The sequence below is a fragment of the Anastrepha obliqua genome, chromosome 1, assembly GCF_027943255.1.
Source record: "Anastrepha obliqua isolate idAnaObli1 chromosome 1, idAnaObli1_1.0, whole genome shotgun sequence".
Classification (NCBI taxonomy): Eukaryota; Metazoa; Arthropoda; class Insecta; order Diptera; family Tephritidae; genus Anastrepha; species Anastrepha obliqua.
The window spans coordinates 147976346-148236979 of record NC_072892.1 but is presented as its reverse complement, the minus strand read 5'-3'; the positions used below and the strand labels follow the sequence as shown (position 1 = coordinate 148236979).

Genomic DNA, 260634 nt, shown 5'->3' with positions numbered 1-260634 from the left:
AAACGTTGACGACTTAAAGCTCTAGGTGCTGTCATCCTTTGGGGATAGTTAGTCATTGGGTGCATCGAGAAATTGAATTTGCACACAATCGCATTCTGCTCCAGAACATAGGCAGCTGTCACGTTGGCTAGAGAGGTTGCGGCCCCGTTAGTAATAGGACCCGAGTCCTTTCTTTTTATGCAACACAAGGAGAAGCTTAGAACTGAAGAGCTTAGGTTAAGAGGCGTGAGCTGCCCCAAATTACGCCAGGCGAAGGGTATACTCATAATTCAGGCAACTCATAACCCTTCCTAAGGACAAACTAAGAACGCCTACGGACATTATCGCAGATCATTGCAGATTGCGCAGCCATCTCCATCGGGGTATGGTCCACTGACTTCTATCGTTTTTGCGACTAGTCCCCGTAGACTCCAGCACACGTTCTTCTCAAATGTGATGTTATAGCGCGAAGAAGGATGAGCCAATGCAAGAAAGGCTCGTTCGTTGAGTCCAAGTCAGTTCTTTCTGAGGTATATTAAGGAAACTGGGTTTGGATGATGTGTTGTGATGAGTCATCATCATTGTTTCCTTGAATCCCTAGCGGGACGTAGGGCATCAACAACACCTACGCGCCATCTCGTCCGATTACTGCATAACGCCGTGACCTGCTTCCAGCTTAACCCCAGTTGAGCCGTTTCGCGACCCACAGCTTTTTCCAAGTTTCCCTTGGCCTGCCAGGCGCTCTTCCTCTCACTGTGAGTGGGTGCCACTCCATTGCCCTCTTCCAATTCTGTCTTCTAATCCAAATGTTTAGCGGCTCCATGATTGCTTTTTGGAGCAATTCCTTGTTTGGCATTATTTTTGCCCAGATAATTCCGAATTGAATCCTTATACAGCGGTCGGCAAAACTTTGTAAGCAACCGGATATAGCGGTGGTGATTTTCCAAGTAGGGCTACTGTACAGCAGCATCGACAGCACCTTCGACTTGAAGAGGCTAACTTTTAAACTGAAACCCAGGTTGTTGTTTCGTCATACAGAGGACAACATCCAGAGCGTCCCCCTGGCTTTTTCGATTCGGGAGCGTATGTCTACATCAGTGCCACCGCCCGCGGCCACTTTGCTTCCTCCACTGTTTCGATGGGGTTACCTACAATCGCCACACAACCATCCAGCTTATTTGCCAGACCCATACCCTTCGTCTTGTCAAAAAAGATTTTTAAGGTCTGTAGACTTATCCTCCCTATGAATCGCGGAACCCATTTGGTTAGGCGACGTGCCAGGAGGTATATGTTGTCAGCATAATCGATGTGTTGTTGCGTGCTAATCATCCTCGATTTAAGACCGCAGTTGTGAAGAGGGCTTAAGGCTGCTTCGAGGGCCTCGCCTCCCTGGCGAACTCCACTTCGAACTTCAAATGGCTCCGATAGCTTACGCTTGTGCAGCACCCGGCATCTAGCGCCATCGTAAGTTGTTTTAATGAAATGATTTTTTTTCGATGTTATGTTTAAAGGGCAAAAAAGACCATGAGGTGGATATGCAAATCTCATTTTTATTCATTCATTTATTCATCTATCCATGCATTTAAAACGAACAAAAAAGATCACTCGATATGATTTTGCAAACACACCCATTTATGACGGCACGAAGAGGATGTAAAATCCGCTTTTAACTGGAAATAAGTAGTAAAAAAACGTTATAAAACTAAAAGAGAAGAAGTAAAGGCACGATAAGGGGTAAAAAACCCTCCAATTTTCTTAAGTTGTTGGCTTAAAAATAGACCAATGGGTTTATTTAATTATTTGCACAAGTTAAGCTGTCAATCGTTTGTTAATATGCTTTTCAATTGAATGGGATTTTTTTTTTACTTAAAGGTGGCACTTTAATAATTTGAAGAATTCATTATACAAAATCTTGTTCATTTTTTCGAGGGTCAATTCACATAAATGTAACGAAAAATTAATTTTTTACAAAGGTCGAGTTTGTAAAGTCCTAAAATGGAATGGGTCAACTGCTCAGGATACAATAAATGGTTAAATTATTCAGAAACTTCTAGTGATAAATTATTTTATTCAGAATTATGAGTACTTTAGAACCGGAATGTCGCTTGTAATTAATGTAGCGTTCAATTATTGCTGTTGTTGTAGCAGCATAAATATTCCCCACACATGTACGGAGAATACTGCGAGGCGCGGCAGTATTTGGTTGGATATAAACTCGGGCCGTGCCGGTAACGTAGAACCGACTGCCGTGGGAACGAGCATCCAATTTTGATTTTTCAGTCATTTGATTGTTTAGTGATTACTTATTTAATAGAGTGTTTGAAGCTAAGATTATTAAAATTGAATAGCCTATCCCTAGCCATATCCTAGTTTGTGTGCTATGTATATCTGACGATGAATGTAAAAATCCAATTCCCGCTTATACTCCCAATTTAGAAATATGTCTAATGATAACCAAAGCCCCTCAAGGTTTTGTCATCCGGCTAATTTGGGTCCTAGAACACCAGAGTATAGCTGAGAACGAAGTCTCTTTAATATGATCCGAGCCCTTCCTTGCCACGGAACAACACACCACCAAGAAGGTTGACAAATCTTACAACTCTCCCCAGAGATAAACTGAGAATGCTTACGAGCATTCTCACAGGCCATTGCAGTCATCTGCACATGATCGGGATATGGTCCACTGATTCTTGTCGTTTCCGTGACCAATCTTAGGAGACTCCAAAGCACCTTCTGTTCGAATTCAGCGCTATAACGTGGAAAAGGTTGAGGTATACAGGCCAATTGCAGCCAGAAGAAAGGCACATGCACTCAGTTCAACCCAGCTCTATCTTAAGTTTAATCAGAGAACTGGGTCTGGATGAGGTACTGTGATGAGTAGCGGTCACAATAACAAAATAAGATCGAATGACCTCCCCCGTCTAAAAACAATTTGTTTCAAGAGCTACATATTTAATAAAAGAATTGCTGGAGCGTTTACTACTGTGGGCGAAAAGTAAGGTGAATTGGGTTATAAAATGAAAAATCTGTATTTATTCTTGTAAATCAATTTCATCCCCTTCAAAATAATCCCCTCTCGATGAAATACACTTATGCCAACGATTTTTCCAATCCCCGAAACATGCCAAATAGTCCATTTCCGGTATAGCCATCAGCACCTTCTTCGATTCAGCTTTTATCTCCTCAATCGATTCGAAACGCGTTCCCCGGAGTGGTCTCTTGAGTTTTGGGAATAACCAGAAGTCACACGGAGTCAAATCAGGCGAATGCGGTGATTGAGGAACGATATGCGTGGAATTTTTGGCGAAATGGTCACGAAGAACGAGTGCAGTGTGAGATGGTGCATTATCGTGATGCAAAAAGCAAGAGTTGTTGGCCCATAATTCTGGTCTTTTCAGACGAATTGCTTCACGTAAACGACGCATAACGCTCAAATAATATTCCTTATTAACAGTTTGGCCAGGTGGAAGGAATTCATAGTGCACCACACCACGAAAATCGAAAAAAACTGTCATCATGACCTTTATTTTTGAACGACTTTGACGTGCTCTTTTCGGTCTGGCCTCGCCTTTAGCACGATATTCGCTTGATTGGTCGATTGTTTCAGGGTCGTAAGCATAAATCCAAGTCTCATCTCCCGTAATGATGCATTTGAGCTTGTCCTGATAGTCTGAAAACATTGTTTCACACACATCAACGCGACGACTTTTTTCCAAGAAATTGAGAGTTTTCGGTACCAAACGAGATTTGACTTTTCGTAGGCCCAAATGGTCTTCCAAAATGGTTTTCACAGATCCTTCTGATATTCCGATCTTATCAGTAAGGTCTTTAACAGTCAACCGACGATTTTTGAGCACTAACTCCTTCACTTTATTGACGTGTTGGTCATCTGTTGATGTTGACGTCGATGGTCGTTCGGAGCGCTCCAAGTCATCAACACGTTCTCGACCCTCTTTGAAGTCTTTGTACCACTTATAAACATTTTTCTGCGACATGGTCGAATCACCAAATGCCTTCTGCATGCTAAACGTTTCCGCAGCCGAAATTTCATTCCGCAAACAAAATTTGATGGCACTTCTCTGCTCAATCAAATGAGACATTGTAAAAATCGAAAAATGCACTCTTGGTCGTTTGGTAAACACAAACGTAAATATATTACTGATAATGACATTCACATGAAAGTTGGCCCAGATGTTATTAACAGTGCTGCCAACTCATGAAAAAAATAACTAGAGCGAAATTTTAATCCCGCGAACTTTGACAAATAAATTCACCTTACTTTTTGCCCGCAGTAGTATACCCTACGATCAGAAAGTACCGGGAATGTTTAAATAAAATAAAACAGAGCTAAATTTCAGGCAAATTTATTTTATCTGCTTCAAAATATGACCAGTCTGAAGCAACACACATGTGCCAACGTTTAACCCAGTCCTCCATGCACCCCTGGTAGGCCGACAAAGGGATGGCCTTCAGCTCCTTCGTCGCATTCTCTTTGATCTCCTCTATCGACTGAAATCTCCTTCCACGAAGTGGTAACTTCAACTTGGGAACCAAAAAGAATTCGCACGGGGCCATATCAGGTGAATATGGAGCTTGCACAGTGGTATTTACTTGATGTTTGGTCAAATAATCCAGCACAATTTGGGCTCGGTGCGATGGCGTGTTATCATCATGCAAAATCCAAGAATTGTTTGCCCACATTTCCGGCCGTTAACGACGTACAACATCTCTCAAACGCTTCAAAACGGATAAATAATATTCTTTATTGACTGCCTGGCCGGTTCCAAAGCGCGCGGTTCGTTTAAATTAAATATTCCCGGTACTTATTGATCATAGGGTAGTTCCATTAATTAGCCTCTAATTTTACTATGTTTTAAGTTAGCATTTGCCAAGGTCATTTTAGTTATATTCAATATGTTTTAGTGCCAATATAAAATAAATTTATTTTTACTTAATCACTTTTATTTTATTATTCCCTGTCAGCACGTATATTTTATATGAATGTGTAGGTACAATTATCTTTACAACTTTTAGTGTGCCAACATTAGGGGCATCCGTAAATGCTGATTTAATTCAGCAAAATAATGCCTTACAGTTAAAAGCTATTTTTCCACTAAATTCTGTATTTTTTTTTTCTTTTTTCAATTAACGTGAATGATATCTATCTATATAAGTATATATGTATATTAGGCCGGGTCGATTTGTGGGGAGGTAAAAAATCGCCCATTGCTCTGTGAAAATCATATTCTAGGGATCAAAATAAGAAACTGTGCCGAAGGAACCATACCTCTAAAACGAATTCTGATGTCCCCCAATTTCGGTCGAACTTTTTAGTTTCTTTTCTCATGTAAAGGCCAAAAATGGTGATATTTTGAAATGATTGTATGGGGAACCCCCAGGGGAGTTCCAGGGGGTGTGCCACTGGCTTGGGTGGATCGGCCGTCCAAAGTTAGTGGGGGTCGGTCATACATTTGGACTCGATTGGAGCACTCTAAATGGGTCAAAGTGGGATTTTTCGTTCGGCCCAAATTGGGGGACATCAGAATTCGTTTTAGAGGTATGGTTCCTTCGGCAAAGTTTCTTATTTTGATCCCTAGAATACGATTTTCACAGAGCAATGAGCGATTTTTAAATCGACCCGCCCTAATGTATATATATCTCCTCCTCCTATTTGTGGTGTGCGTCTTGATGTTGCTCCACAAATGGTGGAACCTGCAGTTTTAAGCCGTTTCCGAATGGCAAATAGTTTTTTATGAGGAACTTTTTCATGGCAAAAATACCCTCGGAGATTTGCCATTGCCTGTCGAGCGGCAACCGCTAAGTAGGTAGTATATAGTACGTACACTAAAATTAGCACTAGAGTGCCGTTTTGATACCAGAATGTAGACGACTACCCTCGAAATATTACAAAACTTAAAAGACGAAAAACCATCTACAGCCATTCAATGCTGTTGATGTAGTGTAGGAGAGAAAAGGTACCTAGGCTGGAGAACTGCCTCGGGCTGTCCCCAAAAGGCACACTAAGGAACGTCAAGCTCCTAGCCGCCCGGACATTTGCAAAGAAAGTATTCAACAGTCTCTTTCACAGCTTCTGCGATGGGGGTTGTACGGAAACTTTCAAGCTTTCTCCGCATGAGTTCCGACTGCCCAGTGACCGGGGAACATCGCTATGAGTTTGCCTCGTACTGAGGCCAATCTGATTTTGAAATAGCACACGATAAGATAGAACTCCATCTGTCCTGCGCGGTTTTAACAAAGAAATTGTGCAGTTTTCCTTTAACAACGGTCAAGGGGACACCGATGTCTGAGATGGAGACGTGGGGATTGAGATCGCAGTTTGACTATCGGAAAAAATATTTATGTATCCCCCCAACAGCGATCCCTAAGCATTTTTCATGCCTACAGGATCGCGAAGACCTCTGCTTGAAAAACACTACTAGTTTTCGGCAGTTTAAAGGAGACTTAAATATTAGCTCATTTAGAGAAAACCACCGCTCCGACTATCGATTCCATCTTGGATCCGTCGGTGTAAACAGAGGTACCTATTTCCCCTCATTCCAATTCAGCCTGCTTATAAATAAAGCTCTACCACAACCGTCAAACCCCAGTTTGCGGATGAAGAGATCTGTAGCAAGTACAGAGGAAAAAGGTGAAATCTGCTTCAAAATGGTATCGAGGGCAACAGCAGTGATTTAACCGGCTCCATTTTACTAGGCAAATCATCAGTAATGTTGATAAAATAACAGATACTGAGTCGGACCGACATGTGACCACTTATTCCATTGACGATTAGCCAGGAAATTGTTTGAACCCTTTTGTATAAAATTATCTTTAACTAACTATAAATGTTAATTTCATCTTCGAAATAAAGCGAAAAAGCGTTGAGAACTTTTTACTTCACCCAGCATAAATCTTTTTTGGATAATTTGGAGTCTGTTGGGGCAGCTTGCCATCCTTAACTAACCAGTTATGCCTGATATGTTTCCTTATTCAAAAGAAACGTCATCTGTCTTCTTCTTCTTGGTTGACGTAATAACTGCTTAAGCGATTTTGGCCGAGTTTAAAGCCATACCTTAGCCATAACCCTAACCATTGTAATCAGCTGTTCTGATTAAACATACGAGCATCACTCTAAACTATTATAAGTGCAGCACCATAGCGGCGTAGCCCTCACCGTATATATCTATCGAATTTTGTTTTCCCCGTAACCGTAAGCAGCTGTGAAATACTTGACATTTGTTTTAATATTTGCGATAACAATTTGAATATTAGAAATGAATGACGAAAAATTAATTGACTTAGTGGAAAATTGTCCGTGTTTTTATGGCATAATGGAAATTTTACTTCAATATCAACTGTTTATGGTTTTTTTTTTTTGTTTTTTTTTTCAGACATTAATTGAGTCCATTGTACTACACTTGGATTCCCGATCTCCGAAGAAATCTGAGTAGATCTTGTGGTGCCAAGGAGCCAAGATGGTCGCTTCTTAACACATCAGTGCCAAAGACCTCAAACCTGATTCGAGCGAAGGCGGGGCAGACACACAGGAAGTGGTCCGCCGTCTTCACAGGCTGGGCAGAGTACACTGTCTGAGATGCCCGCCTTTCCATGTGCTTTGCCCACAGAAAGTGGCCCGTCATCAGTCCAACCAGCCGTCTACACTCCCCTCTGCCCAATGACAGAAGGGTTTGCGACACTCGATCGGACATGACAGGTAATATCAGTTCTGTTCACCTCCGATCTCTCTCAGCCTGCCAAGCTTGCTTGTGGGTTGTAGTAACCCATTTGCTAACCATGGCTTTGATAACTGCAGAAGGAAGTGGCAGAACGGGCCAAAGAAGTTGGCCTCAGAGCCCATCTTAGCTAAGGAGTCAGAGGTCTCGTTACCCGCGATACCCCCGTGTCCCGGGACCCATGTTAGCATAAGGCTATTATGTCTACCGACATAGTTCAGCCTGGATTTACAGGACTTGACTACCCCTGATGTGGTTGGAGGGCTGTCTAAGGCCATAAGCGCAGCTTGGTTGTCGCTGCAGACACATATAGATCTGCCTCTCCATCGTTTTTCCACAACAAAGTTAATCGCTTCTTGAACTGCATACACCTCCGCTTGAAACACAGATGCATGCATTCAAGAGCAAAGTGCAGTTTTGTCCCGCTGGATTCCACGTAGACCCCAGAGCCGGAGCCATGCTCGGTCCTGGAGCCATCCGTAAAAATGCAAAAACAGTGTTTGCCGGGCTCATTTTCTGAGTCTCCCCACAACTGAGCCTCTGGTAACACTACACTGTATCTCTTTTCAAGTACGACCCTTGATGGCATGGAGTCAAGGGGCATGGAGAGAATCGTTGGATCGATGCCCATGCCTTCGCTGTGTTCCAATGCCGGACAAGGGCCGTACCAGTTTCCACTGTGTTTCAGTCTGCAGATGGCCTTCAAGGCCTCTCCTTGGATGAAAGCATCTGTTTATGGTTATGGCATGATTAATCGACATATGCACACTTGTCAAAATGTGGAAAAAATTTTTTTTTTTCCTTAAAGTAAAATATACAATATTAAAAACATTGTGTGAAAACTTGAAGTGAATCCGACAAATATTATACTTTTAGAGTTACTCAATAAATAACAAAGGCGCTCGGGCGCTCGGTAAATCGATAGAAAAACTTTCAATGCGTTTTTCTCAAAACTATGTTTTTTGAACTGGTGATCACTGTAACTTAAAAACTGCTTGGAGGATTTCAATAAAATTTATATTGCTTTTGGAAAACATAAAAAACTCGTGCCGCGAAGGATTTTTTGAAGTGAAACTTCTTAGGCGTCGGTGGACGAGCGAGAATGGAGAGTAAAAGTTCAAGCCCATGCCACGTTTTGGGCATTTTCGTTCCGCGAGAGAGAAAAATGAAAAAGAGAGAGAGGGAGCTATACCTTATATATATCTAAGATACACTTTAGGCTATTCACGTTTCCTTTTTTTGTTTTTGTTCCATATAATATTCTAAATTGTTCAGCACCGGCGCGACTAAAAGAATCATGGCCGCTGCGACTGCGTCTACGAATGTATTTTGTTTTTGTAGTCGCTAGGCTTAGATTTTGGGCTTGGACGACATACGCATATTGAGGCATGAAGTGAATGCGCTGCGTTTTTGTTGTGTTCTAGAACATTTTGGAATGCGTGGTGCCAAAGCGACCTTCGCGTTGCGCTTGCTGCTCCTTTTGCGTCAATCAAGGTATTTTGTTTTTGTAAGTACAATATTCGGAATATCAACTGGTGGAAGACAAAAGTATACAGAAGCAAGAAGGGAGCGCTCTGCTCGCGCATATATGCATGTATGTTTGAACGTGCATGGATAGAGTTACATATGAATACAATTATTTTGTAGGAGGTTTAGAAGACAATTAGGTATGTGTGTATGTATGCATGCTAGGACATAGGGTGCGTATATATACAGTGAAACCTCCCACAAGCGGACACTCACGGTTCCACAATTTTCGTCCGCTTATGGGGGTTGAAAAAAAACTCTAGGTTAAAATTACTATCCCACCTCTTTAAATAATTTTTTTATGTTCTTTTATAGTACGTTCAGTTTTTTTCATATTTATTGAAAAATATATATGTATGTACATTTTTATATTGGGAACAATGAGTATATTTACACATTTGAATATACATATTTCATTGAACATATTTTTATTTTAGGCTTCAAAAATTCATATACCGTAGTCTGTCGTAGATTTTCCTGTTTATGTTTCAGAAAAAGGTTTTCAAGATGACATTCTAAAGTTTTGGCGTATTGGAATTCAGTAATATCGTCTCTTAGAAATTGTTTAATGCGACGCAGTTGTTCTAATGCTTCAGGATATGACTTGATCTGACATTCATCCTGGACACATACATGATTTGAGTCTTCGCTTTCTCCGTCAGATAATTCCTCAGTATTAATTTCGTCAATGACAACGTCAATATTATTGTCTTCTGTATTAACAACTTCGTCGATTAACAAAAACTCTTCTGTATACTGACCTTGCTGATTTTCATTTAAAATCTTTATCAAAGCCGCTAGTGTCGATATGGGAATATCATCCTCTGCCTCGAAGTCAGAACATTCAAGCAGAGCTTTTTGAAACCCGGCTTTCGAAAAACAATTCTTAATTGTTTCTGCCGTTACGTTGTCCCATGAAGATTTAATAAAAAAAAACAGCCTCCAAAATGTCAAAAGTTTTTGAAAGTCTGTCCATTGGAATGTCTCCTAATTTTGCCAAAATATGTTTGATTATATGGCATCTGTAATGACACTTAAAATTTTGTATTATACCCTGATCGAGGGGCTGACAAACGGATGTTGTATTAGCAGGTAAAAAGATCCAACTTTATGTTATCTAGTTTAATATCTCGAGGGTGAGTTGTAGCATTGTCCAAAAATAATACAATTTTTCTCTTCTGGCAGCCCATCTTTTTATCAAGCATTTCTAGCCACTCACACATAATTTCACGAGACATCCAAGCTTTCCGGTTTGACTTCCATTCCACTGGCAAACTTCCTATATTGCCTCTTTTAAAGGCGTGTGGGCAAGCTGCTTTTCCGATAACCAATGGCTTTTCCTTATCTCCAACCATATTGGCACACAATCCTCGAAATTAACCTCGGAAGATTCCCCACATATTCTTTTGAAAGTCACATTATGACGCCTACGCCATTTCTCCAACCATCCATTTGACGCAGAAAAATTTTGAATACCTAATCGGCCAGCGATTTCTTTTGCTTTTTCCTTTATAATAATACCCGATATTGGTATATTTGAGCTTCTGGCCTTAACGAACCATTCGAAACTCAAATGGTCAATTTTTGAGCCATCCGCGTTTAAGAACTTTTTCTTTTTGTTGACGTTATCACCGCCCATCCATACTCTTTTAATATCTTTTATTTCAACTATTGTCTATCTACTATCTTTGTTGTCCGTGGATTAGAGTATCGCGTCCGCTTATGAGAGCTTTTTATTGTTTTCTTTACACATTTGTTCAGTGATATATTTTGCTTGTCCGTTACCGAGAGGTCCGCGTCCGCTTTTGAGAGGTGATTAGAACAAAAAAAATGAGAAAAAGTGTCCGCGTCCGGTTATTAGAGTGGAATTCGTTCTAAAAACACAACATAAAGCTTGGTTCCTCAGTTTTTGTCCGGTTATGAGGAGTGTCCGCTTATTGGAGGTGTCCGCAAGGGGAGGTTTTACTGTACATACACACCTACATAGGCTTTAGAGCAGAATTGTTTTTGCACTTGTTAGGAAGAAACTCGTTCACTAGTGCGTATATGTGCTGATTTCTTGTAGCTGATTTCTCTCTCTCCCTCGGGTCTCTCCCTCTTGTCTGCCTTGAAAGATTCACTTCTGTTGTACTACGCAACACGCACTTTTTACGATGATAAATACTTCCTGACGCCACCATATTGTTAATTTTGAAAAAAAGCTTCGATCAGGCACAAGATTGTCTATTAAAAAAACTAATTTCTCTTGTCCGATTGATTTTAGATGAATATCCGGGACTTGTGAAGATCACCGCAAAGGACATCTGGAGAAACGGGCTCAACACAAGCACCAATAACTTTTACAATTATTAATTTTTTTTTTTTAAATTTTGCTAAAGTCAAGTCTAAACATGATATATTATTGCTATGTTTTTATTTTTGTAAAATAAAGCAATTGACTAGGAAAAAATTGTAAAATCATAATTTTTTCGGCCCTCTAACTACCCCTAACCCCTTAACAAAGCGCGCCAGTTGTTTCTTTCTCGTGCTAACCGACGTCATCCGTCGTTCCCCAATTTTTCAAACCTACCAATGTCTTCCATCTCAAGGCAACATCCATTAAAAAACATTTAAATTTTATACTTAAACTGTGGCCTTCCTTAAATAGATCTTATTTCTGTAGCAGTTCATAAAGCTCTGTTTAGCGCAATCAAGCCATCGGCCGTCGTCGTCCTTCTTCAAATACTAATATTTGATTTTAGTAGCCAATATGTTGTGTGAATATATATTTTTTTTTTTGCAAAAGTTATACAAGTTGAAATGAAAAAAATGTAAATATACATACTTAAAATAAAATAAAATTATAGTCGTAAAACAAATCACAAAATAGTTGGATAAATCTTAAATAATGATAAATATAAATAATATATCAGTTGAAATCAATAACATACAGCTTTTACATAGTCATCAAATATTTGATAGTACGAAAACAGTTCACAGTACACAGTTCTGCAGAACAAGACAGTCTAATCATACAAAATAATATAAGATTATCTTATATTCGTATGCATCAAGTATTGAGTAGGGAGAAAAAATATATAATAACACAGCAAGCACATTTTTCCAACAGAATTTATTAACTGCTAATGCCGAGTGTTATTGGTGTGTGGCTTGTGTGTGTAACTCCTGCAAATAGCGCTCCTGCTCGGCGCGTCGATTTTTTTCCAAAATTAAAGCACGTCTGATAAACAAAAATAAACACAAATTAAATTGAATAAATTTAAAATTATAAGTCATAACGAACAATGAAAAATAAATTCGTGCAGCTTATCATAAATCGCTTCAGACCCACCTGTAACGTTCGTAAAAGCCCACAATTGTGCCAAGCTCTTGCTTAAACAGACGCACCAACATACCATCGAAGCATTCAAGTTCTTGCAAACTAAACATGTTAAATTGCAACATATGGTCCTTAGAGGAGTCGGCATTCGAATATACAACCAGCCACTTGGGTATCTCCTCCAACAAATATGGATTAGCTGGCACCAGTGCGTTGTGTGTATGCACTGGCGGTGTATAAGGAACTGGCATTTCAGGGCATATGGCCTTGGGTGGCTCGGCAGATGTAGTATATACATAGTATGAGGTAAGACAGGGATGTTGCCGTTGGCATTGCCCTGTATATTGATTCTCATAATAGGTGCCGTGAACCTTTGAAACAACACGACGCCAACCGACCGGTAGGCCCTCCCTCTCTAAAGGGTGCGACCAATGTGTTGTATGTGTGTGGTGGTCGATATAATACTTTCGCCCATGAAGTGTGTATTGCATCGCCCAGCCTGGTGGCAGTGGTAGCTCTTCCTCCAAAGACTGCTGTGATGGCACTTTCTGTAAAACATTCGGTGTACTATTCGTATTACCGACCGACTGAGAGTGTAGCTGCCTTGACGGTGCATGGTACAAGGACTGAACAGAAGTGGCACCTGCAGTACTCGCAGACAGATCGTAAGAAGAATGGATGTTATTGTTGGAGACGGCCAAAGTTGTATTACTATAAATTGGTGACTCAGAGCGCACTTCTGCATTGGATAGAGTGGAGCGACTATCAAAATTATTTATTGTTGTGTGATTATTGTTAATTACACTCCCCGAGGCATTAGACGATACCCGAAAAGGATTTTCGTAAATGGGGTAGGAATCTGTGCCGGCCCCATAGCTGCCATTATTCGGATAATGTTGTGGTGGTGTTGGCGTAGTGCCGCGTGGCACCTGAAGCATATTGCCATAGGAATCCATACCATCAGCCATTGATGACGCATTTGCTTCGACATTGGCAAATCCACGAATGCGCCCATCATAGGAATTGCTGTGTTTCTGGTTGGCAGAGTGCCTACGATGAAAGTGCTCGTACGCTGCATTATTTGGTGGCAATAGAGGTGATGATTGCTGGCGACGCATTCGATCAATTTGCTCAATATTAACATAGTTGCTGTTGCTGCTATTGCTAATGTTGCTCGCCCCAGCATGTTCATGCCCATTGCTGCTGACATCCAAATTATTGCTGGAATAAAATTGTGGATGTTGTGGTGTTGCGGCGGCTGTGGGTGGTGCGTAAAAGCCGGTTACAGCGTAACGTTGTGGATGGGCATGCGATACCGAACGCATAGTCGTTGTAGGGGGTAATTGAGATTGGGCTCGCCTTGCGTGGTAATAATCCGGTTGCGAATTGAATTGTGAGTCATTGCCGCATGAGTACGTATTCCGACTAGAATTTCCAGAACTTCGGCCTGTAAACTCACAACTGGGTGAAGTGCTGGCACAACGCTGCAGTGATTTCTTATTGTGCTTGGCTCGTTGCTCATCAAATGTCCACACATTTATCACCGGTATTTCGGGCGGCGTTTCTTTTTTCACATACTTACCAACCACGCCTTCCTTATGAGCGGTCGCCTTTTCTTTGCTGCGTCGCGACAACATCGTCGGTTTACGATTGCACAGCAAAATTAAGTAGTTCATTCAATCTGAAACGCCGTCCATGAATAGCTAGCGGAAACCGAAATAATCATATTGAGAATGAGAATTTCATTTTTCGCCATGCAAAATAGTTTCACTCCTTTGTTTACTCACTAATAACACAGCAAATAAAGAAAGGACATTTACAGATATGCGGTAATAAACAATCAAAGCAAATTTACATGCACAAAATGTCAAATTGGATTAGCCAGCGATGTGCAACTAAGCACATTGCAAAAAAGATATCGGCTGTGTTATCGAGTGACGTGGGAGAGATTGTTATCGCTGTTGTGCGCGAATTTAGTTTTAACTCGAAAACTACTCTAGGCAATACTGCTGTTTCCGTGGCGCCGCAATCTGATGACGGATTCTTTTAGAACTCAACAAAAGAAAACGAAATGAATAAGAAAAATTTTTTGATATCTCGCTTAGTTTTCAAGTAATTTAATGTTAAAGTTCTCTAATTTAGCGCAAAGTTGGTGTTGCCATACACCTGAAATAAAAACGAAGTTCATATGCAGAGATGTTCAGTAGAAGGTTCATTGTAAAACTGCAGTATTTTTTGCTCTAATTTTAAGTTGAGAAATAATTTTGAAAATAAAAACATACAACTCATTCAAACTTAAAAACAATGATATTAAGCGTATCTCAAAAAATAATAAAGTAATTAAAATTAAATTAATTAACACAGTATTTTTGCGTAGAACTCCTTTTCGCGTGGGCGGCCTTCGGCCGCGCTTCAAAAAAATAACCCTCATCAGTCCAACTCCGGCTACGCAATACGCAGTATTTTTGCGTAGAACTTCTTTCCGTGTTAAAACCATTGAACCCAAAATTAAAACATCATATGCATGTATGTAGTAAGGAGGCACAATAACCCCCATCCCCAACATTAACAGTAAACTTAAATACTTAATTTTTGTTCATATTTTGGTTCATATTTTTGTTTTATTTGCAGGCATCCGGCAACACCATACTGTTGTCATTCCAATCTTCTTCTTATTCGCGTTTAAAATTGGAAAGTGACTGCATGGACAAATGCATTTGCATTTTATTTTAATAAAAATAACTCGAATATAAGGATAAAAATAAGTAAAAACACGCGTGTGAGTGTATATTTCGTGAATTTTAGTGAAGTGTTAAAAAATATATAGTGTAATAGACAAATTATAGTGAAGTTCCAACGGGCATTTTGAGACCTTTTTTATTCAATATCTCGGAAACTAAGCGAAATATCAAAAAATTTTACTTATTCATTTCGTTTTCTTTTGTCGAGTTCTATAAGAATCCGTCGTCAGATTGCGGCGCTACGGAAACAGCAGAATCCCCCTACTCTAGAACAACTTATCACAATAAAGGTAATATTTAAAATGCAATGCAGAACTTTTAAAACTTTTACAATTAAATTAAAGAAATAGTTCATATTAAATTATAGAAACCTGTGAAATTTGTGCGAAGGCAATAATGAGTTATTTTCAATTGTATTTTTAAATGCATAAAGACCTAATTGTATATGACCGTAATAATGTATAATATCCTATCTTGCTTCAACAACAACAATCAAGAGCATTTGTTTATTTTTTGGAGAAATATCATATATTTTTTACAAAATACACTTAAATTGGTAAATTTATTATTTCCGCTTGACCTGTTATTTTCTTTTAAAGTATTTTGGTTCCCGCTTTATGTATATGTGTGTACATATATAAATATTTTATAACTTTCTTCAATTAAATTATCAAGTTTCTCACATATCAAAAGAGCGATATCTGCCCTTCGATAATTTAAGCAGCAATCACATCTTTGGTTGCGGAATGACATTTTAGAAAGACTTCAGTGCTGCCACGCTCAATACATAGATGGTAAAGCAGGTTCTGGTTGTATTTGAATTTCGGCTTTTTGTGACAGTAGATAATGGCAGATAATATACAAACGATGCGGTGAACTATAAATAAGTTTATTTTTATATATTTTTTACATGTCCTGAAATAAAAATCATTAAAATATTTTTTTTTTAATTTTGCAGTTAAATTATGTACATACATATATTGTATTAATGGGAACATTACTTTTTTGGAGATGGATATACGAGTATGTATGTATGTATGTGCGTTCATATAATTACAAAAATTGGATACTTCAGTAACTATTAGCTTTACAAATTTTGGAAGTGGTTCGGGGTACAACTGCATTTACATGAAGCGATTTAGCAACGCCTGAAAAGTTGCCTGAGAAGAGGAAAACTGAGTACGGGTCAGGAAATAAGTTCGTCGGAGTGTATTATTACGCGCTTCTGATAATTTTTCCAAAAAAGTAAACGAAGATGAATATATTTATGTATAGGGTTTTACAATAAATCGCCTGTATTGATTGGGCCAAACTATTTTGTCTCTTTCTAGAGAGTTAAAACGCAATTTGCTTAGGTGATTTTGTTGAAAACGATGTTGGATCTCTTAGAGAATCGCCCCATGTAAATACCGCTCGCCGCCAACATTAAGTAAAAGTGTGAATTGCTAATCCACTTTATCAAATTCTTTCAAATTGGCGCGCATATTGCAGTTAATTTTGACGTGATAACGTCTTATAATTCGATTTAGCCGGCTGCACGCACGAAAAAATGTGTCGTTACCTTGCTCATTGCCGTTACCTTGCTCATTGCCGTTACCTTGAATGAACTGCAAGCGAAAGCGCGGAACGAACGACAAAGCAAACAAAGCAAACGAACGGCAACGTTCGACATCTTGCTCTCTCCTACTTAAGTGAGCGTATATGTGTATGTATATGCGCATATGTACATATATAAATTCACGTATTTGTATTTGCATATGCCTTCTTATTGATTATTATTAATTTGATTTACTTGAAGAATTTAAAATAAAACCAAGTTTGTTAATAATACCTGTTGTTTTAATGTTATTATTATTTTTTGACGTGAGAACGTCTTATAATTCTATGTAGTCGGCTGGACGCACCAAAAAATGCGTCGTTATCTTGCTCATGCGTCGTTACCTTGCTTGAGCAGCATGTTATGTTATGTTATGTTATGTTATGTTATGTTATGTTATGTTATGTTATGTTATGTTATGTTATGTTATGTTATGTTATGTTATGTTATGTTATGTTAAAGTATATTATGTTATGTTAATGTTAACTCATTCTCTATATCTATACAAAATATCTATCAAACAAATAAAATTAAAATTTTGTTTTGAAAATTGCAACCATTCCATCAATATTTTCTTATGACGTTGTCACGTTAAACTATCGTCAGTAAACCGACTTTACAGACAACCTCTGTTTTAAGAATTGTTTTTAAAATTTTAATTTGCGTCCGTTGCAATAACTTTAGCAAAATAATAAATTTGATTAACATATCAAATGAGCAAAATTGGTAACTGGTGCTAATAAAAATGTTAAAAATAACGTGTTGGATTTCCATTACTACCACGGAAGGTTTGCTTATAATGACTACGTGTATGGACCTAATTTAAAAATTATAACACACAAATGTAGTCAATAAATCAGATTTTTGATATATAGTACTTTTTATAAATAACCATTAAAAATTATTTAGCTTAAGGCAGTAGTCTGCTTTACAGGCTTCAAAAAATCGATTTTTTTGTTTTGTTTTAAATCTCTTCCAAAACTATCCAAGAATATGTCTTTAAAATTCCAGAGGCCAATTCGACATATTTTCGAAGCTAGAGCAGTTTTGGTGGCCGAGCGTCGAGCAGGTGCGAATGCTCAGGCAGAACTTTAAAGCGCGTTTTCTCGAGTTTTCATTTTCACAAGTGTTAGAAAACGGTGCCGGCGATAGCAAAAAGAATATATGTCCGATCGAAAAAAACCAAAGTGATCTAGCTTCTGTATTAAATTATCTTCTATTTGAACTAAAAAAGTTGGACAAAAGTATTATTTAAACTACTTGTTTTGCAACTTAAAGTCAATTTGTTTTCTTAAAAAAGTGAATTTTTTTTTTAAACTTCGAAAAAATTTGGAATTTTATAACTTCTTCGGTATTTTTTTAGTTCATAAAGAAAAGAAACTTATAAAAATTTAAAAAAAATTTGGTTCGACTGTTTCAGATGCATCGCACGACCTCCATCACCGGCACCGATTTACAAGTGCAGACTCCAGGCGCTCCAGAAAAATACTTACAACTTTAAAAATTTCAATATTTTTTAAAAATAAATATTGTTTTTTAAACCTTAAATATAGTACACTATCGTCTTAAAATTCCGTTTACCGCAATCATTTCCTTCCCTTTCAAAAAAAATTGCTAAAAAAACGCTTTTTTTCGGCTTCTAAAGCAGACTACTGCCTTAACGTTAAAAATGTTTATTTTTTGTTTTTAAAAAAATGTTGTGTTTTGTATTTAAAAAAATGCCCTATTACGTACACTTATTTTACTTAAATACAGCGCACGCTCGATAACGTGAACGCTCTAAAGCGTGAACACTCCAAAACGTGAACAGACATTTTTGTGCATTGACTACTCTAAAACGTGAACAAACCCAAAAAGCTCTATAACATGAACAATAAACGTTATAATTATTTGAATGTAGTTTACATTGATCTCAAGTAATTCTGAAATTGGGGAATCCCTTAATTATAAAATAGGCATTTTATTCGTAATTGCATGTAAGGAGTAAAACATTTCAGTCGCGGTTTTGGTTTTGCAAAGAGTGTTTCGTCTTATGTTTTCTGGTGAAAATGAGTTCTAAAAAACCCGTGTACTTGACATTAAAACAAAAGGCTAAAATTCTCGGCTTTTTAAAAAAAGGCTCATAAAGAAATATAATGTTGCTAAATCAAGAATTTGTAACATTAAAACGAGAAAGCAAGCGATTTTAAAATGCGTAAACAACACGTATTGTGGACCTGGAAATAGAAAAAACTGCGTTCTTCAGAGTTGCCCAAAATGGAGAGAGCTCTTTATCGTTGGCTTATCCGAATGCGAGATAAAAACTGGCCAGTAAGTGCTCTAATGTTGAAAGAAAAGGCAAAAACACTGCATGCAAAATTTAAAGAAAATGAAGTAAACTTCTTCGCTAGTGATGGATGGCTCCAAGTATTCAAGAAGAGGTATTCGTCTTCTTAAAATATCAGGCGAAAAACTGTCTTCGCAACCTCAGCTAGTGTATCCGTTTAAAGAAAAACTTAAAGCTAAAATGGCCGAATTGGAGTTGTGCAACGATCAGTTATATAATGCTGATGAGTCGGGGTTATTCTGGAGACTTTTGCCAGAGAAAAATTGGAAAGGTGAAGAATCCACGCTGCTTTAAAAACTTTCAGTGTCCCACCGACTATAAGAGCTCGAAATCCGCCTGGATGGCGCACACTGGGGATTTTTGTACAGAGATGCGGAAAAAAGTATACATCCCAAAAAATATTTACATTTTTACTACTACGAAGTTGTATATATTTGTGTATGAAAAGAACATGTCTAAAAACTATTTTTAAAAAAAATTATAATTAATAAATAATAATCATAAATTTTAATTTTTTTTTTTTTTATTAATATAAGCCAGCAAATATTTACGCATAGGATACGTGTAAGTTCATAATTCTGAATTACCCTCAAAATTTCAAAACAAAATTAAAAGTGTTTCGTTATCATTATGCACACACTAGAAAGCGTTTAGTTATTATCATTGCCAAAAAATAATCAGTGGCGCCTGGTGGCACCTGCAATTGATTAAAATTGAAAGAGACGCTATTAAGCAACACGTTGATACTAGTTTCTGACCGTAGGTAAATGTAGCTCAACTTGCAGATCCAAGAATATGAAGGAATATGATTTTTTTTTTCGTAAAATTAATTATAAATAGATAATCAAAGGCTTCACAGCCTTTGTTCTTCCGGCTAAAATATATAAAAATATCGTACCCTAAATGAAAAATAAAAAAATTGGAAGTCGGCCCAAGCAAAAAGAAAAAAAACCACCTTGGGCTTTGACGTTTTTTCTTGGTCAGTTCAATACTATAAAAAAATTATACTTTTGACATATCTATAAAAAAAAAACTGTAAGTCGGAGTTTAGTAATTCTTTTTGATTTTATTGTTGGTTCTATTCTGGAATTTAGAAATACCATTAAACATTGCATAGGTGGTATGTTGCAAATTTGACTTTTTTCCGCAAAATCCCCAGTGTGGGGCGTCGGCTATTTTCAAGCAATGGTTTCATGAGTCATTTGTTTCACAGGTGAATATTCCTTTTAAGTTTTGTCCGATTTTTAAGGTAAACTGGTTGTTTTTTAAGGTTACATCGTTTTTAAAGGGTTACCAATTAAAATCGACAACGCTCCTTCTCACCCAAATGAAGCTGAACTGAACACCCACGTTACTCCCCTCATTCTACCGATGGATCAGAATGCAATAAAAATCACTAAGTTGCATTACAGAAACAGCTTAACAGAAATTAACTTAAAAGCACCTATAAATCTTTTGCGGGCGGCTTCGTTTCGTGTTGGTGAAGCAACATTGGCTAAGTGCTGGAACAGTATTTTAAATTTTTCGCTAAACAATGATGATCCCGAAGATAATGTTTCGTTGGCGGTTTTAAAAGAAAAATGGGAAGCTGAACTTCGCACCTTGATGAGCAACACCGTCGATCTCCTTAGTAGTTTAAATCCTGAGGTTCGTTCGTGTTTGCAGATAACCTCAAAGATATGTATGTGGGTAATTGAAAAAAACTTTTTTTATTAAAAATTTCAGATTGAATTCACGTTACCAGTCATTCATGAATGGAACGAAGATATCGAGGAGGGCAATGCAGATGACGATCAGCAACAAGAGGACGAATCCGATGATGACCGCGTATCAGAGCAACTGGAGAAAATTAAGCCGAATGAAGCAGTTGAAATTTTCAACAAGGCGTTAATATGGGCTGGTCATGAAGATGCCGATCAAAATGATATGCGTGTGCTAAGACGGTTAAGGGAGAAAGCTGTGCTTCAAGTTTTAGAAAAACAGAAGATACAAAAAAAGATGACTGATTTTTTTAAATAAAACCATCGTAGGACTTAATTCTCAATTAATATGTAACGAAAATAAGAATAAAGTGTGAATTTAAATGTAAAAATATATTTACTTAGTCTTTTTGGGCATTCCAAAACGTGAGCACTTTTGTTAACGTGAACTGCCTTGGTTTGAATTAGTTCACGTTATCGAGCGTTCGCTGTACAAACACCGAAAGGAACAATATTCACTTATAAACACTCTTTATTGATAGAACATTTGATTTAATGAGTCTTTTTGCTAAATAATACTGCGTATTTTAATAAAAATTCTATTTTTACAAACGCTCTTCTAAACGTTTGTAAAATCGTGTAAAATAACGATAATGGAAACAGCAATAAAACGGAAGTTAAGCGATTTTTTAACTCAACTTTTTACTATTTATGAAAATATTGTTTTATCGAAAAGGTCGATTTCACTCATTTAAAGAACCACAAAAGTTCCATCGGACTTCAGTTTTTAATATTTCGGCAAGATTTTATAATTCGTATAAGGTAAAAAAGTATATTTTGAGCTTTTTGAAAAAAAGTCATCTCTCACAAAAGTAAAAAGTAGACGTGGCTCGTCCGCGTGAGGACATTGACGTCCGTCGGCGTTCGACTCACAAACGCGCTTAGGATCATTTCACTCAATCAATGTGTAGAATTCTCTTTTCTAAAATAAATAGTAAATAAGGAGACAACTTTTGGTTATTTTTTTTTTATTTTTATTTCAAATTTTTCCCTGCGGCACTTGTTTTTTTTTTATTATACTCGTACATATGAGGTGTGTTAAAAAAATAGAGTGAATTTTAATTTTTTTTTCTTTAAATATTAATTTATTTATCAATTTCTATTTTATCTCCTTCAAAGTAGTCCTCCTGAGATATAATACATTTATGTCAGCGTTTTTTCCTATCCTCGAGGCAGTTCGAATATGCACTTTTTGAACACTGTCCTTTCATGGGTCTCTTCACTCTTGGGAACAGGAAAAAGTCGCAGGTGGCCAAATCTGGTGAATACGATGGCAGAGACAAGATATCAGTATTGCTTTTGTCCAAATAATCTCTTACAAGCAAAGATGAGTGAGAGTGAGCAGGTGTATTATCTTGTCTTATCAAAAACCATAATTTTTTCTCACAATTCCGGGCGTTTTTTTGTATTGATTCACACGATCGGGGCATAACTTTAAGGTAATACTCATTATTTACCATACGACCTTATGGTAAGAACTCCTGATGCTCTACGCCATGGTAATCTATACTAATATTATAAAGAGGAAAACTTTGTTTGTTTGTTTGGTTGTAATGAATAGGCTCAAAAACTACTGGACCGATTTTAAAAATTCTTTCACCATTCGAAAGCTACATTATCCACGAGTAACATAGATTATATTTTATTTTGGAAATAGGGCTCGAGATATAGGTCAAAACGTGGACCCGGGTAACTTTCGGATGTGTATGTACAATATGGGTATCAAATGGAAGCTGTTGGTGAATGCTTTAGTCCAGAGTATTTTTCATGCCGCTCCGTGACTAGGGTCTCGAGATAGAGACCAAAACGTGGACCCTAGAATGTGTTTGTACAATATGGATATCAAATTGAAGCTGTTGGTGAATGCTTTAGTACAGAGTATTTTTCATGCCGCTCCGTGACTGGGGTCTCGAGATATAGGTCAAAACGTGGACCCGGGTAACCTTTGGTTGTGTATGTACAATATGGGTATCAAATGAAAGCTGTTGATAAGTGCTTTAATACGGGGTAATTTTCATACCTATTGATGACTAGGGTCTGGAAATATATGCCAAAACGTGGACCCGCCGTGTCTTTGCACCGAATTAAACCAAACTTACGCACATTGTTAAGTAAGTATTGAAAATGGATTTCGTAAAGTTTGGTTGTAATTCGGAGCAGTGGCAACGGGTACAGCGTTCTTTTGAACCAGCCATAATGTCGCTTACTTTTTTAACGCTTGGGGCGGAACTGAACTGTCAAATTGACAGTGTGAGTTACAATGTGTCAATATTTCTTTCTGATTTGGATGCCATAAGGAAAAAACGTAAGTGCAATATGTAAAAATTGTTTGTGAATTTTTTTGGAGTGGATTTTGGAACAGTGAATAACTTCTTACGAAATTTGAGAATTTAATGTGAAATCCGAATGAAATTATGTGTGAATGAAATTTTTTTCGTTTTTTTTTTTTGAAAAATATAAATGGATAATGGTTAAAAAAGCTCCAATGCTTAATAAAACATATAAATTGAAATGAAAAATTCATGGATGATCAGGAAAAAAGACGATTGTTTCTTAGTTATTCATATGCGTTGATTTGAAATTTAAAAACAATCTTCTTTTTTCCTGATTTTCAATTTATATTTTATATTTACTCAAAAACAAAAAGAAAAACAAAAAATATTGTTTATGCCAAAGCGCTTGAATAAAGAATAAAGAAATAAGTAATATGAAAACCATATATTTTCTGTTCTAAACCATATCTATTCTATTTTAGTGTGCCCAGCGAAGGGGGCCGGGTTTGCTAGTCGAAGAATATAGTTAGCAAAACCTTTACATTTGACCGAACTTGGTGTGATTTTTTTTGGTCTTGGCTGTCCTGGACTCTTCCATTGGGACAATTGGGCTTTGATTTCTATTTCTTAACCATGCACCCATGATTCGTCACCAGTTATGATCCTTTTAAGCAAATCTGGATCATCGTTGACGTCATTCAACAATTCCTGAGCGATGCTCATGCGACGTTGTTTTTGGTACAAATTCAGCAATTTTGGCGTGAACTTCGCTGCCACTCGCTTCATGCTCGAAATTTCCGCAACGATTGCATGGCATGAGCCAAATGATATGCCGACATCCTCAGCAACTTCTCTAATTGCGATTCGACGTTTCTCCATAATAATTTTCTTCACTCTCTCAACATTTTCATCGGTTGTTGATGTGCTGGGGCGTCCAGAGTGAGCGTCGTCACCACTTTTAAACATTTTTTTGGCTCAGATTACTCTCACCGTATGCCACTGCCAACATTTCAAGTGTTTTGGGGAACTTAATTCCATTTTTACACAAAATTTAATGCAACTTCTTGTATCCATTTTTTCGATAGCAGAAAATCGCCGAACACGCAAAACACTTGCCTCATTTATGCCTCTCACAAACAAATTAAACGTGCTAACGTGAAATTTGAAAATTCACCTTATGTTTTGAACACACCTCGTATGTGTTGCAATGAAATAATATTTTCATAAATAGGGAAAATTTGGAATAAAAAATCCCTACAAATACCTTTTGGTGGTAATGGAAAGTTTAGCCAACATTTTTAAGGATAGGAATGTGTTTGGATCAAGGCACATTGAATAGGTAGGAACAGTAGAGCAAAAATAACAAATGCAACACAATTTATTTTCGCTTTTGGTCTCTAAAATGTAAAAATTTATAAACAAACATTGACAGTTTAGAGTAACTTAAACACAATTAAACAATTTAGAGACGAAATAAATAGAAAAACCCAAGTCAGTTGCTACCTGTTAAATTTGCCTTGGTTTAAATAAAAGTTTTAGAAAATAAGAGCTGTGGTGTTTTTCATTCCTTAGTAAAGAATTAATTATTGCACAAACTCAAATTTCTCCAAGGTCGAAGTTTTTATGCTGGTTGACTTGTTAAGGGGTAACACCACTGTACACGCGTAAAATAAGCACGATTTTTAAAGAATTTTTTTGTATAGAAGGAAAGGGGAAACAATCACTCTGATTTGGGAAGTTATTACTTATATACTAAAATACAAAACTACAAAGTTTGATCGAAACATTTTACAAAATGGCGGCATTGGAGACATTTTTGTAATGTGGTTTCTCTTGAAGGAGCTGCGCGGCACGCAGCACAGAGGGTGCAAATTTTAATCTGGAACAAAGAAACATTTTTTTTCTTAATCTAGATAAGAATAGCCAGAGAAACACCTAGGGGATTTAGCAAGCATTTGAAGGAAAAAACTCTATTTTGGACTAAAAAACGGCACTTAAATAATTATAACAATTGTTTAAATTGATCTATCGAAAATCCCCTACGCTCTTCTCTTAAGAAGGTTATTATACAGACGTAGTGAAAAACCTGATTAAAAATATTTAAAATTGTTTGAGTTATGCTGCGTGCCAATTTCAGAAAACGTGTTTTGAGAAAAACGCGTTTAAAGTTTGGAAATTTGGAGAAGTCGTTAGGTAGCAGTCACTAACGCTTGGTTAAAAGCTTAAAATATTTATGAAATAGACTTCGGTAACGTATAAAACTTTTTGTTCTGTATTTTAAAAGGTTCAAAGAATTTTTTAAGCTTATAAAAAAAAATCAATTTTTTGAAATTTCTACAGTGGTGTTACCCCTTAATTTCTTTCCACGAACTTTTTCCTATCGACCGTGGTCGTTTTCAATTACTTTTCACTCATAAATGCCATACAGGTATCTGCTGGTAAATGCAAAGAAAGAACAAATGTCGATTTATGGTAAATGAAGATTGTACGTAAAATATATGTAAGTAATAATTACTAATATGAAATGCGGCCGTCGTAGGCGAGTGAATTTGTGCGTGATTACCGTACGAGTAAGTGGCTTCGATATGAATTAGCAAATGATAGAAAACATTTTTTTTAGGGCGGTCGCCTCTCAGCAGACAGTGACAAACCTCTCTGCGTGTATTTTTGTCATGAAAAAGATTCTCATGAAAGCTATCTGCCGTGCGGAGGCGGCGTAAAACTGAAAATGTCTCCATTCCTATGGTAACATCAAGACGCACACCTCAAATATGAAGAGGAGCGCGCCCAAACACCAAACAAACAGTAGGGTTTTTTCGCCAGATCACGAGTCAGACTAATAACATAGTTTTTTTTAGTATTCATTGATGCTTCATCATGGAAATACTGTCGCCTCAACAACGTTTACAAATCGGACAACTAAGTATTGCGAAAATCGACGCTCTGTGAAAAGTATTCATCGCGCGCTCAGCCCAAATTATGGTGTTTAGCGATGAGACCCATTTTTGGCTTAATGGTTACGGATGTGGATAAACCAGCCTCGATTGAGGTATTGGAAGCCAACATTACTAAAGTTACGGCGCAGTTGCGGTCAACATTTGAAAGGGATTATATTTCAGAAATAAATGTCATGAATGACCTACATAAAAATAATAAAGATTGCCCAAACAACTTGAATTGTCGTTGTTTTATTTCAATTTAAAATCCGATACCTCTAAATTGATCACCCTTTACATATGAGCGAGTACAACGTTAATACCTTTTTGCTATGATTTTTTTCCTATTACGACGACTCCCACTTCACGAAAATGATTTTGAGATAATTGACGAGAAGTTTTGAAATGAGTTTATGTGAGTGATGATTACTTTGGAGGGAATAAGAGAATTATTAGTGAATAATGGAACAGTTTTCAATTTATTGAAACCCGAAGCTATCACAGATCTATGATAATTTCGTAGAAAGACTGGAAATGGCAATTCATATGTTTGTTCCTATAGTGCCTGCAAAAAATCAGTCCAAACCGGCCTGGTACAATACTAGGCTCATTAATCTTCGCAATAAAAAAACCAAAGCATACAAACTATACCGCAAATCTAAAAAATAACGCAAAACTTTATGAATCGTACAATCGGTTGCAAAAAGTATTCGATGTTCTGAACAAATTTTTATATCAGAACTACATTTCTAAAGTAGAGAGTGATATCAAAGAAAATTGTAAATTTTTTTGGCAATTCATTAACGGTAAAAATAAAACCACTGATATCCGGGTAAAATGCATTATTTGGGGGAAATGTTGTCGGGCATTCAAAAATTAGTAATCTTTTTGCAGATTTTTTCGATCTGTTTATGTTTGTCAATCTGACACCGGATTAGAAGATACTTCTTTTGACAGCTCACGAACAAATAAAGGTTTCCAGCTCTCATTTAATGATGTACTCAGGAGCCTTTCGGCCTTAGCAAATGACCCAACTTCTGCAGAAGATGGCTTCCCTGCTATTTTATAAAAAAAACTCTGCTACATCGTTAGCAAAACCATTAACAATTATCTTCAATAAATCACCAGCTTCTGGTGAATTATTACATAATTTGAAAAAATCTTTTATCATACCTATAAATAAGTCTGAAAGCAAGTCGGAAGTCCAAAATTAGCGCCCTATCTGCAAAATCTCTTGCATACCTAAACCCTTTGAAAAGCTAGTTCATGATGTGATTTTCTTTCAAATTTCAGATCTCATATCGCCTAAACAGCACGGCTTTGTTAAGGGTAGATCTACTGTTACCAATTTAGGGATAATCGCAAATTTTGTCTCAAACCAATTTGAAACAGGCCAACAATGCGATGCGATGAAGCTTTCGATAGAGTCAGCCATAGTATCCTACTTAAAAAGCTGGGTTCAATTGGTTTTAACCTTAGCTTACTTAAGTGGCTTGCATCTTATCTAACAGAGAGAACTCAATTTGTTCGTATAAATAACATAAAATCTGATGCCATCAAGGTTACCTCAGGCGTACCTCAAGGTAGCCATCTTGAGCCACAATTGTTCTTAATGTTTGTTAATGAGCTTCCAGACGTTTTCGAGACATCACATTGTCTGATGTATGCAAATGACCTGAAAATGTACAGTCGGATAGAGAACGTAACTGACTGCATAAGATTTCAAGAAGACTTAGCAAGATTGGAAGCTTGGTGTAATGATAACTCCTTACCTCTTAATGCTGGTAAATGCCAGCACATGCCATTCAATTGACGCAAATTTACGATTGATTTCGATTTCAAGTTAGGCACTACCACCCTCAAAAAAATTTATGAAAAGAAAGACTTGGGGGTCATATTTACATCGAAAATTTCGTTTTCTAAACATATAGACTTTATGATTGCCAAGTCTAGATCTATGATTGGCTTTGTAATAAGGAATTCAAGAGAGTTCCAGGATATTTCTACGCTGAGAAATTTGTATTTTTCTCTTGTGAGATCAAACCCTGAATAATGCAGCATTATTTGGTATCCATTCTATATGGGTTCATCTTTAAGAATTGAGAAGGTTCAGAAATGTTTCACTAGATTTGCTATTCATTTACTTCGTTGGCCTTGCAGTCTGCCTGCACATAAAAGTAAGATGCAATTTGTTAGCATTGCCAACTTTAGAAATACGGAGGAGAAAAATTTCATCGGTTTAGTTATAAGGGAAATAGTTACGAAACATTTCAAATGTCACTTCTTGCTGGAGCTAATACTTTTTAATTGTACCACTCGCAACCTTAGACTCAGCAATATGTTCCATATACCTTATCATAAGACCAATTTTAGTCGTAATGAATCGTTTGTACGTTGTATAAGGCAGTCTAACCAATTATGAAAAAATTTAGATATATTCTCTAACTCACGAGAGACTTTTAAATCAAAACTTAATCTGGAGACACACTTTTTGAATAGTGGCTAATATATCTCACAGTATTTTTTACTATATATTATAAAGGGTGGTTAAGTTTCTAGGGCCGATGTTGAATGTGAACCACACTTAAACGTCAAGTTTCTTTTGCATTTCATTTGACATTTTCCAATTTAAGACTAACTCAATTTGAACCATTGAAAGATACATAATCAAGCAACGCGTTAAAGTTATTCAGGCTTATTATGAAAACGGGCGTTCAAATCAAAATGCATATCACGCACTTCGTGATTTTTTCGGTCAATTTAATCGCCCAAATATGCGTACAATCGGAAAAATTGTGCAAAAATTTGAGCAAACCGAGTCTGTAGGAGATGAGAAAACACCAGTGCATGCTCGTACAGCTCGTACTGCAGAAAATATTGCTGCTGTTCACGATAGTGTGGTTGAAGAGCCGTCCACCTCAACTCGTCGTCGTGCCCAACAATTGCACCTCTCACGCTTGTCGTTGATGAACATTATGCATAAAGACTTGCATTTACACGCTTACAAGGTGCAATTGACTCAAGAACTAAAGCCTATTGACTATTTCAGGCGTCGTCAATGGTCTGAATGGTGGCAGGAAATGGCAAAAGTGAATGACCAATTTTCGAAGAATATCATCTTCAGTGATGAGGCACATTTTCACCTCAGTGGATTCGTCAATAAGCAGAATTGCCGATTTGGTCGAATGATAATCCAAGAGTGATTGCCGAAAAATAATGCACCCACAAAGAGTGACTGTTTGGTGCGGTTTATGGGCCGGCGGCATGATTGGGCCGTTACTGTGAATAGTGTTCGCTATCGTGAAATGATAACGAAATTTTTATGGCCCGAATTAGAAGATATGGATGTGGACGATATGTGGTTTCAACAGGACGGTGCCACTTGTCACACAGCTAACGAAACAATGGCTCTTTTGCGCGAAAAATTGGATGGCCGAATAATCTCACGTCGCGGCGATGTCAATTGGCCGCTAAGGTCATGTTATTTGACTCCGTTGGACTTCCTTCTTTGGGGTTATTTGAAAGAAAAGGTGTACGTCGATAAGTAAGCAACAATTTAAGAGTTAAAAGATGAGATAAATCGGTATATTAACGGCATAGAACTTCAATTATGCCTCAGCGTCATCGAAAATTTGGACCATCGGATGGAGGTGTACCGCCGAGGCCGCGGTGTTTATTTGGCCGATATTTTGTTTTATATGTAATTGAGCCATACCAATATTATCATAATAAAGAGACATGACAATAATTTCCTAAAAAATTGTGTTTGATTCAAAATCAACACCGGCCTTTGAAACTTAACCACCCTTTATTTAAGCTTTAGTATTAGTAATCTATTTGAGTTGTACTTTAATTGATGAAAGAATGAATAAATAAATAAATGTTTCGGGTACTTTTTGTACAGAAGATATATGGTCCTAAAGTTCTGTTCCGCCTGAACATAAGCACTTCTTTACATGCTTTGTTTACTTTAGTTTGTATTTAAACTTTAAATTAATAATATGAATGATCAATTAAGCAACAGAGAATGATATTAATGATTTACCGTAGGCACAGAGCCAAAGCATCTTCACTCAAGCGAAGATCACTCAACACATGTTGAAGAAATCTCAACCAACAAGATTGTTAAAATTGCGAAGCAATAAGGTATTGGAAATGCAAATCGTTGTATTCTGTTTAGTTGTAGAACGAGCGCGAACGGTGATAGACACTAAGCCGAAACAATTCTAGACTTAAACTTGATATTCCTGCTCATCAAATAGCATAACGTAAATTCGAAATCAATTTGGTGCAATTGAATTAATAAAAATAGTCGCTTACCTAGAAATGCGCTCACAAGTATAGAAATACCAATTAGTAAACAAAAAAAATTGTGCTAGAAAAGAGAAGTGATCGCGTAACGAAAGTGAAATGTCGCAGCAAAATGGCACCGCACCGGAAGCGGAGACGGAGCCAAAAGGGGCGCTTGTCTACTTAAAAAAATTGTGGATCTATCGAAAGTATTTAGTTATAGAGCCATTTTTCTTTTTCTACCTAATGGCCAGTGTTTTCAATGCAGTTGCTATGCAAAATTTTCCACTTGACAAGGTAACACCCTTACGCACGAATATACGGTAGTAGATTGCGGTACATTCAACGCTTTTGACTTTTTAGGCCTGTCGTGTAAATTTAGGCTATAATAAGCTTATCTGCGATACAACTTTGGACAAATCAGAGTTGGGCATTGAGTGTGAGGATTTCAATTTCGATAACACTACGCTGGGCGCAACAATGCTAGATGCTGCGCTCACCATCAATTCAGTCGGCTTCAATTATACTGTCTGTAAAGCTGAAGTTGAGGCGCAGAAATTGGCTGCAGATGTATCCGGGAAACGAGCGCCTATCGGTGTGTATGTTTGTATTTAAATTAAGTGTTTGATTTTGAAAATATTTATATAATTGCATATGATGCCATCTCTTCATTATAAATCTGTTGTTACTTCAACTGCTGCTTCAAATTAGAATTCCACTTAACGAGTTTAGTATTGAAAACCTGTTGAGGGGATTTGAATTTGCATTTCTTGTTTAACAAATTTCGCAAATCCTAAAAATGATGTTCGAAGTTTAGAAGTAAAGAATAAATTCCAATATACTAATTGCTGGAAATACCAGTTGTTATGCGTGTGTGTGCGTGAAAAGTAAATATAAGTGAAATATTAAAAATTCCTCCCATTCGTATCCCCAAGGTATAATTAAATGATGTGTTTATACACCGCACGAAAATTTGTAAGACCAACAAAATTTCTAATATTTTTATTATCAGCTTGGGCCAAATATAAGGTTGTCAAAAAAGTCTTGCGGTATTTCCGCAAGCTTGTCTTTGCAAGCGCGTAGTTCTAGTTGTATTCGTCGCATCGGTTCACGCTAGATCTTTTTGGAAAGCTCTTTTCACGTGCTAACACGTGTTTGATTAATTGTTGTTTGCTTTTAGTCGTTCGTGAGTTATAGCGTCGCAAACATGGAGCAAAATAAAGAGAAAATACGGCATATTTTACAGTACTACTACGATAAAGGCAAAAATGCATCTCATGCTGCCAATAAAATTTGTGCAGTTTATGGACCCGATACAGTTTCCATTTCCACCGCACAACGATGGTTTCAACGTTTTCGTTCTGGTGCAGAGGTGATCGAAGATGCGCCACGGTCCGGAAGGCCTGTGGTCAAAAATTGCGATAAAATCGCTGAATTGATTGAAAGAGACCAGCATAGTAGCAGCCGTAGCATCGGCCAAGAGCTGGGCATGAGTCATCAAACCGTTATAAACCTTTTGAAGAAGCTTGGGTTCAAAAAGAAGCTCGATGTATGGGTGCCACACAACTTGACGCAAAAAAACATTTTTGCCCGTATGGATGCATGCGAATCGCTTCTGAATCGCAACAAAATCGACCCGTTTTTGAAGCGGATGGTGACTGGCGATGAAAAGTGGGTCACTTACGACAACGTGAAGCGCAAACGGTCGTGGTTGAAAAGCGGTGAAGCTGCCCAGACGGTGGCCAAGCCTGGATTGACGGCCAGGAAGGTTCTACTGTGTGTTTGGTGGGATTCGCAGGGAATCATCCACTATGAGCTGCTCCCCTATAACCAAACGCTCAATTCGGACCTGTACTGCCAACAACTGGACCGCTTGAATGCAGCACTCATGCAGAAGAGGCCATCTTTGATCCACAGAGGCCGAATTGTCTTCCATCAGGACAACGCCAGGCCACACACATCTTTGGTGACGCGCCAGAAGCTCCGGGAGCTCGGACGGGAGGTTCTTTTGCATCCACCGTATAGTCCGAATCTCGCACCAAGTGATTACCACCTATTTCTGTCCATGGCGAACGAGCTTGGTAGTCGGAAGTTGTCCACAAGAGAGTCCTGTGAAAATTGGCTCTTCGAGTTTTTTGACAATAGGGAAGCGAGCTTCTATAAGAGGGGCATTATGAAGTTGGCATCTCGTTGGGAACTCGTTGGGAACTCGTCATCGAACAAAACGGCGCATATTTGACTTAAATCGCATTATTATAACCAATTTTATGAACAATTGAAAATTCAATAAAAATACCGCAAGCCTTTTTTGACAACCTTATAATTTTGGTTTTTAATATCTAAACTTTTAATGATAAATATTTTAAAAATATCGGGGAAAAAGTACACATTTACACAGGTAGGTCCATAAGCTCGTCCGTTTTTTAAAGGTGGTTTTAAAATTAATAAAAAAGATATTTAAAGTATATATGTCTTCCCAACGTTTAGGCAAATTTTTAATTCCCTGCTCAAAAAATTGTTTGTTCTTGGAGCCAATCCCGATATCCTTTTTTATAGCTTCCTTTGAGGAGTAGTTCTTGTTACGCGTATGGGATTGAAGTCCACGGAAAAGGTGATAATCACAAGGCAATATCCGGAGAGTGGATGCGGCATTAGTTCCCATCCGAGCTCGTTCAGCTTGCCTAATGTTTGCCTTGCGGTATGAGGTCTTGCGTTGTCGTGGTGAAACAAAACTTTGCGTCTATTCACTAAAGACCGTTGATTTTTGTTAAGTGCCTCGTTTAGGTTTGATAGCTGATGGAAATAATAATCAGCAGTTATCGTCTGGTTTGGTTCCAGAAGTTCTTAATAAACAATACCGGCCATATCCCACCAAATAGACAGGTGAATCTTCTTGGGGGGATGGCCATCTCTAGGGGTCCGTTCTGGTGTTTCATCTTTATCTAACCATTGGCGTTTGCGAACAGGACCCATTTTTCATCACCAGTAACGATACGGTTCAAAAAACTTTCGTTTTCAAGCGGGAAAAGAAATCCATTATTTTCTCGGTAGATGGCTGTCGTGATGGCAAAGTATCGATCAAACAATTTAAATTTATGCTCTTGGTCAAGGAGACATTTCAAACGAAAAAAAATATTTTGCTGTTTTTTGTTTCAGTTGTGAGTTACAGGGTGTTAACAATGGAAGTCAACCGAGAGAAAATTCGGTACATTTTACAGTTTTTCTTTGATAAAGGCGAAAATGCAAGCCAGGCCGCTGAAATTGTGAATGGTGTTTATGGTGTCGATACTGTAAAAGCTAATTATGTGCAATTTTGGTTTCGTCAATTCCGTTCAGGCATTTTTGATGTTAAAAAAAATATCGATAATGCCGAAAATGTCGATAAAATCACAGAAATAATCGAAATTGACCGACATGTTGGTAATCGTAACATCGTCCAGGAGCTAAAGATCGACCATAAAACAGTTTTAAACCATTTGCGCAAAAATTTATTTATTTAATAATTCGAGCAATTTTTGATCATCCACCAATAATCGCACTTCTGAGGCCTTTAGTGCTAGCAAATTCTCTTTCATTTTTGAAAACCGATTGAGCAAGTATTGCCCATACATTTTTGATTGGGTTAAGGGCTTGTGAGCCCGAAAAAATGGGCGATTGTCATAATTTTTTTTAAATATGTTTTAGAACTTGTATTCAAATGAGGCGTATATCATACTGAAGGGTAACTCTCGAAGAATACATTTTGGTGTTTTTATTTGTTTAAATGTTATTATTTATTGTTGATATCGCCCCTCCCCCGAAGCGCCGTTTTTTAGAAGAGGCTTACGGTGATCACGGCAGCGCATGAGCAGCTCAACTGAAATCAAAAAAATTAAATGATTATTGTAGAAAAATGTTTTTTAGTGAATCTGAACTGTTTATTTACCCAAAAATTTTTTTTCTCGATATGAAAACCGCTTTGCACCAAAAAAACGATTTTTGAGGGTGCTCCGCTCTAGTGCCCCGATCTTTATGATTTTTTGAATTTAAATTTTTAAGATGATGTACTTTTAGAATATGCCATAAAAAAATTTCGATTTTTTAGTCCAACACAAGGTATATAACTCCTTAAGATCAGGGCTGCAGACATCCCTTTCTAAAATCGGTATTTTTTCGCTCCCAAAAACTCTTTTGTTGCTTTTAAGCATGAACTGCTGCTTGTTATAATAGAAAATCCACTTCTCATCGAAATTATCATAAAAAAAAGTAAAAAGTACTTCGTTTAAAAGTTCTATGATATACAGGTATACTTGACACTATTCATTCTTGGATTGGAAACATTTAGATAAGAATCATTTAGGCGTTTTGCCTTTGACACTAATTGCTGCCCAAACCATGACAGTACCCTCTTTGAAATTACGAGCCATTCTCTACTCCTTTCTTCCGTTTATTATGCCAATACATTTGGAAATCCACTCATCCGTCCGACTGATTATTTTTTTTTCATCGGAAAAACTACCTTTTCCCATCCATCTTCCAAAAATTGGTACTTTGCTGCAAATCTCAATCTGACCTATTTTTGTCGTGTGGTTAACTTACGTAGGTTTTGGTACTCGTTTTGCATATTCTAGTCTATAAACTGCTTGCAAAATGTACTGCACACGACGGGTAGTAACTTCCAATTTAAGGGTGTGTTGTATTTCACCAGGACTATTTTATTTACTTATAGAGCTAGACGTTTGATTTCTCGAGTTTTGGTTTTCTACCACTTCCCTTGGTGCACCTTTTCTTTCGAAGAAAAGTAATGTAAACTCCAGTTTTGCTTAAATTTGTTTTTGTTTTAAATTTGAAGCTACCTGTCGCACTGTAAGGCTTCTCTCTCTGCATGCTAAAATTTGCCCTGCACAAATTCAAACAAAGCTTTTCATATTTTTTGTTAGATGATCTTTAATATTTTTTGTTTCTTAACCAAAGCAACCAAATAAATATGAAGCGGTCAAAATCACTTATGTATACTATAACCATTTCAACGTAATACCATACATTCTACACTTTTAAATTAACCCTTTGGAGACGAGTATCGGCATATAGCTGCACAAATTAGTTCGTAGATGCGTCGTTCTGAGCGATTAGGTACGCATAGGTATAGTAAAAGAAAGAGTCATGTTTTCATTCAAAGACATTAGGGGCCATTTGCGATGAAGCCTTATCTTCCTTATAATGTAAACTTACGATGTGAGACGACGGTAGAGTCAGAACGAATTTCAATTCTTCGATTCAGTCGCTCAGTGTCACTGCGAGAGGAACCAGCAGTCTTTTTATATATTTTATAAAGTGTTTTCCAATAAGAGGTGTTATTTTGATATTCAAAGAAAAATGCTATTTTTTAATATAAATTATCGGATGTTTATTTCATTTCATTCATATTTCAGGTATGCCGTTATCAGTGGAAAATAACATCAGGCAAATGACCACCACGACCACGCTTACAGGACAATATCCTTTTCATGAAATTTTCCATAACCGAATCGCAAAGTGGCTGCCCTATGTCCTCGATAGCCTTACGAATGCCATCTTTGAGGCCTTGAATCGACTCTGGGCTGTTGGCGTCGACCTTCTCTTTCACGTGGCCATAAGGAAAAAGTCACAAGGTGTTAAATCACAAGATCTCGGTGGCCAATTGTGATCACCTCTTCGAGAGATAACATGGTTCGGAAACTTTTCCCGTAAAAGATCAATAGTTTCGTTGCTTGTGTGGCACGTATCGCCGTCCTGTTGAAAATAAATGTTGTCCAGATCAATACCATTCAATTCTGGTCATAAAAATCGTTAATCACCTCTCGATAGCGCAATCCAATTCAAAATAACACCTGTTATTGGAAAACCCTTTATTTTATCCTACGCACGATGGCTTAGCGATCTAGAGATGATACGTTAGACAGTGACAGTTCTGATGAATATGACTTTGAATCTGATAAGACGGAAGATGACGGCATTACTTCGTCAAGTGCAAGTGAAATCCATGCAATAAGGAATCCACTTAGGCATTTCAACATTAGCAGTTTGTTTATTATTATTTTTTGATTTTATGAAACATTTTTCTTGTGTTAAATAAAGCCTTAGTTTTTATAAAGTTGAACATTTATTTTCTTTACTGTGCACTTCAATACCTCTCGTCTTCAGCGAGGGTCGCCCGTCGAGCGGCTCCGTCCCCAAAGGGTAAAAGCAAACGCCTTTTTTCTTATAATTATTTTGTTTTGTACAGAACAAGAATTTGTTACTAAAATACCAGCACTAAGTGCGGCATAATTTCCGCTGCGCCGTTTTAAACATAACTTCTGCTCAAATATGAACGAGATGGTATCAATAAAACGGTCCGCGGATGACATATGGCAAAAATCGATTTTTTGTTTTTTGGTAGGACTGTTATAAGCTTACATGGCAAATTTCAGCGTGATATGTCACATAGTTTGTTTTCTGTGCTACTGTAAACAAGTCAAGCTCGAGTGTGTTCTTCGAATTCTCTTTTATGACTTCAATTGTCTCAAAATGTTTTCCACGGAGCGGCAACTTGAGCTTGGGAAACAGGAAAAAGTCATATGGAGCCATACCCGGCGAATACGGTGCTTGCGGAACGATATTTACATTATTTTTGTTCAAATAATCGCGAACAAGACGTGATGTGTGAGCTGGTGCATTATCGTGATGCAAGAACCATGACTTGTTGTCCCACAATTCCTTCCTTCTAAGACGAATGTTCTCGCGCAAACGCTTTAAAAGTCTAAATAATATTCAGCGTTAACCGATCGGCCTTGCGGAAGGAACTCCGAGTGCAGCACACCTTCGTAATCGAAAATATTTGAGCAGAAGGTACAATCAATGGGGACTGGGACATTTTTCTATTATTGCTTTAGTAGATAACATCATAATTATTTTGGCCTTATAATTTTTTCGTGCGGTGTCTATAGGTATATACACACATTTATATAATTTTAGACTAAGTTGCTAATTTATAAAAATATATTTTTCAATTAACGCTGCCCATAGGTATTTGAGATCATCGCAATTGTCTATGGCCATAATCATTTCTAGCCATGCACTTAAATCGTTGATCTCCGATAAAAAAAAATCCACTTACTAAATCTCCAATAATGGTTTTAATTGTTTATACGTTTTCCCATTTTACATGCATGTAATATTTGCCAATTCATCTTCAGAACTTGAAATCTTCAAATCATATTTCAAAACTGGTTCCTTCTCTATTTTGTCTACATTTTGAGTATTAAACACGTTTTTTTTTGCAGTTTGAGTCTTATTTGCTTATTCTTTTTCTAATCATTCACATGGATTAATCAGCATTCATTCTGATCGATCTTTCTTTATAGCATTTGGATGTATGTATGTATGTATGTATGTACACATGTATCTGCTTTAAGCCAACATGTAAACATGCTTAATATGAGAAAATGTCAATTAGTCGGTCGATGAATGAGTATTTTCTGGTTGAAGATGCTCAATAAAAAATTTACTATTACGTGTTGAATCTTCTGTTTAATTGTTTAATGGATTTAAATGCACTATAAAATAATCACTTTATTGAACTGATTTGAGACTTTTATTAGAAGCTTCTCTCTCACTTTTTTACTAAAGATCATCTAACGTTTTGCTAGTTCGAATTTAGCATTTTTACGTTAATGCTTGTTTTTAATCTGATTGTATACATTAAAGTGCTTACAAAAACAAAAACAAAGAAAACATTGTTTAATGTTGGGTCACACCAACGACGGCCGCCGTAACCGAATGGTTTGGTGCGCAACCACCATTCGGAATTCGGAGAACGTAGGTTCGAATCTCCGTGTAACACCAAAATGAAGAAAAAGTTTTTTCTAATAGAGTTCGCCCCTCGTCAGGCAATGGCAAGCCTCCGAGTATATTTCTGCCATGTAAAATCTACTCACAAAAAATATCTGCCGTTCGGAGTCGCCTTGAAACTGTAGGTCCCTCCATTTGTGGAAGACGCATGCCACAAATAGGAGGACGAGCTTGGTCAAACACCCAAAAAGGGTGTAATCGCCAATTATATATATATAAGGCGAAGTCCAAAATAATCAAGACTGGCGTCATACAAATTTTTAGCTTAGTGAGAAGTTACATCCCTAGCTGACTTCCAGTGAAAGCTTGGCTAAATTCGGTTTAGTTTTCGAACAAAGAGCTTATATCAAATTTTGTCTTAAAATCGTTAAAACGTTTACCGAAATATTTGAATTAATGAAAAAAGTTTATGGCGATGATTGTCTATCTCGTGCCAAAGTTCATGAGGGGCTTACACGTTTCAGAGATGATTGTGAGGACATAAATGACAATGAACATACGAGCCGCCCAAAATCAATATTCACCGAAAACTCCATCGCAATTGTTCGTACATTTATCGAAAATGAAACGAAATCATCGTTGAAATTCATGGAATCAGAGTTGAATATCTCCAAATCATCGATGTATCGCATTTTAGTCGATCACTTGGGCTTACGAAAGGTCTGTGCACGTTTCATTCCGCACAAGTTAACTGAGGACCAAAAATTGCTCAGAATTCAGCATTCAAAAAAGAGGCGAGAAAAGACGAGAATTTCCTTTACAACATTGTAATTGGTGATGAAACGTGCTGTTTCCCACATGAACCTGAAATCAAGCGTGAAAGTGCCGAATGGAAGCCCCAGACGAGCTACCAACCAAAAAATCGCGTTTGGAGAAGTCAAAAAGTCGATACTCATTTGTTTTCACGATTCCAAGGGAATTGTCCACAAGGAGTTCGTGCCAACGGGCCAAACCGTCAATCCGTCAATGCAATTTTCTATCTTGGCGTTTTGAAGCGTGGGAGGGATACGGTACACTAGACAGGGCTAGTTTACTGGGGCGGCAGCCCTTGGTCGGGAAAACCCCGAGTCATTACGGTAACGTAGAACCGGCTGCCATGAGAATGCGTTTCGAAGCGTTTGTTGCATCGCATTCGTCAAATTCGCCCTGAATATCGCGAAGGAGGAAACTGGCGCATATTGCATGATAATGCACCATCTCATTGATCCACTCTTGTGACTAATTTTTTGACTAGAAATCGCATTTTAACCATCAATCACTCACCGTATTCGCCTGATACGGCTCCCTGTGATTTCTACCTATTCGGAAAATTGCATTTGGCCATGAACTGAAAACGTTTTGCGTCCGTAGAGGCCATCCAAAAGGCTTGTACCCGCATCCTGAAGGACATTCCGTATTCCGGTCAATGACCTGAAACACTCCTTCCAAAAGCTTTAAGATCGCGCAAAACAGTGTATCGGGGCCAGAGGGGACTGTTTTGAATACATGAACTTGAAGTTATTAGAAAAAAACTCCTGTCGTTTCTATTTTAGCCCGGTCTTGTTTATTTTGGACTTCACCTTGTATATATCAATAAAAATTGGATCCATTATGAGTAGGATTAATTAAAAGACAGGTTTTTATAAGTAAAGTATGATAGTTACGATTGGTGTTGATTTACTAAGAATTAAAACAGAACTGTCCCGTTCGTATCCAGTCAAGCAAACGCTTCGTTCATTTTGTCAAGTTCGGTCTCTGTATGTCAAGTAAGTAGGGTTGCATTTGTAAGTAGTTAGTAGTTTGGTCCTACTCAAAATGGATCAATTCTTCGGAGATGGGCAGGTTACTATTTACTGGAAAATGAGAGTGCCGATGAGCTCTCTAAGGCCGGTATTCGCTTACCGAGATTGAGCACGTCAGACATTTACCTATAACTCTATTTTCTGAAAATAGAAATGAATGTGGAACTAGCTCTAGAAACGCAGTCGACATGCGAACACTCAACCTCGTACAAAACTAACAAAATTATGCTAAGGGCTTTAAATACAAAAACTATTGTATAAACTTTATCTTATCACTCCCGAGAAAAGACTGCTAAATTTTGGTTTGAGTACTGGCGGGACACTGTCTCACCCCACATCACGCAGTGAGAATGCGATAGTCGAGAACGATGCGTGTAACAGATGCAATTAAGCGAATGCTAGGGAATACTTACTTCACCACTACTCTACTCTGTATAGGACTCGCCAAGTGGGCCTAGGATCAACATATTTTTCATCCTTGAAGTACAAGTATATTGCTGACAAAAAGCTGAACGGCTTGTTAAAACTTACGAAGACGTGCATTAAGAACTACATAAAATGATATCTTCGACTCCATATACATAGCACTGGTAACACAATGCTGTCTAAGTGGGATTTTTTATAGATCAGCCAGCACTACCTAACCGAACCTATTTTATGTGGTAAAAAAACTGCAGCGGCAGGCTAATACCTACTCTGTCAGAAAGCAAAATAGATTAACGAAACCAACGCAAGACTGAGTCTTGTCAAGGCTCTAAGTTCCCGAGTGGAGTGAACGAGGAAAAAAAACTGCTTTGAATGTAGTGTAAAAACTGATCAAAAATGAGGCTTGGGCGATAAGGTTTTGAAAATTTAAATAAGTTACTCTCTATTCTGTAAATAAAATTTCATATTTTTCAAAATTATCCCATTTTAGCTTAATACACTTCATCCAATATGTCTTCAGTTTTTTGATAATTATATGGAATTTATTTCTTAAATACGAATTTGTTTTATCAAATACCTACTCATGCAAATTAAATTTTTTACCGTCAGGTTGTTTCTTCATATTTGGAACAAAAGCAAGAAGCAGGTGTAGGAGAATGATCTGGAGAATATCCTAGATGAGGCAACTATTTGCAATCTAATTCATGCAATTTTACCATTGTGATTAATTCGTTGTGCTCATTCTGGTGGGAGGGAACTTTATTTCTAACCAAATGCGGTTGCTTTTGCTTCAGATCGATGCAACAGCTCTGGATAATACTACAGTGGGCAAAAAGTAAGGTGAATTTATTTGTCAAACTTCGCGGGATTAAAATTTCGCTCTAGTTATTTTTTTCACGAGTTGGCAGCACTGTTAATAACATCTGGGCCAACTTTCATGTGAATGTCATTATCAGTAATATATTTACGCTTGTGTTTACCAAACGACCAAGAGTGCATTTTTCGATTTTTACAATGTCTGATTTGATTGAGCAGAGAAGTGCCATCAAATTTTGTTTGCGGAATGAAATTTCGGCTGCGGAAACGTTTAGCATGTTGCAGAAGGCATTTGGTGATTCGACCATGTCGCAGAAAAATGTTTATAAGTGGTACAAAGACTTCAAAGAGGGTCGAGAACGTGTTGATGACTTGGAGCGCTCCGGACGACCATCGACGTCAACAGATGACCAACACGTCAATAAAGTGAAGGAGTTAGTGCTCAAAAAATCGTCGGTTGACTGTTAAAGACCTTACTGATATGATCGGTATATCAGAAGGATCTGTGAAAACCATTTTGAAAGACCATTTGGGCCTACGAAAAGTCAAATCTCGTTTGGTACCGAAAACTCTCAATTTATTGGAAAAAAGTCGTCGCATTGATGTGTGTGAAACAATGCTTTCAGACTATCAGGACAAGCTCAAATGCATCATTACGGGAGATGAGACTTGGATTTATGCTTACGACCCTGAAACAACCGACCAATCAAGCGAATATCGTGCTAAAGGCGAGGCCAGACCGAAAAGAGCACGTCAAAGTCGTTCAAAAATAAAGGTCATGATGACAGTTTTTTTCGATTTTCGTGGTGTGGTGCACTATGAATTCCTTCCACCTGGCCAAACTGTAAATAAGGAATATTATTTGAGCGTTATGCGACGTTTACGTGAAGCAATTCGTCTGAAAAGACCAGAATTATGGGCCAACAACACTTGGTTTTTGCATCACGATAATGCACCGTCTCACACTGCACTCGTTCCTCGTGACCATTTCGCCAAAAATTCCACGCATAACGTTCCGCAACCACCGTATTCCCCTGATTTGGCTCCGTGTGACTTCTGGCTATTCCCAAAACTCAAGAGACCACTCCGGGGAACGCGTTTCGAGTCGATCGAGGAGATAAAAGCTGAATCGAAGAAGGTGCTGATGGCTATACCGGAAATGGACTATTTGACATGTTTCGGGGATTGGAAAAATCGTTGGCATAAGTGTATTTCATCGAGAGGGGATTATTTTGAAGGGGATGAAATTGATTTACAAGAATAAATAAAGATTTTTCATTTTACAACCAAATTCACCTTACTTTTTGCACACTGTAGTATGTACCGGTGATGTTTTTAAGATAATTTGCGACCGCCGTAGCCGAATGGGTTGGTGCATAACTATAATTTGGTAGTGCCAGGGTTCGAAACACCCAAGCATGAAACATCAAATGATAGAAAAAGTGCCCCACGGCAGGCAATGCCAAACCTCAGAGCGTATTTATGCCATGAAAAAACTCCTAATAAAAAACCGTCTGATGTTCAAAGACTATAAAACTTTAAGTGCCTCCATTTGTGGAATACCCAGGCACACACCTCTTATTGGAAGGGGGAGCTCAGCTAAACAACCAACGAAGGATGTAAGCGCAATTATGTATCTACACATAGATAAGGTAATTCAACGTAAATGACACCACGCGCATCCCCAAAAAACTGTCATCAACACCTCTTTGGTCAACAGATCTAACTTGACCGTCTTCGGCTTCGGCTCAGTACGAGAAGGTTACTGTCTCAGCTGTTCGTTGGTCTCTTGTGTGTACAGATAGATATTAATTCATGTTCGTGCACGGTTATGAAACTCATCTATAACCGCAAAATGATAAATATTGTCATTACACATACAGCCGCGGTCAAAATCTTAGTTGGTTAGGTTATGGTGGTAGTCGGTCTGCACGACCAACTCACTTAGACCTACAGGTGCGTTGTGATACCACTGTGCTACACGGGAACCTCATTTACCTTCCTTCGTGGAACCATTTTGTGGCTCTTATGAAACGTAGAATTGATCCTAACCCACGCCGGACAGCTCTGTAAGAGAATTGGAGAAGTATTTACCTAGACAACCTGCTGTAATTTTAGCTAGGGCTGGAGAATTGCAGAGGAAGTGCTCAACTGTTTCTTTCTCTTCCTCATCTCTGCAACTTCTGAAATCTTCATGGGAGAAAACTCCTAGTCTCGCGGAATGCCTGCCAAATAGCCAGTGACCGGTTAAACAAGCCACGACCTTCGAGATATTGTCTCTTGAGAGACTAAGCAATTCTTTTGTTCTTTTCTTGTTTATTTGCGGCCATAGTAGCCTAGCTGTTAGACACGTATCTTCATTTCTCCATGACTTATTGGCCTCTTGGATAATGTTTATTTTTTTATTATTAGTTTACTCGTGGCCATGGGTATTCCAATGGTACTTTTATCACTGAGCAGTTAAAAAGCAGTACCTTTCCTGGCTAGCTCATCAGCTTTACAGTTTCCCTCAATATGTCTATGCCCCGGAACCCAAATAAGGCTGACTTTGAATACGTGACTAATATCATTTAGGGCAGCCCGGCATTCCTGTGCAACCTTCGATCTTAGTATAGCCGCATTCATTCATTAAAATCTTAGTAGTGCACATACGTAAAATGGAATGGGTTAGAAAAGTGCGTGTAATCGCTTTTATAAAAAAATTTATTTTTTCCCTCTTATAGCCCAAATATCAAACAAAAAAAAGAAAAAAATCCAACGTTTATCTTATTTCAGTAAGGCAAAATTATATTTAGAAAAACTGCAGCGAATTTTGAGCGGTCAAAGACTTAGTAGTGTAACAAATTGTAAGAAAAATGTTGACAAAACTTTTATATGCTGGTGATTTTATTTTTATTTTTACATGGGGTGTTGTTTAGCATTTAAATTAGTATTTTGTTGCATGACACTTATTCTTTAGAATTGCAGCTCAACGGCGCACACTGGGGATTTTTGTACAGAGATGCGGAAAAAAGTATACATCCCAAAAAATATTTACATTTTTACTACTAACGAAGTTGTATATATTTGTGGATACATGTAAGTTCATAATTCTGAATTACCCTCAAAATATCAAAATAAAATTAAAAGTGTTTCGTTATCATTATGCACACACTAGAAAGCGTTTAGTTATTATCATTGCCAAAAAATAATCAGTGGCGCCTGGTGGCACCTGCAATTGATTAAAACGGAAAGAGATGCTATTAAGCAACACGTTGATACTAGTTTCTGACCGTAGGTAAATGTAGCTCAACTTGCAGATCCAAGAATATGAAGGAATATGATTTTTATTTTTTTTCGTAAAATTAATTATAAATAGATAATCAAATGCTTCACAGCCTTTGTTCTTCCGGCTAAAATATATAAAAATATCGTACCCTAAATGAAAAATAAAAAATTGGAAGTCGGCTTAAGCAAAAGGAAAAAAACCACCTTGGGCTTTGAAGTTTTTTCTTAGTCAGTTCAATACTATAAAAAAATTATACTTTTGACATATCTATAAAAAAAAACTGTAAGTCGGAGTTAGTAATTCTTTTTGATTTTATTGTTGGTTCTATTCTGGAATTTAGAAATACCATTAACACGTTCCCTCCGGCGCTGTTATTCATGGTCTTCGCCCACAGACGGCAACGTTTAAATCTTTTCGCTCTATCGGAAGCGATTGCGATTATATAAAACGAAATTTTTTCATAAGGGTAGTCGTTTATGGCTTCTCATCTCATAGGTACCGTCTAATAAAGTACCATTGGTGGTATACGCCGCCTCATGAAGCAATCTTGTGCAAGCCACCGGTGGTACGCGCCGGCGTGACGTGTTAAACATTGCGTAGGTGGTATGTTGCAAATTTGACTTTCTTCCGCTAAATCCCCAGTGTGCGGCGTTGCATTGAGTCAACAAGTTTTTGGCATCTTTCAATCGAAATCGACTCTCATGCGCTCTTTACAGCTTCCCATAATTGCGTATTAGATGTTGGCTTGCGTTGCGCTACTGCCTCCTAGACATCAACCCACAAATTTTGAATGGTGACTATGTCTGGTGTCTGCTCTTCAAACTTTGCACGTGTGTTTGGGGTCGTTGTCTTGCTGGAACGTCCAAACAAACGGCATTTCGTCTCTAGCATATGGCAGCATGATGTCCTTGAGTATATGAAGCGCCAGTCATCATTTCCTTAGCCCAATGAATGGGTTCCACGCCTAGCCATGAAAAGCATGCACAAACCATAATGCTAGAACCACCACGCTTTATTGTTTTTGTTGTATACTTTGGCTGGTATTCGGTGTTAGGTGGTCGTTTGACATATTGGCGCGATCCCTTTCCGCCATACAAGACAATCTTCGACTCGTCCGACCATAAAATGTTGCACCATTATGTCGAAGGCCAATTTATATGTTCTTTGGCGAATCGAAGTCTCTTTTTTCCAAATGCGTTTTTGTCAACAACGGCACTTTTCTTGGACCTAGGGCACCCAGGTCATGCTCACGCAAACGCCAACGAACAGTCTCAGCGCTCGAAGACACTTTTAAGGCATCTTTTAACTCAGTAGCAGCCGCAAATGGAAACTGCTTTGAGTATCTGACGATAGACTAACTTATCTTGCCGACATTGCTAGCTTTCTTCCACGCTTTTTGCCACTTGGTTTGTACTTGATGGCATTACGTACCATTGTTGGGGAGCAACCAATGATATTTTTGCACTTCCACATAAATTTTTCCATCAGCAATCATTATTTTTATGAGCGCGCGTTTCTTGGGTGTGCAATTTTTCCTTCTGGACGTGACTGAATGAGGAATAATAAAAATTTGGTCATTAGCTACAGAATAACAATTATATTGTATAAACTTATCTCACCGCTTTCTTTTTTTAATTTTCACAAAGATAGTCGCGATAATATTAATTTTTCACACACTTTTTCATGCATTACTAAGATTTTGACTGACTAAAAAGCCGTTGCAACTAAAATTTCACGCAAACCAACAGGTTAAGTTTAACAAGTGATTATATAACTGGTAGCCGACTTCTTAATCTAACGGATTTTACAGTGGATGGCGAAATATTGTTGTGATAAAAAAAAGTGGCGACTTAAGGGGGGACCCTCATGTAGAAGCCTCAAAATCGGCCAGTTTTTAAACATATTTTTAAAGGTGATAATATAATTATTTTATTTTGAAGCATTAACACAACTTTATTTAGCCTTTCGAGAGTACAAAAAATTTTTTTTTATTTTTTTTCCAAAATGGCGGCTCAGGATCATTCCTTGCCGGGTGCCTACGGCGCGAGGTCCCAAACTGCTCTATTTATTACTCTTAATCTATCGATCTGAAACAAAAGAATGAAATTGTTTTTTTTTTATAACATATTAACGGAAAGGATGAACCTATAAAATTAAAAAACAAGTATAAAATTAATTATAAAATAAGCCTTTTAGGACTATTTTATTGACATTTTTAACCCCCAAATGTACCCCGCATAGTAACGTACAGAAAGGCCTCACCAAACTTCAAACAAATCGGTCTATAACTTTTTGAGTTACTATACGAGCAGTTTTTAAAAAAGTCGCTTCGAGATAATTGAGTTTAAAGTTTGAGGTACAGGAGCGCGCGGACCGCTCTCTACCTAGTTAGTGGGCTGTAGAAGTTATAATATTGAGAATTTCGGCATGAAAATTTCACAGTATATTCTTAAGACTATCGAAAAAAGGAATCGATGTTTTGAGGCTTCTACATGAGGCTCCCCCCTTAAATATAATGAGCCATAAGCACTAGTAAGATTCTGACAGCAACTGTATATTCCACAACAACAGAGGTAGGACTCCTGCTTCTGGATGCCACGTTGTATAAGCTTTTATACTTCCTCCAGTGTAAGTTCATATTAACGTCTTCTTACTTCTGAACTTACTACAGGTTGGGTGTAAAAAGAAGATTTTAAGTAATAGGTTGTGCATCAGAAAGAAGAATAATAAAGTACAATACTATTTGGCTTATCCACTCCCATTTTGTTAAAATAAACATCATTTTCGTATATGCATTCAATTACTTAGAATTAAAAGGCTTTTATTATAGAGGGTGCTTTTTTATGTCATCTTTGACATTTGTCAACAAAGCGTTAAAAATTATTGAAACCTATGTTAATGGTCGATCTTTAAGAACAAAATATCGCAAAATTTTTGATTTTTTCGGAGGAAACAATCGTCCGAATGAGTCGACGATTCAAATGTTGGTGAACAAATTTCAAAAAACTAGGTCTGTCAGGGATAAAAAAAGATTATTGCTTTGCGCTACCGCAGCAGTTTTGTTTCTAAACAACCTTCAACATCGATATCTCGACGTTCTCATTTACAAAATTAGGCATTCATGAATTGTGATGTCATTTTCCACATAAATTGGTGAGAGCTGCATTTTGAATAAAAATAGCGAAAATTGAAATTGAAATGTTTACCTTCTTTCTTTTTAAAACAACATTTGGGTGCGTCTTTTGAAAAACTATTTATTATACGACTATACTAAGTTGTTCAAGAAGTTTTATGGTTCGATAAGAAAAACACAATTTTATGGTTTGAAATATACTTTAGTATGCAGTTAGGTCTCCCTGAGTATCAACACACTTGTTCCAACGAGTTTCCAATTTTTGAACTCCATCTCTGAAGTGAGAATCTGGAAGGGCTGCAAAATATGCTTCATTTGATGAAAAACGCTTTCCACGCATGAATTTTTTCAGGACAGGAAACAGATGGAAGTCACTAGGTGCAAAAACTGGTGGATTCGGTTGATGCGCCAACAATTCAAATTTTAATTCATAGATTTTAGCACAAGGTTTCAAAATGCTCTTGTGACACTTTTGATGCAAAAGATTTTTTTCTTTTGCAAACTGGGCCTTTTTTCATGAATTTTTTCTTTCAGCTGATCTAAATGATTACAATAATATTCAGAATTTATTGTTTAACCAGTTTCCAAGTAATCCATAAACAAAATTCCTTTTGCATCCCAAAAGCTGATGCTAATATCTTCTTGGCCGATTTCTGGCCACGAACTCGTTTTGGAGCCAAAGAACGAGGTGTACACCACACTTTAGCCTCTTGTTTTGATTTACGATCATGGTGATAGACCCAAGTCTCATCCATAGTGATGAATCGACGCACAAAATCCACTTCATCCTTTCAAAAACGCTCCAAATGTTGCTGAGAAAGTCGCATTCGAATCTGTTTTTGTTCCATTGTTAACGAAAGTGGCACCCATTGTGCACACAGTTTTCTGAAACCCAATACTTCAGTCAAAGTATTATTATTATTTGCTATCGCGCCGGCTGGAGACGAAAAGTGTCGATACAAATAAATTCCATTGTGGTCGATTTGCAGCTTTTGACTTTATTTGCGGCCAACTGACCGAGTCGTCAGATGTCGTGAATTCGTCATACAGGCTTCGTATCCATGCTCCTTTCGACCGTCTTCTTCGGCGAGAGCCTTGTGTATTTCAGTCTAGACTCATTCTGCTAATGCCAGTCGCAGGTTTACGATTTGTATGGCCTTTCCATTTCCTTTTTCGTTTGCATATTTCAATCTCAACCGGACTTTGTTCGCTTCGAGCAAAGATTTCTAATGACGAGCTTGGTTAAAGCGAACCAAGTCCGGTTGATAATGAAATCTATAGGGCTTCTACTAAATCTCTTTCAATCACTCGGCGATTTTCCAATACGATATCCAGTATTTTTCTACGATTTCTGGTGTTGTTGCTGTTTTTGGATATCCTTGACGTGGATAGTCTTCAAGGCTTGTAAGACCACTTTTTAATTCAGCAACTCAACTTTCTACTCTACTAATGGATAGCGAAAAGTCCTTATGCTATACATACAAGGTGGAGCAAAATTAATCATCCATTTTTTTTTTTGAATAAAATATATTTATACTAAAATAAAACTATTTATAATTTTAGTTATAAACCTTCCGATAGGTGATTAATTTTGTATATTTGTAAACAAAACCTATTTTTACAATATTTTGATAGCAAACAATTTTTTTCATGTATTTTTATTTTCCTTTAAAAACTATTTTCAGCTGCCATCTTTCCTTTGATTGTACTCCTATTTGCCGGTGGTTGGTCCGATCGTTACAACAAACGGAAGCCATGTATGATCATGCCAATTGTAGGCGAATTTCTCTCATTCACTTGTAAGTTTGCTTCTTGATTCCTTTTATTTAAGCGATTTGCTCAAGTACCTAATAACATTATTTTTATAATTGAAAAAAGAAGAAAAACATTCAAATCCATCGCGATTAATTATTTTTTAATTGAAACGTGTCTGTATAAAAAATTCTCTTTCGCTCCACATAAAAATACATTTACACAGGTTTACTAATTTCGGCAATATTTTTCGACTCACTGCCCATGGAATTCGGCGCTTACTGTGAGGCGATCGTGCCGGCTATATTCGGTGGACTTACATTTTGCTTGATGGCTGTCTACAGTTACATAACCATAGCCACACCGGAAGAGGACCGTATATTCAGGTGGTTTAGTTGATTTTCCATTGCCTTTGAATGCGATGAGGAGAAGATTAAATTTAAATTTACATTTCAGATTTGGTATTTTTGCGATGTTCATAACAGCGGTACCTTTCATTGGCCAACCGATAAGTGGTTTTCTATTCCAGCAGCTGGGTTATATATGTAAGTCCTGCATATATTTCATTTTCATATTTTTCCTCTTAAAACTTTGTTGGTTTCAGTTTCCTTCGGAATGGCCGCATCGTTTCAAATCATCGCAATACTGTATATAGTATTTTTTATTAAGGAGGTCAAACCAGCACCCAAATTGGATACAAAGACTGCTGAAGATGGTCGCCCACCCTTGCCTGTGAATGGACCACCGCCGCTGCCTGTTGCTGGCAGTGAAAATTTGGCTTATGAACAAACAAGCATTGACGAAGTGGACAAAGTGAAAAACGTTAGTTTTGAATTAAATTCGCAATTGCAAGTCGCGGATAAGCCGACAACATTGCCGAATATTGGAAGTGTTGAGCCTGTTAGACGTTCATTTCTACGTGAATTCTTTGATCCAACTTTGGTGATAGACTGCGTCAAATTTCCGTTGATAAAACGCCCCAATCACGGAAGAATGCTTTTGATTTTATTGATCATTGCCTATTTTCTAACCCTGGGACCAGTATCGGGTGTGTATAGGAATTTGAAATTTCGATAAATGATATACATCCATACATATATTGTAATATATAATATATAATATATTTTTGAAATATACTACAATATATTATAATGTAATAAGAGTATAATAACGCATTTTCTTAAAATTAAAATTTTTTCCAACTCTATTGCAGGAGAAAATGACTATTGGTATCGTTACACGCTAATCAAACTCAATTGGAATGGCAATGATTTCAGCTTTTTCTTCACATTTTCCTCTGCAGCTGCATTGATTGGTAATTTGATTGGCACATTTGTACCTATATATATATACATATATACACCTACATATTTAATTTTTTAACGGACTTTTTATATGGCAGTATTTACTATTAAAAAATTTCAATCATCATAACAGTATAAGGCACGAGAGTTGCCTTTTATTTTTTGCGCCTAATAATGAAAACACTGTAATAATAACCATGAAAATGGCTTTTTTCCTTGGAAGTCAATACACTTCGCATACACTCCAAACAATTTTCAAAGCCCTTTTGCCGCTCAGAAGAGGATGCCTCCAAAACGAGCGGTTTAAAGATTTCACCAGCTTCTTCAGGCGTTGAAAAACGTTGACCTCGCACTTTAAGTTTGTTGTTCGGGAACAAAAAGAAATCATTAAGTGCCGAATCAGGGCTGTTAGGCGTATGACCCATTAGTTTGATCTTTTGAGTGTTCAAAAACGTTCTTGCGTGAGCCAATAAGTGAAGAATGATTCGTCTTCGGCGGTTCGTTTTCTTTAATTCTACGAAAAGTTCTGGCAAACAAAATATTTTGTGTCACTCAGAATTCACTACTTTAAGTTTATCTAGTGGGACAGCTGCAATATTACCAGGTTTTCTGGAAAAAATCAAACGCTCATTTGCTTTGAGGTGCTTCTTCCGCGAACAATTTTGGTTGTGCTAAGCTCGTCTTGAAACACCCATACTGTCGAATACTGCTTTGTTTCTGGCTCATATGCATAGATCCAAGATTTTTCGCCTGTTGCGATGCCATACGCGTGCTTTGAACCACTGCACCTGAATTTCTTCAATATTTCTTTACACCAATCGACCCGAGTCCTGTTTTGGTCAATTGCGAAATTATGCGGTACCTAACAGGAACAAATCTTTTTGATGACCAAAATTTCATGCACAATTGTTGGCGTATGCCGATGATATTGCCATCATCGGCCTTAACAACCGCGCTGTTAGTTCTACCTTCTCCAAACTGGATAAAGAGGCAAAGCGAATGGGGTCTGGTGGTGAACGAGGACAAAACGAAATACCTCCTGTCTTCAAACAAACAGTCGGCGTACTCGCGTATCGGCACCCACGTCAGTGTTGACAATTATGATTTCGAGGTTGTGAAAGACTTCGTTTATTTCGGAACCAACATTAACACCTCAGTCTGGAAATCCAACGTAGAATCTCTCTTGCCAACAAGTGCTACTTTGGACTAAGTAGGCAATTGAGTAGTAAAGTCCTCTCTCGACGAACAAAACTAACACTCTACAAGACTCTCATCATGCCCGTCCTAACGTATGGCGCAGAAGCTTGGACGATGACAACATCCGATGAAGCGACGCTTGGAGTGTTCGAGAGAAAGATTCTGCGTAAGATTTTTGGACCTTTGCACGTTGGCAACGGCGAATATCGCCGGCGATGGAACGATGAGCTCTATGAGCTTTACGACGACATAGACATAGCGCAGCGATTAAAGATCCAGCGGCTACGTTGGCTGGTTCATGTCGTCCGAATGGATACAAACGCTCCGGCTTTGAAAGTATTCGATGCGGTAACAGCTGGTGGTAGTAGAGGAAGAGGACTCGAAGGCCTCCTCTGCGTTGGAAAAATCAGATGGAGAAGGGCTTGGCTTCACTTGGTGTGACCAATTGGTGCCGGTTAGCACGAGCAAGAAACGACTGGCGCGCTTTGTTTAACTCGGCCAAAATCGCGTAAGCGGTTATCGCGCCAATTAAGAAGAAGAATAAATGGGTTTCAGAGTAAAAAGTCAGTATGCTAAAGGGTCGTTAGCATAAAACGGTCCGGTGTTCTGTTTAGATACTGATTTTTCCCTATGCTACACGTTTGAAATTTTTTAAATTTTAAAGTTCCACAGAATTTTAAATATTTTGAAAAATATTTCAAATATATGTACATATGTGCATATGCATGACGTCAGATAAAAATATGATAATTTTGTGTTTCAATTGCTAGTGCAGATTCTGTTTTCATAAATATTTATTTGATTGAAGATCGAAAGCTCTCACAGCACCACAATCCCTGTTAATGAAATACTAATAGGCGATGTGTTTTCAGAAATTAGCTCACATCACAAATATGCCAATATACAGTGAACGTCGAAAGAAAATATTAGGTTAGGTAAGCCAGGTTCTTGTCTAAGGCAATACACTCGGTTGCTCTAAGGCCCATTGTGATACCTGCATTTGATTTCCATCCCCTAACTAAGTTGCTTAAACCGCTTGGTAACTAGTACCTCCAGTGACAAATTTTGCAAATTTCCTAGGCCTTCAAAGAAATAATTGAATATTTGGCACGGCTTCTGTGCAGGATATTCACAGAGGAGGTGTTGTATATCAACTCAATTTCTTCTTCATCTCCACAACTCCTGCACAAGTCATTGTGAGGTACACTCATTCTACTGGCTAGGGTACCAATAGTGTAGTGACCCGTCATAACACCTGCGAGAACACTGGTAGTTGCTCTAATCCAAGCAGATATTTTATACTTTTAAGGTTCAGTTTTGGCCAAAACGCGTTGGAGACCCCATAGTTAGTAGTTAGAGATCAAGGCGATTACGCTCAAGTCAATCGCAGTCTACAGTTCGTTAAGAGGAATGCCTATGTCTTCTACCATTCCCTGAAAAGTCAAGCTCAGAGGTTTTCCTTGCTCACTCATCCGCTCTTTCATTTTCCTCCACTCCAGGCTGGCCGGTTACCCAACCAAGTGTGGTGTTGTGTTGTGGGATAAACTCGAGCTTGACTTGTTTACAGTAGCACAGAAAACAAACTATGTGACATATCACGCTGAAATTTGCCATGTAAGCTTATAACAGTCCTACCAAAAAACAAAAAATTTATTTTTGCCATATGTCATCCGCGGAGCGTTTTATTGATACCGTCTCGTTCATATTTGAGTAGAAGATACGTATTGATAAGTTTTGATTATTTATTTATTATATTTTGTAATTTCAATTATTTTTTATAAAAATATAGTTCTTACTACAACAAAACCATAGAAAGCAAAGTCTCGAACTTTGTATAAAATTTGTAAACATTTCTTTTTACTCAGAATTTTTAGAAAAGTTTCGAGTAAGTGGTCTTATAGGTAGATCATTGAATTTTGGGTTAATAAAGTGAAAGTTTCAAGTGGTTCGAAAATTGCGTTGATTTTTGAAAATTTTTTCTGCTGACAGTGTTGACTGTTTCTTCCATATAAAAAAAATGTGGAGTAGGCGTTATATGGAAAAAATGCAAAAAAAATTTTCAAAAGGGTATTTGGTTTTTGACTTACTCGAAACTTGCGCTTAACCTATAAAATTGCATACTTGACATTTTTTCACAAATTCTGAGTAAAAAGTTTAAAATTTTGATGAAAGTTCGCCGAGTTCTTGCAAATTTTTGTACAAAGTCTGAACTCTACTTTATATAGTTTTTGTATTTTTATAAAATAATAACTGAAATTTAAAAGTAAATAAATAGTAAAAACTTGTCAGTATATGGTGTACACTTTCTTATGATGCTCACTGTATATATTAAAGAATTCTGAGTACACTTTTTTAATTTGATTTTTTCCAGGTACTTTCATTGGTACGGCTATACTTAGTAAATTGCTAAAATTCGCGGACTCCACAATTGGCATTCTATCAGCCATTGCCATCGTAATTTCCCGAGTTCTATTTGTAAGCCTAATGAGTTTGTTTTAACATTTGAAATTAGATATTTAATTTGAATTTTTATATTTTTCAGGCTTTTGCCAAGGATACAAAGTCCTTCTATGTCGCTGGCGTTGTTGATATGTTTGTGAGCTTGCGTGTAATCGCCATTAAAGCCATCGGCTCCAGCATTGTTGATGGCGAAGAATTAAGTTAGTGTTAAATCTCAATAGCAGCGTTAATATTTTTGTTGATTAAAAAAAAATTCTTTTTGCAGGTAAAATGTACTCAATATTTGGCATTAGCGAGCCCATAGGACAATTCATATTCCCACCAATATTTAGTGCCATCTATCAGGATACCGTAGAAACTTTTCCTGGTGCTATTTTCCTTTTTGGCGAAGTGTTTTACATACCAAATGTGCTCGTGTTTGTGTAAGTAAATTTATATACCTGGTATAATAAATTCCCATATTTATTTGTGCTTGGCAAAAGTGTCTGAGATTGATGTACTTGGTTTTCATTACGAACTAATAAGCAAAAGCAAAATGTTTAGATAAAATACTACTGTGGGCAAAAAGTAAGGTGAATTTATTTGTCAAACTTCGCGGGATTAAAATTTCGCTCTAGTTATTTTTTTCATGAGTTGGCAGCACTGTTAATAACATCTGCGCCAACTTCCATGTGAATGTTATTATCAGTAATATATTTACGTTTGTGTTTACCAAACGACCAAGAGTGCATTTTTCGATTTTTACAATGTCTGATTTGATTGAGCAGAGAAGTGCCATCAAATTTTGTTTGCGGAATGAAATTTCGGCTGCGGAAACGTTTAGCATGCAGAAGGCAATGGGTGATTCGACCATGCCGCAGAAAAATGTGTATAAGTGGTACAAAGGCTTCAGAGAGGGTCGAGAACGTGTTGATGACTTGGAGCGCTCCGGACGACCATCGACGTCAACAGATGACCAACACGTCAATAAAGTGAAGGAGTTATTGCTCAAAAATCGTCGGTTGACTGTTAAAGACCTTACTGATATGATCGGAATATCAGAAGGATCTGTGAAAACCATTTTGAAAGACCATTTGGGCCTACGAAAAGTCAAATCTCGTTTGGTACCGAAAACTCTCAATTTCTTGGAAAAAAGTCGTCGCGTTGATGTGTGTGAAACAATGCTTTCAGACTATCAGGACAAGCTCAAATGCATCATTACGGGAGATGAGACTCGGATTTATGCTTACGACCCTGAAACAACCGACCAATCAAGCGAATATCGTGCTAAAGGCGAGGCCAGACCGAAAAGAGCACGTCAAAGTCGTTCAAAAATAAAGGTCATGATGACATTTTTTTCGATTTTCGTGGTGTGGTGCACTATGAATTCCTTCCACCTGGCTAAACTGTTAAAAAGGAATATTATTTGAGCGTTATGCTTCGTTTACGTGAAGCAATTCGTCTAAAAAGACCAGAATTATGGGCCAACAACACTTGGTTTTTGCATCACGATAATGCACCGTCTCACACTGCACTCGTTCCTCGTGACCATTTCGCCAAAAATTCCACGCATATCGTTCCGCAACCACCGTATTCGCCTGATTTGGCTCCGTGTGACTTCTGGTTATTCCCAAAACTCAAGAGACCACTCCGGGGAACGCGTTTCGAGTCGATCGAGGAGATAAAAGCTGAATCGAAGAAGGTGCTGATGGCTATACCGGAAATGGACTATTTGGCATGTTTCGGGGATTGGAAAAATCGTTGGCATAAGTGTATTTCATCGAGAGGGGATTATTTTGAAGGGGATGAAATTCATTTATAAGAATAAATAAAGATTTTTCATTTTACAACCCAATTCACCTTACTTTTTGCCCACAGTAATATTTCTTTTTTAAAATGGTGTGCTCCTGAGCAACCAACCATTCATTCAGGTGTTTGCATCGGTATGCCCATGGTCAGTATGACATGGAATGTTTCATGATATACCACTTAAATCAGGATATTATAGAACATTATTTTGAGTCGATGCGAGCGAAAGGTAAATTTTTTGTTAATCCACGACCTATGCATTGCAAATATACGTTGCGGAAGTACTTACTGGGAAAGGTTTCTTTAAAAATACACAAATTTTCACCAATAGTAATATTGGCAATAAGTAATTAATCACAGCTCGCAACATCGTAAAGTTTGCTGTCCGATGAAACCAAGTGACCTCTTCTTCTGATTTTTTTTTAAATCTCCATTTATTATATGTACAATCTGTCATAACAATAACAATAAGTACTATTTTTACCTACAATTTAAAGATGAATAACTTAGAGCAAGAACTCCCAGCGGAATTCGTTACTTAATAATGAACATCATATAACATATGTATATATTATACAATTTTATAACTTTTGCATATAGGTACGTATATTACGGTTTAAATCTTTGCATTAAATTGTTAGGCTGACATTTTTTAATCTTGAAGAGTAGCTTATCTGGGAAAGGTTATTTGCTCGGTTATTCGGATGAGTCACAAGTCGGTCGTTGTATCTCTGGCTGAGGTTGTTTATTTCTTCGAAAACTGCCGTAACTTTTAGGTCACGGTGCAATATCTCGTTTCGTACAAACCATGGCGCATTGGCACACATGCGGAGCACCTTTGACTGAAATCTTTGCATAATTTCTAGATTTGATTTTGCAGCTGAGCCCCATAATTGAACTCCATACGTCCATATCGGTTTCAGAAGAGATTTGTAGATAAGCACCTTATTGTCTAGTGTAAGTGCTGAATTGTAGCCGATTAACCAGTGTAGTGATCGCAATTTCAGTCCAAGTTGCTTTCGCTTTAAAAATATATGCGATCGTCAAGTAAGACGCCGGTCTAATAGAAAGAATTTGGCATTATCTGTTTGAGGTATGTGAACGCTGTTAAGAGATACGGCAGGGCATGAGCCATTTCGAAGTGTGAATGTTATCTACGCCGATTTGCATTCGTTAGCTTTTATGCGCCATTTTTTCATCCAGTCGCTAACACTGTTAAGGTTTCCTTGTAGGTAATCAGAAGCTATTGAGTGAAGGGTACTCCTGGCCATGACGACAGTATCATCTGCATACGTGGCTGTATATGTGTTCTTTGATAGTGGCAGGTCTGCCGTGAACAAAGTGTACAACAAGATGGGGCCTAGAACACTTCCTTGTGGTACACCTGCACTAATTGCGTGAAGGTTAGTGGTTTCGTTGTTTACTTTAACAAGAAAATGTCTATTTTGCAAGCATGAATTTATGAGCATATAACAGTTGTGTGGCAGACTCTGCTTTAGCTTGTATAGCAGGCCTTCATGCCAGACTTTATTGAAGGCTTGCGTTATATCTAAAAATGCCGCTGTACAGTATTGCCTCCACTCAAGTGCTTGTCTAGCGAAATCATAACACAATTAACTTGCTCTGTGGTGGAGTGATACTTACGAAAACCAAATTGGTGGGCTGGAATAAGATTCCTTTGCGCAAATATTGGATTTATCCTTTTTAAAAGCAGCTTTTCGAAGAGTTTAGAGACAACAGGGAATAGACTTATTGATCTGTAATTGGAGACCGCGCTCGCGGTCTTCCCTGGCTTTTCTATAAGGATGATTTCAGCAACTTTCCACCGAGTTGGGAAATACTCTTGCCTGATCATCGCGTTAAATATAATGGTGAGGAATTTGTATCCACATATGGGCAGTTCTTTTAAAACCTTACTAGTTATTAGATCGTAACCTGGCGCCTTTTTGGTTTTAAGAGTTTTGGTTGCTGCGTATTTAACTTATTTCTAGGTAAATCGTACAGTCGGAAGATCCATTTGAAATAAAGCTGAAAAAAATTCGTTAACTTCTTAGTCTACCTCCGCACTTTTACTCGAAAATGGTTGGAAAACATTTGATAGATGTTTGGCAAACTCTTTTTCGTTGCCTTCCACAATGAGTAGTCAGTAGTAGTATTCATGCAATTCTGAGTTTTTTGCGTCTCTTATAGTGTTTCTTAATTGTTTTGTGAGCTTATTTAGCTTTTTTTGTCGTGCTTGTTTCTGGTGCTTTGCCATATGCGGCGAAGCTTGCGTTTTTCTGATATTAATATTTTGACGTGATCATTAATGTGTGCTTCAACGTGAGTGTGCTTAATTTCCGGCGTAGCGGTCCACGCAGCTCTTTGAATGTAGTTGTTGAAAATCTCAACGGCCGTGTCCAAATCAGAGTTGGATTTTAGTGGAATATTTAGGCACAGTGAATCCTCGACCAGTTCTTTAAAGTATTCCCAATTTGTCATTTTGTTGTGCAGTTTGGTGCCATTTCCTTTTTTTTGAAAACAAGAGTTTATTGTTAAGAGCAAAGGCGAGTGGTCTGATGAGAGATCTAGACATGTGTCTATGGTGACCTGATTTTTAGATACACCTTTGCATATGCAAAAATTTATAAGATCCGGTGTTTTATTTGGTTACCGTACATATTTCCCAATCCATTTTTCCCAAAAGTCATTTTTCCCAAAACTTTTGTTCCCAATAAAATAACTCCCAAACCAATTTTCCCAAAACCATTTTTCCCAATTCAATTAAAATCCTATTTTTCCCAAACTTGTTTTTTTTTTGCGTAGAACTCCTTTTCGCGTGGGCGGCCTTCGGCCGCGCTTCAAAAAAATAACCCTCATCAGTCCGACTCCGGCTACGCAATCCACCGTATTTTTGCGTAGAACTTCTTTTCGCGTGGGCGGTCTTCGGCCGCGCTTCAAAAAAATAACCCTCATCAGTCCAACTCCGGCTACGCAATCCACCGTATTTTTGCGTAGAACTCCTTTTCGCGTGGGCGGCCTTTGGCAGCGCTTCAAAAAAATAACCCTCATCAGTCCAGCTCCGGCTACGCAATCCACCGTATTTTTGCGTAGAACTCCTTTTCGCCTTGGCGGCCTTCGGCCGCGCTTCAAAAAAATAACCCTCATCAGTCCGACTCCGGCTACGCAATCCACCGTATTTTTGCGTAGAACTCCTCTAAAGAATTTATTTTATTGGGAACAAAAGTTTTGGGAAAAATGACTTTTGGGAAAAAACTCTTGGGAAAAACAGTTTGGATGAAAAAATTTGGGAACATTTGCCTTTGGGAAAAGTAAGCATTGGGAAAAAAGTTTTGGGAAAAATGGATTGGGAAAACTGGTCGGCAACGGTTTTATTTGGGTCACTAGGTCAGTAAGTGTGCTGTCCTGTCGAGACGTGGAATAATTTATTGGCCTGCATTGCTCTGAGAAGTTCGCGCCCTCTTGGAGTTATTAAGCGTGAGCCCCATTGGGATGTTTCGCATTGTAGTCGTCACCTTCTACAAATCTAGGTCCCAACGATTTGAAATACATTTGGTATTCGACGCTTTTTATTGATTGATTTGGAGTGCAGTACACAGAAGCAATCACAAGAGAGCTCTTTCCCTCTGTGACTGTTATAGCAGTCAATTGTAGATTGTAATTTTTAGTGTTTACATGAACCATATGCACAATATTATTTTTGATTAATAGGGCCGTGCCTCCTCTGCTATAACAGCAGGATGACTTCTGCTGATGATGAGGTAATTTTGAAGCGGTTCTCGTTTTGCAATGAGCTCCAATTTAACAAATGGCTAGGGAGTCAGCCTAGCTGCACATGGGTGATTAAGTACACAGTACCTGTGAATGCCAGCCCCGACGTCAAGAAGCAAGATCGTATTTAAAAATTTGCACAAATAAATTAAAAATTAAAATAAATAATACTAAAAAACCCTCTAAATGTATTGCGTATCACAACGGACAAATTTTATATTTTTGTCTAAGTGGGCCCCTCGCAAGGGCAGCCATTTAACCCAACCTCTAAATATTGTATTAAAGTAAATAATTTAAAGAGGTACAGTTAGTTTGCCAGTAGTAGTAGTTAGTAATGTAAGAATAATAGTGATTTGGAAGTTAAAACTCCAAGGTTTCATAGGAAAAGCATAGTGAAGTAAGGTTCAAAGTTTTTTCTTAGTCAATTATGAAATATAGTAATTCATTTTTTGATTAGGTGGCCTATTAGCTTGGCCGCCATAGCCGAATGGACTATGCCTGACTATCATTCAGGAGTGTGTGGGTTCGAATCTCCGCACATGAAATATCAATATTATAAAAAAGAAGTTTTTTTCTAGTATCGGCCGCCCCTCGTCAGGCAATGGCAAACAATATGCACGCCACAAATAGGAGGAGGATCTGGGCTAAACACCTAACAGAAATGTACGCGCCAACTATTTATTTATTTTTTACCTATTAGCTTCATATTGGCGACAGTTCGCAACTTTGCGATCGGTTTTAAATAAAAAAAAGTGCGTGTAGCTTAGTACACATAACAGAAATAAAACTTTCAAGGCAGACAAGGAAAAAGGGAGAGACCCGAGAGAGAATGAGAGAGAAAGAATATAAATTCATATATCACATATATAAATTCACAACATTTGCAGAGAATACAAATAGACAAAATTTACAAAAAACGGAGAAGGGTCGACCGGTATAGGTAAACGCCGGACACAAACCGTGGCGACAACTCGTACTACTCTGAGCTTTTATCACCCGCACAAACGCAGCGATTCCAGGACCGCAGCAATGGCAAAAATTACCACAAAGCAATATCAATAAATCCGACGGCGAAATGGAAAACACTTTATAAAGGGTGATTTTTGAAGAGCTATAGGAAAGTTTTTTCAAAAAAACACACGTAAAATTCAGAAAAATTCATGAAATGTTTATCGATAGTACAGTCCATGCAGCAATGGCAAAAATTACCACAAAGCAATATCAATGAATCCGACGGCGAAATGGAAAACACTTTATAAAGGGTGATTTTTGAAGAGCTATAGGAAAGTTTTTCAAAAAAAACATACATAAAATTCAAAAAAATGCATGAAATTTTTATTTAAATCGATAGTAAATTTAATGTTTGAAGATTATTTCATGCAAATGTTGACCGCGACTGCGCTTCAAATGGTCCATCCGCTTAGTCCAATTTTGGCATACTCTTTCCAATGTTTCGGCCGGTATCTCACATATAAATGCTTTAATGTTGTCTCCCAATGCGTTAATTGAAGCAGGCTTGTCTGAATAGACATGAGCTTTAACATAGCCCCACAAAAAGTAATCTAAAGGCGTTATATTGCACGATCTGGGTGGCCAATTGACAGGTCCCGAACGTGAAATAAAATGTTCACCGAACTCACCTCTCAACAAATCCATTGTTACGCGTGCTGTGTGGCATGTGGAAAGAAAACGCCCCAAGCAGTAGGCACCAAGGAAATATAACGCCAAAAAGTAGACACCAAAAAAATATTTCCTACAAGTTCGCACCAACAAACAAGCGTCGAAAAGTAGGGAGTGTTATTTCTCACTAGAAATTAGCAACCACAAGGAAAAACTCAGGAAAAATAGCTTAAAGTGTATCTAAGAAATACATAAGGTATATCTCTCTCTCTCCTTTTCCTCTACGTTATATCTTTATTATATCTCTCTCGCGGAACGAAAATGCCCAAAACGGTGCATGGCCTTTTTCGCTCGTCCATCGACGCCTAAGAAGTTTCACTTCAAAAATTAATTCACAAAATATAATTATTGGATTAAGTAAAACTGTGTTGTTTTTTAATGTCACACTTGGCGATTCCCGCTAATAACTCCTGTGTATACCATTTATACACATAAATATGTACGTATCACAAAATTCCCGGTAGGGAATTAGAACAGTTTTAGAATTATCACAGGTCATTGTGAACTGAATTATCATCTTACAAATCTGGGAATACACTCCAAGGGAATTTGCAGGCTGTGAAGGGAGGAGCATGAAGCTGCCGCAACATGTGTTGGTATTGTGCAACTGCCAACTGATAAACATATTTTCCTAGAGGAGGAAATAAAACTCAATAAAATTGAACAAATACTCGTACTAAAATTTATGGAGGTAATTGGGCTCGGAATGCTAAATCCGCTCATAATAATAATAATAATACGTTTGGGGTATTCATGAAGACTTTAATTACATGTTTTTCATTTGACGTATTTATCTTAGCTTTAAGATCGTTGTTGAAATGTTGCATGCGAAATTAAAATATAATGCGATATTATTTTCCCACGACAGTCAGTGCTACCGCAACGAGTGAGATTTCTGAGTGTATCCGAATAAGCACAATTACTCCAGCAGCATTGCTCAAAAGGTTTTTCTTAGAGTATTTTATGATGTTGCATCAATAACAATGCAATAATATGCATACATACATACATTTGTGGCTGGCTTCATACAATGAAAAAACTCACCGCAATTCTGACAAAAATATCTAGTTTTAATGGGAAACTTAAAAAGAGGTTGTCTGTAAAGTCGGTTTACTGACGATAGCTTAACGTGATAACGTCATAAGAAAATACTGATTGAATGGTTGCATTTTCAAAAGAAAATTTTAATTTTATTTGTTTGATAGATATTTTGTATGGATATAGAGAATGAGTTAACATTAACATAACATAATATACTTTAACATAACATAACATAACATAACATAACACAACATAACATAACATAACATAACATAACATAACATAACATAACATAACATAACATAACATAACATAACATAACATAACATAACATAACATAACATAACATAACATAACATAACATAACATAACATAACATAACATAACATAACATAACATAACATAACATAACATAACATAACATAACATAACATAACATAACATAACATAACATAACATAACATAACATAACATAACATAACATAACATAACATAACATAACATAACATAACATAACATAACATAACATAACATAACATAACATAACATAACATAACATAACATAACATAACATAACATAACATAACATAACATAACATAACATAACATAACATAACATAACATAACATAACATAACATAACATAACATAACATAACATAACATAACATAACATAACATAACATAACATAACATAACATAACATAACATAACATAACATAACATAACATAACATAACATAACATAACATAACATAACATAACATAACATAACATAACATAACATAACATAACATAACATAACATAACATAACATAACATAACATAACATAACATAACATAACATAACATAACATAACATAACATAACATAACATAACATAACATAACATAACATAACATAACATAACATAACATAACATAACATAACATAACATAACATAACATAACATAACATAACATAACATAACATAACATAACATAACATAACATAACATAACATAACATAACATAACATAACATAACATAACATAACATAACATAACATAACATAACATAACATAACATAACATAACATAACATAACATAACATAACATAACATAACATAACATAACATAACATAACATAACATAACATACCATAACATAACATTACATTACATTACATAACATAACAAATTACCCCGTATTAAAGCACTTATCAACAGCTTTCATTTGATACCCATATTGTACATACACAACCAAAGGTTACCCGGGTCCACGTTTTGACCTATATCTCGAGACCCCAGTCACGGAGCGGCATGAAAAATACTCTGTACTAAAGCATTCACCAACAGCTTTCATTTGATACCCATATTGTACATACACGTCCGAAGGTTACCCGGGTCCACGTTTTCACCTATATCTTGAGACCCTATCTACCAATAGGTATTCAAACTATACGGAAATCATCTTCAATACCTACTTAACAATGTGTGTAAGTTTGGTTTAATTCGGTTCAAAGACACGGCGGGTCCACGTTTTGGCATATATTTCGAGACCCCAGTCATCAATAGGTATGAAAATTACCCCGTATTAAAGCACTTATCAACAGCTTTCATTTGATATCCATATTGTACAAACACATTCTAGGGTCCACGTTTTGGTCTCTATCTCGAGACCCTAGTCACGGAGCAGATGGAAATACTCTGAACTAAAGCATTCACCAACAGCTTCCATTTGATACCCATATTGTACATACACATCCGAAGGTTACCCGGGTCAACGTTTTGACCTATATCTCGAGATCCTATCTACCAATAGGTATTCAAACTATATGGAAATCATCTTCAATACCTACTTAACAATGTGTGTAAGTTTGGTTTAATTCGGTTCAAAGACACGGCGGGTCCACGTTTTGGCATATATTTCGAGACCCTAGTCATCAATAGGTATGAAAATTACCCCGTATTAAAACACTTATCAACAGCTTTCATTTGATATCCATATTGTACAAACACATTCTAGGGTCCACGTTTTGGTCTCTATCTCGAGACCCTAGTCACGGAACGGATGGAAATACTCTGAACTAAAGCATTCACCAACAGCTTCCATTTGATACCCATATTGTATATACACATCCGAAGGTTACCCGGGTCAACGTTTTGACCTATATCTCGAGACCCTATCTACCAATAGGTATTCAAACTATACGGAAATCATCTTCAATATCTACTTAACAATGTGTGTAAGTTTGGTTTAATTCGGTTCAAAGACACGGCGGGTCCACGTTTTGGCATATATTTCGAGACCCTAGTCATCAATAGGTATGAAAATTACCCCGTATTAAAACACTTATCAACAGCTTTCATTTGATACCCATATTGTACATACACATCCGAAGGTTACCCGGGTCCACGTTTTGACCTATATCTCGAGCCCTATTTCCAAAATAAAATATAATCCTTGTTACTCGTGATGTAGCTTTCGAATGGTGAAAGAATTTTTAAAATCGGTCCAGTAGTTTTTGAGCCTATTCATTACAACCAAACAAACAAAGTTTTCCTCTTTATAATATTAGTATAGATATGGTAAATATTACCATACATTTTTTCCTTCAGATATAATAAAAAAATAATAATAATAACATTAAAACAACAGGTATTATTAACAAACTTGGTTTTATTTGAAATTCTTCAAGTAAATCAAAATAATAATAATCAATAAGAAGGCATATGCCAATACAAATACGTGAATTTGTATATAGTATGTACATATGCGCATATACATACATACATATATACGCTCACTTAAGTAGGGGAGAGCAAGATGTCGAACGTTGCCGTTCGTTTGCTTTGTTTGCTTTGTCGTTCCTTCCGCTCTTTCGCTTGCAGTTCATTCAATGCAATGAGCAAGGTAACTACATATGAGCAAGGTAACACTAATATGAGCAAGGTAACACTAATATGAGCAAGGTAACTACATATGAGCAAGGTAACACTAATATGAGCAAGGTAACTACATATGAGCAAGGTAACTACATATGAGCAAGGTAACTACATATGAGCAAGGTAACTACATATGAACAGTAATGAGCAAGGTAACGCTAATATGAGCAAGGTAACTACATATGAGCAAGGTAACTACATATGAGCAAGGTAACTACATATGAGCAAAGTAACTACATATGAACAGTAATGAGCAAGGTAACACTAATATGAGCAAGGTAACTACATATGAACAGTAATGAGCAAGGTAACGACACATTTTTTCGTGCGTGCAGCCTGTTAAATCGAATTATAAGACGTTATCACGTCAAAACGCGTGTGTGACCAAGGGTGAGAAGGGGTTGGGGTTCAAAGACAGACTTTTAGAATATAAAAATGTACTTTTCTCCGATAATAACTTGACGATAATGCTATGGTAAATTAAAAAAAAAATTCTATCTTTTGTGGTAATGACTTTGAAAGAGAAATCGAGGAAGGTCAAATGGAGTTAAATTTTTGCAAAAAAAAAATAATAATAGTAAAATAATTGGTAATATAAAGTCTGAGGAAAAGCCAAAAAAAATTAAAAAAATTTCAATTGTTCGAAAAGATACGCTGTCGAATATAAATAAGGGTTCTTCAAAAAGGACTTTTATATGTCAGTATGTAGTGAATAATTCCTAGACGGTACCTTTTTCTCTGTCATCTTTGACATTTGCCCAGATATAATACAATTTTACACTATAGAACGACGCATCAAAATTATTGAAAATTATTATTTGAAAATAGTCAATCTTAAAAAAAAAACATATCGCAAAATTCGTGATTTTTGGCAGAGGACTTGAACTTTGCTTATGGATCCTTTCGGGACATTGTAGTTAATGATTTGGGTAAGCGCCGTGTTGCTGCAAAGTTCATCCCAAAGAATTTGAATTTCATGCAAAAAAGGGACCGCGTAGGGGCCAATATTCATCAAATTCATCATTACTGGAATCGAGAAATGGGGGCTTATGAGTACGACAGGCAAACCAGACTTCAGGCGAGTGAGTGCAGAATTCCAAGAGTAAAAAAACCACGTCGTTTTCAGCTAAAAAAAGCGATGCTCAGGGGTTTTCCGGTTTTTTTTTAATAATTTTTGCCAGACATTCAGACAGTTAATAATGCTTATTATTGAGACGTTAATAAGCAAAATTGCCGTATTTGGACTGAAGGGTAGCCCGAAGTCGTCCAAGAACAGCCATTGCATCCATTGAAAACGACTGCTTGCTGCGGTTTTGGGGGTGGAGGAATCATCGGCCCATATTTCTTCAAAGACGAGGCTGACGCCAATGTAACATTGAATAGTGAATGCTCTCGCGCGGTGATAAGCAACTTTTTGATGCCGGATAGGTGCCGGATGGGTTGAAAATAAATATTCAAAAGACAAAGGCAATGAAAATAAATGATCGTATATTCTCAAATTTTGTTATTGAGAGAGAGAAAATTGAACTTGTCGACTCCTTTCAATACCTTGGAAGTAGACATAGAATCCAGATTAACAAATAGCGCCGGAGCTTTCGCCAGCTTAAGAAAAATCTGGAACTCAACCAGTTCATTTGCGAAGACAAAACTGAACTTATACAAATCCAATGTCCTCACAGTTCTTTTATGTGGTTGTGAGACATGGCTAGTTAGTGACAAACTTACAAACAAGTTACAAGCCTTTATACATAGATAGAGCACTTCTCAACTCTCAACTCGTCATTATACCAACGCTGTAACGTCGAGACAGTCGCTACAATAATAAAAAGGCGTAAATGGGGTTGCATCGGGGAAGCTTTACGGAAACCTCGCGGGGACAACTGTCGTTACGCACTTGACTGGTAACCCCAGGGCAGCCGAAACGGGGAACGCCTAAAACGTCATAGCGTCGCACTGTTTTAAAAGAGGCAGAGAATGCTGGAAAATCCTGGCTGAAGATAAAGGAGTTACCAAAAAATCGAACTCGGTTCAAAAATTCACCTCGGTTCCATGCTCCCCCAGGAGTTAGAGGAAAAATGATGATGATATGTGGTTAAACCAACTTCGTTTGAGACAGTGGGAGCCAACATTACTAAAGTTATTCACGAGATACTGATCGAAGTCCTTCAGCGAGTCATTCAAAATTGGTGCTTACGGATGGCCAAATCATGGCCTCCATTTGAGGTTTTATCCGTTATTACCCGTATAAAACTTCTTAGCTTTTTCAAGCTCTCTGTTGCCTATACATATAATGAGTATAAATATGAGGAATCGGAACGGAGGTAGTATTCGGGACGATCTTCTTCTTCTTCTTAATTGGCACGATAACCGCTTACGCGATTTTGGCTGAATTTACGACGCCATGATCCAGCCAACGTAGCCGCTGGATCTTTACTCGCTGCGCTATGTCTATGTCATCGTAAAGCTCATACAGCTTATCGTTTCATCGCCTGCGATAATCGCCGTTGTCAACGTGCAAAAGGGCAAAAATCTTGCGAAGAATCTTTCTCTCAAATACTCCACTGAACGTCTCATCGAATGTGGCATCGTCCAAGCTTCTGCGCCATATGACAAGACAGGCATGATGAGAGCCTTGTAGGTGGTTTGTTTTGTTCATCGAGAGAGGACTTTACTGCTCAGTTGCCTACTTAGGCCAAAGTAGCACTTGTTGGCAAGAGAGATTCTACGTTGGATTTCCAGGCTGACATTGTTATCGGTGTTAATCAATTGCCTACTTAGTCCAAAATAAACCGTCGTAAATTTTACCAAATGCGATCAGATATAAGGCCTCATCTCTTTCGACCCCAACTTTCTTCCTTTGGAACGAAATTTCTTGTTTTAATTTTAATCTTTTTGTATTTGTTTAAGAAGCAATTGCCCAAAATTTTGACTCTCGCGGTTTGAGCGAAAGTTGTTTGTGAGCTGTACTTTTTCGAATGTTGAGAAGCCACGCTGTTTGATGGAGAGCCCAGGGACACTATCGAGCTAGCTCTTTCAACATTCGATGGTCGGCCTTTCCTTTTTCCGAGCAAAGTAGTGGCAGTAAGCTACTCATGAGCAATTTCTAGTTGAAATTTTATTAGAGGAATATAAAGCATAAAGCCTCGGGTTTATTAAGTTTAAATGCTTCCTATACAATAGCCATGTATTTGTAACGGATGTTCCGAGGCACCAATAAAAGATTCTTATGTACTACTTCTTTGAACGGCGGTTGACCTTGTAGAGCTCCATGAGCATGTCAGCCATATCTACTCCTATACACATAGCCTTATTGTAAGAAGCAACAATCGCAGATCTTGCAACATCAATATAAGCTTTCCAACGTTTGCTATACCAACAGGATCAATGCTTTCACACGAGGATATAAGTTGAACTGGCTTATTGTCAAACCACTTGACGCATACAATATTTTTGTTCGTTTCACAATTCATATCGAAAGATCGCCTTCCACGCTTTTTTAACTCAGCATCTGAAAGTAGCTGGCAATTGCTTATGCGGTTTTTACGTACAGTTCCTATTGAAAATATGCCCATTTCTTTCAACGAGATCAGAAGGCTTACTGACGTAAACCAATTATCGGAATAAATCTTAAAATTTTTTTCCTTAAGAAGACCTTTTGCCAAATATAGTTTTATATCCGAAGATAGGCCCAATCCATAAGCAGAACAAGTACCTTCACCAACATACAATGTAAAGTAGTACACTAATCCAGAGGTTCCAGTACGCGAAAACATTTTCAGACCCCATTTATGAGGCTTAGCAGGGTTGAAATGACGATCACCTGTAACAAAAATTTAAAGTAAAATTTTCATTATGACATTTATGAACGTATACCTTTGAACGCAATGATTTGTTCATCAGTGCTTTGATGCCCTCCTGGGTTAGCTTTCCAAAATTTTCTTTGAGACTGTCTAGTAAAGGACGTATTTTGTACAACTTGTCATAATTCAAATCCCCTTTTTTGGATTGTTTAGTGTTATCGTTGAAATGTAAACATTGTTTTATTTTTTTCAAACTTTTGATCATGCCATTTTGAGTTGAGGCAATTTTAAAACACCCATGTACAACAAAATACTTATATAGCGTTTAATATCTTCAACAGTACATTTGAGCTCAATGCCGTGTTCTTACAGCGCATACAAATCTGTTTGCTGTGTGATCAAATCAAAAACTCGGCTATTAAAAAGTGCAGAAATATTCCACAGGCGTCATCACATCGTCAACCATCAAAGTATTTTCTTCCCAACTGGTCTCCGAAGGTACAAATGGCCTTTTTCTCCACTTTAGTGTCTTGATGTCAACGTTTTCAAAGCAATTTCACTAGTTTACGAATTTTCACTTTCAAACATGGTCCTCGACCAAAAAGTATTTTTTTGACTAATTTGAGGACGCTGAAACCAAAAATGATTTTTATTTTTTTTTTTTCAAAGAACGGTTTCCGAGATATTCCCAAAAAACCAGTTTTTTGGGCAATAGTGCAGTTATTACCTGCAATCTCGAAAACAGTGCACGCCATTTCTTTGAAGTGCATTAATTTCGAAAGGCACACATATAACCTACATGGCAATATATAATTCGTGTCAATGGAAGTCGTAGTTTTCGCAAAACAGCTGTTGAAAGTAAAAAAAAAAGGCATTTTTCACGTTTTTTTTATTAAATTATCAAAGTTTATTAACTTTTTTCTGGAACAACAAATTTTTTTATATCGACATAAGATAGGGTTTCTGAAAGACAATTTTGTCACCTAAATTTTAAGCCTAAGTTTGTCTGAATCGACGAAAAATTGTAGAAGTTATGACCCATAAAGTCAACACGTGTGATTTTGCAGCTTTTGACTTGGCTATGTTTGAGGTCGAAAATACGCTTTTACTCTCAAACTTCTTCTTTTATGTTGCACGGAATCTTCACGTAGTTGCATCCAGCAGTAGTCGCTCATCATTGCTTGATCCCAAAAGCCCTCATAACGCTTTTCAATCGTAGCAATATCTTGATGAAATCGCTCGCCCTGTTCATCACTTTCAGCCCCCAAATTCGGAGGAAAAAAATCCAAATGACTGTGAAGTAGGTGCATTTTTAATGACATGCGAGCACCTATTAACAAAAACAAAGTTAATTGTAAATTTTCCAATAATTTCTAATCAATTTACATATATGATAAATATATTTTGGAGTATGTACGTTTTACAATAGTAACCAATAGTTTTAAAGTATTTCATCATTGTATGAATCAATTGACGGTCGTTGTTGCTCCTGTTGTTTCCCAAGAATCCATGAACAACTTTTTGGAAAGCTTTCCAAGCTTTAGCTTCGGAACTGTCAAGGCATTGTTGAAATTCTGTGTCCGTAAACAATTTCTTTATCTGTGGACCGACGAATATACCCGCTTTGATTTTCTCTGTTGACAATCTTGGGAACTTGGTTTTCAAGTATTTAAGGGCTGTGTTTTCCGTTTTTTTTGCCAAAGCTTTCACAAAATTCTTCATTAGCCCTCTGTCGTAAATGGAAATATGGCGCCACCGAAAAATATACACAGACGTACAATGGTCATACCTAGCTCTTATTTAGCTGGAATTGGTACAATGGGCAAATAAGCGTATTCTGCGACAAATATATATATATATATTTATTTGTATGAAATAATTATTGTTTTTAATTATAGTGAGCCTAAGAACAGTTATTTTGCGTGACTCAATACGCAGGCTGGCATGATTTACTTTTGTTCGAAACCGTATTGTATACATCAAAAAGATATACGACAGACGATGAAATTGTCTTCATTCACATAATACGTTATAATTTCTAAAATTTTTCGTCGATTCAGATAAACTTAGGCTTAACTTTTTTTTAACTTTCAACAGCTGTTGAAACTACGACTTCCATTGACACGTATTATATTATATGTTGTCAATGTGTGCCTTTCGAAATTTATGCACTTCAAAGAAATGGCGCGCACTGTTTTCGAGATTGCAGGTAATAACTGCACTATTGCCCAAAAAACTGGTTTTTTAGGAATATCTCGGAAACCGTTCTTTGAAAAAAAAAAAATTCATTTTTAGTTTCAGCGACCTCAAATTAGTCTAAAAAACGCTTTTTGGTCGAGGACCATTTTTGGTGTAAACTAGTGTTATCAGCCACACAAGATTTCGGCTCACCTTCTTCTGCAATCATATTTTTGAAAAGTTCAATCTCTATAGTCTCCCCTCTTTGCACGATCCCTTCCCAATTCTTCTCTAGCATTGCAGCAATGTCATCCATCTAGTCACCAGGCGAGTCATTCCAATCAAAGTTAACAATCCTCTCAATATCGTCATTTGACAATACTTTCTCTCTCCGTCTCATAACTAAGTACAAAAATATTTATTACCACAATGGCCCAAGGTTGCCCACAAGCGACATTGCAGCTTTGAAAATTACTCTCCTAGTTAATATTTTTAACTAATCAAGTTTAATTTCAGTTTCGTAAAGTTAAATCTTTGCTAAAAAACATGGCATATTAACTTTTCAAATTTTTTCATTATTATAAAAGTTAATCGCTCACTTTAAAAACTCTTTTGAATTTCACAACAATATTTTCTGCGCTGCATTTGCTGTTTATTCAATATAACTTCGCTAAATGATCTACAAATGATATTTTTTTTTGCTCATATTTTGAGTAGATACATAAAAGTACCGTTATCATTTATAATGAACAGACAAAAACAAAACCAACGCTTTCCGTAAGCTGTGAAACTGCCCAAGTTGCTCACAGGCATCGTTGGGGTCGAAAGGGTTATGAACCTTCTAAAAATTATTTACGTACTTATCCATACAAATGCCATTTTCTTAAACACAAATCTACAGTAAAATGTTTGAATCAATCTTTTATGGTGTTTTTTTCAGGCTTTGCTACATAATTTTACGTCGTAACAAAAATAAAACTAAGCAGGCGCCTGCAGGCACTACCAATGGGAGTACTGATTACACCAATCCCGATTGTGAGATAACTAGTCTATAAATTAAAATGTACTGAGCAAGGCGAACGAAAGGTAAGTGAGTATTTTCATTGAAAAATACATTTACAAATGTATGTGCATTTATGCATGTATATGTGTGCATGCATTACATATAAATTTGTCGTTCTCATTTTTTGCTACAATCAATCCTTACTTTTATATTATTTGTCTGTAACTATTTTTTATATTAAGGGGGTCTTCTGGTCTCGAGGCTCTGAAATGAAGGGTTTTTTGGGGATTGATTGTGACAAATCCTGTGAATATTTAAAAAAAAAAATTTTTTATTTTAAAGGTACATGTCTTGGCTTTTAAAAAATGGTTTTGACTTTGAAAAAAATTAACACCCGCGACCTTGAAATGGCGCTGAAGACGTCCACCTCCAAACGAAACAGGTTTCCATTTTGGTCACGGTTTTTCCACCTGGGTAATCAGAAAGCAAAAATTAGATATGCGTTGTCTTCAGAGTTGCCCTGGTTAAGTTTTCCCGTGACAGATTTTTTTTTTTAAATTTTTTTCAAAAGTTATGCAACAATTTGCAAAAAAAAATTTTTTTTGCTCATTTTTTGATCTTTAAAAGGTTATAAAAATGGAATGAAAAAAAATTTCAAAAATCGTACACGGGGAAACTTAGCGGTAAGTTTTCCGAACCTTTTAAGACCAAAATCATTGAAATCGGAGTATAACTATATTACTATGAAAAGTGTGACCAAAATGCTTAAAAAACACGATTTTCGGGGAAAAGCGTTTAAAGATAAAGTTTATGATAAAACGGCCGGAGGAGGCTACACTTCGGTGCCCAGAAAAATGTGAAAAATGCGATTTTCAAAAAATCCTTTCTGTGGCGTATTCTGCATACACATACAACAAAATTATGCAAAAAAAAAATCGATTTTTTTCGCTGGAGACCAGAAGACCCCCTTAAGCACAAAAGTCAAAACTTCCTTCTGTTCGGTGAATACTTCATTTTAGAACTTTTGTGCGTGTGAAATCATGATTACTGCTCAGTTGAATACTTATGTAAGTATATATACATACATATGTTGCAAGTATCTAACTGTGTATGTATGTATGTTACCATGCCATGCAGCCTTAACCCCTTCACTTTGGCCTGCAGCATCCTTTAACACTTGTTGCTCACACATAAAACCCGTAAGTGGTAATTTTAATCAGCAAATTCATTCAATTTATTCCTTCGCCCATAAACCTGAATCATTTGCTCCTTTATGTATGCGTAAACCTGCGTAGACACATGTGTACCGTTATACGTTTGCGTGGGTTTTGCGCGCAACTCCCATTTAAATACTACTTTTGGGGCAACTTTCTTGTGAAACAATACTTGCTTAAATAATCGTTGTTAATCTTTGCTGAAGCAAAGGATTGCCATCCATGAGAGCGTTCATTTGTGATTGTGTGTGTTGTGACTGTAGGCCAATATTGTTAATCTGCAAGCTGGCAGCAGATAGGAAACCGTTTGGGTATAAAAACCGATGTTCTAATAGCAGCAGACGCAGTTCAATCAGTGCATTACTCTAGTTGAGTAAAAAGTTGCTAGAAGCGAACGGATTCAAATCAAAGTAAGATAATAGTACACACTTTTGATATTTGGCTATGTTTTTGAAGAACGGAAGAACGCAGCTTTTCCAGGAAGTGTAGTGAAACTCATTTAGAATGTGATTATTTGTAAGCTGTTTGTGGAAATTTCTTCAGTGCAAGTTGAATTCTGTTTTCCACATAAACTAAGTTTAAAAGTACATTTCAGCAGGTTAAACTTAGTTTAACGGTTCATTTTTATCTAATATAAATGCACTCAGTAGTTGCAGATACATACAAATAAAAAATATGTATACCCTATTACAGTTAAATTTATGAAATTCAGCCGGATGTTTATAAGAGAGGCGCTGTTGAGATGAGAAGAGTATCGACATCCCTTTGTACCGAAATTTATTTTTCTTCTGTCTTCAGTGTTGCCAAGGAAATTATCTTATGCTGCTGTTTAATGACATTAAACTATTCTTTGTCGTTACAACCAAAAAAGCAAACAGAAATCCAAAGTGAACGAAAAACATATGCTTTCAAGTGTGTGAACCATGCAAATGGAATGAAGATTACTGCGCCATTACTGACGGAATGATGATAAGTTAATGCCAGTTACTTAGCCTTACTCATTTCCGGTCACGCATTCAAAGGTATTAAAAAGCGATAAACTCAAATCCTTTCCATGCTACTCTGTTTTTAGCATTATTTGCATTGCCAACTTGATCAAAAAGTTCCCGGAAAAATACGCCCAAATAATAGTCCTCATTAGTTGTCTGACCTTCTGGAAATTCATATGTTGCATATTCTAATCTGGAGCGAACAAAGGAAGTAAAAAGTCATTTGAGAGTGTAAGGGTCCGAGAACTTCGAGCTATTACGCCGTGTAAAACCTAATATTGAGTAAGAAGTGGATACAACAAAGTTAATGTGACTATTAAATGGGAAATGGGAGTATATGTATACAGCACCTCGATCAAAAATTTCCCGGAGTACGAGTACATTCCGCAAAAGTGATATTATCGCATTATCTTCTTCAAAGTACTCCCCGTCAAATGCAACGCACTTAATCCAGTGTTTGATCCAGTTCTCGAAACATTTCTGGAACTCTATTTCCGGTATAGCCATTAGAGTCGTCTTCGATTTTTCAATTACTTCCTTTCGGCTATTAAAACGTGTTCCCTCTAGTGGTTTTTTGACTCGATCAAACAGAAAGAAATCGCAGGGAGCCATATCAGATGAATTCGATGGCTGTTGAATGATATTCGTTGCGTTCTTGGTCAAAAATTCACGGATAATGATGACACTGTGCGATGATGCGTTATGTTAGTGCAAAATCCACGAGTTTTTTTCCTTTCTGTTTTGGCGAATTGCTTTACGTAAACATCCGATAACGCCCAAATAATAATCTTAATTAACTGTGTGATTTTCTGGCAAAAATTTGTGTTGTGCAAAACCGTTGCAATCTTTAAAAACCGTGAGCATCGCTTTCATTTTAGACCCACTCACTTTCATGATGTCTGGATTGCGTGTCATACTCAAAAACCAACGTCTCGTTTCCAGTAATGATGTGCTTGATGATCGTTAGGTCGGATTCAGCCTTGGAAATCGTGTCTTTGGCGATATCAACGCAGTCCCTTTCTTGCATGAAGTTCAGGTTCTCTGTGATCAACTTTACAGAAACAGTTTTTGTTGCGTTTTAGTGTATTTTAGAATGCTTGGCGGCAAAGCGGCTATCGCGCTGAGCATAGAGCTACAAATATATTTGGAATTTGGCATTTGTGGATGATGGTCGACAAAGGCACACGCAGAGCAATTATTTTGTAGAAAGCTGAGAAGACATGTAATTTTGTATATTAGGACGATGGGCGGAGTTGTTAATTTAGTTATCATTTCCAAAATAAGAAAATAGTAACAAATTGAAGGTGAACAGGTGAAATCTTCGGGTGAGAGATGTGTGGTGTTTTCAATTTTTATGCGGTGCAAAACTCGGTGTGGTGTCTACCGTCTTTTTCCGAAAATGAGAGACTGCCTTACTCTCTTTTTCGGTCTAAAATACCCGCTACGGTTTTTTTCGGGAGAGGACCAAACTAAAAGTATATTTATATATTTTTATTTAGTATTTATTTTACACAGAATATAGAAATTTAAATGCATCGCCATTAATAAAATTCTGATTTATATTCTGATTTTCTTCCAAATTCATTTCATGTTGAATCGTTAGTCCGAATTCCTTATGTCTTGCGATATATATATATATATACAGATTTAATTGGCGCGTACACCCTTTTTTGGGTGTTTGGCCGAGCTCCTCCTCCTATTTGTGGTGTGCGTCTTGATGTTATTCCACAAATGGAGGGACCTACAGTTTCAAGCCGACTCCGAACGGCAGATATTTTTTATGAGGAGCTTTTTCATGGCAGAAATACACTCGGAGGTTTGCCATTGCCAGCCGAGGGGTGACCGCTATTAGAAAAATGTTTTCCTTAATTTTGGTATTTCACCGAGATTCGAACCAACGTTTTCTCTGTGAATTCCGAATGGTAATCACGCACCAACCCATTCGGCTACGGCGGCCGCCATGCGATATAACTACCATTAAATGAATACTTCTTGTCTAAGTAGCCTGTTCGCAGTGCATTGGAAACATCACTATCAGTTATTTTGTCCCATGGATTTTTTACACAATTCACAACTCCTTGTAAGCCTGGTTTTACAAAATTACCTCGATGATTTCTCATCATTCTGCTTTCAATATATTCATTGATTTCCATCGGCAAATAATCCCTGAATGGCTTGTTTATTGCAAGGTTAAGTGTCCAGTCATTCCTGCCGGAATCATTATTTGATCAATCTTCCTCTCAGCGCAAGAAAGTTTTTCATGTCTTTAGCGCGGTGAGTACTGGCTGAAGCCCAAACTAGTAAACCTCTAGTTGGACCCCTCAAAAGTGGTGGCAGCATAAAATCAACCCCCTTTTTTATAACTGTTGCGTGCACCCAGGCTTTTTCACTTTCAATGACATAAATTCCAGAAACACGTTAAGTCTGGTATTTTTTACCTTTAGTGATTAAAAATGGCGATACCTTCGTGCCATCTAGACGAACCGCCAAAATACAGGTACACTATCGTAACCGGTAGAAGGAAGGTAAATTGTCGAAGAAACCTTGTGGTGAACTGTCGTTTGAGCTCCTTGGAGATGTCGTATTTTACAAAAAGTTCCGAAAATCACAATAGGGCTTAGTTTCGGAGGATGTCCAATAGCAAACCTTTCAAAACTCAACTGTGCTAAAAATACTTAACAGTAATGTTGCTCACACTCCCCAACGTAAACGTACGCCCGACGTCCGTTTCACCTGACACGATGAACGGTGGTGAAAATTCATCCATCTAGTTTCATCGTGTCAGCTGATAAGGGCGTATGTTTACGTTGGTGAGTGTGAGCACCATAAAATTTACGTTGCGACACATAATTCACACATAGATGGCGCGCTGCACACTATGCTTATGGCGTTTGATTCATTTCCAGTCGAGTCGATTAAGCAGTGCCTTTTTATAAATAATTATAATACCCGCACACACACATGTCCAATGGTATTACAATTTATTACGTATACCAAAATGGTCAGAATGATGAGAATCCGTTTTAACGCGATAACTCCAGTAAAAATTAATACACAGTCAAACTTCTATCACTTGAATCAGCAATATACAATGAAAATGTTCGACTTATGGAGATATCGAGTTATCGAATATTCCTTTTTTTTCAAGAAACTACATCTTAAATAATAAAAATTGTTATTAATTCGAAGTACATATGTTTCGGCTTGGATGAATTAAAGAAATCAGAAATTAATGGATTTTCTTTTAAAGTTTTCAGTAAAAAGATATTTTAACTGGGTTAAATCCTTATAGTGAACATCAGTGGTAGTTTTATTAATTGCAAATATAAATTCAAATTTCTAAATAATTAAATATAATAAAGTTATATGTACTTAAAGTTCTGAGCCGATCTCTGACATCGTCAGTGGAAGGCTGGGCCTCTTTTACGATCTTGTTACGATAGTGACACTTAATATTTTGAATTTTTTTTTTTTTTTTTTTTTTTTTTTTATTGAAATGTTATAAATTTTTATTTACATTCCATAAAGATTACACCTAGTATAAAACTAATAAGTAATTTTCATTTGACAATTTGAAGTAGCTTAAACAATATTGACAACTAAGTCTTGAGGTTTCTTTCTTTTCAATCTTCTTTTTACAGTTGCTTCATCGCTTAGTACGGAAGCTTCTGCGTTAATGTGTTTTTTTAATTTTTCAGCATGCTTAACTGCACAGAAATTGGCTGTGTCTGAGACGGTTTTTAAATTTAAATCCTTGTGCAGATCTTCATTACGCACGTACCAGGGAGCTTTAACGATTCCCCTGATTACTCTATTTTGGAAGCGCTGTATAATGTCGATGTTGGTCTTTGCAGTACATCCCCATAATTGAAGACCATAGGTCCACACCGGCTTTAGCACTTGGTTGTATATGAGGAGTTTATTTTGAGTTGATAGCTCAGAGTTTCTGCCAATTAGCCATTGGAGTTTTTGCATCTTTAGATTCAGCTCAGCAGCTTTGATTTTCACGTGCTCTTTCCACTTGAGCTTTACATCTAAAGTCATGCCTAGATACTTTGCACTATTAGCATTTGGCACTATTGCTGACAAAATATGAACTGGTTTGTAGATAATTTTTTTGTTAGTAAAATCCACGTGAACTGATTTAGTTTCGTTTAGCTTTATGTTCCAATTTTCAGTCCATGTGACTACTTCGTCAATGGACTTCTGCAGTTTCTGGACGGATTCGTTTTCAGTTGATCCAACGGCTAAGATGCATGTATCGTCAGCGAATGTAGCTACTTTGCACATTTTCGGTACTGGTAGGTCTGCGGTATAGAGTAGGTACAGTACTGGGCCGAGTATGCTGCCTTGTGGTACTCCGGCCAATATTTGTTTTATTTCCGAATACGCCTGCTTTTGCTTTACTCTAAAGTACCTATTTGTTATATACGATTCCAAAATGTCAGTGAACTGCAACGGAAGAAGGGATTTTAATTTACAAAGTAGTCCTTCGTGCCATACTTTATCAAATGCCTGGGCAACGTCAAGGAATATTGCTGAGCAGACTTTATTACTCTCTAGCGCGTCTTCTATTGTATGCGTTATCCTGTGTATTTGTTCGACGGTAGAGTGTTTTTCCCGGAAGCCAAACTGATGTGAGGGTATGATGTTTCTACATGCAATTATAGATTTTAAGCGTTTGGAGAACAGCTTTTCGAAAAGTTTACCCATTACTGGAAGCAGAGCGATTGGCCGGTAGGATGACACTTCATTCGGATTTTTGCCTGGTTTAGGTATCATTACTATTTCGGATACTTTCCATTGGAATGGTATATATTTCCAATCTAGGCATGCATTCATTATAAAAGTCAATTTCATTAATTGCTGTCAAATAATTCATTTAATTGCTGGTTCTAAAATTATTCTTATTAAATTTCTTACTATCCTTAAAACGGTTTACTTAAAGGCTACTTACCATTGATTTTGAATGCGATTTGAATTTTCAATATTCTTTGTTTTTCCTGTACTTCTTGAATAAGAGCTGAGAAATTGCCCTTCCTCAGGCCAAAAAATCCTATAAATGGGGAGGCTGCCCCTTTCCTGGCTAATTTATGTACCATTGCGTGCTCAGCAATTTCAATGTGGTTTTTCTAGCCGAAGATATTCAGTTTATCAACACCTTTCAGTTCCAGTTTAAAAAAAAAATTAAAATAATTCTTTTAAAGAAAATCTTTAAACTAATATATTTTTTGCAGCATAAACACGATGTTCAAATTGTTTCTTTCATTGGCCGTCCTCTGCTGCGCGACAGCTTGCTTCGGTCAGACATTTCAATACTCCCACGGATGGACCAATGGCAAGCGGGCATTTAATGCGCACAGAGATGACGACACTCCAGAAATTTTCGGCATTCAACAAGATGGTGATCGCAAATTGGAAAGGTATACCAAGTTGTTCAATTAAATTACTTTAATACATTCTTTGTTTTTGTTATGTTTGTATTATTTAGGTGTGTAATGCAGCTGCAACAATTACTTCGCAATCCTCTGCGAATTCGTGCGGCTGTCCAATCATTGACTCCGACAAGCTACATCAACAACAACCCATTCGGAAATCATCATCAATCAAATGAACTGTACGAAGAGCTGAACGCTGCTGAAACGAACGATTATGGAAAGCATTAAATCGTGATTATAGCCAAATTATTTATAAAATAAAATAAATGGCTCGCTTCAGAATTATCACTACATTCAACGCCACATATAATGTTACATTTACCTTGCTCAGTTATTTATTGTATATATGTATGTAGGTCAACAACAAAAATATAATATAATATTAATTAAAATTATAGAGCTAATTTAATTTGAAAATTTTTCTAAAATAAGTATGAATGTTTATAAAATTATAACTTAAAACCTTGCAAATATAGTATAGCAAACAGCTACCAAAAAAAAAAAAAACTTGCTCTATGATATACTCACACTGAAACACACAAAAAGTACTATACGCCGATGAAGATTCAATTTTAGCCAATTCCTCGCTTCATTCATGTGAGGCTTATGAAATGTTAAGGTTCATGCAATGAGTTTCCATTTTTAAAAGTTTGGTTGAAAATTTTCTAAACTCGAAAAAATTGTAGTATTGGAATTAAAAAAGCAAACGCCTTTTCCATATTTTGTAATTAAATTAAATTATTACGATCCTAAAACCATTCCTATAGCCTACTTGAAGCTTCAAATCTCTTGTTCATAAAATGATATGAATAAAGGTGGCAAATAAATTCCTTAAGTATAATATTTCGGAGTAACGAATTCGAGAAAAAATATAGCTTACATTCTTTTTTTTTCTCTCCTCGTTCACTCCTCTAGTGAGCATAGGGCCTCGACAAGACTTTCCATCGTACACGGTTCTGTGCTATTGTTTTTGTGCCGTCCCATGAGATGTCGGCATATGCTAGTTCGCGCAGCATCGACCTTCTCCAAGTGTTTTTTGGTCGACCGCGACCTCTGCTCCCTTGCGGGTTCCATTCATCGTCACTTTCTGCGTTTGATTTGCCTAAGGATGAGTTCCTCGTTCGTTAATCTCCACAGTGCGTCCTTACTGATGGTGTTTGGCCAGAAGGATTGTAGCCTCTGTGTGATGGTGTTAGAGACCAGCCATATTTCGCTTCCGTACAACAATACTACCTATACGCATGAGCCGAATATTCGTAGTTTAGTGCGCCTGGAGATTTGCGAACTCCCCCATACCGTATGCATTCGCTCGAATGCCGCCCTAGCTTTGTTTAGCCTGCAGTTGATATCTTCATCTGCTGCACCATCTGCCGTGATGATGCAGCCGAGGTAGCAGAAGCTTTCAACCAATTCCACCGGGCATCCGTCAATCAATATCTGCTTTGCGTTATTGTGGTTAACTCTCATGGCCTTGGTTTGGGCGATGTTGACCTCCAGTCCGACAGTGCGTACCAGCGCGACTAATTTGTCCACCATCGCATGCATGTCAGAGAGTTTGTTAGAGAGAAGACAGATGTCATCGGCGAAGTCCAGGTCCTCAAGATGTCTGGTGAAACTCCATATGATGCCTGTTTTGTGCAGTGTCAGTTGGCTCATGACGTCATCAAGGACGATGGCGAAGAGAAGGGGCGACAGGGGACAACCTTGCCTTACACCTGCTTTGGTAGTGAATGGATCGCTGATAACGCCTTTGTGAAGCACTGCCAGTTTGGAGTTCTGGTAGAGAGCTTTGATGAGGCGGATTAATTTGGCGGGAACTCCCTTTCTACTCAGTGCCAGCCATATTGCGTCTCGTTTGATAGTGTCGAACGCCTTCTTAAAGTCTACGAACAGCATGTAGAGCGGGGGGCGCCAGTCAACTGATTGTTTTACTATAGTCTGAAGTGTGTTGGCTTGGTCTACACAGCTTCGGTGAGGGTGAAAACCAGCTTGCTCGTCTCTTAAGGAGCGTTCGATATGTTTGAGCCTGCTTTGTATGATTACGGCTACAATTGTGTAGATGGTGTTAAGTAGGGTTAATCCTCGCCAATTGTCGCAGTAACACAGGTCGCCTTTCTTGGGCAGCTTCACTATGATGTCTTTTGCCCAGGACGGAGGCAACTTTTCATTGCTCCAGACGGCGGTGATGTGGGCATGAAGAATTTCCGCTGATATTTGCGGGACGGCTGTTATTAGTTTAGGCTGTATGCCATCTTCGCCCGCCGCTTTGTGGAGCTTCAGCTGCTTAATTGCATCCTTAATCGCCGTTAGGCTGGGGCAGGATGTTATTATTTTATTGCTGGTTGTTGTTGTGCTGCCCACTTCAAACCTAGTTTACATTCTTATCCTTAGATATATTTTTCGTAAGTTTTGTGAGGAATAATTTAAAAAGTTTTGAAATTATTAGGTTCCACGCACTATGATTTCATTGATAGAGGTTTGATTGAAAAATGTTTCAAGCTAAAAAGTCTTTTAATCCTTTAAGTTTAAATCATTGATTGAAAATAGGTCCGTTCATGCAAAAAATATCCAGCAGCTGCAAGTATTTTCATTTCCGAGCCGATTCCTATTTAATATACGACTTCAAATAAACATTATCTAAAATATATTTATTTATATATAATCTCCATTTTAATCAGCATCACTTGCAAAATCTTTGTAAGAACGTATCCAGTGAAAACTTGCAACTTTCACTCAAAATGAAATGTCATTTTGCTCTCTCACTTTCCCCCATTTTGGAAGTTTTTGGGATACTTGAACACCAAAACTTGAAAGTTTGTAATAATTGTTACAAATTATTCGTTTTATGAAAAGACCTAACGAATTCCTCTATTTATGGTTTCCTTCATTACAATTCGCCGCCACGTTCATATGTCTTCTTCTATGTCATCTCTCTACTACTAATTCTAAAAGATTGGTCCTTCTCAGACCACAGGAACTTAACGTACAGAATTGTATTACCAACTAAACTGTGAAAATCGGTCGTGAACCGCAGACGTACAAACTGGGGAATGTTTGAAAACATAATAACCAGCAACTTTCCTGGCACGACATACCAAATTAACTCCGAGCTACGTTTAGACTCTACTGTTGATGAACTGACTTCAGCATTTCAACATGCTGCGAATGCAGCAAGGGTGGGCGGAATATTCCGAGCATCTGGGGATCTCCTCCAGTTTTCGGCTTCCCGACTACTGCAGTGTCTTTCAGGCTAAACTGATGGCGATAATGAAAGCCGTGACACTGGTACAGTGTGATGCGATACCTGGAGATGATATCTACATTTTGACACACTGGCGGCGATAAAAGCCCTCACAAAATAGTCGACAGCCTCCAAGGTAGCTATGAAATGCCGCGCATCTCTTAACGAGATGGCTAAGTCATTTTACCTAATGATAACATGGGTTCCTGGCCATTGTGACATTGAGGCGAACTGCAGGGCCTATGAACTAGCAAAAATTGGTACCAAATTCCTGATGAGTACATAGACAATGATATACATAGGTATACCCTTGCATACGTGTAAACTACGTGTCCGCAAAGAAATTGTAAGAGTAGCGAATGAAAGATGGCGTAATGAAGCCACTTGCAAAATCGCCAGTCAACTGTGGCCGACTCTCAATGCTAAACGCACGGAACTTCTACTAAGAAGAGATAAGTACAGTCTTAATACACTGATTTCAGTTGTTACGGAGCACTGCCTAATCGGTAGGCACGCCCAGAGAATGGGTGTGCAAACACATGACTTCTGCAGAAGTTGTCTAGACGAGGAATAGGAAGAGACGATCCCGAGGGACTCACTATTTTGGGTGGACAATCATTTAATAAATCGGACGATCTCGACTCTGTCGAAATTAAGAATCCTACAAAATTTTTGAAACGTACACATTGGTTTTAGGAGGGCCACGCGGCATCACAATGGATAATGAGCCTTAGTGTGTCCTACAGTGGACAATGGCTTCAACCTAACCTAATCTAAGGTTAGGATTCAAACAATAGTCGCCTTTGATTCGTCACTTCTTTGTTCGATATCTCTCAGCTCGGCCCACTTGACGTAAACTTTGCTTGTGAAAGCAACAACAAAGTTCTTGAGAAAGATGCGCCGCACACTGGAGATTTTTGTACAGAGATGCGGAAAAAAGTATACATCCCAAAAAATATTTACATTTTTACTACTAACGAAGTTGTATATATTTGTGTATGAAAAGAACATGTTTAAAAACTATTTAAAAAAAAATTTAAAAAAAAATTGTTTTTAAATTCATAAATTTTAATTTTTTTTGTTTTTTATTAATATAAGCCAGCAAATATTTACGCACAGGATACATGTAAGTTCATAATTCTGAATTACCCTTCAAAATGTCAAAACAAAATTAAAAGTGTTTCGTTATCATTATACACACACTAGAAAGCGTTTAATTATTATCATTGCCAAAAAATAATCAGTGGCGCCTGGTGGCACCTGGTGGCACCTGCAATTGATTAAAACTGAAAGAGACGCTATTAAGCAACACGTTGATACTAGTTTTTGACCGTAGGTAAATGTAGCTCAACTTGCAGATCCAAGAATATGAAGGAATATGATTTTTTTTTTTTTTCGTAAAATTAATTATAAATAGATAATCAAATGCTTCACAGCCTTTGTTCTTCCGGCTAAAATATATAAAAATATCGTACCCTAAATGAAAAATAAAAAATTGGAAGTCGGCTCAAGCAAAAGGAAAAAAACCACCTTGGGCTTTGAAGTTTTTTCTTAGTCAGTTCAATACTATATTATAAAAAAATTATACTTTTGACATATCTATAAAAAAAACTGTAAGTCGGAGTTTAGTAATTCTTTTTGATTTTATTGTTGGTTTTATTGTGGAATTTAGAAATACCATTAAACATTGCGTAGGTGGTATGTTGCAAATTTGACTTTCTTCCGCTAAATCCCCAGTGTGCGCCGCTACCAAGTATGGTTACACTTCATAATATATAATACTAGCGTACCCTCGCCCGCTTCGCTAGACGATAAATTCAATGATTTGCTGAAAGAGAATAAAATTAATACGAAACAAAGCAAATTCTTTGATACAATTTCATTCGAACTTTATTGTAACACTTTTTGGTAGACAACGTTTTTGGTTTTTTCATCTTTCGCGTGAATAATGACGATGGTTTGCCAACTCGTGAGCAAGCTACATACAATTGTCCATGAGAAAAAATTGGGTATTCTAAATTAATACCGCACATTTGTAGAGACTGTCCTTGCGCCTTATTAATTCTCATAGCGAAGGCAAGGCGAATAGGGAACTGCAAACGTTTGAAATCGAATGGTAAATCCGCCGGAATCAGTGGAATTCAGGGTATCCAAATGTCTTCTCCTTTGTACTTCCCTTTCAAAATTGTTGCTTCGATAACTTTACCCATTAGCTTCTTCACAGCGAGTCTGGTACCGTTGCAAAGTCGTGGCACATTAATGTTGCGCAGCATAATAATCGGTGCTCCAATTTTTAATCGTAAATTATGAGGTGGTAAGCCTGGCAAATCGAGTGAGTTTAAGAATTCAGTTGGATAATTTACGACCTCATCTTGATCAGTAATAGTGTCCATTGACTTATACGCAACTATGTCACCAGGTATTTGATCTAAAATAGCTGAATTTATACCATTGACGTCCTTATTTTTCCCAGCTAAAATTGCTCTTTCGCTGAGTCAATCATGGTTTTTGTAATGTTGACCTATGTTTGGAAATACACTCTGTATCAATGCCTCTTTAGACTGTGCAAAAGTGCAGAAATTGTTAGGCAATGTTATCATTCCTGTTGTTTTTGAAAAAAGGTTTATTTTTTTTGGTTAAAAAGTGTTTTTTGAAGTTTTGAAAAACACTTCGCTCTAACAAATTTCTTCTCAGTTAATTGCTGAAAATTAAATATTTTGAAAAAACTATTTTTTTTTAATTTAACGTTTTTGAGAAAATTTCGTTCTTGAAAAAATTTCATACTTTTGTAAAAATTTAAATTGATTTGTTAAAAAAGATTTTTTTCCGCTTTGAAAAACACCCCCTCGAAAAAATGTATTCTCTATTAATAGTGGAATATGAAATGCTTTGAAAACACCATTTTTTTTTTTTTTAATTTTGTTTGGTTTTCAGAAAATTTTGTTTTGAAAAAATTTCATACCCCTGAAAAAGTTTTATTTTATTTTATTTGTTTAAAATTTTTGAAATTTTTTTTTTTGTAATTTTAGAAAAACACCTCTCGAAGAAATTTCTTTTATCTTTTTGAGGAAAATTTGGTTTTGAAAAAATTCCATGCTTTCGAAATTTTTTTATTTTACTTTATTTCTTCAAAATTTTTGAAAACAATTGTTTTTATAATTTTCGAAAAACACTCCTTTGAAAAAATGTTTTCTATGTGTCATAGTGGTATTCCATTAACTTTTAGGATTATAGTCAAATACTTACAAATATCTACGCTTTCACAAATAGCAACAATAAACAAATTTCCTCAAAACCAAAAAATTTACTTTTTTTCTAAAAAAATTCTAAACAAACAACGTAATAAATTTAGAATTTTGTGTTCACGAAAAAACAGTATTGTTTTTATTGTATTCACTGAAAACCAAAATGTTGCAAAAAATCAAAACAAAACTAAATTATTTTTTTTGTGTTCTTTGGTCCATATGTTCCATAAAAAGTGACAAAATTATCGAGCACCAATTCCAACAGGATTTCAAAATCAGAGTTGGAATGAGTTGTTGTGTGGTGTACTTCTGAAAAAATGAGAAATAAACAAAATAAATCTAAAAATTCGAATTCTAACTTTATCTTGTGTATGTTCTTATTACCTTTGAATTTTTCCAATGAAGCACCATTCATTTTAAATTTTCCAAGAATTTTTTTTATCATTTCGCGTTTCCTTCCTTTTTCATTCGATTCCAACATTTGTTCATAGCCGAAAACATCGTTTGCAAACGCATTCATTTCCATATAGAATTGGTCAAAGAAAGCATTGCTCAATTGAATTGAAACATTATTTTCATAAATACTTAGGACCTTAACTAATGCACCTTGGTACATACCTAACGCAGATATTCATCGCGACCTTGACATCGATACTATTGATGAAACAATACAAAGCGCTAGCAGAAGACACATAAATAGACTATTAAGGCATACAAATCCTATGATGAGAAGACTACCAAATAAAGAAAAATCTACCCAAAGTCGGCTTAACCGTCAAGCACCAACAGATCTTGCAAAATCCTTGTAATCAATTGTCAACTAATCGTATATGTCATTGTTTGTTAACCACTTGTTTTTAAATAATATGTATATATTTCTTCTAAATGAGCTTGGGGGCATTGGCCCTTCAATATCACTCTCATTCCATCTTTTTGTAAATCAAATTACTTATTGTCTAACGACAGGTGTAATATTTTATGGAAGAAATAAAAAAAAAAAAAAATTCATTCGAATCACTTGAAATTTCTGTATACAATAACGAAAAATTCAAAAAAAGTTGTACACATAAAATGAATGTCGATTCGAAACTTACTTTAATCTAAGAATCGAGCAAGTTTTGTTTTGTACAATATTTTGATTTTTTCTTTTTTTTATATGAAGAAAATATTTAAAAGAATTTTTTTGCTAAAAACCTTCCCCTAGTGGATCCCTATAATATGAAAAAAGAACGAATAAAATTGGCCTCGTATCGGCCCAAAAAAATGCGTACAAACGAACATCATTTCATTTTTATATATATAGATATAACGCACCATTTTCAATGCTGCCAACACTCTTTGTAGAGAGTTTCATTAGATCGTGTTCATATTGGGAGACTTTCGTTGCTTCAACTTTCCGAATTCTCTTTTGATGCTCCCGCCGTGCTCATACTACACCTAACAATTGTTAGTTTTTAGTCTACAGTCATCAACAGCATTGAGAAGGACGAGAACACAAAGGGTGTTTACAAAGTACGAGCATCACAAGTAATGAGTTAAGGCAATAAATAAATGTATGAACCAGTATGAACGCTATGCTATGAATATTTATTAAGTCCTTTCAAACAAATGTAATTTTTGAGAACTCTTTTCCAGCGCTACCAAGATATGTTTGTTTATATCTACCAGTTGCTTCATCTATTGGCCGCTTGTTAATAGCCTAGACATATGGTGGCGCTAATTAGGATTAACGACTTAATTCGGAATTATGTCAAGAATTAAGGATAAGGGTATTTTCAGGAATTTTTTTTTAAATAAAAAAAAACGATAATTAGGTAATTTTTTTAAGCTTTAGTTGAATAAAACTTCTTTTACATACAAAAATGAAAAAAAGAAAATTTGTTTTTAATTTTAATAATTTAAAAAATGGCGCTGAAGTTGACCCTGCCAAAAAATTGGATCTGGACGGTATTGCCCATTTTGGCTCTTCTATTTATTTGAAACACAAAAGCCAAAAAAATATTAATCAGCATGACTGTAGCTATACCCCGTACTAGAATAAAAAAAAAATAAATAATATAAAATTTGACAAAATGACGCGGTTTTAAATTTGACACTCTAAAAATGGTTTTTTTTATATAAAAATTTTAAATTTTTTTTTTTTAACTTTATTTTGTATTCTGTCTATACTTACAATTCTTAGAAGACATTTTACAAATATTTGGTTACATTTAAGAGTAGCTTTGATTTAAGTATTAAAGGAATATTTCCAGTGAAATATCCTTTCTAATAAATAAATTCAATATTTTATAGATGGCTCTTGGACGAGCTGAATTGGTGTTTTTCTTTTCAACCTTAAAAAGACACATGAGGGTAGAGGCCAGTTCATTTGGGTGCGATTGAAGTCGATTTCGGTATTTACTGGTTACGTTTTGTATTTCCTCTTTTATTGAAGGGATGTCTAAGTCCCGATGAATTTGGGCATTTGTTACGTACCACGGAGCTTTGACTAGGGTGCATAGAGTCTTGGACTGGAAACGCTGCAGGATTTCCAAGTTTGAATTTGACGCACTGTGGGGTACAGTTGGATTCCGTAAGTCCAGACTGGTTTTATCACAGATTTGTAGAGGATAAGTTTGTTGTCCATTGTGAGGGTGGATTTGCGGAATAAGAGGGTGGGTACGAAATAAATGAAATAATAATATGATTGTTTATCATCGCAGGGCGACGCAGGTGCGAAGTTTAATATGTGGGGTCTCCACGGTCGTGCCGATGATATTTTTTAAAGAAAAAGAAAAAAAAGCGCGTCAATCTCGAGTTATTATCAGTTTTTATTAATATTTGGATGCATGAAGTTATGGATGTAGCAATATCATACAATATATAATAACACGGAGTTATGTATGTATAATATTATACAATATGGGCTTATAATTACCTTGGTCGGCTGACTCGTCCTGATCCTTGGGTTAGAAAAATCGCAGTGAAAATGAAATTTAAAATTAAGGCGAAAGTAACCTCGCCGAACAGCGTTTAACACAGTAAACGTTTTAACTGTTCGGCGGGGAAAATCCAAGGTTAACGACCTTAACGTTACAGCGACTGGAACCAGTTGAAACGGTAGGCGCAGGTGGCTAAACATTTATTAGACTTTAGGGTGTGGCCTAAACAATGATTCTAATACGGGCTACATATTAAAATTTCAGACGATTCGGTTGAATAGTGTTTTTTTTGACAACACCAGGCCGAAAAAAGTCATTTCGAGATAAATGAGTTTAAAATTTGAGGTACAGGTATGCACGGACCGCTCTCTACCTAGTTAATGGGCTGTAGAAGCTATATAATATTGGGAATTTCCGCATGAAAACTTCACAGTATATTCTTCAGTTACTAGACTTTCGAAATATCGAAAAAACAAAAAATCGATTTTTTGACATTTCTCGGTGGTCCCCTTAAAAGCAACTAATGCGGATTGACAACTAGCTTAATTCTTATAATTTAAGCGGATTAAGGGAACTTTCGATGGCAACATTGCCGAAAAATGGCAGTGAATATCTATTGTGAACTAAAAATAATGAAACTTTTAAGGTGAAGAACAAAAAAGACTGAATGCAATGGTAGTTTACACTCATACGTTCGATATTACATTAATTGTTTTGATATTTTGAAGCAGTTTGAAAAATTTAAGTTTTTTTTTATATTCATTTGTATTTATTTTATATTTAAATTTTCAATTCTTAGTATCAGTGCAGCTAACACCTTTATTTGGTGCCTGTTATCCATCTTTTACTGACAAAACTCTTCAATAAATCAGCTGTTCACTAATCCATCTGTCACACTACAATTTTAATCAGCATTAACTGTGCCGGTAATCCCGATTAACGCCGCCGTCTGTCTAGGCTACAACGTTTGCCGAATAGAATAGACCTAATGCCAATTTTTGTGGGGAGCTGTTCGCAATGCAGAAATTAGTAGTTAAATTTCTTTGGTTAGGCTTTCATTTTTTCCATCCAAGCCTTACTGCTAAGCAGCAAGCGTAATTATTTATTTTTCTATAAACTGCAAACAATTATATTTACTTGGAAAACTACATATGTATGCGTGTATTTCTTTTTAACTGCTATGAATACCTTAAATGGAGTTTTCCACTTTTTTAATTCGGTCAAAGCAGAAGTCTTTGGTTTCCCTTCCTTGCCATGGCCACTTCCCTTCCCAATAGTGTCGTTATGTAAATAGCCTATTCCATAACAAGCTTCAGCCCTCATCAAATATTTATAAACACCAACTTTGGTTACATCAAAAAATTATCAGGGGTGTATTTGGTGTTGCTCAGCTTTTCGTTCTTAACTCACGCTGGGTGATGTATGTATTTATTTTGTAGGTGTGTAAATATGTGTAAATGTTTAAAGTAAGTGGCTGTAAATACATATAGGTACATATATATTTATACGAATGTAGGTAGATACAATCCCAAAACAAACATACAGCTGTGTTCATGAAAATAGTAGTGTAGAAGTTCATAAGAACAGTTCATAGAATATTTTGTGAAGGACGGAAAAGTAAAAAGCCCTCTAGTATAACTTGGCATTGCCCTTTTTGGAATACATTTTCGTACTTGATGCTTTCCATTTCAATTCAACCGGGCTATTCGGGTCATGTTCTTCGATTTCGATGTAACTCAAATATGTTGCTCTCTGGTCAAAATAATGAAACACGTATTTTTTTGTTCGCCCGAAAAAATTTTTTTTCAAGAGTTATCGGCAATTTTGTTTTTCGGATCAAAATCGATTTTTTTTATTTCTATAAGCAAATTTTTCTTTTAAATGCCCATAACTTAGTCAAAAATGAACCGATTTTAATAATTCTGGATTCAAAATGATCGTCATTACTTAAACGAGCGATTTCATGTAGAAACAATTGCAAAAAAGTAGTTGAACATTTTTTATTTAGCAAAAAAGAAAAAAAATTGAAAATTTTTCGAAATTCCATATTTCAAAAAGTGTATTTTTTTTTTATAACTTTTTCCAAATCAAGAAAACATGTCAAACTTTAATTAAGCTGAATGCCCAGTAGCTAAAATGAGTTGTTTTTGGGTAATGAATTTTTGAGTAAAAACCCTGTTTCGCACTTTTTGTTTTTTGCAAAATAAAAAATTTTCAACTACTTTTTTGCAATTGTTTCTACATGAAATCGCTCGTTTAAGTAATGACGATCATTTTGAACCCAAAATTATTAAAATCGGTTGATTTTTGACTAAGTTATGGACATTTAAACAAAAAAAATTTGCTAATAGAAATAAAAAAAATCGATTTTGATCCGAAAAACAAAATTGCCGATAACTCTTGAAAAAAAATTTTTTCGGACGAACAAAAACATACGTGTCTCATTATTTTGACCAGAGAGCAACATATTTGAGTTACATCGAAATCGAAGAACATGACCCGAATAGCCCGGTTGAATTGAAATGGAAAGCATCACTTACTTACTATAATAAATAATAAAATAAAAATAAAGACACTAAAATTTAATAAATAAATATTTACAAGTAATAGTGCTAACCGTAAGTGGTTGAATGATTAAAAGTCAAAAACAGAACACTGTTATTAGGTGCGCAACTAAGTTCCCGCTGTTTATCAATAGATGCCACCAGCAGTGTGTGCTAGTCGATTCTAACATAGCCTGAACGTCATAAACCAAGCTTAGACACATGGTAAACAAAGTGCTTCGACACATTAGTGATTTTGTTTTGGCATCATATACTTTTGGTTTTGTATGATTTTGTGCCGAATAATCGTCATTTGCGGGAAGTGTTGATTGTCCTCTTTCATTCGAAAAAAAACGGCGACTGAAGCGCATCGAGAGCTACAAAAAGTTTATGGCAATGGTGCTTTAAGTGAAACAACGTGCCGAAATTGGTTCCGTCGCTTCAAAGACGGTGATTTTAATGTTGACGACCGTCCGCGTAAAGGAAGAGGACTACCCGGTCATGCTTCTACGTCGTCGCATCGGCCGAATATTCACGCTGCGAAGGTTATGCTATGTATTTGGTGAGGCCAAGTTGGTGTTATTTATTACGAACTGTTAAAACCAAACGAAACCATCACTGGGGATCGCTATCGACTTCTATTGATGCGATTTAGCGGACTGCGCTGAGCACTGCGCGAGAAGCGGCCACAATACGCGGAGAGGCATGAAAAAGTGATTCTACAGCATGACAACGCTCGGCCTCACGTTGCCAAACCCGTTAAAACATACTTGGAAACACTCAAATGGGAAATCCTACCCCACCCGCCATATTCTCCAGATATTTCGCCGATCGATTATCACCGGTTCCGATCGATGGCACATGGTCTAGCTGAAGACATTAAAAAAATTGCTTGATCCGTGGATAGCCTCAAAAGATGAACAGTTTTACCGCAACGGTATACGAGATCTACCAGAAATATGGGAAAAGTAGTAGCCAGCGATGGGCAATACTTTCAATGATTCACTTGTAACCATTTTTTCAGAATAAAGCGAGAAATTAGGTGCGCACGTAATATAAATTTATTGCAATAGAGGTATTTTTATTTTTTTGTGGGTAGCGGTCAGCTACACATTGAAATCGGGTAATGAAGGTCAGTATAGCTTTTCTCCTGCAAGTCCATGTTCGGCAAAATCTGGAGACTCAAGCCACAGGTCGTGCTTTGGATGTGCAAATTAGTGGTATCTACTGCCAATTTTAATTAACGTACGGATGCCTGGTTTGGCGAGAAGCTCTTCTGAATGGCTATAATACGAGTATCACTAAACTGGGGAGCACTGCATGCATTGGCATCACAGGGGCATGTAAAACTTGTCCCAGTGCTGCCCTAAATGCCTTTTTGCAATTACTTCCCATCGACTTTTGCGTTATTCTTATCGCTGCTTAAAGTGCAATCAGGTTAAAGCAGGTTGATCTCTCAAGGGACACTGTAGAATATTTGGTTAGTTAACATTGTATTTCTGGGAACTTCGTACAGATATCTCTATACGCAAACTGGAGTTAGAGGGTCGTGCCAGGGCAATATTTCCAAGTAGGCTGGATTGGAACGAGGGGAAATGTGAATCATTGACGCCTCCAAGATGAAACCAGGAGTCCGAGCAGCGGTGCTCTCTTAATCAGCCATCTTATCTATTTCCTTAAACTTGCCTAATACTGATAATGCTTTTCAGGCAAAAGTCTTCGCGATCGTCGGGAATGCAGAATACTTAGGGAACGTGGGAGCGGTAGAGATATCAACATTTTTTCCTATAGTCAAGCTGCGATCGAGGCTCAGACAACGCCATGGTGCAGATCCAAAGCATTCAACTCCTGTAACGGGAGGTCAAATCTCTTGCTTGTGCAAGTAACATTTCCCTGATCTGGGTTCCAGGACATAGGAAATAAGAATGCTGATGAGCTTACCAAGAAGGGGTCAACTGAATTGGTATCAGAGGTCTCCCAACCGGTTATCGGCAGCCCACTGATTGTTGTTAAAGGGGAATTTCACAACTTATTTCTGATAAAAGTGCAGTAAAGATGGTGCTGCCTGTTTTCATGTGCCATTTCGAAAACCCTTTGGACCAGATACAATATACGGAGTACTCAGAAAATTTTAGGGAGTTCACGCCATTCAAGCTGTGGTCGTTGGACCATCAGCATACACACCGAAAAGCTAGTTCACCTCTTAACCTCCTCCATTGTAGAAGCTGCGGGGACCTTTCAAAGAGGAAGACTGTTGAGCACTTTTTCGGTAAATTTCCGGGTTCGGCAGCTAGACGATTAAGGTGACTGGGTGCTCCTTTCTTCGACAGCCTGTGGCAGCGCACCATTCTAAGTCCGATCAATCTTCTGCTTTATATCAACAACTCTGGTTGGCTGTAGATATCTGGCTATTGGAGTTCTCATAATGGTATCAAAAGGGTGATTTAGTGCTACTTGGACAGACTGGTACTCCAACCATTTCACCTACCTACCTAGTGGGTAGCGGAAAGCATTATTCAATCGAGAAACGTGAGTTGATAGTAGAGTTAACCATCTCTATACAAATATAGTATAACGATGTAAGCTATAGCACGAAACCTGAAGCTCGTGGTGGGAAACGCAAAACTTCATCCTTAGAGGACATATCATAGGAAATACAATTGCCAATCCCTCAACATCTAAACGATTAATCTAAAATGATTAAAAATTACCTAAACTTGCCGATCTGTGCTACAACAATTCATCGTCGACTACGAGTAATTGAAAACAAGTTGAGAGCGAGAGTCTCCCTTTGTCGAAGCTTGTTGATGAAATAATATAATTTTCAAAGGGACATTTGAATCGGTAAATAACGGTAGTTTTCAAAAAATAATAAATAAATATCTCTGTTATAATATACATGAAGCAAAATTACTCCAATTTGGTAAAAGCCCTTAATATTTTTTTTTTAAATAACAAAATGGCGGACTTTTGAAAAAAAGTATGTTTTTCGGGTGGAAATCAAGCTGTAGTATGGGAAGTTAGGGCTGAAAAAAAACGAAAGTAACACTTGCCAGAATAACAAGGCTACAGAATAACAATCAGTTTAACATTTTCGTTTCAGATGTCCTGAAGAGCCAAAAACCTGTTGAAAAGCCACCTATCTTTTTTTTAAGACGCTTACTTTGGTGCCACACTACTACAAAAAAATATGTAAAAAAATTGTTTTTGTATACTATTTGAAGTCAATAATAACATACTATAAAATCAACGCGATCGCATTTTATTTTCTTAAAAAAAAATCCTAAAAAATATCTATAAAAAATAAGTATTTGACCAGACTAGACCTCTTAAGTTTGTTATGGCTTTAAAACTTCATCAAAGCTAATTGGAAATTAGTCTTATTTCAAAACGGCTGCTTATGAGATTTTTATTGATTTTTAAATTTATTTCATTAAGTACCTTAGAAGACTTTACTCAAGGAAAATTCAATTTGTTGTCAAATTGCTTCAATTTGTTGTCAAATTGCTTCATATTTTATGCAAACCAACAAAATGAAATACGATGAAAGAAAAATTTAGCAAGTCGTATATCTGTGTAAATACGTATGTATGTACATCTCGATAATGACTTAGAAGCAATAACTCCCATTGACCATGAGATTTTTTGATTCCGAAAAATTAGAGCCAGCCCAAATTAAATTTAACTAAAATGTGCGCGCATATCGTTTCGTTCACGGTCCGGATCGAAATCAGCACTTCTTAACTTGTTTATACTAAATAGTAAATATTGTAAACAGTAATACATACTAATTTCTGTGAAATCCCGCAACAATAAACAAACACTTGCAAACAATTTTGATTCTAACGACACCAAACAAATAAGGTCGACTACGTAAGCACACACACACATAGGTACATAGGTGTGCACACATGTAGACGCCCTACAAACAAACACAACACTCAAGTGCTAAATGAATGCGCATTTGTATGCTGTCGAGAGGGTGTTGGCGCGGTGGGGTGTTAGCCCGATGGCAATCGAAATATGTTCTCAAATTGAATTTCCAGCTAACAAGGTAATTGATCCTCAGGGATTGATTGAGAGGTTGAGGAGTGGTGATTGCAACAAAGTCCGAATATCTCTGTCATTCGTGTTTAATTTTTTCATTCGCAGTAGTCATTCAACGGTATACGAGTACTGCTGCTGCTGCCCGATGCTGAATGCTGACTGATGCACAAGTTGCTACATGCCGTATATGTAGCTGTGTCTGTATGTATGCTTGGCAGTGGCAGTGAGCGTATGCTTTGGGAATTGGGGAATATGAATTTTTATCTTTTAATCTGACAAAAGAAGCAAAAGTGAAATTAAGGACATAGGACATATTTCACAACGAATGAGGCTGCATGCATATACATCAGTGTATGCGTATACGTCGGTACTTTAACTGATACCGTTTATGGTTGGTAGAATAGTTGGGCGAGGGAGCGAACAAAGATACATCGTAAATCGCTATGAGCTTTCCAAAAGTCGAACAGGGGTGGAAGAGTTGTAGACGGAAGCGTAAATTGCATTAAAATGCAATTACAATTGTTGTTTCCTTCCCCAACAAAAGTTAATATGTATTGAAAAATTCCCAGGCTACTGTTGTTCATAAGTCCTGTAGGAATTTTTACGGAGTTGTTAGCACATTTAGAATGAGAAGAGAATATCTGTGACTGTTTAGAGTTTAGCCACAGTGATGCCGATTCGTGTTTTTGCAGCGTTTTAACTAGTGTATGGAAAGGTATGGCCACAGCACACACTCTGTATACCCAGATACCAGCTGTTTAGATATAAGGATATATCGAGTGTTTTTTTTTTTGGCTGCATGACAACTATCGATATCTATAACTATGGTTTGACAGGTGAGAATGGCAAACAGTATTGACATTTCAGTTCAGCAAGGTTTGGCAAGTCATCATAATTTGTTCAAAGCCAGACAACGCTTCCGGATTGTGGAATCTTTTTTTTTTAATAAAAAAACTTTTGGCAAAGTTCATAGAGCAAAGATTGGAAGATAATACCGAATTATTGACTCGTCGTCGTTCATAACTTGTTGGTCTTTGTTCTTTGACGACGTGGAAATTTTTACACAAGAATCTTGTCTTACGTGCCTATAAAATGCAGCTCGTACAAGAAATGAAGTCAAAAGACCATCGCTTGCATCGTATTTTTGCTGATTGGGCTAACTGAGATAGAAAAAGTAGTCAAAAATTGGGCTGATCGACTAGGCCATGTAATTCGTAGTCGCGGTGAACATATGCCGGATAACTTATTCAAAAAATAAATGCCATGTACCTATCTACTATACCAGATTATAATAAAAAAAAAAAAAGAAATGCCAGCCGCACTATGAGCGCATATTTGAAGTGAAACTTCTTAATTTTTGGATTAAATTTATGTATTTTAATGAGGATTGACATGATTTTTTATAAAATTACATACAATAATAGTGGATAATATTATTTTTCATTTATTTCTGAAATTTGTACATTAGTCGGTGCTTCAATAGCGGTAAATTGTATGTAAGTGTGGTGTGAGGATATTCACGGTATCATTTTTGTTGTGGTAGATAGCGACTCCTCTGGTTCGAACATTATTTCTTTTACACTGGATGATGCAGTTAAAATTCGGTAAACTGATTTCCTCGTCTTCACGTAACCAAGTCTCATGAAAAACTACCACATTGCATTTTTCTATAACTGGATTCAATACGTCAGTAGCATGAGCACGTAGACTTTGACAATTAAAAGATAATATCGACAATCCTTCTCTTTGTTGTATAAAATGAATCATTTGTTGATCAAGAGTTTCCAAACAATTCATCGACAGTCTTCGAAATTATGGCATCTTCCAGCATCTTTTTTCGCTGTCTATATTCACGACACAGCTTAGCGACTGATTTCGTCGTCTTTGTGGAAGTAGTTGAGGTCGGATTCATTGGACTTCGCGTTGAATTGGCCTGATGTAAGTCGGCTTGAACGACAATTATTCCTCCCGCAGTATTTTCAACAGGAACTTGAGCCTGCTCAGCTTGGCCACTCGTTTGTGATAAATGTTGATGCAATATGTTACCATCGTCTCTGCTGGTACTGGGTTGTGGATTGTCTGGATTGACTATGGGCAATTCACTTGGCCCAACGAAATTCGTCGATACTGGCGACTGCATTTCTCAAAGCCTTCTGTCGAGCCCTACATTTTCGATTGCGTTATGCTTCTGTTTGCGCTGGCCGTTTTTCTTGTTTCGACAATTTTTTCCGAGTTCTGTATTCTCGTGCACGTTCAGCAGGCGTTTTTGGCATATTGAAGTCTATAACAAATAGTAATACCAAATTGGAAATCAACAATATTTTTTATGGTCATCCGATACAATAATATAACTATTACAAAATTTTACTCACAAATACTCACATTAGTGATGTCAAATCGGGTTTAGTAAGGCACAGCAGTTTTTCCTCAACAGTACCTGTGAACTGTGTAAGATAGATCTTTCATAATCACAATACACTGCTATGTAATTTCTTCGTATAGATACTAAATTTTATAAAAATGAATCAATACATACCTGTTCTAACTGCAAATTAATTTGCAAACTTTAACTTCACTTTCACTGAATATATATTTAAATATAAAATAATATTTAATAATAATAATAATTTTGATGAACACGTGAATTACACAAACCCGCGTCGTTTTCTACGTGTCTAGGCGTCTGCGTCTCCTCGCCCCTGTAATATCATGCGCATGCGTGTGTATACGGATGTCACCATATGACATAGGCCGTAGGCTGCAGTATATGGCACAGTATAGGGTATATTGTCTGTGTATACTCTGTAATATGTATCTACAGAGTGGGGAGACTACGAAGCACCGCACAAAGCGGAGAAAGAGAATAGCTTGTATGCCGTAGGCTTATACATACATTTCGTGACGGTTTTTCGTAACGCTAGCTCGTGTGTCGCGGCCTTGAAATTATACTCTGTGGCGCGTAAAGAAGTTTCACTTCAAAAATTCATTCCAATAGTGTGTTATCATTTCATGCTTTCAAAGTAACACCCGCTATTAGCGTATGCTTAATATATTTACCACTCCCAGTAAAAAATGCAATCTTACTGGAACTCTGTTATTTCGCGTACATTTTGGTCCGGCTGATCAGAGGTTAGCTGACTCTGTTTGGAATGTTCTCTTCCCAGCCTAATTAGCTCATAATCAACCTACTTGTTGGGCGATTATTCAAATTTTCTTACTTATTGCTTTAGAGTCATTCCGAGGAAATGTAAATTGAAACCACAAATATGATGCAGGTGCTGGTCCAATGCATGCTTCGCTTCAACAACTATAATAAATCCCAATGGCAGCTTCGCTTCACTCGCTTGAAGCGCTTTAAAGTTCAATTTTCTATTAGGCCACGCTTTTATGGCCTTTGATATTTCAGTTTCACGCGTCGTTTTGTTTATTTTACTATTATTTTGGCAGCATTCAATGCTGCCAACTGACCATAGAAGCTTTCAAAGTAAAACCAAGCAAAGAAATTTTACCAAACCCAGTAAAGCAAGCCATCATTGGGCTGACACCCTAAGATGCATTCAATTTCAAAACTTTTCATAACCTTCGCTCCTCATTCTGAGACGTCGCACCGTACGAGTTCTTTTTTTAATACATATTTTTTTTTATTTTTCTCACAATTGATTGATCAATATCTATTTTGTGTCCTTCAAAGTGATCCCCTCAGCTATAAAATGCTTATGTCAGTGCTTTTTCTAGTCTTCCAGGTACTTCTGATTTTTCATCTTTTTTATGGCCAAAAGCTGTTCCATTGACTCGATATTTGTATTTTCAACGGTGGCTAAATGACATCCATTCATAGGTCTTTTCAGTTTTTGCGAACGGAAAAACGACACAGGGAGCCAATTACGGTGTATACTAGCATAATAAAAATTGTTTACCTACATAAGAGGAAAAAATTCCAAGTCTTATTTTCAAGTCATTGTTCAAAATAATAGGAGCGCAACAAATTACCAAGTTTTAACTTTTTTTATGTTTTTATAAAAGTGTAGTGCATACTACAACAAAAACCATATAACTCACAATTTCTCCGCGTTTTCCAAACTTCCGGAAAACTTTATATTTTGAATTTTTAGAAAAATTCTAGAGATGCAATTTTATATCCCATTCAATATTAGTATGATAAAATGCAAGTTTAAAGTAGCTCTAAATTTTCTCTAATTTTTGACATGTGCTTTATATACAGGGTGTGGCACTCGAAGTGTAACCAATTTCAGCTGATGCACGGGCACCACAACCAGTGATTGTTTGTGAGCTCAGGCACCTTAAAGTAAATAAAGTTTTTGTTTATCGCACCATTACTCGTTACAACGATACTGGTAGCATCGCGAGACGTCATCAAAAGAGGTGGTCATCAAAAGACTGCAATGTCACGTGAAATGGTTCAAAAAGTGAAGAAGCAACTTGAGCGAAATCCCCGACGAAGTGCCAATCAAATGGCGAAAGAACTGAAAATATTTGAGCGTAGCATCCGCCGCATACTGAAAAATGATCTCAAAGTCAGGCCTTACAAGATTCAAAAGGCGCATGATCTCACACCAAAGCAGCACCAAGTCAGACAGTCAGACTTGAGAGAGCGAAGGAGTTGCTTCGCTTGGCCAAAAGCGGTCAATTTCCGAACATTGTGTTTTCTGAGGAGAAAATTTTTCAAATTGAGCAATTCTTAAACTCCCAAAACGATGGGGTTTATTTGACCGACCGTTTATACGAGAATTTGACTTATCGATTGGCCACCAGGAGGCAGCACCCACCACAGGAAAGGGTTTGGGCCGCTGTAACCGCAGATGGGCGCTCTTTAATCGTTTTCAAGGTCAAGGTAAATGCGAAATATTTTCGAGAAAGTATTCTGGAGGTTGCTTGGAGGCCGTGGGCGGACAAACATTTCGGTGGCAGGCCATGGACGTTTCAACAAGACTCGGTACCTTCTCACAAAGTTCGCATGAACCAAGAATGGCTAAAAAACAACGTTCCGAACTTCATAACGTCGTCTCAAATTCACCAGATGCGAGCCCGATGTATTATTCTCTTTGTGCCATTTTGGAGAGCAAAATCCGAACTAGAAGATTCACCAGTCTCGAGGCGCTGAAAAAAGCCATGCAAGTTACATTCAAGCAAAAGTAACTTGATTCTTAATTTTGTATTATTTTCACACATTTTTTACTTTGAATTGAATAAACGTAATTTTCAAAACCAAATGTATGTCCTTTTTAATTGGTTACACTTAAAGTGCTGGGCCCTGTAATTGACGCTAACACACTTTATTCGGTGTTCGGCCATGTTTCTCCTCCTATTTGTGGTGTGCGACTATATGGTTTTCCACAAATGGCCCTACAGTTTTATGTGTTCTCCGAACGACAGAAGGTTTTTAATGAGGAGGTTTTTCTTGACAGAAATACACTCGAAGGTTTGCCATTGCCAGACGAGGCGTGACCGAATAAGCTTATTTTATTAATAAGTGTTTTCGCATGGTGTCACGCACCAACCCATTCATACGCCTTCAACTATCATACATTACCCAAGCATAACATTTCCTACAGTGATTATTCAATGCATCGCAACCTGTTCTCACACCCAAGCTAAGTATTTCGTTTCAGTCCTTTATGTGCATGTATGTGTGTAGGCAAAGTGCATTCTCTTGTCCTCTGCCGTGGGGTGGTTGGTGGTTAGGCATGAGTGTCACTCTCTTCAATATTGCGAGCTGACTTTTATGGAAATTAAATTTGCGTTGTCATACCTTTTGCATTCAGGTGGTTTCGATCTTCACTTAAGCAAAATTTTATCGACGTTGTTGCATGTTTCGTCACTTTTCGACTGTCACACATTTGTACATACATACATACAGACATACTCTTGTATGCAATATACTGTTGACAGCAGATATGTCACCAACGACGCATTGCATTCCATTGCAATTGAGATGTTACGCATCATCGCGTTGGATGCCTTTGTAGACTGAAGTAATGAAAGGAAATTCTTATGAATTGTTGTTGTTGTTGTTTTTTTGGACTATTCCTTATTTTCCTGGTGTTTAATATTTCCCATTTATTTGTAGACACGTTTGCTGATTCCTCGCAAATAAATATTCGATGTCTTTTCACCGAAGTAGGGAGGGAGAAAGCACGTCAGATGAACTTGTAAAATAAATTAAAAAGTAAAACTACTTTATGCCGATTGAAATCTTTTTACATAATTTTGGACACTTATGAAAATATAATAATGGTGGTCAGCTGCGTTTATAGCGGTGGGAAGACCGTCAGCCGAAGCATTGAAAATTCCGCGCGCCGCCGAGATGTGTGTATGAACTGTGGACTGTACATTAGGCCGGGTCGATTTGTGGGGAGGCGAAAAAATCGCCCATTGCTCTGTGAAAATCATATTCTAGGGATCAAAATAAGAAACTTTGCCGAAGGAATCATACCTCTAAAACTAATTCTGATGTCCCCCAATTTGGGTCGAACTTTTTAGTTTTTTTTCTCACATAAAGGCCAAAAACGGTGATATTTTGAAGTGATTGTATGGAGAACGCCCCAGGGGAGTTCGAGGGGGTGTGCCACTGGCATTGGTGGATCGGCCGTCCAAAGTTAGTGGGGGTCAGTCATACATTTGGACTCGATTGGAGCACTCTAAATGGGTCAAAGTGGGATTTTTCGTTCGACCCAAATTGGGGGACATCAGAATTCGTTTTAGAGGTATGGTTCCTTCGGCAAAGTTTCTTTTTTTGATCCCTAGAATACGATTTTCACAGAGCAATGAGCGATTTTTAAATCGACCCGCCTTACTGTACATCTTATCTGACGAATTTGGTGATAGCTCCAAACTAGCACACAAGACATGCAGCGAAACGGAACTGACACTTTTTAGAGCATCGCAGTTTCCAAGAGAATCAACTTGACTGGTGCAAACTCTACCACAAATTAGATGCCATCATCTTTAAAGAATCAATCATGATACAATAATTTTTAGAAGCTGGTTTCACTTCAAAATTTTTAACATAAACCGTGTCTGTTGACAAACACGCAATGTTGCTATTATAACATTACAATATTGAACTTGGAGATTTTAGTAAAAAATAGTTTAAAACAATGTTCTGATTTTTATAATTTCAAAATTATACTTCAAACTTGAAACGTAAGCGCTACTTTTTACCGATATTTATTCAGTACTCGATACTTTGTTGAGATAACAGAAGCATGTATACCAAAATGCTATCGAATGATCCCTCTGCACGCTCTCTAGAAATTGATTTACCACATTTTGTTGTTGTAAATATTATTAAATGATTAAAATTTATTGCAAATAATAACCAGTTTCGGTTTGTTTGTATTGTTCGTTATGCGTGTTGCCCTAATCCACCCTCTGTGACGCCACACTTGTGCGACTACTTGTGACTGTAAATGTCAGTGGTTAAGTGAAAATCCGTTACCGATGGCAATTACATTAAATAAGAGCAGAGGCAGCAACATTTGGGCAAAGTGCTAAAGTAATAAAAACAACAAGCAAACATATAAAAACGTTTGTCAAAATGATGTGAAACAGGATACGCGTGTAACCGTTGTGAAATACCCGAGCGCGGGCAACATTCATACAAACGAATTTATCACTGGAAACGGCATACCGAAGTGGAGGTGGGCAGTGGTGGTAGCACAGAAACGCCCTTTCAATTAAGCCTAACGCATCATTGTTTTTTGTTCACTGAATCAAGGATATGTCGGAATAATTGCTTGTGTAGTAGCGGCAAAGCGAAAATTTGAAGGGAGGAAAAATATGATAATTTACAGTTTGGCTATGCAGCAGGTTGTATCATCAAGAGAGTACTAGCAACTGGCTGCTGGCGGATGGTAGTAAATGGTGATAGCGGTCTGACACGTGTTTTGGAGTAGCCGCGGCAGCAAAGCGTAACTTTTGTAACAAGTTCATCAATTTCAAATGTTTTCCAGACGTTTTGTCAATTGCGATGTCTTTGCTTAATTTTCCTTTTTTTGTTTTTTTTTTGTTTTCAACTCCGCACTCCCCGGCGTGACAGGCTCTTTGGGATTTGCTTTGTAAGGCAACGCGTCGAAAAGTCAAGAGCTCATTGGAATGAAATGAGAGAATAAAAATATAATAAACTATTTAAATTGTAGAACAAATAATAGAGTGGCTAACAATGGACTGCTCAAATGCACAGTGCACATCAACACGATTTTAAGGTAAGGTCGAAAGTGTTGTTATTAATGGTGGGGAGTTAAGGACAGTGGTGTGAGGTGTAAAGGTAAGCGCTTTAAAAAAAAAAAAAAAAAAATGTTGCAATCCTCTTCATTGCCATTAACTTTAGCTGGATAAAATTTATTTATATAATTTTTGTTTAGTTATCAACAACACAGCACACAACTTTTCCACTTATGAAGTTGATAATATTTTAAGCCCTAATTTAGTGCAAATTAAATTCAAATTTCAAAAACGACTCTATAGAATTCTAGATGTGTTCAGTGACAATATCGATTTTCATATTTCGGAATGTCTCTGCCCATTTTCACCTACAGATAAGCGTCATATAAGCATTTCTTTTGTACATAAATTACATTTTTATGTATTTTCTACTAGTATTTTTGACAAAGACTTAGCCTTTAACTACAATAGTTCTAAGTTTCATGCGTTGATAAATCTGTACTTGAAGTTAACTGTGAAATAATGTTCGCGGATTCTGACTTTGTGCAATACTTTTCTATTCTTAAGTCTAAAGTGGTTGAGATCTGTCGCATAAATAGCCCTTTGATTAAAAAAGGCAGCACAAGCTTACTTGCTTCAGACGTGAGCGTAAATGACTAAAGAATAAGACTAACAAATTCTTAACCCTCTACCGCATATAGCGCCAAATATGGCTTTTACCTTTGATTGTGTTGTATTTTTATAAAAACGGGACTTAATCAAAAGAGAATAATAATTATCACATTCTATGCTTTGTTTTCTTCTCATACGCAAAACTAAATATTGTCAACAAGTGTTTTAGCTACCTTTTCCGTTTTCTTTTTTTGAGTGCTTCAAGTGTGAGAACAAAAGCAAATTTTGAAGTGATTTATGTGCACTATTGCTTAAAAAATAAAAGCAAGACTACATCAAAAAATATATATTTGTATAGAAAGTGAAGTTATTTTTTAAATAAAAATATAATTTAGGAGTTTATAGGTGAGTTCAAGTAAAAAAGTTAAAAAAATTACTTATAACAATTATTTCAGGCATAACAATATACATATCTTTGATAAAACTACCATCATCCAGACATTATTGGAACACATTCATTGGCCAAGAATTTGTACATAACGCAATGACATGTAACAGATGGGAAAACATCAAACGATTTTTACACTTCAATAATAATGAAAATATAAGATCACCAGGTGAACTCGGGTTTGATAAGCTCTTTGAGATTCGACCATTGTTAGACAAAATTCGTGCTCGATTGTTGCTTGTACCCAAAGAAGAACATTTAGTGGTTGATGAACAAATAATTCCCACAAAGTGCCGCCATCACCTCAAACAGTACAATCCAGCTAAACCCCACAAATGGGGATTCAAAAATTTTGTCTTGAGCGGAGTTTCAGGTTTCAGTTACGATTTTGATATATTTTCTGGAGCTCAAAGCGATACATTCCCGGAAGGAGCACCAAATATAGGAGTAAGTGGAAATGTTGTAACGAGACTAGCAGCTACAATACCAAAAGGAAAAAACTATCAACTATTTTTTGATAATTGGTTTAACAGTCCGAAGTTTCAGGTGTATCTAATGAAAAATGGTATATTACTTTTGGCACAGTAAGGTTAAATCTTGTAACAAATTGTAAGATGCCAACCGAAAAAGAAATGAAAAAGTTAGGTCGTGGAAGTATGGTTGAAAAAGTAGCAGATATTGATGGAGTTGAACTTGGTCTCGTCACTTGGTTTGACAACAAAGTGGTAAATATTCTTTCAACCTATGTCGGATGTCACCCTATGTCAACGAAAAAACGGTACTGTAAAAGAGAGAAGAAGTATATTGAAATCAATTCTCCTAGGGCAGTTGATGTATATAATTATTATATGGGTGGCGTTGATTTACTGGATTCCTTACTAGGCCTTTATAGAATACAACTGAGGACAAAAAAGTGGTATAAAAAGATTTTTTTTCATATGATTGATATGTGCGTTGTCAATACTTGGATTTTGTGGCATCGAAAGTCGAAAGAATATATGCCATCGTTTGACTTCAAGCTTGCAATAGCTGAACATCTTTGCAAAGTTGGTGAATTGAAAAAACGAGGACGACCTATATCCACACCCTCAAACTCTCCATCGGCAATTAGAGAAAATATACCTACCAGCAGTAAAAGAAGAAAGCGACAGGATTTCCCCTTGAGTGCTGTGCGGACGGACGGAATAGGCCATTTCCCGAAATGGATGACAAACCGATAACTTTGTCAAAATGATTGCTCTTTTTGCTCATACACCTTTTGCGAAAAGTGCAACGTGTTCTTGTGCTACAACGACAAAAGGAACTGTTTTACAAGTTTCCACACCCAATAAATTTTTTTCCCAAAAATATCCCTAAACGGCTAAATGGCTTCATTTTTTTTCTTCCAAATCGCCAAGTGAATTTTTTAATTTTTGTTAAATACGCAATAAATTACCCTCAATCAACATAAATTTACGGTGTTTTATTTATTTTCATTATTTTAAACATTTCCATGCAGTAGAGGGTTAAGAAGTTTAACAAAACAGAGAATGTTTACATTCTGTCAAAAAAGTACCGAAAATTGTTCAAAAAACGCAAAATAATTGTTTAATTATCAACATTTATTTTGTCGCCTTCAAAATAGGCTCCATTCGAGGCAATGCACATATGGCAAGGATCCATATACGTCCAGTCATCAACGCACCTTTTGAACGCGTTTGAAGAGATCTTCTTCAGCTTCTTCAGCGAATTCTCCTTAATGGCCTCTATCGACACAAAGCGACGTACGCGGAGTGGCAATTTAAGTTTTGGGAAGAGGAAAAAGTCACAGGGGACTAAATCCGATAAATACGGTGGTTGTTCGATGATGTTTGCCCAGTTTTTGGTCACAAAATTGTTCACAATATGAGCCTTGTGAGACGGTGCGTTATCATGATGCAAGATCCATGAGTTTTCTCTCCACAAATTGGACCGTTTCCTATGCACATTCTCTCTCAAACGTCGCATAACTTCCAAATAATATTCTTTATGTATTTAGCGTAGAACCATTTGGAACGAATTTCGAGTGCACAAAACCATAATAATCAAAGAAACCGGGTAGCAGACTTTCACTTTTGACCGTCTTTGACGTGGTTTTTTTTTGGTTTCGGCTCATGTGGATAGCGCCATTCAGCCGCCTGTTGACTGGTTGACTGATTTGCATGCCAAACTCATATACCCATGTCTCATCACCTGTTATGACGCGCTGTATAAACGTTGGGTCCGAATTCACTTGCTCAAGCATGTCTTCAGCGACCCTCTTCCGATGAATTTTTTGAAAGAAATACAACTGTCTTGGAACGAGTCAACCAGCTACGTGTCTCATGGCCAAGTGATGGTGTAAAATGTTGCGAATCGATTTGTGAGACACGCCAAGGTCACGAGCTACCTCCTTCAAATTTAAATGATGGTTTTCCGGCACCCTTTTCTTGACTTTGTCGACGTTTTCATCCGTTGAAGACGTTGATGGGCGACCAAATCGGGGCAAATCTTTCACGACTTCTCGGCCCTCTGCAAAAGCCTTATACTACACGTAGACCCGTGTACCGTGTTTTTGATAAAGCACACTCACCATAGGCTTTCTGCAATATTTTCAATGATTCGGCACACAAAATCCCGTTCAAAACACAAAATTTAAGACAAATTCTTTGTTCGATATTTTTATCCATAGTGAAAATCGCAGAACACACATGCGGTTGGCTGACATAATTAAATGCCAAAAACAAGCTAATTGACAGATCGCGCTCAAACTGTGCGACACTATAGAGGACAGTTGTACCAACACTCCAGCAAACAAATTTAGACATATTTGAATGTGTAACGCGCGCTTTTTAAATGAACAATTCCCGATATTTTCTTGACAGAATGTATGTAATGTAGCAACATTACATAAAAAATTTAATTATTTAAATAAATATCTATGAAATGGTTATATTCTAGTGTGGAAAACAATATTAAATCCAGTGTGAAGTTTTTTTGGCAATACATAAAATCTAAAAGATCCAGTTTTGGTGTTCCATCTGCAGCTTTTCTGAATGATAAATTAGCTACCACACCTTCTAAAGTGATAAGCCTGATTTTTTAAACCCAACTTTTTAAATGATAAGTCTGCTTCACACTAGGTCCGTCCGTTAGATGTTACCTCGTATCTTAACTTCGGGTGTTTGAATCTGTCATTGGAAGATGTTGATTTTAGACCCACTAAAAATGGTTGCTGATGGCCTTTCAGTTGCTCTTTTCAAACATTGTTCAGCCCTTGCTTGGTCTCTCAAGTTAATTTTCAATAAGTCATTTGCCTTTTTTTGTTTTTATCAACGACTGGAAAATGACATTTGTGACTTCAACTTTTAAAATTGGTAAAAAAACCATGTGCGTAATTAATTACAGACCAATCTCGAAGGACTCGTCAGCATCTAAATGATTTGAAAATATTGTAAAAGAAAATATGTATGTTTTCAACTAATTTTTCAAAGTATCTTATCACCATACCAGCATGTTTTTGCTACAGGTAGGTGGGTCTACAGTTTCCAATTTAGCCCTTTCCACTGAATACTTTACATTGCAGCTTTCGCAGCAGGGCATCAAGTCAACTGTATCTATATTAACTTTTCGAAAACGTTCGATAAAGCATAGCATAAAATTTTAATAGATAAACTTGCATGCACCTATATGTGGTCTTTCATCTCCATACATTTTCATCTAAAGTGTACTCTACTCTTGGTTTTATAAGAAGGAATAGTTCAAAATTTGCAGACCCTTATACTCTTAACTTGCTATTTACTGCGTTTGTTCGATCTACATTGGAATATGCAGCGTTTAACTGGAGACCTTACCACCTTATCATCTATTGATAGAATTGAACGAGTTCAAAACGTTTTTCTTAATTATGCTACGTGACCCAAGTGACGTCATCTCATCAGCTGATTCTGTTAAATTCACTTAGAGCGGAATATGAGTCTATTACGTAGCACCCCTCTAAAAATATTTTCCCGGGGAATTTTGCTGCCGACTTCTCGAAGATGTGGCAGCCGGAGTTACTCTCACAATTTCGCTTCGGATGGCCAAACCTTTAATTTATCATCCTTGGGCGGTGGCAATTTTTCAAATAACTTAGTTTCGCGGAGGAGGTGGATAGCACTGAGCGCTTTATTTGTGAGTGTCCTGCCTTTGCTAGAGCACGGCTACGAGATTTGGGTTCCGATTCGTGAGAATGAGTAATATTCGTTCTCTAAAAGGGAGGATATTTACAGATTTGTCAAAGAATCTGGAAAATTCTCAAAGAACTAACTACCTTTATCTCTGTCGCTATCCTTTCCTATCTCTTCCTCTGATACTTTTCTCCTTCCCTCCTTGATTATCTACCCTCTTTCCAGAGCTTTAAATACAATGGGCTTTTTAGCCTGAGTGTTTTAGGAGCCTCGAAATCACCTGGTGCTCCTGGGCTCGACCTTTTCAAATTTCAAATTTCAGTTTCGCGCCATGGAATGGGTACTTGCATACAAAGGAAAGATATCAAATACTGTATTAAATACTAATTTTAGTTTTTAAATCTAAACAATAAAAAATCCCATTCCATTTTTCAGTTATTTACATAAGTTTGTACATTTATTATTGTATTTTAAATAATGCAACTTGATATTTTGTTTAAACTTTTAAGTACACGACATGTTTGCCATTTTAAGCCATTTTAGGTTTTGCAAGTGAATCAGTGATTGGTTTGGATTTTTTTCTACGCACACGCAGGTTTAAAAAAGCCGTCATCTAAAATTAGTGTCTATGCTATCTTATAACATATTTGGAGTCGTGACATACCGACGGGTATTGAAAAGCACATTTTGAAAAAATTATAAATTTTTCTGACTAGAGAATTTGAAAACTAAAAGCAAGTAAGTTAGTAAGTAAAGTATGATAGTAATAATAGTACAAGGTGGCGCAAAATTAATCACCCTATGGGAAGATTTATAATTTTTACAAACATACGACACTACCAATTATATTTTATAATTTTTAATTGTTTTTTTTTTTTTTTTTTTTTTTTGTTTTTTTAGTTTATTTAGTTTTCAATTCACAATTGCATTGCAACACTTGTAGACTTTACGTCCGCAGTATGCAAACAGGCAAGCAATGGAGCGCGTAAAGGTCAAAATAAAGATTTTCATCACTCAAAATCATTTTTTTTATTTAAAGAGAAGTTTTTTGAGAAACAAACTTCATGATTAATTTTGCGCCACCTTGTATCTATAGTGAATCAACTGCATTAGTTATTTGGCTCTATTTTCGCTAAGAGTGTTTATTTTGTTCTGTATTACGTTGATCTTCCCTTTTGCCTCATTATTATTTTGGACACACTTGAGTAAGCAAATGGGTTTTGTGCTTTGAAAAAAGAATCGAAATGCTAAATGTTTGGTGATAGCAGCAAGTTTTAAACGTTATACGAGGTCTGTTAGAAAAGTATCCGACTTTGTTTTTTATTTCTAACACCGGAGAAATTTGAATTACGCGCTTGCATAAGCAGACCTGTAACCTTCCTGCACATGTGTGAATTTTTTCCCGCCTGTCGCTAGCGTCAGTTGCTGTCAAAACGAGCTTAAAGCTGAGCTAAATTTGCAAGATACACGCCGAAGAGTTCTATACAGGTTGATAGAAGCCGGACTAATAACAAGAACACCCAGAAAGATGGTATTGTTGAGTTTACAGAACGAAACAAAAAGAATTCAATTTTCAAGAAAACACCTCTTCCATTCAAACTCGGAAAATTTGCTATGGAAGGGTGAAACAAACAGTATGTTCGATGACCCGCAAGTGAAGCATTCGATCCCAGATATACGGAAAAAATTGTAAAGCACGCTGGCGGATCAATAATGGTGCGGGGATACTTTTCAGATGAGAGAGTAGGTTTAATATTTTGGATAAAAGATAAAAAACTACGTGAGAATATGCAAGAGAAGAAATGCCCCTAAAATGGGAGCTCAAACAGGATAATGAATCCAACAATTTTTTAAAATTAGGGAAGGAGTGGTTTAAAAAAGAGGAAGAAGTGGGTGTTCTAGAATGGCTGTTGCAGTCTCCTGACTGAAACTTGCTTGAGCATCTTTGGGCAGAATTAAGAAAGAAAATCGGGACATAAATAAATCAAAGCCATAAATAGGGAAGAAATGTGAAACCAAATTCAAAATTCTTGGTACTCTATTTCTCCAAATTAATATGGGAATTAGTAAATTCAATACAACGAAATACTAGTAAATTAATTATCCATGTGTAAGCATTTATTTTTTTTAAAACAATGATTTTTTGTGTTAGAACTTTTTGTTTCTATAATTCTTTCGAGAGTACGTTTCTTAAATTCGACGAATATTTGTAAAAAAAAGGCTTTTTATTTCCTTAATTTGAAGTAATTGTTTGAACTTGTAAGACACAAACATCCGGAGTATTGAAAAATAAATAAAAGAATTGTTAAAAATTGTTCATGAAAAACCATTATTTTCTCGGTAGATGACTGTAGTGGTCGATATCTCGTAAAGTATCGACCAAGGAATTTAAAGTTGATGCTCGTAGTCAAGATTTTTTCACACTAAAAAGCCCTTTTGCAGTTTTTGATTTGTGCCATTGACCTGTAAGGTATAAGGTGTTAACAGTGGAAGTCATGAAAGAGAAAATTCGGCACATTTTACAGTCTTTCTTTGATAAAGCGAAAATGCAGGCAGGTGAATGGTCTTTAAGGCGCCGATACAAGAACAACTAATTACGTGCTATTTTGGCTTTGTTGATTCCGTTCAGGCATTCTTGGTGTTAAAGTTACACTTCGTACAGATAGACCCGTCGTCGAAAATGTGGATAAAATCACAGAAAAAATCGAAGTTGAACGGCATGTTAGTAGTCGTAGCATCGTCCAGCAGCTAAAGATTGACCTTAAAACAATTTTAAACCATTTGCGCAAAATTAAAAATTTAAAAGTAGGGTATTTTTTTTTCCGCACACTAATATATAATTGACTCTTTGGGTGTTTGTCAGAGCGCCTTCTTCTATTTGTGGTGTGTGTCTTGATGTTCTCACACAAATGGAGCGGCCTTATTTTTTATTTAGTCAATTTGAAAAACTGAAACTTTCATTGTCTCTTTCTTGTTGGAAATGAGCCTTGTTTTTTGTTCAAATCAAAGAGAATTTACTGATTTTCTATCAATAGCCGTTGGTATGTCCCATCTGACCCACTTAACCTAGTTTTAATTAATCAAATACGAATGTAAATGGTACACTACTATTTACAATATTATTTTCATAGCTTATAAGAATTGCTTTTCACTACATATGTATAAATCTTATTTATTTTGAATTGAATTAGAATCCAAGCCATTTTCTTTTAACTGCAAATATGTCACAGAAGAATAGAAATAGGGTTTATTCAATTCAATTAATATTTGCCATCAAAATGTCATGCAGAAGCAAATATCTACAAGTTAAACTATATTTCAATACCCACAAAACGCCATATTTTTCAAAGGGAGCGTGTCATTATTCTATATTACAAAATTCTGGGTGACAAAATTCTGTAAATTGCAAAAAAATTCTGCTTTTTAAAATTCTGCTTTTTTAAAATTCTGCTTTTTAAAATTCTGCTTTCTAAAATTCTGCTTTTTCAAAATTCTGCATGTTTAATGCGAAAAATTCTGCTTTATTCAAGTTTTGTGATTTTCGTCATACAAGAAGTAACAAAATAAACATTTATTCCATAAATATACATATGTATATGTTTAAGCGATAACAATATTTTAGTTTAGCCAATTACAATATTTTTTGGAATTCTTTTTAAATATGTAGTGTGACTTAATTCATTTCTTTTCTTAATAATTCTTCGCAGCTGTTCGTTTTTTTAGAAGAGTTCTACACAAAAATACTGTGGATTGTGTAGCTGGAGTTGGACTGATGAGAGTTATTTTTTCGAAGCGCGGCCGAAAAGAAGTTCTACGCAAAAATACTATGGATTCTATCGAAACTGAAGAAAAAATTATTATTATTATTATTATTATTTTTTATTTAATATCTCGAATAATAATAATAATAAATTAAATAATTACATTCCCTCTTTAACATTGTTAACATTATATTTTAATACAGAATTTTGAAAGCAGAATTTTAGAAAGCAGAATTTTAAAAAAGCAGAATTTTAAAAAAGCAGAGTTTTAAAAAGCAGAATTTTAAAAAGCAGAATTTTGTTTTTAGAATTTTGTCCATACAGAATTTCGACACCAACCCTTTTTCAAATACCCAACAAATGGCTGAAATGACGGTAGCCTTAAATGGGTCAAGAAAACACTGAAGCTAGTGAAACATATGTGTGTAAGAACATACATACATTTACATGTACATTAGGGCGGGTCGATTTAAAAATCGCCCATTGCTCTGTGAAAATCGTATTCTAGGGATCAAAATAAGAAACTTTGCCGAAGGAACCATACCTCTAAAACGAATTCTGATGTCCCCCAATATCAAACCACCAAATTGGTCTTTACATCAAATCACCATTTTTGGCCTTTACATGAAAAAATCAGCTAAATGGCTATGTTTTTTCTTTATTTTTATTTATTTATAATAATATTTATTATTTATTTATAATAAAATCTATTTTTTCTCTTAAGAAATTTATTTAGTCAGAACATATGTAAATGAAAAAATTAATTTAAGTTATAGAAAAGAAACTAAAAAGTTCGACCCAAATTGGGGGACATCAGAATTGGTTTTAGAGGTATGGTTCCTTCGGCAAAGTTTCTTATTTTGATCAATAGAATATGATTTTCACAGAGCAATGGGCGATTTTTTTGCCTCCCCACAAATCGACCCGGCCTAATGTACATATGTGCGTGAGTATTCATCCTGGCCGCCGCAGGGGTTAGGCTTTCTAATGCATCCGACTTTTAAACAGGCATGCAAGGACTCTTACTGACTACTCAATCTGGTTACTTCATACCAATTTATGGATACTTTTGATGCAATACTCTAACAACGGTCACTTCTTGGTGGAGATTGGCATAAGAAACCTCATACTAATTTACTTACTTATTTAAAGTATAAGTAAAGGGTGATTAAATTTCAAGGGTCGATGTTGAATGTGAACCACACCTATACGTCAACGACACCGTTGGACTTCTTTCTTTGGGGTTATTTGAAAGAAAAGGTGTATGTCGATAAGCCAGCAACAATTCAAGAGCTAAAGGATGAGATAATTCGGCACATTAACGGCAAAGAACCTCAATTATGCCTCAGCGTCATCGAAAATTTGGACCATCGGATGGAGGTGTGCCGCCGAGGCCGCAGCGGTCATTTCTCCAATATTTTGTTTTATACGTAATTGAACCATACCAATATTATCATAATAAGGAGAAATGACAATAATTTCCTAAAAAATTTTATTTTTTCTAAATCAAGACCGGCCCTTGAAACTTAGCCACCTTTATAATTAAAAATGATTGTAAAGGATGTTTCAAACGGCGCGCCTACATGTTTTGTTTTTAATAAAGTATTGAAAAATTTAGATTCTGATTGAAAATACGGTTCTTAAAAATTATATGAAAAAAATTACATCAATTAAAAGTCCACCATGAGCACGTCGATAGGCTGCCATTCGAGAATTAAAATTTTCAAGGACTCGCTTAGACATTATCGCGTTGAGTTCAGCAATTTCGATCCGAATGTTATGTTTTCTCTGTTCTCAGCTCTCAGTTCTCAGCTCTGGAATTGTTGTGGGTAGATTCACCTAGACTTTACTGTTCAAAAAGTACCCACAAAAAGAATTCTAGTCGAGTTAGATCGCACGATCTACGCAACCAGTTTATGTCACCATTACGTGAAAGAAATTGAGCGGCCGCCGTATTCGAATGGCTTGGTGCGTGACTACCATTCGGAATTCACAGAGACAACGTAGGTTCGAATCTCGGTAAAAGACTAAAATGAAAAAAAGGTTTTTTCTAATAGCGCTCGCCTCTCGGCATGCAATGGCAAACCTCCGAGTGTATTTCTGCCATGAAAAAGCTCCTCATAAAAAACTATTTGCCGTTCGGAATCGGTTTGAAACTTTAGGTCCCTCCATCTGTGGAACAACATCAAGACGCACACCACAAATAGGAGGAGAAGCTCGGCCAAACACCTAACAGAAGTGTACGCGCCAATTATTTATTTATTTTTTTAGTTATCCATATGAATGTCCATTGACAGTAAGAGCTCGTTCTTTCTTTCATCATCTTCGAAGAAAAACGGGCTACCCCAAAAACCACACCAAACATTACATTTTAGTGGATGTAATGATTTTTCAGAAATTATTCGAGGATTTTCTTCTGTCCGAAATGGAAATTTTGTTTGTCGACAAATCCGTGCAGTGTGAGATGAGCTTCATTACTAAAGATGATTTTGCGATATGTTGCTCTTAAAGACCGACCATTATGAAAAATATTAAGTTCAATAACTTTCACGTGTTGTTCTATTGGACAAAATTTACTTCTGCTTCTGTAAAATGTCAAAGATGGCATAAACAAAAGGTGCTGTCTAGGAATTATTCACTACTGGCCTCTAGGCATCAAATTTAAAAGGCCCTCTATGACACAACTAAGGCAACTAGCAAAGAGAGGTTATCAGTCTCTTAATAACTGTTATTCGCTACAAAAGTTACTACATTCCTTTGTATGTAAATTAATGATCAGCTCGATCGGTTTTGCGCCATTTCGTTATTCTTCAGTGACAATTAGTTTTTAGCCAATTTTTTTGTTTTTAAATTGATCAATTTTTTATTGTATTTTTTTTTTTTTTTTTTAATTTACGTTTGCTTACAATCTAAATAGTATAGGTACCTAATATTATGTTTTTGAGATTAATTTCTTTGTTTTGTATTTATAGTAAGTAGTAGATTTTCCTATATGTACAAAGCATATCACAAATGAACTTTACTGCACTTTGACATTTGGTGCACCATTAACGCCCCAACTTGCTTGATCCGTGTGAAGGATTAGCAGCCAGCCGCATGTGTTTCAGCCCAAGGCTGAAGTCCATGAAGAGCCGCCAATGGTGCTCCGTTAACTGATTGTGTGGAGAGCGGCGCTGCTGGTGGTGGAGCAAATCCTTTGCTAATTGCTTCTGCCTGCAGCGACAACATTAGGCGATTTGCCGCTTGACGCTCGGCTTCACGTTCCTCAGCCGTTTGACGCCTGCAAAAAATGAAGGGGAAATTTTAAATGGAAAGTTTTGTTTATTTTACATAAATTATCATTAACAAATAGAAAAAATTACATAGTGGAACGTGGTTTTAAACAATTTCACGCCGAAGCAAATATAAATATGACAAGACATAGTAAATGGACCCGTGGCTAAATTTCAAAAATTGATAGTCTCAAAATGTCAAATTATAAGAATGATAATATTATTTGTTTAGCTTACGGAGAGTGGGAGACCGAGTATATTGGGAATGATAATTGAGCTTCTAGGTGAGCTCATTTGCGTGCCTATTTATATGAGCCTTGTGACACGAAAACTCTTGTAATGAGCCGCTTTTGCTAGTAAACGCTTGCTTCTTAATGATATGGTTCAATAAAGATAAACTTAGTCTGTTCCCTGCCTCAAAAAGTATATTTGGTGAGTTATTAATAGTACGAGGGTAGCCATTTATCAAATCGTCGATCTTATTCTGCATGTCCGGATACTTCGATGACATTAGATATATATCGCCAACACAATCAAGATCGTCCAAATGGCCGTTGAAGTTCTATTGTAGGTATGTCTCTTCATAGCCATCCACTGATTTAGCAAGAACGTAGTCTAGGACTATAAGAAACCGCGGTGTTAGACACCCTCGCCGTACAGCTCATATCGAATCGAGCATTGATGATAGGCTGGTAGGAACTTGTTGGGCTCTACATTTGAAATCATCAAAGCAATTTGGGCCCGCATAAACCGATTAGATGGACGTATAAATAAATGAAGTAAACGATGTGAGTGAAGATTATGGCATTTAGAAAGCAATTACGATAAATCAGCCTGCATTTGGAAGTCTACCACCATTGACCGACCTTGTGTTGTTGTAGTTATTGAAGCAATGACAGTTTGGTAATGAATATTTAAACGGTAAACAATTTCAAAACTCGTTACCAAATGCATCTACTTACACATATAAATACACACATACACTCATGCATAGACACAAAAGAACTCACACACTCAACAATCACTCGTATAAGGACATGACAGTTGATTGTTCGAAAGCAATTAAGCATGAGAAAGGACTTTTTGTGGCAAAGAGAAGGTAATGAAAGTTCACAAACTTGCACTTATGCTAAATATATTATGAGCTCATATGAGCACACATATTTGCAGAGCAAATATGTTTTAAAATCTTTAGTTTGCCTTCATCCTTATTTGTTAATTGCGCTATGAGGGAATTTTGATGAGTACGACGATGACAGCTACATTTAATTCGTTACTTCAACTATGTATTACTAACTTAGTGATTTTCTCTCAGCACTCCCACACCATAGACGGAGTCTGCGCGTTTTAGCTGAGTGCGTTACGGATGTGAAGTACGACGTGTGCGAGGGATGAAGCGCCATATTGAATAAGTCAGAAGTTAATGATATACCTTCATGAGTTTTTATATACTTATATGTAGGCATGGACTGTATGCACTTTATTGTTGTTAATGCGGGAGTAGTGAAATCGATATTTCGATTGCAGTAATGTTTTTATTTATTTCTTTATTCATTTATTTACTTAGCCCGTGAATGAAATATAAAAATTCTTATAGGCTGAGATGTATATGGATTTTAATAAAAATAAGAGAAAACTTAACCTGAGTGACTTATAACAGAGGTTTAAAGAATACACGATGTGATTTTTCGAAATAGAAAATCAATCTCGACATATTTTGATATTCTATTGGGTATGGGAATAAGTTTTTGCCCTCGTAAAAGAGGTGTCGCTGCTGATACTATTTTTGTGTTCGCTCTAGGAATATACTGGTGATTTGAAGGTGTATATGTGAGGCCTCGATCGCAGTAGTTGACATTCGTTTGAAGCGTAAAGATCCTTTTTTATCTAACTTCAAAAATGTCTACGTTCGTCCCGAAAAACTGCATTTGTGGGGTGTCACAGTTCATAGTTCACTTTTGAGGAAAGGTGTAACTGAAACGTGTCGTATTTTGATCAAAATTTACGGTAATCACTCTCCATCAAATATAACTTATAAAGAGTGGTTTCGACGCTTCCGAAGTGGCAATTTCGACGTGAGTGATAAAGATCGCGAAGGGGCACCGAAAAAATTCGAAGATACTCAACTACAACAATTATTGAATGAAGGCGCATGTCGCACCCTTGATATGTCTAAAGAGTTGGATGTTGAAAGATCAACCGTCGGTAAACGTTTGCACGCGATAGGAATGCTCCACTAACCAGGGAACTGGGTGCCACATCAATTGAAGGAGAGGACGAGAGACGTTTGGTGACGGGTGAGATGCTTCTTAAACGGCAGAAAAGAAAAGGTTTTCTGCAAAACATCGTGACTATCGTTGAAAAATTCATCTAAAGGGTTTTTCAATAAGGGCGGGTAGATGTTGAAATGGAATAAAATGGCGTTTGCTGCGTGGCACGTAGCGCCGTCTTGCTGGAACCACATGTCGTCTGGGTCCATATGGTTCAATATGGGCCATAAGAAATTGGAAGGGCAACCACGTCTACCGAAAAATGGGCGCAATGCGCGCAACGTTTGCGTTAATGAACACTCATTTTGATAATAAAGTTTTATCATTTGAACGTGCTGTTCAATCGTGTAACTTGCCATGATGATTTGGCATAAACTGAATAATGAACAAAAGATTTGACAGATGTCACCAAAACAAAATGGCTGCCACAGGGCGCCAAAATCGACCCGCGCCAATTGAAAAACCCTTTATTATAACAACCTTAAGCGTCGAAAAGTTTGGAGCCTGCCAGGTGAACCAGGTTCATCGACAGCTAAAAAAAATATTCATGCTTCAAAGGTTATGTTGTGCATCTGGTGGGATCAGAATGGTGTCACCTATTATGAACTCCTTAAACCATCTGAAACCATCACTGGCGATCGTTACCGACTGCAGCTAATGCGTTTGAATCGAGCTCTTAAAGAAAAGCAGCCGGAATGGGGCGGTAGACATGACAAACTGGTTTTGCTGCATGGCAACGGCAGGCTACACGTTGCTAAAACAGTCCAGAGATATTTAGAGGGACTCAATAGGGAAAACTTGCGCCACCCGCCGCATTCCACCAGACATTGCACCTTTGTATTACCATTTGTTCCGATCAATGCAGTTAGCCCTTATTGTAGAGTGGTTCACTTCTTACGAGAGCACCCCAAACTGGAAACAATGAATGGATCAAGTCAAAAGAACTCGAATTTTTCGTCAGAGGAATCCGTATGCTGCCTGAAAGATGGAGTAAAGTTGTAGCTTCCAATGGCACATACCTCACATAAAATGATGTATTATTTAATTGTTTAAATAATTCGTAACTTTGGCTAAGAAAGGACGGAAACTTATGCCCATACCCAATATTTAATGCCTTTAAGGCTCTAAGGTAATGGGAATATTACGATAATTGCAGGGATCTAAGAGCACCTACATAAAAAGGAATGTTAAGTTGGTACACTCATCATATAAACGGATGTGAAGTTTCATTTCAATCTGTCAATTCATTCTTTGTTTACAAGTCATTTAATATCGACGTGTCGCAGTATTTTCTACATTGGAAAAAATTAAGTATCGCGCACTGATTTTTTATTTTTGAAAGCTCTAAAAGCAAAGTAAATTTTTTGAACAAATGTTTCGTTATCAAGTAAGTTAGCAAAGTAGAAAGATGTCTCCCTGAATTTAAACGTGGACAATCTACGTCACGGATGTTCAAAAACAGTAACAACGGAGGCAATCGTAGAAAAAATACTGGAAATCGTATTGGAAAATCGTCAAGTGACTGACGAAGATTTAGTAGAAGCCTTAGGCATCTCTGGGTAGTGTCGTCAAAAAGACCCAGTTTGGAAAAGAAAATTATTATTTTTGATCAGGGCAATGCACTGAGTCACAGGAGCATTTCGACAATGGCTAAAATCCATGAATTAAAGTTTTGAATTGTTGGAGCATCCACGGTGAGCGATTTTGCTCCTAGTGACTTCCATCTGTTTCCAGACCTAAAAAAGTGCATGCGTGAAAAGCGTTTTTCATCCAGATTCGCACTTCAGAGATGGAGTTCATAAATTGGAAACTCCTTAGAACAAGTTAATTGTTACTCAGAGAGACTATACTGAATAATAAAGAGTATTTCAAACCATAACCTCGTGTTTTTTTATCGAACCACGAAACTTATTGATCAACGTAGTATTTCCCAAGTAGCGCGGGACAGTGAATACAGCGCCAAGGATATATTCCACTGCAGAATGGAGCCCACTCATTTCACGCGTATTACTCCGCTCTTCCCCCAAACCTTCTGAATGCTCTGCACCGTTTTTTAAGTAATTGTTCTGGTAGCATCATATCTTCTAATATATCAACGTACATGGAATGATCAATAATTCGCACAACCTTTTGCCTAACTTACGATGGCTAATTTCCCAATCCTCGGACTGAATAAGTAACCCTAGCGGATTAGATTGTAGCATTCGTACTTTGCAGCTGCTTTGCAATACTGAGAACTCAATATTTTAGTAGTGTAGGAAGGCTCAAAAACTCTTTTGTGTGAACCGATAGGTGAGAGCTCGCATTGTCTTGAGAAGGATGATTCGTCTTCGGTGGTTGGTCTTCTTCAATTCTCTAAAAACTTCTGGCAAACGAATGGTAGTGTACCACTCAGAATTGACTTTTTTAAGATTGATGACCAGATTTTCCGAAAAAAAATAGGCGACCATTTGCTTTAAGGCACTTCTGCCGCAAACAACTTGTGTTGAATTAAGTTCGTCTTGGAACAAACATACTGTCGATTGCTGTTTTGTTTCCATTCATAGACGCAGATGCAAGATTTTTCACCCGTTGCAATGTCATAGACGTGCTTTGAACCATGCATCAGAATTTCTTTAATAGTTCTTTACACCAATCAACACGAGTTCTTTTTGGCCAATTGCCAAATTCTGCGATATCCAACAAGAACAAAGCTTCTAGACGAGAAAATGTTCCTTCTGGTCCCACTAATGCTTTTTTCTTGACGATCTTGCGTTATCAACTGACGCACAACATTGATAGTTTATGGCACAACAGCCGCACACTGGGGATTTTTGTACAGAGATGCGGAAAAAAGTATACACCCAAAAAATATTTACATTTTTACTACTAACGAAGTTGTATATATTTGTGTATGAAAAGAACATGTTTAAAAACTATTTTAAAAAAAAATTTTAAAAAGGAATTTTTTTTTAAATTCATAAATTTTAATTTTTTTTTTTTTATTAATATAAGCCAGTAAGTTCATAATTCTGAATAACCCTCAAAATGTCAAACCAAATTAAAAGGGTTTCGTTATCATTATGCACACACTAGAAAGCGTTTAGTTATTATCATTGTCAAAAAAAAAAAATCAGTGGCGCCTGGTGGCACCTACAATTGATTAAAACTGAAAGAGACGCTATTAAGCAACACGTTAATACTAGTTTCTGACCGTAGGTAAATGTAGCTCAACTTGCAGATCCAAGAATATGAAGGAATATGATTTTTTTTTTTTCGTAAAATTAATTATAAATAGATAATCAAAGGCTTCACAGCCTTTGTTCTTCCGGCTAAAATATATAAAAATATCGTACCCTAAATGAAAAATAAAAAATTGGAAGTCGGCTCAAGCAAAAGGAAAAAAAACCACCTTGGGCTTTGAAGTTTTTTCTTAGTCAGTTCAATACTATAAAAAAATTATACTTTTGACATATCTATAAAAAAAACCGTAAGTCGGAGTTTAGTAATTCTTTTTGATTTTATTGTTGGTTCTATTCTGGAATTTAGAAATACCATTAAACATTGCGTAGGTGGTGTGTTGCAAATTTGACTTTCTTCCGCTAAATCCCCAGTGTGAGCCGTTTTTGAATGACCTTCACGATATTCATCTTGTTGGGGCGGATGTCCACATTGGAATTCGTTGTACCAACGTTCCGCAATGGCTAAGTGTGGTACTTCAACGTTCAAAAAGTTGAAGTAAGTTGATCAGTGTACTCAAAAATCCGCATCGAAAATCGTAATACATTATTGCACTACAATTTTCACTTCTTAATTCCATCTTTTGGATGAGATAAATTTTTCAACACACTGAAAAAATATCAAATAAAATTCGTAAGTGAAAGTGTTACATGTAAGTTCATGCTAAAAAATACCAAACTTTTCGATGAAATGGCGTAAAATACAAACAGGCACCACTCGTAAAATGCTTAAGTATTGGCCAATACTAAACATTCCGTTCATGGAATGGCACCCGATATTAGGAGAAAACAAAATCCAATCGTAAAATAAAAGTTTATTTCCGTAGAAATGTTCTGCTTACTTCTCATAAGAAAAAAACGTAGCCAAATTTTGAATCGCAAATAATGCGATTTTTAGTGCAAATGTACTTAAATGACAGCAAATCGACATAAATCAATGAATGCAATCAAATATTGTTCGACATACAAACATGTAGTACATACACACATAAATTGTGATTTTGTATATTCGTGTTTTAATTACTAAGGTGTGCATATCGCGATGGATAAAGGGAAAATTAATTTTTTCATTTTTTTTGTTTTTATATACATATTTTATATATATTGAATAGACGTATCTACTCTAGTAAAAATGAATGTACATATATGTACATATGTATATGTACGTAGGCACATACATATGCATGTAAATATGTATGTATATTCGCCCAAATTGTGGCAGCTCCAAATTCTTCTGGTATTCACAACACTTCACAATAAGCGCTGCAGAAATAAAATTTCATGGAAAATACAGACGTGTGCACACATATAAATATACATACACATGCATACAAATAAAAACTAACAATTCAATTTGCAACATTTCCACTCAATGAAGTCAAATCTTTCTCTAGTCCATATCGCATATTGCAGAGTGAATTATTACTGCGGATAAGTTGCCTGTTGCTTGTTGTTGTTTTGACTGTTGTTGGTGGCATGGTCGTGGGGCGACAGACCAACTGTTCGTTGCGATACAATATATTCGGTGTCATTGCTAACTGCTGTTGCCGGCAGTTACATTGTTGGAGTTGCCTGATGCTGGTTGGTTTGGTGTAGGAGCAGTGACGGCTCCACTCCAAACCACTTCCATGCCACACCACGGCAAAAACAAAGAGAGAAAAACAACTGAATTTGATTACATTTCTAGCACACCCGCATTCGGTAAACAATTTTGTATTAACATTTGTTTATATACAGAAATTTTTGCATTGATCCTGCACACAAATGTACATAATTCTCTTATGCATCGCTTGAAGGCATGGGAGAATGTGTGTATGTATGGGTGTATGCACAAACATATGTATGCATATTTCTCCAGCTCCCAGGGTCCTATTAGCTTCGCACACTTTTTAAGTATAAAAGAAAATTTATTTGCATATACATATACATATATATGTATGTACGTATATATGTATGTAGGTATGTTTATCTTATTTGTTGTACGCCGATTAAATTTTCCTCCTTTCCGGCATAATTTATCTCGGCTTGCCATGGAGTCAATTGTACTACATAAATTCACGTATATACATATGTATATATATATATATATATATGTAGTACATGTATATTTGTGAAGACATGTATGCACAGACTACAAAAACACGTATATCGCTCCTTTTAACCACCAAAGCATAAACATACTTCGGGTGCTGATAATTTTTATGGCAAAATATTAAATATGATTTTTCGCATCTGTGGAATCATACATACATATATATGTACATAGGAATGATATTGTAGAAATCAAATAAATTAGTTTCATAACTGCTGATTGGTGGATATGAAACCACTTCCCCTGAGTTAAATGAACTAGTCTCCAGCTAGTACGTTACTAGTTTCAAGGAAAATTCAACAAATCAAATTAATTAGTTTCATAACTGCTGGTTGCTTGAGATGGAAGCAGTTCCCCTGAGTTAAATGAACTAGTCTCCAACTAGTACGTTACTATATTAGTTTCAACGAAAATTCAACAAATCAAATTAATTAATTTCATAACTGCTGGTTGCTTAAGATGGAAGCAGTTTCCCTGAGTTAAATGAACTAGTCTCCAACTAGTACGTTACTAGTTTCAACGAAAGTTCAACAAATCAAATTAATTATTGTAATTTCATAACTGATGGTTCCTTGAGATGGAAGCAGTTCCCCTGAGTTAAATGAACTAGTCTTCAACTAGTACGTTACTAGTTTCAACGAAAGTTCAACAAATCAAATAAATTAATTTTATAACTGTTGATTGGTTGAGATGGAACCACTTCCCCTGACTTAAATGAACTAGTCTCTACCTAGTATGTTACTAGTTTCAACCAAAATTTTAAGTCACCAATTTTAGCTGACCGATTACCTTTACCTTAAAGTAGTAGACTTACGGTGAAGGAAAAGGCTCATTCCTACCCAAAAGTTAGATATCTGCTCAAAATCTGGTATTATCAATGAATTTATTTAATCATATGTTCACATCTTCGGGCCCGAGCGCAGAGTAAAGATGAGCCATATTAGATGTAAACAATTTTTATAATAAAACATTTACCAATCTAAGGGCTTACAAATAAAGGGTGAGCACTTTAGATGCAACGGATTTTAAATTGAAATACAAGAACAAAGTCCTCCAGCGAGTCATTAAAAATTGGTGTTTACGGATGGCCGACGGCGCAGTTGCGGCCAACATTTGAAAGGGATTATAAAGGGTTTTCCAATAAGAGGTGTTATTTTGATATTCAAAGAAAAATACTATTTTTTAATATAAATGATCGGATGTTTATTTCATTATAAAGAGGAAGGTAAGCCGTTAATAGTGGATAATAACATCAGGCAAATGATCACCACAACCACGCTTACAGGACAATATCCTTTTCATGAAATTTTCCATAACCGAATTGCAAAGTGGCTGCCCTATGTCCTCGATAGCCTCACGAATTACATCTTTGAGGTTTTGAATCGACTCTGGGCTGTTGGCGTAGACCTTCTCTTTCACGTAGCCATAAGGAAAAAGTTACAAGGTGTTAAATCACAAGATCTCGGTGGCCAATTGTGATCACCTCTTAGATAACACGGTCCGGAAACTTTTCCCGTAAAATATCAATGGTTTCGTTGCTTGTGCGGCACGTAGCGCCGTCTTGTTGAAAATAAACGTTGTCCACATCAATACCATCCAATTCCGGCCATAAAAAATCGTAAATCATCTCTCGATAGGGATAGATAACACCTGTTATTGGAAAACCCTTTATTATCAAACCTGTGATAATAATTTGTGATTTCTAAAATATAAACGCTATGAAAAACTAGTTACTGACCACCATTCGGTAGTGCCTGAATGCGAAACCCCGCTGTGGGCATGAGAAAACAATTGATAGAAGAAGTTTTTTCTAATAGCGGTCACCCCTCGATAGGCGATGGCACACCTCCGGGTGTATTTCTGTTATGTAAAAGCGACTCATCAAGAAAACATCTGGTCCCTCCATCCTATCTGTAAGCCCCTCCATTTGTGGAAAAACATCAAGACGCCCAACAAATGGTGTAGCCCCAATTATGTACATACATACATATGTACATATATAATAACTAGAGTAATTCAGTGCTACGCACACATACATATTTACAGTTATGTTCTACAAATTATGGTGTAATATAATTTAGAAGACGGCAGCAATTATCCCACTGTCGTGCAGCCTTTTATGGAAATTTGCCATTAAAAGCAGTCAACCTATGAGAGAACGTCGCTACGCACAGCTTAAGCGGTAATTAAAATCATTTCACAGCATTGCAATTTACGCCAAAAACATCAACGAATTAAATACATACCTCAGAAGATAGCAGATGGCGCCGATTACCCCAATCAGGGTTGAATGCCTATAAAATGCATACTTTTCGCAGTGTTTTGATGTACTCTATGATTTTGCGAAAGTGTCTGCTTATAAACTAACGCCATTTGGGATAACGGTAATTATCTGTACAGGCTATAACAATTTAGCCACAAATGACAATGACCAAACAAAATAATCACTTTGCCCCTTCCTACCATCCCAAGCCAATTTAAGCTTTGAATTCTTTCGTTTTTCGCATTTTCGTTTATTCGTCCTTTCGGCTCTTATCGCTTTTGTTATTATTGTTAAACATAAAGCAATAACTCTTCTCGAAGCTTTCATGGCGCCTTTCTTTGTGGTGCCACTTTTGATACTTCGCCTCAACACGACTCACCCAAACACTGGTGGGCGGGCGGTTGGCGGAATGCTTCGGCTGGGACATTTTAAATCGTGAATTCCCCAAGGTACAACTTAGCCACATTTTCGTTTGCCGTTATTCTCTTCAACGTGCCTTTTCTTTTCTATTTGCTGTTCATAAGAAAATTGGATTCTTGTTGATCTTTCCAGGTTGTTGTTTTCTTTTTTGCCAGAAAAATTGCTGCTGAACCTTGTCAAAAGCAAACCAAATTAATGTTAATGGCCAAATTGCTTAAGACCGTCGAGAACAATGTATTTTATGTATATTACATACATATTTACATACTTATATACTTATACATGTATGTATATTTGTAATGTTGAGAGAAGTTGCTTTAAAAGCAATTATTATTAGGAGATTGGAACACGCACACATACACATACGTACCACAGTAAATAGGCTGTTGACCATGCAAAACTTTTGTTTCAGTAAAATTGATTTAAATTTGTTGGTGCGTGGGAGTGTTGGTGTGTGGCTTTCTTGATGGAGCGGAAAACTTCATTTTGTGGTTGCCCTGCTGTGCTCAAACTATTTGCGACTTTCGTACCTTTTTGGCCTGTACAAGTGCACCCACACATGAAGGGAACGGATATACGTACATATGTACATACATATATACATACACACCCATATGTATTTTTGTATTTACCGAAATCAGGCTCGTTTGCTAGCAATTTATCAAATGACAAGGTTTGCGGCAATAAGTTGCGTAAATTTTTAATTGTGTTGCCACAACTATGAAGGCGGACTTAACTAAGTTTCGAGAGATAAATGTACTTAGGCTCACACATCCATTCTTATGTGTCAACATGCAAACACATGTGCGCAATTAATTTTTGCCTTAAGACAAATGCGAAGACTAATTTGCACCGGGATTTCCTACCAACTTTTCGCATGAAGGTGTTGAAATATGTTTTTTAGCAGCAAATTTCCAAGTGATATATGGCAGGTCAGAGAATGTGGAAGAATATTTTAAGATGTCATATCTCTCAGGGGAGAAGTATTTAATTAATAAACTGAACTGGTATTGTGGATATTCTGAGACCCAAAGGCGGTGCGAGTAATGGCAAATTAGATTTTTCAACTCTACCCATATTTACATCTCGACATGTACCAGCCGGAGAAATTATAAGTAGACAACTAAATAAGAGAAAGAATTATGTGGTTGCGTAATTAAATGTTGCGTGTTTTTCTTTTACTGGATATTAATAAAATTTTTATATTTGTAAATGAATAGGCATACGCATATGTAGCTATACTGAGAAACTTCTTTTCTAAAATAACAAAAATATATTTTTTAATGCCGCAGAGGCATGCCACAGGCGTTAAAAACGGAGACGGGTGGAACTAGCTCTCTGACTCTACTTAGTCCTGTCATAAGAAAGAAAGAAAGTCTTTTCCATTATTTATGCAAATGTCCAGGTTTAGCCCGAACAAGACTTCGCTCTTTCGGGTAGCCTTCCCTACAGCAAATTAATGAAAAATAGATAGAGATAAAAAAATTACTGTTACTTTACTTAGATCTCACGAAACGGATCTGAAAAAAAGACATCACACGTGGTAGTAAAACGGCGCTAGTCGCTAATTAAGATTCAGCCATTCAGCTATCATGCAATTTATCGTAGAAACTAATGGTGCAAACAGTCACCGACGTAAACGCAGTCCCCTGTCAGCTGTTACGATCAAAATAATGAGGACTCCATGTAAGTGAAATATTGCTTCCCTTCCGAACCGTAGTATCGTAGATTTTATCGCAGGAGTTTTGAAAATTCCCGTAGAACCGTGTCAGCTGATTGCTCTCTCACGACACAGTATTGCCAAACAGTTCTTTTCGAAATCATTTGCAAATAAACTTGGAAAAATTTTAATTTTTGTTACAATAACTTAAAAACAATGTTGAATAATGTTAATTATAGATAAATGAACTATTTGCATTTGTTGGTTTTTGGCTTTGGTTTATTGAACAATGAAAAATTATAACTGATAACGTGGAGTTATGGCATTGTAGTAGTTCCTCCGGTTGTAGTAGAGGAAATTTTCTTTAGTGGGCGAAATAATTTTTATGTGCGCCCCATCCACACACAAAATAATGCCAGAAAATCTATATTTTTGATAGAATTCCATTTTGCTTTGCCATTTTTCATTGGCACTCAAGTCGAGACTTATCCACTGAGGACACAATCGTGTTCGTAGTGACGCGAGTATGTCTTTTAGCACATAGCTATATGTCGACTGCCCCGAAATCTTTGGCAACTCCGTGCTGATAGCCTCCCTTCGCTAGAAATCGTAAAACAGAGGATAGTCGGAGACCTGGGGTTATGGACGACGACCTCGCTGAGCTTGCGCTGTCTTCAATAAAACTCAACCCAACTTTATTTAACCGGTAATTTTTGTTTTAAAACGTATTTAAATAAACTTTTCCTTTAACAAAAAGGTAAGCACTTACATTGGTTTATCCACTTTGAAAGGGTTGCTTGCATTTCTCAATATTTTTCGCTCAATTCTGAGACTGCGTTTGCTTCACTCACTTTCCTTCTCCATAACACAACCGCACATGCCAACGAATACCTTTTAATTTGAAAATTCAGTTAATTTGACAAAAACTTAAAGATTATTTGCTGTCGAAATATTCGTCGAAATATCAAAATTTGACATTTGAGTTTGGCAGCACTTTTTTCGTGTTCACATCCATGAATACAATTTTTTCGTATTCGTAGTAGACATTCCTATTTGAAGGTTTTCTACGACAGATTCTATGAAAGGCTGATTATGTCAGAAGAAATACTCAACCACCTCAACAACAATTTTTGTTTGTTTCGAGGATGACATGCACATACAGCCGGGTCTATTCTTAGAATGTTGCACGAAAGTCCATAAACTAACTCCATCTGCATGTGAAACCCGAATAGTGAAGTGCACGAAGTAAAGGTCCTTTAAACAGAAGTTATACTTTAACGCGCTGTTTGCCATGTGTACCGACGGCTGTGCGAACTTTATTTTTACTAAGGTGCCGTCGGTAATTTATACATGTAAAAAAATACACAAACAATTATTTTCTGCTTCACAGTATTGAAGAAATATATATACAATGTATTTTCCTAACTTACAGCTCTCTTAAGCGGGCACCACCCATGAGCGGGCACTTTTTTCAGTTCTGTAGGTGTCCGCTTGGCGGTCGCCGTAGCCGAATGGGTTGGTGCGTGACTACCATTCGGAATTCAGAGAGCGAACGTTGGTTCGAATCTCGGTGAAACACCAAAATTAAGAAAAACATTTTCTAATAGCGGTCGCCCCTCGGCAGGCAATGGCAAACTTCCGAGTGTATCTGCCGTTCGCAATCGGCTTAAAACTGTAGGTCCCTCCATTTGTGGAACAACATCAAGACGCACACCACTAATAGGAGGAGAAGCTCGGCCAAACACCCAAAAAGGGTGTACGCGCCAATTATATATATATAATATATAATAAGAAACTTCGACAGTAGGAAACCTTGAAAATTGGCTTCTCGATAACCAATTACGTGGTGAATGCTTTGATTTCTAGGGTATGTGCAGATTTAAATTTGTTTTTCAATTCTTCTGGTGCTGATTTGACATAGCCAGATGATATTTTAGTTACCATCTTAAATCGTTTTTTTCTTAATAATTACTAAACTATTATCCCTTAGCTTAACATAGTATGTAAAAATGTATCCATTCAAAGGCAAATAAACAAAAAAATAAACTAAAATTTCAAATCGTATAAGCGCTTTAAACGATTACAATTTGCGTAAAAAGCTGTGCGAGACAATGTTAAGGCGATTTTGCATGATAAAAACTGAATATCTTTTAGAGTGATGAAGCGCATTTTCATTTAAGTATACGTGTAAATAAGCAGAATTGCCATTACTAATCTCCTAATTGAACAAATATCTCTATTAAAACATCAACCACCTCTTCATAGTTCCAAACTTACGGTCTGGTGTGCATTGTCAAGCAGTGGAGTGATTGGACCATAGTTTTTTGAAAATTGTCGAGGGCAAGCAATTTCTGCGCACAGTGTCTCTTACCGAATCATACTGAACGATTATTTTCAGACTACCCTTTCGTCGGTATACACACGTAGTTTCAGTAAGATGGTGCCATGCTGCACACGGCCTGAGAGACTGCGGCGATATTGCGTGATTTCTTCCCTAACAAACTGATAGTTTCAGTGACATATTCGGGCACCATGTCGCACGATCTTACCCCTATGGACTATTTTCTGTGTAGGCACCATAAAAATAAAATCTATGAAATAAACTCAGCGACCATTTCTGTACCAAAAAAATTTAATCGTTCGCGAGGTTAAAGGCATCCCGACATCACTTCTCCAGCGAGTAGCATGGAGAGCACAATGCAGATTCCAAGAGTGTATCTGACGTAACGGCTACATTTTGGTGCTAGTTATTTCTTTACCGTGCTAACCGACGCTAGTTTTTTTTTTGGTTTTGATGGGTGAGGAGTAGAGTTTAAAATGCCTTCACACGTTCAACGACCGTTTTCTACTGCGTCGAGGAAAGTGGCCCTCCTCTCCTTCTCACCCTCACCCTTCTCGGGACTATTTTCTGCATTAATTTGGAAGGACTCAGAACGACATCCATAAAGGACCAATTCTATGCACCTACGTCTGAATCCACAGTATTTGTAGCCACCTTTCATGCTATAGGCTCGCCTTCTTATGTCCCTATCTGTGCGGGTTCGCTTTGTTGCACTCTGTCGAGGTCAATCTTTTTTTCCATAGTACGTCCTCTTCACCGCGTTGCAGCTGTCCTCACGTTCGAGCAGCCAATTTGCTTCCTCAGAGCAGATCTTTCCTCGAGTCATCTGTCACAACAAAAAAACGTGTGTGTTCAGTGTCATCGCTCGGCGCTTCGCAGTATATCCACTATGGATTGCTTACCTTGCCCATGCGGTATAGGTATCTCTGGAAGTATCAATGGCACGAGGGAAACTGAGATAAGAAGTAATTCACTTCCCCGAAGTTTGATTATAGCTATGCCCCTCGATTCAGTGTCCCATAGGCTTTGCCACCGCAGCATGGATTGTCATCTCTGTTCCGTGACGCTGTTGATGACGTCTTTCTTCTTAGGGTCCCACGCACGATTCGTTCCCGGGCTATGAGGTCGACGGGCGACCGGCGTCAGTTGGACACACCCATTGAAGCCAAGTTTTTCTCAATGTGATTTTTCCAACGCAGAGGAGGCCTGCCTGTACTGTGTCTATGACGTTGTAAATACCGTTCATTGTTCGATCGCCTAAGATACTAGCCGTTGCCAGCGTGCGAGGGTCCAAAAATCTTCCGCATAATCTTTCGCTCAAACCCTCCAAGGGACGCCTCATCGGATATTGTCATCGTCCATTACATTTTACAATCGATAAAATAGTATTTAAATAATATGTAGAATATTTTTTAAAGCTATAGCGAATGCTGGTTGATTTCGAGATTGGAAGAGAGAACATTTAGTGTACGAGAGAGAACAGCGTGAACGTTAGTTTCTTTCTCATCCATTTATTTGACTAACTTATTGGAGTCCCTTCTGCTAATGAATTATTTATCGAAAACCTTCGTTCAAATTTATTGAATTTATCCAAGAGCATATCGATTAAGATCTAATTATTTATTTATTTTAAATCTTATATATAAAATAAAGTCAACTCTTTGTGTGTGTTCGCTAACCGGCCGTGTCTTTGCACCGAATTAAACCAAACTTACACACATTGTTAAGAAGGTATTGAAGATGGCTTCCGTATAGTTTGGATACCTATTGGTGGATAGGGTTCGAGATATAGGTCAAAACGTGGACCCGGGTAACCTTCGGATGTGTATGTACAATATGGGTATCAAATGGAAGATGTTGGTGAATGCTTTAGTTCAGAGTATTTTTCATGCCACTCCGTGACTAGGGTCTCGAGATAGAGACCAAAACGTGGGCCCTAGAATGTGTTTCTACAATATGGATATCAAATGGAAGCTGTTGGTGAATGCTTTAGTACAGAGTATTTTTCATGTCGCTCCGTGACTGGGGTCTCGAGATATAGGTCAAAACGTGGACCCGGGTAACCTTCGGATGTGTATGTACAATATGGGTATCAAATGAAAACTGTTGATAAGTGCTTTAATACGGGGTAATTTTCAAACCTATTGATGACTAGGGTCTCGAAATATATGCCAAAACGTGGACTCGCCGTGTCTTTGCACCGAATTAAACCAAACTTACACACATTGTTAAGTAAGTATTGAAAATGGGTTTCTTTAAGTTTGGTTGTAATTCGGAGCACTGGCAACGGGTACAGCGTTCTTTTGAACCAGCCATAATGTCGTTTACTTTTTTAACGCTTGGGGCGGAACTGAACTGTCAAATTGACAGTGTGAGTTACAATGTGTCAATATTTCTTTCTGATTTGGATGCAATAAGGAGAAGACATAAGTGCAAAGTGTAAAAATTTTTTGTGAATTTTTTTGGAGTGGATTTTGGAACAGTGAATAATTTCTTACGAAATTTGAGAATTTAATGTGAAATCCGAATGTTCAAATGAAATTATGTGTTCGTGGAAAAACAAATTTTTTTCATTTTTTTTTTTGAAAAATGTAAATGGATAATGGTTAAAAAAGTTTCAATGCTTAATAAAACATATAAATTGAAACGAAAAATTCATGGATGATCAGGAAAAAAGACGATTGTTTCTTAGTTATGCATTTGCGTTGATTTGAAATTTAAAAACAATCTTCTTTTTTCTGATTTTCAATTTATATTTTACATTTACTCAAAAACAAATAGAAAAAAAAAAATTATTGTTAATGCCAAAGCGCTTGAATTAAGAATAAAGAAATAAAGAATATGAAAACCATATCTTTTCTGTTCTAAACCATATTTATTTTATTTTAGTGTGTCCAGCGAAGCGGGCCGGGTTTGCTAGTATAATTAAAAATAATTACATTGTATTAGTAAAGCCGCTAGCATCTGGGACTATCGGCCTTACTTAGTTCTAATAGATTCGTTTAAATTAAAACTCTTCCTTTGCTTTCTCGCACTTGAATGTTAATATACTATTTTGAAATGAGGCGATGCTTGACAAATTCGTATCTTTTTTTTTATAAATGTTCTGTATACATTCTGAAGACATACCATATGTAGATAGCCGCATTTTAATTATGTTTCTATACTTTACAACACTTTGAATCGCTCATCCCACCGACTTGTCCCCAATATGAATATCTTCGATGCACAAACCAATGTACGTATGTAAGCTTGTCCTTAAACGGTTCAATTGACCCTTTTTTATAATTCAATTCTGCGATAAATTTGTCAGCATGGCAAAGAGTTTTCAGTATTTCACGGCTTTGGATACAACTGCCATCCATCCATTTGTTCCCCCCCTCCGCTGCAGTTTTTTTATTATTCTCCATTGTGCTTGTTACTTGTGTGTAATGTCTTTGACTTCATTTTGTAAATGGCAACAATTCTTTTAGCCACACGGCACGGCATTTATATCCGATTTTTTCAACAATGTTGATGGTGGTGATTCGTCTGCTGTGACTTGAGTTCTTCATTAAGCAAGTGGTTGATGGTTATGGAGCGACGCCACATGGCTTGCGGCGGCGAATGCTAAGCAAATTTATCTACCGCACCCACACCGAGAGTTTCTTCAATAGCAAGTTTTTCTTTTGGGGTTCTTTTATGTTTCATGATTAATTTAGGTGATTTTGCTACCTATTAAGTACTCTCCCCCTTTCTGTGATCCTGACTTGCCGTTATGCTTCGGTTGTATTTCATTTTAGTGCCATTTTGTCATTGATCACGTTTCAGTGTACCCCGCGTGCCACTACGCCGAAAAACTCACTATGCACGAATGTTTCTATTTTCGTACAGTGCACGACATTTGATTAATTTGATTTGACAATTGTCAAATTGACAGTGAACATGTCAACTTGTTTACAAGCAATAAAGCGATTGCCTTGTGACGAGAGTACGAGTTTTGCGTACATGCACACATACATACATATTGTTTTTGCAATTTTCACGTTTTTTCTTACTCAATAAGTTTGTTTATTACAGTCAGCTTAATTATTTATGTTAATTCATGTAGCTAAGTTAAAGTAAATGTGTACAACACGCACCCAAGCAAATTCAATCGATAGATAGCTGATTTTTTTCTTTATTCACTGTTGGATTGGCTTCATTTTTATTGTTACATGAACTTGTGACACAGATTATGCGAGTACGAGTATAACTTTACATACAGTTACATATAAGTATGTAATTCAATTGTGTATGTATGTATGTATGTACACAGTTAGAAGCTCGAAATTATTGTAGGTTGATATTTATGGCGTAAGAAATTAATCCTTCTAAGTGAATATAAGGCGGCTGCCGTAGCCGAATGGGTTGGTGCGTGACTACCATTCGGAATTCACAGAGAGAACATAGGTTCGAGTCTCGGTGAAACACCAAAATTAAGAAAAACATTTTTCTAATAGCGGTCACCCCTCGGCAGGCAATGACAAACCTCCGAGTGTATTTCTGCCATGGGAAAGCTCCTCATAAAAAATATCTGCCGTTCGGAGCCGGCTTAAAACTGTAGGTCCCTCCATTTGTGGAACAACATTAAGACGCACGTCACAAATAGGAGGAGGAGATCGGCCAAACACCCAAAAAGGGTGTACGCGCCAATTATATATATAGGTATATATATAAGTGAATATAAGTAGATTAGTATTTTAAATGTGTATTTATTTGCAAACAGACATATGTATGTATAAATGTACGCCCATAAATACCTTTTTAAAAACAATTAAAAAGTCATATTAAGCTCAATGCCATATTGGCCGGGTAAATTTATTATAAACCCATTAGGAAAATCGTTAAGCTTTCGATTGGACACGATTACGGCAATTTATGACTACACACATATGTAACTGCATACACGAATATACAGACTTAAGTATGTATGTGAATTGATATGTATAAATACAGAGTCCCTCACACCTTTTTTTATACAGGTACGATTTTTTTGTAATGTGTTCTATATTTCGCAATATTTTGCGAAAATTAAAAACAGGGTATGCAAATATGTAATTTAATTTTATTTTTCAAAATAAACTAAAAAAAGTGTCAAAAAACAAAAAAAAACATACAGAGAATTCGTTTTGCAGCTTAAATGGTACTGTTAAAAAAGAGCAACAAATAATTTCTAATTTTTAATAATTTTAAGGTATTTAGTACTTTGTGCGGTACCCTTTATTATCAATTACACGAGGAAGAAAAGAAATACGGTACGCAACAACTATGGATCTGAGCTTGGACGAAATAATTAAAACCAGAAAGATTACTCGACCATTAGCAGTTAAGAAATTGTAACTATGTCGAAATATATTTCCCTGTGTTCAAGTCTAAGCAAACTGAAATCTTTTGGTTAACGCTTTTCATTCATTGCAGCAACAATTCGGAAAACCCACGTAAAGGATTCACATTGCGAAAAATCTTAAATAAGCCGATATTTAAACAGAGCGTTGTGACTGATGCCCATAATAAAAAAATACAAAATTTAAACTGTCAAATATCAGACGGTCAACAGCAAATAATCAACCGAAAATGTATGGATTTATGATGGTTAAATTACTATAAAATATATAAGGTATAGCTCTCTCTCTCTCCTTTTCCTCTACGTTATATCTTTTTTTCTCTCTTGCGAAACGAAAATACCCAAAACGTTGCATGGCCTTGAAATTTTACTCTCCATTCTCGCTCGTCCATCGACGCCTAAGAAGTTTCACTTCAAAAGTTAAATGTATTTTGTTTTTGCTCTTTGGGCTCAATTGTCAAAATGCTTACTTCCAAGGCGAATTGGTTGAAAAGCCAATGAAACGTAAGCAAAGACGCTCGAGTGTCACGTTCAAATTGTTCGAAGTATATTAGTATCATTATTAGTAAAACTTTCACGGATTTATTATTTACTCCGCTAATATGCTGATGTTAATACCAAAAATTATGCACTGCAAGAGCAAACTTACATATATTCAACATAGTCGAAATTTCGTCACAGCTTACAATGCGAAGCAAAAAGCCATCGGTCCAGTCCCGATGCATCACACTAGCCAAAGAATTGAACATCATATCGACTCCGATCCTTATGAGAACACCAACATACCCTCAGTGGGTGTTCCTTAAATCCTGTTTCTATAATAAATTATGCTGCCTTAAAAAAATGGAATCAGCATCGCTCGAATACATACAGCACTACAGCTTAGCTACTGAACCTTTTCGAGCATAATGGGATTTTATATTCACTGACGGATCCAAATTGGACAACAGCACAACATTTGCTGTGACAAATAGCGACGGTGCCACAATTTCTGTCGGTGCACTGCCTACATACTGCTCAGCTTTCACAGCAGAAGTAGCTGCACTGCATGAAGCAATAATGTTTGCCCCCCAAACCAGCAAAAAACATGTCATATGCAGCGACAGCAAATCCGTCATTGAAGCCTTGCCGAACCCAAAAAACGATCTCATCAATATGATAAGAAATATTATATATGAAAAAAAAGATGCAATAAAAATTATGTGGGTTCCTGGTCATGCTGGAGGCAACGAAGTCGCTGATGAACGCGCAAATAAAGCACGTATGCTGCCATTACATTTCTTTAACCACCTCAATCCTAAAGGCCTACGGATGTATGCGTCAAATTACTTAGCCGGAAAACTCACGCATGATTGGGCCACATATCATCACTACTACAAATTAAATAAACCCCGAGGAACTAAACCCATTTTCCCATCTGACTCGCCTTGCAGAGGTATCAGAACTTTTGTGCGTCTACGAATTGGACATTCAATTGCCACTCATAGTCATCTACTAAATGGAGTCTTGAAGCCGCCATTCTCATACTGTAATATACCAGATTTATCAGTACAACATCTCCAGGACGAATGCCCTGGCCTAAGTCAGATCCGAACAACAGTGTTTGGTACCAGCAAACCCTCTGACCATCTAAAATTAGCAAACTCACATAATATTAACGCTTTCCTTAAATTTCAAATCTTAGCTAAATTAAATATATAAAATTATTGTTACTTTCATCCGATATAATACCAAGTTGTTGTTTTTAATGCTTAATGTAAATTATCTCTAAATTATCTAAAATAGTCTTATAAGTATAAATCTCGAGCCGAAGGCGTTAGTAGCCAGAGTTCTTGTTAAATTTTAGTGTATTGGTTATTTATAACAATTATTCTTATATATAAATAGGCCATCTGCTGAAACACAATGGGAACTGGTACGGCCCCTGTCCGGCATTGGAAAATAGAGAAGGCATGGACGTCGATCCAACGATTCTCTCCATGCCCCTTGACTCCATGCCATCAAGAGTGGTACTTGAAAAGAGATACAGTGTAGTCCGGCAAATCGTGTTTTCGCATTTTTACGGATGGCTCCAGGACCGAGCATGGAATCCAGCGGGACAAAACTGCACTTTGCTCTTGGAATGCATGCGTCTGTGTTTCAAGCGGAGGTGTATGTAGTTCAAGAAGCGATGAACTTTATTGTGGAAAACCGATGGAGAGGCAGATCTATATGTGCCTGCAGCGATACCCAAGCTGCGCTTATGGCCTTAGACAGCCCCCCAACCACATCAGGGGTAGTCAAGACCTGTAAATCCAGGCTAAACTATGTTGGTAGACATAATAGCCTGATGCTAACATGGGTCCCGCGGGTAACGAGACCTCTGACTCCTTAGCTAACCCGGAGCCCGTTTTGCCACTCCTTTCTGCGGCCACCACCTACACCACCCACAAGCGAACTCGGCAGGCGGAGAGAGGCTGCAGATGGACTAAACTGATGTTACCTGTCATGTCCGATCGACTGTCGCAAACCCTTCTGTCATTAAGCAGAGGGGAGTGCAGACGGCTGGTTGGACTAATGAGGGCCACTTTCTGTGGGTGAAGCACATGGAAAGGTTGGGCATCTTAGACAATGTACTCTGCCCAGCTTGTGAAGAGGAGGATGATACGGCGGACCACTTCCTGTGCGACTGCCCCGCCTTCGCTCGAATCAGGTCTGAGGTCTTTGGCACTGATGTGTTAAGAAGCGACCATCTTGACTCCTTGGCACCACAACATCTACTCAGATTTCTTCGGAGATCGGGTAGATTTAAAGAAAATTAAAAGGGAATCCAAGTGTAGTGCAATGGACTTAATTAATGACTGAGTGCTCTGCACTTGCTAGTTGTCCCGGCAAAAAAATACATATAAATAAAAAAAATAAAATAATTATTTAATCCAGAGCGATGAGCGAGAACAAAAGTTGGAGCTTATACATTATTGGATTCTTTACTGATTTTTTTTAAATTAAATTATTACTTAACTTTATAGTATTTTTAATTTAAACCTTTAGTTTATGCAGCTACTTTCAAAAATATTTTGTAAATTCCCATTTGACCATTTTATTGGTTTACATATCGAAATAAGGAGAATATTGCGCGGCGTTATTAAACCTCAACTAATAAAGCCAACTCACTACGCACAAACATACATACGTACCATATATACATACATATGTAACACAACACGAGCCACACAAGTGATCGATTGCAAGTAGAATTCATAAAAAAAATTAATTATAATATTGACGTTTTTAATCGTAATAGATTTTTAAGTACCCTATTTAAATAATTTGTAATTTTTAAGCAATCAAATATGTCAATTATAATTTGAATTCGAGATTTTCTATGAAAAATGGAATTTCACTTTTTTTTGAGCTTAAATTCAATTTCAATTAATTTTTGTCCACACTCATTACCTAATTATGTCAATCACGCGAAGTTATGCGCATATGTATGTATGTAGTATTTGTGAAGAACTGCGCATGTAATTGATATAGATCTATGTTTGTATCTTTAATTACTTGTGGTTTTTATTTCTTTAATTGAAAAGTTAATTTGCTTGAAAAATAAAAAATAACAAAAATGAAAACTAATCGAAAGTTTTGTAATGTGCAATTTGCACGCAAACATTTGCATACAAAGCTCCAAATGAGTTGGTACATGCCTATGCATGTAAGTATGTGTGCACATACATATACGAGGTATTTTTACTATTCAGTGAATCAAGAAATTTGTGCGGCGATTAATTGAAAGCGCAGGCCATTTATTTTCAGCTATCATTCCAATATCTCGCTTTGTTGTGATTTACTCGTGCCAATCCGCAGTTTTGCGGCTGTTTGCATGTTGAATACATTTAATTCATTCGAAAAAAAAAAACAGCAACACAAAAGAGTAAATGTAAACGACACAAAGTAAGCGACACATGCAAAGTAAAAGTCCAGTTAAGTTCGCTATCAACGTGGAAAATATAATGGACTCTGTTTGTATAGGCACATATACTCATGCACACACACACACATACTCATACACACATACACTTATGCCTGATGACAGCTGTCACCGTTAACTGCTTATGGCAAATGTGTAATCTAATGATTTTTGAACACCAAAAACGGTAAGGATATACAAAAAAAGCCCAATCAAATGCAAACAGTCAATTTATCAAGACATAACAAATTTAAATCAATAGCCAACAGTACAAAAATAATAACGCAATTCTGCCGGGTTTCAAGCCATAATGGCGCACAAAAGAAATTAATGAGCTACAAATTAAGCTCGAACAGTTCGAGGGGATAATTTAGTGAAATGTGAAATGAGGAAAAAGTGACACAAATAGCAACAACAAAAAATATCACAAACAACACGCAGCAGCGAAAAAAAATGGGAAAATGGGAAAATTGTCCACCATTGTAATCAGCGGCCATTTCCTCTGTAAATGCGACGATTGAGTGAACACTGGGCATTAAAATGTTAATGTGTTTGCTTACCGCATTAGTCCCGGCTACTGTTGTTGTTGTTGTTCGACGCCAAACACACTTACATACATGTACCTAATGCGGGCCACAAACAGGCAACAATTCGTAAGAATCGGTTGAAATTTGTTCCGCCACACACTGAGGATCGAATGATGGATTTCATTTCACGTTGTTCGCCGCCGAGTAAACATGGAACGTGGAAAGAAAATAATTGCCAGGCTTTCAATTCTTGTTCTGAGTAAACGTGAAGTGGAAAACCAGTTTTCATTACACTTTTCAAATACACTTTCCTTTCTGCCTTTGCACTAACGATTATCTTGCGATTCTCCTTTGTGTCATGGTAAAAGTGTTCGGTTTCCACTGTACCCATGAAACTTTTGTAAGTGCGATATTCAAATTTCAAATGGAATTTGTTTTGAAGCTGGAGTAAATTTAAAGAGAATATGCCGCAAACAATTATTCTACTTGATTTGGAGCAACGGGTTCGAATTTAATTTTTATAGAACTTTGTTGAGAATGCTGAGACACTCACTTCGCGATGGACAAAATCCCTTAGAAATGACCACGAACGATGAGGTTTACTTAGAGGACTTTGAGGAACCTGAAGTTCATGTTAGTTCCCCTACAAATATTTCAAGCCGTGATATTTTCAACAATGCAAAGAGACAACTTTTGCAAATAGTGGGTGTTGCTTTTACCAATAGCATTGAATTATAAAATTTATTTTCGTTTATTTTTTCCATTCGTTTTTAATAAAAACGTTCAAGCGGTCAAAAGCTAAAGGTAATTCAATGGTATCAAAATATTTAAGCTTAAAATAAAAATACTTCAAATAAGTTTTTTTTCTTTGGCAAAAAAAAATATGAATAATAAATAGGTATTAATTACACAACGATGCATACAGTGGCTCCAAAAAAAAAATAGTCCAGCGGTCTATTACATTTTTCGTGAACAATTGTTTTTTCGTTAATTCTTTAAGTTAATACCCTTATTGAACTACCAACAACATACACACACATCCACACCAACAACTTTTCTCATGTTACAGCTACAACACAACTCGAAAAACCGTTCGGAAAAAAGGAGGCTTTGAAAGTGATTTTGTAATTATAACCATTTCAGTGTTTCCAGATAGGCTTTAACGGGTTTGGCAACGTGAGACCGAGCGTTGTCATGCTGTAGAATCACTTTTTTATGCCTCTCCGCGTATTGCGGCCGCTTCTCGCGCTGTGCTCGGCTCAATCGCATCAATTGAAGTTGATACCAATCCCCAGTGATGATTTCGCTTGCTTTTAACAGTTCATAATAAATAACACCAACTTGGGCCCACCAAATACATAGCATAACCTTCGCAGCGTCAATATTCGACCAAGGCGACGACGTAGAAGCACGACCGGGTAGTCCCCATGACTATCTTTTCTTTGGATTGCTGTAATGAATCCATTTTTTATCACCCGTCATGATGCGATGAAGAAAACCCTTCCTTTTTTGCAGCTGGAGCAGTTGTTCACAGGCGAAAAAACGACGTTCAACATCCCTTGGTTTTAACTCATAAGGAACCCAAGTCCCCTGTTTCTGAATCATTCCCAAAGCATGCAATCGCTTGAAAATGGATTGGCGGGTAACTCCTAATACTGAAGCAAACTCTTCTTACGTTTGACACGGATCCTCATTGAGCAATGCCTCCAATTCAGTGCCTTCGTAGGTTTTTGGTCTTTCTTCACGCGGACGGTCTTCAACATTAAAATCACCGTCTTTGAAGCGACTGATCCAATCTTGGCATGTTGTTTCACTTAAAGCAACATCTCCATAAACTTTTTGTAGCTCTCGATGCGTTTTAGCCGCCGTTTTTTTCGAATGAAAGAGGAAAATCAACACTTCCCGCAAATGACGATTATTCGGCACAAAATCAGACATTTTCACAAAAACCAAAAGTTGCATTTTGTTTATCATATGTCTAAGCTTGGTTTATGACGTTAAAGTTATGTTAGAATCGACTAGCACATGCTTCTGGCGGCATCAATTGACAAACAGCGGGAACTTAGTTGCGAACCTATGTCATAAAAGCTACAACAGTTTTTCACATAAATACAGGCAAATAATTTTAATTCACTTTAAGTAATGAACAAAGAGTTAGAATGGGTAGGTAGGTAGGTGAAATGGTTGAAGTGCCAGTCTGGCACTCCCCAAATAGCACTAAAGAGCCATTTTGATACCATTATGAGACCTCCAACAGGAAGATATGTACAGCCAGCCAGAACTGTTGATATAATGAAGAAGATTGATGGAATTTAGGTTGGCGTACTGCCACAATCTGTCGAAGAACGGAGCGCCCACTGGCCTTAACCCAGCTAGACGATCCAGCTAGACGATTAAGGTCAGTGGCAAGCCCGGACATTAATCGAGCAAATGCTCAACAGTATCCTTCTCTGAAAGGTCCCCCATCTTCTGCAATGGGGGTTAAATGGTAAACTTAGTTTTCCGGCGGGTGTCCCAATCGTCCAGTGACTGGTAAACACAGCTACGAGTTTGGAAATTGAATGGCGTGGAGTGCCCAACACTTCTTGAGTCCTCCGTGTATTGTACTGGGTCCAAGGGTTTTCGAAATAGCACATGAAGAGATGGAAATTTCTGCGCTTTCCCGAGAAATAATTTGTGCAGTTCCCCTTTAACAGCTGCCGATGGCCGGGTAGGAGATCTCTGAGACCAATTCAATTCCCTTCCCGTTAAGATCATCAGCAATTTCATTTTCCTCTATGTTCCTATGCCCTGAAACCCAGATCAGAGGAATGTTATCTGCACACGCAAGAGATTTGATCTCCTCCTTACAGAAGTTTTCTAGTTTCGTTCTGCACCATGGCGTCGTCAAAGCCTAGATCGCGACTTGACTATCGGAGAAAATGTTAATATCTTCCTCGCTCCCGCGTTCCCTAAGTATTTTGCATGATTGCAGGATCTTCAAGACTGCTGCTTGAAAAACACTAGCAGTATTCGGCAGTTTGAAGGAGATAGATAAATTGGTGGATTTAGAGAAAACCCCTGCTCCGACTTCCGATTCCATTTTGGAGCCGTCATTGGGGACAGAGGTGCAAGCTTCGGTGCAGATTTTCCCCTCGATCCAATCCTGCCTATTTGAAAACAGTTAGATAAAATGTAAATTAAATAATAATAAAAGGCAGTTTAATTAGCAACTTAAAACTCAAATCGCAAAATAGAAGAAGATCAAAGATTCGCCTTGATATTGACCTGATATTGACTTTTATGAAAGTAGAGTCATTCTACAACAATAACCATATAAATCATAGTTTAGAACTCTGTGCAAATTAAAAAGCGTCTCAAGTTTTGACCACATTTTTCAATTTTTAAACAAAATTTTTAGAAACTTTTCGGGTATATAGAGTTTTGTAGCTTCGCAACTATACTCGCACTTGCATGCTTGCCACGAATCTCCTTCTCCATTTTTTCACACACAAATTGTCAGTGAAAAGGAAATTTTCATAAGAAAATATTTTGACATTGCTTTTCATTCTTTCACGGAACGCGAATCGAAAGCGAAATGAAAACGGGGAAAAACTTTCAATTTCACATGTTGTCATTTTTCTACTCTTCGAAATCTCAAAGGAATTGACGAAAATCATCACCTTCGCCAAACGCAACAAATTGCAAGAAAAACAAAAAAATTTGTGTACTTTCTCAATCTGTTGTAAACAACGGTACACGCACGTTGATCTGTGGACACATCAATTAGTTGGCCGTTTGTGGCCCCCATAACGGCCTAGTTTTAGCATATTTACATACTTACACAGATATTTGTTGAATTATTTATGTAACTAATTTCCCAAATTTTCTGATTGATGTCTTTCAACAAAGTTTCCTTTTCTTGGTTTTTGTTTTTGCTTCTTTAAAAATGCGAAGTACGAGTGCTTATGATAAATATTGCCCCAAAATTAGTAGGCATCTAAGTTGTACTAAATACATACGCACATACAGGCAAACATTCATGAAAATTTGCCCGCCCACTTTTGCTTCTATTAAATTATTTAGTGTATATTTTGAAACCGGTGATTTTGTTACGTAAGTCTTAAATGTTGACGTGACCGTGCTTATACTTATACAATATCATTAGTACCTCCATATTACTATGGCCGCCATTTGTAAGCCCTTTTTGTTTGATTTTTTCTTTCCTTCCGCTCGTATTTTTGAGTTTTCGAGGGTTGAAAATGGAAGCGTTGAAAGGCATAACTACCCACCACCTACTACCATACACACCCACCCATGAAAATTGTACACAAATTTGTACTCACTTTCAACAATGCACTCCTTCGCTCCCCCCACCCCCGGCAGTTAACCTTAAAATGTGAAAGTTTTAGTGTGGTTTAGCAAAGGCGACGTAAAATGGAGTAGAAAGTAACAAAAAGTAGCAAAAGCAGTCTGAAGCAAAGTGAAATGTGGCATTTTTCATTCTTTCACATTTAATGCGTTCATGAATTTTTAAAGCGCTTATTTTCATTTTACACTTTTTTATATATTATAAACGTAGGTACATAATAAATACCGGCACTTTGTATGGCGTACGAGGTCACAAACATTTCTTCTTCATATTTATATAGATTCCTTTTACTCAATACTTTGCTTTTTGTCACGCCTGTTGGCAGCTATGAAAAATTAACTAACAAGACTTATAAGATATTTGTTAGATACTGGGTCGAATTATTGTTTTTTTTTAAGAAGTTTTACTAACTAAGGACAGTTTTCTTGATTGCCTGTTATGGTGAGGAGCATGAAAAAGACATTTGAATCTGTCGACTTGATAAATTCGATTTAATTTTCTCAACAATCGGTTTCATTTTTATTCAATATTAGATAACACAGGTCAACAACGTTTTATTCTAGGAAAGTGTAGGGTCATTTTCGAAGTAATTTTTTGCGTAGAATCCGAATCCGGGGTTTAAATTGCTCTATCACGTCAAGATTTTGAGATATCCTAACGTAAAATGCAAAAAACGCTGTTTTCAAAATGCGATATCTCAGTGAAAAATAAAGATATTTAAGCAAACTCAACGCCATTTAAAAGAGCAAGACTTATAATTTAAAATACCACGTCTACTTTTTTATTAAGAGCAAAATCTGCGTAGCTACATAACCTCAAAAATGGGCAAAAACAGCGTTTTTGCACTTTTAGGTTAGGATATCTCAAAATCCTGACGTGATAAAGCAATTTAAACCCCGGATTCGGATTCTACGCAAAAAATTACTTCGGAAATGACACTACACTTTTATAGAACATTCCGAACCCATTTTTTGCAGACCTGTGTAATATTTGCCAGCAGTAAAAGCGCATAGAAAAGAAACTGTCAAAATCAGGTGTTCAGATGAATGAATATTGTGGTTTGCGCGAAAAAGGTATCAAGTACATTTCAGTACATTAAAATGTAAATTCGATATTTCGAAGGTATAGTATCTTAAGAATATGCTGTGAGATTTTTATGCGGAAATTCCCAACATTATAGCTTCTACACCCCATTAACTAGATAGAGAGCAGTTCGCGTGCTCCTATACCTCAAACCTTAAACTCGTTTTTCTCGAAACGACTTTTTTCCGGCACGGTCTGCATGATAACTCATACAGTTTTTAATATTTTTTGATGAGGTTTTCTTTTAAATATTCTAAAGTGTTTTCTCTATAGATTTGATTTTTGATATTTATTATTAAAATTCATAAACATAATTAAATTGTGACAAGAATGACGTAAATTGTGACCTTTTTTAAAATGCCGCAAATTACAAAATTTTTCGAAATTCGAAAAGCCTGCTCGACAGACTATAACTACAACTTTATTTTACAAGGAATTTTTTTCTTTTTACAGATCCATAAACATTTCAAGGGGAAATGATGCAGACCGTGGAGCACAGTTTTTTCATTGTACTTTGCGTCACGTGATTTTTTATATACCTACTAATTTTTGTAAAGAAAAATTTGAATAAATTTTTTTATAAATTTTAGGTACTAATAAACAATGTATAAAATTTGTTTATATTTATTTCTATTATTATCCCTTCTAAAAACAGTTTTTCTTTTAGCGCATTTTTGGCGCTGCTGGACGTATTTAACCCCTTAAAGCTATTTGATATATAGGAGCGTGCTCGTGACGATATTTTTTCCATTCTAATGATTTGATTTGAGTACATATATTTTTTCGATATCTCAATCACATGTTTTGTTTATAAAAAAAAACATAAACAGTCAGTTTCCAAAGGAAGACCCTTTACATTTACAAATTAAGTACTTTGAAAACTACCACACTTACCTCCACTTCGTGCGACGATTCTGGAACCAGGTCTTCACTTGTGCATCGGTCATCTTAAGGCCGCGCGCTAATGCCGCTCGTTCGGCGGACGCCAAATATTTTTGCTTATGAAAACGTTTCTCCAGTTCGGCCACTTGAATGCGTGTGAAGGAGGTTCGCGGCTTTTTCCGCTTTGGTGGTGTGCGATTTTGATATGGATGACCAATGCGACGGGTAATGGGAAAAGCAGCTGCAATAAAAATGCACATAAAAAGGAGTTCTTAATATTGCTTTGAACGTACGTAAGCGATTACTAAAATATAAAGGAGTAGATGCATATGCATTTGTATGCTTATATACAGGTATGTGTATGTATGTATTTACGAATTCAAGTGTATGGGAAGACAATTGTGAAGACTTTGTCATAAATGTCTAAGCGCTCATGATATGCTGACTGGTGATGGCGTCTCAAATAATCGGACAGAGAACGCAACTAATTTAATTGTAGGGTTTAAGTTTTCAAACAATTTGTAAGCAATAAATTTTGAGAGATAACAAGCAATTTCCGATATTTACTTCCGGGATGGTGTGCGTGCACCCATGTAGGTATGTGCGGTGTGTCAGCAAATGCACCTCGATATACCTGTTCACAGACACTACTCATCTCCTAAAATGTGCCACAATGTATTGTACCAATTATTCTGTGTATACCTGCTGTGAAATCAATTAGACACTTCAAAACGACCGCGCCTCTGGCTGTGAGCGTGCAACCAGTCTGCCGTTAATATTGCCTTGATCCTAATTGCTGTTGTTATCCTAAATTTGACTTATCAGTCATACTTAAAGTGTTTGGAGTGTGTTGTGTGTACTCAACGGAAGAGGTGAGTGTGTGTCATTGTCGTTCAGCTAAGCCCAACGACCTGTGCGTCCAATGCTTAGGCACGCACTTACTTATTTTCCTTTTTCATTCACAAAATTATTAAATTTTGTATACTCGTAAAATTTTTTTCCAAGCAGCGTAGACGCAAGCAATTAGGTTTTTTGCTTTTGATAGTAGTGAAATTGGTAAGAAGTGAGAATGTCTTAGAGGAACAAAATATTGAAACGCCAAGAACTACGCCAAAATTGCCGAATGTATCTTTTTCAATAATGACATTAATTGTCCTTAGTAACTAGATGTATGTGTTTCTATTCGAAATAATTATGTTTTGCTTATACGAAAAGAACTAAAGGCTTATACGTTTTTGAGTGCAACAATTTTGCTTGCTGTGCGCAAAAGAGCGGCTGCCCTAGGACTTCAAAAACGTTTGTGCAATACGTCATGGAGGAAGGATCTTAGACTTCACCCCTGAAAATTTCAAATCATGCAAGCGTTTCTGCCTTCATCGTATTTCGTAGAGTAAACACTGTTTTTTGGAGTGATGAAGCCCATTTTCATTTAAGCGAAATTGCGGACTTCTTAAACTAATCTTATTTTACTATATAATTTCCCTTGGCGAACTTAAATGACGCATTACAGGTACCTCATCATACCCGTCCTATTATGTGGCACAGAAGAATGAACGATAACAACATCTGATGTGAAGGCCCACAGAGTAGAGTGAAGTCGCCTATTGTGGGCACCATTTCACCTTAATATTAATTGAATGAAAAAGCGATATTTTTTTCTCTCTAACAGATATTGAATTATCTTTACATTTTATTGCAAAATATACCCTAATATAATCGTTTTCGTCTGATAATATAGAAAAACTGAAACCACCTTAAAGTTGATGAAAAAAAAATGGTGGGTAAGGTGGCCCAGGGTATTCGGGTAAAGTGAGCCTCTAGATAAAACCACCAAAAACAATTGTAAGAGTTAGTAATAAGTCAATGAATTTATTCATACATTTTTTTTAAATTAATTAATGACCTTCGTGGTTAACTATTTGAAAAAAAAAAAAAAATATTAATTTTAGGTAAATATAAATCCACATTCTGTATAGCAGGTGGTGAAAATTTATGTTTCTCATACTCTTGCTCAAGTAAATCGAAAAACATCTTTACATTTTCTTTGATGAACCCATTGCTCTATCAAAAGTCATTCCCGTTGGAGAGCGAAGACTAAACTAATTTTTTGTGCCTGCGCAAGAATCCATGCAGCCAACCTTTCCCTGCAAATTGCTTAAGGACCGAAAATTTGTTTGGCACTTTGGCAATTCCGTCAATTGAAACACCAGGGAACGAATATCGTCTCTTGTGAGGTCGCAAAGTCTTGATTCCATTTCTAATTTATATTTTACAAGGTATTTTTCTGGGGCTTCGTCCAGTACTAGCTTACATCCAAGTGGGGTTTTTAAAAGCAGGCTAGGGGGGGATGCATTACTCCTTGTCCTTCTTTGCAATGTAAAACGCGGCACATCAAAAGTCTTTGATGCAAAAAGTGTGCCCCTCTCCTCATTCCTAACATTTACAATGGCTTTTTTCATCATACCGGGGTCCCATTTCCTTATTTCTAGATTTTTGGCTTGTCCAAATATGTATAATTGGGAAATACCAATCAGGGAAATTAACGAGAATAAGAAAATACTAAGGGAGTAATGTGGGCTACTAGTTCCCAATACCCAACGCTGGCTAGCCCACATTAGCCCCTGCATCACTTACAAGAAAAAAGTATTAAAAACTTTTGTTTAAATAATTTAAAAAGAGTTTCTTACCGCATTAAAACATGCAGAATAGTTTAATAATTCTATCTGAACTTCCACACTCTAAAAATAATCACTTGCCAAAAAATACCATTAATATTACACGCCACTGAAAAACAAATCGACTGCACTTCCCAAAATATTTTGATCAACTGCACATCAGTAAAGAGTCCAATTCAAATGGCGAGCAGCGTAAAACATCCGTTATATGAATTTTGAAGTTCAGAAGAAATCTTCCTAGTGCATGTTCGTTATTATGAAAAATACAGACGTTGACCACATTACCCGAATAGCCTACAATAGCACTGACTGCACTACATTAAGAGGCCTTTGATACTTTTTCCATTATTTTTATTGCCTAGGCGCCATTATTTATGTTTTGTCCCAAAAATTGAAAAAGAACCAAACACAAATATTTTTAGACTTTATGGCTTTAGATGGTGCGTAAATTCATCACCTTTTTTTGGCTGTTTATAAAGTAAAGCACGTGATCAAGTGTTAAACTGACAAATCGCATTCCTTATGAATGTTTCTCCAAAGCCGATAAAAACAGACAAATGTACATAGCAGCGCAAGCAATATGCCCAACTAATATTTTATACTCAGCCGAAAGAAAATGTTGAATAATTCCACAATTTTTACGTTGTTTATGTTTCAACGTTCGATCGTAAATTTGTGAGAAATCAATAGGCAGAGAATTTACCGCCAATCGAAAATTCACACGTACGCATGCATCAATTCATGTATTATATAATACGTACACACCTACATACACACTCGCATTCTCACATTCATGTATCTTTCCAGTTGGAGCTGATTGCGTTGTAACCGCACGCTGACTCGTTGTTGGCTGCTTTGGCAATATTTTGGTAATATCAATTGCAGTAAAAGCCATTTATCGCACCGCATACGCTAAACATCATAAGCACATGATTTGCCATGTATGCGCACACACAAATTTATGTACATATATTTCGTGCATGTGCGTGACTGTGTGCACACGAAGCCAGAAGTGGCGCCAACCCCTATTGATGATGTGTATTTTGTCGACTTTATAGCAGCTACGACCAGCAATGAAAAGGGGTTCAATCTGGGGGTAGACTTTTAAATCCAACGTAAACCACGAAAGCATAATTTTATAGTTAGGCTCCCATTTAAAATAACGCATTATGTACTCGTATATGTACCAACACACGTTTGTTTGTATGTATGTGTTTGCCTACATGCAAATGGGGCCGATTGAATTCGAATATTTCTGACTCTTACTGAAAGTTCAGTTTCTTTCCTTGTACTTATACGGTTATATGCCTCTTGAGAGGTCGCTTAAGAGTATCAGCCCGTTGGTGGGCGGCCTACTAGTCAAAACCATTCACACTCTGGCACCAGCTCTGCGGATTTACATAAGCACATATTTATTTATTATTTTTCACACAAGAGCTCTTGCATAATCCAAAGGGGATATGAATTTTATGATATTAGCCAAGTGCTTGAGTGCTTTTTGCATATCGAGTTAAATTCTTGCTCTTTCTTTGCTGCCTGCAATTTTTTCTCATCTTTCTTGTGTACCTACCGACATTGGAATATGGCCAAAGCACAAGACGAATAATGCGAAAAGCTTTTAATATGCATTATTTATTCGGGAACCGTCGTCGTGAAAGGACGAATGAGGACGGTGTGGCATTCATCTAAGATGCATTGGGAAGGATACGACGACCTTTCAAAATTTAAATATACACCGTAGTAAGTAGTTGAACTTGATTTAGATAAATTGAAAAATAGCAACGAAATGATTTTTGTGGTTAAACAGCAGTAAGAGCGGCAGAGAAAATGACAAAAATGGCAAAAGCAATAAAATCCTTTCAAGGATAAGAAACTTGCTAAGAAATTGAGTGGTGGAAAAGTTTTCTTCGAAGATATTTAAATAGTGCATACATGCACATACATACATATATATATATATATGTGCAAGTATGCGGTCTTACTTTTATGAAAGTACTTAAGAAAATTGCTTGCTTAAAAATGTATGCCGTGCAGATGAAAGTTATTTATATACCATAAGGCATTGGTACTTATCGTATTGAGAACGTTTGGTAATAAATTATAATTAAAAACAAAAAAAGAAAACAACAAAGAGGTCAATGAAGGTTTTTGATTATCTTGCATTCATAAAATAAATCTGTATTGATGGAATTATAGTAAATTCCAAGAAATTGTTAAATGTAGGTAAGTGCAGCAAAGATTAATTTTCAAATCTATTTTTTATTCGTTTTATTTTCTTAATGTACATATATTTAAGAATATACACAGAAAATTTAATATCGTGCCGATGAATATTTTCGAAGTTGCACGCAAATTTGAAAAGCCGTTTCAGAGTGCTTGAAAGTACAACGCCGGAGCAGCAGCGCGTTTTTCTGAAAATGGTGTTTTCAACGTCGGTGAACAATATTACTCGAAAACGGCTAAACCGATTAGAGTAAAATTATACACGAGCTTCTTAAATAAAAAAATCGGTCGAAAATCGATTTTTTTTTTAGAAACCGCCATTTTGTCAAAAAAATTTATTTTGCTTATTCCTTCGATTAATGTAACTTCGTAAATTTCTCAAGAATGAACCGAGAAATTCGTAAATTTATTGAAAATGAACCGAAATTCTAGTTGAAAATCGTGAAATCTGAGTTGAATATCTCCAAAACATCGATTTATCAAATTTTAACTTATCATTTGGGCTTACGAAAGGTCTGTGCACGTTTCATTCCGCATAAGTTAACTGAGGACCAAAAATTGCTTAGAATTCAATATTTGAAATACCTAATTAAAGAGGCGAGAAAAGACTAGAACTTCCTTTACCACATTGCAACTGGTGATAAAACTTGGTTTTTCCAACAAGAACCTGAAACTAAGTTTCACAGTGCTGAATGGAAGGCCCCAGACGAGCCACCACCCTAAAAATCGCGGTTGGAGAAGTCAAAAATCTAGTCGATGCTCATTTGTTTTTACGATTCCAAGGGTATTGTACACAAGAAGTTCGTGCTAATGGACTGAACCGTCAATGCCATTTTCTATCTTGGAACTCGCCTGAATACCGCGAAGAAGGAATTTGGCACTCATCGATCCACTCTTGTGACTGATTTTTTCACTAGAAATTGCAATTTAACCATCAATCACTCACTGTGTACTAAGGAAAACGTTTTGCGTCTGTAGAGGCCATCCAAAAGTATTGTACCGACATCCTGAAGGACATTCCGTATTCCGGTCAATGACCTGAAACACGCTTTCAGATCACGCAAAACAGTGTATCGAGGCCAGTGGGAACTATATTATTTTGAATAAATAAACTCGAAGTTATCAGAACAAAACTCCTATCGATTCTATTTTAGCTCGGTCTTGTTTATTTTGAACTTCACCTTATATGACAGAACATGGGGTCTAGAATCTAAAAGAATTCATTGGGTGTATGGCCAGATGATTGTTTGGTGGCCGAAATCCAATTAAGTAACTTGGTAGTTGTCTGCCTGCTTGGCAATAACTGGTACCGTGAACTGCTGTCCCGCTGATGCAATAGAGGCAATGGTAGGACTATCCCCACTGCATACTTTCCTTAAAAAATTTGCAGCCAGAAGTGTAAATCATACTTGGAAAAGATCTTCCTGACTGTGGTTAAACAAGTATCAAAACAGAGATACCAAATCAGAGATTTTAACCGATGATTTGAAATCATAATCTCAAACGGCTATGAATGGGAACTGGGTGGTCGATGCCAGAAGTCTCGAATGGTTCGCAGACGGTTCGAAAACAAATACTGAACTCGGTGCGAGAATTTATGTTCTAAACACGAAAGTTTGCGAACTAATGCGCAAAGGATACTGGGATACTAAATGCAGGGTAAATCGTTTGGGAAGTACTCAAAGAATTACCCATAAGAAGTCAAAAACTCCGCTTTATAAGGACTTTTTACCTACTACTTAAATTATCATTTCTCAAAAATTCACATTGGAATCTGCAAATGGCTTAAAATTGTTTTGCGGTCGATATTTAGCTTCTGTGCGATGCTACGTCTACTAACATGCCTGCCAACCTCGATTATTTCTGTGATTTTATCGACATTTTCGACTTTGTTGACATTTTCTTTAACATGAAAAATGCCGGAACTGTTACGGTATTCGATAGAAGAAACTGTAGAACTTTAGTTGGTATATTAACAGGGCACTGCCTAGTTGCAGCACACGCTTACAAGCTAAATGTAACCATTAACGACGTTTGCAGGAAATGTAATGAGCCGGGTACAAGAGAAGCCTTGGAACATCTTCTAAGCTACTGTCCGGCTCTCTTGAAAACTAGACTATGCTACCTGAGTGCTTATAGCTTTGAAAGGCTAGAACATATCCCTGAACTGGAGCTCGAGTGACTCCTAAAATTCGCCAACAGTACGCGGATCTTGAGTGATGCATATTATCGCTAAATAGGACTCGATCTGGTGTCGCCATGGACAGGAATGGTCTCTGCGTGGCTTCGGCCAGCCAGTATAATCTAACCTAACCTAGCTGTTGCGGTATCGACACCATAAACACCATTCACACTATTCACAGCACAATTTCAGCGGTTCACCTTGCATTTTGGCCTTTATCATACAAAAACTGTAAAATGTACCGAATTTTCTCTTTGTTGACTTCCATTGTTAGCACCCTGTAACTCACGGCTGAAGGGGACAAACAAAAAACAGGAAAAGAATTTTTTTGGCATGAAATGTTATCGTGAAAACGAGCTTAAACCTTAAATTGATTGATCGATACTTTACGAGATATCCATCACAACTGCCATCTACTGAGAAAATAATGGCCCATAAAAGCAGTGGCCATAAAAGCAGTGGTCATAAAAGTTACGCATTCTAACCAAGTTCATCAAATACAAAATTAAGTTAAAAGAAATTAAAGAAAAATTGCATTGACAAAGTTTACAGATTCAAAGTTCTAACTACTATTTAGTTGAATTTCTTTTTCTTACGGCAGCACAACGACGGCGTGGCATTGAGTCCACCAATTGTTCGCATTGCTGCTTCAGTCACGTATCTTTAACAATTTCCAAAGTTGTTGATTGTTACTCGGTTTGGCATAGTTTATAGCTTTTTTAAAGTCCCGTCCAGAGATTTTCTATAGGATTGAGATCGGGGGACAGAGCTGGACATTCCATAACCTCAATTTTATTTGCGCGAAGCCAATTATTGGCCTTCCGACTAGTGAGTTTAGGATCATTATCCTGTGGTAGATCAATTTTATTGGTATTTATGGCTGCAACATCCAACATTATTTCTACATACTATTAGTATGCATTAGGCCATCAATTTTGTATATATTCGGAATTGAAGGTGTCTTTTTCTATGTTAGGACCATGAAAGCTTTGAGAAGATGATTGAGATTCTTGAGCGCGTGTTGAAGTAAAATCGAGGAGAGTGTTTTGTAGCAAGCAGAACATACTAATCCGTGGTGCCAAAACATTATCAGGATACAAAAGTGGTAGCAGTCGATGCAGATGATTATTCAAAGGCGAATAAAAATTTTTATTATGCAAAGATTCTAAGCCGATCTACTTTCGTTTTCGTCGAAACCTTTTGGAACTCATTTTACAGCAATCTGATACAATTCTTTTTTCCTAAAATAATCGAAGCATTACTGGATAAAAAGCGCACGTTGGATTCGTGATTCAAAGTAAACGAAGTTATGAAAATAACTACTTGTACCGAAGACAAGTTTTCGACACGGAATAGTCGGTAGAATTTCTGCATGTTGGCGCTAACATATACACTTTTTACACGCAGCATAAATCAAACCTTTTACGCATTTAAGAAAATTTTGAATTTTTAATTATTCAATTAACTAATGAACCCATAACCTAGAAAAAGTCCACAAAAGTCTATCAAATTCATGCATTTTTGCAGAAGTTGTTATTGTCCGAGTTCAAAGTTGCTTCTGGAAAAGTTGAAACTTCACTTATTTCATTAAATTTTTTGAAAACGCTAACTTTCAGGACAAAAAAACTGCACACCGAAAATAGTCCAAAAACAAGATCTATAAGTTTCCGAGACTTCTGTAGCTGAATGGGTTTGCGCGTAACTACCATGCGATAGGGTCCGGGTCTTAGACTTGATAGAACAGGCTTTTTCAAATAGTGTTCGCCCCTCGGCAGGCAATGGCAAACCTCCGAGTTTATTTCCGGAGAAAAAGATTCTTATAATAAAACTACTTGCCGTTCGGTCGCTCCATTTGTGAGAAGACACCAAGACTCACACCACAAATTGGAGGAGTAGCTCGGCCAAACAATCAGTAAAGATGGGCGTGCCATTATTGTAAAACAGATTTTCGACCAGGTCGTTCTATCCGATATGAAATGGATTGATCCAGCTACCAAAACTATTACAAGTTCTAAGGAACTGAAAGGTTGAGATTATCATTTTTCTTGGCATCGCTTCTCCGCGTTGAAACTAATTATGAGCTTCCTGGGAAAATCATATTTCCCGATATGACACATTTCCAACTTGAAAGCTATTTAGGAAGACAGAATTGGTTAACGTAGAGTAGTCAATCTATCCTCAGATATTACCGTTTGGAGTGGATTGTGGAATAGAGGTTTCATAGACATACATTTTTCTTCAGAAGTCATACTTTAAGCAGTCAACAGAGAGCGCTTCAGAGCGATTATTAGTGTAGGTTTCTTAAGCGCCGATTACGTGGTACATAGTGCCAAAGTTAATGATTTCTACTTATTTCTACTGTTTGCGTTTTGCCTCAATGGAATCCAGACGAGATCATAGCGAGCTATTTCATGATGCAGGCAGCATCGCCGGGAGCCTCTTGGTCTACCCCTGAGCGATGGTAACTGATTTTTGTGGGAGTAGAATGGCACCATTTACCAATCGCGTCAATAAGAATCGTAATTTTGGCCGCTAAATTCGAAACTAATAATTTGTGCACTTAATTTTTTTTTTTTTTGAGTATTTTTAAACAAAGCATAACTCTATAACAACCATATAAACTCCAAAAAATTATGTCAATCACTTCTTTTCTTAATTTTTTGTATTTCAAATATTTTCACAATCTATACGTAAAAATAAGTCAAAAAGCCAAGGTGCAGCCATTGCTGTTGCCACCGACCACTTCCGAGCTGTTACTCAATTATTGTTGGCGACCATCCCATTGCGGCTCTAAATATGCATACAGTCCTATCGTTAAACGGTTCAGAAACGGCTTAAGGCAGCCATAAATCATCGAAGCGTAAGGACAGATGAGGCCAGGCCACTAAATGTTGCCACCATCGTTGAGCTGTTGAGCTAATGCGGGGCAACGACTGGAAGAAGTCAATTTAGTGAAAAAGCCAAGGCGCCACCTTATCAGTGGAGACAAAGAGCACAACAAGCGACAACGTAAATTTCCGATAAAAGTGTAAGAATTAATAAGCACAACGAGACGGCGAGAAGCACAAAGTGATCGCATGGCATACGAAAGGAAAGAGAATCGGTCGAAAAGATATAAAATTGAATATTTTTGTTATAAAAATGTATCGAATGTACATATGTATGTATGTACAAGAAGTGTGTATGTAAGTATGTAGGCAAATGTGGAATTAGCGCATAAAAATTGAGGAGAAGATGGGAAGCAAGTAATAAAAAGGTGCAGGCGGAAATGGTTGCGAGAAGGTATCAACACTACCGCCATCCATTGACTACCAGCCAGTGTTTTAGTAATTAATAAAATTAAAAGCTTAACAGAGACATGTCAGCAGACATACGTACATACATACACACTCGTATATGCAAACACTTTGCATACATTCCGTGCACGCAAAACTCCCCGCTTGCGCGCATGCGTAGTTCTGCATAATTTCCATGGATAAAACGAATGCGCCGACGACAGCTAGACGCGCAGCTTGCGGAAAGCAGTAATGAGAAGTGTGTCTGTCGATCGAAGCGCCACGGGAAAGGTGTAAGGGTGGACAAAGAACAAGACACTGACAGCGTTATATCCGTTGCGCAACGGGCTTCGATTTCAAAGTTGTTTTGGCGGCTGCGACCGCCCAACGCGTAATTAATTCCTTCTACTCGAAATTAAAAAGTCATGTAAACCACCTCATTAAAATAACGAAAAGTCCAATAGTCAGTCAAAAGCCACTGACAGCGGTCAGTGCTAAAATCGAATAGTTTCGGTCGGGCCTTTTAAAGAGACGCGTAAATATGGCGAGCAAGGGCAATGAAACGCTGCGGTGGGGACACAACTTAGCCGACAAGCGTTGTCTGCAAATCGTCCGTCGGTGACACGAACTCAAATTGATCTGCTAAGTGGAGGGCCAAATGAGCAAAATGTGGCGGCATTTTGAGTGTTCTGGCATTGCGTTTGGTTTTTATACCCTACAAATGAGTACTATGTATTTGTATGTACATCTGAAAGTTTTTTGTAACTCCCAGTAATAGGCGACAATTGATTGAGGTCAATTTATATTCAACTATAATATTTTTTTCAACTACGTTCTTAGCAGACTCGGATTCTACATAAAATTATAATGTAAAAAGTCTATTGAGCACAGCTCTAAAGTTAATTTAGGGCCCTCCCAATTTTGAGAGAAGCTATGCTTGTGCTCCCTTCTCTGGATGTACAACGTAGTGGTTCTGCCAATTCTAACGAACAGATGCCTTGTTTGGTGGGCAGCTCTGTAGAAGGGCTGTACTATCACTAAACTGAGAAGTATTTTTCCAAGTAGTCAGGATTAGAACGAGGAGAAAATATGTACGAGGCTGCTTCCTCTGCCTTCTCTGATGGCTCCAAGATGAAATCGAGAGTCAGAACAGAGGTTTCTCTAAATCTGCCAATTTATCTACTTCCTTAAAACTTAAAAATACTAGTGGTTTTCAGGCAGAAGTCTTTGCAATCCTTTAGGTATGCAAATTGCTTACATTTTCGCCGTCAGAGCGCCATGGTGCAGAACGAAATTAGTACACTTCTGTAAGCAGGAGATCAAATCTCTTGGGGTGCAGGTAACATTTCTTTGATCTGGGTTTCAGGACATAGGAACATAGAGGGAAACGAAATTGCTGATGAGCTTATCAGGAAGGGGTCGACTGAATTGGTTTCAGAGATCCCCTACCTGGTCATCGGCAACCCCTTGACTGTTGTTAAAGGCGGATTGCCCAACTTATTTCTCAGGATATATGGAGCTGCCTGTTTTCATGTGCTATTTCGAAAATCCTTTGGACTCAAAAACCCTTACGGAGGACTCAGAAAGTCTCGGCGACTCCATGCCATTCAATTTCCAAACTCGTAACTCTGTTTACTGGTAATTGGACGATCGGCATACACGTCGAAAAGCTAGGTTTACCTCTTAACCTCCATTGCAGAAGCTGTGGGGATGAGTGCTCAGTTGGATATTACGATTAAACACGTAAGAGACTCGTGGAGGAAGTCTGGGTGCTTATAAGAAAATTCGAAAGCCAAGCTATGTCCAATCCTGAAAACTCCTCAGACATAGTAAAAAAATTAGGGTCAAATATGTTTGAAACTTCACCTCTCAAAAGAGGCTAATTGAAGAGTATATGCTTAGATGATTCCGCCTCATTATCCTAGAGACAGCTATCGCAGAATAGAGACGAGGCTATATTCAATCACAGTACATGGATTTCGATTGGACAGTGGCCGACTGAGGCTCCCACATAGAACATTTTTCATTTCACTTCGATGCACCGGTGGTCAGAAGAACTGATAACTTTGTATTTTAACCTTCTCATCCCGCACTCGCTCTAACTGACTCCAGGGTCATCCACCCCAGAGCAAACTGCAAGTGACCAAGAAAATCTTCACCCACTTTGGGCACAGAGCCACAGGGACACCACCTCAAGGGTATCCTGCCTATAAAGATCTCTGCAATGTTCTTGTGGCATAATAAAACCAAACTTAATAATCTTCTTAAATGAACTTTAAATACCAACCAACAGCCAAGCGACTGCTTCTATGATAGCACCTTTTTCTATATGGAAAACACTGCGGTGATTCTTAAGCCTGTAGATCAGTGATCCTGGAAAGCTCCCTGTAGAATACTTCCCCCTCCAACTTCGATCACAACCCGTGAACAGGTTCATTTTGCCTTGTTTCCCAATATTACAACCTCTCCAAACCTCGCTTGGAGGGAAGAAGGATCCGCTTCAGTTCATAATAATAATAATTGGAGCTTACACTCTTTGCTGGGGGTTTGGCCGAGCTCCCCCCTTACGGTTACGGCGGCAAAAAAAATGTTGCTCCAAAATCAATAACTTCAGATCAGCGACAGTAAGCAGGAAAATAGTTATAAACGCGCACATATCATGAAATAACGAAAATAACCACAAATGTTTGTGAATTATATCAAAGGTTTGTATATTCTAAATAAGACATCTGCTCTGATCATCACCGATACTCAAGTTTATCAGAAAGGCCATATGTCGATTTCCATACTCGTTTGGCTACCAGAAGTCAGGCTAATGTTTTTTAACTATGCTGTTACAAAAGGAGTTTGTAAAGTACTCTGGAATACTGAGCTATAAACTACGGCTGTAAACTACGGGCTGTCCCAAACGAAGGCTTTGAAGTAAGTCGAAGATAAAGATCGGTAGAGCGAAGTTTATTCATTCTATAGATCTAAAGCTCCCGATCGGGGTGGGTCTTATATATAGGGAGGGACCTACAGTTTCAAACCGACTCCGAACGGCAGATATTTTTATGAGCAGCTTTTTCATGGCAGAAATACAATCGGAGGCTTGCCATTGCCTGCCGAGGGGCGACCGCTATTAGAAAATGTTTTTCTTAATTTGGTGTTTCACCGAGATTCGAACCTACGTTCTCTCTGTGAATTCCGAATGGTAGTCACGCACCAACCCATTCGGCTACGGAGGCCGCGGTGGCGAGTCTTACCTTACCATATTTTGGAATCGTTCGAAAATTATATTATATACTAAATTATACAGTGGGAGCCATCAAGGTGCTAAATTTTATAAGAAACAATTCATTGAATCTTCCACCGTATGCTTGCTGTGAAAGCTCGTATTTGTTTGATAACTACTGAGTACATGCCTTGGGTATAAAATGCTATGTTCCATAAAACTCAAACTGAGCTACTTGTTTCCTTTATGCACTATTTTAGATATTCCATGATGTGTAAACGCAAATGAATTATCTCCGCACATAGCCCGGAAATATTACATGTACATATCTATGTATGTACTTCGATCTGTACGTTCATCCACGCCAGTATTGGGGAAACATCGTCTAGGAAACCCTGTTCTGGGCTTATTTAGCATCAAAAATACTGCTGCTGTTTAATCACCTTTTGGTGTTCACATTGCGTGATTATGGCCGACAGTTACGATGCCACCAATGTTTGTATGTTACGCACGCATACATATGTACAGAGATTTGCATACGGGAAAAGACACAGATGGTTGCGCACGACCCTGCCGGTAAAATGGACTAGTGAAACAAACTAGTTTGGAACTTATACGATTTAGTCATTGTGGATCATTTCGCTACTCGTTGTGGTTGCCAAAGTTTGAGGGACATTTTTTCAGTGCTATTTTAACTTCGGTCAGTGCTATTTTTAAACTAATGATGTTTTCTTTTCTCGAAAAAATGTCATCTCATTATAGGGACATTTTTATGTATAAAATGTTGCATATTTTACATGAGAAAAAAACATGAAAATTCCACACTTCTTCAACACAAAATAGAACGATTTGCTTTCATTCTATTGTAACAATAAAAGTTTTCGCGCAGCCACTTTGAAGAACCTGCGTTCACAAGTAAATTAAAATTACCTGGTTAACTCTCTTATATAGGCTGGGAATTCTGCACATTTGCCTGTCATAGTGCAACAGTTTGAGAAAAGAACGCGCAACCCGACAAAAATGCTGTGAACCGAAAAGGAAAATTTGACAGATACCGGTCCTGGTTCGAGTCGGGGCTAGAAGGGTGTTTTTTTTAGCTGAGAATGGCAAACTGTGCTGATATTTCTGTTCAGTTATCCCGAATCGCTTAATGCCAAGTTGTGAAAATGTACTTTGAAAAAAAAAAAAAAAAACGAAATACGTTCGCGAAGTCCATAGAGCACTGGCAGTATCATCATCATGAGTTTTTGTTCCCGAAACATCGACGAAGAAGACGCCGAAAAGTCGATTCGTCGTCGTGCTCAACTTGTTGGACTTATTCCTTGGACTATGTGGAAAATTTTACTCAAGGATCTTGGCTTTCATATATATAAAATACAGCTCTTGGAAGAAACGCAACCAAATGACTTTTTTGCAAACTAACATCTTAAAGCCTCTCGACCTATGTGAAAGAAATCTTCAAACTGTTATAAGAAGACTCTTCAAATCATAAGGAACTTTCTCCGCCTTTTTACGCAAATCAAGGGGTAAGACAAGGTTGTCTGCTAAGCTCAACCTTTTTCTCTCTGCAATTAAATGATTTAATAGATTTCATACCTGGTGTTAATGTACGCCGACTTAGGGCTTTTTGTCGAGCCTCCAAATGAACTGCAGGATATGATCGATGCAATCCACGATTATACAAGGTGAAGTCCAAAATAAACAAGACTGGCGTTATAAAAATGTTTTTGATGGCACCATCTTTCTAAGGAGCTTAGTGACATTCGCTTCAGTTTTGTTACAAAGAGCTTAAATCAAATATTGTCTTAAAATCGGTACAACGTTTACCGAAACATTTGAATTGATAAAAAAAGTTTATGGCGATGATTGTCTGTCTCGTCCCAGAGTTCACGAGTGGTTTACACGTTTCAGAGATGATTGTGAGGACATAAATGACAATGAACTTACGGGCTACCCAAAATCAGTAATCACCAAAATATGCCATCGGAAATGTTTGTAAATTTATCAAAAATGAATCGAAATCATCGTTAAAATTCATGGAATCGGAGTTGAATCTCCAAAACATCGATTTATGACATTTGAACTGATCATTTGGGCTTACGAAAGGTATGAGCATGTTTCAGTCCGCACAAGTTAATTGAGAACCAAAAACTACTCTGAACTCAAACTCATTAAAGAGGCGAGAAAGGCGAGAATTTCCTTTACAAAATTGTAACTGGTGATGAAACGTGATGTTTCAAACATCAACCTGAAACTAAGCGTCAAAGTACCGAAGGGAAGGCTCAAGAAAAGCCATCACCCAAAAAACCGCGCTTGGAGAAGTCAAAAATCAAGTCGATGCTCATTTATGTTTACGATTCTAAGAGAATTGTTCACAAGAAGTTCATACCAGCAGGCCAAACCGTCAATGCAATTTTCCATCTTGGCGTTTTGAAGCGTTTGTTGCATCGCATTCGTCGAATTCGCCCTAAATACCGCGAAGCAGGCAGCTGGCGTTCATCGATCCACTCTTGTGACTGACTTTTTGACTAGAAGTCGCATTTTAACCATCAATCACTCACCGTATTCACCTGATACGGCTCCCTGTGACTTCTACCTATTCGGAAAATTGCATTTGGCCATGAAAGGAAAACGTTTTTATTAGAACAAACCTCCTGTCGTTTCTATTTTAGCAATTCAGTCTTGTTTATTTTGTACTTCACTTATATAACTCGTAGCCGCGGCGGTACAATTAAAAAAATAAGTCCCATGAAATTATTCACCAGATATATACCTATATATATATATAATTGGCGCCTACACCATTTTTGGGTGGTTTGGAGCTCCTCCTCCTATTTGCGGTGTGCGTCTTGATGTTGTTCCATAAATGGAGACCTACAGTTTTAAGCCGACTCCGAAGGGCAGATATTTTTATGAGGAGCTTTTTCTTGGCAGAAATATAGTACACTCGGAGCTTTGTCATTGCCTGCCGAGGGGCGACCGCTATTAGAAAAATGTTTTTTTTTCTTAATTTTGGTGTTTCACCGAGATTCGAATCGACGTTCTCTCTGTGAATTGCGAATGGTAGTCACGCACCAACTCATTCGGCTACGGCGGCCGCCTTCACCAGATTACAAAAAATTCATTCCAACCATGTTTCTGTTTGGAATTATCATATCAAGTTCTCAAGCAATTAAAAAAAGTACCCGATTAAACAAAATATCGAATTTTAATTTATATTAAACGTGAATTGCTAAATTTATAAATAATGAATTGTATAAAAAAAATAATGATTGGAAGTGTCGAGAACCTGGTATATCCTGATTGATTCGCCAATGATTTACTCTCTCAACTATTGGGATAGCAGCATCAGTAAGAGCTAGAAATACATTTCTATGTATGTGAATATTATTACTCAATGGTTAGAGCTATCGAAAAGGTGCAGAACTAGTCTTGATGCTAAATTCACTAGAGGTGAACCAGTTTAATACCAACGACTTTCTCTGCAGGGAAGCTATTTTAAGCTTACAAATGAAGCGCATAATGTAAACAAATTAGCAAAAGCTTAGTTCGTAGCGATCCACGTTATAAAATTGCTGTGGACGGAAACGAAATCGGATTTTCTTGGAAATGAATACTTAACGCGCCCAATCATCGTTTGCATCATCCGTATTTAAATTCATTGCACAACAGAGGCAACTAACTGCCTGAAGTACCACCGCCACAAGAGCAACAAGCTCGGGAGTGGGTCGGCAAGTACTTCTGGGCGGCGAACTCATCGTCATTGCTGCTCAATGGGTGATGATAGTGCAGTTGAGAACGTTTGAAGGCGAACATGTTTTTATACTTTAGCAATGGAAATTTACAACTGCAAACAACAACAAAAACAAACGGATGAAAGAAGATCGCGCCTGTTTCAAAGACGCGTAAGTAAAATAACAAGGGCAACCGTAAAAACAGTAGCCACAATGATAATCACGGAGGGCCAGGCGAGCGCATGCTTTTATATGTAGCAGCTGAGGCGGTGTGACACGCTGCCACCATTTAGTATCGATTGCAATCCAACACACCGCCTCCTATGTGTACGTGCAACTGTAACATACACACAACCTTTTTGGAAACACTTGCCACGTTTATTGTTGTTGCGATCGCTTCACTCTTTTTGTAGCATACAATTTTTCGCTGTCGCTACTTCAAATTTCAACACTCCTCCTCGTATATGGTAAGTAAGATCAATGTGGCACGCATCCTTAAAGTGTGCGTGCCACATAGCAATCATGTTATTGCTGCTGCATTAGCTCACCGACACACATACTTACGTATGTATGTATGTACGTATTTAGTTGTTGGCTCCATTCTACGATATTATTGTTGTTAACGATGAAGGCGGCAATGTGTTGGCGTGGAGGCTGCTACCACTCCGATGTTTTTGTAGTTGTTGCTCAACACAGTAGCCACTTCACATTTTTTTAGATTTTTTTTATTAACTTTATATTATTATTACTATTGCGCTGGCGCTGATTGTCGTTGTTATTTGTTAATGTCTGTTTTGCTGTTATTTTTGTTGCTGTAATGCCACACGTTACCTACGAATTTTTCACTTTCTGCGATGGCACATAGTTATCTGGCGAAACTGATATATGCGTAGAGAATTGATGCATTGCTGCTGCCTGCTTTGTGCTCAACATTCATAAGTATGTAAGCATGTATGTATGTATGTATATAAGTATGCATGTATGTGGGCATATGTGACTGTGGCGAGCATTGGCAATAAAATGCATTACTGAAGTCAACCTATTTGATTGAGCTGGTTTTGTTTTTTTTAACAGAAACTCGCTGATGGCTTGAATTCAACTCCTCTCTCCTTGAAACTCTCCTCTCAAGCGTACGCCATTGTGGTTTTGTAATGAGATAATTGAATGAAATTCATTTGTCAAATTCCAGTTGGTGGTCCTCGGGGAAAAAGCTCTTACGCCAAAGTAATGATAAAACAGAAATTCATTTGAGCCAATGAACATTCCTTGAGCACAGCCTGCTAGTGGTTTATGTCGACAGGTTTACAGCAATCATCTTTTAAATGTGCTACGAGTGGAGGTGGTGGTGAAGGAAGAGTACTCAGATATCCTGCAACACTTTAATGCCAATTTAATGAATGAATATTAGGGCGCATTGAATTATATTATAGACACAATCTAAGCAGCGGGTGCAGAGTAGCCTGTAAGTTCTCGAATTATAAAATCTACATTAATTTGCTTGGCACGACAACTACTGGCGAACATTTGTAACTTCAGCTTAACACGATTCATCGGCTGTAAATTCTATAAAAGCAAGAAGTTGAGAAGATAAAAATGGACAAGATGAAACTTGTTGATTCTATTGATCTAAAACTCTCGATAGTGGCGAATAGTTTTCAATCGATTTTTTCTCGACTAATGATAAAATGAGGAATAACTAAAAGGGCAGTAGGATCTGTACGAGCAGCTAAACGGGTTATTAAATATTCTTACTTTTCTGGTAAGCAAATTTTCACGTTCAATGCAGATTCTCGGCATATAAAATAACACAAGTTTTTCTTTGAGTATTTTCTCGGCAAAATCTAGCGTGATAGGGTTTTATTTATTTATTTATTTATTTATTTATTTATTTATTTATTTATTTATTTATTGTCTTTAAATGAATACATTCTTACAGACTATATTAAGCTAATGTACAATAGTTTATTAGTTACTAAGAAAAGAACGATTTAAGATGATTGACTAAGATCCCATACGGCCATGGTGATGCTACTATTTGTACAGGGTGCTCGGTGGCAAAATTAGGTATTAAATTCCCTACTCTGAGACTTCCAAAAACAATTGTGCATGAAATGTGGAGGAAGGATCTTTGACTTCACTCCTTCAAATCGTGTAAGCGCCTAAGCCTTACTTGTAAGATTTTCTTTGGTAAACACAATCTTCTGGAGTAATGAAACTCAATTTCATTTAAGTGGAAGTTAAAATAAGCAAAATTTTCATTATTCGTCACCTAACGGACAGAATATATATATATATAATTGGCGCGTACACCCTTTTTTTGTGTGTTTGGCCGAGCTCCTCCTGTTCTATTTGTTCCACAAATGGAGGGACCTACAGTTCTAAGCCGATTCCGAACGGCAGATATTGGCAGAAATACACTCGGAGGTTTTCCATTGCCTGCCGAGGGGTGACCGCTATTAGAAAAAGTTTTTTCTTAATTTTGGTGTTTCACGGAGATTCGAACCTACGTTAACTCTGTGAATTCCGAATGGTAGTCCCGCACCAATCCATTCGGCTACGACGGCCGCCATAACGGACAGAATTCGCCTTTAAAATATCAACAGCCCCTTCTCAGTCCCAAAGTCACGATTTGGTGGTAGTGAAATAATTGAACCATATTTGTTTTTAAATCATTGAGGGCAAGCAATTTCTGTGGGTGCTGCCTCTTAGCGGCGCATGCTGAACGATTATTTACTGCCAACAGTGAGAGAACATCCTTTCTGCAGTGCATAAACATGGTTTCAGCAAGATGGCGCCACCTCGCCTACGGCAGAGAGACCATAGCGATATTGCATGATTTCTTCCCTAACAAACTGATAAGCCATTTCGTTGACATATTCGGACCACCCAGGTCGCCAAATCTTACCCTTATGGAATTTTTTTTGTTGGGTTAGCTCAAAAATAAAGTCTATGCAACAAATCGGCGACCGGCACTAAAATAAACTACCGCTCGCGAGATTAATGACATCACTTTCCCAGCGATTGGAAGGCACTATGGAGGCTAGTTACCAAAAGTGTATTTGACGTAACAGTTAACATTTCGAGAAAAATACTTTTTGAAAAATAAAATCCTCAATTCTCTTCTTTGTAATAGTTATTGAAATAAACTTTAAGCGTTAACAATTTTTTTTTTAATTTTTGCTTCTAAATTCTAATTCTGCCACCGGACACCCTGTTCATACATATGCATGTAGAATTGTGTTTAATTTGCAGAAAATACAAAAATTGTGGTTAACGATTTAAGAGAGCCACTAGAAGACACCACTTCTATTACAAACCAGCTTACAAAGGTTGGGTCATTTGAGAAAAAAGCAAAATTGTGAGCGTAATTTCGGTTGCCACGTCTTACGAGACTCGGCAGCAGGATTTTACCTGCTCACTCACACGCAATCTTATGCTCTTCCAATCAGTCGTCGCTGAAGTGACTTCTAACGAACTGACTGTGTTGATTTTTTCTTATATCACCAATGCAATCTTAGTTTTTGCCGACCTCTGTCGTAAGCAAACCGTTGTCATAACCCCGGTTAAGTCAGTAAATCAATAGAGAGATCGATTTTCTCAAAGAATCTATGTAATTTATACCCACCTTTTAAGATAAAACGAACAAAAAATTGCGGGATGCACTACTGTGACGCCAACCGAGGCCGCCACATGAATGAAATAGTGAGCTATAAATAATGGAAAAGTTTGTTCTTTCGAATAAACCAATAATATACCGCACCAAATTGACTTAATTTTTAAAAGGAAACTACTATATGAACCCCCCTGTATATGCGCATACGCACTGATAAACATATACAGACTTATCTTAATACGCGAATACCATATTGAACATATTATCGACATTATTTTATTTAATAACATTAGAGGATTATTTTGGTTGATACTTCCAAAATGCGAATCAGTGCGACATCAATAGTTGGAAAATGAGAGCGAAATTATCAACTCAAAAAAAAAAAACCTGAATACTAATCAAATTATTAATGAATTGAAAATAAATGTTGGAAAACCCACATCGTGTTCAGACATTTGATTGCGCCTCTTACAAAAGTATTTATGAGGGAAAATGGCATCCTAAATCCCCTTCTAAATCTAAATCTAAAAGTAAAAAGCATTTTGATGATTATATAAAATTACTAGCAAACCCGGTGAACTCCGTTTCGCCACCAGATGGCTTCTTTTTTGTAACATTTCGTTTGGGGATTAAAAGATGAAGAAAATTTTTTTTTTTGTTTTATATTTGAAAAGGAAAAATTTTATTTCATTTCACAACAGTTATGAATTCATTTCGATTACAAAAATGAAGTGTAATTTAGTTGAACTTCTCAAAGTAAAAAATGAAGGTGAATCCAAAGTAAATACTGAATCGAAGCGTTATACGTGTCCGCAAATTTTCCGTTTCATTGAAGTGCTCTTTGGTTAGCCACATTTTTTGTTCTTTGGTCTGACGTTAACACAAACAAAGCGGATAGTTTCCCAACTCGTGAACACGCAACGTATAGCTGCCCATGTGAAAAACAATGATTTTTTAAATTTATCCCGCAACACTAAGCGTTTGGCCTCGCGACTTGTAATTGTCATTGCGAACGCAAGGCGAACCGGAAATTGCAATCGTTTGAAGTCAAACGGAAGATCAGTTGGAATCATTGGTATTCAAGGAATACATACATTTTCACCTGCGTACTTTCCGTTAATAATGGTTGCCTCAATCAAATTCGGCATAAGTCTTTTCACTGCAAGTCGAGTACCGTTGCAAAGTCGCGGTGGATTCAAATTACGCAATATCATATTAACTGAACCAACTTTCAGTTGCAAGTTATGTGGGGGAAATCCTGGTAACTCCAGAGAGTTCAAAAACTCCGTTGGATAATATACTACATCATCGGGATTCGTTATGGAATTAACGGTTTTGTATGCCACCAAATTGCCATCGATTTTCGATTGAATGGTGAAATTCAGTGCGTGTACATCATTATTCTTTGCGGCGAGAATTGCTCGTTGACTTAAACAAGCATAATTCTGATAATTCTCACTAATGTTTGGGAAAAAATTTTCAATAAGAACTAATTGAGAGTCTACAAATCGGCGTAAGTCGTTGGTAAGAGTAATTAATCCAGCTTTCGCATCAATTTTTCCATTTCCAACAGCTAACAATTGTTTGGAAAATTGTGCATCACTTTGATAATTTTGAAGTTGAACTCTCATATTAGTGGTTAGCGATAATGTTTTTACGTTATTCCACAAAGGTGATGCCTTCAGGCAAGCATTCAATTCATCTGAAGGCGTTCTACGGGGAATTACTGGCAACGTCTGCCTGAAATCGCCTGCCAACAATATTATCAACCCGCCAAAGATGTTGTTATTTCGTCGAAGATCCTTCAGTGTGAAGTTAAGTGTGTCAAGTGATTTCTTATGTGCCATTGTGAACTTATCCCAAACAATGAGCTTGCATTGCTTCAACAGTTCTCCCATTGCACTGGATCGGGAAATATTGCATGTTGGAGTATCAATTGTGTTTAAATTGAGTGGCAACTTAAGCGTAGAATGTGCAGTACGACCGCCATCTAGAAGAGTTGCCGCAATTCCAGATGATGCTAAAGTCACATCTTGATCGAATTGTGGCCAAAATCAATGAAATGACAATTTAACATCAAATGCATGAACCACATAATTTACACAGTTAAACTTACCACCTTAAGGACAAATGCCTGCTATTGAAGTTGAATAGAAATTTGCACAATACGCGTGATTGATTTGATGGTTTCCAATTGAACTGTTAGGAAACAAATAACTTCAACCTCAATTTCACAATTTCACAGTGAACACAATACCTGTTTTAAGTTAGCGTTTGAAAGAACGTGCGCATAATAAATGTCATTTGAAAATAACTGAGCAGAGTACATGCTATAAACCTCACGGAGCCCGAGACCTTTCCAACGAATGCAAAACCGTGGAAATCAGTTCCTGCGTTCTGGAGTTATAGCGTCCGGAAGGAAAACCCGACTTATTTTTATATTATAGATTATGCAGTTCTTATTTCGTTTGGTGAGCAAATTGCTCGTCCACATACATATTCCAACTTGATTGTGCTGCTAGTTATATATCGTTTTAAAAAGCTAAAAGCATTTTAGAACCTAGAGAAATTCGACTTTTGAACAGTCAGCGCTCAGTACTGACTTGAACCCAGTCGATAATCTATGGCCGATATTATGCCACAAGGTTTTTAGTCTCGCGTCAATGTACGCTGGACCTTAAACGAGCATTTCAGAAGGAAAGGAAAAGCAAAGGAAGACATCTTAAATAGAGTAAGTCTTCAATAAATTCACTATCGAGGAGATTAGAAGAAGTTTTAAACAATAACAATGGCCATATTTGTGTGCCTGTATTTCGCACACTGTTGGTCTCGTTTTAACTAATTTTGAAGTAAAGTCGAAAAACTACTCTGTGCGGTCAAGTGAGCTAAAATAATGGAAGAAATGCAGTTTTGCATTTTATTTACAAGCACGCAAGACATATAAATTTCGAATACGTTTATAATACTTAATTTACATACCTTGCAATTCGCATTCGGTAAAGTTTTGATAAAAAGCAAATTTCCAATGGCTCAAAACTGTTCTTGAGAATAATTCAAAGATTAAAGTATTTTAGTTGTATTTTTCGAAGTTCTGCATACAATTTTAGTTTTTTCTCCAAAAAATAAAAAAACACCATAGCCTGTTTTGGTCCTTCTATAGATTAGAATGGTAAAATATATGGATATCAACTTTCAATGAAATCCACATCGGCATACAATCATTTAAGAGGGTATTGCATCCATATTAGGCAGCCGAAAATGTGTATTTTTTTAATTATGAAATAAATTAAACCCAATTTTTTAAATCACTAATGTGCATCGTTAAAACCTTTTTATGTTTTTGACTTAATTCAGATTAACGGCACCATTAACAATGCCTTAAACGCAAACAGACGCCCCACTGCGTATACAACTTTCACAGTTCCCACTCAAGCTATCAGGCTTGGACGTTCAAGCGTTCAATGTTGCCTCCGATTTTGATGGATCATTAAATTGTAAAAATTTAAATACCCACTTCACTTGAGTGCGACGCAGTAAAACAGGAGCTCTTTAGCTCAAAAGCTCATGATTATTATTTATTTTTGTTTGTTATTCATATTTGCGTCCAACTCACCTGCCAATCTATCCTTGACTGCTTGGTGAGCCAAAGCGGCATGGTGTAACGGTGGTAACGCCCAAGTTAAAGGGGTGCGTTGTGGTGGTACACGCAGAACATGGCCGGCAGCGGCTGCCGCAGCCGCGGTCGGATATAAATGCGGATAGGTATAGAGTGCGGTGGCGCCACCATACGTCGATGTTGCTATGCTTGTGGCCAACTTGTAGGCAGCCAAATCGTGTTCACTGTGTATTTCCCTTTCAGGACTTTGTTTGTTATTGTTCTCGAAGGGTTTCGACAGCAGGCGAGATATGCTAAAGGGTAAATTCTCACTGGATGATGATCGCGTTTGCTCCGATTGCACCGATTCACTGAAATGAAAGAATACAAATTTAAAATATTGTTAAAATATTATTCGTTCTTTTGTTTTTTTTTTTTTGTTTTTTGCTTTTGCTTTCTTTTATGTGTCCAAATGGTGAAACGTTCATCTCGAACTTATTAAGTTTTTTGTTATGATTTTACGAATATACATAAAGAAATACGTTTTGAGTTGGCAATTTAGCTCAATATACTAGCCAATGCGCATCTTATAAAGGGGATATCCAAGAATGTTAGAATACAAGATTGCGTCTTTCGAATTCGCTGCGACGTCATTAGTTTGTTTAATTTAAAAATCACTAAGGCAAATTACAATATTAACAAGCCATCCACTGAATATTTGCACACAAGTAATTTCCATTCCTTTTGTTTGTTTTTTTATTTATTTTGTATTATTCCAACTTACGCCAGCCGGTTGTCTAAATCGCAAAAAGTAAAGTAGCGGTTTTCGGAAGACGCCACCTTTAGCTTCTGTCCACCAGGAGTGATATCAGTAGATCAGTGATTTTTTGTTTTTCATTCGCCGTGTACATTAGGATGCCAGCACAAAATGAAATGACGAAAGGCCGTTTCATTCACACCATCGTCGCGCGCTTCGAACGCCAACTGCATGTCGGCTGTTAAACGATGTTCATCCTTTTATTTTTCTTTTAAATTTTCTTTTGTTGCGACATTCTAATGAATGCGCTTTGATACAAGCCAAACTCGATTTTCACACACCCCTCTATTTATGTTGGCTACTAAAAAAAATTAAGCTAATAACTTTGAAGGGAGATAAAAAAAAACGCACCTATGGTTTGAAAAGTTATGGAATAAGTGAAGGTTCAGTAACATTCATTAGTTAGTTAGCTACTTTTATTGGGCCACTGTGCCCTGCGACTTCTGATGTGGTCTATTACATTTGACCACGAACCTGCAATTCAAGGTTTCTATTGAATTTGACCAAATCTTGGGTACTTTTGTTAAATAGTATCAATGAATCCATAGTTCCACCACCCAGTTTAGTGAGTTTTCTCTTGCGAGAGCTGCACATTTGCAGAAGACGTGCTCGGGTGTTTATTCGCCCAGATCGCAGAAACGACACTGAGGTTGCTTCTACGAATCCTTATTTCCTGAAATGTTAACAAAGACTACAGCGCCCCATATATGTAGTATCCAGTGAGAGCTCGTAAAACCAGACTTAAGAGCCCATTTATCTAGATTTAAGAGCTCATTTGATGCTTCTCTAGAAGGGAGGATAAATACTTTTTCCTGCCTCTGTCCTGTACTTTCCATTCAGTCTTTTATGAATTCCATGTACTCCCAGTCGTTGGTAATTTTCTTTATGTCTTCCTCGATGTCTAACAAAATACAGAGACATGACCGGTAAGTCATTTTGGGGGGTATACCCCAAGTATTAGCAGAAAGACGTGTGCAGGCCAAAAATACCCTTGTCACCTTATTGGTAACGGCATCTAAGTGATCGTTGATACGTTGTTTCCTTAGGAAAGCTGCTCCTTGTACTCCCTGGGTTCGGTTTTACAATAGAAAGTTTCCTACACCGGATGAATATGACGAGAATTGGGATTTATAGAAAGTTCTTTATTGTCGAAATGCTATATTATTTCCTCATTTTCCCTGAAATATAGACAGGCTCTTCCCTTGAGTCTGTATAGCATCCAGCGACTTATTATTGGATTTATGCCCTTGCTTAGCGTGGCCTGTTGCATCGTTTGATACGACGTATTGTCGAAGGCACCGAAATGGACTTTTAGACTTCGCAGTCATTTCTAATATTGTAGTAAGGCTCTGGGTGCAGTCTCTGTGGATTTGCTCTGGTGATAGGCGAACTGTTTCATGCACGGAGGTCGGTCCTTTAGATTTACCTCTCGATTGTGCTGGCCTAGGATTTTCTTCATACCTTTCAGTCAACAAAGATTTGTAAGCATAAAATATGGGCTTCAAGTCAAACAATACCCTTTCCCTTAGCCCCCAATGATAATTTATGTATTTTTGGTGGAAATTGATTATCTTTAGACGGTCCATGAAAAAATCGAATTCATTTAAGTAAGTTGTAATTTTTCCAGTTAATATGACAAAAGAGACGCCTTCGAACTACCACAGCTGTCATAACCAAATACTAATAAACAAGAAATTTGGACTTAAAAAACACGGGACATTTAAAAAAACTTGGTATCCACAATCCAGCAAGAAAACTGCTTAATTTTGCACAACACTGTGCATAGCAAACACGATTAACTTTCATACACACAAATAAAATTGTATATTTTCAGTTTCGATAATTTAAAGCATGCCCGTCACTATCCGAATAAAACTGAACAAAAATAAAGTTTTTCTCAATGCTACAACGCCTCTTCGTGTCTTCGTGTAGCGGATTACGCGATTTTTGGTGTTTACATATAAAAAAAACTTCTCAAACAAAAACATGTCGCGTTCAACCAGTCACGCACAACTTCATATTTTCAGGTTTTTTTATACCCGCGCTCTTGCACCCAAGGGTATAACAATTTTGCTCACAAAACGGTGGTATGGTAGGCAGCATAAAATAATCGAGAGAGATATGGACCTTTTTCCTTCCTTGTTTCACTCCTCTGGAGAGCAGAGGGCTGCTACAAGGCTTTTGCGGTCTAACCCGGTACTGGGCACTTATGTAGTTTTGCATAGTTTTGCAGTATTTTGCAAGTTCGCGAAGTGTTGATATTCTTCAAGTGGTTTTTGAGCGTCCGCGAATTTTGCTTCCTTGCGGACTCCATTCTAGCGTTCTATGTGACTTTAGTTCTCTTTGTCGTTCTAGACTTACGTATATCAAAATGCTTTAAATGATGAAAGAAGTCGATTAAGCAATATCTATCCGTCCGTCAGTCCGTCCGTGTGCATGATAACTCGAGCAACAATCATCATATTTCTCTATCGAAGATAGTTTGGTATTGAACATAGGCACAATCAGTCAACAAACACTTGTACCGCTCATATAACGGTAGTTGTGGAGCTTTTTCATGGCAGCAATACACTCAGAGGTTTGCAATTGAATGCCGCGGGGCGACCGCTATTACTCGTAGAAAAAAGTGCTTGTAGCGTAGTACACATAACAGACATGAAATTTTCGAGGCAGACAAAGAAAGAGGGAGAGACCCGAGAGAGAATGAGAAAGAGAGAGAGAGAAAGAATATATATCTAAATAAATTCACAACATTTGCAGAGAATACAAATAGACAAAATTTACAAAAAACGGAGAAGGGTCAACCGGTGTAGGTAAACGCCGGACACAAACCGTAGCAACAATGCGCACTACTCCGAGCTTTTATCACCTGCACAAACGCAGCGATTCCAGGACCGCAGCAACGGCACAAATTACTGCAAGGTAATACCAATAAAACCGACGCCAGAATGGATAGCACTTTATAGTATGCACAAGCACTAGCCAATAAACGGAAATAAGCGCCAAAAAGCAGGCACTAAAAAAAACGCCAAAAAAATTGGGACCAAAAAACGCCCCAAAGAGTAGGCACCAAGGAATTATAACGCCTAAAAGTAGGCACTAAAAATATATTTCCTATAAGTTTGCACCAACAAGCAAGCGCCAAAAAGTAGGCAATGTTATTTTTCACTAGCAATTAGCAACCACAAGGAAAAACTCAGGAAAAATAGCCTAAAATGTGTCTAAGATATATATAAGGTATAGCTCTATCTCTCTCCGTTTCCTCTACGTTATATCTTTTTTATCTCTCGCGGAACGAAAATGCCCAAAACGTTGCATGGCCTTGAAATTTTACTCTCCATTCTCGCTTGGCCATCGACGCCTAAGAAGTTTCACTTCAAAAACTTTCTCATTACCTGATGTCTATGCACGGAGATTCGAGCCTACGCACTCTCGAATGGTAGTCACACACCAACCAATTCGGCTACGGCGGCCGCCAAATTAAATCAAATTATCAATTTCCAATCTTATTGATTTGGTTGTTTTCAAAGCATTCGAAATAATCGGTTTCATTAGAAGAAACACTAGTAACTTCAAAGATACTCAGGCATTGAAGTCTTTTTATATTGCCTTAGTGAGAAGTTGGCTCGAATATTGCTTGTTAGTATGGAATCCATACTACGCAATCCATTATAAATAAATCGAAAAATCACAAAAAATATTTAACAAATTCGCTTTGAATAATATTGATTGGCCAGATGGTCCTCCTTATTATATCAGTAGACGGAAATTGTTAGGCTTACAGTCATCTAAGAATCTACTTCTCAGGCCCGTGCGCACGGGGGCACTGTAACAAAATTTGGAACCCCCCCTAAATCTGAGGGTCTACGCACGGGCCTGAGCCAGCCGAAAATAAATTTTACTAAAATGTGCGTCGGTATACAAAAAACGATCCGGACCGAATTTAGCTTTCCTTACTTGTTTTGTTTTTAATTTAATAGCATACATACATATGTACATACGTACACAATATTATTTTTTTCACTGATCTGCCAGGAGCCGCACAATCACAAAATTCACACGAATATTTGCGTATAAACGCGCGTTTTTCATGTTTCTCTTTGGTATTTTTCGATTGATGCAAAATTGTTGTTGCCATTTTCATTGCTGTTGCAGAGTGATTGCTCATACTTTTGTTGTAGTGGCCGTTGTCGTTCACTGCCGTACGCTTTCCTAATCTTGAACGGCGCTATGTCGTGCTTTGCGTGGGCCACCAGTCTGCTTTCAATTCTTAATTAATAAATGCGAGTATATATTTTTTATATGTACATATGTATGTATGTATGCATGTATAGGCTATAGTCTATTGCTTTGCACTACCTTTTATGTTCGTGTTCTTATCAGTGACACTTTGTAAAACTCATTAATTTAAAATGGAAATCAAATATGTATACATATTTATGTGTGGTACATACACACATACTTGTATATGCATACATATACATTTTTAAACATATATGTAAATACAAAATGTGAATAATTCGCTATGCCGGCGTGTATGCATGTAGATATGTTTGTATACCACATTACATATGCATTACAAATTATTCTGTGGTCAAGATTTGCACCAAATGCACCAGGGGCAACTGATCAGGGCAGCAAATAAATACGTAAACAAACAAATATGCACCTACAGACATATCGAGTGAGGAATTAAGAAAATTCTTTTGGTAGCGTTGAGCTAATTTTTCGGTTGGCCGAGAGCGTTGTGCATTGCACGCTTGCAGTAGGTCCAAGGCTCGATCTCCACTTCGGACGTAAGACACCAAAATCTTACGAAATGTGTTTGCTCCGCTGGCAAAGACACATTTCTGAATACGTTTTGCCAACTTTATGTTATTTGGGGGAACTTCCACTTGGGTGCAAACTTTTAAGCCGTAATAAAAATATTTTGTGGCCTCGGTAGTCTAGCGTAAGTGCACTAACCTACCATCCCACACAAAGCACGGTCCTCTTTCCAAATTTACCAACTTTTCCTGTTTTTACAAAAAAAGAAAAAAATCTTATTCCTCACACCCAAAAACTTATTTTTTCCATCCATTAGTCAGCGCATTATTTGCACTGTGGCTGTTAAAACAAGCAAAAAAACAAAGAAAAAACACACAGTTACACAATGCCATCTGTGGCCCCAGCAAAAGGAAGCAGGTAACCGCGGTAATAGCGCAGACACACCAAAATTTAGCGAAGTCCTCAACCATCTGTGCGATCCTTCTGCCAGAAAAATGTGAAACACAGATGGCGCTCCAAGAAGTAGGAAGACGTTGTTCCTAAACAACGACAGGTGGACATTCCCACTATTTAGGACTGGTAGCGGCAGGCTAATCACCTCCCTTGTCAGAAATTAAAATAGATTAACGAAACCAACGCAAGATTGAGTCTTGTTGAGACCCTATGCTCTGGAGAGGAGTGAACAAGAAAACAAAAAATATTTTGTATAGCTTTCCGGAGCGCCAACAACTCCCTCTGGTCGTAATTTCATAAAAAAGTGACGTTGAGTGATTCCCTCAGGGTGTCTAAAAGCCTAGATAGACGGCGGCGTTAATCGGGATTCCCGAAGCGGATTACGGATACGGATACGTGGATTAGGAAACAGCTGATTTGCTTATTTGATAGTTTTGTCAATAAAAGTTGTACCGCAGGCAACAAATACGGGTATTAGCTGCCCTTATACTAAGATTTTATTATTTATTTAAAAAATATCTGCTTTGAAATATCAAAATAATTAATGTATTTTCGAACGTGTTAGTATAAACTAGTTGTGCATCCAGTCTTTCTTGTACTTTTCTTAAAAGTTGCATTATTTTTCATTCACAATAGGCATTAACTGTAGTTTTTCGGCAATGTTGCCATTGAAAATTCCCATAATCCGCTTAAATTATGAGAATTAAGTCTTAAGTTGTCAATCTGCATTAGTTACACTTAATTGCTGAGATAATTCCGAATAAATCCGTTAATCGCGATTAACGCCACCGTCTGTCTAGGCTATAAGTATGCAGTTAAATGTAGCTGCTGGATGATCTTCTAATTCTAATTATGCTTTATGAGGAGGTTTACGGGCTGTTACTCAAACTATGGTATTTCTTACGAAGTTCGAATAGATTTAATTTTATTATCTTTTTTTTTGTTTTAGTGGACGTTACAAACTTTAGATTTTGTTTACTATCAAATTTATATTTGATTTGTGATTTCTGGTATTTATATTTCCAGTAAGGTTGGTTTGATTTTTTATTTGTTAGCTGAGACCTAGCGGACTCCATTTGACTTTGCAGAAGGGGAATCTGAATTAGTTTCTGGATTTAATATTGAATATAGAAGTGGGGATTTGCTTTGATTTTGATAGCTGAGTAGGTTAGGTTGGGTTTGGCAGCCGCATCGCGCATAGAGACAGCGATGCCACTTAGACCACAAAATGGGTTCGTTGTGAGCCGCGTGGGCTGGGCTACATTTCCCTCTCCATTTTTAACCATCCTGAGCTTTTGACAAAGCGTAAAAACTTGTTGACACCTAAAGTATATAGATTAACCATATTAATTAAGAAGTAGGATTTTAAAAATCGGTTCCTGCTTCTGGCTAGAGCCGGCCATGAGCAGAAAAGGTGTTGAATTGTTTCCAACTCCTCCTCATTTCTGCAGCTACGACAAAAATCATGCGTTTAAACGCCTAATCTCCTTGCATGATTTCCTATGAGGCAATGTCCTGTGAGGGCCCCTACTAAGGTCCTGATTTGAAGTCTACTCAGTTTTATAATACTCTTGGACAGACGTAAATTTAGCCTTAACCATGTTTGCCTAGCAATTTCACAGGTGTTAACTCTAATCCATCTTTGATTTGTCGAACTGATTAGTGCGTCCTTAATGAGAAGTTTACAAGTTGCGAGAGGTATCTCCGAGAGGTACTCCATAGCTGAGTATGCTAGAATTTAATTCACAAGTATATTATTTCGTATACTTTTTTTTTTTTTTGATTTTTCAGTTGTGATTTATTTACTCTAATATCTTACTTTGTGTAAATCCGGCCGTGACTAAGCCAATTTATGTAGAGAAGGCAAACGCATGCAACGCTTAGTTAAAGTGGTCAAGAACGTTTTATGTTTATTTATGCTTTCGACACCAATTTATTGGCTGCTGATGGTGTTATCGGGCAAATATTGAAATGACTTACATCTGCTCAGCATACATTTGTAAAGTTATAAAAAATATTTTTTTCGAATTTTTCATGATGTGAATTAAGTTTGCGAAACTGTATTTATAATCCAATTCAATATAAAGGAATACATTTTTTTTTAAACGGTGCTAGAAATGTGTTTGATTTTCTTTTAGTTCTTTATTTAAATTCTTTACAAGAATTTGTCTTCCAGACATTATCAAATCCTTGCAATTTGCGAAAAATGAGAATGTACAAGCCTATTGCAGAAAAAAGCTCTAACTTTTTTGCGAAAAATTTTTAATTTTTAAATTCATGTAATTTACGTTTCATACGTATTAAAGAAAGAGGGCCCTATGATGCAGCCATGCCCTCAGCCGCTTCAGGTATGTTTTCAAAAGTCCGCCATTTTTTTATTTTTCACAAAAAGTGTCCCATCGTCACACCTGTCAGAATGACAAGCCTACAGAATAATAATCAGTTTAACTTTTTCGTTTCAGATGTCCTGAAGAGCCAAAATCCTGTTGACAAGCCACCTATCTTTGTTTAAGACGCTTACTTTGGTGCCACCCTACAACAAAAAAATATGTAAAAAAACAATTCTTTTTGTATACTATTTAATGTCAATAATAACATACTATAAAATCAAAACAATCGAACTTTAAAAATAAAATCCTAAAAAATATCTGTAAAAAATTTAGTATTTAACCAGAAAACGTTCTTCAACCAAATGATCTTCGTAGATACATTGATGCTGGGTTGAACATAAGTGGATTGTGTTGGCTTTAATAAAGACAATTTTGTTTATTGAATGATATTCGAATTTCGAATGAACGAGAGCCGACTGTATGTATTTGCAAATAGCGTCAACCACATCTGACACTTGGAAACTACACATCTGCAATATAAAGGGTGGTTCAGTTTTAAAGGCCGGTGTTGATTTTGAATTAAATAGAATTTTTTTAGCAAATTATTGTCATTTCTCTTTATTTTGATAATAATGGTATGGCTCAATTACGCATGGAACAAAATATTGGTCAAATGGCCGCCGAGGCACACCTCCGTCCGATGGTCCAAATTTTCGATGACGCTGAGGCATAATTGAGGATCTATGCGGTTAATGTGCCGAATTATCTCATCCTTTAGCTCTTGAATTGTTGCTGGCTTAGCGATGTATACCTTTTCTTTCAAATAACCCCAAAGAAAGAAGTCCAACGGTGTCGTTGACGTTTAGGTGTGGTTCACATTCAACATCGGCCCTTGAAATTTAACCACCCTTTATAAACAGACAAACAACGGAGCGCGTAAAGATCAAAATAAAGATTTTCATCACTCAAAATCAAGTTTGCTTATTTAGTAAACAAGTTATTCAAAATCAATGATTGGATGATTAATTTTGAGCCACCTTGTAGTACGCCATTACCTTGCCTAAGTGGAAAGTATATGTACTTCCACTTCGCCTAATCGTTTGCTGCTCTGAATACAAACATATCTGTCATAATCCAGTTAAAATGTAAATTTATTTTAGTAGTAAACTCACTTTGTTTTTTCACAGATACGCCAACAAAGCGACACCTCTTATTTTCCACTGAATGCTTCACTGGCAAGCACCAGAGTTAAATATGATCTTTATCTACCGTTAAGATTCATTACCACCATGAATGTGGCCTAACTAGAAAAGTCAGTCGCTTTGCTCTAAAACTCCGCTTGGTTTTGTATTCTTCGCTTGTTTTTTTTTAATTTTCTTTTGCCCTTTATTTCGTACCGCTAACATTTGATAAACTAATTTGTTAGTAAATTTACAATTTAAGCAGGCATTTATTAACTTTTTGAATTGCTTGGCAATTTGTAAAGGAATGACTGACATAATTGGGTTATTATATAGGCATTTTTGTGTGTACATACATACGTACGTACATACTGCATATTTATAGTAGAGCACTGGGTTTTGAGGGCTGAAAAGATTCACAAAGAAAGCTCTATGTAGGTGAAGCTTTCTTCATGTAATGAAATTTCTATTATTATAAATAAATTTCTATTCAAATGCCTTTACATTGTAGGTTATACAAACTGAAAAAGGCCGCTCTGTGATCGAGTACGAGCCCTTAATTGATTTACCAGCTCGCTTCGAGTTGCTAAAAATAGTCTTTTAGCATGAAAATGATATGCAAAAAGATTTGATTATAATGCAATTTGTGCACAAAAAATTTATTAAATTATTAAAAATAAATATTCACTTTTCACTTTTCGGCAGATTTGTATGCGTATTGTGTCGTACTTCATTCAGTAGAGTTGGTGTTGCACCCTTTATAAATGGTTTTCCAATAACAGGGGTTACAGGTGAATGGATTGCGCTTTAACGATTAACGATTTTTTTTGGCCGAAATTGGATGCTACTGATGTGGACAACGTTTATTTTCAACAAGACGGCGCTACGTGCCACACAAGGCACGAAACCATTGATCTTTTACGGGAAAAGTTTCCGGACCGTGTTATCTCTCGTAGAGGTGATCACAATTGGCCACCGAGTTCTTGTGATTTAACACCTTGTGACTTTTTTCTTTGGAGCCACGTGAAAGATAAGGTCTACGCCAACTGCCCAAAGTCGATTCAAGACCTCAAAGATGGAGTTCGTGAGGCTATCGAGGACATAGGGCAGCCACTTTGCAATTCGGTTATGGAAAATTTCATGAAAAGGATATTGTCCTGTAAGCGTGGTCGTAGTGGTCATCTGCCTGATCTTATTTTCCACTATTAACGGCATACCTTCCTCTTTATAATGAAATAAAAATCCGATCATTTATATTAAAAAATAGCATTTTTTTTGAATATCAAAATAACACCTCTTATTAAAAAACCCATTAGTATTTTTGGCTAAGTTATTTATGCACTTGGGGTTTTGAAGAGTTCTTCTTGACGCCTACAAATTTTATTCTGATTATCGAATTGCTAAAAAACAAGTACAGTAAATAGAGATAAGTGGCCCCGGTAACGCGAGCATATTTTACTCTACAATAAAACACCAAAGATCAGAATACATACCTAGACTAGCCGCATATAAGGATGCGCAGGGTAACCTTATTACGAAGAAGGAAAAGTTCTCAGAAGATGGAAAAACTACTTTCATGACCTTCTAAATAATAAAAGCGACGGCATTAATAGCAACAGCACTCAATCTAACGCAATTCAATCGGCAGAAATTTTGATCGAGCCACCAACAATTGATGAAATTAGCCTTGCGATAAAAAAGGTAAAAATGGCAAAACTGACGAGATCTTCAAAAATGGATCAACGGAACTGCAGCATCTACAAAAAAGGAATTGCACGAATCTACAAAAAAGGTGCAGACGCGACTGCAATAATTATCGCGGAATTTCGTTGTTAAGTACAGCGTATACAATTTTCCCGAATGTTCTACACCACAGATTGAATGATTATATATTATATATATATAATTGGCGCGTACACCCTTTTTGGGTGTTTGGCCGAGCTCCTCCTCCTATTTGTGGTGTGCGTCTTGATGTTGTTCCACAAATGGAGGGACCTACAATTTCAAGCCGACTCCGAACGGAAGATATTTTTTATGAGCAGGTTTTTCATGGCAGAAATACACTCGGAGGTTTGCCATTGCCTGCCGAGGGGCGACCGCTATTAGAAAAATGTTTTTCTTAATTTTGGTGTTTTCACCGAGATTCGAACCGACGTTCTCTCTCTGAATTCCGAATGGTAGTCACGCACCAACCCATTCGGCTACGGCGGCCGATTGAATGATTACGCCGAACAAATATTAGGCGTGTACCAGTGTGGTTTTATAAATGGAAGGTCGACGACCGACCGAAGCTTTGTAGTTTGTCAAATAAATAGTTGAAAAGTATCATGAGTATAAAATCAACCTACATTCCCTCTTTATAGATTTTCTGAAAGCGATCGATGTTATTGAAAGAAGTAAAATTGAATACGTGTTACACATGCAAGGTATACCGAAAAAGTAGCTTTGCTAGTAAGTCTAGCCCTCGCTGAGACCTATTCGAAAGTGCTTATACAAGGCAAAGCATCTGGAGGCTTTGACTGGAGGTAGACTGCTTACGAACTGACGACAAATCACAGACGCCTGAACCAAGTTTTAACCTCCTTAAAAAAAGAATACAAAGCATCTAATTTATTGAGAGTTGAATCAGGAGTAAAGCAGGGAGATGCGCTGTCTACGCTTGTCTGCAATCTGAACTTAGACCATATAATTAAAGAAGTTGATCCATCAGGCACTATATTCAACAAAGCTTCGCAAATATGTGGCTTTGCTGATGACCTGGTCATGTTCGCGAGAAATGTAAATGTTCTCAGAGAAGTATTTCAAGCACTCCGATCAAAAGCAAAATTTTTCGATTTAAAGATCAACGAAAACAAAACAAAGTATCTCACAAGGCTTAACACGTTGAGAAAAGCTCTAAGATCTGGCGATCACAAAATTGAAAGCGTGGATGAAAATAAATACCTCGGACTGCTTCTCAGTAGAACAGATGATACAACGATTGCTATCCAAGGCCGTGTGCAGGCTACAACTTGGCTCACGTTAAACTATTAAAAAGCAAGCTTTTGAGTAGGAAAACGAAAATTGAAATATATAAAACACTGATTCGACCGAATTCGATGCGAAACGTGGACCCTGAAAGCGAATACAATTAAACAATCTGGAAAGAAGAATACTGAGGAAAATACTGGGTCCAGTACAAGAAGAACATGGAGTATATCGTAACAGATATAACAGCGAGATAGAGGAATTCCTACAAGGCGAAAAGGTTGTGCATTTTGCCAAATCTCAGCACATCCGATGTCTAGCGCACGTTCGCAGAATGCAAAATGAAAGAATACCTCCAAAAGTTCTAGATGCGCGCGGTTGGGGAAAAGCCAAGAGGACGGCCGCTTAAACGGTGATTAGACGACGTTGAGGGCGACCTCAGAAGCATAGGAGTGATAAACTATCGTAGTCTGGCTATGGACCGAGATGCATGGAGAAAAATTGTGAAGGAAACTAGGGCTCACAATGAGCTGTAATGCCATGATTGATGATGAACGAAATGCTAAAGTGCCAGTCATCGAGAAACTCGTTTAACACTACACACATAAATATAGCCTTGATGTTGTTTTAAAATGAAAGATGTAAAAATTTAGGTTCTTTCAGGTTTCACTATTTTTATTCAAAGTACAGACCTTACTAATTATTTATATAAAATTACATCATTTACATATACCATGGTCCACCATGAACTTTTGTAATTTCGTGCATCCCGTTGAAGGTTCTCAACCAATGATGCCTTGGCGCAGGTAGGGCTGCACTAGCGAGAGATACATATCGATGGTTTTCGAGAAAAGCGACACAACTCAAAAGCAAAAATGAACTACAGAGTTTATATATTTTTATCTGGAAAAGCGTCATAAGCGAATCTTGAAGCAATTCTGAGAGATGGCGTTAGTGTCTGCCCCAACTCACTATTTTGTATTTATGAATTAGGTCACTTTTCTCGAAAACCACCGATATACAGAACTTTATAATCTCAACAGTAATGTAATCGTTTGTAATTCTTCGATATGTTCGCACTTTAAGTTTGTGTCTATTATGGCTCCTAAGTACTTAAGGAAATAAAAAAAAATACTTTTTAACCACTTCAATATTTGTCGTCATTTTCGATTTTGTTGAAGGAGGGTGTGAATTTAGAAATTTAATATTCATTATTATTGAATGCAGCTTTCGTACAACTTAATTCTTCATGTGAACAACAACAAATCTCTCACTAAGTGCCGCGGAATTCAAGGTCCGAAAATGTACAGTATACAATTTACGAATGTGAATTAATGTTCATACGATGACTTATGGGGGTAGTATGGTATTTTTTTTTTTAATTTTTTTTTTTTTTTTTTTTAAATTATTCTATAACATCTTAAGATTATTGTGTGAAAGTTTGAAGTGCATTAGAGTAAAATTGACAAAGACACAAAGGATTAAGTATCTACCTCTCCAACCGGATTTCACGCTGCCGAATCTTTAAACGCGTTTTTCTCACACTTGCCTTTTTTACGGTCGGTGTCCACTGTAGATTCATATCTACTGCACCGATTCTTTTCAAATTTGGTTTTTTTGTTTCTTTACTTTATTCACGAGGTAATGACGTCGAGTTTTTTTTTTTTAATTTTGTCATATTTTAAAACAACAAAGTTTTCAAGTTGTTTTTATGAAAAATCGGTGTTTTGACTTCAAAGCGCTTTAAAAAATTAAAAAAAAAAAAAAAAAAAATTCGACGTTGTTACCTGCGAAACTTTATTAGCTGATGAAATCAATTTGGTTTTTTGATTTTAGTTGATCCAGTAATGAGTTCTGAGGGACACCGCAATAAAACTTTTTTATGAGACGTCCGCGAAGATTCGCTGCCACCAACTCATTTCTTCATAAAAATCAATGAAAATTTCACACAATATTCTTTAAATATGACTTTATAATGAAGTAATTTTAAAATTTTGAATAAATCAACTGTGTCGACAAAAAAAATTTCGAAAAATATGCTTGTTTTACACCGAATTAACCATACTACCCCCTTATAAGTGCTCCCAGAAAAACACGCCTGTGATATATCATGAGACACTTGTGAGTTTAATAAAGCTCTTCGCGAAACTACCATCATCTTTCTATAATAAACGAAGAACTGAAACGCAGACACTTATTTGACCCTACTTATTTGGAACATTTACGCAGAGAGATTAATAATGAGTTGATAAGACTGCTGTCGAAGATACAGATTAGGAGATACAGAATAAAAGGAAATGTACGCCGCAATAACAGCTCGAATAGTTGTATGTCAGCAGTCACAAGCCACTGACTTTTAGACACTTAAATTAGTGACCGTCTAAATAATTTTGAGAAAAGGATTACTAAGCAGAGTAATTTCGAAGTCCGTTGATACCAAATTTCTTATCAAAACACCTATAAAAATGATATTATTTAATAAATTTAGCACAAATATTGATGGTTTAAGGGGTTAGGGGTAGCCAGAATTTTCAAAAACTAACTAACTAAACAAAAAACTAAAGTAACTAATATCTGAAAAATATTGTGTGAAAATTTGAAGTGAATCAGACAAATAATTTTCGAGATTCTCAACAATTAGCCAAGGGCGCTCGGGCGCTCCGGAGGTCGATAGCAAAACTTTAAATGCGTTTTTCTCAAAACTATGTTTTTTGAACTGGTGATCACTGTAACTTAAAAACCGCTTGGTAGATTTCAATAAAATTTATATTGCTTTTGAAAAACAAAAAAAACTCGTGCCCGATCGAAGGATTTTTTTTCAAAAGGTTCGATTTCTTTAAAAAATTAGCTGTCGGGTTTTTTCTCGGAAATCTGAAAAATATTTCCTGATATTTCCTAAGGTGACCTTATTGTTAATTTTGAAAAAACTAATTTACTTGTCCGATGGATTTTAGGACTTGTGATGATCACCGCAATGTACTTCTCGAGAAACGAGCACCTCACAAACACCGATGACTTTTACAATTATTAAGACATTGTTTTTTTTGAAATTTTGCTAAAGTCATGTTGAAACATAATGTATTAATGCTATCTAGCTCTAACCCCTTAAGGATATCTATGCCGAAATTCAAGTGACTGTCAGCAGTCCCACTGATTTGAGGTCACTAACTCTAACTGCGAGTTGAGACATACGTCTGAATTTTGAGAAGAGTCAACACTGATCAGGTTACGAATCGCATCGCAAATGGCGTTTCACTGCTAAAAGTTTAGACAGGCATATATACGTTTGTAAGATGGAATCTATTTATTATACACTACATTATTAACTATTAGCAAGACCTTAATCGAACCAGAAAATCTAAATAATGATATGCTTATATGTAATGACGTTCTCCTCCGATATAATGAAGTTCTTCAGAACACGATTTTTGCTATTATTAAAAATATATTGGACAATAGGTATGAGGAGAATATGGTATATATATAAATAATCAGTAAGGAAATGCATCGAGCTTCACTCAAAGACTCGAAGACTTTCTGACGAAAAAAAAATATTCGTACCGAAGCGTTCTGTTGTACAGGACTAGTGTCATTGTAATGGGCCTCCAGCCCTAAATGGCGAAAAGCAAATGGCGAAAGAAAATATCTGACTGTAGCATCCGCCGCATACTGAAAAATTAACTCAAAGTGAAGTCTTACAACATCCAAAAGGCGCATGATCTCACACCAAAGCAGCAAAGCGGCACCAAGTCAGACTTGAGAGAGCGAAGGAGTTGCTTCGCTTGGCCGAATGCGGTCAATTTCCGAGCATTGTGTTTTCTGACGAGAACAAATTGAGCAATTCGTAAACTCCCAAAACGATAAGGTTTATTTGACCGTCCGATCATACGAGAATTTTAGTCATCGATTGGTCACCAGGAGGCAGCACCCGCTAGAGGTAGTGGTTTGGGCCGCTGTAACAGTAGATGGGCACCCTCCAAGGTAAATGCGAAATATTATCGGGAAAGTATTCTGAATGTTGCTCTGAAGCTATGGACTGTCAAACATTTCCGCGGCAGACCATGGACGTTTCAACAGGACTCGGCACCGTCTCACAAAGCTTGAGTGAACCAAGAATAGCTAAAAACTACGTTCGGAATTTCATAACGTCCACACAATGGCTCTCAAATTCACCAGACGCGAATCCGATGGATTATTCTCTTTGGGCCATTTTGGAGAGAAAAAAGCCATTGTCCGCGAGTGAGCCAAAATACCTGCAAGTTACATTCGGGCAGCTTGCGATTCGTTTCTGGACCGTCTCAAGCCCATAGTCAAGGCAAAAAGTGGTCATATCGAGCAAAAGTAATTTGATTCTTAATTTTATATTATTTTCAGACTTTTTTACTTTGAATTGAATAGAAGTAATTTTCCAAACCAAATTTATCGGCTTTTTAATTTATTTTCAAAATTATATGGGTGGATTTCGCAAAATTTTCTTATTCGAAGTTCAAAGGGTTAAATGTGTTGTAGACCTTCTTTAATCCTCAAATCTTAACCATATTTATTTGAACTTTTCTTGCACTGGGTGCTCGGCAGCCGGTTATGGAAAATTTTATAGTTTCAATAATGCATAAAAATTTTTTTTAGAAATTGGCTAAGTGCACAATAAATGGTGTTGATTAGAAAAAAAATTGTCCACTAGTTTCATTGCTTCAATTTTAAGTAAAATGGTTATATTTCAAATAATAGTGAGATTTATCGATTACATCATCGCCGTCATCATTTACATCACTGCTTATGACCGAATCAGCTGTTTGTGGCAATTAGTTATCTAATGCCTGTTCGGACCGACAAGGAAACATTAGTGGAATTCATTACTATATTTTAACGATATTCCCATTGTTATCTTTCCCTAACCACAATTTTAACGATTTGCTATGCGGTAACCCTTCATAACAAAAATCGATAAGACAAAATCAGCTGTTTTGGTTAACAAGTCGATGATCGCAAACTAAACGATAGCAATTTTGGTGTGGTTTGAACAAGCGAAAAAATAAAAATTAATATGATAATTTTAATTAAAACGGTGAAATAATATTATCGAAAAGTTATTAAAATATGTCGTTTGATTTTTTATTTCAAAATTAAATAGTTTAAATAAAACTGCACTTTTTAAATAAAAAGATATTTACTCTGTCAAGCAAAGGATGCGCCGTCTCTGGCTCATTCCAACAATGTAATCTTTTGGGTAGGCATCGGAAGAGCATCACTAGACAACTACGTCCTGCTTTTGAGTACTTTTTCTTTATAATTTACTCTGAAATAGAAGCAGCTTCTCCAAGAGGGTATCACGGATTTATTAAGCAACTCAAGATGGCCTACACAGGGTGAATAGTATTCACTTAATTATTGGTTCGTGATAAAAAACGGAAAAGTAAGAGAAGTCTATGTATTTATAGAAAAAAATAAAATAAAATTACATTGAAAAATAGATGTAAAAAAAATTAATTATAAAACGAAGAGGTGTTGTTATGAAATTGACACAAATGGCCGATGCGTGTTAAGTTAAGAGTTAATATAATAATATATAATGAATTAACGTTTACAAATATTAGTTTGGGGAAAAAGAAATCCATTATAAGTCCTAAACCCTCGATCAAACAATTTAAAGTTTATGCTCGCTCAAGTTGACGTTTCACACTAAAAAAATTCTTTTGCTCTATTTTGTTTGTTCCATTCGGTTGTGAGTTAAAGGGTGTTAAGAATGGAAGTCAAGAAAGAGAAAATCCGGTATATTTTACAATTTTTCTGTGATATACGCGAAAATGCATGGTTGAAATTGTGAATGGTGTTTATGGTGCTGATACTGTAACAGCTAATTACGTGCAATTCTGGTTTCGTCGATTCTGCTCAGGCATTTCTGTAGCGAAGAAGATATCGATAATGCCGAAAATGTCGATAAAATAACAGAAATAATCGAAATTGACCGACATGTTGGTAGTCGTAGTATCGCCCAGAAGCTAAAGATCGACCACAAAACAGTTTTAAGGCAATTGCGCAAAAATTTTGCACAAAAAAGTGACTACTTGGGGTTAATTAAATGCTCAATCAATTTTTAGCACTGGCTAATTGTTTTTTTTTTTTTAATATTCAAAAAAGGATGCTATGTTAAGTCTCTATTGAGTAATTACATCATTATAGGGGAACTGACTTGATAAAAAGGGTTAAGGGTATTCAGAACTCAATTAACGACACGAAGTTAAAAACTTTTCTAAAAAATTTCCTTTTTTTTTTTCAAAAAAAAAAAAGTTTTGGTCATTTACCTTGCGGTTACCTTTAGGATTATTGAACTTTACAAGAAAACGTGTTCGAGGCACAGGTTAGTCAATTGTTTCAAAAGACTTCGCAGAATGCGTGCTGATTCTTTGAGAAAAAAAACAATGTTTTGTTGCATACCATAAGATCTCAGGCTGAAAATAAACTCCCAGCATGAAATAGAACAGGATAGTTTAAATAAGACTCTATAAATCCCCTACCTGAGCGGAGTTTCCATTTCGTCATAACAACTGCCACCTTCCATATCTACTTCGGAGCCACTGCCGCAGGATATGCGCGAATCCGAATCCACATCAACATGAATCTCCTGCTCTTCCTCGCCATCGTCACGCTCCTCATCCTCGTGCTCGTGTGTTGATGACATGGTGATCGAATGTGGCGTCGAATGAATGAATGCAAATGCTATATAGCACAAGAACTACACTTATTGTTTATCGAAAATCCGCGAAGAAGAAGTGAACCGAGATAACTTTTATTAATGTATTTTTTATTTTTCAATTCTTGATCAATTTTCTTCAGCACTTTTTAAAAAAGTATAACAAATTCTTTTATTGGAAATACGAGTATTTTTTCGATTATTCTGCAAACACTTTGTTGCTAGTAATTTTTTGAATTTCCACACAAACGCCACTTAATTCTGATTTAATTCTTAGTAGTTCACAATTTTAACGAAATGCGTTACGGCGAGCGCTTAAATGCTTTTGAACGTCCCGACTTTCCGAATGACTAAAGTGCCGTCGCTGTCCAGCTCGAGCGTGTGTGAGCAAGGAATGTGTTTTGTGTCAATTGCTTGCGCCGACAAAAAGAGCTGTCAACACGACAAATTGCACCAGTATGGGGGGTATGCACATGCACACATTTCTATATTTGAATGTATGTACGTAATAGCACCGTTAATGCGTCGAGTGGGCGAGTAGCGCGCAAATTTACTTGAACGGGTAAAAAGCTGTGGAGTGATTTTGTGCGAGCGCACGCGAGTTTCGATTATTGCAACCGCACCAGAGCAGCAGCAACTTAACAATAAAACGTTCCGCTTTTTGATTCTCCGGCAGCAGACGTAGAGCGCAGCAACATCTATTAACAACTACACCACCACCTTCGGTTCAAGCAGCAGCACCACCACCACCACCACCAACACAGTTAAAGGAATAACACTCACACCCCAGCACCGGCGTAGAACGCAATTATTGTTATTTTTGTTGCTACAGTTTTTATTGTTGTTAGTGGCATCAGTAGCGGCTCGTTATACCAGTTTTACGGCTTCCTTCCTGCTGTGAATGTGTCTGATCAGGCCGGAGCTCGTTAGCAAGTAAACATTCGTCGTTCCGCCCTAACCTACGGTACTAGCGATTTTCGCTAAACCAAGCAACAACAGCTTGAGTAGGTACTTTTCACGTCAACATTATTACCAGCACTAACAACAACAACGTCAACAAAGCGTAGCATAAGCACCGCCTCTTTTCTGTACTTCGTTTATATGGCAATCTTTTCAATTCAATTTTTAGTCGCACATCAGTGAGGGCAGAAGCAAACTGGTTATTTCTGTCTGCTGCACGCGAAACTTGGCAGCACTGGCTGCAAATACTGCTTACGCTGGCCAAAGAGTGGTGCGTATGCGCCAATAGAGGCGGAGCTTAGCAGGCATTGTGCGCCTCGTCATTGGCACAGCGCATGCGTCGGCATTTGTGCTTTTCTCTTTGTTATGCTTACAATTTGTTGTCGCCAGGCATTTTCATGGAGTCGCTTATTGACTTGCCCCCGCTTGCTGTAAGCTGGCTTTCAGTGTGATTTGATATACGTGTGCGTGTATGTTTGTGTGTAATAGCAGCAATGCAAGTATCAACGACGTTTTAAATGGAAAACGTTTTGCTTTTGTGTTCTGTTTCTATTTATTTTCTTATTTTTTCATTCCTCTGATTTGCTGTTTAGAGGAAATCGTTAAATTGTGGCAAGCGTAAATGTGGCATATTAATAGAACGATTGACAATGAGTGCAATACAAAAACAATAAGAAAAATGGGTAGCTAATTTTACGGAATTGAAAATGCCAAGCGAGAAAATAGGACATCATCATCGGTTGAGTGAATTTGAGTAGTAGTGCAGAAGAGGGAGATGGAGTACAGCTAAATAAAAGGGAGGGCTAATAAAGGCTATTCCTCTGAAATTATTCATTATTAGCAGCTTACAGACAGCAAACGCTTTAAAAACATATGATTGCAAAGTTCTGAGATTTTTGTAACACTGATTATTTTTTCGGCGATATGCACATTTGTCACTAAAATAGGTATGCTTGCCTTAATCTAGCGATGTACTTGTGCCGCTCGGAAGAATTTAAAGCTATTACTGAAATTTTGCATTTGTACAAATAGCAACACTGCTTAGTTGTGAATTTAAAAGACCCGTTATATTAACTTGCGTTGCTGTTTGCACAGATTCGGTTATTTTCATAATTTGTGTAATTTTGCGAGGCCACTAGAATAGGTACTTTGCGGATAACTCTTGCATTTTACCTAATTAAGTGGAAAATATTGAATGTTGCGTAAATAGCGAATTGGATAGTCCATTCAATAACTAATTATTTATATGAATTTCTTTCAAAGTTGGGTCGTGAACAGCATTGCACAGTTGAGGAGCGGAGGTTGTTGTCTATCTTCGAAAACAAAGAAAAAATCGTACTAATTAATCACTGAGTGACTTGTACGGTCCAAAAATTTTGTTTTAAATGCCATTAAGCCCAAAAAACTCACAGAACGAAGTGGTGGTAAAAAGAAAGCGATTTGCAGTACTGATAATTTGCCGAAGGAATCCTTTTAAAACATCAAAGGCCATTGCAGCCGTTGAAATCAACAGCGTAGTATCAGCGAGAACTGAGAGGCGTCTTTGTGCAACATGAAAGTACCAGGCAGAATAGCTCATTAAGCTCCCGAATGTGACTTAAAGGTATTTTGGCCCACTCGTGGACAATATCTTTTTTCAGCCCCTCGAGACTGGGGAATCTTTGAGTTCGGACTTGGCTCTTCAAAATGGTCTAAAGAGAAGAATTTATCGGATTCGCGCCTAGTGAATTGGAGAGCTATTGTGTGGACGTTATGAAGTTCGGAATGTTTTTTTTTAGATATTGTTGGTTCCCTTGAGCTCTGTTGAAACGTCTATGGTTTGCCACCGAAATGTTTGTCTGCCCACGACTTCAAAGCAACCTCCACAATACTTTCTCGATAATATTTCGCCATTTCCTTGACGCCAGGCTCGATGAAAACGATTGGAGGGCGCCCATCTGCGGTTACAGCGGCGGGTGTTGCCTCCTGGTGACCAACCGTTGACTCAAATTCTCGTATGAATGGTCGGTCAAATAAACCCTATCGTTTTGGGAGTTTACGAATTGCTCAGTTTGAAAAAATTTGTGTTCTCTGATTGACCCATTTGATTGGCATTTCGTTGGGGATTTTGCTCAAGTCGTTTCTTCGCTTTTTGACCCATTTGTCCAGTAGAAGCTTAACTCAAATTTGAAAACCATATTATTTTAATATTTATCTACTCGAGGGAACAGCAAAAAATGATGTCGAAATCTACAATAATATCAAAATGACTATGACAAAAATTGTGTATAAGCTAACGTGCGAATCGTTTGTTGGCGACTACCGTTCGTTGTGGTTCGAAACCCAATATTGCCATAGATCACCAATTTATGGAAAAGTTCTTTCTAATAGCCGTTACCCTTCGGCAGACAATGACAAGCCTCCGAATGTAATTCTCCCTTGAAAAACCTTCTCATAAAAATCCATTTGCCGTTCGAAGGTGACATAAAACTGTAGGTATCCCCATTTTGTGGAAAAACATCTAGACGCACACCACAAATAGGAGGCGGAGTTCGGCCAAACATCCAAAAAGGGGGACGCGCCCATTATATATGCACAATAAGTTGTGATAAATGGCATGCCAAGGGGCCTTGATGACTAATTACAGGAAACAATTACGAGGAAATATAAAATACCCAGAGCTCAACTTCCCTCACTAGGGGGTGCTCCTCGAATGCTTTTTGACAAGGTGAGGTACCTAGGTTTTATCCTTGACAGCAAGCTTACATGGCAAGCTTACATTACAAGCCATTATTGAGGAGAGATGAAGGAAGGCAACAACCGCCTTGTATGAGTGCAAGGGCGCAATGGGCAAAAGATGGAGCCTTTCGCCTAGAATTTTTTTTGCGCTGGATATATGGAGGATGAGGTGGAATCATTAAGATCCAGGCATCTTGACTCTTACTTCTTTGCTACGCCTGCTGATATATGTAGCTGGCGTTGACATTAAAAATCTGATGAATTTCATCAGCGGCACAAAGCGGTTGACGCAAACGCAGCACAGTCATCGTTCGTAATCCACACACTCCAAACCCACCCTCCTAACCATCCCACCAACCTTTCTCCCCGCCCTCTCCTTGCATCCCATCGGATTTATCTCTTTCACCTCACCTCCTTCATAATGGTATCACAAAAAACAAGTCTCTTTATCTTCGTCCTAGTGTGCTCATTCCTTGGGCAACCATTCCAACCTAACCTAATGTTTAAACTGCTATATCCGCGGGTGTAGCGAAAAAGGAAGAACCCAGATATCTATATCTTAGTACGGCGAGAGTAGAGCAGCTGAGCAGAAGATGCTGAAATAATTCCACCTCATCTTCCAGACAGTTTCCGCAGAAAGGACTTGAGGCAATCCCAAGTCTCACCGCATGGATTCCATGGAAGTAAATCATTCTACTTCATTATAATCAATATATATAAATTTTCTATTATATTCCATATTAAGTAAATAATTAGTGGAAATCTAAAATTTATCTTGAAATTTATCTCTCATATGAAATACGTAACATTTTCACAAAGCATTTGACAATATTTTCGTAATGCGAAAACTTTTTTCTATTGCTAAATCTAAACTTTTGTTCTATAGAAATAACTTTTTAATAACTAAAGCCAAATTTTTCTGGGGTCAAAAGTCAAATTGAAATCCATTCAATAAAATTTAATAGTTAAACTAAGCAACTCCTGAACACAAACTTTTAAATTAAACTTAGTTATAAGCTATTAAAAATTCCTTTGCATCTTTCTTAAAGGCCTCCAATGCCTCGCAAAAAACCCTATCAAACAACTATAACCACTTCATAACTTCACTCTTCTCCTCTGTTGCCACCTTCACACGTCACTTTTGGCATCGCCGCCATTGCCAATTGTCAGTCGGAGATCTTTATTAGTTAAGTTCGCCAACCATTTACTATATACGCCCTGTCCATGTAGGCACGTCATGTATCGATGCACACACACATATGCATATTCCTTTGGCACATATTCGATACACATAACAAACCATAGAACTAACGTTGGTAAGTGGCGTATACCAATCGATAATCGCCGATTAGATTGACAACTCTATTGCAGCTGGCAAATGTACTGTGGAATTTATTATTATTCAATTAGTCCGCACGAATTGCATTTTCAGCTTAATGCCAATTGCACTTTTTGAACGTAACGAAGTACATTTGTAATTGTATAATTGGAAGGGGGCTTGATAATGAACTTGGGCCTCCATTGGCTATTAGAATATGATCTGAAATGGGGGTATGCGTAAAGAATGATGTTATTATTTTCTTTGAAGTATTGGGCATTTCTTCAAACGTGTAGGTACCTCTAGGTATATAAATTTTTTGTGAAGTCAAGGAATAAAAAGAGTTTGATTAGGGTATTCAGAAGCTATTTAAATTTTATAGCGGCACTACACGTATCACTCACGTTTTGGAGGCGGCGCCTTCGCGAACGTAATACTACCTTGATCAAAAAGTTTCCACCTGGTGACGCTCTAAATCAACTGATTTGAGTTCTGTTTTTTTCTTAAGTTGCCACATTCGTGATTAACATTCCTACCAAAATTTTATCACCATTACTTGACATTTTTAAAAGTTACGCCGTCTTGAGTAAATCTACACCTGCACGTGCTTTCGATTTTTTACAGTTTTAGAAATGGATTTGAATTTACAACAACGAGTTTGGATTCAATTTTAAGTTAAAAATTCAATGGTGCGAAAATTTTAGAATGATACTTTAAAAGAAATGATACTTTAAATGAAATCGTCGTTTAAGAGTGGTATGAACACTTCAGTAGAGAGTCCATCCATTGTGATGCCGCGTGGGGAGCTTGTCCCTATCTCTCCTAAAACCACTGTGTGCTTTTCAAAAATTTTTAAATATCTCTGATTTCTGTAGAACTGAGGTCTTCCAACTCATCAAAAAATTATGCACCCAGAATAGTAAAGCTGCGTCTAGATAGAACAGGACAGTGGCACAGTAGGTGCGAGATTGTCTCTTCCTCGTCCTCATCTAGACAACTTCTGCAGAAGTCATGTGCTTGCACACCCATCCTTCGGGCGTGTCTACCTATTAGGCAGTGCCCAGTTATGACTGAGATCAATGTGCTAAGACTGTGTTTATTTTGGCTTAGCGTGCGTGCGTTTAGCACTGAGAGTCGGCCACAGTTGACGGGCGATTTAGCAGGTGACTTCATTGCGCCATCTTTCGTTTGCTTTCTTTACAATTTCTTCAAGGATGAGTAGCTTACATGTTTGTAAGGGTATCTCTATGTCATGAGTACATACTCATCAGTCAATTTAGCGCCAAGTCTCGCTAGTTCATCGGTTCTGCAGTTACCCTCAATGTCGCGATAGCCAGGAACCCATATTGTCCTTCGGTGAAATGACTCAGCCATCTCGTTAAGAGATGTGCGGCATTTCATGGCTACCCTGGAGGTTGTCGACTGTTTTGTGAGGGATTTTATCGCCGCTTGGCTATCAGTGAAAATGTAGATATCATTTACGGGTATCGCATCACACTGTATCAGTGTCGCGATTTTATTATTGCCATCAATTCAGCCTGAAGGACACTACAGTAGTCCGGGAGCCGAAAACTGAAGGAAATCCCCAGATGTTCGGAATATACACCTCCGCCCAGCCTGCCCTTGAGCTTTGAGCCATCTGTGTATACATGGATGGACTCGCCCTGTCTTACATCGTCCCGTCCCACCCTTTCCCTTGAGGGTCGTAAACGATGTAACGGCAAGTATAGACGGGAGTGCATAGTACACCAGTCCGGAAAGCCCCAAAGTGCCATCCAGGATTTTACCGTGACCATAATCCGTGTTTGACCACTTATTTAGAGTGTTCAGCCTTATTGCCGCAGATCGTGGTTTCCCTCCTGGGAATATTTGTTGAAGAGCAGGTGTTTTGTGTTTCCTACTAAACAGTATCAGATCCGTTTTTTCCGGATCTACTTCTAGTCCTCGACTTTTACACCAAAGTGATAATCTGTTGAGAGATCGTTGTTGGAGGTCACATAATGTTGGAAGGTGTTTTCCCGAGAGTGCTATTACAATATCAGCGGAATATGATATTATTTTACCTCCCATTTTTTCAAGTTCTTGTAGAAGATTATTGACAGTTAGGTTCCACAGAAGTGGAGATATTACCCCACCTTGGGGTGTACCCCTTATCGTTCGCCCAGTTAGTATTCGTTCTATAAACGAGACTAGTGCACTGCTTAATCCCATTTCCGTTAGCGAAGTGGTAATTGCTTCCGGATATATATTATTGAAGGCCCCCTCGATATCTAGAAAGGCAGCGAGGGTATTTTCTTTGTAGTGAAGTGATTTCTCGACTGTGTGAACTAGCTCATGGAGCGCTGGTTCCACTGATTTGCCTTTGCTGTATGCATGTTGGGAAGGTGATAGTTTGTCGCTAATCTTTCCTGTGATATGCACATCTAGCAACCGCTCTAAAGATTTTAACAAAAAGGATGATAGGCTAATTGGCCTGAAGCCCTTCGGTTTCGTATGTGTGGTTTTCCCTCCTTTGGGAATGAATACCACTATTACTTCTGCCCATTTCTTGGGGATATAGTTAAGACTTATCGCTGCCTCAAAAATTAAGGCGAGTGTAGATGCAATCATATCTTTTGTGTGTTGCAAATCAGCGGGGATGATTCCATCAGGTCCCGATGATTTGTAAGGTTTGAAGCTGCCAATGGCAAATTTTATGTTATCCTCCGTTATAAAATCTATTGGGGGATTTTCGTAATGAACAAAAGGGTGGGTTCTACTGTCTTCGTTGCAGAGACAACCTGGAAAGTGCGACGTCAAAAACTGATGAAAATATGAAGTGAATCGCAAATTAGCCATCAGAGAGCTGACAGAGCTTGAAATTTGCTTATAGGCATGTCCAGGACATTGTAATGACGGGTTTGCGCCGTGTTGTTGCAAATTTTATCCTAAAAAATCAAAAGTTATGATTTCCTAGGCTGAATCCGTGGATACGTGGGTTTATGAGTTCGACACGCAATCCAGACATTAGACAAGTGGGGGCAGAGCTCCGAATGGAGCAAGACGAAAAAACCACATCGTTTTCAGCCAAAAAGAAAGTGAAGCACACGATTTTATTGGAATACTTCACGAATTTTCGCCAGAAGGTCAGATAGGTAATGAGGACTATTGATTGGGCCTTACGTGGAGCAACTCGCCAAAAAAGAAAGGATTTGTGGGAAAACAACTCGCTGACCGTCACCGCACCGTTACACAGTATCAGATACCATCTAACAACCATCGAATTCATTTGATATAGAACCCTACGATGTTCATAAAAAAGTCAAACACATGTTCTCCTGGATTTTTCGAAATTTATAGATTTTTCTTATTTAGCCATTGAAGAAGTTTCATTTAATTAAATTTACTAACATGCGGCCTCCGTATGCGAATGGGTTGGTTCGTAACTACTATTCGACAGTGCATGGGTTCGTGACCCCGTTCATGAGAACCTTCACTCTCATCCACAGAATGGATGCCTCCGATTCGAAACCCTCATTCCCTCTACCGAGAGGGAAGGGCTTTACCATCCATGGCAATATCTTTTTTAACTAAATAAAACATTTTGAATAAATTTTTTACTATATATTAAAAACAGAGTTTGCATAATGAAAATCTTTATTTTGACCTCTACACTCTCCATTGCTTGTCTGTTTGTATACTACAGTTGTATAGTTTACAAGTGTCAAATATGATTGGCTTACCGTGGCATTTGTAAAATTTATAAATCTTCCGATAGGGTAACTTAATTTGCGACACTTTGTAATAATATTGTGACATGTCTGTGATCTTGTGTACTTTTATTCGCTTGCAGCTCAAAATGGCAACAAAACAATTCAAGTCAATTACGCGAACAGAAAAGTAACCGTAGACTCATTAAAGATTGGAAACTCTGACCTGAAAACTAATACGAAGCTAAATACTTAGGGATTACAATGGACTCAAAACTAAACTGGAAGGACTATATAACAAGAAAAAAGAGAAATTAAAAATTGCTTTCGGCAACTGTACCTGCTAGTACAGGTGGCGCAAAAGTGACCTTGCGATGTTTTTTGGCTGTAATTAAAAAAAAAAAAATGAAAAACTTTGATTCTTCTTGTGGATTATTTTTATTTGGTCTTTTAATTTTTTTTACATCAAGTGGAGAATATGATGCCATGTAAATGGTCGCCGCCACAGTTGATTGCCATTTGAGCCCTTTTTATGGCATTTTCCATCACTTTGGCCAAAACTTCCGGCGATAGGTCCTCACATTGTTGACGGATATTGTCTTTAAGAGCTGCAAGAGTCCGAGGCTTGTTGACATAAACCCGCGACTTCAAAAAGCCCCACAAAAAGAAGTCTGGAGCGGTCAAATCAGGCGATCTTGCTGGCCAGTGCAAATCGCCAAAACGGGAGATTAGGCGCTCGGGAAATGCATCCTTCAGCATATCGGTTGTGGCACGTGCAGTGTGTGCCGTTGCACCGTCCTGTTGGAACCACATGTTTTCCAATCCCAATTCATCAAGTTGCAGCAAAAAGAACTCGTTGAACATTGCTCTGTAGCGCTCACCATTCACAGTAACCGTTTGGCCCTCGACGTCTTCGAAGAAAAAAGGTCCGATGACTCCTCCAGCGAAAACAGCACACCATACAGTGACTTTGAGCTTGTGTAATGGCTCTTCGTGGGTTACACGTGGATTTTCAGTGCCCCAGAAGCGTAAATTTTGCTCATTTACGTACCCGCTAAGATGGAAATGGGCCTCATCACTCATGATTATTTTTGATGAAAAATCATCTTCCTCTTGGTGGTGATTAAGGATGGCTTGAGCGTATGTTAGACGCGATTGGCGGTCAGCAGCTAACAGCTGATATGCATAATTTGTAAATTTGTAATAAATCTAAACACTTTTACATACATGCATACATATATTCCCAAACACTTGTATGCAGTTCGCATAGTACGCAGATATTTTAAAAGAATTAGTTTTGTAAGAACTAAAAAAGCTAATTGATTCACTCAATCTATTAATTAAAACCACGCACTCTAAGGATTAAGAATAAGGAAAAAAGTATACAATAATTTGCCTTCCAGTACTAGAAGCTATTCAAAGAGCATCAGCTAGTCGTATATGTACATATCTATCTACATAGGATATGTATTCAAGTATTTATATTTTAAATGAGTATGAACGCATTTTACTGCTCCTACGAAAAATAAAAAAATACTCAGGTCATTCTATATTTTAGTAACGGTTTGTGCTTTTCTGTGAACTGAACGCGTGCATAAATAAATATGTTCATAAATTAAGTATATGGTATACCGTATATGTACAAGCATGTGAGGGTATGAGTACGAATTGATTTTTTGTGTATTCAGACAAACTCATAATGGGTGTTTTTAAGAGATGTGCATCCAATTTGTTTCTAAATGAGCAATGTTTTAATTTGCAAGTTTTTAGTAAGTTTATTTGCTTATTGAATAATCTGAAAATGCAGTATTTGCATGAAAAATAGATTAGCACTAAATAATTCAATAAACAATAAATTAAACTTATAATTTCCTTGCTTCATTTTCTTATATTTTACAGAGTTAGAATATTAAAGAATGCGTAGAATTTAGTTTAACAATTCATTTAATAACATTTTGAAGTGGTGCTTGGTGTAATAAAAATCTACACCAGTAAGGTTCGAAAGCGAATAAATTTCTAGCATCCGGAGCATTGGATGCATCATTAGTTCAGACCATCGCTGACCAGAAAATGTCATGATTTCGAATGCTTCGCTGAGGAATATTTTTTTTTTTTTATTATGAAGAAATTTTATTTACAATCTATCAGTTGACAATCAGCAAATTTTTTAAATATAGGGTTATTCAATAGGTGCGCTTCAACTTTTTTCCGATAGGGAGGGCGAACGACGCAATATTTTTTATTCTTCGCTTGTCATTTGTAAACTTCATTAGTATAAATTTCATCATGGAACGCTACACACTTGAGCAACGATTGCAAATCGTGCAAATTTTTTATGAAAATAATCGTTCTGTTGCTGCTACTTTAAGAGCATTACGACCATTTTACGGTCCATTTAACAAGCCGTCCCGTTTTGGGGTTATGTGAAGTCATTGGTCTGCAGTAACAAGCCGCCGACGATTTGTGAGCTCAGAGCCAATATTGAACGCGAAATTGCTGGAATTTCGGCCGATTTATGCAAAAGAGTGGTCGAAAATTGGGTTCAACGATTGGACTTCGTAAAACGTGCACGCGATGGTCATGCAAAAGAAATCGAATTTCATACTTAAATGTATATGTTCAAACTCGATAATAAAAAAAAAAATTAGTTAAAAAAATCAAACCGTTTGTGTTTTATTCAAAAAAGTTCAAAAGTTGAAGCGCTCTTACTGAAAAACCCTTTATAAGAATTATGACAGGATTGATTGCGCTCCATTGAGATCAATCAATATATTGTAAAACAGTTGTATTCGCTACAAATCAATTATGTTTCCTCAAATCTGTTTGGAAGATCCAAAATATGAATTTTTTTAAGGCGTTTGACATCCATGCAATTGTGTAGAAGATTTCTTGCTAGTAAGTTTTCATGGTACGACAGTCTGTCTAGGTATCTTCGAGAGGCTTTGGTGATTTCATTTCTAACATAAGGTACATCTAAGTCTTTGTGAATTTCGAAGTTAGTTATATACCAAGGAGCACCAACAATGCTTCGTAAAGTCATAGCCTGGTATCTTTGCAGGATTTCAATGTTTGAGTTACTCGCTGTTCCCCAAAGCTGTATTGCATATGTCCATACTGGCTTTAAGATAGCTTTGTAGAGCAGTACTTAGTCGAGACTAAGCTGTGATCGCGAGCCTAAGAGCCAGTACATTTTTTCCGTTTTAAACTTGAGTTGTTTCTGTTTCTCTTTAATGTGGGCTTTCCAGGTCATTCTTCGGTCCAAATGTACTCCGAGGTATTTGACAGTTTCACTTTCAGGTATGGTGGTGCCATTCAAAAATACGGGAGGACAATTCCCGGTTCTCAAAGTAAACGTTATCTGAACAGAGTTCTGAGTGTTAACCTCCATCTTCTAATTCATTAGCCATATTTCAACCATATTCAGTTGTTGTTGTAGTTAATTCCACTAAAAATATGCACTTATTTATGAATTTTTTTTGGAAAGATTCATGTAAATTTATTTATCCAATTAGTATACTGTAAACTCATATTTCAAAAATATTTTCAAAAATTTTCACAAGAAAATATACAAAATTGAGCCGTTGACAGCAGATCTACGCAGACGTCTCGAAAAAAAGGCAATTTGCCGTGGACAGTTTTTCTCAGCATTGGATCATCTGAAATCAAAAAATCAAAGAGTTTTCATTAGGTAATCAATTGTCCGAGGTAACCCTGTCGAGTATTTATTAAAAAATTTTTTTTTTTTCAATTTTTTTAACATTTGAAGTAGAAGTGCGATTTTTAGACGATAAATCGCATAATATTGTTTATTGTAAAATAAATAAAAATTGAAAAAAAACCTCCCAGGGTTACCTCGGTAATTATGTAGAGAAAGTGTGTACAAAGTTTCAGGAAGATCGGTCGAGTAGATTCAGAGAAAAAGTGTCCACCGACTTGAAAAACGTCGTTTTCCAGAAAATGTGTCAATGGTGTTCGGCCATAGCAGGTAGCCGAGTCGGAGCGGCCAACGGTTATAATGCTCTAACTTTGTGAGTTTTGCACCGATTGACTTAAAATTTGGAGACAACATTCTTGAGATTATGTACATTCATTTTCTCAAATAAACCAAAATCGATTTTTTTTTGCCCTAAACTCACAAGGTAATAACAATGTTTTAGGTCGCGAATGGGTTAATTGCTGTTTTATGCTAGAATTATTCTTCTTTACGCAATTCTTCCAATTTTCGGCCGCCGTAGCCGAATGAGTGGGTGCGTGACTACCATTCGGAATTCAGAGAGAGAACGTTGATTCGAATCTCGGTGGAACATCAAAATTAAGAAAAAGTGTTTTCTAATATCGGTCGCCCATCGGCAGGCAATGGCAAACCTCCGAGTGTATTTCTGCCATGAAAAAAGCTCTTCACACTAAAAACCATCTGCTGTTCACAATCGGCTTAAAGCTGTAGGGTTCGCAGTTTGTGGACCAACATCAAGACGCACGCCACAAATAGGAGGAGGAGCTTGGCCAAACACCCAAAAAGAGTGTACGCGCCAAATATGTACATATATAGATATATATTTAAAGTGGAAATTTCACCGGAAAAAGTTGAAAATCATTGTGCTCTTGACAGTGATTTGGGCTCCATCATGAATTTCGAGGTACTTTCAGCCTGTAAACCGCACCAAATATTAACTCTGTCGAGATGTATTAAGGTCTTGAGAGTCTTGTTAGGACTGACTGAAGTAGGACAAATCAAATATGGCAATCAATTTCGCTTATTCCCATACCTACTCAAAAAGAACATCCGTTATATACATCATTAAGGTATGAATACACACAGATATACATGCATATATACATACACACACACACACACATACATATATATATATGTATATGTATGTATATAAGTAAATGCACAATTGCTGCTGTGTGGCTAATTGGATTTCACATCAACGACCATAATAAAAACAATAACAAGTACAACTACGTATAACAACAATAAAACGCAAAGCAATCGCAATGCAATTTTAATGCAAAATAACAATTTCCACACAACAATAAAAACAATAGTGGCAGCAACAGCAGCAAGAGCAGCAGCGTCAACAATAAGAAAACATTAAAGCAGTACAATAACAACGCTTGGTGAAATTTTTATTTCATTTCTTTACTTTTATTTCGGTTAATAACAGCAACAGCAGCATTAACATCAACAGCAGCAGCTACACGAAATTGATACTTGGTATGAATACAAAATTAGTTTCACCTTTGCAAAGACAAAAGAGCCTGGCGAATGGATAGCAATTGGCATGCGGCATGCGGCATGAGGCATGAGACAAGTGGCAATCAGCAAGCACGAAGTTGTAGGTTGCTCATTGCATATCGCATAACGTAAACACACCAATACATACAACTACAAAACATACATACTTGGCCATTTTGTGCAACTACAACAACTACTACAAGCAATAAAGAAGCGTTAAAGAACACGCACACACACACACATACATAGATCGAGGCGTTCTCTAGCACACATCGTTGCTAGTTGGAGGCAGATGAGTCCAATCTGCCACATGCCATAGTGCAGACTTTATTGGCAACTCATGGAATATTTAACCAATGACGCTACTCTCACAACTTTGCCACAACAGTGCTTGAGATGAGAATGTACTCATATTTCCCATTTCCCATTTTCTGTATTCTTTATTCTTCTTCCCCAGCAAAGTTCACGTATTTGAGCGAAATATGTATGTATGTATGTACATAGTGTCAATCTTGTTAAAAGTACTTTGTCTTCTGCGGTGAAGTTTGCGGTGCTGATGACTACTCTTGGGCAAGCACTCAGACGTACCGCTGACAATTTCTTCGGGGGTCATCGAAGTGTTTTTCGGCGGAGTTGGACTTTCATTTTCTATGCATTTTTATTTGTGTCACATGACCATAAATGCAAATGTTCTCAGTAAAATACATACGACGCCAATCATGTCCATCTCGGACAAGCCCTTCAGTGTGCAGCTTAGTCGTTCTGCCATTGCAAGTCCGTTGTGGTCTATTTCGGTTAAGTTATTATTATTTGATTAAATCTTTCCAAAATCTCATTTTATCGAAATCTTCAATTTGTTGTTATTCCATCACATTGAAGGATGTGTATGTGTGAGTGTGGATATACTGACGCATCGCAAAATAGACAGGGAGCAGACCCGCCAGTTCGCCTACACCTCGTGTGAATAGTTCGTCTACTCAAAACAGAAACCCTCATACAGTGGGATAAATAAAAATAAGAAATTCTGTAAATAAAATTATTCTGTAATTATTTGCTTGAAGCAACAGGAGGATTCCTTCTGGACGTGATTTTGTGCCCTCAGGGAATGAAGTATACGCACTATATTATTTTAAGTTTCCCTATTTTTATTCAGAGTACGGCTCTTAGCATTTTCTCCGATAGTCAAGCCGCGACTCCTGTAAGGAGGAGATCAAATCTCTTGGGTGTGCAGGTAACATTTCTCTGAGGGAACATAGGACATAGAGGGAAATGAAATTCCTGATGAGCTTGCAAGGAAGTGTACTGAATTGGCCTCAGAAACCTCCTACCCGGTCATGGATATCCCCCTGAGAGTTGTTAAAGTGGAACTGCACAAATTATCACAGGAAAGCGCAGAAAAGATGGAACTCCATTTCTTCACGTGCTATTTCGAAAACCCTTTGGCCCCAATACAATATACGAAGGATTCAGAAAGTCCTTTGTACTCCTCGCCATTAAATTTCCAAACTCGTAGCTGTATTTACCGGTCACTGGACGATCGGCAGATACGCGGAAAAGCTAGGGTTACCATTTAACCCCCATTGCAGAAGATGTGGGAACCTTTCAGAGAAGAAGACTGTAGAGTACTTTCTCTGTAAAGGTCCGGGTTTGGCACCTAGACGACTAAGGTCACTGGGCGCTCCTTTCTTCGACAGCTTGGGGCAGAAAGCTAACCTAAATCTAATCAATCTCCTCCATTATACCAACAGATGTAGATATCTGCTTTTTGGAGGTCTCATAATGGTAGCAAAATGGCGCTATAGTGCTACTTGAGGAGTGCCAGACTGGCACTTCAACCATTTCACTTACCTACCCACCTAGGGCTCTTAACAATTATATGTGAAAAATGGTATCTATTGGAATTTACATGGACATCTCGAAGACCTTGCCTACGCTGATGATGCATGCGTTCTTTCCGTCAACACACCGTCAAATCACACCGACAATTGACGATCTGTTTTCAAGCTCATTGAATGCAGGCTTCAACTCAAAACTCACGAGAATACGAAGACCATGAAAATTCGGTCCACGAGCAGCCACGCGTTCCTCTTAAATGGTGGTCAAATTGAGAACGTTGACACTTTCACTTACTTGGGTAGTATCATTGCCGCTGAATATGGTGCGAAACTAGACGTTCTCACCAGAATAAATAAAGCGAACGGTTCGAATGGTCCGAGCATCTCTAGCGTACATACAAAATTACGGATTTTTAAGTCAGGAGTACTGATCTCTTGTATGGATCGGAAACCTGACTCACAAACACTTGAATTCAAAACAAAATTCAAAGCTGGGTGAACAGATGTTTCCATAGATGTCGTGGCCGAACATCATAAGTAATGACGATCTATTCGAGAGGTGCAAATTCAGACGGCAGCTAAGATGGTAAAACTGCAAAAGCGGAAGTGGATTGAGCATACAAAAATATCTGCAGGAAATATCTTCGGTTCAGAAGAAAGGAAAAATTTAGAACGAAATCAAGCTTGTTTCAAAAAACGGAACCAGATGTAGGGGTTTCACTGAAGCTCTATGCTCCCGTTGGAGAAACAGAACCCGATAATGATGATAGACAACGGTCGATTACACTGGTTTTTCAATCAAATGGGAACAGTTCCAGATACATCGAGACTGAACAATTATTTGTCTTGATGGAATGGAAATATATTCCGAATGCCAAACTTTTCAGCATTTGCAATAAAATATTTTTCAATAAATTTAAATAAGTATTTTGTAGTTTCCTCTATAAAAGTTGAGTTTCCGACCCCTGCTAATGACATATAACACCAAAGCAGAATTTGACCTCCACCGTTTTTTACAGTGCCCCGCAGGTTCATCGGCTGCAGTTCTGAATTCAATTGACGCCAGATAAACGTCTTCCCATCAGAGCTTTAAATATTAAATTTTGCATTCATCAGCAAAAATGACGTCATTCCAAAAGGTTTCATCCTTACTAATATGACTTTTAGCAAACTGCACTATGGATTTGATATTTCGCGCACAAACAAATGGTTGGTTTCGAGCTGTTCTTCTATGAAAATCGGCATTACGGAGAGTTTTTCTTATAGTTTCGGGCTACAAGACGTTTCGAGTATCAACGCTGATGCTCTTGGTTGGCTTCTTTTCGATTTTCCTCAATATCCATCTTTCGATAGCCACTGTCTAAGTTTTATTTGCATCTCGCACCGTTTTTTAATCACAATTTTCACGGACAAAGCTTTATATTACTCAGGGTGAACGATATGAAGTGTTACCTATTCAAAACAGCATAACTTTTTTGTGTGAAATTAGTTTTTATTGATTTCAAAGACAGAATTGTTCAAAACTGATTACAATTTTAACATAGCTGGATATGACCACCTTTTGCCTTTTTGACCGTTTAAAGGCTACCTTGACTATAGCCTTCAAACGGTCAAAAAATGAGTTGCATGCTGCACGAATGTGACTTGGAGGTATTTTGGCCCATCCTCGTATAAACGCTTTTTTCAGCGCATCCATACTGACATATTCTTGTAGTCCTCAGCTTGCTCTTCAAAATGGACCAGATGGAATAGTCCATCGGATTTGCGTCTGGCGAATTCGAAAGCCATTGTGTGGCTTGATTTTTTAGCCATTCTTGGTTCACACGAGCTTTATTAAACGGTGCCGAGTCCTGTTGGAACGTCCATGGTCTACGACCGAAATATTTGCGTGTCTACAGCTCTAAAGCAGCTTCTAAAACATTTTCCCGATAATAAGTCGCATTCACCTTGACACCAGGCTCGATAAAAACGATTGGGGAGCGTCCATCAGCGCTCACTGCGGCCCAAACCATTACTTGCGATGGGAAATTGCTTCGAGTGGCCATACGTAGGCTCAAATTTTCGTATCAGCGTTCGGTCAAGTAAACACAATCGTTTTGAGTGTTTATGAACTGTTCAATTGTGAAATTTTTTTCATCAGAAAACACAATGTTAGAAAATTCGCCACGTTCGTGCAAGCGCAACAACTCCTTTGCTCTTTCGCACCGAACTTATTTTTGGTTGGGGTGAAAGATCGTGTGCTTTTTGGAACTTGTAAGCCTTGACCTTGAGCTCATTTTTCAATGTGCATCGAATGCTGTCTTGCGATATTTTCAGTTCTTTGGCCATTTTTCTTCCACTTCGACGTGGATTTCGTACAAGTCGAGCTTTCACTTTCCGAACCATTTCTGACGTTGTTGCGGTTTTTTTTGGTCCACCTCCATAGCATTTTGCAATGCTACCAGTATCATTGTAACGTTTTATAGTGCGATACACAAACATTTTATTCACTTTGAGGTGACTGAGCTCACACTTTTACGTTTGAATTCCATCACAGAAAAAAAATTCAACAAAACTGAGACGCAAATGCTTTTGATGCCTTATAAACAATATATGGAACTGTCATTAGAACAATTTTGACGTTGATGTCATGAGCTGTTTTACAGATAAAATCAGTGTGAAGTTGGTAACGCTTCATATCGTTCACCCTGTATACTGAACTATGGAGGCACTTTAATTCATAGTTTCAGCAAACTTTTTCTATGCATTGCTATTTTAAAGAGCTGAATCACTAATTTGCGGGTTTCTGAAGACGTACGGTGGCCCGTATCGATATATTAATTTTTATATTCGCGTCCGATTTCCCACAAAATGAAATTCACAATAAGAAATGGCATTCAAAAAATTCTAGTGGTTTGTAAATCGCAATATTGGCGCCAAATCGGAAAAATTTCACACGCGAAGATCGTTTTTCACTTATTTGGAGTTTTTTTTTGTAAGCCTTCCTAAATTAAAGTTACTTTAAATATATTTGTTGGTGCTTGCAATTCAATTATATGTATATTTGAATGTACATTTTGAAAATATAAAAGTAACTTCAATAAAAAATTTTAGAAATCTTCGTTTGCATAAAGGACTTTGAATAAAGAATCACGCGAAATCAGCTGTAACCCACTGTATGTACCTAAACAGGAATTTTCGCTAACATTAGGTAACTTCACTTTCCAGGAGGTAGTGAATATTCAAAATTCTTCTTCTTCTTAGCGTCACAGTCCTTGCTGAACCTTTGCTTCCTTCACAGCTTCTTGCCATCGATCGCGATTTACAGCCACTTCTCTTCAACATTGCACGCGCATTTTCCTAAGATCAGCTTCCACATCTTCTAGCCACCTTTTCCTCGGGGGTCCCCTTTTTTCTTTCTCCAACTGGACGAAAATCTAGTGCCTTTCTCGTGGATCGCTCCCTTGGCTTTCTAGCCACATGTCCCAGCAGTCTAAGTCGTTGAGACTTATCTTAATTATTCTTAATCTTATTATAGTTTCTTTCTTAACTATGTCTTCCAGTTCGGCATTATGCCTAATGCGATAGGTGCCAATTGCCAGTCTAAGCGGACCATAAATCTTTCGGAGCACTCTTCTTTCAAAGGAATATTCACAATTCAAAACACTACAAAATTTTTATGGACAACAGTGTTTGAACAATAGATAACAGCATATTTATTTTGGCCAATTAATGTCGTCGCTTTGAAAACGACTCGGCGACCGGTTTTTTAATTATTAGAATGATTCATTGTGGCAGCTTGTGGCATGTTTTATTTTTTCTAAACAACATCTAGGCCCATCTTTTGAAATATCCTTTATATAAACATTTTCTAAAATATAAATGAACACATGAGATAAGCTGTGGGTCACAGTATGTGAATTCTCGTATACTCAAAATATAATATTAGGGGTGGTTAAGTTTTAAGGGCCGGTATTAATCTTGAATAAACTACAATTTTTTTAGAAAATTATTGTTATTTCTCTTTATTATGATAATATTGGTATGGCTCAATTACGGATGGAAGAAAATAAAAGGCCAAATGGCCGCCGCGGCTTCGGCGGCACACCTACATCCGATGGTCCAAATTTTCGATGACGTTGAGGCATAATTGAGGTTCTATGCCGTTAATGTGCCGAATTATTTCATCATTTATCTCTTGAATTGTTGCTAGCTTGTCGATGTATACCCTTTCTTTCAAATAACCCCAAAGAAAGAAGTCCAACGGTGTCAAATCACATGATCTTGGCGGCCAATTGACATCGCCGCGACATGAGATTATTCGGCAATCAAATTTTTCGCGCAAAAGAGCCATTGTTTCGAAACCACATATCGTCCACATCCATATCTTCCAATTCGGGTCATAAAAAGTTCGTTATCGTCTCTCCATAGCGAACACTATTCACAGTAACTGCCTGACCGGCCTCATTTTGGAAAAAATACGGCCCAATGATGCCGTCGGCCCATAAACCGCACCAAACAGTCAATCTTTGTGGGTGCATTGGTTTTTCGGCAATCACTCTTGGATTATCATTCGCCCAAATGCGGCAATTCTGCTTATTGACGAATCCACTGAGGTGAAAATGTGCCTCGTCACTAAAGATGATTTTCTTCACGGAGTTCGCGATATGCATTTTGATTTGAACGCCCGTTTTTATAATAAGCCTGAATAACTTTAACGCGTTGCTCGATTGTGTATCTTTCCATGGTTCAAATTGAAAAATGTGAAATGAAATGCAGAAAAAAACTTGACGTGTAGGTGTGGTTCACATTCAACATCGGCCCTTGGAACTTAACCACCCTTTATTTTTGGTCAATCGAGTGACGATCAATTACTGTGTCAAACTGATTTGAAAATTTCTTGCTTTTGAGTTCTATCTGTTCGGTTCTCTCACTCTATAAATTGCATATTTAGCTTCTTCAAGGATGAGCAGAACTTCCACCAGTGAGAACAAAATTTAACTCAATCCGTTTACTTTACGATATTTGGCACATTGAAAGCTATTGGAAGCAACATCTCTTAATCACCTTCAAGTCCATAAAAGCATTGGAGAGAGTCATGCATACCTCTGCTTACACATACTTACACATAAAAGTGTACCAATTACGAGAAAGTGTTTCATAAGCAACACTTCTTCACGGAAATAAGACTCAATCTAAGCAAAACGCAAGTGGGCATTTTCGTGCACAATTCAAGGCATTTTGTTGCTATTCTAATATAATTTACCAAAAGCTTCCCACCATCAGCCTCACAACAGTGCCCCATAAAATGTTGCCGTGACATCCTGCGAACTATGTATGTATGTAACTACCTACTTTATTGCTGTGTTTCAACCCCTTACCGCGTTCGCCGAAGCAACGTCTGCTCTAACTTCATCGTCAGTTAATGTATTTCCAATTTCGTATCAAACCAAATGCCAGCATTAAATATTCATGCATTCGAAGGCAATTGCTGTGGCCGTAATATTTAGTGTTGGTAAGCACGAAATGGGTAGTAAAAATTTTAGTAGGCCAACAAAGACGCAATTTGTTTGTATTTATTGCCACATTCTTGGTAAATCTGTGGAGTAGTTGGTTTCCGTGATTTTGTGCGTGTTGGGTCGTTCAGTTTGTCCAGTTAAACAATCATTAAGAGTGTGAAAATTGAAAATGTCAACGTTTGGTTTACGGTTATAAATTTTAACATTCTTCTTCCTATGTAGTTTTACGACCGTTGGAAAGTGTATCCAACTTTTCAATTATCTCAAGAATATATTATATTTCTGCCCTTATATTGTAAGTTTATTACTTCGACAACTGGTTTCACTTATATTGTAACTTTTTGAAGGTATGTTAAAGAGAACGCGCGGTTGATTTGTGATTGAATAATTTTTTAGATTAGATAAGGCCCTTTTACATAATTTACTTGCAACCGGGATTAGTAAACAAAAAAAAAAAAACGAAATTAAAAATTTTCAATATCATTCAGGTTATTTTATTCACTTCAAATTAATATCCACCTTAACCAATGTCTATATTCGAATGCTTGTGAAAGCTCCTTCTGCATGCCAAATTTCCTCCGGAAAATATTGGCATATAGAAGTCACACGTAGCCGTACCAGAAGAAATACGAAGCTAGCGAAGCTATATTAACATTACCGAATTTGGTCAAATAGTCTCATACAAAATGGGATGTGTGAGTCATTAAATTTTAATGATTAAAACCATGAATTGTCTCTTCACAATGGTACTCTTTTGCATTTGGTCCGACTGTTTGCAAAAATATGAAATGCTTAGAGTCCATAAGCATTATTTTTAATTCCGACTTTTTCGCGTAATGCTCTTTCATCTGGTTCAAGAACAGGAAGCCCCATATCGCTCGTTTCCTCGAAAAGCGTCATAACAAAAAAAAAAAATTACTTTTGGGATAAGTATGCAAAAATTACTGTCTAAAAAGTTTATAGGGTATCTATACCCAAAAAAAAAAGGAAAATAAATTCAAAGCATTAAATCTGATTTACTCAATATTTAGGTATTTTGGAATAAAATGTTCTTTCAGCTAATGCTTGCTATGATGCAGTTTAATTAAGCAATTCACAAGGTTAGGTTAGGTTATGGTGGTAGTCAGTCTGCACGACCAACTTGCTTAGACTTTACAGGTCCATTTATACCACTGTGCCGCACAGGAACCCCATTTACTTTCCTTCATGGAACCATTTTGCGGTTCTTATGAAACGTAGAATTGATCCCAGCTCCACCCCAGACAGCTCTGTAAGAGAAATGGAAAAGTATTTACCTTGACAACCTGCTCTGATTTTAGCTTTGGACAATTGCAAAGGAAGTGCTCAACTGTTTCTTCCTCTTCCTTGTCTCTACAATTTCTGCAGTATTCGTGAGAAAATACTAAATTAATTAGCACTTCCATCGCTTTGTTTGGGGTAGTCCTTAAAGCGCCAGAGATGCATAAAAAACTGGCGCCGGTTAGCACGAGAAAGAAACGACTGGCGCGCTTTGTTAAACTCGGGCAAAATCGCGTAAGCGGTTATCGCGACAATTAAGAAGAAGAAGAATGCAATGTTGGCCTTCTTTACTCTTTCCTCAATATTAGGTTTCCACGTGAGTGGCAATGCACAAACACAGCGGCCATAAAAAAGCAGAGGCAGAAAAAATTATTTTTAAACATAGAAAGAGGCACCCCCCTTATCTCAGCTGCATGGATCGATTAATAGTTTGCCTCGAAAGATGAGCCGTTTTTTCCGAGATTGAATTAATAAATTGTCCGAAAACATATAATGAATACTCATTTAGAAAATATGAAATGAACGACACCAACTTTTCCGTGGAGTCAGATTGCCACTAGTAGGCCATGCCAGTCAAAAAATGAGATCAAATCAGACTAAAATGAGAACAAATGAGTTTTAGATTCAAATGAGACTAGCTAAGTAAATTTTATAGAAATGTGAAAATTGTTCATGGGCTTTTATAATTTTTGAAAAGGAAATTTTTTTATGTCGATTGGTTACTTCCCTGCAGAAATTCAAACGGTAAGACGTTCAGAGGACCGTCATTGATAATGTATCATATGTACTATCACGTGGTCAGGGATGGAAACTTCCTTACATTTTTGCGTTATTGGCCATGTCATTCATATATGTATATATGTACATACATATGTGTGACATGAATACTTAAAAATGTTTTGCTACATTTTAGATTTTTAAAATCGATTTTTAAAAAAGATCAGCAAGCGAGTTAGGAAAGCAGTAGAGCTAGTGCTGAGAGATACTCTAGGCAATCCCATGTGATTTCGAGAAGTCGAGGATTATAGTGAAACAGAAGTGGATAACATAATCGATGCATTAAATTAGTTGAAGAAGAGACAAAAATTGTTTCTATTCACCGGCTTCATTCGATGTGCAATTAATATCTCTGCAAATATGTGTCCTCTGAAAGTGTTTTACTAGCTGCTAGACGATGAAATTGATGTAATATTTGCCACAAAAAGAGCACGACTAAGAAGCAATAAATCGTTCCAAAATAATATATTGTTGTTGTTTCATGTTCGCTATTTCATATTAAATTCAAATAATTACAACCTCCCTACAAGACAGTGCTGAGCACTTTCGACAAATATTCCAACACATTTACAAGTGTTTTATTAGTCTCTAATACATGCGCATTATCAGAATAGCATACAACATTTTTTGGGGAAATCAAATATTTCTTTGATATTCTTTTCCCCTGTTCGGTGTGAATTCTATCTCTCTTTTACCAATAGCAATTTCATATAAGTGAAAAATATATCTATGCTCATAATGTGGTTGCTGTGAAAAAAGTTCTAGTATGAAATTAGGCTGTTGTTGTCCTAAGGTCACCAGAGCCGAATGAGTAGATGCTTGGCTAAAAATTGAACATTCGTGAGTTCGGATCTCCGTTAAATACAGTTTTTATAATTTCTAAATGAAACATTTTAACGAAACTCCTCAGTCTGATTACTTTTTAATGAAAATGAGGAGTTATTGAGGAGTTTGTGCTGATTACTTTTTGATAACGAAAATGAGTTGTTTGGCCCATCAGTGCTGATTACTTGTTGAGAACAAAAATGAGAAGTTGCCTTGCCTTTAGAGCATAGTAGATATATTTTTCAGTTATAAGAAATTGCTATTGGTAAAAGAGAGATAGAATATCACACCGACAAGGGGAAACTATCAGAACTTTCCCATGGCTAGAACAAAAATGTGTAGTTGGATGAGGATAGTGATGATGATAATATTAGTGCTTATATGATAGTCAGCTGTCTTGTAGGGATAAGTTGTCAGTCGCGGGTATAATAAATAAAAATATTAATTTGCTCATAGTTCAGTTTTTTGTTTTGTTCTTCAATATAACTTGTTCAAAAGCTAATCCTAATAATCCAGTAACTTCGAACTTTTTAGTTTCTTTTCTCATGTAAAGGCCAAAAATGGTGATATTTTGAAATGATTGGATGGGGAACCCTCCAGGGGAGTTCCAGGGGGTGTGCCACTGGCATGGGTGGATCGGCCGTCTAAAGTTAGTGGGGGTTGGTCATACATTTGGACTCGATTGGAGCACTCTAAATGGGTCAAAGTGGGATTTTTCGTTCGACCCAAATTGGGGGACATCAGAATTCGTTTTATAGGTATGGTTCCTTCGGCAAAGTTTCTTATTTTGATCCCTAGAATACGATTTTCACAGAGCAATGGGCGATTTTTAAATCGACCCGCCCTAATAAGCAGCAATACTTTCCGATACTTTCTTAAGAGGACAGATACCGAAAAAAAAACAATTTTTTTTAATAAAATATTAATCCTCGCCAAAAAATTGTTAGAACGTAAATTTAAGTATTTCTTATATTATAAATCGTCAACCGTGACGACTCTATTATTTGCGTTTGACAGCTTGGAGGGGTATAGTTACGTTGTATTCAAACTTTAGACGCGTTTTTCTCAAAACTATATTTTTCGAATTGGCGTTCACGATAACTCGAAAAGTTATTGACTGATCTCCCTGAAATTTTGCACACATCTTTTTTATGATGCTACTTTCTATGTGAATTCTTAATTTTTCGAAAAAATAATTGTTTCGAAGCAAAAAAGTAGGAAGACTCGCCCCAAAATAAAATTTTTTTTAAGCATTTTATTCCGCAATTTTTTCCCCATTTTTTTATTCATATATCTAGAAAAAATGACATTAATAAACAAAAAAATTTTTGGTTTTTTGTATTCAGGTCACTGACGCCGATGCTACAATGCCTGCCGATTGAGAAGGCCGGCAACCGTCCTGGAAGAATTGAGTGTACATCCGCCATTTCAAATGATTGAAATAAAAAACAAAATTTATATTATTTTAATGTATTAATAAACTGTATGCCAATTTTGAAAAAAAAATATATTGACTTTTTCATTTTAAATGATTTTAATGAAAATCAGGGAAAATATGGTCGTTTACAGGTATCTGTCCCCTTTAACCAAGTACAATCTTGTAATAACCAGACGCCAGACTCTAAACTGCATTGCCCTTATTGTTGAATCTAACTGTCAAATACACATTAATGACATTTCCCATTCGAAAACACTCGAATCATAAGTTCTTATTTGAACGACGCTGCAAAAAAGATAAACTTGTCTACCACTGCCAACAAACCAAATAGTAAGCAGTGATATTAAGAATTCCTTTTTCTTTCAATTTGTAAAACATTACAGAATTAAATTGGCACGCAATGTGTCAACGCAAAAAAGTTAGTTTTAAGTGCTATTCAATATAAAAATTAGCAGAATAAATTGTTACAGGTCAATTTTCATTTACATATTCATATGCATTAGTTATTATATTTTAACCAGTTAACTGTGATTGACGAGATGTTTAGAATATTTTGAGGCTATGCCGGAATAAAACAAACAAATAGAAAATATAAACAGTTTGAGATGATGTCATGCTTCCCCGTATGCACTGATTGAAAAAGTTCACCAGTTCGCATAATGAATTTATTTATGTGCGATGATAACGTTTTTTAGATGTAAACTAAAAGGGGCAAAGGCAAAAGTCAAAAAGTGGATTTATAAACTAGAAAGCTAACTCGTGTGTGTCAGTGCATATCTTACCAAGTGTCGGCGGTTCGTATCAAATAAGTGCAACGTAAGAGTTTCAAGTGCGTAAATATTATAAAGTTGTCCAGAAGTTCTGTAAATTACTATTTTTTTATTTTTAGTTCATTTGTCCCCAAAATGAGCAACTATAGCAGCGACGACGACTTTGTTTCACCTTCAATGAAGCGAAGGCGTTTACGAGTACTTTCATCGTCTTCTAAGGACTTCAGCGATGAAAACAGCGAACTTGACACTCAGTCCGACCAAAGCATATCTGAAGAAACTGACTCCGTTTATTGCGTTTTTAGTTTAATATGTATGTAATATATGCTTATGTTAACCAAAGAAGTAAAGAAAATAAAATTTTTTATTTTATAAAATTAACCCATCTTTTTCATTCAATATCTTACCAGCGCAACTTACTCTGTGATTGACGAATATACTCGTCATAGCTCAATTCTGGCGACACAAAACTGTGCGCACTTTTAAATGGGAGCGCCACAGTTAACTGGTTAAAATAGCATCAAACCCAAAACATAAATAAATGCATCTTCCTTAAGCTATGATTCTAAACTTTGCATTAATGCATCGCCTAATTGGAGATATGCAACGTTCAGTGTGCATGCAGTACAGCAGCCATTTTACAAAACTTCCCACTGCACAAGCAAAACGCAAGTTTACATTATCAGCGCAATTGTAAAGTAACTGTTGTTGCAAATTTATTTGTGCTTTACAAAACGTGAGAGAGTAGAAGTTATGAAAGAGCCCTATTCAATTGGAATAGTTAGAGAAAGACAGAGTAAGAAAAGAGAGACTTAAGTTTGGATGAGTGTAACGGAGATTAAATTTTACGTTGAGTGTCAACGTTGAAGTTCTCCTCCGCACTTTTTTTTATTTATTCATTGAAATGTCGTCGTTGCAGTTGTCGTTCCTCTCTGTTAACCGCTGCAAACGCCAACAACAGCAATTGTGTGGGTTGTTTGGTGGCATACTAAAGGCACACGGAGAGTCCTTATATTCTGCCATAAACAGAAACAACAACAAAAAACAAAAAGGAATCTCATAGGAAAAATTGTGGCAGTTGCAAATCTACAATACCCCAAGTTACTTACATTAATGAGCAAATAAAATTTGTATAACCGTTGTAACTGCATTGAAAAATGCTGTTAAAATTAATCATTCAGTCATTGGAGAAGCCTTTAAAGATTTTTTAATCACATAAACTGTCGTAAGTTGGGCGTCTTCGTTGGTGCTATATGCAGTGTTGGTAAGGAATGTTCCTTTCTACAAATTTTGATGCAAATGTTTTAAAAAAAACAAGTATACCATTAAAAACATATTCATTTATTATTTCTCTAAACAGTAGCAAAAATAAAGCAAAAACAATGCAATAAAGCAACGGGCATAAAATGTGAAAAAAATCATGAAAAATGATGCAGATATTCATGCAGGATTCGTAAAGAGAATTTATGTCAAATTAGAATTTTACTGATGCGTAACGTGGAAGGAGATAAAGCGAAAAAATTAGAAATTACAATTTGTTAAGCAGAAGACAAACATTTTTTCCCCTTATTCTAACAAATTTGCAATGAAAAATTGTACGGTATGCAAATTAGAAGAAAAATGTTTCCAAGCATTTATAATCCATTTCGCCATCAGAGTAGTCTGGTTTTTTCTCTGTTAGAAATTTTAAATTTGTTAGTAATTATTTTTTTTGTTGTTATTGTTTGTTTTGTTTTTCTTTTCTAATGGGCGTTTGTGTCCCTATCGTTTTCACCTGGTACCAGTATATAAATTTTTGTGAGAAAGCTGTCTTCTATTCGCCTTGTTGAAGCTCTAAAGAAGTATATGAGTAACCACATCACGTAATGGTACGATATCGTCCCCTTAGTATAACAATAGCCTATGTGCTCATAGGCTATTATTTTTTTTTTTTTTAATTTTTGGCTTCTCCATCGTCGATTTTATATGTGGTAAAAATTTTGTCAAATTCTAGTTCCAAAAAGTGGGTCAAAACGTCAGTCAAAAAATAATAAATATTTACAGACATAACGAGATTTGAGTGAGAGCTACTTTCGACAAAAAGTTTGAAATTCGTTTTCTCAAAACATCAAAAAATGTATAGGCTATTTTAATACTAAGGGGACGATATATCACAGTACTCACCTGGGTTTTAATTGGCGTACACATATTAAAACGAAAATCGTCAACATGCAATTCAGAATGAGTACTCCGAATGTGGTGCCTTTACGATATTACAATGCAAAGTAAAGCTATATCATCAAACAAGGTCATAGCGGATACAGTTTAAAAAAATAGTGAAGAAGTTGGAAACTCCCGTTTTTTCTTACGAACGGAGAGCGCGTAGAATATACATCTCATTTTACTCATTTACTTCAAAAATGTCATAACTCAAAAAACCAAAATGTCGAGAAAAGCGGCTGAAAAGTTTTGAATTTACTAATAGGTCTATTAATTAGTTCGTGCGGTTTTACAACAGATGGCGTAACTTGATTATTATTCCATCGATCCACATTTCCAAACATTCATTGGAGAGCTACTGTCGTAAGGCACAAACGTCAGTATAAGTTTTTTATTTGAAGCGTAAACAACAATATTTTTACCACACTTGAAAATGTCGAATTTCGTGCCAAATAATGTGTTTTTGCGGGGAATTCTTCTTCATTATTTTAATATGAAGAAAAAAGCAGCCGAAAGTCATCGTATCTTGGTGGAAGTTTATGGTGAGCATGCTCTAGCTGAGCGAACGTGCCAGAAGTGGTTTGCACGCTTTAAAAGTGGTGATTTTGGCTTGGAAGACGAAGAACGCGAGGGTGCGCCGCCAAAGTTCATGGATACCGAATTGGAGGAATTGCTCGATCAAGATCCGGCTCAAACGCAAGAAGAGGTTGCAAAAACTTTGGGAGTTGATCAATCAACCATTTCCAAACGTTTAAAAGCCATGGGAATGATCCGAAAGGTAGGCCATTGGGTGCCGTATGAATTGAAGCCAAGAGACGTTGAACGCCGTTTTATGGCATGCGAACAACTGCTTCAACGGCACAAAAGAAAGGGTTTTTTGCATCGAATTGTGACTGGCGATGAAAAGTGGGTCCATTACGACAATCCAAAACGTCGGGCAACGTATGGATACCCTGGCCATGCTTCAACATCGACGTCGGCGCAGAATATTCATGGCCTGAAGGTTATGCTGTGTATCTGGTGGGACCAGCTGGGTGTTGTGTATTATGAGCTACTGAAACCGAATGAAACGATTACGGGGGATGTCTACCGACGACAATTGATGCGTTTGAGCCGAGCACTGCGAGAAAAACGGCCGCAATACGCCGATAGACACGACAAAGTTATTTTGCAACATGACAATGCTCGGCCACATGTTGCACAAGTGGTCAAAACATACTTAGAAACGCTCAAATGGGATGTCCTACCCCACCCGCCGTATAGTCCAGACCTTGCGCCATCCGATTACTATCTCTTCCGATCGATGCAACATGGCCTGGCTGACCAGCACTTCCGTAATTACGATGAAGTCAAAAAATGGATCGATTCGTGGATTGCGGCAAAACCGACCGAATTTTTCACAAAGGGAATCCGTGAATTGCCAGAAAGATGGGAAAAAGTAGTAGTAAGCGATGGACAATACTTTGAATATTAAATTTGTAACCATTTTACGTCAATAAAGTTTCAAATTTCGAAAAAAAACCGCACGAACTTATTAATAGTCCTATTAATTAAAGTGTAAAAGTAAATAAATACTTATTTGAGATACTGTTAATATATACAAAAATACAATGACAAAACGAATGTTTCTCTCAGATGATTTGATATACCGTTATGTCATTAAGTTGTTATGCAAAGTATAAGTTAACCTCTCATCAGATTAAACTTAAGAAAAATATTTTTTTATGTGCTCATACTCGTAGGCACATCTTTTCTTTATTGAGTCTAAAACGAACTAACTTAAATTTGACACTTTATTCTTAAATTAAGCTTGCGGCGGTATGTTGTCACATGCATCAAACATGTGCCATACCTGTTTCCCACGATTTCTGGCTTTGGGTGATATGACACCCAAAGTTAGCAGACATAGCGTCAGCAGATATTGTCTCGCGCGTGTGAACGTCAATTTTAGCGTTTGTGGTATTAACTTATAAACGCTCCAACCGTTGTAAGGAACGTGTATATGCATATTGTACAACCAACCTTGTTTCAATTTTTGTTTTCCAGTTATTTACATAGAAAAGAAATATAAAAAATTGAAAATAAAATAGCATATTATAGGCTGGGCCATGTAAAATTTGCTTTTTGAATCGGCTATAAAACAAAAACTAATCAATATTTTTTCAAACTGTTTTTCTTTAATTTGAAGATTGAACATTGTCATTTATGAATGAAAAATAATATCGTTCAAATGAGTGCCACGACTAGCTTTACAGTAGGCCATGCGATCAACCCAATTTTTAAGCACATTTTCGATTGTTTGGGGTCCAATTTCATGAATGGCAACTTCGATTTCGTGTTTTAAAGCATCAATCGTCTCCGGATGGTTCGCATAGCATTTGTGTTTAACGGCTCCCCACAAAAAATAGTCCAACGGGCTTAAATCACAGCTTCGAGGCAGTCAATTGATATCAGAATTTCGGCTGATTATTCGGTTTTCAAAAACGGTATCTAAAGGGTGTTTTTTTTAGAGGTTAGGTTTTCAAGTTGGCACTTCTTTTTTCGTAGATGGTCTTTTTGACAGCTGTCACTTGATTTATGCTCAGTTTGGTTTGCCATTTCGTAATGAATAGACTTACACCTGAACAATGTTTGCAAATCGTGCAAATTTATTACGAAAATAATGGTTCGGTTCGCACTGTTCGAAAATAATGGTTTTTGTTCAGCGATGAAGCTCACTTTTGGTTGAATGGGTATGTCAATAAGCAAAATTGTCGCATTTGGAGTATAATCCACAAGCCATTGCTGAGACGCCGTTACATCCTCAAAAAGTCACTGTTTGGTGTGCTCTATGGGCAGAGGGAATCATTGGTCCATATTTCTTTAAAAATGAAGCCGGCCATAATGTTACAGTCAATGGAGAGCGCTATAGAGCAATGATTAATGACTTTTTCGTGCCTGAATTGGACGATGTTGATGTGGATGACCTTTGGTTCCAACAAGACGGCGCTACATGCCATACAGCCAACGCAACAATCGATTTATTGAAGGAAACTTTTGGTGAGCGCATCATCTCGCGCCGTGGACCTGTGGCGTGGCCTCCAAGATCGTGCGATATAACACCGCTGGACTATTTCTTGTGGGGCTATATGAAGTCGCTTGTCTACGCAGATAAGCCCAAGACGATTGACGTTTTGGAAGAGAATATTCGGCGCGTTATTGCTGACATACGGCCCCAATTGCTGCAAAAAGTGGTCGAAAATTGGGCCTCTCGGCTGGAATTTATTCGAGCCAGCCGCGGCGGCCACTTGCCCGAAATCATTTTTAAAACATAATGGCAAACCCTTATCTTTATAATATAATAAAGCTAAATTCTTGGCCATAACATTAAATTATATACGTTTTATTTCATCTTGAAAACCTAACCTCTAAAAAAACACCCTTTAAAAGTTCGAGTGTAACTTTGGCAGTGTGACAAGTTGCTCCGTCCTGTTGAAACCAAATGTCGTCCATGTCATCCTCTTCAATTTTTGGAAACAACTCGTTGAGCATGTCACGGTAACGCTCGCCATTTACTGTAACTGCGGCTCCTCGCTCATTTTCGAAAAAAAATGGCCCGCTGATGCCGCCAGACCAAAAACCGCACCAAACAGTGACTCGTTGTGGATGCATTTGCTTCTCTACAGTAACGTGTGGATTTTCTGAGCCCTAAATCCGACAATTTTGCTTATTGACGTAGCCACTGATGTGAAAATCAGAAAAGGAGAAGAAAACTTACCACTTTGGAAATAGGTTTTCAATATTTCCCAATTTTGTTCAAGCGTATAGCGTCCCATTTCGTAAATGTCGAACCTTTAAGTAAATTATGAACACATTTGACATGTTATTTTCGTTACCATTCTCCAAAAAAGAGGTGGTTCAAAAAGCAATCGCTATACGGCCCACCCTGTATAAATATGCCGAGATATTAGTCCAATATTGGCATATTTTAAGAAAAAGTGGCAAAAAAACAGTCAAAACTGAGCAGAGCTCAGAAACGTTATTTCGATTAATGCCACAAGACACTCCAGGGCTAGGCTAGTGGTAATAATGCAAAGTATTGATTCACATTTCATTTCTTAAAAGATATAACTTGAAGCTATTAACCGCAAATGTAAAAATAATTTCTTGACAGCTGTGTATATTGCTTTTGCTCTCTATTTTTGTGCTATTTTTAAGCGAAGTAATTATTATTTTGGCGGCCTCCGTAGCCGAATGGGTTAGTGAGTGACTACCATTCGGAATTCACAAAAAGAACGTTCGAATCTCGGTGACAACACCAAAATTAAGAAAAACATTTTTCTAATAGCGGTCGCCCCTCGGCAGGCAATGGCAGATCTCCGAGTGTATTTCTGCCATGAAAAAGTTCCTCATAAAAATATCTGCCGTTCGGAGTCGGCTTGAAACTGTAGGTCCCTCCATTTGTGGAACAACATTAAGACGCACACCACAAATAGGAGGAGGAGCTCGACCAAATACCCAAAAAGGGTGTACGCGCCAATTATGTATATAATTATTATTTTTTACTTTTGGCTTATGAATTATTTATATTAGTTAAATAAAACTGAAGATTGAAAAAAAAAACAATGAAAAAAACATATTTTCTTAAGCAATTCTGCTAGAATAGTAGATGTCCAAACACTTTCTTCACAAATTAAGTTCAATACAATTTTTTAATCCATAAATCCACTGTTGAAAACAGTCCTCAAATCAATCATATTTTTGCAGCTTCTTAAGTTCAGCATTAACCGTATCTCTTCATTGCTACCAAAAACTTTTCCCCCTTCAATTTTTTTTTAATTTCTGCATATAACCAGAAATTGCATAGCTCCATTTCTGGAGAATATAGCGAGGAAAGGATTTCTTCAATTCCAGAGAGCGCTATGAAGTAACTGGCCATTTCAGCAGTGTGACCTGGCGCGTTCTCGTAGTGCAAAAAGTTCCACGCGCAGTTCCTGATTTTTCCTATTTCCTAGTAAATTTTTTAATGCTTTTGATAGGCTGTTTCTAGTATACCATTTGGCAGTTACTGTCTCATTAGAATCTAATGGAATAGCCGCAACAAGTTTTGCTCTCGTGAAGTAAACTGAGATCATCACTTTTGTTGCTGACTTTTGCCGCCTGGCTTTCACAGTTGGAACTGGTCCCTTCGGGCTCCATACTATGGGCTGCTTCTTGGTTGCTGAATCATACTCAAAAACCAAATCTCGTTACCTGTAACTATCATATTAAAGTTGCTAGACTATTCAGGAGCATATGTAGTTGTTGTTGAAGTGGTTGAGTATTTACACTGAAATAATCCTAATTAGTGACCAGCGCCGTTTTACTACCACTGTCTTCATGTGATGACTTTTTTTTTTTAAGTACGGCTTATCGAAGGCGCGGAGTCGTGCCCTAGCTAGCCTGAGCAAAATATACTCCAGCCTCTTGTGGACTCTCATTCAAAATGCGTGGCATCCATCGAGCAGATTTCTTTGCCTATTGCAAATCATTATTCAATATTCGCAATACTGCCGTAGCATTCAAGTCTAATTCGCTACATATGTATAATTTCCTGTGTTCTTTGTCGGTCTCCGTCAATTTTTCGCTTCACCAGGGTCACATTTATCGCGCCGGTCGACTATTTTATTTTATTTCTCGAGGCTCATCCTCCACAGAAAAATGTCTAGTCTGGAAAAATGTCCACTTACAAATAGTTTTAAGAGGTGGAGTATCGGTTTTAAATGTAGTTTATAACTCATTGAAAATTTCCGCAGGCTTGAGTTTAATTCGAAAGCCGTAAAGTATTAAGTAACGAATTTCCTGTTGCGTCGCTGACGAAATTTTTACTGACATTGCATCAATTATTTCACGCTTTCTCATCTGCATTCTAAACGATTTTTCTGCAATTTTAAATGAAACAGCGTAAGATCTTAACAAAACTAAATTAAAAATACCGTCGACTCATCGAACTTTTGTTAGTCTCTCGTATACGTCTATATCTATCTTGTTTCCTTTATGCTGTTTTCACAAAAAAAATGTGAATAAAATTATATGATAATACCCTTGTGTCCGAGTGCTCGCGGGTAAAAAATGAAAATAAGTCACAGCGGACAAACTTTTGCGATATGAAGAGATTTTGATTAGATTTTATCTGTTTCTCGTTTTAAAAGTAATGAAACAGTTCATGGTGCTCAAACCTTAACTAATTAATTCTATAAAAAACAAGTGATTTTGTCTTTGTTTCAACTCTTCAAGATGTTAATGAATTGATTTTAAAAATTATCGCGATTTAATTAGCATTTAAAATACAAATTAACACACTCATCATCGACAACAAAGCGAGTAAAAACACTAGTTGTTGTATCTTGAATGCAATAAACCTAAAATGACAACAAAGACAGGCATAATATTAAAAAGCTTTTAAAGATCAATAACGTGCGGAATGTGTAGTCGTAAGATCACTTTTGGCTTTATTAGCCGCGAAAGATACGGATATCTATATGTATATACAAAAGCGTATGTATATGTATAAGTAAATATGTATGGTTGCAGATGATTATGTGTTGATTACGGTGGTTGGTTTTTGTTTGGCCCGAAGTTTATTCTAGGTTAGGGTATGTGATATCCAAAAGTGCGCTCTCCAAGTTTCCTCTTTAATTCCCAATACCACTTCGTCTTTCTAATAAAGAATGAAATATTGCGAAGGGCTATAGATTTTAAGTCTACCAGGCAACCAAAGAAGTAAGAGTTTCAACAGCCATGTGATAAGAGTGGAACAGTGGGAAAGGAAGTGTATAAAACTTTTCACCTCCTCCTCGTTCCTGCAGCAGTGACAGAAGCCATTCGAGAGAAACCGCACATTCTTCATTTGTTCCGATTAGTCAGTGTTCTGTGATGATGTGAACTACTGTACTAACGGAAGGTCGGTCTGGATTGATGAGGAACCTAATTCTGTGCTTATTGCTACTAGGCCAAACTGTCTACTTATCTTACAAGAGGACTTCGTGCAGACCGTCCTGATCTGGAGCTTGTTTGGGGATAAAGAGATGCCCACACGAAAACTAGATTTGATTGATTTAAGATCAGTTCCCCTCTTAACCAGCTTATCCGTGGCGTGGTTTCCAAGAATGTCTCTGTGCCCAGGAATCTAGAATCTGGTGCACCACTCAGCCAGCTCATTTCTAATAGCATTCCATTTGATTGCTACTGTGATGTGAATTATTTTGGCAATGTAGATATTTTGTGACAGCTTGACTGCCAGAGTTGATAGTGATCGAATGTGCTGCAACGGATGAGTCCTTGACTCACAACACAAGCTATGAACTCAGCTTGAAAGGCAGCTGCAGTAATCAGGTAGCCGTAGATGTTGGTTCCCGTACAACACTGCTGAGCGGATGCCACTTCCGACTCTTTAATTTAGTCTTTAAAGAGAGCCGGTGAGCCTGGGTCAAGGTCCTTAGCGTTATCACATTCATATTTCTCTGGAATTCTTATGGAAGACGAAATTGTGGAACAGTCGAGTCTAGCTCCCTATGTGCTTCCGGAATAGTTATGAGGACTTTCGAGTGCCCAAATCTGATATATTTCGGGTTTAGGTTTGCACTCAGCCTGATTGTGTTGCAATTAGCCTAAAATTTTCCATGGATGTCTATGCTAAAAATTCTTTAGTGGGGTGGAAGTCAACGATTCGTTTATAAGCATAGATGCTGCCCTTTGTACCCTTCCCAGATTGCTTTTGGATACCATCTTTTCTAACATTGGTCACCGAATAGTGAACCTGTAGAAGAGGATGGGTATCACAACTGCAGTAAAGAGTGTTGTGAGGTTTTTAGCCACATCTTAGTGGCAGTGACCGCTTTTTTGAACCTTTCTTCCTTCGATGTTTCGATTCCAGTTGAGTTGACGGTCTAGAATCCGTATCTCAGGTACTTTACCTCGGTAGCAAGTGTAAGTCCCATTCCATTTAGTGAGATGGCCTTAGAAGCAGGAATTTTATATTTGTTTGTGAGTATCACCATTTCGGTCTTTGTAGGGTTGACATTCAGACATCAGCTATCCACAATCTAGAGAGCATTTTGTAATAGTTTGATCTGATACTGTTAATACAATGTCGTCCGCATAAGCTATGATATAATAGCGAGTATTTTGCAATTTAAAAAATAGAGTATTTACAGCAGGAGGCGTGCCCCAAAGTCGTTCTCACCATCTCCGAGTCAATGGTTTTTTTCTCGAGAAATATCCCACACTATACCGGTTCATTTGACGCAGAAGAAAGTATGAGATAGGGAATGTGTTTCTCGTAGTTGTTCCCTACTTTATGCATGAAATCGCTGTATGGGATCACCCTCAGTTTCTCTACTATGTTGGGAGCAACGCTTCGTTCCCGCTGTGCCTTAACAAACAGAATGTCTGTCATAAGAGTTTTTGAGCAACAATGACGCTGACTGAGGTTGTCAGTCTCTGGAACTCTAGTAAAGCCAACGGTGGCATGCCGCGCAGACTCCCTTTTTTCCGCCAAGGCCTCTTGGTGTACTTGTGTGAAGCGCGCGAGTTGCACTCACGGAGACGGGCGTTCTGCTTACCTTCAGCTGGATTTAACTTCCCTTCAAAAGAATTAATTCGACCGGTTTCGCTAGTTTTTCCCTCAAGAGGCTTAGCTTTACTACCAGTGCGCACAAAAGACCGAAAAGATGTGGTTCGTAGAGTTTGTGGGCCGTGCAGACATTCTTGGTTCCATCAGAGTGTTTCCTGATAAAGTGAATCAAATATTTTTGCCATATCTGCGCTTCATGTTTTCTGGAATACAATATTTGGGTTTATTTGCTACCTAAGGGAAGGGATACGGTTGACTACGGCAGAACTCCATACCGCAGGAAGTCCACCGTTACTTCCGGAGGTGGATAAATATCTGAGAAACAACGTTAGAATGCAGTCAGACACATCTGTCTATTAACCGTCCAATGGGCACGGAAAGGCATAACATCCTGAATTAGAGAGAAACGTAGATTCGAATACCATTCGAGTCTAGCTCCGTGGAGTATTCTAAGATGATATCAAATTGATTTTTATGGGGCCCATATACAAGGTGGCGCAAAAGTAACCTTGCGATGTTTTTTGGCTGTAATTTAAAAAAAAATGAAAAACTTTGATTCTTCTTCAAGTCGAGAATATGATGTCATGTCAATGGCCGCCACCACAGTTGATTGCCATTTGAGCCCTTTTTATGGCATTTTCCATCACTTTGGCCAAAACTTCCGGCGATAGGTCCTCATATTCTTGACGGATATTGTCTTTAAGAGCTGCAAGAGTCTGAGGCTTGTTGACATAAACCCGCGACTTCAAAAAGCCCCACAAAAAGAAGTCTGGAGCGGTCAAATCAGGCGATCTTGCTGGCCAGTGCAAATCGCCAAAGCGGGAGATTAGGCGCTCGGGAAATGCATCCTTCAGCATATCGGTTGTGGCACGTGCAGTGTGTGCCGTTGCATCGTCCTGTTGGAACCACATGTTTTCCAATCCCAATTCATCAAGTTGCAGCAAAAAAAACTCGTTGATCATTGCTCTGTAGCGCTCACCATTCACAGTAACCGTTTGGCCGCTGACTCCTCCAGCGAAAACAGCACACCATACAGTGACTTTGAGCGGGTGTAATGGCTCTTCGTGGGTTACACGTGGATTTTCAGTGCCCCAGGAGCGTAAATTTTGCTCATTTACGTACCCGCTAAGATGGAAATGGGCCTCATCACTCATGATTATTTTTGATGAAAAATCATCTTCCTCTTGGTGGTGATTAAGGATGGCTTGAGCATATGTTAGACGCGATTGGCGGTCAGCAGCTAACAGCTGATGCACCGTCTGGACTTTGTACGGAAACATCTTCAAATCTTGTACCAAAATTCGCTGTAAAGACCGTCGACTGATACCCATTTGCGTGGCACGTCGTCTGGTCGATGTCGACGGCGCTTCCATGACATCCTCGGCTACAGCAGCAATATTCTCTGCAGAATGGCTACTCCGGGGTCTGTCACGCCTTGCAGCATCTCGTGTTGTGCCAGTCTCTTCGAGGCGAGCGGCTAAACGTCGCAGTGTTTCACCAGTAGGCGTTGGACGGCGAGGAAATCTGCGACGAAATTCATGTTGTGCCAAAGTCACCGACCGATTATTAGTCAAATAAATAGTCAGCAATATTCCGCGTTCTGGAGCAGTGTAGCGTAACATTGTTTATTAACGTGTATTTCGCATGTGTTTATTACACAATTGTCAAAACAGAACTGACATTAGGGGCCAATCGCAAAATTTATAGCATTTTCTGATAGGAGGATTACTTTAGCGCCTGTTATATTAAAATTTTGTATCAGGAATCTATGTGCGTATATCTGGAATGACAGAAATTTTTGAACACCAACAGGCACAGACATCTGCGAGCTTCATGTCTATTTGCCTTACTTTGTTTTAGTTACATAGTTACAGATTTTATATCAAAATCTGCACGAGAGGGGACTAAAGAACTCAAGTAACTGTCAACAATAATACAATTTATTTTTGATTTTATATCAAGCATGAACAAGGAGCAGGGAATGCGGTGGTGTTGATACGCATTACTTTTGTTTTTGCGATGTTGAAATTAAGTCCAGTTTGTGCTGCTACTATGCTTACCGCTTATAGTTTTGTTGATATATGCGAGTTTTTATACCATCCTCAAAGTCTAAGTCTTCTAGGTTACCACACAAACACCAAGAGATACCACTTTTACTAGCGCAGGCTTGCCGCATAACTACATAGGTCCAATACTGGGTCTTGTCTGACGCCGGTTCGAACTTTGACGCTTTCAGTTAAAACATTCTCATGTTTCACGTGGCAGTAAGCGCCCGAGTACAGCTCTTTTTCAGCTTGCCAAATTGGTTCGTGTTTAAGAGTGTCGAATGCTTTTTCAAAATCAATGAAACAGAGGTAGAGAGCCGTGTGCCACACAACCGTCTGCTTCACAACCACTCTCAAGGTGTTTACTTGTTCAATGCATGAGCAACGGGGGCAGAAGCCAGCTTGTTCTTTTCTTAGTCCCTCCATTAGTGAATTGGATAACCTTTCGCAGATTATGTGTGCGATGATTTTATGCTCACTATGCTAAGCTGATTTGTTGCATTCGGATAGATTACCCTTCTTCAGGAGAAGAGTGATAGCTTCTCCTTGAAATGATTTGTATCAAGAGTAGTCATCTCCTGACATCACTACTGCCATCTAGGCGTCCCTTTACAAATAAAATTTGGATCGATCACCCACCCTAATATATGCACCTACACATACATAAAAAGATTAAATAAAAGGAATAGAATGTTAAAGAAATCCCCAACAATTTTATAAAGGTGTAGTAATTGATTAAATCGCTGCTATAAAAAAGCGTTCAAAAATTAACCATCACAAAAAAAAAATTAAGTCAAAAAACACAGAGATATGGGAAGACAAAGGCAGGAAAAATGTCGCCAAAACGCTCAAAACAAGTCGCAGAGGCTCGCCGCTGATAAGCAAATTGACGGTAATCTGCCATAACAAATATGAGTCATCTATTAGGATGCCCTTTCTTACAAGCAATCTTGCCTCACAAGTGCATGTATGTATGTGTATGTATGCGTGAGTTTGGACAGGTAAAACAACCTGTACGAGTGAGTGCCTGTTGAGTGAGCGATGCTTGCCGCTGCAGGATTTGATAAGCCAACGGATGTGTCTGCAAAACAAAAGAATGCAGCAATTAAACCCTTAAAATAATTCTCAAATACACATAAATAACTGAAATAGTTGGCTGTCACCTGGCCACACGCCACAAATTAAGTGATTAAGTCTTTGCATTGGCACAAGCGTTGATACACGATTCAATCTTACTCACTTTTAATTACTTGCCGAAGGTGTCATTTTATAGCCTCATTTCTATTTTCAAACGCTTAGCGAAAGTGCAGCACTCAAACGAATGGCTCTAATCTGCGCTCATTATATGGATCGATTTGCATTTACGAGCTTGTACACATACACATGTGTATGTATGTACCTACATATGTATGTATATGAACGTATGTCGAGGGAAAATCGTCATCAACTAACTGGCTGAACATCTCGTTAACTCTGCGAGTGCTTCTAAGCACTTTGCCGACAGAGTGTGCGCACATTTAATGACCTAACCGGTTAGTAATATTTTTGATCATTTCGACGGTTTAACGATCTGCACCTTTATGGCTATTAAATGTTTCAATTTCGTCCGACTTTACAATCAAAATATTTCTTGATGCTGGCAGGTTTTGTCTTTTGCATATTTCAAATTTTTAAAATCGTGCTTTTAATTATTTTATTGCGTTTACTTTACGATCACAATTTATTAAAGAGCTTGTTCCAAATTTTTCGAAATTTTTTTATTACTTTCATAACTCACAATTGTTGAGACATAAAGAGACATTTAAGTGTAATAAATTAATTGCTTTAATTATTGTTTTCCATTTACGAGCGTATGAAAGAAGAATCAGTGAAGTTGAAAGAAAAAAAGATTTTGCGAAAGTGTAAAGATGGTAGGTAGGTAGGTAAGTAGGGTGGCTGTCGCAACGACACACTTAGACCTCTCGTAGGTCCTTTGTGATACCACTGGAGCTTGTCCTTACCCTATGGGTTCCTTTTCAAATCATCCGGTAGCTTTACTCAACGAGCAGAGCTTCGTTGGTTTTTGATGCGCTGTGTCCGCTACATCAGTTAAAAATGCCATGTCAAGAGTGCTCAGCCTCCTCATAGCTAAGCTTTCACACTCACATAAAAGGTGTCTGACTTTTCCTCTTCTTCTGTATGACGACAACTTCTACAGAAATCGAAGTACGCGAGTCATAACTTTCTAGCGTGGCTGCCTATTAGACAAGGACCAGTTAATACCCCTATCATTTTTCTATAGCTCTCTGTTAAACCTTAACAAGCTTTTTGATCGACCGCTGTTCCATTTCGACCATGTCTCTCAGCTTGGTTCGCATGTTGAGAGGTTTTGCCCACTTGTATTTACCTTATTGATGGTTTTCCTATCTATCAGTAGTTTACAAGTATATAGCTATGGGCATAGGTATTAGCGTCTTATCCAGTTGGAGATGTAAATATGTGCTTTTAGCTTCATTTATAATTCTTTTAGTTGTACGTACACCCCACTCTCTTTTTGCATACATACATTTTTTTACACGAAATTACACGAGCCTTGAAAATATGCCGAACTGACGCATTAAGTGTGCTTTTATGCATACCACCGCTTCCCATTTTAATTGAAAACGTTTAAGATTAAAAGGCATCTCCGATCTAAAACGTGGAGATAAAGATCTTAGATTACATTAGAATACTTCCGACACATTCCTTATCTTTATAGGGTGGATACATTATTTCCCAAACCCATTCTCTTCAGGAACTTCCAAGTTCTCATTAATGAACGTACATCCTAGAAAAATAATTTTATCACCTTCAAACCGGGATTCCAGATATAATATATTGATGGATTTAAATTGGACGAGGATAGAACAATGGGCTTAAATCGATTCGAATGGGCCTCTACCCAACAATCTTCCAGGCAGAAATACATGCCATTGAGATACGAGTATGTGTGAGGGAATGTCTCCGCAGAAAAATGAGAGGAACCCACATTTACATACTTTCAGATAGTCAAGCGGCTTTCAAAGCCCTTTCTATCAACTACAATCACCTCAAAAATGGTACATGACCGCCTATACCTTCTCAACATGTTAGGGAACTTCAACACATTATTACGACGTAGACATAGCGCAGCGAATAAAGGTCCAGTGGCGCTTCATTGACTGAGTTCGAATGGATACAAACGCTTCGGTTCTGAAGGTATTCGATACCAGCTGGTGGTAGCAGAGTAAGAAGATGGTCTTCTCTGCGTTGCAAAGATCAGGTGGAGAAGGACTTAGCTTCACTTGAGTTGTGTCAAAATGGTGCTTGTTTGCTCTCGAAAGAAACGACTGGCGCGCTTTCTAAAACTAAGCCCGGTATCGCGCGAAAAAGATGCTACAAAAATCATTTACTTGAGCTTGCTAGCTTACGCAGAATCTAAGTGGGCTGGTTAAATATTACCACCTCTGCATGATTTCTAGACATGTAAACTATCAGATAAAGCACCAAGATGAGCAAAGTCCAGTATTCGTTTCATAGCTCTCATGAGAAATGCCGTTAAGGGGCCGGAGCAATGATGCACGGTGTGGCCAACTAACTTTGCGGCCTGGAGACTCTGATAAGTTTTGAATAATAATCAACCAATAGAAAATAAGTAATTTTAATATGTACATATTTCGGATGCCCGGTTGAATTCGTCGAAAGATTCTGCTATCTCGGCTGCATCATCACGCCGATGGTGCAGCAGATGAAGAGGACAACTGCAGACTAAACAAAGCATGGGCGGCATTGCATATAGTATGGGGGAGTTCGCAAATCTCCAGGCGCACTAAACTGCGGGTATTCAGCTCATGCCTGAAGTCAGTATTGTTGTACGGAAGCGAAACATGGCTGGTCTCTAGCACCATCACGCAGAGGCTACAATCCTTCATCAACAAATACCTTCGTATCATCTGCAGAATATTCTGGCCAAAACCCATCAGTAACGACGCACTGTGGAGATTAACGAATGTGATACCCATCCTTAGGCAAATCAAACGCCGAAAGTGGCGATGGATAGGTATAGCATCACGCGAATGGCACTGGACTGGAACCCGCAAGGGAGCAGAGGTCGCGGTCTACCAAAGAACACTTGGAGAAGGTCGATGCTGCGCGCAGTAGCAGTTGCCGACATCTCATGGGACGGTGCAAGAACAACAGCACAGAACCGTGTACGATGGAAAAGTCTTGTCGAGGCCCTCTGCTCCCGAGAAGAGTAAACAAGAAAAATAAAAAAAAATATTTCGTTTTATGGCATATTTTTGTTTATAAAAATTAAGATTTTCCACGGTTATACTTGAAAGCGAATATGTGGAATTCCAATTTATAATTCGTAATTATAAATACGAAATTACATACAGACATTTTTGAACATTTCCCACCTCAAGCGGGTAGCACTCAAAACCAATTCTGCATCATTTCTCTATTTTATACGAATTTTAGCTCTGGTTAAAAGTCTGATTAATTGCTGCTCGCAATCTTAAGCCAAATTGTCGCAGAGAAGCAATTAAGGCAGGCAGACTGAAAAATGAGGCGAAAAGAAATGTAGTGGCATCACCACATTGCATATGCAGTATTCATACATACATACATACATACATATGGTAAATATATTTGCAAGGCACTGTGGGTGGGGAGCCAACACTGAACACGCGACAATTTAACACCAGCCGCTGAGCGCTGAACACTTTGTCGACAACATTTTATAACTCACGCGCATACACCCAAACAAAAAGAGTAAATACAAACAGACCTTCGCATACATATCGATATATACAGACATATATAAGTAGGTCTGTACACACTTCAGAAGTTAATTCGAGTTTGTTTTCGATCAGGGTAACAATTTTGCTTCGTTTGGTCTCATCTTCTTCGAAGAAGTTTCACAATAATAAATAACTTCATACAAATGTGACTGTGTGTGAGTGTATTGCAGGCGTATCTGTGTGTGTTGGTGTGCTTCGAAAGCAATACAACACCACTAATATTACCCTTCACTATACGAACGTGAACGTGGTCATTTAACGGCGCCCAAATAAAAACCTTTTAAGATAAGCACAATTCGCCGCGAAGAGTTGGTTAGTCAAACCACCAAGCAGTCAGGCAGTCAAAAGAACAGCCAAACCAAAAACTGGCCAGTTGGTGATCGGTACAAAGTGCATCCAATCAAAATGTTAATGACATTCACTCCAGATTATCAGAAGGCTGACGCGTCGCTTGTTGTTCTTACGATGGATGCCCGGCATGGTTGCGAGGTATGCTTGTACGCATGTGTTTATGGATATGGCGCATTGCATATGATATTTGGTGCGACTGCGCGACGTATTGGCTCCACTTCATAAATATGAGCTTTGTAAATGTGTAAGGATGTTTGGCGACGTTTTTGAACGCACATATGCCCACATTTTTGCCATGGCCCCTTCATGCCGCCTGCCGCTAGTGGACGCATTGGCTTATGCTGTTGTAGCTGTCATCGTCGACTCGGTGGTGTTACCGACGACTTGTCATTTCCATTACGGCTGATGTCGTTTTAGCATTTAACAAATAGTTGAGACATTTACATGGTCTGATAAGAGTGAGTGCGAGCGCCAGCCCAGCGTCAGCAACTCAGCAGGCAATGTCGCAGTCGGTGCGAGCGCGCGAATTCACTCATGAATGCGCTTCCATTCATCCCGATGAATGTGCCGTTTTTCAGCAGCCGACCAGGTAAGAAGCCGAGGTTCGGGTTAATGTGTTTATTTTCAATTTGCAGGGTGTTTGCGCAATTATTTATGCGGCTTTTAAGAGTGAAGTGTTGGCGCATTGTTGCCAAATGGTCGAATGGACAAAGAGCGATATGTTCCATCAACCAGAGAGAGTAACGGAGTGTATGTGTGTGAAAGAGGGGTAGGTTGGGGTGAAATGAAATCGAAGTGTTGCATTATAAATTAAATGTTTGGATTATAATTAATTCACTATGGGCTAAACTTTTCTATTTAATATATTTATACATCCAATATCTGTAAATTCATATTTTACTGCTTGTTGAGGTGAAAGGCCTTGAAACCATTCTTATAATTCCCTGCTACAAATCTGCCCAGGTTTCTTTATCCCTACTATGCCTCTGGCCAGGAAAGATAGTACATTTATCACTAACCCCCTATCTATCAATAGAACCCTGATGCCGGTTCGTGCAAGGACGAGAGATTACAAGATTCGACTATTCGAAGCAAAATTGTGAGCGTAACTTCGGTCACCACGTCAAGGGAGATTCGGCAGCAGAATTGTGTGGGCCTATTTCAAACGTATAAGAATATTATACTTGAGGCATAAGAGCGTAAGAGGTTGTGGAATCAGTCGATGTTCAGACCACGGATGACTAGAAGCGAAACTCTCTCATTGTCAGTGAAACCGCATCCAAGAACTCTTTTCAGTACTTGGCAGCACTGCCAAACCCTATGCTGATGAACGGGTGATAGACGAAGTGGGGAACCGTCAGTAATAAGGCGTCAAAAATAACTGACGAAAATAGTTCATTTTTATGTTAATGCTGTGTTGCACATATTTGCAGGAATTTATAAAGGGTGGTTAAGTTTCAAGGGCCGGTGTTGATTTTGAAAACAATTCAATTTTTTTAGGAAATTATTGTTATTTCTCTTTATTATGATAATATTGGTACAGATTAATTATGTATGGAACAAAATATCGGCCAAATGGTCGCCGCCGCCTCGGCGGCACACCTCCATCCGATGGTCAAAATTTTCGATGACGCTGAGGCATTATTGAGGTTCCATGCCGTCAATGTGTCGAATTATCTCATCCTTTAGCTCTTGAATTGTTGCTGACTTATCGACGTACAACTTTTCTTTCAAATAACCTCAAAGAAAGAAATCCAACGGTGTCAAATCACATGATATTGGCGGTCAATTGACGTCGCCGCGACGTGAGATTATTCGGCCATCGAATTTTTCGCGCAAAAGAGCCATTGTTTCGTTAGCTGTGTGACAAGTGGCACCGTCCTGTTGAAGCCACATATCGTCCACATCCATATCTACCAATTTGAGCCATAAAAAGTTCGTTATCATCTCACGATAGCGAACACTATTCACAGTAACTGCCTGACCGGCCTCATTTTGGAAAAAATACGGCCCAATGATGCCGCCTGCCCATCGGGTACTTTTTCCCCCGGCCCGGAGTTTTCAGAGGGACCCGGACTCGAGATTATACGTATTTATATGAATTAGACATCATTGGAAAGGGCCCGAATTTGCAATTTTCCCCCGGGGCCCGGATATGCTCTCTACGGCCCTGTTGTAGAGTGTTAGTTTTGTTCCTCAAAAGAGGACTTTACTGCTCAGTTGCCTACTTAGTCCAAAGTAGCACTTGTTGGCAAGAGGGATTCTACGTTGTATTTCAAGGCTGACATTGTTATCGGTGTTAGTGCTGGTTCCTAAATAAACGAAGTCTTTTACACCCCCGAAATTATAACTGTCAACAGTGACGTGCCTGCCGATACGCGAGTTCGCCGACTGTTTGTTTGAAGACAGGAGGTACTTCGTTTTGTCCTCGTTCACCACCAAACCCATTCGCTTTGCCTCTTTATCCAGTTTGGAGAAAGCAGGACTAACAGCGCGGTTGTTGAGGCCGATGATATCGATATCATCGGCATACGCCAACAATTGTACGCTCTTATAAAATATTGTGCCTGAGCGATTAAGTTCTGCGGCTCGTACGATGCTCTCCAACATCAGGTTGAAGAAGTCACACGACAGCGAGTCACCTTGTCTGAAACCTCGTTTGGTATCAAACGGCTCGGAGAGGTCCTTCGAAATTCTGACGGCGCTGCTGGTGTTGAGCAACGTCATCTTGCAAAGCCGTATTAGTTTTGTGGGGATACCAAATTCAGACATCGCGGCATACAGGTAACTCCTTCCCGTACTGTCGAATGCAGCTTTGAAATCGACGAAAAGATGGTGGGTATCGATTCTCCTTTCGTGGGTCTTTTCCAAGATTTGTCGTATTGTAAATATTTGGTCGATGGTAGACTTTCCAGGTCTGAAGCCACACTGATAAGGCCCAATCAGTTGGTTGACGGTGGGCTTCAGCCTTTCACACAATACGCTCGCTAGAACCTTATAGGCGATATTTAGAAGACTAATCCCGCGGTAATTGGCACAAATTGCAGGATCGCCCTTCCAATGGATTGGGCAGAGCACACTTAAATTCCAATCGGCAGGCATGCTTTCACCCGACCATATTTTGCATAGGAGCTGATGCATGCACCTTACCAGCTCCTCGCCGCCATGTTTGAATAGCTCAGCCGGCAGTCCGGCGGTGCCCGCGGACCGTTATCATCTCGTCATGGTCGGGTAGTGGAACGTCAATTCCGTCGTCGACGATTGTGGTATCGGGATCTTCACATTCTCTGTGACATGCGCAGCTATCACTGGCTCGAGAAGTGTTCCCTCCATAATTTAAGATTGCTCTGGATGTCAGTCACCAGTTCGCCGTCTTTGTTCTTACAGGAGAACGCCCCGATCTTAAAACTTCTGTAAGCCGCCGAACTTTCTGGTAGAATTTTCGGGCGTTGTTCCTGTTGGCCAGCATCTCAAGCTCCTCGCACTCACGTATTTAGGCCTTTGCGTTTCTTCTTTCGATTAATACGTCTATCTTCCTTTTTTAGCCCTCTGTAGCGATCCCACATGGCTCGCGTTGCGCCCGATCACAGCGTGGCTCTATAGGCGGCATTCTTTCTTTCTGCCGCAGCATGACATTCCTCATCGTACCAACTGTTTTTTCGGGCTCGCCGGAATCCGATTTCTTCTTCGGCGGCGGTACATAGGGCACGAGAAATGTTGCTCCATTGCTCGTGCATGCCGGTTTGTTGGGCAGTACTCTCTGAGAGCAGGAGTGAGAGTCGAGTGGCGAATCTTTTGGCTATCTATTGTGATTGCAGCTTTTCGATGTCGAACATTCTTTGCGTAGGTAGATGTACGTTTTTTGCTGCACAAAGGCGTGTGCGCAGTTTGGCTGCAACAAGATAATGATCCGAGTCGATGTTGGATCCTCGGATCGTACGTACATCTAATACACTAAAAGTGTGTCTTCCATCTATTACAACGTGATCGATCTGGTTTCGCGTTTTTCGATCAGAAGACAGTCAGGTAGCTTGGTGTATCTTTTTATGCTGGAATGTGGTGCTGCAGACTACCATGTTTCGGGCCCCGGCGAAGTCGATCAGCCTCTGTCCGTTACCGGATGTTTCGTTGTGCAGGCTGAATTTTCCGACTGTGTGACCAAAAATCCCTCCTTGCCCACCCTGGCGTTGAAGTCGCCAAGCACGATTTTTATGTCGTGGCGGGGGCAGCGCTCATAAGAACGTTCCAAGCGCTCATTGAAGGAATCTTTGGTCGCCTCGTCCTTCTCTTCCGTTGGAGCGTGGGCGCAAATTAGCGAGATGTTAAGAAATCGCGCTTTGATGCGGATTATTGCGAGACACTCGTCCACCGGAGTGAACGGCAGTACTTGGCGACGAAGTCTCTCTCCCACAACAAATCCGACACCGAATTTGCGCTCCTTTACATTGCAGCTGTAGTAAATGTCGCAAGGTCCTATGGGTTTCTTGCCTTGCCCCGTCCATCGCATCTCTTGGATGGCTTGGCTGACATCACTGCCTTTACTCTCATGAGGACATCAACCAGCCGGGCAGTGGCACCTTCCCCATTAAGGGACCGGACATTCCAGGTGCATGCCCTCAAATCATATTCCTTATTTCTATTGCAGGGGTCGTCATCAGTAAAGGTAGTTTTCATCCCAAGCTTTGTATTTCGTTTCATTGGGGGGGATTTTTAAGTGGCGGGTCCCAAACCCAGCGCACAACCAGCTTTTCTGGAATGCTTCGTCTTCTCACGTTAACTCACTCCCAAACGAGTGTTCGGAAGCTACCCAGAGGATACGTGGGCTAATCCCGGACGTTGTGAGCTGCTTGAACCATATGCAGAAGAATCGTCCTGGCCACTCCCAAGTGAATGGCGATCAGTAACTTTCCCCACTTGCGAGGACTTCTACACATGGAATCATCCTCCAAAAAATTGCTGTGGAAGCACAATGTTGAGGAAAGAAAATTGAGGGAGGGCACAAAGGCATGTAGTCCGGCCATAGGACTTTTCACATCTACACAGATGGCTCTAAAGCTTTAGATGGAGTGGGAGCGGGCATTTACCGCTCAAAACGAGGGATAAGGCAGCCTATCGAGCTGCCACACCTCAGCAGTATTTTCCAAGCGGAAGTTTTTGCTGTGGGGAAAGCTGCAGAGCTAGCCTACACAGAACAAGAAAGAACTCTATAATTAATATTATATATACGCGAACAGTCAAGCAGCAATAAAAGTAATAATAAGCTAATATTGTATTAAGTCCAAAAATGTTCAACGGAGCAGGGAGGCCATAGAAAGGCTAGCCGCAAACGGCTAAGTAGAAATATTTCACCAGAAATATACCTAGTGATGCAACCGAAAAAGGGTGACTGAGTTAAAGAGGCCTTGAACATTTTTTCCTAACTGCCGTCTGGTAGCGTCTGCTAATACCGGTAAGAAAGTACAACTGTGGAATTTCATTTAACCTGAAAAATAAGTTCAACTTTTATTAATCGAGAAAAAAATGGAAAAGAAGAAGTCAGGGCACTATTTAATTATATTGACAACACCCACAGTAATCTTTCAACATACAATAGTATTTTCTAATAAATGGAAATAAATGAATGATATTTATTTTAAGAATTTTATATTTCTCCTCATTTGTCATTCACTTGGAAATGCATAAAAAATGTAAAACGCCTAATTTAAAAATCTCTGCATTAGCGTTTATTAGTGGTAATTAGTGGGCCTACGCACAAATTTATTAAACAATTTATCAAATCGCCGCTTTTAATGCATACAAACATCAAATTATTATTATTGTTAATATCTTTATGTATATACGTGCATATGTGTGTATACATATATATAAGCAAATGCACACCTCTTTCTTGAATTGCCGCTCTTGTCGGCCATCTTCCAACTTTCCCATTGTAAACGCATTATTTAATGTTGGTCTGCATGTGGCCAACGAAGCTTCAGAATGACATGAAAATGTATGTCTTTGACAAGCTAACAAGATAATATGACAGCACTCAAGTTCCCATTGGCATTATTATAGATGTATATGCACGTATATGTATGTACTTCACATCAGCGACCCTGCAGGGAAAGCCGCCAGTGACGCAATGGTTCGCTTCTATTGAATTTCGATCCTTGGCCAGTTCGCGTTCCTTCTCTTTTCCATATATGCAAATGAAGAAATTTACAAGTCTGTTTTTAGGAGTGCCAACTCTGCAACTACTACACATCCCTCATTGTTCGTATAGGACACGAGTGTAAAATAATAATTAAAATGGGCTTATTGTTTTTTTTTTTGTTTTTTTTTTTCAAAATATTCTCCTTAGAAGTCAATACACTTTTGCATTAGCTTCACCCAATTTTCAAAGCTCTTTTGACATTCAGAAGTGCATACCTCCAAAAGGAGTTGTGTAAAGGCTTCAACAGCTTCATCAGGCGTTAAGAAACGTTAGCCTCGCATTTTATATTTGATGCTCAGGAACAAAAAGAAATCATTACGTGCCAAATCAGGGCTGTAAGAAGAATGACTATTCGACCTTTTGGCTACTCGAAAACTGTTTTGTGTGAGCCGATACGTGAGACAACGCATTGTCTTGGTGAAGAATGATTCGTCTTCCGTGCTTGATTTCCCTCAATTCTCCGAATAAATGGCAAATAAATAATTGTGTGCAACTCAGAATTCATTTTTTCCAAGTTTTTCTAGTGTATAGTTGCGAAATGACTATTTTTCCCCCCAAAAAGGTAACCATTTGCTTTGAGATGCTTCTTCCGCGTACAACTTTTATTTGATTAAGCTCGTTTTGGAACTTCCATACTATCGATATATGATTTGTTTCCGATTCATATGCATAGATCCAAAATTCGTCACCAGTTATGATGTCACAGGTGCGCTTTAAATCAACGCGGCTGAGTTTCTCCAACATTTCTTTATACCAATCGAAGTGCATAATGAGACCTTTTTGGGGCAATTGTCAAATCATGCGGTATCCAACGAGAACACATTTTTTTCTGCTGATCTCATTAATGCCCAAAGAAGTCGCTATGTCGCAACATGACGATCTTGCGTTGAGCATCGACGCACGGCATCGGTAATTTCTGGCACAAAACCCATTTTTGGATGGCCTTCATGAAATTCATCCTACAAGGAGCGATGGCCAAGTTGGAACTCCTGGCCGTAGCCACACTGACTTAGCCACAGTGTGGCAGTTCAACGCCAAAAGTCTAAGGAAGTTGATCAATTCACTCCAGTCTCGTCAATCCACCTCGAAAATCGTAATAAATCATCACACTAAAATTTTCACGAGTTAATTCCATTTTTAGGGTGAGATGAGTTTTTCAACTCACTGAGAAAAGAATAAATAAAGCTTTTATGTGAAAACAGTATATGTAAGTTTATGCTAAAAAATATCAAACTTTTTCATAAAAATATCGAATTATATAATAGCTCAGCACACATAGTGTTGCAATGACGCAAAATATTTATAAACGCTAGCCCTCATAGTTAGGAACTCGACATACGAGAACAAATGCGCTCTGCATCTTTTTTTGATAATTCCGAAGCAATGTTATCAGATTTGGAAAAAATTATTTATAATAACTGAAAATTGGAACTCAGCTAGCGGTGCTGTTGCCAAGTTCATAGGCTTTCCATTCCAGAGATACCAGCTTCAAATTTCTGGACAGACTTAAAAAATCAATTTTAATTTTTTTAAATGATTTTATTTCTTTTCATAATCTATAAATTTTATAATTTCTATATTATTGAATTAGAAACTTTTTTTCACTGGAGTGGGTTTTCCCTGCAGGGTAATAGTATAAACATCAACAACAACAATTATACAGAACTTGGCATTAGAATATGCCGAAAACGTGATGATTTCAGCGCCCCCTAGAGAAAGAGGTGACAGCCAACGTCCAGAAATTAGTGAATGGTTTGTTTTTTTTCATGCGCCGTCATTAACAATTAAACAGTTAAGACAACGAAGAGGAGAAGAAACGTTTACGCTGGTGAGTTGGAATTCGTTGTCAACAGCTTTTGTGGAATAAACAAACATAACCGGATGTGAGTAGACGACAAGTCCCATTAACTAAAATTATTTGCCTATGACGACAAGAAAAGAAAAATTGCTTTATGTTAGGAAATTATCTATTATGGTCATAAATACTTATTTGTATTATTCATAAATGTGTGAAAATGTTTGTTAGTTTTTATTGACTAATCGGTGAATTGAAGATACCATTCATTCATTTCTAATTGGCCACGAATTATTCAAATTTGTTAATGCCTAATGGGACTGATTGGAAATATACGAAAATCAATAGTCGTTAACTTAATATTTTACAGCATTCATTGTATTTCGGTTTTTATTTTCTAAGGAATGGCTGTTTTATTGAATAATAGTTTACAATTTCCATTCTTTTATTCTACACTTACATACATATGTACATATTCATATAAAGGCGACAGGTCCGTAAGCGATTCAATCGCTTAAGATTCATCCATAATTCATTTAAAAAATGTGATTGCTTGATTAGAAATAAAAAAAAGCCAGTTTTCAAAAGGATTGTAAAATTTCAATTCCAAAATCTTTAGTGCGTTACTGAATGGAAGAAAATAACTCAGTACGGAATGTACGTAAGGGCAACAGAATCAATGCTGGACATTTATGAATACGAATTTTACTGAATGCAGTACTACAGGGTGAACGATATAAAGTGTTACCTATTCAAAACACCATAACTTTTTTGTGTAAAATTAGTTTTTATTGATTTCAAAGACAAAATTGTTCAAAAATGATTACAATTTTAACATATATTCACTTTAGCTCGAGATGACCACCTTTTGCCTTGACTATAGCTTTTAAACGGTCAAAAAATGAGTTGCCTGCTGCACGAATGTGATCTTGAGGAATTTTGGCTCATCCTCGTATAATCGCTTTTTTCAGCGCATCCATACTGGCATATTTTTTAGTCCTCACCTTGCTCTTCAAAATGGACCAGATGGAATAGTCCATCGGATTTGCGTCTGGCGAATTCGAAAGCCATTGTGTGGCTTGATTATTTAACCATTCTTGGTTTTGAGTGTTTATGAACTGCTCAATTGGGAAATTTTTTTCATCAGACAACACAATGTTAGGAAATTCGCCACGTTCGTGCAAGCGCAACAACTCCTTTGCTCTTTTTCACAGAACTTTTTTTTGCTGGGGTGAAAGATCGTGTGCTTTTGGAACTTGTAAGCCTTCACCTTGAGCTCATTTTTCAATATGCATCGAATGCTGTCTTGCGATATTTTCAGTTCTTTGGCCATTTTTCTTGCACTTCGACGTGGATTTCGTTCAAGTCGAGCCTTCACTTTCCGAATCATTTCTGGCGTTGTTGCGGTTTTTCGTGGGTCACCTCCATAGCGTTTTGCAATGCTACCAGTATCATTGTCACGTCTTATAGTGCAATACACAAACATTTTATTCACATTGAGGTCACTGAGCTCTCGAACAATGGCTGGTTGTGGTTTTCCAGCCAAATATAACCCAATCACACTATTACGTTTGAATTCCATCACAGAAAAATAAAATTCAACAAAACTGAGACGCAAATGCTTTTGATGGCTCATAAACAATATATTAAACTGTCATTAGAACAATTTTGACGTTGATTTCATGAGCTGCTTTACAGATACAAGTAGTGTGAAGTTGTTCACCCTGTACTACTAATATACAAGGTGCGCCATCTTTTATGTCGGTATGAAAACATTGAATAAATTAGGGGAAAAACAACTGATTTGTATAAGTGAGGTATTTTCATTTGATTTGGTTATTTACAATTTATTTAACTTAGTTTTTGAATACAATATCAATCAAGAGGCCACCTTTATTAGCAATCACAAACTGCGAACTTTTTTCTGCGTTTGTAATCACCTTCTCAATTCGTGTTTTATAGCGTCGATTTCGGCACGAATGTTTTTTCAGATAAGCTCACTAAAGTCCGGCGGGGGTTAAGTCAGGTGATCTGGGGGGCCAGTCGATGTCCAATGATGGTTTTGGCGCAAATGCCGGCCCAAACAGTTACTTTCCGGTCATGCATTGGCGTTTCATGGATCTCTGGGAATCCAAGTTCCCCAATTTCAGCAATTTTATTTATTCATGCTGCCAGAGAGGTTAAAATGTACCTCGTCAGTCATTAAAATTTACTTCCAAAAATAGGGTTCAGTGTCAACCATTCGAGCGACTGTTTGGCCGTATTCCAAGCGACGTGAATGGTCTGCCGGCAATATTATTTGTGTCAATTGCACTTTATACGGAAACAAACTTAAATCATCCTTTAAAATGAGCCGCATTGTGGTTTCACTGATGCCAAAATGCTGAGCGCGACGACGATACGACAATGTTAGCCCCTGGGTAATGCTCTCCCTCGCTGGTTCAACAAGTTCATTGGAACGCCTTGGTCGTTAATGAACGGCATGTTGACAATCTCCTACTGCCCCGCGCTCAAAAAAATTCCACACCAACCGACGAATAGTATTTGCTAGACGGTGCCTGTTTGCCGTGATACTTTTTCCGATATGCGCGTTGAGTTAGAACAATAGAACGACTATTTTCGATGTATAGCATCACTATTTCAGCGCGTTGTTTCGGTGTACAGCGATTCATGGTTGAAAGTGTACTGAATCGACGTATCGAAAGCATGTACAGGGTCCGCCATCTATCGTTACGGATTTGAACTAGGTATTATATTAGTACGGGATCCGGCTGCAGATTTGGTGTAGTCATCGAGTACATGCTGAAATCCACATTTTTACCCACATTTATGATTAGGAGAATAAAAATTCACCAAGGTGCCAGTAGAAATGTGGCCGAAATCCTTGAAACAAAAATTATTGCGGACGATCTTTGTTAATTCGATGTGGCTAAATGCTACTGAGCCAAATTGTATCAAGTTCAGCGCGGAAAATAATGGTTGGCTGGTATCAAATGGTTTCTTAAAACCTACATGGTTCTTGGGAGACTCAACTCCAACGCAAGTGGAGAGTGTGCTGTGTGATTCTGCAAACAAATCTTCCAATAATGACGGCAATTCTGATATTTGCAGCGATGAAAGTGATAGCAGCGATGATAGTATAAATGAAAGCTCCGATGATTCAGATTTTTAAAAATAAGTCACGGAATTACAAGATATATTTTTTTAATTTTCCATGTACTAGAATGTTTAATCTATATGTACCAAATAATTGATTTCTTGAATAAAATCAAAAATTATTTCATACAGTACTTGCACAATAGAATTTTTAACTTCCCGTTAAAAAAATTAAAAATGTGGATGTGTGGATGTGTGTGTGGGTCAACTTCTTTTCTAATTTTTTTTTTACATAGTAACCTTGGCTTTACTTTTGATCAATATTAATTTTTTGTTGTATTTATAAAATTTGTATTTTTGAAAGAATGATTATTCTTTTGGAGTATTTATTTCTTTGGTCGATCTTGCTATTGTTTGAACTGGTGATTGAGAACACCAGCATCTGACGCATGCGCAATAGCCTTAAAATGTCGCTATCCTTGTTAGACTAGTGATATTACGCGCTAGCTTCCTCTCACTCAAAATTCAATTTTTCCCATCTTTAACTGCTGGCAACCCTAACTTGCGGCCAGATTTAATTAGGTTGCCGTATATCATAATAATGAGAAAAAAATTAGCTATATTTTGATCTATAACAGATCAATATACGTTATGGATGTATAAATATATCGAAATCATACCTGTTTATACCTGGCTGCGGAGAGGTGCGGCCAAGCGCGCAACGGCAACTACGGTTTTTTTAAGTCTTTACACCTATTGCAGTAAACCGAATGATATTTTATCTCAAAACTTGGTTAATGAAATTTTTCCCGCAAAATCAATTAACAATAATTTAATTAAAAATACTTTCGGCCACATTTCTACTGGCACCTTGGTGAATTTTTATTCTCCTAATCATAAATGTGGGTAAACATGTGGATTTCAGCATGTACTCGATGACTACACCAAATCTGCAGCCGGATCTTAGACTATATGAAGAATGGTAACACTTAGCTGCCATCTGATTTGACAGAAAATTAGTTTTATTCTTCCGGTGAACGAAAATGGTTGTGTATACGCTCAAAAAACGCTGGGAAATATTGCGACATTACTTTGAAAATCATGGTAATGTTGCAGAATGTGTACGAAAATTACGTACGGCAATGGGAAGAAGAAAAGCACCGAATGAAGCGTATGTGCGTTACTTTGCGAAAAAAGTAAGAGAAACTGGGTTGCTTACTGACAAACCAACGCGTGACCGACCAAAAACCGTGCGTACACCCGAAAATATTGCTGCTGTGGCCGAGAGTGTTCGTGAATCACCAGGAACATCAGTTCACCATCGTTCTCAACAATTGGACATTTCGGAGACATCATTGAGATGAATTTTGCGTACATGGCTAGCCGAGGCAGCCATATGAATGAAGTTGTATTCCATCATTAACCGGAAGGATTGTACTTCAAAATAAAAAAAATAGTTTGGAAAAATATTGAGTAGTTTCTTTTTTATATCATTTTTAATTCCGTAAAGTTATATGGCGGACCCTATACATATGTTGAAGTCGATCGTTTGGTAAATCACGAAGTGATTCAGCGTTTATATACCGACATAAAAGATGGCGCACCCTGTATAAAAACTTTTTTAAACACCTTGAATCCAAAATGCAACTTCGCATGCATCTGTACAATCCGACAGTGGGGGGATGAATGCACATTCAGCAAAAATTGCATTCTCCCGAGTTGCTACTACTTACTTCATTACTTCTTCCATCTTGCATTAAATACGACGGCCGTTGTAGCCGAATGGTTTGGATCAAATTAGATTGCTTCGAGGTTTACACTTCGACCTCGTGGCCTTTTATGCCCTTTACTCATCACAGTACCTCATCCAAACCCAGTTGCCTTATTAAACCCAAGATAGAGCTGGATTGGATTGAGCGTATGTGGTGGCAGTTAGCCGAGATGTCTCAACCTTCTCCACGTTGCATTCAAGGAGAAGGTGCATTGGAGTCTCCTGGGATTGGCCGAACAAATGGCAAAAATCAGTGGACCATATCCCGATCCTATGTAGATAACTATGCAATCTGCAGTGGCCTGTGAAAATGCACTTGAGCATTCTCAGTTTATCTTTGGGGAGAGTTATGAGTTTTTTAAAACTCTTTTAGTTGTACCCTCCCACTGAGGTATTTTATTTATTCATTCAATGACTAGTAATGATTCAAATGGATGTTTGAAAATTACCCGTCCATTTTACCACTTTCCATAGACTATTGACCGATTTCGCCCATTTCCAATACGAAATTTCATTAAACGAGGATTGTGATTTTTACATATATTTTGCTCCTTTGCAACACTACGTGTAATGATATTCGATATTTTTGTCGAAAAGTGTGATATTTTTTTGCACAAACTTACATGTAACGTTTTCACTTAAGAGCTTTAGTTGTTTTTTTTTCAGTGAGTTAAAAAGAAATGCTGGATGAATTTGACAAGCCATATTTGGCCAAAAAAAAATCCTCCAATTCCATTGCTCAACCCCAAAAACTTATTTTTTCCATCCTTACTCCCGCACACTAGTCTGCGCATTATTTGCATTGTGGCTGCAAAAAAAAAAAAAACCAAGAAAAAAAACCAAGAAAAACACACAGTTACACATCGCATCAGTGGCGCCAGCTAGAGGAAGCGGGCGACCGCGGTAATAGCGCAGACACACGAAATTTAGCGAAGTCCTCGACCATCTGTGCCATCCTTTTGCCAGAAAAATACGAGATACTCTGTCAGAACTCAAAACAGATTAACGAAACCAACGCAAGACTGAATTTTGTCGAGGCCCTATGTTCCTGAGAGGAACATGGATTTTGGAAATTCAAGTATTTGTTGCTCTCAAGTGACGGTAAGAGTCTCACAAAAATCGCTTTGAAGTTCAAAAATTTGATTTGTTCTATTTTAGATACCAAATATTGAAATATTTTTGAATAATGCTGTCGATTGTTTTCTTCGCTAAAAGACTTTGCTGCTTGCTATATATCAGCTTGTTGTCAATTATAGCGTTTCCAAACTACCTAATCGTTTTTAAATTGCTGTATCAAAGACTATTGTTCACTCAAGTGGACGAACGCCTCACAACAACCCCGATGCGCTGATATTTGGTCAAGCAGCAGCAAAATTCAACCTCAACGACTAAAACTTCGCTAACGATTTCACAGTGGCCTAACTGAAAATGCTTGCTCTAAACAGGATGAGAAGTTCAGCTTAAAGAGCTTAAAATTAATATTGTGGGTCTGGGTCTGGAAGACGTTTCAAAAGCGGATCTCCCAGCCCTACTTAGATTCGCCAAAAGCGCTGACATTCTACATGATGTCTACTTTCAGTATTCATAGAGGTCGGCCTCTATCTGCTATCGCTAGGGACCAAAAGGTCTATGCATGGCTTATTGCCAACCAGGCTAACTTAACCTAACCTACTTTGACGACATCACAATGGACCTGGCATGTCTCAATGCGTATATTTCTACTTACATATAAAGCCCGCGAAAAAATAAAGGCTGCATACGGTATTTGAGAACAACAATAAGAGTGAAACTAATTAACTTTTATTTTGAACAAAATTTCATGAAATTTCACGAGTTTTTTACACAACATGAATTTAATACTAACTTATTATATATCTATAAAATTCTTCAATAAAATTTCCATGAACTGCAATAACCTCCTCGCTCCGGGTCCGGAAACGATTGCATGAGCGAATCAAATGCTCCCTATTCATATTGACTATAACGGTATTAATTGCAGCCATCAGAGAGGAAATTGAAGATTAGTTTCACGCTCAACTACGCCCCATACGTAGTAATCCAGGGGGCTAAGATCCAAGGATTAGGCGGCCATAAGTTCGGTCTTATGTAGTCATGGAAATATTCAGCCATCCAATCTTGTGTCACCAATGCTTTGTGTGAAGGAGCAGAGTCTTATTGAAAGATGTACACTATCAATCAAGGGTTTCCATACTGTTTCGGGAACCTCGATATATGCAGCAGAATTCATTCGAAATCCTTGGGTAAAGAAGTGTGGTGGCATGGCCTTTTTTGCTCACAACACCTAAAACAATAAAGTGGCTGAAGACTTCATATGCAGGACAACGAAAACAGGCAACATAGCCATCTGTTATTTTTGCGGTTGGTCTTTCGGTCTTGGTCAAATATTTCTTTGTTAGAAAAAAAACCATAACATCTCAAGCGTTTCAGAGCGTTTTATTCTGTTTAGAAGGTGATTGGATCGGTTAACTCACTGTTTTCGTGTGTTCGTCCGAAATAAATTATCTTTTGTGCATAATGTGGGATTTATACTGGATATCTTCATGGACAACTCGTCGGGTAAGACCCTCAGAAGCATTAAGCTTCATCGCAAAGGCCCCCTTTTAATGCACGGTAAACCTTAAGAAACGAATGAATGGGCGCACTTAAGAAAATTAGAGATTTCTACAAAATTCCGTTGAATTTATATAAATTTTTTTTTTGCTTGACGGTGCTGCGCATTTTCTCCACATAACAAAATAGCGAAAAAAAAAATTCTGAAAAATCAATGAGAATTTTGAGCCACTTCCCACTTGCTCCTTGTTAAACTTGTCTAATTTTTATATAATAAATTTTGGCAAAGTTAAAAACTTTGAATAAAAAGGTATTCATTAACAAATTATCGATATTTTAATAAAAAAAGTTATATAAAGTAGATAATAAATAAATGAAAAAATAGTCAAAACTTCTGAATATGTTGAGGTGTTACATTTTTTCGCGCGCTGTATGTTTTCGAAGTTTGTTTGATATGGAAAATACGAACAATTGATAAGAATCAGATTGAATGAAATTTATTATTGGAGCACATTTTACTGCAGTTTTCACTGGTTTTAACACACAAATTGTACAAACATTTTAAGCTCTACGAATATGCCACTATTTCGTTTCTAGTGCAATGTGAAAGTCATTGGCACAACATATTTTTGATCGCTAAACTGCATACACATTGACACTAGAATTGATGATTGGCCTGTCATCGGTGCCGACGTAACAATTGAAAGTCATTATCCTTGCCAAGAGAGGATGTTACAGCCACAAGGCCGCAATAAAATCGCCAATAAAACGCCTTCGAAGCGCTACTGTTGACTGCCTTGATCGCTACCCTGTTGGTCTGTTTGTTGCTGCGACTATAAGCAAACAAACAAAAAACGTATAGACACACATACACACGAGCACATACATACATATATACGTAAGCATTTCCCTTTATTTATTACCAATTACCGATGTTTGTATTGGGGTTTTATAAATCGATTTGTCATTAAGTGCGTACCGAGAACCCCTGCGGCGCCTTGGTGGTAGCTTCATTTCTGTTAAGCAAAGGATCAACGACGTCGTCAACGACTGTCATAAAATCCAAAATCGCCCAAGAGATTGACTGACCGTACCGGAGCGTACCGGATAGTAACCCAAACATTACACACCAACCGGCACCGATGCTCTGGCCACATGCTGTCCGCTCGCTAAATAGTCACCTTCAAAGGGAAATGGCAACAAACGTACCAGAAAACAGAACAGGAACAGAAGCACCAATTATGTCAGTTTCATGTCAAATTACCAACAAGACGAAATACTACAATGAATTTGAAGAAAAGCAACAAACTTATTGTCTGACGCTCTGGTGATGGCGCTTCCAAACCGATGTCTGTCCGTTCGACCCTTATTACTTTGTTTGCTTTTGTTGCTTCATCTTGTCGTGTCAAGTTGTTTCAATTTTGTTGTTTTTACTAAAGGCTCATCTTTCTTGGGTAGCTCGTTTTAAGGTTGATTTGGTTACAAAGTGTGGCAGCAATAAAAAATAAAATGACCAAAATGGATCAAACCATTTCGGCACTAAACCAAAGCAGCAGAAAACAGGGAAATAAAAAGGAACGCAACAAGGAGCAGAGGAAGTTGACTCTTGAGGCAATTGGGGAAATGGGCGGAGCAGTGGTGTTGACGGCGGTCAAGTTGAAATCAAAGAGACGCACTTTTTCGGGCCACACTCAAGGGATATCCGTAAAATGTATCCGTGTACGTGTCCGTTTTTGGCAACGGCGAAAGACACCAACAACAATAACAACACATTAAGACAATGCCAAATCCAACACCAGCAACAGTATTGCAACAAACATTTTTTTATTACGACTTGAATTTAATTTTCTTTCATTCAATTTGGACATTTTCGCAATTCAACAAACGTCGGCAACGGTGAACCTTTTCGCACGAAAGCAATTCACTTTGCGCATACTTTGATTAGAGATGTCAGACGAAATCAAAAATAAAATTACATTTTATGTAGTTACACTGGTGGATGCAGTCGCAGCTTACAAGTAAAATCAAAATAGTTAATTTGGTTAGAAAAAGACGCCTATATCCCCGAAAAGTCACCGCATACGAGGTGTGTTCAAAAAGTGTCGCGAATTTACGCCGGTTACGTGTATTCAAATTTCGTTTTTTTTTTTTGTGGCGATATGTTGGTACTCATGTCTCTCACTTATGCTGACGAGTTCGGCCATTTTGAATGTTCAGTTAATTGTTGACAGCTGCTTTGCTTGCACGTGCTTCGGCTCGTCTTCGATTTGTACCTATTCAAAAAGATGGATCAAAGAACCTGTATCAAATTTTGTGTGATAAACGAAATTAAGTGCGCGGATGCATTCCGAATGTTGATTGGGTCATACGGAGAAGCTACTTTGGACCAAAGCAACGTTTATCGGTGGTACAAAGTGTTCTCAGAAGGCCGAGAAGATGTGAACGACGAAAAGCGTGCCGGACCCCCCGGACGTCCGAGCACTTTAACAACAGACGAAAAAATTGATGAAGTGAAGAAAATGGCATTGGCCAATCGTCGAATCACCGTTAGAGAAGTTGATGAGGACCTAGACATATCGATTGGCTCGTGACATTCGATTTTTTTCAATGATTTGGGCGTGAGACGGGTCGCCACAAAATTCGTACCAAAGCTGCTCAATTTCGACCAAAAGCAGCATTGCATGAACATTGCTAATGAGATGTTGGACCCAACTTTGCTCCAGAGCGTCATAACTGGTGACCAATCGTGGGCTTATGGATATGACGGGGAAACCAAAGCTTAATCATCTCAATGGAAACACCAGTTAGTAATGAAATCACCAGTTACAATGTTGTAAAGGAAGTTCTCCACTTTTTTCGCCTCTTTAATGAGGTCTTTCGAATGTTGAATTCTGAGTAATTTTTGGTCCTCAGCTAACTTGTGCGGAATATAACGTGCACAGACGTTTCGCAAGTCCAAATGATCAGTTAAAGTGCGATAAATTGATATTTTGGAGATATTCAACTCTGATTCCATGAATTTCAACGATGATTTCGGTTAATTTTCGATCAATTTACAAACAATTTCTATGGAGTTTTTGGTGATTACTGATTTTGGGCGGCCCGTAAGTTCATTGCCATTTATGTCCTCACAATCTTCTCTGAAACGTGTAAACCACTCATGAACTCTGGAAAGAGACAGACAATCATTGCCATAAACTTTTTTCATCAACTCAAATGTTTCGGTAAACGTTTTACCGATTTCTACCCAATAATTTTATATTAGCTCTTCGTTCGAAACTCATTTTTGTACCGATGACACAACCATACTGACACTTTAGACGCAATAACTTCGCTTCCACTGAACTGAATGACACCGAAGTATTAACTCATTTAAAAGATGGCGCTATCAAAAACATTTTTATGACGTCAGTCTAGTTTATTTTGGATTTCACCTTGTATATCGCATATTCCGACAGATGTCCTTTAAGGCCGTATGTTCTTTATTTATTTGTTTAAAAATTCAAATTTTTAGTCTGTAAGCAAATGTTATGTACTGTAATTATAAATAAAGAACTATTCTACTACAGTATATTTTTCTAATTATGCAAATAACGAGAATAAAATGGAGAATGGTAAGCCACATATTAAGAAAATGTCGCCTTATGCTCCCAAGAGAAGTGAAACAAGGAGATGAGAAAAAATTAAAAAAGATACACAAAAAAATAGAAACTTTACCTTTGGTAGTGACGGAAAAGTGCTGCAGATCAAAGTATTTCGTTAGTATTCAACTTTGCTTTTTCTTGAGTGACACTACCTAATATGACTTAACTTAAGGGTCCGGTGGTCTAGAGCTCGAAAATTTAGCGTATTTTCAGGAATTTTTGTTTTAGAATAAAAAAAATGAAAAACGGTATTTTAATTTTTTAGGCTTTTTATTTAACTTCTGTTACATACAAAAAAAAAAAAAATTTTTTAATTTAATAATTTTAAAAATGGTGTTGAAGATGACCCTCGCGAAAAATTGGACCTGGACGACGGCCCTAAGCCCCCACAATGATGGTTTAATCATAGTTAACAGAAAAAACGGCGAATAGGATGAAGGAAATATTCATGTGGCAAAATGTAAATCAACGGATTGCAGTATTGGATGACGCTTGAATTTCATAAACAATTGAATAACTGCAACGACTTTCTTCTCCTTAAAAATTATTAAAAAGTGTTTGTCAAACAATTACCTAATTTAATATTTGTGCCTTGACTTGTGAAGAAAAATTATTTTGTCTTTTGTTTAAACTTCATCTGCTAATAATTTGTTTTAAGAATTTCTTTTGCGTACTTGCTACAATTACACACGCACTCAGTGTTAGGCATCAGCATACATACCTACCTACATACATACAGGTACATTCATATTTCACGGGTTAATTATCCACAACGCATTCGCCGAATAATAATAACAACAGCTCCTCAATGAGGTAATAATAACGCCAAGCAAATTAATTTAATGCGCACACTTTCATGTTAATTATGCCATTTCACATGAAATCCCAACGCAATTGAATCGTCGATGCGAGTGCTGCTGTTGTTGGCAAGGGTATAACGGCGAGTGCTTTTCCACCAACATTACAAATGGAAAGTGTTCGCTGTTCAAAGTACGAGTATGCGAAGCGAACAGTTATCATAAATGTTGCATGCAAATGGCTACAGCTACGCTCAAATGCATACATACATACACAACGTAGGCATTTTAAATGTGGTCGCAAGCTGAGCCTTCCCTCGATGCTGCCATTTCATAAATTAAAAATACCTACACCACCACAATTACTGAGCAACTGGAGCATTCGCGGTTCTGTGTCTTCGCTACTCTCCAATTTGAATATATGTAGATATGTTAGTTTTATACACCTACATACCATATATAGATATGTATGTATGTATTATTATTATACTACACATACAGTCATTGTAATAGGTACGCATTCATGCAACCACTAATGCTACTACTTTCTAAATGGCGTAGACCCGGACTAATCGCAAAGTGATACAATTGAGCTCTAATTAGTCCCTAACTAATCTTTAAAATTAATTAGCTGCGTATCACCCGAAAGCCTTATAGGTAAGAAAAGAGTACTAGGATATACTAAGCAAATAAGTAAAAGGTTCTAGGTACTTTTTCCGAAAGGGTTTCTTTGACAGATCACGCGAGACTACTTTCAAATAACGGGTGGGCCATATAGCGTTTGCTTTTCGAACCACCTATTTTTTTGATAATGGTAACACAAATGACATGTCAAATGTGTTCACAATTTACTTAAAGGTTTGACATTTATGAAATGGAAGTTCAATTGGTGCAAGAACTGAAGCCTAATGACCATCCAATGCGTTTTCAGTTCGCTCAATGGGCAGAAAATCGTTTGACCGAAGATGAGCATTTTTACTGAAAAATCATCTTTTCTGATGAAGCTCATTTTCACATCGGTGGCTACGTCAATAAGCAAAACTGTCGGATTTGGGGCTCAGAAAATCCACACGTTACTGCAGAGAAGCAAATGCATCCACAACGAGTCACTGTTTGGTGCGGTTTTTGGTCTGGTGGCATCAGCGGGCCATTTTTTTTCGAAAATGTGCCAGGAGCCGCGGTTACAGTAAATGGCGAGAGTTACCGTGACATGCTCAACGAGTTTTTGTTTCCAAAAATTGAAGAGGATGACATGGACGACATTTGGTTTCAACAGGACGTTGTAACTTGTCACACTGCCAAAGTTACACTCGAACTTTTGGCTACCGTTTTTGAGTCATTTGAACGATATTATTTTTCATTCATAAATGACAACGTTCAATCTTCAAAATAAAAAAAAAGTTTAAAAAAAATATTGATTAGTTTTGTTTTATAGCCGATTCAAAAAGCAAATTTTACATGGCCCACCCTTTATATACCTATTTTTTCAGTATTCATTGACATTTTATCATGGAAAGCTTTACGCCTCAACAACGTTTACAAATGGTACAATTGTGTTGCGAAACTCGACGCTCTATGAAAAGTGTTCAGGCCAACTTATGGTGTCCAGCGATGAGGCCCATTTTTGGCTTGTTGACTACCTCAATACGCAAAATTGTCATATTTGTGCTGAAGAGCAACCCGAAGATATTCAAGAGCAGCTATTAAAAAAAAATAAATAAATAATTGGCGCGTACACTTCTGTTAGATGTTTGGCCGAGCTCCTCCTCCTATTTGTGGTGTGCGTCTTGGTGTTGTTCCACAAATGCAGGGACCTACAGTTTCAAGCCGACTCCGAACGGCAGATATTTTTATGAGGAGCTTTTTCATGGCAGAAATACACTCGGAGGTTTGCCATTGCCTGCCGAGGGGGCGACCGCTATTAGAAAAATGTTTTTATTAATTTTGCTTTCACCGAGATTCGAACCAACGACCTCTCAGTGAATTCCGAATGGTGATCACGCACCAACCTATTCGGCTACGGCGGCCGTTAGAGCAGCTTTTACATCCATTAAAAACAACCGTTTGGTGCGTCGTCTTCAAAGACGAGACTGGCGCTATTGTAAGGGTGAACGGTGAATGACTTTTTGAACATTGAAGCCCGTTATCTCCACAGCATTTGGTTCAAACAAGGCGGCGCTACTTGCCATACAGCCCGTGAAACAATGGATTTACTGCATCGTTGTTTCGCAATTCGGCGACCAATTCCTCTCTCGTCTCAGACCAGTGAATAGGCCACCAAGATCGCGTGATATCACGCCTTTGGACTTTTATTTGTGGGGGTATGTAAAGCCTAAATGTTTTTTGGATAAAACAGCTGCAATTGAGGCATTGGAAGCCAACATTACTAAAGTTATTCACGAGATACCGACCGAAGTCCTCCAGCGAAACATTCAAAATGTGTGTTTACGGATGGCCGACTACGGATGGTTACGCAATTGTGGCCAACATTTGAAAGGGATTATCTTTAAGAAATAGATATCATGAATGGTTCTACTCAAAACCCTTTACATACATGCCTTTGCTTTATATTAACAAAAATGATTTCAATTAAAATAGAACTGAACTGAACTGAAAAGAGTTTTGAAAGACAATATGAGAAATTATCCTTCAATTAAATTATTTAATACCTCCATAATCCGGTAAAAACAAGACATCTTCCGTCCATAGGCGGCATGAATGTGTAGTTCACTCCATTTTTAGGATAACATCAACCCCAATATAATAATTTACAGGGTCCGGCACTTGAAGTGCAACGAATTAAAAAAAGCCATAGATTTTGTTTGGAAAATTACTTTTATTCAATTTAAAGTACAAAATGTGTGAAAATAATTTCAAATTGAGAATGAATTTACTTTTGCTCGATATGACCATTTTTTTGGCTTGACTATGGCCTTGAGACGGTCCAGAAACGAATCGCAAGCTGCCCGAATGTGACCTGCAGGTATTTTGGCCCACTCGCGGGCAATGTCTCTTTTCAGCGCCTCGAGACTAGTGAATCTTTTAGTTCGGACTTACTCTCCAAAATAGCGCAGCTCGGATTCGCGTCTTGAGAATTTGAGAGCCATTGTGTGGACGTTATGAAGTTCGGAACGTTGTTTTTTAGCTATTTTTGGCTTACTCGAGCTTTGTGAAATGGTACCGAGTCCTGTTGAAACGTCCATGGTCCGCCACGGAAATGTTTGTCTTCCCGATAATATTTTGCATTTACCTTGACGCCTTAACCATTTCCTGCAGCGAGTGCTGCCTCCTGGTTGCCAATCGATGACTCATATTCTCATATGAACGGTCAGTCAAATAAACCCTATCGTTTTGGGAGTTAACGAATTGCCCAATTTGAAAAATTGTCTCGTCAGAAAACATAATGTTCGGAAATTGACAGCTTTGGGCCAAGCGTAGCAACCCTTCGCTCTCTCAAGTGTGACTTGTTGCTGTTTTGATGTGAGATCATGCACCTTTTGGATCTTGTAAGGCTTGACTTTGAGATCATTTTTCAGTATGCGGTGGATGCTACGATCAGATATTTTTAGTGTTTTCGCAGTTTGATTAGTACTTCGTCGGGGATTTCGCTCAAGTGGCTTCATTTCATTGCAGTATTTTGATGACCACCTCCATGACGTTTCTCGTTGGTACCAGTATCATTGTAACGAGGAATGGTGCGATAAAGAAAAACTTTATTTACTTTAAGATGTTCAAGCTCACGAATAAATGCTGGTTGAGATTTCCCAGCCAAATATATGTATGCTTTCACACTATTACGTTTGAAATCCATTACTGATTTTTTTCTTCGCGTTTACTCTCGACAAAATGCTTCCGGGCGCTTGTAAACAATACTTTGGACTGTCATTTAGACAACTAACAGACAGTTGATGCCCGCGCATCAGCTGCGCGAGCGGTCTCAAGTTGGTTACATTTCGAGTGCCGGACCCTGTATAATGAATGAAACTTTATGCTAATGCAACCTCCAGCATATTCTGCCAACGACCTTGGCAATGTAATCATAATTCCAAAAAATAATTAGCTTGATGTAAAATATATGGTGCACCTATTTTAGTGCCCGAATGTGTATTATGAGTTTCAATATAATAATGGATGGGGAACAATGGCAGATTCCACAAAAGTGCTTATGTTTTTGTAATACTCGTAATAATAATAAGTAGGTATAATAATGCAACACTCACTTAAATAGATCGTTTGTAAGCAATTCAGTCGCTTTATTGCTGCAAAAGTGGATCAATTACATTAAAGGCGGGGATTAAATAAAATATACAACATATAAATGGAAATGTTTCCTTGAAAGTCGGTATACAGGTATACGAGTACCTACATATGTATGTATGTATGTTTCATATGTGCAACAGCGCTTCGAATAAGTACTCAAATTTCAGTGCAAAACCTTCTGATTGATTCTCACAATCGATGCCAATAGAGGACAAAATTAGTAGTTTTTCCAACTCTCAGCGATGCCGGCCCACCATTTTGATTCGACCGAGAGTGTTGGCAGCATCAATGGCAAAAGTTCATAAGTCTACGATATTGGCAGATGTGCTATGCAACCAATTTAAACTTCCATCAACGTCCGGCTCGCTCGCCATTACCGACAAATCACTTCCCCGCTGCTTTACATACAAACTTTGTACTTATGTACATACATACTTACAGGCATGCATATGTGTATAGGTATAAACTTACATAGGTAAGCAGGTATGTGTTTGTGTCAGCACCCTGCAATCAACAGCAAACACCGACAAATCGTCGGGCAACGAGCAACAAGCAACAAAGGCACAGCGGCACAGCGGCGAGCAGGCAACAATTGGCGCTGGCGTAGCCGACACTCGACATCGGTGATGCAACACGTACGTAACGTACAAATGATTTTTCGCATAAGCGTTTATTTGAAATTGAAATTGGATTTCGAAACGAATTGCCAACAAAACTCATAATGTAACAACAGCAACAACAATGATCATTGACAACAGCACTAGCGGCGGCAACAATCAATTTAACCGCAAATCATTCAAAATGTTGAAAACCTCATCATAAGAAATTAAATTTAACAGATGGAAAAAATAAAAAGGAAAAGCAATTGAGTCGTCGCAATTTGCCACAAATCGATGTGATTTAAAAGCATACAGCTTGTGTTGCCACATCTACGTGGAATCTGCAATAAACGCAAATAAATTGAATAAAATTCGAGAAAATTCGTAAAAAGAATATTTTTCAAGAGCTGATAAGCGTCTTATGCAGATGTACAAGGTGAAGCCCTTAATAAACAAGACTAAGCGGCCGCCGTAGCCGAATGGGTTGGTGCGTAACTACCATTCGGAATTCAGAGAGTGAGCGTCGGTTCGAATCTCGGTGTAAGATTAAAAAATTAAGAAAAAGTTTTTTCTAATAGCGGTCGCCCCTCGGCAGGCAATGGCACACCTCCGAGTGTATTTCTGCCATGAAAAACCTCCTCATAAAAATATCTGCCGTTCGTAGTCGGCTTGAAACT

General features: G+C 37.5%; 4 protein-coding genes across 4 annotated transcripts; 2 read left to right on the top strand and 2 right to left on the bottom strand.

Annotated features, from left to right (window-relative positions):
• Positions 1 to 12020: 12020 nt before the first annotated feature.
• LOC129236437 (scaffold protein salvador) lies at positions 12021 to 14436 on the bottom strand. The gene is made up of 3 exons (XM_054870830.1): positions 14346 to 14436; positions 12571 to 14261; positions 12021 to 12459 (listed from the first exon to the last, which is right to left on the bottom strand). The coding sequence occupies exons 2-3, from the start codon at positions 14232 to 14234 to the stop codon at positions 12375 to 12377; spliced, it is 1749 nt and encodes a 582-aa protein (XP_054726805.1). The 5' UTR covers positions 14235 to 14261; positions 14346 to 14436; the 3' UTR covers positions 12021 to 12374.
• Positions 14437 to 30385: 15949 nt separating this feature from the next.
• Positions 30386 to 80183, top strand: LOC129236436 (uncharacterized). Its single transcript, XM_054870829.1, has 12 exons — positions 30386 to 30778; positions 30845 to 31076; positions 49442 to 49555; positions 49735 to 49894; positions 49965 to 50053; positions 50113 to 50556; positions 50722 to 50823; positions 54381 to 54484; positions 54552 to 54669; positions 54735 to 54891; positions 72591 to 72736; positions 80094 to 80183. The coding sequence occupies exons 1-11, from the start codon at positions 30602 to 30604 to the stop codon at positions 72703 to 72705; spliced, it is 1812 nt and encodes a 603-aa protein (XP_054726804.1). The 5' UTR covers positions 30386 to 30601; the 3' UTR covers positions 72706 to 72736; positions 80094 to 80183.
• LOC129237701 (pro-corazonin) lies at positions 80104 to 80522 on the top strand. The gene is made up of 2 exons (XM_054872591.1): positions 80104 to 80279; positions 80348 to 80522. The coding sequence occupies exons 1-2, from the start codon at positions 80104 to 80106 to the stop codon at positions 80520 to 80522; spliced, it is 351 nt and encodes a 116-aa protein (XP_054728566.1).
• A 35917-nt stretch (positions 80523 to 116439) lies between these two features.
• On the bottom strand, positions 116440 to 190857 carry LOC129253160 (T-cell leukemia homeobox protein 3). Its single transcript, XM_054891429.1, has 4 exons — positions 190694 to 190857; positions 171682 to 172034; positions 147165 to 147393; positions 116440 to 116742 (listed from the first exon to the last, which is right to left on the bottom strand). Exons 1-4 carry the CDS (start codon positions 190855 to 190857, stop codon positions 116544 to 116546), a joined length of 945 nt encoding a protein of 314 aa, XP_054747404.1. The 3' UTR covers positions 116440 to 116543.
• Between the last annotated feature and the right edge of the window lie 69777 nt (positions 190858 to 260634).

Coding starts and splice junctions, on each gene's coding strand:
- LOC129236437 (XM_054870830.1), bottom strand. CDS start 14,234: ATGAACTACTTAATTTTGCTGTGCAATCGTAAACCGACGATGTTGTCG. Junction 12,460..12,570: donor GGCTTTTACGAACGTTACAG/GTGGGTCTGAAG, acceptor TTTGTTTATCAG/ACGTGCTTTAATTTTGGAAA.
- LOC129236436 (XM_054870829.1), top strand. CDS start 30,602: ATGTCGCAGCAAAATGGCACCGCACCGGAAGCGGAGACGGAGCCAAAA. Junction 49,895..49,964: donor GAAGAGGACCGTATATTCAG/GTGGTTTAGTTG, acceptor TTTACATTTCAG/ATTTGGTATTTTTGCGATGT. Junction 50,054..50,112: donor CCAGCAGCTGGGTTATATAT/GTAAGTCCTGCA, acceptor TGTTGGTTTCAG/TTTCCTTCGGAATGGCCGCA.
- LOC129253160 (XM_054891429.1), bottom strand. CDS start 190,857: ATGTCATCAACACACGAGCACGAGGATGAGGAGCGTGACGATGGCGAG. Junction 172,035..190,693: donor GAAATGGAAACTCCGCTCAG/GTAGGGGATTTA, acceptor CTTTCATTTCAG/TGAATCGGTGCAATCGGAGC. Junction 147,394..171,681: donor AGTCAAGGATAGATTGGCAG/GTGAGTTGGACG, acceptor TTTTTATTGCAG/CTGCTTTTCCCATTACCCGT.
- LOC129237701 (XM_054872591.1), top strand. CDS start 80,104: ATGTTCAAATTGTTTCTTTCATTGGCCGTCCTCTGCTGCGCGACAGCT. Junction 80,280..80,347: donor GGTGATCGCAAATTGGAAAG/GTATACCAAGTT, acceptor TGTATTATTTAG/GTGTGTAATGCAGCTGCAAC.